General features: G+C 40.9%; 2 protein-coding genes and 1 long non-coding RNA gene across 10 annotated transcripts; 1 reads left to right on the forward strand and 2 right to left on the reverse strand.

The window, feature by feature from the left end:
* The first annotated feature begins 10953 nt into the window (after positions 1-10953).
* Positions 10954-110738, forward strand: VIT (vitrin). Of its 6 annotated transcripts, none has more exons than XM_044261772.1 (16): positions 10954-11186; positions 33209-33278; positions 40927-40992; positions 54567-54723; positions 60001-60134; positions 64773-64850; positions 69931-70122; positions 75013-75069; positions 81730-81774; positions 83266-83328; positions 87577-87724; positions 99942-100045; positions 103159-103385; positions 104894-105407; positions 106968-107157; positions 110725-110738. In XM_044261772.1, exons 2-15 carry the CDS (start codon positions 33227-33229, stop codon positions 107144-107146), a joined length of 2016 nt encoding a protein of 671 aa, XP_044117707.1. In that variant the 5' UTR covers positions 10954-11186; positions 33209-33226; the 3' UTR covers positions 107147-107157; positions 110725-110738. The 6 variants fall into 6 exon arrangements, with proteins under 6 accessions (XP_044117707.1, XP_044117706.1, XP_044117705.1 ...); XM_044261771.1 differs by lacking the exon at positions 110725-110738 and adding an exon at positions 107765-108233; XM_044261770.1 differs by lacking the exon at positions 110725-110738 and having other exon boundaries at positions 106968-108233.
* LOC122915166 lies at positions 108680-121109 on the reverse strand. Its single transcript, XR_006386022.1, has 3 exons — positions 120862-121109; positions 120123-120216; positions 108680-109271 (listed from the first exon to the last, which is right to left on the reverse strand). It is a non-coding gene; the product is annotated as an uncharacterized LOC122915166 (long non-coding RNA).
* Positions 121110-135205: 14096 nt separating this feature from the next.
* STRN (striatin) lies at positions 135206-236260 on the reverse strand. 3 transcript variants are annotated; one of them, XM_044261778.1, is made up of 19 exons: positions 235957-236260; positions 197928-198031; positions 189379-189452; positions 181045-181123; positions 178382-178549; positions 176324-176459; positions 170561-170696; positions 166925-167035; positions 164831-164917; positions 164216-164359; positions 158648-158781; positions 151087-151262; positions 149179-149226; positions 148264-148385; positions 145050-145217; positions 143279-143419; positions 137780-137884; positions 136610-136696; positions 135206-136513 (listed from the first exon to the last, which is right to left on the reverse strand). In XM_044261778.1, the coding sequence occupies exons 1-19, from the start codon at positions 236188-236190 to the stop codon at positions 136344-136346; spliced, it is 2424 nt and encodes an 807-aa protein (XP_044117713.1). In that variant the 5' UTR covers positions 236191-236260; the 3' UTR covers positions 135206-136343. The 3 variants fall into 3 exon arrangements, with proteins under 3 accessions (XP_044117713.1, XP_044117712.1, XP_044117714.1); XM_044261777.1 differs by having other exon boundaries at positions 158648-158784; positions 235957-236259; XM_044261779.1 differs by lacking the exon at positions 164831-164917 and having other exon boundaries at positions 158648-158784; positions 235957-236259.
* Positions 236261-247557: the final 11297 nt, after the last annotated feature.

Consider the following 247557-nt stretch of genomic DNA (forward strand, 5'->3'; position numbering starts at 1 on the left):
TCTAGTCAGGATTTCTTTATTTGATTTTTAAATGTGAAATTATCAGCAAATGCTGCCAGGGGAAGTGCTCCAAATTATGTCCTTTATTATTACCTTTCAAGCAATAAATGGGCCCTACGTGTAAGTCCTGCTTTATGATTTTAAACAATCTCTTTTACATCTTTTTTTCTGTCCCGATTCACATAGCAGTGTATATAGAAACAGCACGGGCAGGGGACCGTTTAACCTGGACCCCATTTCCCCAGCTATGTGGCCCTGGGCATGTCACTCTCTCTCTCTACCTATGTTTTCTCATTTCTAAAATGATGGCTACTCACTGGGGTTGCTTGAAGATTAACTGAATTCAGTTATGAAAAATGCTTAGAACTCTACCTGGTATAGAGTAAATGCTCACTAAATATTACTAATATTGTAATTATCATCATTATTAGTGTTTCCCAAGACCAGAGGCACAGAAAGGCAAAGCTTCTCAAATTACACATAATATGTTGCATTAGGAGTTCCGATGCTTTCCACTGGGTTCCTGGGCCGATATCAAACAAGGTTCTGGGGCACCACCCAGGACATTAGTGAATGCCCAGGAGGACGCTGGGTGGCACTGAATCAAGGATGCTCTCTGTGCCAAGAACCCTGGAAAGGCCCCGCCCATGCCCCCACCCCCACCCCAGTGAGAGCCCAGATGTTTGCCAGGTAACCTTCAGCTCAGGAAAGCAGCATAAATTATGCTGTTTACTTGCCTTGTACCTGGATACAACCACATCTCTCGTTTTCTCTTCAGCATCGATTCCTAGGAGGGGAGTTCTTGGTCGAAGATTACAAACTCTTTTCATCTCATGGAACAGCTTGCCGAAATGTTTTCTGAAATGGCTACTACATATTTGGTGTACTCCTGCTTGCTCTGAGAAGTCCACGAGAATACTGGTCTTCACCCACACTGATGCCGAATATTTAACAAATCGTGCCAACCTGACAGGCTGAGAATGGTGTTTCAGTATCACTTGAATTTGTGTTTAGTGAATGTCCAGATGGGTTAAATGGGGTTTTTTACACCTGTTTATTGCCCATTTATAGTGTGTGTGTATGTATCTGTGTATGCCATGGGCCCCTTTTTCCATTTGGGGGTTCTTTCGAAGTCTTCTTATTGATTTTAAGTATTTCTGTATTTTACACATATTAACCAGTTGTCATATTTCTTACAAATATCTTCTCCCATTTGGTCATTTGTCTTTTGATTCTTTCATTGTGCGTGTGTGGGTTTTTTTTGTTTTTTTTTCAGACCATATAATAGTCTTATTGGTAATACTGTTAAACCAAAGGATCTTTTTTTCTGTCATTTCTTTCGTGGATTTCACGGCCCTCCTGTCCTATCTCAGACCTGGCTTTCTCCAACAGAAGCTCTTTTTCATTGCACCGCCGATGGGGGCTGCTGGGGCCACCTTCCCACAGCATAACTACCACCACTCGGCTCCCTCCACCCCGGCAGGGATCACCTGTCCACGCTCTTCCAGGTGATAATCCCCATTAAGACCCAACATCATGACAAACATATTGGTCTGTGTGACCTCTGCGGAAGGCTTGCGTGGGTTTTGTGCAGGCATTCCTGGGGTCCTCCTGAAAAGAGACCCAGGCCCTCTTCCTATATTGTTTTCAGGGTACACGGAGCCTTTCCTTTCAGCCCGTGGCAGGAGTTTACTTTCTCTCCAGGTGCAGCACCTTGCATCAAGGCCTGGCTGCCACCGGCTTCACATCGGCATAGATTTACAAGCCGGCACAGTTGTTGCCACTAGAAAACCTGAAAATGTGTGATGCACTTCTTCTCCAGAGCAGTTATAAATAGTACTAAAAGGATCTGATTCCTGAATACTCACTCTGATCTTATCCAGAACAAGGCCCCATCAACATTGTTATTAATAATTACAATTTGTGCAATTTCCAGATTATAGGGTGTTTTGTTAAGCAACTTATCCCATTTGATATTCAAAATGACAAGTCAATTATCTTCCTTACTTTACAAATGACAAATCTGACTGTCCACATGACCTGTTTGAGGCTAAAGAGCCAAAAGACGTGAATATAGGTCTCCTGGTACAAATATGATATTTCTCTTGAAACTTACGGCTTTCTAACCCAACTTTCCATATGTACATTATCTTTTTCCCTCTTAAAAAATGTATCCCTTCGTATTAAAATAATTCCAGATTTACAAAAATGTTATAAAAAGAGTACAAAGAATTTCTGTATACTTCTTACCCAGCTTCCCCTAGTACTAATATTTCACATAAAATGATCAGAATCAGAAAATTAATATTGACACTGCATCATTATGTAATCTTTGGACTTCATATAGATTTCACCAATTTTCCTATTCACATCCTTTCTCTTGTCCAAGATCAAATCTACGATCACCTGTTGCATTGATGGTCACGTCTCCTTCTCCTCGAATGAGTAATCATTCCTCAGTCTGTCTTTCATGACTTGATACTTTTGAAAAGTACTAGCCAGTTCATTCGTAGACCGTTCCTGTATTTGGGTTTGTCTGATGCATCCTTGTGATTAACATTAGTTATGCATTTTTGGTGAGGATCCCACAGAAGTGATGTGTTCCCAGTGCATACTAAGAGGCACGTGTTATCATTTGTATAATTACCGGTGGTGTAAAATGCAATTGTTAGGTCAGGCAACATTTTTTAGTCTTTCCACTGTAGAGATATTATTTCCCCCTACTTAATTAATACAGATCTTCTGGGGAGATACTCTGAGGCTACCTAAATATCCTGTATCTCATCATCATTTCATTCACTGCTCTGTTATTTGCTGAACGGTTTGGTTTCTATTTCCATCGTCCTTTCTTCATTTATTAGCTGGAGCTCTTTTGTAAAGAAAAGCTGTTCCACTCCCCCATTTATTTATTTTTTTATATTAGTGCAAGCCCTGAAATTATGATTGTATTTTTGTGTTTTAATTCATTAATACCATTATTCAGTTTGTTGTTCCAATTGTCCCAGATTTGGCTACCGAGAGCTCCCTCCTGGTGGCTCCTGTAGCCTTCTGACGTGTTACCATCATTTGTTCACTTACTGGCTCCAAAATGTTCCGTCTGGAACATCTTGTGCTCTCCCCTTTTCAGCCCCAGAATCAGGTATTTTCTAAGGATATTTGATTCTGTCTATTGGAGAATGGTATTTAGAAACCAACAGGAGTTGATTTAGAAACCAACAGAAGAACAACACTTGTTCTACATAGGCTCATTGGCAATGGACTTTTATTGCTTCTAGGCATCCCCAGGAGGCAGAGCAAAGACATATGTGTATGTACACACACTCACACATCTATCTAAACTTCTGTATTGGTAAATAGAGACAGCATTCCTCCTTCTTTGCTAGTTTTTCTTTCTTTTAATAGACTTCTCTGGTTGAATTGCATTAGCTAACATTGCTGGTACAGCACTGAATAGTGATAGAGATAGTAGGTGTCCTCGTGGATACTCCTCTCTGGGGAGATACTCTGAGGCTACATAGATATCCTGCTTTATGTAGTGGCATAGTAGGCATGCCTCTAGAATGCCCCCATTAAATAAGATGATGGATTTTAGGGCTAAGGCATCTGTATTTTATTATGTTAAAGTACTCATCAATTCTTGCATTCTTGAATACTTTTACCAGCAAGAAGAAATCTGAATCCAGACAGAAGACATGAGAAGAAAGACATCATGGCAAACATGGACCCTGGTAAAATATGGCAGCATATTAGTGATGAAAGTCTTCCCTCCTCTCTTCATTCACACCCTTGCCGTAGCCTGTTTATGAGCAGAGTCTTATATCCTGTACCTGAACTGGGGGCTTGTTTATGAAATTTGTTTTGGTCAGTGGAATGAGCCAACAATAGGACCGCGAGCCAGTTCTGAGACTGGACCTTAAGACACCTGACAGATTTCCTATTGCCTTCTTCCGACTTTGCCATTTTTGCCACGAGAAGCCCTTCCCCTGTACAGCTATTGCTCTGCAATATAGGCACCAGAAAAAGTAGACATAGAAGAGAGGTTGACCAGCCAACGCACAGATTTATAGTGAGAAACAGAGCTGCAGAGCACAGCACAACATGGCTTAGACCCACAGAGCCCCAGCTGACGGGTGTTCAATGGGCCAGTCCTTTATTTTAGACTCCATTTGCTTACTTGGCATAAAAGGGAGATATAAGGCCTATGATCTCCTGCCAAACATTTTGAGCCCTTGTTTTGAATGAGGTACTTTTGTATTTTACTAATCTGCCAGACCAGCAGCCTTTTTTAATGCTAGGATCTATGTTAGAGCCTCCAGTTCCAAATATCATCTTTTAGGTCTTTGAATCTCTTTTATGCTAATGCAAACACAGTGATTTATCTGCATTTTTTTTTTTTTTTTGGTCCATTTGGCCTAGAATAGTGTGGGTGTTGTCCAACACTTGCTACAGTGATTTCGGCTCCTTTCTTTTCGGGAGGCATTTGGGAGTAGTAATCTTCCTAACATTCTGTTTTTTAAAAAAGAGGCTGAGGAAGATGAATTCCATTGGTCCACTATCGCCTTTGCACCACTGAGTTTATCTTTTGTACCATAATCAATAACTCCTTTCTAATTTCTAGTCAATTTTTCCGTCTGATATATTCTTTTTTTTTTTAAGATTTTATTTATTTATTTGACAGAGAGAGATCACAAGTAGGCAGAGAGGCAGGCAGAGAGAGAGGGGGAAGCAAGCTCCCTGCTGAGCAGAGAGCCCGATGCGGGACTCGATCCCAGGACCCTGAGATCATGACCTGAGCTGAAGGCAGTGGCTTAACCCACTGAGCCACCCAGGTACCCCCGTCTGATATATTCTTAAGAACGCTTTCTTCCAGTGTTGGAGACTTTTTTATATTCCATGGCAAAATTCATCGTCTACCTGTTCAAAAGTGATTCTTACTCTCAGTTTTTCTCCTTCCACTTTTTGAAAGGTGTGTTTTTCTTTTTCTTTTACTTTTTTTTTTTAAAGATTTTATTTATTTATTTGGCAGAGAGAGATCACAAGTATGCAGAGAGGCAGAGAAAGAGAGAGGAGGAAGCAGGCTCCCCGCCAAGCAGAGAGCCCGATGTGGGACTCGATCCCAAGACCCTGAGATCATGACCTGAGCCGAAGGCAGCAGCTTAACCCACTGAGCCACCCAGGCGCCCGAAAGGTGTGTTTTTCTTGTAATAACCTCTTTGCTTCTGACAGACAGACCATAAATTTAACAAAAGTTAATTGTGGTAGCAAATTCTCACACTGACGCTCCACAAAACAGGTATACTTGGAAGTAATGTTCAAAAGTGTCCAGGAAACAGAAATAACACCTGATTATTGCAATAAGCTTCTACCAAAGTGCAGGGAGAAAAAAAGCCTCAAAACTACTGTAAATGAGTCCAAGGCGAATCATATTTCTATGAAAAATTGATGTAGCATCAAACACGAGACAGCCTTAGACATTTCCGTGAACTTGTGTTATAAAAGGCGTAACTCTTGTGTTTTATACCTGCTCACAGTAAAAGTATCAGGAGGGTCTGAAAAGTCTACCTCATTACTTAGCCTCTTAAATTGCCATCCTGCATTTTTAAAAGTCACATAAAATAATGGATTTGTGAGATGAAGAGGGCATTGATTTCCTCGAGTTCTATCTCCAGAGTGGAAAAAATATATATAAGGTCGTGTTTTAAAGAGCCATCAAGTTCAATGTTTATGACAATAATAAAAACTTTTAATAGAGAATGTTCTAAGAGAGATTTGAGGTTTTGTCCTAGATACAGTAAAGACCGGGACACTACGTTTACGTAGTAGCAAACAGTTATTTAGGAAAGAATTGATGCTTTCAAGCATCTGTAGGTGATTTATAAGCGAAACAGAATCTCAAGCAGTAAATCAGGAAAGACCAAACATCACCAATTCAGTTCTCAACTGGGGACGATCTACAAGTTTAGTTTATGCCATGTAGCAAGCTCAAAGCCATTTACCAGGAAGCTGTGATTGCATTTTCATTAAAGAGCTTCAGAGATTTCCCTGGGGCTCCCAGCTTGACCTTTGCTCGGGCATGGCTCCTGCCGGCCTTGGGTGTGGAGGGTGCAGTCAATTCTCAGCACCATCATCGCTGGTCCACGCCAGACACCGGGACATCTGCGACAATGTTTTTTTTATTCCATTTAATTCCAATTCCCCATTCTCATTCCTGTTCCCCCCAGGCAAGCATTCTAACGTATTTATAACCACTTAACTAATACGCACCATATAACTATCACATGTCAGTTCAAAGAGCTAGGAGGAATAGGTCAGTGACCGAAACAGATAAAAACCTTTGCCTTCCCAGAGCCTCCATTCTAGCAGAGGGTGCACAATGAAAAATTAAATAGTAAATATTGTTTAAATGCAATATGAGAAAAAGAAAGCAGAGGAGAGGAAGAGGAATTGCTGGCGGGTGGGGGCCATTTCAAACAGGGAGTCCAAGCAGGGTCTCACTCAGGATCTGACATGTGAGCAAAGCGGTGAAGAAGGCAAGCGCGTGATCCATGCGGCTATCCAAGAGAAGCCATCAGGAACGGCTAGGACAAGGCTCGGAAGCACCCTGGGTCTGCTGAGTATACATTCACTGATAAGTGTTCCTTGCAAAATGTGTGTTGTTGTTTTATGTGCATCATTTTAATATTCATAATTGCATTTGTAATAGTCTGGGCTCTCCAGAGAAACAGAACCAAGATGGGAGAGAGAGAGAGAGATTCACTCTAAGGAATTAGATAACATGGAGGCTGAGAAATCTAGGATCCACCGTCAACAAGTTAGACGCACACAATTGACACATAAAATTAACCGTTTCAATATTGTATTATGTTTCTCATTCTGCTTCTCACTTTCCCTCAAAGGAATGTTTTTAAAACCAGTAACTGGGGTAGGCAGAGTTCTAAGATGGCCCATGATCTTGGCCCCTGGGGCACGATTATGTTGTGTTCCGGGCGGAGCAACATTATAGGTGTAATTAGAGTTACTAATCAGTTGACATTAAGATAAGAAGATCATCCCAGTGGGCCTAAACTCCTCACAGAGTCCCAGTAAAAGCAGTTTCCTCCGGTTTGTTGCAGAAGAGAAAGTCAGAGAGAAGCCAAGCGTGAAAAGGATACAGCATGCCCTGACGGGCACAAACACGGAGGCACCTGTGGGGTAACAGGGTGGGGAGGGGACAATGGCCTCGGGAGTTTAGAACAGCCCCTGGCTGACAGCCAACGATCCACTGCTCTGAAGGGCTGAATTCCGCCAACCACCTGAGCCAGCTCAAGGTGCATTCTCTCTCCCGGAGTCTAGGTGACAGCCCAGTCCAGGGGATGTTTTGATTTCAGCCTCTTGAGACCCTGAGCCAAGAACCCAGTCAGGCCACGCCGGGACTTCCGACCCACAGAACTGTGAGCCGGTAAGCGGCTGTTGTCTTAAGACCCTAACAATACCCAGCAGTATTGGATATACATTGTACTTATTTAAAAAACACTAATATCATATTTGCCTCACATGAGGTAAGGTTCCAAGAACTTTACAAATATTAATTCCTTTAATTGTCATAACTCTGCAATATAGGTTTTATTATTTTTCCCATTTACAGATGGAGAAACTAAGAAACAGGTTAAGTTACTTGTCAAATGTCAGGTGCTGGGACCAACAGGCAGACTGAGGTGATCTGGTCTGGGGAATCCATGCTCAAGCCCCACAGGTAGTCCTTTGCTTCTAGCTGCTGCATAAATTTTTTTTTAAGATTTTATTTATTTACTTGACAGACACAGAGAGAGAGAGAGAGAGAGAGTACAAGTAAGCAGAGTGGCAGAGGGAGAGGGAGAAGCAGACTCCCTGCTGAACAGGGAGCCCAATGCAGGACTCGATCCCAGGACCCTGAGATCATGACCTGAGCCAAAGACAGACATTGAACCGACTGAGCCACCCAGGTGCCCTATTGCCTATTTCATATTGTGCATTTCCCATACTTAACTCCTTAGTTCTCCAGGGACAGAATTCTCATGGCCCTGTGCAAGAAGCTCACTGAGGACTATGTCCGACACACTGAGTTCCCGAGTCCCTGGGCACGCATGTACTGTGACTAAGTACTTTGATGGCTCTCTAGAATGGTCACCTTTGCCTACACCCTCAGCAGCCTCTTGGGGCCACCACATGTCTACCATAGCCATTTTCTAGCTTTCTCATTTTTGTCAATCTGATGAAAATAAGGTAATATTTCATTACTTTAAGAAAACTTTTTAAAAGATTTTATTTATTCATTTAACAGAGAGAGAGAGAAGAGAGAGAGCACAAGCAGGGGGTGGCAGCAGGCAGTAGAAGAAGCAGGCTCTCTGCTGAGCAGGGAGTCCAATGTGGGGCTCGATCCCAGGATCCCAGGATCATGATCTGGGAAGGCAGATGCTTAACTGACCAAGCCACCCAGATGTCCCTCCATTTACATTTTTTAAAAAGGGAATTTCTAGGGGTCCCTGGGGGGCATAGTCAGTTGAGCATCCATCTCTTGGCTTTGGCTTTGGCTCAGGCTCAGGTCATGATCTCAGGGTTGTGAGATTGAGCCCTGAGTCAGGGCTCTGTGCTCAGTGCAGAGCTTCTCTGTCCCTCTGCCCCTACCCTCTGTGCAGTCTCTCTCTAATAAATAAATAAATCTTAAAAAAATTAAAAAAAAAAAACAGAATTTCTCTTCCTCTCTTTTCATTATGAAACATAAACAACAAAACATTTGCTAGTGTAACCATTTTAGATGGTTAGTAAGGTTCACTAATGCACTAGCATTAATTGCCTTTATAATGTACAAACATCCGTATCGACAGTAGTCTCCCTTATCCGCAGTTTCTCTTAGCCACAGTCAGCCTGGGCTGGAAGCAGATGATCCTTCTGATGAATCACCAAAGGGTCAACAGTAGCCCAACACTATGCACAGTGCTTCTGTCTGTCACCTCGCTCTGTGCAGGCACTGTGTACTGTCTTGGACAATCACAAGAAGAATACAGTACTGTAAGATACTCTGAGAGAGAGTAATCACATTCATAGGACCTTTATTACAGTATATTGTTATTGTCCTATTTTATTATTTGTTATTGTTGTTAGTCTCTTACTGTGCTTAATTTCTTTCTTTTTTTAAAGATTTTATTTATTTATTTGACAGAGAGAGATCACAAGTAGGCAGAGAGGCAGGCAGAGAGCGAGAGGAGGAAGAAGGCTCCCTGCCGAGCAGAGAGCCTGATGCGGCACTCCATCCCAGGACCCTGAGATCATGACTTGAGCCAAAGGCAGAGGCTTAACCCACTGAGCTACCCAGGCACTCCATTGTGCTTAATTTCTAAATTGAAATTTATCATAGGTATGTCTATATAGGAAAAAACATAGTATGTATAAGATTCGGTACTACTGTCAGTTTCAGGCATCCACTCGGGGTCTTGCACTATGTCCCCCACAGATGAGATGAGTCACTACAGTGACTACTGTAGTTCCAAAAGTTTCATCACCGCACATTATTGCTTTTAACTTGTGTTTCTCTTTGAGCATCTCTTTATTTGCGTTTCCATACATTTGCATTTGATTTCTGCCTTATTTACCACAAGAAAACAAATTAGTGAAAGAGAAGAAGCTCCAAAGAAATATAGAAGCTAATAGCACAGTTGCCTCTGAATCCCACAGCCCTGAATTTGAATCCCAGCTGTTACCTTTCTGTCTGGGTGACCCTGAAAAGTTACTATCTCTTTGAGCCTCAGTTCTCTTATCGGAGGAATGGGAATAATAGCACTGGCCTCTCCAGGTTCTTCTAAGTATTAAATGAGGTGATATACGTAGAGGGTTATCACCATTCCTAGCAAAAGTAAGTATTCAATAAATGGTAATTATTATTACTATTATCATTATGAATTCGGTTTGGGGGTATATTTCATCTGAACCTTCCCTGACCCCCTGACGGTGGAATCAGACGTCCTCCGTATGGGCAACACCACCTTTACTAAAAATGGTCTTAGGCTCAGGGTTTTGTGAAGGAAGAAACAGGACTAAAATAATTTAAATGCAGAACCAAATGGAGGGGGGCAAGTTAGATAGTGTTATAGCCTTAATCTTAAATAAGGAGCAATGTCCGTGCCCACAGATAGGGCCTCTGGGAGTGAGGAGTCTGCTTCGGGCTGCGGGAGTGCACAATCCCCAGCAGGAGGAGGAAGGGCTCTGTGCTGCCTCCCGCCCTGCTGGAGAGAAGAGGAGATGCTCGGTCCTACTGACATGCTTTTGACTCTCAAGGAGTGTCCTGTGTTTTTTTTTAATGGTGCGAAATGCTCCTGCACATGGATGTTTTGAGTCTGAATCCCCTCCATTTAATTGATGACACCAATAATAACTAACATCGGCAGATTTCACTTAAGACATGAATCACCATTAGTTTTTTGAAACGTGAGTCAGGTTTTGTTTCCCACTATTATTATCTTGTGTCCTGTTACTGGCAGTACGGACTACAGTCATTCATTAAGCTTGCCAAAACACAGAAAGGACCGAAGCCAGTTAACCAAAAAATAGCATTACTATGTAGGAAAAGTAAGTACTTTCAACTCTAAGAGTGAGAGCCCAGTGGAACCAGCGTGGTGGTATTGGCGCCGCGTTCCTTCCTTATGCAGTTTAATCAGCTGTTCACTGGCATTTGAAAAAGAAAGAAAATTTAATTGCCCCATGTAAGTCCTTTTTAAAGTATATGTTTTATTTCCCATTTTGTCGAGGCACTTCTCTTCCACTTTTTAGAATTTCTAATTATAGAATTTGCTTACTGAAAATGTGTGCTTTAGGCTAGAAAAGAATATTTAGAAATCCTTACCCCAAAGAAAAGCAAGTGGGAGTGGAAATTTGAAAGAGGACCGCCTAATTCAGCACTAAAACCAGCGTGAGAAGCAGTGTGTGAGTGTGAGTGTGTGTGTGTGTGTGTGTGTGTGTGTGTGGCTAAAATGTGCTTTTCAAAGTGCTGAGAGGTTGATGGGAATGTTTGATTAGCTCCTCTGAGAAAAGAGAAAAGTTGCTTGGACCTCTCCTTGTTTCTTCTTTAGAATAATTTCGATGGGATTTGTGATGCAGAAAAGCTTAAGGAAAAAAGGATATCCATTCTGTGTGGTGGAAAATTTTTGAAAAAAAAATTGCTCTCTTCAAACAAGGTATGTCTGATGAATTACTAAGCTATGTAGATATTTTGCTTTCCATTCCTTATTATAAAACCTTAAAATGTATTTGTCATGAAGAAACGGCAATACATACCTTGACCAAGTAATCATTCTGTACAAATTTTAGTCTCAGGAGAATTGGGAGGGGGTGGGGGGAGTTGACATCCTTGTAAACGACTAATATTATGATTAACTATAGACCATATTATATATATATATATAGATCATATTATATATTATTATATATAATATTAATTATATATATTAGGTCAACTATAAATGAATTGTGCTGCGATAAGATTAGAACAAGATCTTTCACTGTATTTTTAAACCAATGTTATTACGGTTAAAACAAGTTAGAAAGTATGACATGAGTCTCTTTGTTACACTGTCCTTTTTTGTACCTTGCTTCCTCTATGGAATATGATAACAACGTAACAAATTGCTTCCAACAATATATGAAAAACAGTATGAGAAATGGACACATTGATGCTAAGTGAAGAGAAATTATTTTAGTGTGGATCTGAACTTCTCTCTACTCAGATCTGGGTGGAATATGGCTAGTTATACAATTCTGTATCTTGTTTATACTGGAAGTGTTTTCTTAGGCTGAATGCTTCTTTAACCGATAAGCCCGAGAAAGGGCTGGTATTGTTAAGTCTACTATTGTAGCTCGACTTTGCCCAGGGAAACAGAGTACAAAATCTCTTTTAAGCATGATTGGTGTCAAACCAGCATAAACACGAAATACATGCCTCAAGCCCAGGTTAAACAGAGAGGATAAGATTGAATAGTTAGACTCAATGGTTTGTTCCCAAAAACCCAGGCATCTTTGCCGTCCTCAGATCGAGAGCAGAATTCCAGATTTTCTTTGGGCTTATTGTAAAAATAAAACCAGGCATTCTTGGCCGTGGAGGTTATTCAAAAAATGTGAGCGCTAAGAAAATAGCATTTTGCCATTACGTTGCATGGCAATAAATTTGGAAGTTTTGGTGGTAAAGTTCTGAGGTTGTTTTTCCCTCCGTCTCTTGAAAGATGAAAACAGCCTGCAGCGAAGCAAGATCAAACACTATTTGTTTGTGTATTTTCTCTCTTATGTGTGTTAGCTGCCAGTGGTGGCTACGCCTCCTCCGGTAGGAAAGCTGGACGCGTCTGTCTTTTATTTATTGAATTAAAATACCCTCTTTTGTAAAAGGGCTTTAGACAGAGAATTGAGAGACTAAAGGGCTGCATTTTTAATTGCAATGTGCCGGTTTCCCAGACTAAGCTTGATTTAAATATATCTTACACCTCATCCTGGAAAGGAAACACCTAAAGTACATTGGAAATGCTTAGGATCTATCTTTAAATGGCACTATCTCCAGGGATATCATTTAGAAGATCTAGTTATCTCTTTGGCCAAGTTCCTGATTACAGGAAGATAGTTTCTTTCAGGGAAAAAAAAAAAAAAGGCCCTGGGTTTAAAATGGCTTATGAACAACATCGGGAAAACAGAAATTCTTGTGCTGTTCTCACCTGTGGTTCCTGCCTGACGTACAGGCACGCAGGAAAGCCGTAGGGGTAGCGCACTGCGAGCTTGCGGTCCTATCGTACAGTACTGGTTCTTACTGCCTGGCTGGGTCACCCTGGGAAAGGGGTGCAACATTTCCTGACTTGCTTCCCCATCCGAAAAGGAGAAATCGCAATGCCTGCCTGCACCCCTCCCATGGTGGTCACGAGGTTCAATGTTGATTCCCAGCTCCAATAGGGTTTTGAAACCTGTCAAGTTCTACAGACATGTTATCTGGCCCGGGCCCCTTATTCAAAACCAGATTACACTGAAAGGAGTCACTGGTCTCAAAATAAATGTTTCGTGGCCTCCGGGATATTACCTGTGGCCACATGCGTAACTTACCTCCTTGCTTCCTTGGAAGCAGAAGCCAGGGAGTGCCGGCAGCACGTGCTCTCTCAGTAGAAGGGTATTCTAGCTGTGTGACCTTGGGGAAGATACTCCACATCTCTGTGTCCCCATTTCCTCACATGGGAAACAGGAAGTTGGCCAAGGTAGTCTCTAAGTTTCCCTCCTAACGCTATGGTCCCGTGCACTGGGACCTCTCCAATATCAAGAAGTGACAGGCCTCTGTACATTACAAAGTAAAGAGGCTCCAAACCCTGTGGTATATTTAAAATATTTATATTTACCTAATAACTTTTTGATATATATGAAAATGAAATGTTGGGGTGCCTGGGTGGCTCAGTGGGTTAAAGCCTCTGCCTTTGGCTCAGGTCATGGTCCCAGGGTCCTGGGATCGAGCCCCGCATCGGGCTCTCTGCTCAGCGGGGAGCCTGCTTCCCCTTCTCTCTCTGCCTGCTTCTCTGCCCACTTGTGATCTCTATCAAATAAGTAAATAAAATCTTTAAAAAATTTTTAAATAAATGAAATGTAGCATAACTGCATATTATATAAATGTAAACAATGGTATAGATATGTATATACATGTTATATATCATATTACTGTATTATTATATATATTACTATATATGTTACCTATATATGTTACTAAGGACAGTGTGGTCTACATTGTATAACAGACTACTTTCAGTTTTCTGGTGTATTTCTATGACTATCTGTGAACCCTCATGTGGAGATAATCAAATATCTGAACTTAAGGCCTTCCATCCAAGGCCAAGGCCAAGGCCTTGCACTGTATAGATACTCTGGGAGTCCAACAGAAGGATCTGCCGCCCCCCCCCAACTTTTTTTTAAAAGATTTTATTTATTTATCTGACAGAGATCACAAGTAGGCAGAGAAGCAGGCAGGCAGAGAGAGAGGGGAAAGCAGCAGATAGCCTGACACAGGGCTCAACCCCAGGACCCTGGGATCATGACCTTAGCCGAAGGCAGAGGCTTAACCCACTGAGCCACCCAGGCACCCCAGATCCACCCCTTCTTAAATGTGTTAACTTTGGCAAGTTACTAAACTTTCTTGGGCCTCGGTTTTCTCACCTGTAAAAGGTGTCTGTTATTAGTGCCTACCTCATAGGGTTGTGGCAAAAAACTCCTATTGGTGCTTGGTACAATGTCAGCACCCAAACGTTAGCAAATGTTTTCTTTATTATATGTGTCTTGAAGGAAGAAATCTGATCGGCTGTGAAACAAAGCGATCTTAATATCCTTCAAACTTTTAAACATTAACTCTGTGCCTGTAGGAAGCAAACAGATTTGAGAAATTATCTAATATTAATGTAATTATTAGAAATGTGTTGCCATTTCATCATCCAGAGGATGTGAGCTAATTCATCAATCAGCAAATGATAAGCAACAGAATGCCTAAGAATGGGTCCCTCTGTGGTTTGCAAGAGGTGGCGGAAATCCTGGCCCTCTGAGCATGCAGAGAGTGAGCTAGAGAATTGCCCGAGGAACCTGCTACCTTTTACCGGTATGACAGGTCCTTGTGCGTGTGGCAATGAGCAGCTTCTGTGAGTGCAGAGAAGAGGTAAAGAAAGGAGCAGTAGAGCAGGACACAGTTAGGTGTGGCGTCAGCAGTGGCCTTCGGATATAGTGCTGGTTGCTCATTTTTAATAAAGTTGCAGGAGTGCACGCCAATGCCAGCTGTCAGCCCAGATCCAGCTCTAACTCCGGTCACTGGCCAGCATCCCTGGGCTCCCCGGCAACCAGTCTCAACAGTGGCGGACCTGTACCCCACTGGCCCAACTCCCATCACCAGCCTCGACTGCTGTGCATAGCCTGTGGCAAGACCCTGCGACCACGGGAGTGCATGAGGACAGTCAGGGGCAACACCTGCTAGTGCACAGCAGTGGGACCTGGCCCTTGCCCTGAGGTCAGTCTGTACCTGGCCCCTGCGGCCACCCAGTCCCCTGCTGCTGATCCCTGCAGCCCCTGCGTGCACACCGCCAGCTCTGGCCCTCACCACCGCCTGCCCTGGTCTCCAGCCTCGGGATGCTGAGGCATCACTAAGACACAAACAGCCCTTGCAGATACCCCCAATGTGCTCACCCAGAACTACCCAGTTGCCAATGTTGGGGACCCCAGCACACCTTCCTAGACCTGGAGCCACTGCAAGCCCCACTAGACCAAGGGTCACAGTCTGCCCTGGCATGCCTCGACCCACCAGTGAGGTCACCTGACCGAAGCAACCTTCTGTCACTGAAGTCAGGCCATAAAGTCTAGAAGAGGTAACTGGACACCTTCGCAAAGCTATGAGCATCATGAAGAACCAAGAAAAGATGTCACCAAAGGAACACAAGAAACCACTAGTAACTGACCCTCAAGAAATGGAGAGACATGAGCAACCTGACAGAGAATTCACAAGTGAGTACAGCGCTAAAGAATTTAATGATTCAGGAAAACAACACAAGAACAAAATAAGTTCAACAGACACAGACAGCATAAAAAAGAACCAAACAACTTTTGGAACTGAAGCATAAAAATTAAATTAAATCAGGGGCACCTGGGTGGCTCAGTGGGTTAAAGCCTCTGCCTTTGGCTCAGGTCATGATCCCAGGGTCCTGGGATCGAGCCCCACATCGGGCTCTCTGCTCAGCAGGGAGCCTGCTTCCTCCTCTCTCTCTGCCTGCCTCTCTGCCTACTTGTGATCTCTGTCTGTCAAATAAATAAATAAAATCTTTAAAAAAAATTAAATTAAATTAATTTGAACATACACACACACACACACATTTAAGTCAGTCTGAGATCACCTAGGTGAGTTCCTGTTTGCAGGAGGTGAAGGACCAAATCCAAGGAGATTCCCAGAGCCCCACCTTCACAATGGAGCAAAGACTATTTTGGTCTTGTTTATTGCATTTTTCTGTGGTTACCTCACCTGTTACACAAACAGTTGTGGATACGGGGTTTAGCATTTGTTTTTAATCAAGTGGAAAACTTTTCCACTTCAACAGAATGCAAATCGTAAAGAAATCTCCTTAGAGACGTGTATCTGAAGTGCTTGGGGCTGCCTTGGGATGGCACAAAGCAGGCACCAGGTGACGCTCCGAGCTGAGACCTGTAAGAGCGACGCGTCGTGTGGCAGCCTGCACCGGGCAGCAGGTGTTGTGGCTCGGCTGAAATCCATTGCCACATTCCAGCGCTAATATCCTGAGGGAGAAAGGTGAGCTGAGATCACGGGATGCCAAAGTCCTTTTCTGAGTTAAATCTACAAGCCACGGGTCTTGGAACAAAAGGAACACTAGTTTGGTTTACACTCAGTTTAGGAACTACTTTTGTGTTTGTGTTTTATTTTGGGGTTACAATTTTATTTATTTATTTATTTATTAGGATTTTATTTATCTATTTGACAGACAGAGATCACAGGTAGGCAGAGAAGCAGGCAGAGAGAGAGAGGATGAAAAGCAGGGTTCCTGCTGAGGAGAGAGCCCGATGCGCGGCTCTATCCCATCATGACCTGAGCTGAAGACAGAGGCTTTAACCCACTGAGCCATCCAGGCACCCCTGGTATTACAATTTTTCAAAAGGCATAGGCTCATTTCTGCTTCCTATTCTTTCACTACGTGCTTTTTCCAATTCTTTTTAAAAATGCTAGCTATCATTCCTCAGCCACTTGATTGGTTCAGTTGTCCTATAGTCATCTAGAAGATTTTCATGAGAATGGGCTAAAGATCCTGTAAATCTCCGAGAGAGAAGGAGGGAACACAGGTGTAGAATCGCTCCATTTTGGGGCCCTAGAAGAATTGAGGTCAATGGCAATCACAAACCCAAGTGGTTCCTTCACCAACAAGTCCCAGAATTAAGCCACAATTACCCTGGGCAGTGTCTTATTGAGAGAGACTCAGTTGGTTGCCTTGACTCCATAGAGTTCATTCAACTAGAGTCTACACTCGCCCTATTTGCAAGTGGGCGGAAACAAAAATGATGACGATGATGATGGTACTCATGACTCACACCACTGAACAATAAAAAATCATATTTGCCAACACCCATACAGACACTGTGTGACAGACACTGGATTAAGCCCTCTTCATGAAGTCACTTATTTAATCCTAACAACAACCCTGTGAGGTAGGTTGTAACCACTCAATAACCAGACTGACTCCTGAGACACTGAGAAGTTGAGTAAGTTGTCCAAGGTCACACAGCCAGTAAGTGACAGAGCTCAACCTTAAACCCAAGCAGTCTCTTTCCAAAGCTCACGTTCCTAACCTACCAGGCAACGAGTACACATGCTCCTGGTTTTTCTGTCACCACACCAAATTAATCTTTGCCGTCCTTGAACACATCACTTTCAAGCCAAGTAAATTCCAAAGAAACTATTCCCTCTTGCAAGTAGAGACACAGGAGTAATCCTGAAGGAGGGGAGTGAAGGTGTTTTATTTCCATCATTCTTAGATGAGCTCCTGACTTAAGGACACTTGGCAGGTGTGTTGGGCAGATCTGACTCCCAGGGGGAGGCTGAGGAGCAGACCTCATTATCAAGCCCTAGAAGTAGCCAGTCCCCCCAAATTGTCCTTTATCTTTACTTCAGGGCTAAGTTAGCAGCAAGGCACAGAAGGAAACTTGTTTCCTAATGACCCAGACTTCTTCAGAGAACCATGTTCCCCGATAAGGGTCTCTACATTGACAACAGTCTAGTAAAAATTTCTCAAATTCCTTCCTTCAGTGAGAGAAAGGCTAAAGTTTTGTGTGGACATGTGGTAAAAAATCATAAAAACCACCCTTCAGGCTATAGTGAGAAGGGACTCTGCATTCTTTCTTCTCAGATTCAAAAAGAAAAAAGAGAGAGAGAGAGAGAAACTATTCCTTCAGGGGAACCCAATGTATATTTTCCAAGAGATCAGGCCACTGGCATCTCAACGCTAAGTGAATTCTGTCCTCGGGCTTCCTCTGTGTCCCAGACAGAGAAAACAGGCTTTGGAAATAAAGGTGCAAGTCAGCTTGCCTAGACTGGCTTTGCTTGTATAATAGAGTGAGTGAATCTATAGTCCAAAAGGTAAAAGGAATTCGGGGAAGAAGAGATAACCCTGAACGACAGGAACAACAAGTATTTATTGGGCCGCCATCATGTGCCATTATAATTCCACACGCTCAGGAAGAAGAGTGAACAAAATGGGCTTGGTTCCCCTAGAAGAATGCCAATCTGGGGAGCACACAATAAACAGATACACATGAGAGCTCTGGTGGTATTATGGGCGGCTGTGAAAGACCTAAGACTATAGACCAAGGGGGCCAGACAGAGCAGTGAGATGAAGTGATGATTTGCACGGCATCGTTAGATAAGTGTCTGGTGAATGGACATTTAAACAGAGAGATAGAGAGAGGCGACAGCAAAGCCATGGAGCAACCTATGTGGATACTTAGGGGAAGAACAATCCGGGCAGACAAAAGAGCAAATGCAAAGGTCCTGAGGTAGCACCAGGCTTGGACAGGCCACAGTGTCTGGGAAGAGCAGCATGAAGAAGAAAGGTAATATGCAGGTACTTGGACAAGTCGACATGGGGAGCACTATCCAGATGTTCCTCGAGATCCCCCAGGAGCCGCCCATTTCCCACTCACACACTTCACATGCCACTCTTGCCTCTGCCCTGGATGAAATCTGAGTAGGTCCCCTAATATTTCAGGCCACACTCAGAATTTTTAAAAAGACCTTGTCCACATCACATTCCCAAAACAATCAGCTTCATCATTAATATGAATGTAACCCTTAAGTAATGCTTAAAAACTGAACAATGGCGGTCACAGTTTCAAGTTTCACCCAGCCCCCGGGGCCTGACTGCTGCTGTGGGGAAGGGAGCGGGACGTTTCTCTGCTCTGTGCCTCTCCCGCTCCTCCTCTTGGCCGCTAACAACAGTATCTTCATGTCCAGAGTTGAAGTGGGTACAGAGAGGAAAGGTAAGGGGACAGAAGGACCTTGTAAGCAGATACTGTCATAAGCTGGCCCCCTGGGTTCCTTGGGCTTGGCCGGCACCTGCAGGGGTTTCTTGTTCATGTGGGGCACCTCTGTGGGTTTGGAGAAGCTGCCCATTTGTTGGGAACTCCGGGTGCTGTTACATAGCTCTGGCTGGAGGTTTACGGGGTTCCTTGCTCAGCCTCTGAACACCCACCACTCTTTCTCCTGTGCCTCCTGCTGTGGCCTCCTCAGCCCTCTGTGCACCTGGCTTGGGCAGGACCTGAAGTGACCCCAGGCTGATGCTCACACAGCGGCTGGTTTGCCACAAGCTCTTTCCTCTCCTGTAGATGTTTAAATCGTGAGCCAGACACAGGCCACTGTGCACCCAAGACCAAGAGACACAACCAGTCAGTCATCTCAAATGGGGCTACTGGGCATCCAAACTGGACTTCCAAAGATAGTGAGCGAGAGCCGGGATGCCTGGCTGACTGCCTCCCTCTAGACCACACCATGGTTGGAGGAGCCAAGAGGGAAGCTGGAGACAGGACAGCAGGAATTGTTTTAGGAAAAGTTATTGGTGTTTTCCCTCCTTGTCCCTCTCCCCAGATGCAGGAGGGGAACCGGGGGACACACAGTCATGAGAGGACCATCAGGGAGACTACTCGGGAACGTGGAAGGAGTTCTCCTGGAGTCTCAGCTGAAGCTAAGACAAAACATCCTCCCATTTTAACATCTCATTCCACAGTCAATTACAATACACTCCAATGTTTATTTAGATGGGTGTGTTATGCCTGGTTAAACTTAAAAATAGGCCTGGGGCATCACTTTACCCTGAATAACATTTATGTGAGAGAGAAAGCTATATTCGAGTTCAGGCCCAGATAGGACCCCCAAAAAAATCTCCTGACTTTACAGCCAAGACAACTGTATCACACAACTATCATACAACGTCTGTATTTCCAAGCGAGCCTCTCAACTACTGTCAACAGAGTATTTCAAAAAGCCTCAGAATATGTGTCAGGGCGAAAAGGAAGGTGAATCCATCCTGGAGCGTGGTAGAATGGGGCAGTCAGTTGGGTTAAATGCGAGGCCTGGGGTGGAGTTCTGGAGCTGCTCCCTGTTCATCCCACCCTTGGACAGCTCACTAAATTCTCTAAACCTCGATTTCCTGCTCTGAGAAATGGGCATCATTGTAGCTGGCCTGTAGGCTCGCCATGATAGTGAAACAAGATGGGCCCTGTGCCGAGGGAAGCGTATGGAAAGTGCTCAATGAATGAAGCTGTTGGTATCGGAGGGGACTCCACACTTCCAAGTCTTTCCATGAAGAACAAAGAGACAATCCCATCTCATGTAATAGGCCACTGGACAGCAGGGCCTAAATTGTCAGAAGAGACTGGAAAGAGAGCTGGAAGGCTCCGGCAGCGCGGAGGATGGTCTGGAGGGCATTCTTGGAGCCTGATGCTACATGGCTCCCTTCAGAGACCCGGGTCTCCTGATTCAAAAATGACTCCTTCTGCTGGTTCCCGCCGACTGCGGGGACTTAATCCTCCATTCCTTCAATGGCTCAGCCTTAGGGACTGCCCCACCTCCCCTTACACCATCCCTGCCTCCCCGTCCCCCGCTGAACCTATGGTTGCTGGGATTCAAGAATGTGCTTTGACCCACAGCCCTGCACTGGCCTCTCCCCAGCATGGGGACCACTGGGACCCTGTCACCTGGGACGAACCCCTTGTTACCAAGAGGCCAACGGGAAGATGCTATAGACCTTACAGACCCACCCTCCTCTCCCTTCCCACCTCAGCTGGAAGGCTGTGTGAGAGCCCAAGATGTTTTTTTTTGTGCCTCAGGATTGAAGTCCGACCAAAAAGCACAGAGTGTTCGGGCCAGTCGGGGCTCTGGGGATCGCAGCTGGATGGTTCCAGACGCACAGCTCCAAACTCACACTGGATGGCCCCTTGGCAACCACAAACCTCAAAGCCCGAGGGAGAAAACCCAGTGGGAGGCGGCAGGACGACTCCACAGTGTCAAACACATTAGGTAAAGACCCTTCTGATGAGAGGAGATTCTCTTCCAAAACTCCATGAGAGTCTTTTAAAGGCGCACGGTTTCCAGAGTAACTGAGAGGCGCGGTCATGGTCCGCCTCGTCTTTTACTGAGGTCCTCAACCCTTCCCCCAGACTGACTGCCCTTCCATTACGCAGGATAAATAACTCTCGGAAGGAGTTCTTTAGAGCTCATTTGGGGGCATGCCTGCAAACTAGTGTTTTTTTCCTACTGGCAATATAAGATCTAAACTACCACTTCAGAGACGTAATTACTGTTTGCAGGCTCGCTAGAAATCACTATTGGTCGCGGGCTCTGTGGATGTGGTAAGCATTACCATATGTCAGGTTCTTAACGAGGTACAAAATGATGGTCTGAGATATGCACACCAAAAAAGGCTTTCCCTTTTTGGTGTTCTGACATGTCGAACCATGCCACATGGATCGATGAGGCTCACGGCCTCGGCACAGCTCAGTCATGGAACACGGGGACGACCTCCCTCACCCACCCACTGCCCACCAGTCAACATCGCTGCTTTAGGATTGGACTTGATTGTACATGATGATCAAAAGTGGTCCTGGAAAAAAAAAAAAAATGTGGTCCTGGAGAAAGTGATCCTCAGGTATTCACATCTTAGTTATTAAAAAAAAAAAAAATTCCCCTATATTGATGGAAAATTCCTAGGTTGGGAATTCCTAGGTTACTTACATCAGTAAGCATAATGTTCTTAGGAATACACTGGGGGAAAAACATTCTCACAAATCAGTTTCTCCCCTGTCATGCTGGATAATGAGTTCTTTGTGGTGGGGCTGCCCTGTGCCCTGCAGGACGTTTCGCAGCATCCTGGCTTCTATCCACTTAGAGGTAGAGGCCCCACCCAGATTACGACAACCAAAAATGTCTTCAAACGTCGCCAAGACTTCAGGGGAGGGAGCAAAATCACTTATGATTTTGTGATCACTTGTGAACCACGGTCATCAACATACAGGAAACTCCACAGCGACATTCTGATGGCAGAGTTTCAAGGTCACCCACTCCCCTGTTTGCCTCCCAGAGCATTCCAGGTGTGCGGGCTGTGTTCCTCATTCTCAGGGGTTGCCACGGCTTATGGAATTCTCTGTCACACCTCTTCCCGGAGCCTCGCTCCCGAGTTGGACCCAGCCTCTCAGACCCCTGCTTGGTGCTACCAACGGACAGGCAGTCCCAGATGTCCTTTTCATTTTAACTGTTTTCATTTTCCTACCAGTCATGTCAGGGAAACAGATAAGTAAAACAACAGAACTGAAAAGGGTTTGAACCAAAGCTTCAGGAAATAGAAACCAACTCCAGCTGGCTGGAATAAAAGGACCCAAAAACATTTATGTCATGCGCAGGAGACGGAGTCCAGCTGGACCTCCTTCAGACTGGAAATGGGACCTGGGAAGTGGCCAGAAACCAAAGTGTCCTCTCCCCCTGCTTCTCCCAGGGCCACCGGCTTTCTCTTCTCTCTTTCTGCCTTCACCTTCTGCATCTTATTCAGGAGCCCATATGGCCTTCAGGTTGGCTCCCACAGTTTCCAAGGCTTTCAGGTTCCTGAAGCTAAAATCACAAGGGAGGTCTTGATTGGCCGAGGTTATCTTTTTTTGCCAGACCAGCTGAGCCGCACAATTTCTGTGAGTGTTATTTCTGCATCTGACTATAATATTTGAGATCTTCATTTCAGAGGTCTTTTGAGATTGAAGTCCTAGATGTCACCAGGCATTTAAACATGCAAAATATTACACAAATGAGGGGTGGAGTTCTTATTTTAGAATAATAGTATATAATGAATCACAGAACTATTTGGAATTTACAGTAATAATTACGTGAGAGGTTTGATGTCGTAACAAGAGCTCAAGACTAAAATAGAGATCTGGCCTTAGACAAGTCACTTCACTGCTCTGAATTATGGGGAGAATAATGTCCATTCTACTTCCTCAAGAGGTTCTTAGGTGATTCAGACGCGAGAATTGTTGAGAAAGCGCCTTACAGATTCTGGCATTATTACAGACTTCACTTAAAAAGACAGGTACTGTTAGTTAGGAAGCAGTCAGGAATACTTTTTTATTCCCTGCAAGCCCAACCAAAAGGGAAATACATTATCTCCCCTGTCAGGTGGTCCAGAGGTGGGCCCAGCCTCCAGGCACAAGACAGACGGAGCACCAGCTCCATTTTTCTGTGACTTATTTGGCTGTTTTCCACCTTTTGGTGTTGACTTGCTTCTCACAGACTTGTCTCATGGTCACAAGATGGTTGCCAGCACACCAACAAGGAAGGGAACCTCTCTCCCTGAAGAATACAAGACTAAGTCTTTCCATTCTGTGCGTCTGATACAAGACAGGACACAGCCCGTCTTTGAACTAGGTGCCATCACGCGGAGAGTGATGCTATGCTGATAGGCTCAAGCCTGAGGTTCTGAGGCAATCCCCAGCAAGGGGGGAGAATGTACATAAATAAACCTTAGCTTAGACATGGAATCAGGAGCCACCCCAGGAACTGGGATGGAGCAGCTTCCTCTGAATCATCTGTGTGTATTTATTCTTTTTATCAAATTGGGGCTGTGTTGGGTAAGAGGAAGTGGGGAAGCAGCCGCTCTTCTTAGGTAGCCAACAGCGTCCGGTCCACACAGGCTGATGGAGAGCATATCTGCAAGCAGCCTAGTACATTCTTCAGAACCATCATGGAGAAAAGGCAAAATTGCCCCTGCCTCCCTCACTATTCAGCTTGCCCTTTTCTCTTGGTGTTTCTTTAAGATAAAAGAAGGCTCAGCCGGTGAAGCGTCCGACTCTTGATTTTGGCTGGGGTTGTGGGTGATCTCAGGGTCATGAGATGGAGCCCTGCCTTGTGCCCTGCGCTGGGCGTGGAGCCTGCTTAAGATTCTCTCTCTTCCCTGTGCCCTCCCACCCTCTCTAAAATAAATAAACAAATCTTCAACCAAAAAGATAAAAGAAGGAAGGAATTGGAAAGAGAAGGAAAATAAGGAAAGAAAGAAAAACCACCACGCTTTCTGGCTCCCTCCTTTTCTCTTTCTCCCTCTCCTTCACAAAATCCTGGGGGATTGTAATAGTGGCTGCTGGTGTCATGGCAACAGCAAATGCAGTGTTTCAGGCCCAGTCCAGAGGAATACGATCTGTGTGAAGATTTGTATACAGATGGAGGCCACCTCCACATGGTAAAGGCCCCTCCTAGGATCTCGCTAGATCAACCCACATCCACTGACAAGCGGCCGAGGCTTTACATCAGGCAGAGATGGCCAAGCAAGGTTGCAGATGTGGCCTCTCCCCGTTCAGAGATGTCAGTCCTCAGGGGATTTTTGGCATTTTGGAAATACAGCCCAAGCCTCTCATAACTATTAAATGTTTCCAGATGGACACTGGCTCTTTCTGCCTTGTGGACAAAGAATATTGTTAGGTGCTCCCCCTTGTAGAGTCATAGATCAGGCAAACATCAGCATTGCATAAATCTTACACGCCCACTAGGGCTGATTTTCTGCAAGTGAGGGGCTCAAGTAAACCTCTAGGGGGCTTATTAAAAATGATGAATGCAAAAATAATTTTTAAGTCTTCCATGTCTCCCTATTGCCTAAAGGATCAATTGCACATTCTTTAGGCGTGACATTCAAGGCCAACATGGCCCCTTCTTTCCTCTCAACAGGCTGATTCCTCTCCTGGCCTCTCAGAGCAGCTCCCAGTTTCTGAAGCTGCTCCGTCCCCTGGGTCGTGTCCTTCCCTCACCACTCATTGTGTTTCAACCTGCCAGTTCAACTAATTCAAGACCCTTCCGATGCCCACGCCTCACGCCTATTTGCCCATCCTCCTCTTTTGCCACCACTGTTTGCTTTTCAACAAAAATCTTCAACTCTGGCTGCACAGGGGAGACACCTGGGGAGCTTTAAAACAATATCGATACCAACCCAGACCAATTACATCAGAACAGATGAGGGAAGTGCCCTTGGTTATTATGCAACAGCTATAGCAAATGGTGAACTATAAAGGCAAGGCTCTGGGCTCAGGAAGCCCAATTTGAAGTCCAGTTCCCCTTCTTCCCAGCCATGTGACCTGAAGCCAAGTACCCACCCTCCGCATGCCCCTACATTTCCACCTCTAAAATTAAGGCAGGAAGGAACCCCCACCCCATCGGGTTATTGTAAAGATCAAATGAATATCCCTGACATTCAGTATGAGCTCCATCAGTGTTAGTTATGATGAAGGTGCCTCAGACTCCTTCTAGAAGCCTCCAGGCAACTTGGTGAGTGGACCTGCCCTGTGATCCTCTCTGCCTAGCACAGAGCAGACACACAACTTTTTTTGAGTGATGAAATGGATTCATGAATGAAGATGAATTTTGAATTTAGGAGATGGCAGAGATTTATAAGGAAGAGGTGGCCCATGAGCTGAACCTCAGATAGGCTGGATAGGCTTGTGAGAAGCAGATGAGGAGTGGGAAGGTATTCCAGAAAGGGCAATAGTAAGGGTCCGGGACAAGACACGGAGGTGCTGCATGTAGACAAAGACCCTTCTCGGACCCCAGGTGTGCTGTGGGTCCAAGGAGAGGATTACAGGAAAGAGCTGCAGTGTGATGGTTTGAGATGGAAGTGGGGCCATTTCAGGAAGAGTCCGTGATGGCTCACCAAGGAATTCAGGCTCTGTTCTGAATAGGATGAGTGGACTGTGAAGAAGGAGTCTGAGACGGTGAATGGACAATCTAACCCATGCTTTAGGAAGTCAGTCCTCCCAGCGGGAGGGAAGGGTGACCTGGTGCCCAGAGAGCAGACAGCAAGGAGTAGGCTAGGAGATTATTGTAGCTTCTTATTTGATATCAACATTATCAATGTTCAATCTTCAAAAAAAGTTATTCTATTAATTCTGACTTATTAACATAAGTGCACAGAGTAAGATTGAAATAGAACAAAACCATCAGACTCACTTCTGTCTTTGATCACTACTTACCCAATTTTCATTCTCTAAAGCAATCACTGCATGGTTATTAAAATAAAAAAATTATAGGAGAGTACTATGGACAATTGTATGCCAACAAATTGGATAATCTAGCTGAAGTGGACAAATTCTAGAAACACAAAGCCTACCAAGACTGTGAAGAAATGCAAACTCTGAATAGACCCGTAACTAGTAAGGAGATTGAATCAGTAATCAAAAATCTCCTGACAATAAAAAGCCCTGGGTCTGATGGTTTCTCTGGTGAATTCCACTGAACACTTAAAGAAGAACTAACACCAAACCTTCTCAAACATTTCTACCCAAATGCAGATAAGTCATCCTATGAGGGCAGCATTACCCAAGATACCAAATCAGACAAAGGCACTACAAGAAAATTATAGTGTCCCCTATCAATACAATATCTCTTATAAATATTGACGTAAAAATCTTCTGTAAAATACTAGCAAGTTGAATTCAGCAGCATATTAAAATAATTATACAACATGACCAAATGGGATTTATTCCTGCAGTGCCACAATGTTTGAACATACACAAAAATCGATGATGTAATACACCATGCTAATAGAATAAAGGGGAAAAAACAAACACATGATCACCTCACCTGATACAGAAAAAGCATTTGGCAAAATGTAACATCCTTCCATGATAAAAACACTCAACAAACTAGGAATAGAAGGCAACCACTTGAACATAAGAAGAAGCCATATACGAAATCTCACAGCAAACCTCAGGCTCAAAAGTGAAAGACAGAAAGCTTCTCCTTTAAGATCAGAAGCAAGGCAAGGATGCCTACCTGTTCTCTCCACTGCTATTCAATAGAGCACTGGAAGTTCTAGCCAGAGGAATTAGGCAAAAGAGGTAAATAAAAGATACCCAAAATAGAAGGAGGAAGTAAAATTATCTCTGTTTCCGGATATGACCTTATATGTAGAAAATCCTGAAGATTCCACAACAAAACTGTTCAAATGGGGGAAAAAAGTTGTTAGAATAAATAAATTAATTCAGTCAAGTAGTAGGATACAAAATCAACACAAAAAACTCAGTTGCATCTCTATACATGAACAACAATCTAAAAAGGAAATGAAGACAACAATTCCATTTACAATAGCATCAAAAAGAATAAAATACTTGGGAATTAATTTAACCAAGGAGATTAAAGACTTGTACCATGAAAACTACAGAACATTGCTGAAAGAAACTAAAGAAGGCATAAATAAATAGAAATGTATTCCATAGTCATAAATTGGAAGACTTCATATTGTTAAGATCTTAATACTACCAAAAGCAACCTACAGATTCAACACAGTACCTATCAAAATCCCAATGATGTTTTCTGCAGAAATTGAAAAACCCATCCAAAAATTTATATGGAACCTCAAGGGACACCAATTGGCCAAAACAGTCTTTAAAAAGAAGAGGCAAGCTGGAAGAGGCACAATTCCTGTTAGAAAACTTACTAAAAAGCTATAGTAATCGAAGTAGTGTGAGTCTGGCATAGAGGTAGACATATATACCAATGGAATAGAATGGAGAGCCAGAAATTAACCCTTATGTTATGGTCAAATGATTTTTGACGAGTGCCAAGACCATTCAATAGGGAAAAGTTATTCTCTTCAACAAATAGTGCTGGGAGAAGAGGATATCCATATGCAAAAGAATAAAGTTGGACACTTACCTAACACCATAAACAAGTACTAACTCAAATGGATCAAAGATCTAAATGTAAGACCCAAAGCTAAAAAACTCTTAGAAGAAAACAAAGGACAAATGCTGTATGACATTGGGGTGGACAGTGACTTTTTAGATATGACACCCAAGGGGCATAGACAACAAAAGAAAAATAGACACATGAGTCTTCAGGAAAATTTAAAAATTTTGTGCATCCAAGACCCTGCAAACAAAGTACAAAAAAATGGGAGAAAATATTTGCAAATCATATGTGGTAAGAGATTAATATCCAAAAAGTATAGGTAACCCTTAAATTCAACAAGAAAACAGCATAATTTGAAACTAGGCAAGGGACTAGAATAGACCTTTTCCAAAGAATAACAAGTAGCCAATAAGCACTCAAAAAGATGTTCAACATCACTAATTATGGGGGAAATGCACATCAAAACCGCGATGAGATGCCACTCCACACCTGTTAGAATGACAACTACCAAAAGAGACAGAAAATAGGAGGTGTTGGTGAGACTCTGGTGCTGGAAGCCTTGAGCATTGTTAGTGGGAATGCAAAATGGCACAGCCGTTCTGAAAACAGTACACTGTTTCCTCAAAAAACTAAAAAAAAAGCTACCATACAATCCAGTGATTTCCCTCTGAGGTATAATAATCACAAAAGAATTGAAAGCAGGGTCTCGGGGCACCTGGGTGGCTGTCATTAAGCGTCTGCCTTTGGCTCAGGTCATGATCCCAGGGTCCTGGGATTGAGCCCCACACTGGGCTCCCTGCTTGGCAGGAAGCCTGCTTCTCCCTCTCCCTCTGCTGGTCCCTCTGCTCGTGTTCCCGCTTTCGCTGCATCTCTCTATCAAATAACTAAATGAAATCTTTAAATAAAATAATAAAGAAAGCAGGGTCTCAGAGAGATTTGTACATCCATGTTTATAGCGACATTTTTCACAATAACTAAAATGTAGACACAAACCAAGAGTTCATCAGCAGATGAACAGATAAGTAAACTATGGTTTATATATGCAATGCAATATTATTCAGTCTTAAAAAGAAAGAAACTCTGACATATGCTACAACATGGATGAGCCCTGAAAACATTATTCTATTTGACCTGGGCCAGTCACAAAAAACCAAATACTCTTTGATTCCACTTAAATGAAGTACTTAGAGGAGTCAAAATCCTAGAGGCAGAATGCAGCCTGGTGGTTGCCAGGAGCTTGGGAGATAGGGGAAATGGGGAGTTTTTATTTAATATGTGTGGAATTTCAGTTTTACGAGACAAAAAGTTCTAGAAATGGATGGCGCCGATGATGTCACATTAAGAGTGTATTTAATCCTGTTGAAATGTACTCTTAAAAAGTGGTTTAGATAGTACATTTTACATTTGTATATTTTATCCCAATAAAATAATGGGAGAACAAAAACCCTGAAGAATCATATAAATATAAGGTGATGTTATTATTTATTACCAACTTGCTCTTTTCTAACTCTGGGCAAAAAAAAAAGGACTGAATTAAATTGGCTGGCTACTCTACTTGCATCGATATGTCTTTTTATCTCACAATCAAGTCTCATTTGCCTCAACAGTACTTCATATTCGGGACTCTATATTTACAGCTCATGGCACAAGCCATAAATTCAACCAATCAGTAACACAAGTTTTTGGAAAACTCTGATTATTTTGTTTCTGTTCAAACCCCAATGAACACGTGGGAATGTAGGGCTGTAGCATTCCTGCGCATGCCACAGCTTCGTGTCACAGGATGGTCTGCAGCAAGTGCTTAACAGGGGGTGGTGGCCGTCCTTATCCCCAGCCTCTGTAATGGTTAAGAGAGGGTTTGAATTTTTTTACACACATTTTAAAAGGCACCTCTCTGTTTCAAGGCATGAGAAACTAGACCAAGCTAGGACAGAAACTGAAGTGGTGAGAAAGAGGTCTGAAAACATTCTGATTCCAAGAAATCAGAGTGATTCTGGTCCTGTTCCATCAGGAGCGAGTCAGCATTTGGGTGATAATTCCTCCAGGGTTAGAGTGTTTCCTGGAATCCTGTTTGTTTTTATCCACCCATCCCAGCATGGAAAGATCAGATACTTTATGTCTTCTAAAGCTGTAAGACAGATCTGCAAGCATTTCTCTCTGCAATCCATCTTCCCTCTGCTTGTTGGCTATCGATAATGTTTATTGAGAGATAAATCACATGCCAGAAATTGAAAGTGTACAATGCACTAGTTTTTAGTGTATTCATAAGATTGTCTTTGTTTTCTTTCCTCTTTTTATTTCCTAGGGAAAGGAGAGAGCCTTAGCTACTCACTCATTGATTCAATGTGTATTTATTGACCACATAAAAAATCAAGTACAAATCCCTGCCCTCACGGAGCCTGCATTCTAGTGGAGAAAAAAAACAATAAACAAATAAAATACATAAACCATAAAGTATGTCAATGATGATAGTAACATAAAAAAATAGTAGAAAAAATAGGGTGTAGCAGCTGGTTGTGGGTGGGAGACGGATTACAAATTTAAGCTGAGTGGTAAGGGGACATCTCAAGAGACGGTAACATTGAAGCGAAAACTTGGGAGAAATGAGGAAGTTAATCATGTTCTCATCTGGGGGAAGAGAATCTGGGTAGAGGAAACAGTAAGTGCAGAGACCAGGAGATGTGTGTTCTAGAAACAGCCAGGAGACCAGTATGCCCAGACCTTAATAGGTGAGGGAGAAATGAGGTCAGGGCCACACAGGGTCATATGCCACTTGTCAAGACTTTGGCTTTGATTCTGGGTATGGTGGGAAGCCACGTTAGAGTTTTGATCTAAGGAATGCTGGGAACTGATGTACTTTGAACCAGGTCATGCTGGCTGCTATGTGGATCATGGAGTCAGAGGGAGAAGAAGACGTTTGTTAGGAGGCTGATTACAGTAATCCATGAGACAGCATAGCCTGAGCAGACGGCAATGGGGAAATGAGAAGATTGGGCCAGATTCTGGATAGAGTATGGGTGTTGAGCCAACAGGCTTGGCTGAGAGAGAAGATGTGGAGAAAGAGAAGAAGTCAAGGTGACTTGAAATCTGCAAAGCTGAACAGTAACAGGCGATTGGTGGGGCTGGCTTAGGCGAGGGACAGCGGGGCAATTTCCTGTACAGCATTTATCCTAGAAGAAAGGTAACTGTTTAGGCCTGAAAACATCTAAGTTGTTCTGGAGCGTCTCAAAATAGGAAAAGACAGACAAATTGTTACTTGTTATCATCCTATTTCTAAAACATAACCCAGCTCCTTAAGCATCAAATTGCAAATAGATTGTACGCATGGTTTTATTTCTATTTTTGAAACCAAAAACATTATCTGCCCATTATGTAACCAGTAGTCAGCTACCTTTATTAGGAAATTTAACATCTTGCAATTGTTGCTGGAAATTAACAAAATCATCAGTTCTGTCTGAGGTTGCTCTTGCTGCCTAATTTAATTGTTTGTGATAAAATCTTTCATATACTAAACAATTTTATTTAAGTTAATTGCATTAGGTACTTGTTTTACTACTTCGACCATAATTTGATAATTGCTTTTTGTTAATAAAATCTACATAGTCCTGAAACTAAATACTGGCCATAAGCCTGCCCTGGACATAGCTAGTACCAGATTATGTTTCAAATTCTCTACTTTGGCAGCTTCAAAATCAACCATGGAAGATTTACACACAGAAATCAACAAACATTGTAAGTCCCCCAGAGAACAGATTCAGCAGGACACTACGGGGCATAGAGACATGTAGGGTATGAATGCCAGATTTCAGCCCCACAGTGGTGGCACTGGACAGAGAGGATGTAATGGGAGCCATCTACCCCAGAAGGTGGGGGTGCTTTATCCTTGACATTGCTTAGAACTGCTAGCTTATAAAGGTAATAAAAAGCAGACCAAACTTAAGCTTTCAATTCTCTACAGACAAGGCTCTTCCTTGTTGTCCGTGCCCAGGGCAGGTCTTTCCCACCACTCCCACCTCCAATCTTGTCCTGCTGACTGTCCGGTCACCAGGGGAGTGACATGTAACTTTTCTAAGCCTTCATTTCCTGAAGGGATCATAAAATCAACCACACTGTCTTGTTGTGAAGACTTGAGACCGAATAGAGTACAAAGTATATGCTCTAGGTAGTGAGTAATGGTAGGATGAACAAAACTTTTAGGGTTTTCTCCCAGCCCCAAGAGAAGGAGGAAACCCCATATAGATCAAAATCATCTTCATAACCTCTCTGCTTCCCAAACTCTGAGCCCCTGTCAATGCTGTTCCTCCCACTTGGGGTCACGTCTATTTCTGCATGTCCAAACTGTCTGCCTTTCAAAATTGACCCAGTTGCTATCCCCTCTAAGAGACTTTCTCTTTTTCCCATGGCTGATATAATGTCTCCTTCCTGTAAAACTCCCTGGCTTGGGGGGAATCTCTGGTACTTTCCCAGGCCTACTGGATTAGAATCTGCATTTTAACAAGATCCCCAGGGGATTCCTATGCATGTAAGACTTAGGAACCCTTGCTCTAAATCACTGGATCTCACACTTGTCAGCACATTGGAATTACCCAGGGAGCTTTTAAAAACTTAACGCCTAGATCCCACCTTAAGAGATTCTGATTCAACTGGTCTGGGGTACAGCCCGTGCACCAGGGTCTTTTAGAACTCCCAGATGATCCTAATATGCATCAAAGTTTGAGAACCGCTGGTCTATAAACTCTCCTTATACTCCCTTATGGAGCCTGCACACTTCCTAATGTTAAGGTTATTTGTGTCTATATATGTTTTCCCACTTATAGTAAACTGTAAATCTTTTTAAGAGCAAGAACTAGTTCTTCATTCAGTTTTTATCACCCCCTCCCTAACAATACCTGGCATATAATGGGAGTTTAATAAACACTATTGCATGAATGATGAATGCATCGTTTATCTGTAATCTAAAAAGGGTCTCTCGGGGCGCCTGGGTGGCTCAGTGGGTTAAAGTCTCTGCCTTCGGCTCAGGTCATGATCCCAGGGTCCTGGGATAGAGCCCCACATCAGGCTCTCTGCTCAGTGGGGAACCTGCTTCCCCCCACTCTCTCTGCCTGCCCCTCTGCCTACTTGTGATCTCTCTCTGTCAAATAAAATCTAAAATAAATAAATAAATAAAAATAAAAAGAGTCTATCAATATCAAAAAGATGTCCTAATCTGAAGATGGCTTGAACCTATTCCCAAAATTATGGAGTCAATTCTTCTTCACTTCTCTGAAGAACAGGGGCTGATGGCTAGAATGGGATTTCTACCTGAGGATACGGGCTCTCTGGGTACCCGTGAGTCGGGCCACTGCCATCTCTGGGGGCTCCTTAGAGAAAGCTGCAGCTTTGGAATCTGGAGACCCCAGGGAGCAATGAAAGAAGCAAAATGAAGGGGCCCCTCCCTACACTCCATGTGTCCAGTTCAGAACTCTTGGCTGAAATATGATGGTGTTATTGTTTCTTCCTCTCCAGGGTGCCATTTTGATATTTATGGGGATTGTTGTCCTCACTATGAAGGCATCTGTTATTGAAATGTTCCTTGGTAAGTACTTTTATGTGTGTATCTGGATACGCTTTTAACATTTTCCTAAGGTCCAAAGAATCTTGCCAAGAAGAGGCTTAAACCAAGACAGAGCATATAAACAGTACAGTGTATCTTTTTATGATAAACATTTTAGAGAGATGTTTAAGTGAGAATGTTAAGTGTAGATCAAATTCAAGATGTACGTGTGTATATATTTTTGTATAAAGCAAAATTGTGTATCACATGTGTGTACATGTTACACACATACACACACATATTTTGCCTTCTTCAGCAACTAGCAAATGTTTCAGATGGAATATATTTACAGATTCTGAATTCGGAAATCTTATTGCTTATTTAAAAAAAACAAAACAAAACAACTCATCACTGGCATGTCCTTATTTATACCACTGGTGACTCATGCTCTCAGAGACAGAACCCACACCCGTTATCAGCAGAGAACACAATTTCAGGTAGGCTCTGGAGGAGTAGCAGTTTGGCTGCAGGAGAGAAAAGGATTGATGGGGTTAGCATTAAGCCCAAGGGTGATTATCTGTTAATCTTGACCCCCGCTGTGCCCTGGCCATCTTGGACAGAGCAACCCTATGGGAATCACTGCCTTACTCCTACCAGGGAAGGGTGCCAAGACTTTTTGGATATTGTATTCGTTTGCTAGGGTGCCATGACAAAATACCACAGGCTGAGTGGCTTGAAACAGCGCAGTTTTATCCTCTCACAGTCCTGAAAGCTAAAAGTCCCAAACCAAAGTGTCAGCAGAGTTGGTTTCTTCAGAGGGGAGCGATGGAGACTGTGCTCCATGCCCCTCTCCTTCGGGAGGTTTGGTGGCCATCTTTGGCATGTCATGGCATCCCTGTGACCATCTTCACGTGGCGTTCTTCCTCAGTTGGATGAGTATCTGTGTGTGTCCGAATTTCCTTTTCTTATAACACTAGTCATAGGGGATTAGGAGCCCAACCTACTCTAGTACAACCTCATCAGAATTTAAACAATTACATCTATTTCAAAAGGAGGTCACATTCGGTTATGAGGGCTGGGACTTTAACCAATGAATTTAGAAGGGACAAAATTCAACACAGAATATAGTCAGAATGTTCCAGGTCTGTGTAGAGGAGGTCTATGCAGCAGAGTTGGGGAACAGGAGAGAAAGAGGTGACACAGGGAAGGCAACAGGGCTCTCACGGGGTGGAAGGAGCCTAGACCAGGATCGGAGAGACCCTGTGGGTTCCAGTCCAGACTGCCCGCCAACCTGCTAAGCTCAAGCCCCTTCATTTCCAGTTTGTCCTTTGAGAGGCTGTCCCCTCCCATACTGCCCAACTGTTTAGTGTTTCTTAGGTAGGGCAGGTGGGGAGTCAGGAATAGGAAGGCTTTAGCTGCTGTAAAACACACAAAGCCAGCAAACCCCGAGGCCATTTCATACTCTGCATGCCCCCCATATGACAGAACCAAGAAGGGACACTTGACTGTCCTTCCTTGTCCCCAGCCTCTCACAACCTTTCTGCAGAACTCTCTCCCCTCAGGGCTGCACATTCAGAAGGTAAGAAATCAAAGCCAGTAAAGGAGATTCCTGTCACACAATTCCCTCTCTGTCCTCACGTGTCTGTCTCCCCAGCATCTCTCTTACTCATCTGCTTGTCTCCATCCCAGGGCCATTTCCCTGTCACTCTCCTCAGTACTGGGACAGCCTCCCTGCCCCAAATCCTGACCCCTCTAACTCCTTCTCAACCACACCTCAATTAATCTCTCTAAAGAACACGTCTGGTCACCACTCTTGACTTAAACTCCTCCGTGGTTCCCCTTTGTCTTTGGGATGGGACCTATAACTCTAAAAGTATCTTGCTTGCTGGGCAGACCTTCCTGATATGGCTCCCCTTGCTGTCTTCTGCTCTCCTTGCTCCCCAGAGAGCCCACTCCGGCTTCCAAGGATCTGAAAAGTACTGACCTTCTCCGTCCCTCAGGGCTCACGTCATTTTTCCCCTTCAGGCCTTTGACCATGCTGGGTCCCTGGCCTGGCATGCTCTTCCTCTCACTCCCACAACCCCCACAAGCCCTACTCGTCCTGGGGAAGCTTCCTTCCACCATCACCCCCCCCCATTTGACCAGGCCATCTTCCTAAGGGCTTCTGTGGTGCCCTGTATTGATTCTCATTATAGCTGTGTCATGTTCCCCTTTCCACTCAGCAGGCTCCCCCAGAGCTGTGAACTCACTGAGGGCAGCTGTCAGGAGCTGTGTCCTGCATTTTCAATGCTAAGCACATCTCATAGGCACTCAAGAAATATTGTAAAATAAATTATTCTTAGGGATGCTAGATTTGTAAGGAATCAGAGTCCAACTGTGCACCTAATTCCAATGTGTGGGTGTATATATACTACAAATCAAATATCACACAGTACTGTCTAATGATCCCCCCCTTAATTAATGTCAATTAAGTATTCAATATATATCAGAGCTAGCATGTTTAAGATATCCTCGAATTTATGATACAGCAGAGTTTTATGCCACTGTCTTTGGAGCACCATGTGTAATCAACAACCGTGCTTATGGGGAGTGAGTGGAATAAATGGGCTAAGGCAGTAGTCAGCAAACTTGCAATCTGGTTCCAGCTTTTGCCCCAAAGACCTGCAGCTTTAGCCAAGGTGTTAACCTTGATCTTTGTGTCTTTTTTTTTTTTTTAAATAAAATAAAAGGATAACCTACAAAGCTCTTCCCAGCTTTAATATTCTGTGATTTGAAGCATAATTTTATGATTTACATGATTGTAGAGAATAAGTCGTCCTGTCTTTGCTAAGAAGCTCTGATTTGTATGACGTTAGATGTTTCATTGAGTACATAATATGAAATTAAAGCGTGGGGGAGGGGTGCCTGGGTGGCTCAGTGGGTTAAGCCTCTGCCTTTGGTTAGGGTCATGATCTCAGGGTCCTGGCATAGGGCCCCGCACCGGGTTCTCTGCTCAATGGGGAGTCTGCTTCTCCATCTCTCTCTGTCTGCTGCTCTGCCTACTTGTGCTCTCTCTCTGTCAAATAAATAAATAAAATCTTTTAAAAAAAATAAAAGAATTTTTTAAAAAGCATGGGGGAAATTTGAACTGCTTTAAAATGATCTGCTTTGTAAATCAGTTTTCAGGAAGGCACTGTGGACACTTAAAGAGAAGCAGAGCTGAAGAGTGTTTAAAGTGGTAAATATAGATTTTAATCAGGAACTACTCCAATCGAGGAGATCTCACTGTAGAAATGGGCCCAATTCCAAATATAACAAGGGACATGGAGATTTATATCTGAGCAGCAGGTTGGGGGGTGTGGGGGTGGGTTGTCAGTGGTTGGAAATAAGACATCAAGGGTGGGGGATTCTTGCTAAACCTATCTGACATGATTCTTGCTAAAGGCAGACCAGGGTAATCAGATATCTATCAAGGGTGGGGGATTCTCACTAAATAGGATTCTTGCTAAAACCGGGTGATACAGGACCAACAAGGAGGAACACTGAAGCCCAGTGTCAAAGTCCAGTTGGGAATTGGGCTTGGAGGAGCCCCATTAGAGTTTGGTCAAGGAGAGAATCCTTGTCAATACCACTAGAGTTAGTATCCTGAGGGGCCCTGGAGTTTATGGGGTACACGGAGGCATTTCCATAAAAGTTGTAGACACATAATAAGTTTTCAGTAAGTGCTTCTTGATTTGATCATTGATTAGATGTCCTGGCACTTCATGTCTTTCCTGAAAGTAAGTGAATTCTGATGATAATTCATGATTGGCCAGAAGACTGGGATATGAGTGTCGATTAACCATACTGATGATTTTGGTAGCCCGTTTCATTTTCATAAATCTATGGGATTTCAATATAACCCAGTTAAAAAATAATTTATCTTGTCTTTTTTTAATTGTAAAAGAAACATATTCTTTATAAAATATGGGATTTATATATGGAAAATACTATAAAATGGCAAAAATATACAAAATAAAAATGGAAATGACAATGCCATCATTACAAACATTTTGGTATGTTTGTTCCACTTGTTTCTCTCTGGATATATTCTAATTTTGTCAGAATCATTCTTCAGGTTAGAGCTGAGCACTTGCCAGTTTGTTTAATATTCTTTAACACATCATTTGTAGTAAATGTTCAGGGTACCCCTACTGTTGGGACACTTCCAGCATTTCATTATTTCCAGATTATCATTATAAATAATGTTTAGTGAACATTTTTTACATACGTTTTTGTCTATATCTCTAATTATAATTTGGGATATATTCCTAGAGGTATATTTCCTAGGACAAAGAATATAACTCTTTTTAGGGCTGTTGAAATATATTACCAAATGGCTTTCCAGAATGACTCCACCTTCTTAAACTTCACCAACAGTGTACCTAAATGCCCTAATCTCAAATCCATGCCAAGATTAAGTATCATCTTGTTTTCAGTATTTACTGACATAATATGGGAAACTACCCCTTGGTTTGGCTTTGGCTTGCAATTTTTATCATTAATGAGATTGAATGTTGTTTTAAGCTCATTCATTTGCATTTCTTTATCTATAAGCTATCTGGGTGATAATTTATTTAATTCTAAAACAATTACGCCTCTGCCATCTTAATGATATTGATGGCTACTCTAGAGAGGAAGAGAGTGAGAAGTGGAAGGAGATCTTTTATCTGAAAAAGTAAGTTCAACATTCAGCTTATTTTGAAATTTCAAGCACTGATGTCAAAGGAAGGGAACTTTAGTCAATGTTGTTCAAAACTAGAACACTGATTTTTAAACAGTTGAGAAGTATTGCTGCAAATTGCATAAACCATGATTGCCTTAGAACTTTGGACTCTAGATTTAATTTCCTCAAGCCTTCTAGACACTAATGGCCTCAGTTGCCAGAAGGGACTGGATTTCAAACCTGTGGTCCACTTTGTACTTTGAAGTGAGAATCAGCCATCCATCCCTGTGCTCTGCCTGGCTTCCCAAGAAAAGCGACACCAGACTGATTTTTCCGTTTCCCAAATTCAATACTCAATTCATCACTTCAGCATAGCAAGAGAAGCCTTACAGTCAAGGAATGAAGACCCCAGGGCACAAGCACATTTTCAGCCTTATTGACCAGCCCTCCCCTTGAGGAGTGGTTTCTGGGGAGTTTTAATTAACAAGATTCCAAGCTGAGGAGTGGGCCAATGTGTACCATTGAAAATAATGACTTTATTAACCACTGTGGTAAAACTGAACCCAGCTATGCATGTTTTCAGCCTGGAGGGTCGTGGGTGAGCAAATGCAAGTGATGGGGTGGTCTTACTGAAATATTTATAGTCCTAATGATAGGGAGACTCAGAAACCACTTGCCACAGGCACAGAGGCCCAGAAGGACAGTATTTGGTTTTCCCGAAGAATTGATACCCAAATGTATGACTATTTCAATTATTCCTTCTAATGAACTTGCTTAATTTTCTTCTCCATATTTATTTAGTATTTGTTCTTTAAAATATTCTAGGATTCGTTGTTTTTGTGTATAAAATGAAGACGTGTCTTCGCACAGAGTTAAAAGACACAGAGACTCCTATAAAAATTAGACCTCCAGGACACTCACATCCACCCAAACCCCAGAAGTAAATAACACCTCAAAAATGTCTGCCTTCATTCCACTTGGCTAGACCTGTGGTTCCTACTCAGTTCTCTTTCATGTGTCTGTTCCCTTAGGACATGCTACGTCAGCTGTCCGGCCTCAGCTGGTGCTACTGCTCAAAACTGGGGATAATTCAGGAGCTGCGTCATGGGTGCAGAATAGCTAGATAATCACAGGATAAATAACAATTTTATTTTTTTTTAAGATTTTATTTATTTATTTGTCAGACAGAGATCACAAGTAGGCAGAGAGGCAGGCAGAGAGAGAGGGGAAGCAGGCTCCCTGCTGAGCAGAGAGCCTGACACGGGGCTCTATCCCAGGACCACGACCCGAGCTGAAGGCAGAGGCTTTAACCCACTGAGCCACCGAAGTGCCCCTAAATAACAATTTTCTTAACAAACCCTGGTGACATTTTCCTTCAAAGGTTGTTGCTAATCAAGAATTCCCAGGTCCATTTGTATCTAAATTAAACATTTGTGTTGTCACACACACACAGACACCATGAAGTAGAATGCCCATTTTGATTACTCTAACACCTTATATTTACCTCTGGAGTCCCTACCCTACCCAGAAAGTGAGTTTCTAAAAAAAAGAAAAAAAAAAAAGTGGCTAAAATAGAAGCATGTTAAGCAGTGGATAAGGTAGAAGACGCCTGGAGAGGAAGGAAGAAGAATGGAGAATTGGTTAGCTTTTTGAAAGGAAAACATTGTTTTTCCATCTACAGGTAGAACTAGCGTCCGTACAGAGACGTGAGCATTTTCAGACATTACTAATAAAAAAATGCTATGAGAAATGTTCACAATATGGACCAAAATTCTAAGTGGGCCTATACTTCAGACAAGAAATCCCATTTGGAAATTTATTTAAAGGAAATAACAAAGGATTGTTAAGTCAGAAGATGACTAAATCATGGTACATCCTTATAGTACAATACTTTTCAGGCCCTCAAAATTACTGTGAGAGGAGCATTTAATGACAAGAAAAAATGTCTGTATATATCCTTAAGTAGAAATAAGTTACAAAACATTGCAAACAGTGTGAGCTTGATAAGATGCTTGTTTAAAAAAAGCACCTGCATGAATATGTATACATATAGAAAAAATGAAAATATCGTATCTTTTGGGTTCATCTATGTTTTCTATAATGTTCCTAGTGTTTTTTACATTCTTCTGTGAGGCACAAGTCCTATTCTGGTAATAAGGGAAAAAATGGTCAGTGCTATTTTTTAAAACCACAAGGCTCAAGCTGGTAATGCGACTTTGAACTAAAAAGGGTAAAGAGCGCTCCCTTCTTCCTCTGCTGCTGTACTTCCTCAAGAGAGCAGTATCCAAAAGCTGTTCTGCTCCTGTTTCTGAGGAGGAAGGTCAACTAACTGCAGTTGGCCTTGACAGGGCCGGGAAGCAAGTGCTGGTACAGCGGACCACCAGGGGACACTCTGGTCACCCCTCACCCCCTGTGGCCACTCCCCCTCTTCTCCCCAGCCCGCTCTCTCCTTGTCTTCCTTTCCTAGGCAGTCCTCCCCTGTGGCTTTCTACATATGCCCTCCATTCTACCTTCCTTATCTCCCTCACATGCACACACGCATGCGCCTATATGCGCACGCATATACACTCACGCATGCGCAATGCTCTGGCCAGTTTGAAATTAGCCATTTGGAAACTCCGTGTGGCGCAGAGGAGAGAGCTCAAGAAGGCCCTGGTGCTCACCCTACCTCTATCATTTATTTCTGGCACCAACCGAATGAGTGGACTTCTCAGGCCCCCCATTTCCTCTTTTGGGGACCGGAGAGGGCAGACTCGGGGTGGTGAAATGCAAAGCAGCAAAACAGAGGACAGATGCCCAGGAGGTGTTTTTGGAAGGCTCCCTCAGCAGCAGCCAGGAAAAGTACACAAACATCCATCTTATTCCCCCAACCTTCATTTAAGGGAACATTAGTTCCACCGATAAGACTATTTTAACATGTGATGGAAGCGATGATAAGGGTCAAAAGAGAGAAAGTGTTTGGGTAAAATGATATTGATTAGATTTTCTTTCATTTTCTCCATGTAGTTTTGCTGGCGACTGGAATAGACTCAAATAAAGACATGAACAAGAAGATCAAAAGGCCCAAGTTCAGTAAGTAAAATTGCAATTCCTCATTAGCATAAGGTTTGTGTCTCTCATGTAGAGGGCTGTTATACTTGTTTCAGGTAATTTGGAAGGTTTGGGGGCTTTTTGACTTTACTTCAGTTGTTTTGCATTCAGACTGATAGGTAATGATTATTACTTATCACCTACGTCATCCCAAAAAGCATTTGAGAGAGGAGTGCTGATTTTAGGGGAAAGATCTGTGGTTCCATTATATTGGAGCATTTCAAAATGCACGTACAAAGACCTGGTAACACTATGTCTCTATGGCTAAGCCTGAGTAGGTATTTTCTTGCCATTGAAATGTCAATTCCCCATACCAGAAAATTCTGTCTAGCTAGTACAAATCTGCCTTCCTTCCGGCATGCTCTGGGATCAGAAGGTAGATCTCACAGCAAAGCCCAGAAGGTTTCACACCTAATCAGTGAATAGAGGAAAAATAAATTTCATTTTTGGATGGTATATCAGTTAAGATTAGATGACAGGGAATCTAGAATAACAACTGCTTAAGTAAGACTGAAGTTTTCTTTCTCTCTCCTATGAACATAGTCAGTCTGGGCTTTTAGGGAATCTTCACAATCTTCAGGGATCCAGATTCTTTCTACCTTACAATTCTGCTCTCCGCAACATGCCTCTCAACTCACTGTCCAAAATGGGTGCCCCAGCTCCACCCCTTACAATTCTGCTCTCCGCAACATGCCTCTCAACTCACTGTCCAAAATGGGTGCCCCAGCTCCACCCATCATGTCCATATTCCAGTTGGCAGGAAGGGATGAAGAAGGATGCATATCCATCCCTTTAAAGAGAAGTCCAGGAAATCAAAGACACCACTTCTGCTTAAATATCACTAGCCAGTATTAAGGGAGAATGGGAAATGTCTTGATTTCAAGCATCCACATGCCTAAGCTAAAAAAGCAGGGGGTTGTATTACAGGAGAGGAGGAAGAATAGATATTGGAAAATCACTAGTAGGACGAGACATAGATGGAAAGGCTCACGTTCAAATGCCATAAGCACACCGAGATACCTGGTCCTAAATTTGTAGATTTGATGGAGACTTAAGTTAAAGCATATTTATAAAGGGCCATAAAAGAAATGCCATAGATATAGTTAATGTTCTGTGCTCTCTACAACTGAAACTTCTTTATAGGCATTAAATTTAGATGCTTGAAATCAGCGACATTAATAATCCGAGATATAAGAAAGATATTTGCTTCACACACCATTCTTTTTTCCTTCTGCTCCTTTAAACCCTCCATGTGGGATTTCCTGTTGAAGTGAGACCAAAAGGGCAGCCAGCCACAGTCTCCAAGCCTAAAATACTAGAAAGGAATCAGTTGCTTATTTATTCCTGTCATTACCAAGAGCCAAGAGAATCAGCCCAGGGCCAGATGTGTGTTCAAAACAATGACTGGGTTAATATGGAGACAAATGCACACCCAAGTATGAATTCCTCTGGGCTGTTTCCAGTATCTTCATTAGCTCATATACAAAAATCATGAAAGGTTCCATGATTACCATGACAACGGTTTTCAGTGACTATGAAAGGCTGTGCTAAATGACCCAAGGGCAAACCTCTTTGAGAGATCTCAAATGGATTGAGTTTCTGATATGCTAAATTCTAACCTTACACTCAAAATCTCCCTGGTGATGCAGCACATTTGAATCAATAAATGCATGAGGCCTTTTCTCTAATTAGAAACCCTGGCACAATCATTAAATGGGGGGGGGGCCTAGATACAATGAAGGTAATAGGATATTCCCAAACCATGGCAGTATCTGATTCTTTACCTCGGGAATATTTCCAACTGACAGTCTATAGCTTGAGGCCAAAGTAGTTTTCATTTTTTCTTTTCAGTGTTGTCAGTCTGCCACTGGGGTAGGTGACTTATGGTAAGGAGGCCCGCCATTCATTCCCTTTACCAGTACTGGGTGCCTACCAGATACTGTGCTAGACACCCAAACACAATTGCGACGGAGACCTTTGCCCTCGCAAAACTCAAAATCTAGGGAGAAAGAAAGACAAGTCACCAGGCAGCTAAAGTTACTCCAAGAATACGGAGAAGAAGCTGTATATCTGGGAGGGCTTCCTGGAGGAAGCGGCACACTTACACTGATCATGTGAAGATCAAATAGGTATAGATCAGGCCAAGAGGAGGAGGAAAGAGTGTTACAAGCAGAGAGAAAACAGCACGCCTAAGGCCGGAACAAGTTAAAAAGTGTCAAATATGACTGAAATCTAGAGTAGGAAGCGAATGTGTTGAGATAAGAGATGGAGGGATAAGCAGGCGTTGGATTGTGGAGAGCTTTGTTACCATGTCCAGGAATCTGGGCTTCCTCATGAGGGCAATGGGAATATCTCTGTGCAGGTTATATTGGTTGCAATCAGCATAAATCCAAAAGGGATTTTTGCAGGATGTGGAGCGGCTCATGGATTGGCAGCTAGAACTCGCCGGAACTGTACCTCAGATGAAAAGAACTCAAGAATCAGTTCCTCTGCTTCTTTCCACATGTCTGCCTCACTGTCTCTCTCCCCTCTCCCTGTCCCTCCCTGTCTCCCTCTCCCTGCCCTTCTCTCCCCACCCCGGACTCTGTGCACACTGTGTCTCTCAGGACTGAGTCCACAATCCTGGAAGAGAGAACCTCATTGCATCATCCCAGGCTACAGGGTGGTTCTTAGAGAAGAGTAAGCTGGATAGGGTTGTGCTAGGGAAATAAGACCATCCTGCCAACAAAAAAAACCCTCACTGCCAACAAATGAAGAGAGATGAGAGACAATGCCATTTGTTAGTGAGAAAAAGCATGGAGATTTACACGCATACACAGGTACAGCGAGAGTGTCTACCAAGTCTGAATGGCATTTCACACAAAGGAGTCCCCTGAAGGGGGAGACAGAACAATTATGTCTTCTCTTATCTCCTTGAGAGATGAAGGCACGTGGGTCGTGCCTGTCTCCCGTATGCCTGGGCGTCCCTGAACTCCTGCTGGAGCTAACCTCACCGTTTTACTCTAAGAGTTGACATCTCAGAGTGTATCGTACAGGGAGCTGCCAATGGGTTTTAAGGAGAAAAGGGAAATCATAAAAGCCAGGCTTTAAACAAACCAGTTTGGCCTCAGTGTGAGAACAGCCGGGGCCAGTCCCCTCCGTTCCTGGAAGGGCAGTACCGGCAGCACCTGCGACCTTCTGTCCGATCCCCTCTTCCCACCCCAGCCGGGACTGCGGGAATCAGAAGTACTGGGGCTGGGGCTCAGCCCTCCATGTCTTAGCAAGCCCTCCAGGAACTCCAGTGCCTGCTGACATCCGCAAACCCATGCATCAGAGAGAGATCTGGGCCTCTTTCAGGTCCGAAGGTAAAACCACAGGTACACTTTCAGTGCCCTCTGACCTCTCGTCTAGCCAGCCCTGGCCAGTGGACACTGGCCCCTACTAGGCATGCAGCACAGCCGTTAACACTTGAGGATCTAGTGCCTGAGACCCGGTGCCATGAGCTGGCAGAGCCAGATTGGAAATGCAGGTCTGTGTGAGGTTCTAGCCCATAGGCTCTTCCCAGTGCCTCCTACCAAGCCAGAAATGAAGTCCCTGCTGCCTGGAGGTAGAGGGCTGTGGGATGATCTACCTGGAGGTAGAGGGCTGTGGGGATGACCGAAAGGGAAATAGAGTAGAAGAGATGTGGACATAGCAGGGAAGGAGGCACCAGCATGGGTATCGTCCTTGCCGAAGCCATACACCATGCGAGTTTATCTGCTTCGTTGTGCAAGTAGAGTCACTTTGCTTTAGACAATGGTCACATTCTCTCCCCCATACTTTTCTTTTTTCTTTTCTTTTCTTTTTTTTTTTTTTTCTCCTGTTTCTTCTCATCTCCTTTCCTTTTTCCATTTTTTTGGTCTGCCCGTGGCCCTCCCAGAGGCCCTCATGGAGATCACTCAGCTCCACTGGGGGCTGTTTGGACCAAGAAGGTAGTACATACAGAAAATAAGCTGGCATGGGGAGGTTTACAAAAGGGGAAGCAAAGAGGAAAGAGAGAAAGGAAAGAAGGAAGAAAGGGAGGGGAAGGAAAAGGGAAGGGGAAGGAAAAGGGAAGGAAAGGAAAGGAACAAGTTCTTACAAATCTTTTCCTCCCACTTACCATTCATTTCAAGCTAATACTTACCTTTCCCGTACACAGTTGTATTGGGCAAAATGTTATTCCACCATATTTTCTAAAAAACCACCTCATTTTCTAAATCAAATTAAGTTGGACTCCAAACTGCCCATTTTCAGGGGCTGAGAAATTACAATTCCATCATTCCAGGGGCTTCCTCCTTCCCGGAGCCCAGCCGCTGGAAGCCTGGTGCTGTCTACAACACCCAGGGAGTTCCCCTGCACTGCTCCGTGTCCCGGCCCATGTTACTTGCAGAAGTTGGGCACACCATTGTTTTCTGAGTGCTGACATCTTGGGGAAGATGGGGAAGTCCCATGCCTAAGGCTTCACCCTGAGGGGCGCCCCACCAGGTAGTGCTCCAAGATGAGGCTCCTCCAAGGTCACTGGTGGGGAACAGGCTCATTTCCCTCACTAGGACCTACCTGCCCACTCTTCCCAGTCTTAGAAGACCATTTCCTCCCCATCACTCTTTGGGCTGATAAAGCCCAGTGCCCTCAAACAAGGGCCATCTGGAGAGAGTAATTCGCAATGCCTGAGGGACAGTTTTCTTTGGGCAACTGTGTCCTTTCTCTTGCAACCTTGAGTTCCAGAGGTGTTTGAAGACGAATGCCTGACTACCTTCTTAGAACAGTACGAGGGAAAAAATAAAATGAAAATAAACCCAAGTTAATGTCTCAATAAATTAACCTGCTGATAAAGTTCACCATACTATACAAAATGAGAGTTTCACCAAGTTTATTTTTAGAGATTTTTCCAGGTTCTCCACTTCCCTGTTACGTTTCAGAGCCCTGGAGCTGGCCTTCCTTGGAGGCACATTAGTGGTGGGTTTAGTCAGTACAGATCTGTTCGAGCATTTTTCAACAAATGACCAAAATATGGTTGCATTTGTCTTGATTATGTGAGGCCACAGATAATGACTGAAGGGTGTAGGTGTGTTCATAGCACTCTTCTCTGAAGACAGTCATGATGCCTTATGAATTTCAAGGATTAACTTCATGTGTGTAGATTACGTGTTCAAAAAAGGCCTCCTCTTCAACTCATGAATATTTCAGCCCACACTAAAATAAACACATCCTCTGTTTGCCCTTAAATTCTGTCCACTAACAACTCTCGAAAAACCCCTGCCCATCAGTGCCTATAGAGAAAAAAAAAAAGCTTTTAAGTTATCAAGTCTCCGGAAGCGCCAGAAGAGCCTCAGAAGGAATGGCTTCAGTGCAGAGTGGGTTCAGATGAGGGGAGAGCCACAGGACGATCAACTCCATGGAACGCATTATCGGCTTGCCAGCCCGCAGTCTCTCTGACTTCAGTTAGCACCCCATCTGGTATCAGATAAAGTCATGCAAAAATGAGACTCTCTGGACCCAATTCCCATTGCCAGAACACATTAATCTAGTTTAGATGGCTCCTGCGTATGCTGCCCTTCCTCTGCTCTGTATTTATCACCCATTTTTTAAAAAAATTATTATTTTTATTTACTTGCTGGAGAGAGAGAGAATGAGCATGTGGACAAACAGGGGGAATGGTAGGCAGAGGGAGAAGCAGGCTCCCCACTGAGCAAGGAGCCCGACACCAAGCAACGTGAAGACCTGATTAGTGTTCATTGAGTATATGTTGAATGGATGGACAAATGAACAGCAACAACAACAACAAAACCCAGTGTAAAATAAAGCAAAATGTGATTATTACATGAGAATAACAAGGGATATATGAATAGGGTTCATACTGATTTCACGAAAGAGCATTTGAGGTAGGATGTGAACTATAAGTAGAATTTTACAGACAGAGGTTGGTGGAGGGCTTTCCAGGTAGACTAAGCCCAGACATCCTGGGGAAAAAGTAGAAGATGAAGTCAGGGAATAGTGAACAATGTGGTTGATTTAAATGTGGGGGGAGTCATGGGAGATGCAGCTGGGATGTGCATTAGGACTAGGCAAGCTTCCCTGAACGGGAAGCTTTGTTCTTGGCCATTCATTGGACAGTGGGGACCCTCAGAGCCTTCAGAGCCCTCTACCTGATGAAGACAACAATCAGCAAGATAAACACAGCAGGATATTCTCTGCAGGCAGTGAAGCTACATTCTGCAATATTTCTACTACGTTTGAGCCTGTTGAAATAGTCTTAGCTTGCGGTGAAATGTACAACCTTTTATTCACATAGTTCTCTCCAATAACTTAACCTTAATACCTTGTAAGGCATGGAAAGATCTTTGCAATCAACCTTGAAAGGTTGATGATTCCCAGCGGTACTGCCTTGGGCATGAAGAGGTAATTGTTCTGGGACTTGGTTATTTAGTGATTGGACACTGATGAAGAGATCTACAGCTTTAGGGGGTTGTTGGATTTGAGTCTAACATGCACAGAACTTCTTGAGTAGGTTCACATGTTGTTGGCTGCAGCAACATGTAAGTCATCCCCAGCGTGTGCTAGCTTCTCCGACACCTGGTGCCAACACCTGGGCATCCTCCACACAGATCGGTGTGTGTGCCCTTTCTCAGACCATGAAAAAGGAAGAGGATTAACTTTCTAGACCTCCTTCTGGGGCTGAGAAGAGAAGGACTTTTTTTTTTAGCTGAGGAAACTACCATGGCAGTTCTCAGGAATACCAGGAAAACAAAGGGATAAATGCACAGATACACACACACACACACACACACACACACACACACACAAAGTGTATGTGCACGTGCACATGACCTACATGCAAGAAATAGTGACCTGCTGATGGTTGTCAGTGATCTTTGAGTTCAGAAAAGTCCTGCGGGATGAGAGTAGGGAACAGCAATTTAACTTTCTCTTCAGCTGAAGAAGCAGCAGCCAGGTGGAGGTGGCAGAGAGTCTTGGCTTTAGAGCCAGAGGGCCTGAGTTCAGGTCCTCCTTCTGCCACTTACTTGGTACCTGGGCTTGAGCAAGTTGACTCACTTCTCTGAAATAGAGAAACAATGTTACTTCTCAAGGTTTTGTAAGGGTCAAGTGAAAAAATGTGTGTTAGAGTCCTTTGTGAACTAGAAATAGGTTGTTTTTAGAGACACAAATTTTGCAGCTGTGTTGCCACAGATAGATGAGCCTCTGCTCTCCAGTCACTGCTTCATCATGGTCCTTCCATGGCACATGGATAAAGGTATTATCTCAAGCCTGGTTACAAGGACCAAACTTCACAGAGTTTTTGAAGTGTTTAGATCTTGAGCTTGGAGTTACTTGTTGAGGCACGCGCTCTCTACTGGGTCTGTCCTTATAAACAATTTCCATCATATGTCTTATGTTGCCCTCAACTGTTGCTTCATATAGTCTTCTTGAGAAATTCATGACCAGAGGAAAATATTTCTTCAGCCCCCATGGCTTCAGTGTTGGGCAAGTCTTGGCACAGGTGAGAGCGTGGGACCGTGTTGGAACCAGACATCAGAGTTCAAACCCAGCCCCACCATGAACTAACGCTATAATTTCATCATCCCAGTGTCAGCGTGGCTGCCATGGATCCTCAAATGCCAGATTAAGGCTGTGTAAATACCAATTCTATAATCTTTTCCGAAGTCCGGAGCATGCTCCATGATTTCTGGAGAATCTACAATGTACTTCCTCATGATTTCTTTACCTAGTCACTCTTGTGCTCCCACAGCCTTCCTGTTTTACCTTGCTCTGTGACTTAGCTACTTTACTAACTCCTACAAGAAACTTCCCTGCATCTGCATCTGAAATTACTACAAATTTTCTAAGACCAACAGAAGAGGTCACCTCGTGGGGTGTAAAATCTTCTTCCACCCGCTGGTCATTCTGCCCTCACCCTCCCTCCTTCACTATCTCATGCCCCACCTGCTCTCTGACTAACAAGCCCATTTTATGGGTAGATGCTTCTCCTTGTCTCTTTGAAGAATTCAGCCCATACACAGGCCCTTGAAGTTCAGCCTCTATCCCAAGTAAGCAACTCAAGAAAATTCTTCTGAGAAAAACTAATGTGTAGTCCTGAAAAGAGTGTTAGCAAGAACAGTTCTTGACATCTTGGTTATAGCAGGATTATTAATTCATCTAATCCTCACATGATTTGGCCCCTGCTTACCTCCCATACTCTATCATAGACCTCTCTCTCTCTCTCTCATCCACTGTTCTCTGCACACACTGGTCTCTTTTATGTTCTTCAAACCACCAACCCCATTCCTACATCAGGGCTTTTGCCCTGGTTCTTCTTTCTATCGGGGCAGGGCGGGGGGTCCTTCTTCTAGGCCTTTGCTAGCTAGCACCTTCTCATCACAAAGTACCAGTGGTAGGAGATTAAGTAGACAGGAGTACAGAAACCAGTCCTTTAGGGTCTTATTGACCATCTCAAGGACCTTGGATATCATCCTAAGGGCAATAGTAAGCTAGTGAGGGATTTAAGCAGGAGATTGATATAATGTGATCACTTTTTTTTTTTTTTTTTAAGTATCACACTGGCTTCCCAATGGAGAAATGACTAGGGCAAAGGGAAGGGCAACATGGAAGGAAGAAGACAAGATAACAGGCTATTATGTTAACAGTCCAGACAGGAAATGTTGGTGACTTGGACCAATGTGGAGGTAGAGAGGAAAAGCTTCAGGGGCACCTGGGTGGCTCGGTGGATTAAAGCCTCTGTCTTCGGCTCGGGTCATGATCCCAGGGTCCTGGGATCGAGCCCCGCATCGGGCTTTCTGCTCAGCAGCGAGCCTGCTTTCTCCCCTCTCTGCCTGCCTCTCTGCCTACTTGTGATCTCTGTCTGTCAAATAAATAAAATCTTTGAAAAAAAAAAAAAAGAAAGAAAGAAATAAAACTAATAGGATTTGCTAATGAACTGGTTTCATTCATTCACTCATACGGCATTCTTTTTATTTTTATTTTTTTAGATTTTATTCATTTATTTAAGAGAGAGAGCACATATGCAAGTAAGGAGGAGGGACAGATGGGGAGGGAGAGAATCTCAAGCAGACTTCCCACTGAGCATGAAGCCTGATGTGGGGTTCGATCTCATGAACCTGAGATCATGACCTGAGCCAAAACCAAGAGGCGGATACGTAACTGACTGATCTCCCCAGTCGGTCCTCAGCAGACATTCTTGATCAGCAGTAAACAAAATAGAAATCCCTACCTTTGTGGAGTATATATTCTAATAGGTGACTGAAGATACAAGTGAAACTGGGACCTTGAAAAGTACTAGCATTTAAACAGATAAAAGGAAAAAGTGTTCCAGGTGTCAGAAATGATCCAAGCCAACTTTGCAAGATACTATGCATTTGAGAAGTACCAGATAGGATACTGGCAAACCCGGAAGTTCCGTGGAGGGGACTATGGAAAGGCCTTAAGGATTTTAGAATTTTTTCACAGGTAGCAAAAAGGTATTGATGGTTTTTAACTCAGAGATTCAAGGTGGTTGAGGACCGTTTAAGAAAAATGGGAAAGAATGCTTTTGCAAAAGAAGTCGCTATAAAGGAAAGAGTACCATGATTTGGTCACTGGGTGTCAGGATCAGAGAGAAGGAAACATTCATCTTCAAATTTTATTTAATGGTCATTTTTGTTTCATTAAATTAACATTTTTTATAATTCTCTTAAAATAGGATTTTGCTCTAGTTCAATATCACAGTCTAACAAAATCAAATTTCACATCAAACTACTTATGCATAAGTACTTTTATGTTATAACAATTCTTCCTCATAAGCAGCCTGGAGGGGGGCTTACAATGGCTTTCTCTTAAATGATTAGGAAATCTGCTTTCCAAAACCAGCATAGCTTGCCTGGGATCAGCAAAAAGATGAATGGAAAACAAGTATTCCCTTTGATATTGCCTGCTATGTCACTGGCTTATTGTATGAGACATCACCCAGTCTGATACCCTACCACCTGATCCATTATTAGATCAGGCAGGAGACCCAACCCAGAAGAAGCTTGCACGGATTTCAGGGCTGCTTGACAGTACCTGTTTTGCCCAGGGACTCTCTGAGATCCATACAGCAATCACAGGACCTCAGGGAGCAGCATCTAAAGGTCATCTTTTAGTTCTAACCATCTGGGTTGCAAGTGGTTCTCTTTTGCCTGTGGCTGGTGCCAAGGGCCTCCAGGAAAAGATAATGTGGTGCTTTAATGTTGAGCTCTGTCGTGAAAGTGATAGCGACCATGAGAAGGCAAGGATCCCATGAGGGAGAAGAAGAGCACGTAGCCAAGAACAGGTCTCTGGGCAGAGGTTCTATCCAAACAGCTCTGGGCAACCCCAGGATTTCTGTGACTTCAGCCCAGGGCTCCCTCTCTACCACACCAACTGTCCACTCGGGAAGGAATGAGAGAGGCTCTTGCCTTGCTTTTTGAAAACGTTCCTGGCTGGAAACCTTTTGACTTCTAACTAAGTTGTCTCCTGAGGTTAACAGTGGGGACACAGTGTCCCCCTCCCCCAAACTCTGGCCATTTGCTACCTGTCTTCCTACTTCTCTTCAGACCTGAGGACAATACCTCTTGAGCTGCCTTCATTTTGACTTGTCCTCTTACAGAAGCCTGATTTCTGCACATGTGAGAGAGAACGCCCAGAGAAGGGCGAAGGGAGACATGAAAATGAATCTAAATAACCCAAGAGAAAGGAAAAGGAAAACCCAAGCTGTAGGATCGAACAGTTCAAAAGTGTCCAGGGGAAATGCGAAAAATAACTTCTTTGGGGTCTTACACGGATGGAGGAAAGATTCTCAGAAGTTGCAAGAAAACAGACGCCTTCACAAACAACCGGGGGATACTGGAAAGAACCAAACCCTGGTTTCCACACTCAAGGAAGAGTGGCCAAAAAGACCAAGTGGCTGCTGCTTCCAGAGGCCAGATTCAGGCATTACACTTTCCAGTGATTTTGGCAATTACTTTTAATTAGCTCACTCTCTCCAGCTTAATTTTCTGTACCAATTTAACAAATATTTGACCTTTAGCCACACGTTGCCATTGCGCCCTGTTTTTCCAAAGCACATGAGCATATGTGCTTGATTTCGTTTTTCCTGCGAAGGTTTGAGTTAATTCACTGATTTTACTAATCCAACTGGGTGCCGTTAAGACAGATCTCATTAAAGGTACTATCAGGCCTTTGTAAAAACAGACCCAACAAAAACAAACACCCCTTAAGGGAAAGGGGAACTTGATTAGCAGGAAGGAAATATTCCCATGTGACCTTTCCCCCTTGTCTTCTTAAACCAACTATTTCATGGAAAACCCCTTGCATGAACTGTGAATACCCTTAAGTCTTTCCAATACCTTGGATCCCTGTGTAATACTCACGCAGTAAACTTCTAGATTCCCCGCTTTTAACTTCTCCCCTCCAGAAAATTTGGGTTGACCTGCCAGCAGAGCCAAAACTTCTGGAAGCCAAAGTCACATCCACATTAAATCCCAGGTCACAGAGCCAGTCACCTCCTGGTTCAAACACCTGAGAACCAAGAAGGCAGCCTTCCCTCTTGTGTCCGTGTGAAGGAGCAGACGCATTGGGGAGAGGGGAAGTGGGGGGAAGAAGGGAAGGGAGCTGAGCATGTCCAATTACACCCAGGGATCAGTTAATCTCAGGAGAGACTACACTGGTGTCTTTAGGCCCCAAATTGTCTTTAAAAATATATATATATTCTAAGGCTGGAAATAGTAAATGCAGCCTTGAGTATCAGGACTGAAAAGAATGAAAGATAAAAGGAACAGAGCTTTGGAGAGGAGGCCACCTGTGGTAGGGAGGAGAAAACCACAGGCTGCTCAGAGTACAGCGCTCGGCTTCTTAACCGAGACCACAAATTGTTTTAGCCTGTGATCAGACTCGGGTTCCCCCCACGCCCCCAGGAGAAGGACTTCCACACCGGCCCAGCCCTGAACGGCCAAGATCGGCTGGGAGGAGTGTTTAGGAAGAGAGCAGCACTTCTAACTTCACTTTGCCCTGTAGGCTGAGTGAAATGCGACTCTGCTCCGTTAGGGTACATAAGGGTTAAAAAAAAAAAAAAAAAAAAGAGTGTGCGTTTTGGATACAGCTGGAAGTCATTAACAGCTCTGAGACCATCCCGGGAACCCAGTGAGAGGGTGGGTGGCCTGGCAGAGATCCTGGATCCCTGTGTGTAATCACCGGACGGGGCTGTATTTCTCCCTCCCACCCAGCGCAGAAATCCCCTCTTCCACTGTTCAGTCCCTGCCCACAGGCTCCCCGCTCACGCATGCATGGCTGCAGGAGGCAGCACCTTCCTTCAGAGACAACCTCAGGCACTAGAAAGTTCTTTGCAGAATGTGCCTCTGTGGAAAGTCTCCCCTTTCGTTTTCGCTTGGCCGGCTGGTGGCAGCACACAGCGGTCCTACTTGGGAAGACAAGGAGACCCCTGGCCTCCTCCAGATTCTCGCCTCCTTGGGGCCAAACAGCCCCATCGGCCGGCCAGCCCTCCTGTCTGATGGTTTCAGGACTCCTCCTGAGCCTGCTTTCTCTCTCAACTGTGCTCAGGTTCCGGAGTCCCTTGTGAAGAATGGAGCCCAGAACAGAAGACATTGCTGGCTCGGAGGGCACCAGTATGGTGTCCTCTAGGAGGCCTTCCCTTCAGGAGTTTTGATGGCCATTTTTTCAGGAAAGACACAGCTAGGCCCCCTTTCAGGTACTGCCATTAGAGAATCTACGCCACCGCATTCCCGGGCAAGCTTTCAGCTCTAGAAGATGGGCCTGATGGACGGTGCTAGTCCACAGTGGCTGCAACACAGCTAAAAAGGAGACACGAAAGAATCAAGTTTCCTCTGGACGCCCGTAGGGGAGCTCCTCGCATTCCGCCCAGTGTTGAGGGACGTGACCTGGCTCTAGGACCCGTTCTCTGGGACCATGACCGAAGCTCGCTCTCGTGATCTATCTCCCCTGTCCAAAAGCCTTTCCATTGCGCCCCTCAGAACACACAAACTGTTGCCTCCCTCACCTGGCCCGGCCCTACTAACCCCGTCCTCTCAGCCAGCTCCAGCACAGGGGGTCTGAGGCACCCGGCCAAGCTGGTCCTGGTTGCTGGGCCCCAGGCCCAGGCTCCCTCAGGTACCCTTCCTGAAATGCCTTCTCTTTGTCCTGTACGGTTGTTTGAGGGGTCCCTCCTTTCCTGGGCTAGCTCCAGAGCTCCTGAAAAACAAGTGTTCTCCAGCCACAGGCTCAAGGAGACCTTTCTGACCCCTGGAGGTGGGTCTTTTCCCAGAGTTCTCTGGAGTTGTCTGGAGAAGCACAAGAGTCCACCTCCGTTTCTGCCCTCAGCAGGTTAAATGCTGCGGGTGGTCACTGTTGTTCTTCTGGTCTGAGGAATGTCCTAATTATATCTTTGCTTTCATTATATAGACAGAACCCCGGGTCAGCCCAGGCCCTGGCTTCTGGAGATGAAGTAGACGAGCAGTTATGACCCGACAGAGTCACACCATGTGTAAGCAGGTACCACTAGGTGTAATTTTGACCTCGTTTTGCTTTCCCAGCTGTGCCCCAGATCAACTGCGATGTCAAAGCTGGAAAGATAATCAATCCCGAGTTCGTCGTAAAATGCCCAGCAGGATGCCAAGATCCCAAATACCACGTTTATGGCACGGACATCTACGCCTCCTACTCCAGCGTGTGTGGGGCCGCAGTTCACAGGTGGGTGGCTCCGGGAGTAGCTGGGCTGTGGGCAGGGAGCTCCCGGGGCCAGCTTCCCGGATTTAGCCAGCAGCACTGTGCACACGTAACGAGAATCCTATACTTGCTGTGGCAGGCCTATCGCGGGGGTCACACAGAAGCCACACGTGGTCCCAGATCTCCGTTCACAGCGCTCTGTGGGAAGGACCCAATTCTCTCTACCCTAAGCGGATGGAGAGGAGAATTCTACTCCCACAGATTCATGACAAGGAAACCAAAGTTCTGGGTAACCTAAAGCCTGTTTTTTCTATCTGTATTTACTGAACGAGGAAATAAGAGGTTATAAGAAGAAGTAATAATAAGTAATAAGTAACAAAAAAATATATAAATAATAATAAGAAGAAGACTTTATAATAAAAAGTCCTGGAGGTTTGGAGAAGAAATGTCACAGCAGTGGCGATGGCCTGGAGATGAGTGGAACAGGAAAAGTGAGGAGGAGGGTGACAGGTGGTTCTGTTCGGTCAGCTGTTGGTTTGGGACCCAGGAAGGAGGACCGGAAGTAGGACATGCTTTGATGCTTTGAACAAAGTCACTGCCTAAATGAAGAGAGGCAGAAGTGACCTTCACAGAATCCTCAGATGTCTTTTTGCATCAGCTGCGAGTCCAGACCCAGGGGGATGCACGTTTACTTCCCATCCTTGATAATAAGGCTAATGTGTCTGTTTTGAGCACCTCACTTATGTCACCTTAAGTGACCGTTCTCTGTACCGTAGCCACTACTGTTATCCACATCTTACAGATGGAGAGGGGCTGACTAGCTTTTCTAACACCACACTATTAAAAAGTATCCAAGTGGGGACTCGAACATAAGTCCATTGCCCATGCTCCTAACTGCCACTTTGAGACTGCTTTGGGACAGGACTCCTGAATCGATGCTCAGCCACCAGATACAAAGTTTCTGAAGTATCTTTTTCCTTCTCTTTACTTGCATGCCAGCCAGGTGAGGGATCCATCATCTCCCTGCCAGAGAGAGGGGGAAAGATATAAAATTTATTCTCTCTCCAGGTGTCTCATCAGTAGGTCTCAGAGATTTGGGGAAGCAGCAAGAATGAAGTCTATATGTAAACTGAGATTTAAGAATTCCTAGCAGAATCTGCTGGCCGTCCTCCTTTCTCACTGCTGCCGAGGAGGGCTGATGAGCTGACTCATTTTCCGAGGGGACCAGATCTCTGAAGGCTCTATTATGGAGAAGCAGGGAAACAGTCCAGAAAAACTACCCCAAACCCTGTTTCTTAACCCCAGAATACGGAAAAAAATATTTTACTTTCATTCTGAAAGAAATTTCATGCAAAAAGGAAAGCGGTACACAAGTCTACCCATACGTGCGTGTGCACGAATAAACACATGCCCGCTCCCACACGAATGCTTGCACACATGCATCCTTACACACGTGTGTGCACGCCCAAACAGCTCCCACTCCATAAACACTCCTCAGCCCGCGTCTGTGTGGATACTGATGTCTGCTGAGGGGCCGAGCCTGTCTTAAGGTCACTGTATTTTTCCAGGGGCATCCAGGATTGTTGCCTCCTGCTTACTCTGGCCCTTGCTGGCTCTGCCTTGCCTTTCTGTGTCTCCCAGGCAGGACAGAGTCCATGAGTTGATTCAACCTCACAAAGCTGCCGTCATGATCACAGTAATCCCTTGCACTGTGATTCGCTCCTCCTGGCACCATCTCAACCCCACGAGGCTGCTGTTGACATAAACATGCTGTTTATTAAAGAAGAGCTGAGAAATAAGGAAGTTAATTCAATGGCTGGTTAGTTGCACATTCCGGATTAGAGCTCAGGTCCTCTGACTTCCAGTCCAGAGCCCAAGCGACACATTTATGTAAGAACAGGGGCGTCCCAGCGCTGCTTAATATACAAAGAGGACTTGAGGTGGATGTGGACTTTGGACGAGTAAGAGTCAGGGAAGGCTTTAAGATGGATGGACACTCCACGGGAGGGCAGAGTAAGAAGGGAGTTGACAAAGACCAGGACTCAGTAATCCCAGCATTTTGGTTGGGCTGTGGAAACCCGCGGAGAGAATATAGAGGGGGTGGAGAGGTGGAGGACAAGAGTGTGAATGTTTCAAAAACTAAGATTTGCTACTTGAGCAACCAAGCGCCCTTTGAAACTTCCTGGACCAGCGTCTGATCTAGTGGGGAACTCTATTCGGAAAGATGTGTCACTGTTCGTGGGGAGGATGAATAGAGGTCTTAAGAGAGAACAGATAGGAATTTGGGACACTCTCAGTTTTGTTTTTCACAAACAAAACAAGTCTGTTTTCAGAAGGCAGGACTTAAGACGAGAACTTGAGCAGAAAGTACACAGGGGGCCTCCAACAGAGGTCCATCAGAGCCCTCCACGGTCAGAACTGGGAGACTAGAGAGAGCACACTTTGGTTTTGGCATTCAGATTCAGCTTTAGGATTTAATATTCATGCAATATATCATAATCAGATGTCTTATGATGAGTGATTCCCTCGATTCTTTCAAACCATAGGGACAATGAACATATTTGAAGCATCATAGTTTAGCTCAGTCTTGTCCTGAATGCGCCTCTGTATTTAGAGTGGGACCAAGTGCGGGGGAGGGGGAAGATTTCTCCCTAGTGGGGTGATGGGGAGGCCATCCCCATGCAGAGCACACTTCATGCCGATTTCTGACCAGATGCCCACCCTGAGAATGGCAGCTGGTCAAATCCCAGCCCTTTTCTCCGAACCAGGCAGCTGACTTGCTGCTGAGCCCAGTCCCCTGGGACCAGGGTCAGGGAGGACAGGAACCTGCGGACTATGTCCAGCATCATACAGGACATCTGAGGATGTAAAGAAGTGGAACTGGTTTTTGCTCTTTCAGAGAATATGTACAAGGTGCCTATCTCTGAGTGAGGATAGAAACGAGGTCACATTTCCATAAATTCTCCGAAGTACCACGGCTCCTATCTGCTTCCTCAGTGAAACCACAGTCTCTTGAAGGCTCTCTCCATCCAGTTTCTCCTCCAGGGGCTGAGTCTCTGGTGCATTCCACCTCCATGGACTGCCGATGGCACCTGAAGTTTACAGACCCCTAGTATCTACCCTTCTTATTTACAGACCCCAGTATCTACCCTTCTCTAGAATCTCTGAGAAGGTCCACATCCTCTAGTTAACTCAGTCCTCAAGAGGAGGCAGCCCCCCTGCCCGCAACAGGGAAACCTCAGGAGCACACCACAGTTCTGTTGTGTACCTTCCCCAGAATCTGGGTTTTGAGTCTCACACCAGCCTCTGATGGGGCACCAGCAGCCGAGAAGCCCCTGGGCCCTTCTCATTTCCTCCAACAACAGCCTGAGGGAAGCTCAACACAGGCCCGCCTCCCCTCACTGGGAGTGGAAAGCTACCCCAGTTCGGACCAAGTGTGCGCACACACTTCCTCAATACAATCAACTGTGAACCCAAGGGCAGGATAATTTCTTGGGAGGGAAAGAAAAAATTATAAGTAAATATAAGTAAAGGGAGCATAGGATAATTTTTTTCAAATACTTAGAATTTTCAGCCTACATGAGGGCTGTGCTCGTAAGTGTTGAACGACCAGCTTCCCCAAAGCAGGGGTAGCGCTGGTTTGCCAATTGCAGGGGTATAATTCCTCCCCGCCCCCCCAGCCCCGTGGCTGATTTCAAGCTACCGTGTGAAATGATCCAACTCTCACAGTCCTGGGGTGTTAACAGTTGGCTTTCATAAGCCCGTGTGGGCGGCAGGCACACACCACCAACAGGCCTTCCGACGCGCAAAGATAAAATGCTGTCTTTTCCCTAAGAAAATGTCTAATCTAATTGGGAGACAAAAATCAACTTAAGAAATTTTTAGGAAATCGCACAAGACTGAACAAAATCAGAGTCTTGGCTGTGAGACAAGTCTGAGGCATCCTTAGGAAGGGATGTAGCCAAGTCTTTTCAGAATCTCTGTGGAGAAGAAAGTGTTGGGCACCGAGCAGCACAGGGTTCCTCCGGCAAAAGTGGGAGCTGCTTTTCCAGAGGGAAAGAGCAGCATGAACAGGCCCGTGAGGGGAAGCCCTGCGCTCTGGCAGGGAAGCTGAGGCCAGGCCAGCTGCGGCCGGGAGACCCGAGGGAATGGCTTCTAAGAAAAGAGAGGGCAGGGTCACAAGGATTTAGGAAGATGACCCTCAAAAAAATAAAAATAAATAAATAAAAATGTCTCCAGGTCAGAATTTTTTTAAAAAAATTTTTTTGGAACGATGAAGAATTGGCATCAGGAGGTGGCTGTGCTTTTGGACTCTGAGGGACAACTGTGACCAAGTGGGACAAACCCAGGATTCCAGGTCAGCCAGACCTGGGTTCGAGTCCCTCCCTTGCAATTTACTAGTTACAGAACCTGGACCGAGTCACTCCAGTGGTCCAAGACCGCTTCTGGGAAATGGGAGCAATAGCACTGCCTTCACTGTGCGACTCACAGATTTGCCAGGAGCAGCTGGGGAGGATGATTTTAAAGCAATTAAGCGCTCTATACGTCAAGTACTATTATCGCTTTCCTTCCTTCTGGGTCACTGAGCAGTTGAGTGTTGAAAGTTCTTGACTCGTGAAGGTGGGGAGGGCAGGAAACGGCAGCTCTCATCCTGGAGGGAAGGGAGGGTGTGGATGAGAACAAATCTAAGTGCATTTTTAGCTGCCACAAATCACACATGCCCACGGGAGCCCGTTTAGGCTCCGGGGCAAAGAAAGGACAATGGGAAGGGATGCCGAGGAACCCGCGTGGAGCCCCCGCTTCACATACAAGCCAAGAGGTAGATCTGTCTGTCTCTGTCACACCGGGATCTCAAACCTTCAAAATCCTAGACCTTAAAGAAACAATTTCTGGTCCTTGGGGAGGGAATCTTTTTAATGAGTTCCATTTAGCTGCACACTTCCCACCCCTGGCCCAGTATAAAAGGAAGAATTTGCTTTGTAAAATGTCATGGCCACCTTCAGAAGAGCGGGAGCCATTCTGCCATGTCACAACACCAAATGAGAAATGGTCAGGAAAGACGTTTTCCTTAAAACAACGAACTAGTGGGGGCGAGGAAGCCAAGCAAGAGAAGCCTGAGGCACGGTGGCAAAGAGGAATTGCCACCTGGCGGGACAGCCGGGTCCTGTACTAAGCCGGGGCAAACCTTGTCTTAATCTCCCTCTTTCCCGTCTTTCACTGAAGGCAGAGGCTGCTGTGCTCGTCTGTTCATCGCGTCCAGTGGGATCTTCCTTTTCTTCACCATTTTGTTTCTCTTCCCAGTGGCGTGCTCGATAATTCCGGAGGGAAAATCCTTGTTCGGAAAGTTGCTGGACAGTCTGGCTACAAAGGGTCTTACTCCAATGGTGTCCAGTCGCTGTCGCTGCCGCGCTGGAGAGAGTCCTTCGTCGTCTCAGGTACCCCCGAGCTCAAGTGACCTCACGGGATGCAATGTGCCTTTTCAACGTTCTGTTGGCTTCAGTGTCTGGCCCAACTCATTTCATCAAACTCTGAAGCATTGGCTCTTCCGATAATTAGGATCATGAGACAATAAATTACAATCACTGTGCTAAATCACTACAGAGTCTGGAAATATTAAAAGGCTCCCCTTGCTCGTTTTAAACACGCTGCAGCTATCCGTGAATCCAGTCAAACTTTTCATGAAGTGAATTCCTTTTAATAACTTGGGCTTTTTTTAACTCCGCCTTTCATTAGGCCAAGTATGTCTCATATCTGGATCCTCATTCCTTGATATTTCTGGTAAATGGATAGGGATATAGGCTCTTAGAGAACCAAACTACTATTTTGAGATCTCTTTTTGTTTAATTAATTGTTTCACTAGTCAGTTCTTGCTCTCTAGCTCCTTAGGATTTTTGTAGATAATCATTTTCATTCTTTCCTTCCCTCTTCCAATGAGGTGATGTCAGTGAGCTAATGACTAGTGCGATTTCACCATGGAAAGGTAACCGAGTATCTCTGTATAATCGTGACCTGCCCTTGCCTATTTTTGTGAAATTCTCCCAACCTAACCTCTTGTCCTGAATTTTAATTGAAAGAAAAATTGAAGGACTACTATAATGAATACCCAGATTCCCTTCACCTAGCAACATTTGCTTTATCTGTCTACCTATTTTTTATTTTATTTTGTTCTAATCCGTGTAAAAATAAGCTGCGGGCATCATGATACTTTTCCCTCAATACTTCAGCATGCACCTGGTTCAAACAAGGACATTTTCCTCAATAACCACAATACCAATACCACACCTAAAAAATTAACATTGATACAATAATATTATCTAACAAATAGTTCTTATTCAATTGTATCAGTTATCCTAAAATGGTCTTCATGGTAAGTTCTTCCTCTTACTCCTACCCCTTCTCTCTCCTTCCTCCCTCCCCTCCCCTTCCTTCCTTCTTTCTTCCCTTCCTTTCTTCCTTCCTTTTCCACAGTCTAATAAAAATCATCCATTGCATTTAGTTGTCGCCTCTATTTACTCCCTTTTGATCTAGAACTAGTTACTACTGCACTACCTATTTTGGTCATGAACGACAACGACATTTTGGAAGTCCCAGCCAGTTGTCTAGCGCTGTACCTCACAGTCTGGACCACAGACAATTCCAACTATTTCCTCATGATTGGTTTCAGGTTGAATATTTTCCAGGGTTACTACATAGGTAGCATCATAGCATCTCTGTTGTGCTGTGTGACTGTGGCCATCTCAGAAGGCACAATAATGTCAGTGTGTCTGGTTGTTGGACAGGCTGCTCTTGACTGCTTGGCTACTCTACAGTATCTCTCCATGGGAAAGATACGTTGTAATTAATAAGTAATCCGTAGGGTGCTACTTCCCCAACAAATTCACCTAATGGTTTTAACATCTATTAGTGATCCTTACAGCAGCAAGAACTGCACTAGAAATTGAAAAATTATAATTATTCTAATTCTATTATTCCTTCCACATTTTTAGCAAGTATTGTTATAAAAAGAAAAGGGGTGTTTCCCCCTCTCCACACCTATTTTTTTAAGTACCACTATGGACTCATGGATTGTTTTTGAAAATATATTATAATCCATTATCATCATTATTCTTTTTGGCACTCAAATTTTCCAAGTTTGACCAGTGAGAGCCCTTCAGGCATTTTGAATTTTGTTTCTGTTTTTGTTTTTCTTGACATGTCCTTATGCTGTTTGAGCACAACACAGTGTTGTCATCATCTTATGTTTTCCTTACTCTGGGCCTTGAATCTCCCATTTTCTCCAAAAAGGCTTCACAGGATTTTAAATAGATTCTAACAAAGCCTCCCGGCATCTTGACAAGATTAGGACCCGTGCGACTCTCCTCAGGAAGCACGGATGCAAGGACCAACTGTGGCGAGGAAGGGAGAAACATTTCATAACGTAGTAGGTCTTCTAGTTTTGGACGTTTTCTGGTACCTTTATGTGTCCCAAGCCCCAGCTCCTACTGTCCTCTATGGATCAGAGTTTTAATAGAACTACAAACAGACCTTTTAGGATTCCTCACAACTCAAGCCATCCTGGTTTCCTCCTGCCTGCAGAATTCTGCACCCCCAGGGTTCAAATTAAATGGGTTTCTACGTCAGGTAGTGGAAAGTGATCCGGCATAGCACGGTGAGAATGCAGAATAGAGGCCGTATGAAAATGCTGGTATCTAGAATCCAAATGTGTCAGGTCTAGAGAGAAATAGAATCTCTACATAGGTGTTTACCAGTAACTCCTGGCTAAGTAAGAATGTTTCAATCTTAGGTGCATAGGCAGCAATTCAGGAATCCCAACAGAAGTGTAAAAGGAAAAATTAACTCCAAGAGAGTAGCGACGTTTGGGGTTTTGTAAATGAAAATCAGTCTGCTGAGATTATTCCCTATAAATGTCAACTTCTGCGTCCCCTCATTTTACCTAGTGACATTTAACCAAAACACTTCTTGCCAATTATAACAAACGCGTGTGTGCTTCTGCAATGCCTCTTCCGAGTGTGTGAGCACATTGCGGTGGAAGGGCCCTGACTGGCCTGCAGCCAAGACTTGTCCCCACTCTCCGGAGGCTCGGGTTTATCTGGACTGGGTCTGAGTCCTCCTCAGAGGGCTCAGGTGCCTCCGTGACCTCTCTCTAGGTTTTTATTTCTAGTTTTCGCACATCACTGTGCTGCTTCAGTTAATTCGCTTTGGCAGGCGGGGATGGGAGCAGGAGCTGGGATGTGCATTTCTGGTCAGCGCAATCTTTTGACAGTCCAGGGGTAGGCAAGGTCAGAGAGGCAAGGTCAGAGAGCCTTTTTTTTTGATCCTCATTTCAGAAAACTGAGCTCATGTTCCTTTTCCTCTTGAATAAAAGCAGACAGCAGAGGATTTCAGATGTGAGAAGAGTAAACAGAGGGAGACCACATCTCCGCAGTGTGCTCTGTTGATTGAGTGGGTCCCACAGCCCTGGGGCCCTCCTTGGGTCCGAAATAATCCCGATCACTGTTATTTGGAGGAGGCCCAGACAAGGGCAGGGGACCTGGAAAAGCCACGCTCTGTTCCCGTGGAACTTTAATGAGATGAAATAACTCCATAAGCCCAAACATTTTGCCTCATCGCCACTTTGAGTGATATTTATAGGCAATGCCAGCATAGAATCTTCCCATCTCTCTGGTAGCATATAGTTCCAAAAGAGTATAACTTTTTTTTTTTTCGTTAGATCTTTATAACTTAATGGAGAAAATCGGTCCATATCATTGTCTGTATTTCCCAAATGAGAAAAATGAGAGTCTCCAGGATTGAGGCAGTTAATTAATGGCAAATAGAAACAGAAACTTTGAGGCTCTTATTCCCAATTCCAGGCCCTTTCTGAGTCCCTGTCATCCCATCTGCTTCAAGACTCTACAATCCCTTGTGTCAATAGGGCTTTTGGCAAAATCGTGTTCTAGATTCTGTCCCACCCCTCAGGGTCTCCATCACCCCACTCCTCACCATCACCCCAAGCCTATCCTATAAAACTACTTCCTTAGGTTGCAAGGTAAAATTCTTTCATTATCAGATGTAAATATTTGATGACAGGTGAGACCCCTCTGAGTTGTGACAGAGATCTGAGCATTAAGGTATTCCTTCTCTGAATAAATCTCTACTGAGGATCTCCTATCTTGCAGACACTGCTCTAGGCACCAATTCCACACTTACCAATTGAGACTGATCCCCTGCCTTCTGGGGCTGGGGGGGAGGGTAGGAGGGAGGCCCGGAGGTGGGGTAGGGTGGAGGGGTGGGGGGGTAGGGTGGAGGGGTGGTGGGGGAGGCTTCTGTATTGCAAGTGACACTTGCCATCCCACTGTGAAGCAAAACTCCTGCAGTGGGATGTCAGGCATCACTTCCTGACGGAGGGAGGCTTTGTGGGCGGCAGCCTTCTTGGGGAATTTTCAGTTCTGTCAGGCTTGGTACCTCCTCACCAAGCCCCGATCTCCTGATCGTTTTTCTTTTTTATGCCTCCTTTGTTTCCCTGATACATATTAACATTCCTTCTCATCGCCTGGCCTCTAAACTCTCTTTCCCTAGGTGGGTAACAAATGTTTATTTGAAACCTACTTTCAGGTTTCTCTAGTGCCATGGAATTCAGATGGATCCCATAGGGTCCATGAAAGGGAGAGAGAGCCATTGTGCAGAGCTAGCCTGTGACCAGAGCTCTGGAGCTTCCAGGAGGAGGCAGGGGGAGTGTTTTTACATCCATCTACTGACCTAATTAAACATTCGACACCGCATGTATGGAAACCTTAGCTTCCATGTCACATCTTCATGAGCAGAATAAGGGTTACTAATGGGAACTCTGAGTCATGGAGATTTTATTGCTTCCTTTCCAATATTAATAAAATACAGGCTCTACAGGAAAACAAAACATCGCTTGACTTTCTTATTGTAATCAACAATTCACCTGGGGGGAGACTGACGGATTTATTGAACTCCAGAGAGATAAATAGGAAGGAAGGAGTCAACTTACCAGAACAGAACCTTCTAAACCCTCTGGCTCTAGAAAGAAATCTTTTTTTTTTTCTTTTTTTTTTTCTTTCTTGCAGAAGGTAAACCCCAAAAGGGTGTAACCTACCCATCGGCTCTTACATATTCATCAGCGAAAAGCCCGGCTGCCAAAACAGGCAAGTGTTCATGGGTGATGTCATCTAAAGCTTCCAAGTTTGTAAACACATGTTTTAGGAGGTAGTGTAGAAATTAACATCGTAACGGGTCAAGCTCCACTGACTCCAGCAATATTTCAACAGATGCCAAGAGCACAGGCACAGAAATCAAGGGGATGAGAAGGCTAGGCTGAAGGGTAATGCTTTAGTTTGGGGGCTTTGTTTTTGCAACTCCAAGATCATTTCTATGTTGTCATTTGCATTCAGAATGACTGTAGCCTTCGATTGTACCGTATTGTTGCGTTAGAAGATGGCAGGACACTCTGTGTAGAAAAGTCCCTTGGAAGCTGAAAGGGGAAAGGCTGTCTCTGCTTAGGTATGAAATGAAGGGAAGCAAAGGGGATGATGTGGTATATGTGTTCATGGAAAGCGACTCATGGAAATAATCCAAGCCAAAGATACACTGTTTATGAGGTCGTGCTGACCCAGCTTCCTGTGAACCACAAACAGAGTACAGGTGGATCTCAGGCCAGGAAAATGCCTTTTCCTAGGTTTCTGTGTTAAAGCGGGAACTGAGCTACGCATTACTGTGTCTTTGGGGGCATTTTGGTTTCCCACACAGAGAGAACGGATAAATGTCCCTTTCCAACATACACATAAAAGGGATACTTGGGGTCTCGCCCAGCTTCTAGAGGAACCGCTCCTTAAAATTATAGTTACATTAAAGAGTAAGTTTTCACCAATTCAAATAAAAAAATTCCGTGAGAACTGTAAAATGGTGACCCCCTTGTGGCTACCCAAATGATGAAAGGCAGACGAGATGAGGATGTGAGGGCTGTCCGTGGGTTCCGCCAGTCTTGGCATGCCCCTATACAAGGCTTCCTAATCCCTCCAAGCCTGTGAGTTAACAGGTAAATCAGGTCAGGATGACCCCTCAAAGCATAATAACCTTCTTCCACAGGGAGATATCTCACTGAAAAAAATAGAAAGCACCTTAAAACTATAAAAACCAAAAGCCTCTTGATTTGCCTGGTGCTGCTCCTGCTGAAGATGGACTTTCCTAAGATTTAAACACTGTTTCCCCAGGCAGTTAGCAACACCAACAGGCAGCTGTGACTTGGCTAGAGTCTCAGGCTACCCTGAGCTAAATAAAAACAGGGAAACGTTGGTTTGTAGAAGCTCACCAACCCCGAAAAGGCACATTGCTGGTGCTACATGCAAGTAAATCTTTATTAGAGGTTGCTGAGCTGGAGTGGCAGCAGGAGAACCCTCTCCCGGTTCCCCTTGGTCATTGCCCCAGGCCCTCCCCCTGGAGGAAAATCAAGCTGAAGTTTATGATAATGTATCTGATTTCCTAAGAACCTCCTGCCCTCACTGCTTGTCCCCACTAAGGCCACCTCTTGCTCCTATCCTGAGAATAACTCTGTTTCCACCGGAACTGTAGAGGGATCGTGGGCCATCCTCTGATGGGAACCACATTCAGGAATCTTGAGGTTATTTGTGACTTGCCTTCCACTTTGTTCCCCTTTAGAGGAAAAATGTGGAATTTGGAATCAAACAAATGTGGGTCCAAATCCTGGCTCGGCTACCAAATTTCTGTGAGACCTTATGTACATTTCTTGACCTTTTGGAAAACATATTCCTTACCCCAAAAATGGGAGATCTTGGATTGGCTTCCAGGATTGTGATTAATATCAAATGTAAAGGCATATATAAAAGAGGCTGTCACAGTGTCGGGCACATAGTAGATGCTCAATGAATATTAGATTTCCTGCCCTCGTGTATAATCCTGCGGCCCGTAGTGAGTGAGTGGCAGGAAGAGCTAAATCCTCTCCATCAATCTGACCTCCAGGCATTGCTGCCAAACTGGCTTCAGTGTCTTTCTTGTGGTGTCTCACATCTGACACCTACTGCAAGAGCTGTTTTCCATTGGGGGAAGGGGGCGTGTGACATAAGATGATAATAAATGTCAACTACTGCCATTGATTGAATACCTACCATGCGTGAAATAAAATCTATGTGACTAGGGCCCTGGGGTCTGCATTTTAACACCTTCAAAATGGCCTAATAATGAATCAAGTGTAGGGAACTCTGAGGACCTCCTACTGCTGCTGAGAAGGTAGTCGTCTATAATTCTTCATGACCTTGGGGCGCCTGGGTGGCTCAGATGGTTAAGCGTCTGCCTTTGGCTCAGGTCATGATCCCAGGGTCCTGGGGTTGAGCCCCCACATCGGGCTCCCTGCTCAGTGGGGAGTCTGCTTCTCCCTCTGCCTCTGCCCCTGCTCATACTCTCTCTCACTCTCTTTCTCGCAAGTAAATAAATAAAATCTTAAAAAAAATTTCATAACCTCGTCCAAAGAGTAATATGTTAAGTACCTACAGGAAATTTTGATATGTGTTCCCATGAAACTCTTTGAAAAGATTTCCACGAAACTTCCATGTATCTGAGATTATATGGAGAAACTATTTTACTGGTTTCATTTCAAATTCCTCAAAAGGAACCAGGTGCTATGAGGACTTCACTTTGGGTCATACTGGCCTTATGTTCAGGAAGGAATCCGGAGCAATTGGAGTAGAGCTCTTTCTCTGTCTTTGTCTAAAAGACAGTTCTATTGCATGCAGGAGAGTAGGCAGAAACAACAGCCCATGGAAGACCATGGAAAACGAGAGATGGCCCTTTTGGTTGAATTGATGACGCGCTTGAAAGTATCTGTGTTTTAAGCAGGTAACACAGATGGCTGCCCTTGGGATATTTAATCTGCTCTCCGGCAATCTGTATTTGCAAAGGAAGACTGAGGTATATAGAAATCTCAGAGTTATCCAATGGTATGAGAAAAAGCAAATTCATAGTTTCAGTATCTAATAAGTGTCAGATGGCAAAAATATTCATTATTATTAGAAGAGTTATTTTTAATTTAATTGTGGTTTTATTAATAATTTGCAAGTAAAGTGTACTGTAGGCTTTTTATATTTCTTTCCAAATTAATTTTCTATTTCATCAAATGTACAAGTCATTCTATGAAATGGCTTTCCCTGTACAAAGCAGTTCCAATCCGGGCCTGCGTCCCCCTGCCAAGGCACTGATGCTTATAGCGTTTACCGGAGGGTGAGGCAGAAGACTATTTTGGAGAAATGAGAAACTTCCCTAGGACTTGTTATGAACACTCAATTCCTTTGGAGTCATGGGAATGTCATAAATCACAAAAGCGGTTTTGCCCCAGGATGGCGTGAAGCCTGGCTGACCCCCCAAGGCCACTGCCAGCTCTTCAGCAATTTGTCTGGCACAGTCTACAGGCAGATTTAAAGGTGACCCACTGTTAGCAACAACACGGTGAATGAGAGATCTGTCTCCTGCCCCGATGGCCCGGTGCCTACAAGAGCAGACTGAAGGGCCAAACTCCAACCCGTGCCCAGGGCACCTTTGGCCGACCTGCTCTCCCGAGTCACTGCTGTGACTCCCACAGAAGGCAACGGCGGCAGGGTGACAACCGTGCAGATGTTAGCTCTGGGTCGTGGGTCTACATGCCCCTTCAGACGTCTGTCTGCATGGCTGGGCCACAGCCACGGGGCGACACCATTTCCCGCATGCTGTATATGTCAAAGGGGAAGTTGGAGGGTTCACAGGAAGGGCGCAGCGCCTTCTCATCTCACATGTGAGCCTCTTGGCTCTGTTCTGTGCACCAGAGAGGCATTAGCCCCAAGCAGAGTTCAAAGCTAGAGCTAGGATGTTGTGGGTAAGCTGAAAAATGTCCCCCACCAAAGACACCCCTGTCCTCGTCCCTGGAATCTGTGCCTTCTTCTGTATCTGGCAAAATACAAACAGGAAGAGGGAGGGGGGCTTTGTGGATGGGACTACATTAAGGTTCTTACATGGGGAGATTATCCTGAATCATCTGGGGTGGTGGTGGGGGCAGAGGGAAACTTGATGCACGTGGAGGAGAAGGTCATACGGAGATGGAGCAGAGAGACACCTGACGATGTCAGCCGTGAAGCTGGAGGAAGCTTGGTGGCAACGACCAAGGAAAGCCAGCAGCCACCAGACGATGGAAGAGGCAGAGAGTAGATTCTGCCCTTGAGTCTCCCGAGGGAGTTCAGCCCCGTGAGACTGATTTCCAACTTCTGGCCTCCAGAACTCCAAGAGAATAAATTACTGTTGTTTTCAGCCCCTGAATACGTGGCGATTTCCTAGGACAGCAACCCTAGGAAGCTATTACAGCTGCACCAGTGTAGAAGCTGGTGTCCCTGCCATGGGGCTCAGGAGACCCATGGAAATGGTGGCTATTGTTCCCTCCAAGCCCTGGGGCACTGTTTGGTTTGCGGGCCATTTTTTGGTGTCCTCCTGGCACAGACCCATGGTTGTCAATTCAATAGCCAATGGCCACTGGGTAGCCCCTTGTCCCCTTGCCCTGAAGCTTCAGAGAAACTGTCAAGGCACCCAGAATACTAATAAACAGACTTATTTAAAATCATGGAAACAACCTGAATCATTACATGTGAATAAAGAGCATAATTTAAGAAGTAGAATCTAGATGATCTTTACCATCTAGTTATTTCTGTTATCCCATTTTACAGTTGAGAAAACTGGGGCCCAGAGGAGTTAGTTGACTAGTCTTGAACCAATCCAAGCTAGCGCATCTAGAATGTATTCTCTAAGAGCTAGTCATAGCAGAAACCCCCAAAATTCCTTCCATCCCTTGGTCAGTGCTAACTGACACAGCAGAAGACAGAGAGAGAGAGAGGGAGGAAGGAAGGAGGGAAGGAAGAAAGGGGGAAAGGGAGAAAGGAAGAGAAAGTTCATGAACCATTGCTTCCGGCATCTGGCAAATTAATCTGGCAGTTAATCGAGTTCTACCCTCTCTATGTTGCTATAGTATTTAACCATTGTTTAAATATTTTATTGTTATTTAGTGTTTAGTTCATTTATTGGCTTATTGCTCTGTCCAGGTTGTACATTCTTTTCAGAAAGGTGGATTTTATCCTCCTCAGTGGCCAGCACAGATCTTTGCTCAAAGCTAGCGTTCAATAGACATTTATTTTGTTTCTGTCCTCAAGAGCCTACCATGATTTTGTAGTCCCCAATGTCATTTCATCTTTTTTACAGGTGAGGCCACTACAGCCTACCAGAAGCCACCAGTCCCAGGAACAACTGCACAGCCAGTTACCCTGATGCAGGTTACGGGAGCCACCACCACTGAAGCCACCGCTACGAGCCTGCCAAAGCCATCCCCATCTGCAGGTTCAACCACCAGCAGCCTCGGACCACAGCCCGTGGGCCACAGGAGCTGGGAGTTGGGTCAGTAGGTAGACTGTGTGTTGTCCTGTGCTAGCAAAGTAGGCTTTCAGAGTTACGGCTCTGTCTGAATGCTTGTGTGGAGTGCCCATCTCCCATCTTTTGAGCTGGGTGAGGGGTCATGCTGAGACCTGGGCCAGGAGTATGTGGATGTGTCCTTCCAGACCCAGGGGTAGACTTGAGCCTCATGCTAATTCAGAACATGCTATGAGCTAAGCAGACCATGTCAAAGGGGCTGAAGACAGATTTGACAGTGGGATTGCTATTGTCAGACTGTGGAAGGTAGGATATTACACAAAAGTTTCCTATTGCAAAATCCTCATTTCTCCAAAAGTCCAGCTGAAGGAATAGTAGGGTTCAGTGGAAATACTGTTGGGTTTTAAGTGACACACTGTATATTCCCATAAGTCTTCAAACATTAGAAGCAAACAAAAGTAAACAGCTCCTATAGGGAAAACCAGATAGCTACATTTTTATTCCTTTCCTGATCATTTTTTATGCATCCATCTCTTAAATCAAGTTTTAGGTTTTACCATAGTCTATTTTATGAAATTAATCTTGGTATTACATCAAACAGGACCTTAAGAATTCATCTGAGGACCCCCTCTCTAGTTTTTACACAGGCTTCTCTGCAAGCCCCCCTAAGCTAATCAGCACCCCTCTCACTTCTAAGCATCTCTGGCAAGAGTCTGGAAAATTCCGCAGCAGGTGTGACAACTTTTGTCTCAGCAGGCCTTTCTAAATATTTCCCTCCTGGGGCCATTTTTTCCTTCCAGGAGGAAGGGCCTGGGTCTTGTTCTGTTCAGTGTCATCTCCAGCTTCCAGACATTTCTGCGGCACAGCATGGCCCTTCCCCCTCCCGTGTCAGAGCCCAGCCATCATTTTATCCTTTTCTCTAACAAATAGTATCAGCACTTGCAAGGCGCTAGACACTCCTTGAAGCACCTTACAAACACTCTCCTAGGAAATTCTCCGACCAGCCCTCTGCAGTGAATGGATGACTTCTGCTTTGACTAGTCCCTTGTCCTGATGAGGAGCCTGGGGTGTGGGGCTCAGCCGGCCCAGCTCACACAGCTGAAAAACAACGGGAGCCTGGTTCTCTTGGAACTGGCCTGCAGGAGGTGCCCCTGCCATTCTCGGCGCCCCCAGGCGCAGATGAGGCCATCTCAGAAGCGGGGGTGTTAAGCACAATCAACTCCCACTGTGATGAGTAACAACAATGGCCTACAGGTCAGTCCAGGCTTCCCGGGGCCAGCACACCACGCACCCTTTTAGTCAGTGTTCCTAAGAACTCTACCAATCGAGGAGTATTATCAGTCCATTCAATGAATGACCCATGGAAGAAGCTATGATATAAAGTCCCCAAATAAAAATACTGTCCGGAATACATAGGACCTGCCCCCCATCCCGTTGCCGTGTAACCCCTGCCGACTAGAGCACAGGCTTACCGTGCCCGCCAGCAGGACACATAGGAAGGAAGGAAGGAAGGATGTTGGGTGGGGGAGTCCCAAAGTTTTCCTCTTTCTGAACTTCAGGCCCTCGACTTTTGAAGCCCTTGATTCTTTCAAAGACTTCGGCGTACTTGACTAAGTTGTTTGCTCATGGGGCCTCCTTGGAGGAGGTCGATTCTTACATAACACATATAATTAAACACGTGGCATATTTATTTGGCTACCCTGGGAGCCTGGAAATCCTGGGACACATTGGGCCTGTGCTTGTACAAACCTCAGCCACCTCAGGTTGTGGCTCCCAACCTGGCACAGCCTCATTATTCCTGGCCGGGGCACAGGGCCGTTGGCCAGCAGCCTCCCAGCCCATTGGCCTCCCTGCCCAACCTCGTCCAGCACCCGCGCCCAGGCCGCCCCACAGACTGCCAGGCAAACACCCAGAATGAGCGTTCCGGCCCGCATCCACCCTCGCTGCCAAGAAAGGGGCCAGACTGGGGAGGAAGAAGGGGATAGAGGGCAAGAAAAAATTATATTGCCTGTTCAAAGGATTTTTTGTAGGAAGAGAACTGAAAATGGGTGTTTGAATGCCTGTGTCTTTTTGTTAATAACAGTTAATTGAGATACTTTCCACATAGCATACAATTCACCCATTTCAAGTGTACGACTCAGTGGTTCTTAGTAATCACAAAGTTGTGCAACCATCACCATGACAGATTCTAGAACATTTTTGTCACCCCAAAAAGAAGCCCTGTGCCCATGAACTAATCCCTCCCCAGCCCCAGGTTATTGCCCGTCTACTTTGAAGAATGCCTACATTAATGTATGGCTATAGATATTTGCTCTGATATTTTAGCCCAACTATTTTAAATAATATTTAGTACACAGATAATCCCTTTTCTTCTTCAAAGAAATTGAGAATGTTCTGCCAGTTCTAACAGAGCAACTCTTCTACTGCTGATACACAAGTGAGTTTTTGTTACTGCATTTATTAAGGGCTTTTCCCTCTCTTTTTATGTGTGCCTGGAGTCAAAGGTTCTAGAAGTTGGTTGTGGAGGGGTGGCCAAGTAAAACCCAATTTATTTATTCAGTCAACAAATATTTATTGAGTGCCTACAATGTGTCAGGCACTGTTCTGGGATCTTGGGCTACTCCTCTGAACACATCCTACCAAGATCCCTGCAAAGGGTCACTTCAGCTCTTGGCTCCTAGAAGTGTGTAGCCAGAACAGGAACAATCTGCACTGAGGGTCTGTGAGTCCTCTTTGCTCCACAATGTGGTAAGGAGCTGTCATTCTCACAGAACACAGGAACTTGTAGAGAGTCTAGTGGAAAGTGGAAACTTCATAGTCGGAAAAGACAGGGGCTCTCCCAGTCCAGGAGGAGGGGCAGATACAGGCAGAAGAACAAGGAGGAGGGGGCTGGACACCTCTTAACTGACCCAAGAATGGGCCAACCGAACAAGATAGCAAGGAACAAGTCAAGGCTGGGGGTAAGGGAGCCAAGAGCTAGAGCAACAGAGACCTCTCAGAGGGACAGGAGCGAGGCTGTTCTGTTCATCATGGGAGATACCAAGGACTACGCAGGCATCCCCAAGAGCCAGGTGGCTGCAGAGCCACATCCCAGGGCCAGAGGGGCAGCGTGTAGAAGCAGATCCACAAACATGCTGAAAAAGGGCTCTGGAAAAGGCCGGCTGCAAGGTCAGCTGAATCTACCACAGGCTTCCAAGGGTGGGGTGGCTTTGCTAGGCGTTAGTTTCCTAGTCCGTTTCCTTTCAAGAAGTGCCACAGTTGCCTCAGGAGACCTGACTGATTTCCTCTGTCCACAGAGAAGGGGTGGATGAAGGAGGGGAGCAGAGCGCCCCCTAATGGCACGGCATGCTCACGGCTGCGCGCATTTCCCTTTCTAGGGAGGCGGAAGGGGACCAGCATCTCCAACTCCCCAGTCCCTCCACATGAGACTTCCCTTCTCACCAACTGCTATTGCCTCTCTGAAAGTTTATCTTATTGAAGGTATCTGGAGAACTTTTTCCTTAGAATCCAATATTACAAATACTAAGAAAAAGAGGAACCTTCCCATAGAAAAATGAGGGAACATCATGACCAGTTAGGCCAGAACAGAAGAACTATAAGCGACCAATAAACGTAACAAAAGTTGTTCAACTTCGCCAGGAATCGAATCAAGGCAAACTGAGCAACAACATGTCATTTTTCGCCGATTCACATGAGAAACTGGCAATACATGGTTTGGTCTAGAGTGTGGAGAAACGACCCAGAATTTGCACTTACAGGAGTATATCCTCAGATAATTATCATCTGAGAGTGAGGAGCCTGAACACAGATGTTGTTCCTAATAAAAAATAAAGATAAGCGGTTTAAATGTCCACCATCAGAAGGGTTAAAGCAATTACCACCCAGCTATTAACATTTTGGTGAATATGTGCATTTACTGACCCGAGGCTGGCCTGTGACAGATTGTGAAGTCAAAGAAGGGGGCTACAAAACAGCAGGGGTACTGACCTCATTTTGGTACTTCTGTGGGCATAGAGAAAAGGATACGACACTCTCTGCCATGGTTGCGTACAAGTATCTGCAGGATAGAGGAACTGCAGGTGACTTCTTACTGCGCATGGTATGTGTTTTTACAGTGAGCACCTGCTCTCGTTACAGTTAGAGAGAAAACAATGCTATTTTGAGTTTGTATTCAAATAATTGGAACCGAGTCTAAGGGAGTGAAACATTGACTGTGGATAGATTCTGTTTTCTGAGGAACTGATAGTGTTCCATGACTTTCTGTGTCTTCCCTTCTGTGAAATTTGGTTCTTTCCCTCAGCTCATTTTCACATGGTTCCCTGTCCCCCCAAAACAGACTTTGCATCTCTCTTTACAAAACGTCCCTCCCCATCCTCTCTTTTAAAACCTTGCTTCAGAGAAATTGCCTGATAAATAATGAATGCTGAAGTGTATTTGATTTTTCTCACAAAGTAATTAAGGATAACCCATTGTGTACCTTTAAAATGACTGAAAGCTAATGCTATTTGCATCAGTACCATGTTAACGCCATTTAAACAAATTGTGGAACGTTAAATGACATTGATACTGATATTACTTTAGCTGCCTCAGGAGTGTCACAGGTGAGGAGAATTATTGTAAGAATAATGAAGTGTAAAAAAATATGGCCCTTTATAGCAAAAGATACTTACTTTGGCAATTGTGAAATACAGGGGTTAAAATTACGTAGGATTTTCAGTCCGTATTTTGAGTTAAATCCCCACCTCACCCCCCCCCCTTTTTTTCCATTTCAAGGCCTCCCTGGGGCAGGTTCAGACCACCCAAGGACAAAGATTTACCTTTGTTCTGACCTTGGCTGGTAACGTCTTGCTAGGTTGGATCATGGAAAGAATGAGAGCAGATTAAATGCATGCTCTGACCAGTGCCATGTTTTTACAGATCTCGGGTCCACCAGCTCCTACGCAAGCGGCCACCACAGCCCTCGCGCCAATCCAGGTAAGAACCTGAACTCACCTTTCCAGCTCCTAACGGAAGTCTAGAGTGTGTCTGTCGGGTTTGCCTTCCCAGATACCTGGCCATTTGATTTAGATTTGGACAGAGAGCCTTAAACCGGTGATCCCAACAGAAGATGCTGCTCAAGGGCCCCACTTGTAAGGAAACTTGAAAGGAAAGCCAGGGAGCCATTAAATAAGCAAGGCTTTCACCAGTTGCCATTCCCTAGAGGCAATTTCGTGGCGGTTGTGATCGAAATTCCTAAGGATTCAGTAACTAAGCTCTTATAAAGCTGAAAAATGATACTCTCTGGGGTTTGTGCTTGAGGAACTAGGGTAAAAGAAAGAGAACCTTTTTTAGCATTGTCTAGGAAAGGGCAGGGCCGACTTTGCTTGGGTACGTCTCTGATACAGGGAATAGAAAGGCGTTCTCTGACCTCCAGGAATTCTATGAATTATGGCACTCCCAACTCTCCTTTCTTCACTTCTGGGTGCATCCCTTAAAGGTTTGGCCCAAACACTGGGATTGCAGAGGGATGAGGCAAGCTCTCTTCTCTGCAATGCCCATGAGGCCTGCAGAGATTAGAAAGGAAAAATCGAGCAAGGCTGGATGCTTTCTACAAACTCTGCTCAGGGCTTGGGCCAGAAGTGGACACACTTGATAGGAGGACACCATACCGTTTGCAGCCACAAGGCACTGCCATGGTAGGGGAAGGGGGTGTGGGGTGGGGCTGGGGAGGGCAGGACCTCCTGAGGAAAAGAGGTCGAGCCTTATTCTTGCCAGGGGATAGTAGTCTGTCCTCCACATGTTAAAAGATTCCTGGAGAATGTAAGTTCTGTTTGGCTTTGATACTGGATCAGAGCAGGGGTTCCCCAGGGGCCCCCAGACAGGACTCGCATCTAGGAGCTGCACCATTGTACCTTTGCCAAAGGACGCGCTGTTGTCCTGGACAAAGGGTTTGAAGAATCAGATCGCTAGACAAGACCAGGGCTCCAGGGCCATCTTAGTCTTCAACAGGCCCGTGGGACCCCTCAGGCAGCCAAGCATGGGGCACTCCCTCCTCCTGTCCCCGCGGCTAGGAGCTCTGCCTCCGCCACAACCCCCAAAGAGAGAGCCAACCACAAACAGCTCGACTGACCTCCAAGGAGAAGCGGAGCCGGGGCAAATGAAGGGAAGAGAGCTGTTTGCTGGTGACGAGTGAGCCAGCTGGTGCTGTGGCGTCCCCTCAGATATCCAAACTCGGGATTCTCCCCAAGATGTTTTCCAGAACCCTGCCGGAGCACAGGTCAAGCTGGGGAAGCTGCTGGCTGCTTACCATCCCTGCTCCAGCACGCCGGCAAACACCCTTCTCCCCACACACTGGTCGCTAGCCTCCGCAGCTCATCTCCACGGCCCCGGGGTTTGGGGGCAGGCCAAGGTGTTTCTACCCCCTAGGAAATGTTTCTTTGCCTTGTCTGTTCTGAATGTGTCAGAGAGAAAAGTGTCTGGCCGTCTGGACACCCAGTAGCGGCCCTGGGCTGGGTCGGTTTGAGAGGTCCCCAGCTGGGCACAGCCCAGGACGGGCCTCGGGGATGGAGCTCAGATACCCAGAGACACCACGGCAAATCAGGTGTGGTCCCGGAGGTCGGTGCCACAAGGCACATTACCTGACCTCCAACTCTGACTTTTTCTGCCAACAACCCCAGGTTTCTCTCAGGGTTTGGCCCCACTCCTTTTCTCTAAACTTACCACCTCGGGTCCTCTACCTCTGAGCCTGTTTCTTTTCTGTTCTCCTTCACGCTCCCAGCAATTATGCTCTATCTCCTCGAGCCTCACAGATGCTCCCAGCTCCCTTTGTACCCTCAAATCCTACTCACTTCTGTGGCTCCTCTCCCTCCGTCATCATCCCCGACACTGCTCTGAGCCTCCCCCCCACTCCCGGAGAGCCCTGGCCTCAAGAGCCCCTCCTAGCCCACGGGCGCCCGGACCTCATTAGGGGGTGCCCAGCCTCCTTGGGGCTCCTGCAGGTGGATGCAAGCCCCTCGCACACCGTGAGTAAAGGCAGGTCAGAACGCTTAGGGTTCTTAGATGCCCTTCTGCCGGCTCTCTCCTAAGAGACAATCATGCCTATCAAGAAGTCACCTAGTTCTTTGGCTAGAAAATCATGGAAACCTGGGATTGGGAAGAATTACATAAGGTGCCTCTGCTCTCATTCCCCACCAAAGAAATGAATCCCTTGGGGGCATGCCAGACAGAGGCTTTTGCCCTAGGTCAGAGAACTTTGAGTGAGCCATTACGGGATTCCCAGCCCCCTCACTGTTGACAGAACTTTCTAGAACTCAGCCCCACAGATCCTAATTTTTCTGAACTGGAGCTTCTCAAAGTATGGTCCAAGGACCCTACTTCCAGGGATTTTATAAGGTTCTCCCTTCTCCTACTGCACAACTGTATGAGGCCAAATTTTCTTTGCGTACATGAACCAAAACAACATATCACACAGACGGAGGAACAGATATCAGATTTGGGCCATCTTTTCTTTTGCCAGACATTGAAGAAAGTTGTCACTCTTCTCACTGAATTGTTTTAAAAAGCAGCTGTTTCTCATAAAAAGTTTGTTAAAACAAAATAGCTCTATTGTGAAGTGGGGAAATAGTTAATACTCTGTTTCAGATGAAAGAATGCATCATTTCAAATTTTAATATAAGAATAATAGATATGACCCTCATAAACAACAGCCCTTTGGGATCTTCAGTCGTTTTAAAGAGCATGAACTTGAGAGCCTTTCAAATATACAAAAGGAGCCTTCATGTCCGCCTTTAGGTGCCATCTTTCCTAGGATAAATTTCTCCAGTTCCTCCCACAGGTCCTTCTGTGACCACGGTACACCCCTTAGCTACACTCCGGTCCGTGAGTGACTCAGAGCAGGACACCCAGAGCAGAACGCGAGCCCGTGAGGGTTGTGTGCCCAGGAACTGCTCTCTCAGCCTAAATATTGCTCCTCCATGAAAACATCCCCAGTTATATTTGGAAGAAGTGCCGGCAGCCCATCAGCTCATCTCCTCCTGAACTGGCTATAACTCAAGCACCAGGACTTTTTCTCTTACACTTCTAGGGAAGCAGATCACACCCATCCCGTCTCTGCACCATTGAGTTTTGTTTTTTTTTTTTTTTTTTTGAACCCAACTTAGAATATCACACTTATCGCTATGAAATTCTCTTTTAGTTTCATCTCTTGCAATCTTCCTGAATCTTAATTCTGTCGTTTAGTGTATTAACTATCTTTCCAACTTTTCTGTCATCCACAAAATTGATGAACATGCCACCTGCCTCTGTTCTTGTCACTGATAAAAATACACCACATGGAACCAAATCTCATGAGCCCCACTAAATACCTCATCTGTGTTTAGGGCAACCCATTACCAGACACAAGCAGCTATATATGGACCCAGCGAGGTTGTCATTGACCTCAGCTCCCCCTCCCGCCATGCCTTCTGCCCACTGATGCCCACTGAGGTAACTTCCCACATCCCCCATTTTCGCCACCCCCACCCACTGCAGAGGCGCTACTCTTCAGTTTAGAGAATACCATTTACCAAGCATGCGCTATGTCAGACACTGTGCCTTGGGTTAGAACTACAGAGATGAATCAGCGGTTTTCAGATTCTAGAATTGTGCTGTGGGAACTTTTGCCTCTACAAGTAGAGGATCCGATCCTCTAGTCCCCCACAGTCATCAGCAAGGCCATTGCCCTGTCTAGGCCCCAATGCCGGACGCTACCCCTCCTTCCGGGCCCTCTGAGTGGGCATGGGGGCCACTACCTGGGCATGGCTGCTCCTGCTCCCAGCCCCGGGGAGGGAGGGGTACCCCTGAAGATTTCAGTTAGAACTCAGTGACTTCTCCTCAGAACCATTCTGTTTCATGCTACCATGTTTGATCAAATAAGCTTCCCTGGCCTGGAAACCCAACCTCATGTCTTTTGCATGAGAAAAAGGCTACCAGGTCCCAAACCAATATCCCACATGGAGCTGGGAGTGTAACTCTTGTGGAAACCCAGGATGGCAGATGTTTCATGGGGACGACGGCTCCCCGGGAAACTCGGCCTGTCCTGGGCCCCTCTGAGAGCCCCATGCCAGGGCAGGGGGTGCCGCAGGGGGAGGCCCACAGCCAGCTGCTCTCTGTGCCCACTGTTTCTCCTCAGCCAGAGAGAGCCGTTGGAGGGAAGCGTGTGGCTCTAGGCAGGAAGCCTGGATGTGGGGAAGGAGGAGCCCAGGTGCCCTGGCCTGGCCCTGGAGCCCTGCTGCCTGTCTGATGGCCACCTCCTCACCCCCACACTCTGGGGGAATCTCTGTGGGACCCTGGGTCATTGCTCCCACTTGGGTCCTGTGCTGGGGGCTCCCAGGTGGGCGGGGAAGAGAAGCTGGAACCAGAGCCAAGATCATGACCAGGGTCTCCGAGCAGGGATCTTGCGTGCCCCACGTAGTGGAGTTATGGGGCGGGGTCCCTTCAGGGCCTCACCCATTTCCCCCGGAGATGCTCCAGGGGCAGAGACTCCCGGGAGTGATAAACAGGTGGGGGTTGTGTGCAGTCTGCGGAGCCGGGCCTGCCAGCTCAGCTCCCTCCTCCCTCTGCAGGGGTCTCCTCACCTCTAAAATGGGGTCATGGTTGTCAGCCAGCGTTCGGGGTTATGGGGACTTACCGTTGCGACGTGCTTAGTCAGAACCTGACAAGGGGCGCACTCTTAGTGAGCGTTAATGGTTCTACCTTTTTTCTGTGGGAATCCTTCGGGGCCAGCGTCTGTCTCAGACACGGAGGGTATCGAGGAGATGACGGAGCAAGTACGGCCACAAAAATGAGTCCTTGTGTTCCAAGACTGCCTTCCCCTTTTTGGGGTGATTTTGTACACATTTCCCTCCGTGGCAGGCAGGTCAGGACGAGTGGTTAGGACCCCAGCTTTACACAGGAGAGAACTTAGGGTGTGAGAAGGCAGGGAGTCCCCCGGGGTTCCTGGCTAGGGTTTGGTGGACACAGGGTGGGCCTTCTCCTGCCTTTCACCCTCCCATCCCCGGGTTCCTCCTCGGTGCCAGAATGGAAGTGTTCCCACAGACTGACCTGCCATTACCACCAAGTCCAAAAACACCAGGTCTCAGCTGTCCAAATATTTGTCAGCCCTCGGGGTTTGGAGGAAAGCGATTCAGTTCATACTTGTCCCAAACAAATACAAACGGCACCAACAGAAGGACCAGAACCCAGGACAGGAGCGAGAGCTTAAGAGATCCTTGCTGTCAGGAAACTGTTTCTCTCCTGCTGAAGTATGCCCAGCATTGTAATTCTCTGTAGCCTTCAAGGGGGCCCAGAGCCTCGGGCAAAAGCAGAGATGCTACCTGCACTGGTTTTTGGGTTGTTTTTTCTTTTCTTTCTTTCTTTCTTTTTTTTTTTAAGGGAAGAGTGTGTTTTGCCAGCAGATGGCGATAGAGAAATAAGTCTAAAGAAACAGAAGGTTTAACACCTATAAATCATAAATCTGAACTTCGAGAGCATCTCACCCAACCTGCGAATGCTCTTCACCAAGAAGTCAAGCTTCCAGAGGGTCTGTGACTTGTCTAAGGTCATACACCTGGTTAATGGCCGAGCCAAATTAAACTCCATTCTCACCATTGAATCAGAATGTGCACGAACACAGATCGCCTTTCAGAATAGCCTCACATCATCATACGAAGAAAAACACCACTTCTTCTGAGTGTGTTTATCATTGCAGGATGCAGGCACGCTGACGGGCTCATCAGGCCCTCAGCTGTCAGCTTTCCGAGCTGGGCAGGTGGGCAGAGAAGGGACAAAGGGAGAGAAACAGCTTTTCTTGCTATCCTTCGGAGGCTTCATCCCACGTTTGTGCTGCCTCTGAGCCCCTCCTGGCCATGACTCCCCTACAGCCATCAGGGACTATGGGATAAGAATCCCCCCCTTCCCAACCACCCCTTCCCCTTTTTCAAGATCAGCCTAGAATGGGGGGCATACAACATTTTACTGTAGAGAGAAAGACCAGGCACCACTTTGCTGTCTTCTGCTGGCAGCACACGGTGACAAGCAGAGACTCAGGAAATGAGGGGACCGCCTGACCTCAGCAGGGGCCTAGATTCGTTCTGTATAGTTCTAAGGAAGAGAACATAAACAGATGGGTAGTCAGATATACCTAAAATGACTTAGGGCTCATGGTGGGTGCTTCATGAAGGTGGATGGTGGGATGCATGAAGATTTCAGATCGATACAGGAAACATTTTCTAACAACCTCAGTGGTCCCAGAAGTGTGTAATGAGCTCGCTGTCCCTGGAGGTATTCAAGCACCAGCCATCCAATCACTTGGCAGGGGTGTTGTAGAAGCATGCTGGGTGGGATTGGTTTGGATTGGATGAGTTTTTGGTCCCCTCAAATCCCGGGATTTCTATTTTCCATGATTCTTGGTGCACAGTGAAAGAAAAGGCAAAGATGTTTCTCTCTTTGGTTTTTAGAGCTTTCTGAGAGAAGAATCCTAAAGGTTTTAGGTAGCCTCATCCTAAAGCCTGGTGCCACGTTCTTTTACTGAACTTTCTGCCACAACTGTAAAATGTTATCATCCTGGAAGTTCATTTGAGAGCTTCTGCTGGTTTCACCTAAATAACAAGTTTGCTTCTTTTTAATTTTGAAAATCAGGGGAAATGGACTTGTGGCAACCTGGATCGGTCCTTTTAGATGCAGGTAATTATACAGCCCAACCTCCTGGCCCTGACTAGACGGAGACACATAGGATGCCAGAATTAGGAGAGTCTGACAAGCCAGCGGGTGGCGCAGAGGCCAGTGTTGTCCCTTGGGTAACAAAAGGAAAATGAGAAACATGAAGACTAAGATCTACGACGGGAGTGAGGGAGTTCCTCAACCCCAAATGAGGCTTCAAGTCTCACTCCATCTCGAAGCATACTGTGACTCCCTATTTCCCCCTCTTTGCAGACGGGTGTTCAGCTTTCCCTCCGTGTCAATGAGTGTTGTTTGCTGTTCACTGAATTAAGTGTTCCAGACTCCAACAGCAAACCCAGCTCTCGGTCTGAGGGCAGATTTTACTGGTAGGGAGAGATGGGGTGGAGGAAAGGACGCGGGCCTCTCGTTTCTTCCCTTCTCCCTCCAACATGGAGCCTCGGACCGTTCCCCTGAGAGGCTCCTGGCTGAGAAATGCCGTTAGACACCCAAAGCGAATCTTTAAAATGATGCGAGGAAGTGGGATGAGCAGACTGACCTTTCATGGAAAGATGAAATCATGTGCTCGGCAAATTGGAAAAACTAACAAGCCTAGAGAAAGCTCACCACAGCCAAGAGCGAGCGGAGCCCCCAGCACCTTCCTCCTCTGCCAGAGCCTCTGGGAGGGCACTCCCGGGCCTCCCGAAAACAGGGAGACCAACTGACCAACTTCTGGTGCTGCCTGAGAAACTCACTGGCCTTCCAGCGCCTGAGAAGATTTGCGCTGATTGTCTTCGATCCCTTAAATGATACATGTGTGAACTTGGCTCCCATGTAAATGGCTCTAGAGAAAACTCCCGAGCCTGAAATCACACATACACACACACACACACACACACGTTCTCAAAGCACAAAAGCCTTTTGCAGCTTTACCTTTAATCTCAGGCTGTGGAGGGGAGGGGTTGCTCTCTGGACCCTCTTATTTGTTTGCGTTCCTGCGGATCTTAGGTCCCCTCTCAGTCTATATCTACCCCCCATTAGATTTCCATGCGTCTCACCTATCTTTGTTCATCGACTCAATCACCAAATGTTGACCAAGGACCCACACGTGACAGGCGACAGTGAAAGTTTACTAGATGAGCAAGACACATGCCCTGACCTTAAGACCTTCAGAATTTTACAGAGGGATAATTTACGTTGGCCAAGTGCTTCCTTCTTGCAGATAAGGAAACTAAGGCTCAGATAGACTCCGTTAACAGGCAGTAGGGAGCAGACCTAAGTCTTGTGACTTCAAACTCCCTGAGCACCCAGGAGAGTCCCGTGTACTTAGTAGGCTGTCAGTAACTCGTTCTTATCTCTGAAGTGGGGGGCAGTATGGAGAAGAGCACAGTCAGCCTTAAGCCAAGCCTCCCCCCAACCCCAAACTGGGTGTGAATATCCGTTATGTCCCCATCCCTGGGGTAAGGCCAGATGCTTCCTGTTCTTGTAAGTCACCAAAAGTTTTACTGTTCTTTCCAGGATTTGTTCCAAAAGAAGAATTAAGCACACAGTCTTTGGAGCCAGTATCCCAGGGAGATCCAAGTAAGTGAACTGACGACTAGAAACCCATAGTGGCTGTGACATCCCCTCTCCTCCCTCTCTCGGCACTCACTCCCACCCAAACCCGCTTCTCCCCCCACCCTGGATCTATTTATCTCCTCTCTCCTGCCACTTTGTTCTAAGGGGAAAGGGAAGCTTATGGAGGATTTAAACTGTGTGCACGAGGTAGAGAGGATCAGATTTTTTTTTTTTCAACAACACCATGGCAACAGGGTGGCGTGGGAAGGGGAGACAAAGGAGGGGGGTACAGGAAGAGACCCGCTTGCCGGCAGGGTCAGTGGCCCCAGTGGACAGGGTGGCAGACAGAGCTCTGAGCTGGAGGTGGAAATGGGGAGAAACAGGCAGATTCAGGAGGCTGAGAAGGAAGAATGTAGAGCGTTGGAGGAAGAGGTGTGAGAGAGGAAACTGACAAAGACGAGTTGAGCGGCTGGGCTAATGGGCGGGGCCAGGAGGACCAGTAGGGTGGGGCTGGTGGGGGCAGGGAGATCCTTTCCGCCCTCCACCTTCCGTAAGACCTTCGGTCTAGTGGACAGTTGACTACCCACAGCAGACTTGAGAAGGAGCACCCCACCTGGGAATTCAGAGTTGGAAGGCGATGAGCTGGGATTCAAAACCAAGGTCTTGAAAACAGGAAAGGTGACCTGGGGAAACTAGAGGGCTTACACCTGGAGAACTTCAGCACTAAATAGGTGGAGGAGAAGCACCTGAAGATACCAGGAAGGGTCAGGCGAAAAGAGGAAAACCCAGAGGCAGCTGAGTGTCGCAGGCTAGGGAGGTCCCCGCAGATCCCCTCAGACAGTCGTCGTGGGTCAGCCACCCGTGGGCTGGGAGTCCCAACCCAGCTCTGTAGGAGAATCACCTGAGGACGTTTTAAAAAACTCAAGATGCCCGGTTCCTGGTTCGTACCTACTGAATCTGCCTCACCCCAGGTCTTGCTACTCAGGGTACGCGCTGACTACATCATCATCACCTGCGGGCTTGATAGAAATGCAAAATCTCTCTCTCTCTCAGACCTACTGAATCAAGTGATTTCTTTGCACATCAAACCTTGAAAAGCACAACTCAGAGGGACTCCCGGGCATCCCTCTTTGTTGAAGCTTCATAGGCAACTCCCATATATGTCCATGGTTAAGAAACACTGGCCTAATGCATTGGACAGCACAAAGCATTCACCTATAAAATCCTATCATGTTGGAGAAAAACAAAGCAATTAAGAAAATTGGTAGATTGATTTCTGTACTCTACCTTACCTTTTTTTCCTTGTCCTCCAACCTCTGTCCTCTGTGATAAGAATAAATTGGTCATGCTGAACGTTTAGTGACTCAATTCTGTCCTGTAGCATTGATGTCATCTTCCTATCGGCATGTTTTCATCTCCGTATGAGGAGGCCACTAGGTCTCAGTGAGGGCACTCGCAGAGCTGAAACCATGATCACTAAAGCCTCTTGGGAAATGGAGAGCACAGGTGATTCCAATGTCAGCCATCAGGGTCGTGAGTAAAGACAGCCAAACCAATAGAGAACATCTCAACTTCTTAAAACCCAGCTATGAAATGAACACTTCAACCCTGAGCACGGTTCAAGATGTAAGAAATAAGAAAAAAAGTGTCTATGAAGAAGCAAAACAGAGACTCAAAATCCACGTGCTTTATTTATTTACAAAGAAAATCACCTTTGGGCCTTATTCTAATTAAGTTATTATTTTTTTTTTTAAAGATTTTATTTATTTATTTGCGAGAGAGAGACAGTGAGAGAGAGCACGAGCGAGGAGAAGGTCAGAGAGCGAAGCAGACTCCCCATGGAGCTGGGAGCCTGATGTGGGACTCGATCCCGGGACTCCAGGATCACGCCCTAAGCCGAAGGCAGTCGTCCAACCAACTGCGCCACCCAGGCGTCTCATTTTATTTTATTTTTTTTTTAAAGATTTTATTTATTTATTTGACAGAGAGAGATCACAAGTAGGCAGAGAGGCAGGCAGAGAGAGAGGAAGGGAAGCAGGACTCCATCCCAGGACCCTGAGATCATGACCTAAACTGAAGGCAGCGGCTTAACCAACTGAGCCACCCAGGCGCCCCAAAAGTTTTCATTTTAAAAGGCGTACTGAACTAATCTGCTGACAGCTGGAAGAAAAACCCCTGTCCAGGAGCCCTTCTCAAACTTTCATGTGCACACAGTTCACCAGGAGATCTTGTTAGAACGGGGATCTGATTCTGCAGGTCTGGGTAGAGCCTGGGAGTCCTGATTTCTCGCAGACCACAGCCACTGTGAGAGGGAAGGCCCAAAGAGCACCACTGCCACCTGCTGGCAATAATTCTCATTGCCAGCTCGGACGCAGGAGAAAAGGGGTAGGCCCAGTGAGGGGTACAACATCCAAGACTGAGGACAGTTCTGCTTCTCTTCTGCTTTTCCCCAGCCTTCTGCAGTATCTTTAAGCCTCACTTTTTGCTTTTCTTTGATTCTTCCAATCTTCATCTCAAGGATCATGCTTTGGCATAGGCAGTTTTGGGGCAGCAAAGCACAGGGGAAGCCAGCTGAACAGGAAGAGTTGGCAGGCACTAAATGCCCAGGCAGACAGGAAATAAGAGTTTACTAGATCCACTAATGAGCCACGGCACTAATTCCAGATGGAGCAGAGTCAGCCAGGCCCAGAGAGGTCCCTGTCATCGCCCACTTCTCCTCTGGCTTTCATTGCCATGGGCCAGTGCAAGATGATGAATGAAGCAAATTCTCAGATATCATTTTTTTCCTTAACCTGCCAATTCTGTAGTATCACTCTTTCATAAATATCTCTCAGATTCTGCATGACACGGTATCAACTCATGTCCGTTTCTCGCTCTCGTTTCATATATACATACATCCCTTCCCTGCCTACTGATTCCTCCTGGGGAACGGGATGACCCTGGTCACATGAAAGCAATGCAACATGCTTTGGAGAGAAGAGAGCCTAAGAGTGGCCTCATGGGTGATCCTGCAGCAGCCTAGAGAGATCCCCGTTTGTCCAGGCAGCTGCACACCCAAGCATGAAGGACAACACTAGCCCGCGTGTCCTCGAGGGTACTCCAGCCCAGAAATTCCTAGCTTTACTGTCCTTCTCTCTTTTTTTCCTCCCATGGAACTCTGTTTTGAAATATTTTTGTCTCCCACATGACAGTTGTTGAACGATTCATTTCACCTCCCGCCTTTTTTTAACCAATCAAAGGGATATATACCTCCCAATAAGAACTGATCATATTGAATAATCAGCTTTTTCATATTAAGATGATATAATAGCAGTCGAGCACAAAGAAGACACTATTAGTTTACGTGGCTTTCCACCAACTGCAGCAGCGTTTGAAAGGTTGAGAAGAGCTTTAGCCCCTCACCTCCCTCATAGCCTTCATGTATGCACAGAGGTCCAGAGATGCTAGCCAGAAGGACTGTCCTCGTCTTTATCACAACTGAAAGCAAGGAAAAAATTCAGAGATTGCTACAGACAAGTCCTGAGATGTGTAGATACATGTGGGTAATTCTATGGTTGCCTCACCCGGGGAAGTGAGGCAACCATTCTGTCATTCCTGCCTACCCCCTCCCTCCCGACCCAGCACTGGCCTTGCAGAACTTTTCACACCTTTATAAAAACCCAACACATAATTCTACAAAATTAAAATAAGGGGGGGCGCCTGGGTGGCTCAGTGGGTTGGGCCGCTGCCTTCAGCTCAGGTCATGATCCCAGGGTCCTGGGATCGAGCCCCGCATCGGTCTCTCTGCTCAGCCGGGAGCCTGCTTCCTTCTCTCTCTCTCTGCCTGCCTCTCTGCCTGCTTGTGATCTCTCTCTGTCAAATAAATAAATAAAATCTTTAAAAAAAAAAAAAATAAGGGTAAGAGACCAGGAGCTCCTGAGACTCAGTCTCAGTGAATTCTACATTGAGGGGTCTGCACTGATGCCGTCTGAGCCGAGGAAACCATCCTCAGAGCTCTCCCACACTTGACCGGGAGCCCATGTTTTCTGAAGCCTCTAGGTGTGGCTGATACAGAGAATTCTAAAGCCGTTATAGAAATAAGTGCTAGCCCAAGTGCCCGGTGAAAATCTGCTATGATTTTAAATAAGTGAATATACTCTGCATCTTGCCACTACTTTTTGCTTTCTCTGCACTGGAGTCTCAGGGGGCTCTCACTGGGGAGGAGAGAAGAGAACGCCCGGGTTAATGCAATGAGAGATCATCAGAATAACAGAGCCCTTTTCCATTCCTCAGACTGCAAAGTTGACTTGTCATTTTTAATTGATGGGAGCTCAAGCATTGGCAAACGTCGATTCCGAATCCAAAAGCAGTTCCTGGCTGATGTTGCCCAAGCTCTTGACATTGGCCCTGGCGGTCCACTGATGGGCGTTGTTCAGTATGGGTAAGTGCCGTTCTTAATCCAGAAACCGAGGGATGTTGCATGCTGAATCTTATGCCACAAATAATACCAACATAGCCTACAGCCCAAATTCATTCTCTTCCTTAATACAAATGTAAATGAAAGAAATAGAAACAAGGCAGTGCCATTTAAGAAATCTGACTCTTCGAGGCACCTGGGTGGCTCAGTGGGTTAAGGCCTCTGCCTTCAGCTCAGGTCATGATCTCAGGGTCATGGGACTGAGCCCCACAGCTGGCTCTCTGCTCCGCAGGGAGCCTGCTTCCCTTCCTCTCTCTCTGCCTGTCTCTCTGCCTACTTATGATCTCTGTCTGTCAAATAAATAAACAAAAATCTTTAAAAAAAAGAGAGAAAGAAAGGAAGGAAGAAAGAAAGAAAGAAATCTGACTCTTCCAGAAAGGAAGGACAGCTTAATGAACATTTGGGAGTAAATGGCATTTGCACTCATGATTGGTACAGAGAATATTTATTTGGGAATGAGGAGAGCTGGATTCAAGTCTTAGCTCAACCAGTAACAAGCTATGTGGCCTTGAGAGAGGGCTTCACCTCTCTGATCTCAGTTTCCTTTTCTGTAGGTCAAGAAGTGGACTGCACCCTGTGCTCTGTCCACCTACAGATAAGATGCCTGGAAAATACAGTGCTGTAGGTTGACCTTTCTCTTTTCTCCATATGACCTTAGGCCTCTGTGCTGGTCCTGGAAAAGGTCACCAGGCAATGGGGAAGACTGGGCCGGGAGATGGGGTGGCCTCTATCAGTCAGCTGATCACCAGGTGACTGTCCCCAGTCCATCCTATTATTCTAGTTAGAGTAGGAATTAGACATTCATACTGACACCCAGGCTCAACCTTTTCTCGTATTGGGGGTCAATCTTGTTTCATAATAATAGGTTTCCCCCTAAAGCAGATATACAGATGTTGACAGATGATAAGCAAACCATCGAAAGAGAAAACAAGCACAGATCTCAAATCTATCAAATGATAGGTGGACTTTTGACCAGAAACCATTAAGGACAGGATAATGGTCTCACTTTCCACAAAGGACCCTCGAGCGCAATATGACCCCTCCTTCCACACACATCTTCACCTTAACCTTAGCAAGGGAAACTAACATAGACCTTTAGTGCTTCTTGCCGAGAAGCCGCAACCCCAGCTTATTTGCCTCTCGCATTCCCAAAAAGTAAAAACATGTATACCTGACAACAATCAGAGTGCCATCAGATCCTTCAAAATTTTCCAAGGATCTCCAGGGACAGTATTTTAACCAAGGCTGTTCTATCAAAGGCCCTACCTAGAGTGCTGATCTTTGAACTGTCAAAAGAAATAATCAAAACCCCTTTATTTTCATAAGAACGTATAACATTTATACTTTTAACATTAAGTCCCAATAACACATGTAGTACTACCTCCTGTTCCTGTGAAGAAAAATTAGTGGATGAGTTACCCAGCACTTGTATATAGTCAGAGTCAAAGAGATGAAAATAACTAATTGCTACAAATGTCAACTTTCGATGTCAAAGTCTCTGTCTTGAAGACTTCAACTTGTAGTAGAAAAATAAGGTTTTTTTTCTTGTTTTCAAAATGTCAGCCTATTTTCATTCCTACATTACTTTTTAAAGATAGCAAACAGAGAGTAGGCTTCTCTGGGGAGGAAATGTAAGCGTTTTAGTACCAGATGTCCCCGGTCAATTTTATTGGGGGGTTCAAAGCTTGGTGTGTCATCTTGCATTAAAAATAGCTGCTTTAAAAGCTGTGTATACCAAAGTTTATAGTATAATATGAAAATAAGGTAATAAATTTGTCAAGGAAAAGAAAAACGGCAGGAGAATAACGTGTGTGCCAGTGAGAAGGCAGATGAATGAGCCAGTGTTGCAAGGAAGGAAAACCAATTCAGGGAAGTCTCCTCCCCTGCCCAGAAGAGCATTTCCCCTACATTTTCCTAATGCGATCACCATTTGCAGGAGAGAGTTACCTCCACACTTTTCCAATTTCACTTTCTAAAAAGGGCTTGCTCTTTGTCTTTTCTGCATCCTGGGTCCTGTTAATTTGGAGCACTTCAGAGAAATGGTGTCTGTTCTCCTTCACTTCGTGCTCATAGAAGCTACTCCATCATCGGCACCTTCCTTAAGCCACAGGGTGCTATGGAAAGCACGAGGAGCTGGTGGCGGCGTAGCTTGAATTCTGGCCTGAGCTCTGCTGGGTGACCCGAAGCAGGTGCTTTCACCTCTCCATGGGGGCGCTGCCATCCGTACAATGCTGGGGGTGGATGGGATGACCTGTTAGTGCTCTCCCAGCCTGACGTTCTCTGATTCAGTGACTGGCTCTGTACTCGGAAGACACCCGATAAATGAATGCTGGGCTGATGGGCTATATGAGCAGCCTCTCCCTTCCAGCCTTGGTTCCTGTTGGAGGGTGAACCATGAGGTTTTGCTTGGAGGTGATGCATCCTTCAGTGGAATGTGGGGAGCACAATAAATTGGAGGGCGGCATAAGAAGGATGTAATGAGGCACAAGGGGAAATCTGCATGCCCAGCTGGAATTGCTTTTGATTTCAGCTGCCCAGCTTCCTCCCTGAAGGGCTCTCTCCAATCCTTTCTTTACCAAAAGGTCTTAGTGCATGGAGGGAAGGGAATGGGCAGGAAAGGGGAAGAAGGGGGAGTGGATGCAGAAACACAGGAGGGCCTGTATTTCTGGAAAAGGGAAAGCAGGAAGAGCCGATGGCCTTTGGGAATCTGATTCTTCTGGTGTTTTGGGTTCTCACCAGATTTCAATGCCCACCTTACCATCACGGGGATCAGCCCTGCTCTCTTAGAATCACAGAGCCTTGGGGCCATAGAAAGCTCCTGCTTCTACCCCCTCAAGTTATAGAGAGGAAGTGAGGCTCTTAGACAAAAAGCCAAGGACTGCGCCCTCATCTGGCGCAGGAGCTCTAATAGTGAAGTACACAGTCAACAGGCTCGTGATCGCACTTAATACCAAGGGGAACACGGAAAGGCTGAGTGAAAGGACAAGCAGAACAAGTAGCTCTTAGGTGAACTCTAGCCCGCAGAATGAATGAAGCCAAGCTGCTTGCAGTTTCACGGCCGCCAGGGACCATGGGTGCTAAGTTCCCCTGACCTTCCAGATGATTTTGATTTAGTCTCCAGTGTCAGGATAAATAGAATAGAATTGGACACATTCTTTTGAAGTCTGTAATCAACCCTAGAATATCAAGAGTTGGAAAACAGCTATAGAGCAAAGCAAAATGTTGTTTTTTCTTCATTTCAAAATGAAATTCACTTTTCTTTGCTCATGGTTCTGTCACAGCTGCCCAGTGTTTTGGAAAGTGGCTCGGGGGTGGGCTGCACATCCTTCCTCCACTGACCTCTTGGCTCTGGACTGAGAAGCTGCAGTCAGACACTCAGCAGCTCTCCCTCCCAGAAGGAAGGGTGCCCAGAGTCCTTCCGGATATCGGCTGAGCCACAGTGTGGGGGACAGTCAGAGTGAAGGAAAGAACAAGTGTCAGGACAGGCATGTAGGCAGAAGAGCGGCTCCCAAACTTACCCACCTCTGAATCCCTGAAACCTGTGAATGCGTTGCCTTACATGGCAAAAGGGACTCTGTGCACATCTAGTGATTAAAGTTAAGGACCTTGAGATGGGGAGATTATCCTGGATTGTCCAGTGTCCCAATCTAATGCCACAAGACCTTAAAAGCAGAGAAACTTTCCCTGCTATCAGTCAGAGAAATATCGGACTGGAGAATGGTCAGAGATAGTCAACTGCAGGTTTTGAAGATGGAGGAAGGGAGCCATGAGCAAGGAATGCAAGCAGCCTCTAGAAGACAGAAAAGACAAGGAAATGGACCCACCTTTGCCCCTACCCCAAAGCCTCCAGGAGGGACACAGCCCTTCCAGAGAGACCTACGTCAGACATGACATGACCTCTGGAACTGTAAGGCTAATGAGTGTTTAAGCCACTAGGTTTATGGTCATTTCTTACAGCAGAAAGAGGAAACTATACATTCTGGCACATTCTCTTGAGACTGCAGCAAAGGAGGTGCGGGCAGGACTGGAGCCTGAGGCACAGCTCCTTGGGGCTCGGTGCAATAAGGTCCTGACTTCACACTGGCATTACCTAGGGAGCTTTTAAAATGTTGATGCCCAGGTCCCATTCCAGACTTATTAAACCAGTATCTGGTAAATACCCAGGAGCTGATATTTTAGTCTGTAATTCCCTTCTGTTGCCAAGAGGTTAAGAGAGAGCTCAGCTTCCTACAACTTGGCTTCCCAGAGCCCAGATCCCTCCAATGTCTGCCCCGGTCTTCTTCTTGTGTCCCCCACTGCCTTTCCAGAAACTAACAGGATCTCAGAACAGCTGCCTGTCATCGGCTCTCTGGGGCCCAATGGCACAGACAGTGGTGCCTCTACCCTCTGCTGGAAGAGATGGGGCAGGTGAGCCCTTGAGCCACACTCCTCGGGCACACAGTCTCAAGGCTGAGTGAGCTATGAATAACATTTACCCAAAACCCCTGTGCTTTTTCTATTCCTCCCCACTGAGTCCCCCCCCCACCCCGAGGTACAAATAAAACAAGGACTGCGCTAGGCTTCCACTCACCAGCTCCCCTTCTGCCTCCACCTCCCGTTGCCTGGGCTTATCGCAGGGCTCCCCTGAGATCATTCTCCCTACACCCCTCGGTCCCTAGATCATTCTGCTAGAAAAGCAGATGGCCACCTCGGTGCACATTAGAACCACTGGGGGAGCTTTTGAAAGTCCCAACTCCCAGACCAAACCTCAGATCGATTAAATCAGAATTTCTGAGTGTGGGACGCAGGCATCATTAAGTTTTGGAGCTCCCAGGTGATCCCATCGTGCAGGCGGGGTGGGTGGACACAGCGATTCCCACAGGCCTGCACAGCCATCCGGGGACTCCTCTCCCGGCTCCTCCTCCTCCTCCTTTTCTCAGTCGTTCTCCTGCTTTGTCCAGACTTCTCACTTATTCTCCTCCCTCCTCTTATCGCTGGCAGCCCCCTGCTGATTTTCTTGATTCTTCCAGCATCGCCCCACGGCATTGCTACTCCACGTGTAATCCACGGTTTCAACTGGGGGATTCTTAGAAAGGCAGAACCTCAGACCTCACTCTGGACTATAGAATCAGAACCTACATTTTCAGTCTATCCCCGGGGGGCCGGGCCCAGGTCCGGGGTCAGGAAATGCCAGTCGCGGTGTCTGTTGCAGACATCCCGTGGTGCGGGGCTTCTGAGCCCTGCGACGCGGGTACAGACAAGTCTGTGTGTCCCAGGGTCTCTCTCAGATCACCCCACAGCAGGTCCGCATTCCCCACCCCCCGCCCCCCGCAGGAAATTATACAGGTTAATTTTCTACTTTTTGGCGGGTGCATTGAATTCTTGTTATTAATTCCAAAAAAAAATTTTTCATCTAGAAACAAAATTTGATTATAAGACCCTGCTTCCCACCTCGGGTCCTAGGAAATGTAGGACCGGTGTCCTTTCCAAAGGAGCTAATTGTACCAAGTCTCCGGCAGGTTGGCCCGGGCCACGGGGGTGGCTGGAGATGCTCCGTCCTCCGAGGGGCTGGGGGCAAACTCATTTCATTCTGAGCCAGGCAGTGCACTGAAGGAATGTGTCTGCCACCCAGCCTGCAGCTCCTGGCATGACCTTGGGTAGCCAAGGTCACCCTAGAGCATGCTCCTGATTCCACAGGCATGGTTCATCTCAGGGACTAAGCCCCTAAATCATCACATTTTAGCATTTAAGAAAATGAGGAGATTCAATATAGTCGGGTGATTTTATTGTAACCTCAGGTGATGCCTTGTGGGAGGGAACCATTTTGAAAAGCTGGCGCCACAGGAGATCTGAGCCATCAGTAAGTCTCTGCCGGCGGAGAACTTGTGTGAGAGGCTCAGACAGTGGGGCTCCCAGTACCTGGGCTAACGCAGGAGCCCCTGGGCCTTTAACTGAAGGGGCCGTAGAAGTCTTCCAGACTCCAGAGCTTCCCCAACTTTGCTGAGGATAGGATTCACCTGGATCCCTTGTTTAAAACAAACAAACGAACGAAGATGCCCACCTCCAGTACAGACCTACTGATGAGAGCTGCTGGCAGGATGAGATCTGGTATCTCAGGACTTGAACAGGTGCCTCAGGTGAATTTTACCTTCAGGGAGGCCTGGACACAATGACATCCGTCCCCGTGCCCTGTTCCCCGGGTGCCGAGTCTTCTTCGGGATCACAGGGGACCATTTCTGACAGGCATTCTTCTTGCTTCTTAACGCTCACAGGGGAATCATTTCCTGTTGCATCAAACAGTACAATTGGTTATTTTCTCCTTGAGCTATAGAACTTCATTTGTTTTCCTCTCTTAGTTGCAAAGGAAATCACTGATATCGCTGAGGGGAAAAAAAAAGGTTTTCCTTTATTGAGATCTTATAGTAAAATTATAAATTAGACGTTTGTTTAGATAGAAATATAGCTGAACTTTTTAACTAGTCTCTGTCTCTGAAAAGGAACCTGGCGAGGGTGTCAGGCCACCAGCCCTTCTATCCTGAAAAAGGATACACACACCCATGAGTTCTGGTACCAAGAGCTGCTACAGTTTTTAGTTACAAATGTATCATTCATTCCTATGATTTAATTTCAATTTAACAAAAATTTATTGAATGTTTACCATGCACTAAGCTCTATGTCATTTGCAGGGGATACAATGTAAAATTCTTCTAAGTGGTTTGATTACATTTGTCTGTAAGTCCCTTGATGAATGGCTCAGTAGCTTTGCCCCTCCCTAATAATTTTAGCAACAGGAGAGTTTCGGAGATCCTCTGATCCAAATTTTCAGTCCAATAAAAATAAATCAACAAATGTGATAGAGATTGTGTTCTTTAGGACTTCACCATCTAGTAAGGGAGGCAATATTTTTAAAAGAAATAACATTAAATAAAATTAAAAGCATCTATTCATTGGGTATATGAATAGCTCATCTGTCTGCCTCGGTAGATGGATTCATCCATCTCTGTGATGTAATAAAGGAAGACAAAGATCAGTGTGGAGCTGAGAAGCAGAGTGTTCAACTCCAGGAAGGGTGATTCAAGAAAGGAGAGGACATTTGAGCTTTCTCCATTTATTTATCCCATAATTACCTATTTAATCCCCTGTATGCTAAATACAAGGGATAGGAAACACTAAGACAGGGAGCCTGTTCTCAAATAGGTAACAGTCGATCTTCATGACTTGTGGCTTCCATATTTGCAAGCAAATTCTCAAGGCACATGTAGAGCCATCTGCAGACTAGCACAGCAAGGGGATGGGATTTGAGCTGCTTGACCCATGGTCCCAGCCAAGGTCGAACAGGGCAATGCTCTGCCTTCTTGCTTCAGCAGCCTACTGTGAACAAGTCTCTTCGTTGCAATCTATTTAGCGCCACGTTTTTCCTATTTTTGTGCTTTCCATTGATGATTTCACTATTTTAAATGGCCCCCAAGTATACTGCTGGAATGCTTTCAAGTCTTACAAGCACAAGAAGGCTAGGAGGTGCTTATGGAGAAACAGCCCCTACTCAGGAAGTTTTCTTCAGGCATGAGTTCAATGTCAGTGAACCAATGATTCGGTGCTTTCCGAAAAGGAAAGGAAAATCACTGATCTGTATGTGATTCTGCTCTGGAAAGTGACAAAGTAATAACTAGAATGCCTGATGAAGCTACGAAAAAGTAGGTGAACTTACGAATTCATGAAGTGACAACTGATGTGAAAAAAACAAAACAAAACAAAACGCAATGGATGGCATTGTGAGGCTAAGAGCCGAAGAAATTTATAGTGACATTACCTAGGGTCAGAAAGCTGTTAAACCATTCTCAGCTGGTGTATTATTAAACAGAAATATTGCATGTGATTATTTGTAAGAAATATACATTAAATTAGGTGTCTTCCAACAAAAATGTACATAAAACAAGTTTATATATCGACATACTGATGAAAATGTCATGACTGGAGGCCCACAGGAACCTAAGCTAGTACTTCCCCTAGGAGCAGTGGCTCAGTATTTGCTAATTTGATGTTTGCAACAACTTTATAGAACGTAACTACTGCAAATAAGGAGACTGGGCTGTATATGCAGTACAGGAAAGAGGTAATCGATTGCTCTGCAAAGTGATCAATATTAAGACAGCCTTCTGAGCAGCATTCCAGAGAACGCCACAGATGTGACTAAGTGACTAAGTTCGACATTTAAATACATTTTTCTGGAAAAACTTTTGGAAAAAAATTATATTTTTGTTTTTTAAGTTATTTGTGTATGAGCAACCCCTTATGATTAGCTATGATTTCTTTACAATCATCAGACAGACTCAGGGAATCTTGCAAGGGAGAAAATCTAGCCCATAGATCATTTTCAAATGTATAAAGTTTTATGAGTTAATATTTTATAATAAATGAAGTGGATATTGTGTTATGTTTAGCAGGCAATTACATACTTACTATTAACAATATCAATAACCATTAACAATACATACTTACAATTAACAATATCAATTTTGCAATTTTTCATTTTACAGCCAATAATATTTTGTTTGTTTTGGCTCGACTCATACTTTATTTTTTAGGCCCCCAAAATTTCATATTCCTTGGTCACCAAGAGAAGATCAAGACTTTGGCTACTCTGAAGCTTATGTACTTCGAGGGTCCCTTTAAGAAAAAGGGCACAAAATTACAAATACAAAATTAGGCCCCTTGGAAGAGGTATTATTAGCTCCCAGGTTAATTTGCCTCTGATCAGCATGACAGCTTATTGAATAAACGGTCCCCTGCACAGGCTGCTCTGGGAAGACCATGTAGGAAGCTATAGCAATAGCTCAAGAAGGTAAAGATGGAAGTCCAAACGTGAGGCTGGAAAGGATGCGAGGGAGACGAGAGATATTTAAGAGGCTGGTCTGACAGGACATGGCATGTGATGAAGAAGGTCTCAGGAGGCAACCAGAGGATGCATTCTGCTGAGATGACAGTGAGTCAGGGTGAGGAAGGAATGCAGAAGGGAATATGGGTGGTTGGATGGAATCGATCTGGAAGATACAACTTCAGTATTGGAAATATCAAACCTGAGGTGGTTGTGGACCACCTCCAGGCACCACCCAGTGCATTCCGGTTGGAGATGGATGGGAGTCATTTTACATCTATCTGGGGTTCAAGAGCGAGGACCTGCCAGTGTGCGCTGGACAGCTCTTGGCAGTGTGAGCGTCTCTGAAGCCCAGGAGACTGAAGTCGCTGAGCTCTCCCATGGAAGCGCACGCACTGAAGAGGGAGGCATGAGGGAGACACACTCTGGGCAGTGCCAGCACTAGAGGCAGAGATGCACAGAAGAAGAAAGAAGAAATGTGTGTTCCTTCAATATCGTTCACTGAGAGCCTGCAGGTGCTATGCACTTGGGTAAGGTGTTGTGGGTTAGAGAAGCAGAGTCAGGTGCGGAGGCTTTCAGCAGGGGAAGGGCAGGGACAGGGAGCTGGAGCTGGAGGGTGGGCACACTTTGGGTTTTCCAGATGTGAGGGGATTGATGAGCAAGAACACAAAACTAGAAAACCAGGAGATAGCAGCTCTTTCTGCCTAGAATATAGGCTGTCTTGAGAGAATTGGGAGGGGGTTGGAGAGAGAGACTGAGACAGCACCATATGAACATGATGGGTTGGAATTAAATTACGGATGGGACTTTTTTAAAGAATGGGAGCCTCTGATGATTTTTGAGCCAAGGAAGAGTTGTTGTTGTTGTTTTAGAAGATAAGCATACAGTTGGCTTTGCAGAGACCAAATAGAGATTCTTATAAGAGAAACAGCAAGGAGTAGGGTGCCTGAACTCAGAGGGTCACTGCAGACATTCGGAGGAAGGATAAAAGCAAGTGATGGTGGACGGAGGGGCCTACAAGGACCCACAGGCCCCAGGATGAGCAAAGGTGGACTCCAGGTTCTGAGCCTTGATGGCCAGGGGCCAAGTTCAACATTCACTGATATTGATCTGTAAAGAATATGAACCTGAAAGCCCTTGAGCCTAGAGGGAAAGAAGAATGTAAGTGTGAAAGTGGTAGAGCTCCTTCTCTGTGATTTCTCTTCCCTGTGACCTGAACAGGGGTTGTGTTACTGAGACCCCTGTTCATGAGGCTTCACTCCGCTCACAGACTGAGGGGAAGGTCAGGCTCAGCTAACACACCCACGTTTCCCCGTTCTGCAGTTGGCTTTGTCATTGTTTTTGTTGAATCCTTAGTTTTCATCTGGTAGCATTTCATCTGGTTGCGTTTGGCCCCAACACCCGTCTCCCTGAGCTTCTCTTAAACTTCTCTTGTCTTCCCCGAAGGGAGCCAGTCCTTGCTGGTTCCAGTCCCCTCTCACAGAGATAAGCATGTCTGCTGGGCATTTCACTTTGGTTTTGTCCAAGACCCAGCCTTTGTCCCTCATATTTACTAATAAAGCGGAGGACAGAGGGTCACACTTCCAGCTTCCAGGAGTTCTGTTCCCATAGAGATCACCTGGAGATAGCCGGAGAAGTCGGAAAGTGGGGATGGAGCAGGGGAGGAAGTGGGGAGAGAGGCAGAAGATGTTTCCTCTCAGTCCTAGGGAACTAGCTTCCTGGTGACCACAGGCCACGTTCCCCAAAGGACTTGCTAAGAATCCAATGCAGGTTCCCTCGGGTTTGCCAACTAAACTGCCTAAAGGTGCTTCTTCTCCCAAGACCTACTCCTGGTGTTTGTGGAAAGGCTGCTTTTAAAAGTCTTTTCCCTCACAAAAAAAAAAAAAAGAAAGAAAGAAAGAAAGAAAGAAAGAAAAAAGAAAGAAAAGAAAAGAAAGAAAGAAAGAAAAGAAATGTGGGAGTGGGGACACTTGGATGGCCCAGTCGGTGACATAGCCCACTCTGAATCTCAGCTCAGGTCTTGATCTCAGCGTGGTGAGGTCAAGCCCGACATTGGACTCCACACAGGGTGTGGAGTCTACTTTTTAGAAAGAGACTTCTCCCTTCCCTTGAAGGCTTAGTCACCCGCAGGTATGACCTGCTACATAATGTGCACAGCCCTATTTTCTTTTTTTTTTTTCTTCTTTTTCTTTTTTTATTTTTTTTAAATTTTATTTATTTATTTGACAGACAGAGATCACAAGCAGGCAGAGAGAGAGGAGGAAGCAGGCTCCCCACTGAGCAGAGAGCCTGATGTGGGGCTCGATCCAAGGTCCCTGGGATCATGACCTGAGCTGAAGGGAGGGGCTTTAACCCACTGAGCCACCCAGGCACCCCTACAGCCCTATTTTCAAAGATTATGGATTTCAAGATGGCAGCATCAGAGCAGGGAACCACGTGCATGCTCTTCTGGAGTGCGGGGTCCCGTGAGACCCTAGAGATCACCCTCACTCGAAGCCTCGCCCATGGCTGAATGTCAGTGCTTTGTGAGATGTGTTTTTTCTGTGCGTCCCCACTGACAGAGCTCCCCTCCCTCCCGGCCCACGTCCTACCTGGTCATAAAGCACATCCATACCCCCTGCTCAGCTGCTCCCAGGCCTATCCCCCGGCTCACCCTCAGACACTCTTCTCTAGAGAAGGATTCTCATTCTGTTTCTCTACTTAATTTACTCCACCTCCTCTCCCACTGAACTTTTGGTTAATAGATGTTAACCTTTTAGGTAAGATTTGAATATTCTCACCCAGTCACAGGAACAATAAAATGAAAAATAAAGGAATGTCTTCTCCTAAATGTCACAGTTAAGACAAAATTCCAGCGGTAATTCCTGGGGTAAACCAGGGAGTAGCTGTCAGCTGGGATTTTCTCTCTGGAGAGGAGAGTCTGGGACAGCCTGGGGAGACACTGACATTTGCAAAATCCCACTGGACAATCGTCCTGTTCTTTAACGATATGAGTGTTGTGATCTTTGCTTTTACCTCGATGAGGAAACTGAAGCCCAGAGAAATTAAGTGACTGTCCAAGGCCACACAGTGAGGAAGCAGCACAATCAAAACTAGAACCCCGAGTCCTGGAATAGACCACTTTCCTCTATACACACTGAGAAGGACCCCAGCCCTCCCATCACACCATTACTTCTGTCCACATTGGGACATTTTATAAAACATGGCTGAAGGGCTTTGAAGCAGCTTCCCTTCTATTTGTACATAAAAGAATCAAATCTGATTTCTGTTTTCCTCCAAAGATAATAACTTTCCAGCTAATTTTTATTTCTCATTCTCACTCTTAAGAGACAACCCTGCTGCCCAGTTTAACCTCAGGACTCACATGAATTCCCGGGATCTGAAGACCGCCATAGAGAAAATCACCCAGCGAGGAGGGCTTTCTAATGCAGGTATGCAATCCGAATTCAGATCATTCTGTTTGCTTCCACAGTGTTCCCTCTGTGTGCTTGTCTCCTAACATCCTATACAGGAGGGGGAAAGAATAGTAATAATCCATCAAGAAATGACTCCTAATATCTGTATTTTTTTCTAAAGTATCATCATGAATTTAGGGGCAGGAATCAGTATCACACATATGCGGGAGAGTTCCAGCATGCCTGGTATCTTGGCTTGGCAGCTTTCTTTGGGACAAGCAGGACAGCTATTATAACTGTTTCCTGATTGGCTGATGAGTCACCAACTTAGAAGTTGTCAACTACATAACATTAAATATTATAGCCAATTCCATTCAGAAGGCTCCACAGCGCTCCTTGGGGATCTTCTTCCAGTAGTTCCTGTTAAAGTGATAACTGTACAAAGAGAGACAGGTTCTTCATTTCAGGCTGAGTCTCCTGAGATGTCTGAGCCTTGGTGGCTAGGAGGTGGGATGGCGGGTTTACCAGAAGTCCAAGTCTAGCCCCCAGTGGGGCAGGTCCAGAAACCATTTTACCAGTTCACCAGGAGCTCACCAGGCATTGGCAAACAGTTTCACACTAACCAAGCTTAAAGGCTGCCAGTTAGCCTATGCCAACGTACAAATTCATAAATGGTAGTCTGGCTTTGGGGGCAGTGGGAGGACTGTCTACTTTGATGTTCTACAACATCCAAAGAAATGGAGAAGAGAGCCGCGGTGGGTTGGCATGTAATGCGCACAGAACTGTCTTTGAAGGAACATCTTTGAAGTTACTGTAAATCTGATTATTTCCCTCCCCGCCACAGTGTACATTTCTGTAGACCAATACAGTAGTACCTGGCAAATGAAGAGCCTTTGAAAAATGCTAACCAAACACCAGCCAAGTCACTGCTCTCCGGACCCCAGATCAATACCACCTCGTTGCAAACATGACAGAGTTGATTTCCCATTCGTTTTTAATTGAACACTTAGATCAGTGACATTCCAGTAATGGATCATGGAATAAAACAGAAACTTTGGAAGATACCCTATATCCTTGATGGGATTAGAGTAGTGTCTTAAAATCATATCCTTTTTCAGGGAATAACATATTCTGTCTCTGCCCTGTCCTGATCAGGGTTTGTGTTTGGAGAACAGGATCCATTTTAGCTGGTTGAAGCAGAAAAGGATTTATTCCTAGGTTCTAAATGGTTTTGAGAGTAATCAAAAGAGCCGAGGAATGAGCTCGAGGCTGAACTTTGAGAGATGACTTCTGACGGCTGTCTGCCGGAGACGGGCCTCCAAGGAGCTGCTGTCTCTTCCAAGATCAGGAAATCGCATCATCAATTCCGCCAGCACAGCCTCTTCAGGAATCGGACTCTGTCAGGAAGCCACCACAGTCTGCAGGCTTCTGCTACAGCAGTCATCCCCCAAACCAGGCCTTGCCTGCTCCATTCACACCCACAAAATGCATGTTCTGTATCCTCCCACCTCTATGGCGACAAAACTAGAGACCAGACATGGGTTCCTCCAGCACCGCCCAGAGAGGTCAAGGACCCTCCGAGGCTCAGGAGCAGAAATAGCAGAGTCTCTGCCTTGCTTCCATCTTCTAAATCTCATTGCACTGCACTTCAGTTCATGAAATTAGCACAACTCCAAGGCTGTAGCTGCAAGGGAGTCTCAACCATGTGGTTCCCAGATTTCTGTTCTCAGCTTTCCAGACATGCAGGAAGGTGGGCTGGGATGTGGGTTGGGCACTAATGGACAACGACCTCCAGATTTAAGTGTGGGTGAGGCTAGGGGTGTGCTCTGTTCGCAGGCATCTAACATTCAGCCGGAGGGGAATGCTGGGGGCCTTGCCCCTTCAAGGACATTATCCCTCGGCTATGAGGGCAGTTCTCAGCAGCTCTTTCCCCGGAATAGTTGTGCTCGGTGCAGCCAGGTCATGTGGGGTCTCCAAGACATTTCTCCAGCTCCTGCATATGTAACTATTTGATCCTCTCAGTTAATAGGTTAAGATTACTCTAGCCCGCAGAGCCAGGATCCTGGCCAAACCCAAAAACCATTGAATGTAATGACATTAGTCCTAAAGTCTTAGGAGTTTAGATTGATTTTCGATTGAGGACCCTTTTGAGAATCTCCTGAAAGCTACCCTTCAGCCTAAAGAAATAATTACACTTACAAACTGCTGCACGTAATTTCGGGGGCTTTGTGGATATACCCCCCATCCCCATGCCCCACAAGGGTCCAGAGAGCCCAGGTTAAGAGCCCTGCTTTTATATGAAATTATGCTAACTCTACAGTGACCTGGTCCTCCCAATTTACCCAGGAGCATATGGGGTTTCAGCCCTTAACCTAGGAGAGACCCAATAAACTGGGACAGTTATCGCCCCTCCTTGATTGAAAAATTGCTGAGGACCTAGACGGCGTGAAACAAGTGCTTTGGAAAGCCATGTTGGTGGCTCCCTTACACCTCCCAACTGTGGCTTTCTGCTGAACTGGAAATCTGGAGTGACCTGCCTGGGTCCACCCAGCCAAGGCTGGAACACAGTCCCTCAGTTCTCAGTGAGCACCGCACTTCCCTGGCCAGCCAGACCCGTGCCCCTCACATGGAACTGGACAGAAGACACCACTGACTTGGACTTCAGACTCCCACACCCCACAGCTCCCGGAGCACCGGGCTGGCCAAACCCCAGTGGCGGGAGGCCAAGAAGAGGCTCCTGTCCCTCCAGCCAGTGCCTCCTACCACACACTCCCGGAAAGGGCTTTGTGCACTTCCAGCGCCCAGGCAACGAAGGGACCCTCTTATTGCCGTGAAAGTCTTTCTCATCTGTTTGCTGGTCCCTAAGACTTTTTTTTTTTTTAATAATAGAGAATCAGAACTGAAAGGCCTGACGTGAAATGGGGGAGGGAAACAAATGTACAACACTGGAAGTGTGCATCAGACCACTGAACTGTATGCCTCACAACAGTTAATGTGGTTTTAAAAAAAAAATGAAAAAGAGAAGCAAACACACAAAGGGAGGGCATGAGAGGGTTTTTCTGGCCTTCTGGAAGCCGCTGGGATCTTGCCTGTATTTCCCATCCATGTGATCACAGTCTCTGCAAGCACGAGCTCTCTGTTTCTTCCAGGCCGGGCCATCTCCTACATGACCAAGAACTTCTTTTCCAAAGCCAATGGGAACAGAGGCGCTGCTCCCAACGTGGCCGTGGTGATTGTGGATGGCTGGCCCACGGACAAGGTGGAGGAGGCTTCGAGGTTCGCGAGAGAGTCAGGAATCAACATTTTCTTCATCACCGTCGAAGGTGCCACTGAGAATGAGAAGCAGTACGTGACGGAGCCCAACTTCTCGAATAAGGTACGGAAGCGCCCCAGGGACCCACCTGGTGTCGGCGTCCACTCACTTTGCACAGCTGGGACAGCCATCGAGACGGTTCCTGTGCCTTCAAAGGGGCATAGAGCTTGCTTGGAGGCAGGGAAGCCTCCAGGGAGGGGCTAGTAAGTCTGGAGCCCGGAGTCACCCAGAGTCATCCCGGACACCTCATCAGCTCCCAGTGCCACCTCCCGAGGGCAACCTAGCGCTCCAACTCCGGTGTGTCTCCCTCTCGGGGCTCCCCAGTTTGGTGTAGATTTCATAGTGAAGCCCACTCGCACTGATGCTGAGCTCTTCCAGTCCTATGGGGTCCCTGCTCCAAACCCTCCCTGGTCCCCCATTACTCTTGAGGCCTCTGGAGTGTGGTCCTGACCCGCCCAGTGTCTCCTGCCCACACCCAGCACCACTGCCCTCTCCCTCCACGACCTCAGCCGGCGCCTGGTGGGACTCCCCAAGAGCTCAACTCAGCCAGGACACTCATCTCAAATAATACCAAGGCCATGGAAAGATTAATAAACCCCTCTTGAGGTTTTGCAACCCTAAGAATATTTCCTAGGACAGTTCCTAGGAAATTAAGAATATTTCCTAGGACAGTTTCAAGTCATTTCTTGTTTTAAAATAAATTGTCAATTCTGCAGCTTCATGTATAGTCACCAGGTCTGTGACTCTCCCTGTGACCCCCAGAGAGACAGCAGCAAGGAGACATGCTTCACTTCAGGAACACAAGCCCGGTCCCTTCTGAGAGCACAGAGGCTAGTTTGCTCCATGTTTATTTGCAGCTGCCTTAAGTTTTTCTGGAACATACTTGGGCACAAGTCAATAAATATTCATTTGTCTGGAGGCAGGGATGTCTGGAGGACAGAGCTGGGGCTTTGAAGGCAGAGAGATGTGTGCTCCAGTCTTGGGGACTCAGATGTCCCTTCACAGTTGGCCCATCTGTCTAGTCCTTCATGAAGGGGGGGTTATGTCCACCTTGTAGGGTTAGATTCACGAGAGAAGCTCTCCAAGAACATCTAGTGTGACTCCTGGCATATGTGTGGGAGCCCTTGTTGCGGGGCTCAGGGCTGCTCTGGAAACATCCCTGTAGCTACTTCTCATGTGTCTTGTTCTCCCGAGCAGAACAGAAGTTCTCTTTAATCCTCTCAGATGTTGCTGCCCCCAGTGCCAATCTCATGGCCGGCTCCCAGCACAAACAGACCTAGGGGCCCCGAGAGGCATGACCATGAGGCTGAAAGCATTGATTCACCTCTCTCTGAGGATTTGCATCCCCTAAAGCAGAGGCCCAGTCGAGGGAGTAAGAGTGAGTCCAGGGGTGACCCCAGCGGGCATCTGACTGGGTGGGCCAAGGCAGAAAAAGAGCTGTAGGAAGATGAGGGCAGAAAACAAGAGTCCGTCTGCTTCTTTCTTCACCTGTCCTGGCGGTTGGGGTCACGGTGACCGCCTGGAGAATTCGACACCCGAGCGGGCGAGTACCCCTCCCCTCTGTCTTGCAGGCTGTGTGCAGAACGAACGGCTTCTACTCGCTCAACGTGCAGAGCTGGTTCAGCCTCCACAAGACGGTGCAGCCCCTGCTGAAGCGAATCTGTGACACGGACCGCCTGGCCTGCAGCAAGACCTGCTGGAACTCCGCCGACATCGGCTTCGTCATCGACGGCTCCAGCAGCGTGGGGACGGGCAACTTCCGCACAGTCCTCCAGTTCGTGGCCAACATCAGCAAAGAGTTTGAGATTTCAGAAACAGACACGCGGATCGGGGCGGTGCAGTACACCTACGAGCAGCGTCTGGAATTTGGATTTGAGGATCACAGCACCAAGGCCGACATCCTCAACGCCATCAAGAGGGTGGGCTACTGGAGCGGTGGGACCAGCACGGGGGCTGCCATCAACTATGCCCTGGAACAGCTCTTCAAGAAGTCCAAGCCCAACAAGAGGAAGTTGATGATCCTCATCACTGATGGGAGGTCCTATGACGACGTCCGCATACCGGCCATGGTTGCCCATCACAAGGGTAAGCTGCTTTTGTTGCGCATCCCTGGGGCATGGTGGGCCAGCGGGACGAGGAAGGGGCTGTGTTTCTAGGCTCTGCTTTTGTCTACCACTTAATAATGTCCAACACCCCAGGGAACACACTAGGGGTGTTGTTAAACACTACCGGCCTCTCTGAGCAGCAAAGAAGGAAGAAGTCTGCTTCACGTCTGCTCCACATCCCACCTACCTCCTTCTCTTTTCAGCCAAACTTCCAGGTAGGGTTAGCTCTATGTGCTGTGCCCACATCTCCATTTACTTTTCACTCTCAACTCATAGCAATTCACTTGGTTTCTTTGGCATCTACACCCCGAAACTGCTCTCACCAAGCCACCAATGTCTTCGTTTTTACTAAATCCAACACACACATATTTGTTTTAATGTCATGTGACCCCCCTGCAGCATTCAGCTCTGTTGGTCACTCCCTTATCTTGAAAACCTGTCTTCACATCCATGCTGGAGCCCATGCTGGGTCACCATCTCTCCCGGTCCTTGTGCAAGGGTTTCTACGCTGGAAAGGAGATTTGCATTTTACGGGTTGTAAAGTCACCTTTAAGCCCAAAGTAATTTGATTCCACTGTTTTAGTTAGGAAGTTCTTTTTTTTTTTTTTTTTAAAGATTTTATTTATTTATTTGACAGAGAGAAATCACAAGTAGGCAGAGAGGCAGGCAGAGAGAGAGGCAAGCAGGCTCCCTGCTGAGCAGAGAGCCCGATGCGGGACTCGATCCCAGGACTCTGAGATCATGACCTGAGCCGAAGGCAGCGGCTTAACCCACTGAGCCACCCAGGCGCCCCAGTTAGGAAGTTCTTGAACTCACTTTTGATGCATTTAAAACTGAGGGGAGGGTTGCCTGGGCGATGCAGTCAGTTAACTATCTGACTCTTGGTTTCAGCTCAGGTGATGATCTCTGGGTCGTGAGATCGAGTCCCATGTTGGGCTCCATGCTCAGCATGGAGTCTGCTGAGAGTTTCTCTCTCCATCCCCCTCTACCCCTCCCCATTCCCCAAATAAATAAATCTTTAAAAAATAATAAAATAAAACTGAGGGGAGCCTGGCTGTCTCACTCAGTGGAGCGTGAGACTCTTGATCTCAGGGTTGTGAGTTTGAGTCCCACATTGGGTGTGGAAATTCCTTTAAAAAATAAAATAAAATCTTTAAAAAAAAAATAAAACTCTCTAAGATTTCGTTTGACTCTACACACAGGTAGAGCAGGCTGTGCCATGTGAGGTCATCTGCATGGCATCAAGTTTCACTGGTCCTGAAATATCCTCCCCTCGACTGTCCATGGACATGAAGATCTTATTTATTACTCCATTTTGTCTGGGGTTTCTTCCTCCCAAAGATTCTAAACTCCTATGAGATAGTTTATATCCGTTCTGTGACTGTGGGTGTAGAGTAGATGTTTATGCTTTGGAGAACATTTCTGATTTTGAATTTGTTAGCATCCCAACACAAGAGCCAACAGAGCAAAGAAAGGCAGTGGTTCGTTCACGGTGCCTCTCCTTGGGCACAATGGCTTCATCGGAACTCTGTCCCCACAGGGGTGATCACCTACGCAATAGGTGTCGCATGGGCCGCCCAGGACGAGCTGGAAGTCATCGCTACTCACCCTGCCAACCACCACTCCTTCTTCGTGGATGAGTTTGACAACCTGCACAAATTTGTCCCCAAGGTCATCCAGAACATTTGCACAGAGTTCAACTCACAGCCTCGGAACTGAAGTCCCAGCAGGTAAAGCACCAGCCGATGCTGCTTGCTCTACTGGCCCTGGGATGGTCCCCAACACTTTATGGGGCAGCAGGGCACATGGGGGCTTGGTGCCGAGATGTGCTGTTACTATTCGCCAGCGCGGTTTTGTGTACTTCCAAGCTTGAAGGGAGAAAGGTGATCACAGGTGTATAGAATGAGGGAAAATGACACATCATTTGGAGGGTGCTGGGGATTTACATTTTGATGATGGTTTTCAAAATAAATAGAGAGAATAAAGTGAAGAACTTATGACAGGCTTAGCTAGAGTTTTTCTGAGGGTTCCCCCCCATTTTTATTTCTAATTAGGATTCTGTAACCCTCACAGATTTAATTGTTAGGGTGACAATATAGGAGTTGCTTAATTGTTTTAAAAGATGACATTCTGACCGTGTTGTGGAGAGTGTTCACAGGCTTTCTGGCAGGATGACCCTCCGCTCGTCCCATTCCGCAGAGCAGGTGCTGTGCACTCGGTCCTGGCCCACAGGCACGACACAGCCACGGGGGTGCAAAGTGCAGCAGCAGCTGCTCCACTCCTGATTTCCCTCCCTCTTCTCGACTATCTGAATCACTGTGCGCCTGCATCCTGTAGCTTTAGGGGCAGCTGAGGAACGTTCCTGGAGGACAAAGGTGATCTGGCCTAGAATCCCTTGGGAGACTACACTGCTGGTTGCCAGGCCCCATTCCGAGAGCTGTGGAATTAGGCTCGGTGGGGCTGGAGCCTGAAGAGTGGCATGATTGACGAGCCGTTTGGCAATACGGCTGTGCTGCCGCGGACGGAGGCCCACGGAGCCACTTCTGAGCGGTCAGTGGGACAGAGGAGCCCCTGTCTATGCCTGCTGCCCTGGGTCCAAGTTTGAGCATTTGCGCCATGTTTTTCACTTGTTAACCAGACATTATCATTAATAGCTACATTAAAATAAGCCGGGATGGGGTTTAGTTGGGCACCACTTCTTACTTCCAGCTTCTGCCAAGGACTCATCTATCAGGATACAAAATCTGTGTGTGACGGGGGAGTGTTCGAAAGAATCACTAATAAAGGTGACTTCCTTGACAAATCACATTTTGTAAAAGTGTGTGTTAAAGGATGCTGCTATGAACGGAGGCAAAAAGACAATACCTGTTGCCAATACTTGGGACAAAATATCTACAGAAGGAATTGGAAGATATCATCCATTTAGCAGAATTTGCCTCAAGCCTGACAAATTTCTCAGTACCTGGAGAATGTATTATCAGCTCAAAATACAGACGTCTACAGAGAAGAATCAGTTAAAGGTGTCAGCAATTTCAAATTCATTAACCATAAATTTTACTTTAAAAGCGACTGCAAATATATTTGTTCAAAAACCTCAAAACACAAAAACTATTTTCAAAAAAGAAATTCTTTATAAAGATACCAGTGACACACACTACTAGTGAGAGATTTGGCTAAGAAACGAAAGAACTTAAATAAGTACAAGGAAATTTATTCTGCCCATGTTTTTGAATATGCAGATAATCAGTACAAAAGAGTTTTTTTCAATGTCTTTTTAGTGTAGACATGTAAATGTTTTAATTGAAGGAAAATTTATTTTGGAAAATAGCTTTTGAATATAATTACTTTATATTCAAAAGTAAAGGGCCTTAATACAAAAGCCAATTTGTCATAAATAAGTATTTCCAAAAGTAATACAATCTGAATTATTTTGGTGTCCTCTCTCATTCACAAAATTGTCCCTGTTTGGAAAATAAATTATATGGTTACTCTAGTTACAGGTATCATAGTTTTAAAGACAAATGAAACCTCACTAAATGGGCCCATTATCTACATGGTGTCAGCAAATATTTGAGAGTGTGTGTGTGTGTGTGTGCGCGTGCACACGCACGCGTGGAGGAAAGGAGCATCAGAGCCGAGGTAGTTGAGGCACCCGGGGGGTGCGCTGTCATCAGAGTTGTCTGAGTGGACGTTCAAGTCACATAGATGGCAGTGGGAATCGGGATGGAGAGAGCAAAAGTGAGCCCAGCTTCACCGTCTTCAGCGAATGAGAAGGGATCCAGTTGGGAGAAGGCAGCAGTGATAAGGATGAAGGGTGATTTCAGATCTTCCCGGGAGCTGGGGACTTTGTGGAAGGAAGGAGGGAGATTAGAAAGGCAAAGGGGGCAAGGAGCAGACCTTTCCCATCCTAGACCTGAAAATCAACAGCCTCCCCTTGGATGTTGCAGTGGAGGAGAGGCAAGAAAGGGCTGAGCTTCTGGGAGCTCACTGGCTACAGAGAGGAGCACCCCATTGTGCAGTGGGGAGGCTGGCGTGGGGGGTGGGGCTGGGTCAGGTCAGGGTTGCACAGAGCAGTTTGGATATAAGGGCCTTCGTGGTGATGGGTGATGTGGGATGTTTGGATATAAATGCTGCCTTGCTCAACCCGAACTGTGTTCAGCAGTGCTAGGGCAGAGCCAGAATCTGAACACTAGAAACAGAACTTTAGAAACAATCCACATCTGCCATCATCCAGTGGCAGAAAAGGAAAGACCAGTGGAAAGACCAGTGTCCTCACGCAGACACGAAAGGACAGAACTACAATTCAGATCTTTGGCTTCCAGTTGACTCCTCTGACTGCCTTCCTGGGGGGTCAGAACCCCCACCCACCTCCATCCCAATGTTGGACACACACACACACACACACACACCTGGGTCTGCCCTCTGTGGGCTATGGTCCAGCCTTTGCAGAGCCCTCTGGGTCCTGCAGACTCAGAGTCAATCTCCAAAGGCCACTTTAACTTTCATTCCATGGTCTCAGCAGAAAAGCTCCTCTGTGCCCTTTCCCCTCCAAGGCAACCAAAACAAGCAGACAAGGAGCCCTGGGCCAGCTTCCCTGGGTACAGAAGATGTCTAAATGCCACTCAACTTTATTTTCCCACCTCTCAGGAGTTACAGCCCTTGAAAGAAGTTTCTTTGCTAAAAGTTTTGTAACAAGGCTCTGCTAAAAATGTCCAGCCAAATGGACAAGGTCGAGGGCTCAGATATTTATTTCTCCAGGCTCTCTAAACCCTTTTGAACAGGACAAAACCTCCATGAAGCAAGTTTTCCAGCAACAGTCTCAAGGGGCTGGCGTGGGTTTATACAGAAGACAATGCTTCTGTGTGCAAGGATTTTCCAGCTTCATGGAGGAGTTTCCAACTAATAATCTTATTTCCCCCTCACAATCCTAAGAAAAGTTCTCCCCTTAGATTACCAGCACAAAAATATAGTAAGTAGGAAATATGCTTGAAAGCATGAATTCAATTACTTTGGAAAGAGACATTTATTCAGCTAATGCCTTTGAGGAATTTGCAGTCTAGTGGGAAACAACACCAAATGAACGGCTGAACTCATGTAATTATTATCATGGGTTCCTGCTCTAATTGCATGGCTGGTGATTGCAAACGACCTCATGAGAAATAAAATCATACTGGTGCCCGACAGTGAGTGAGTGAGTGCTGCACATGGGGCACTATGCTGAGGGCTTCTCTTGTCTTAACTCACTTTTCTTATCCCTGTGACCTGCTCAGAGAGGTACTATTGTTCTCATTTTACAGATCATGCAGCCGAGGCATGGAGGTGTCAAGTAACTTGCCCAAGGTCACAGAGCCAGGAGAGGCAGATCTGGGAATTAAACCCAGACAATCTGACTCCGGGGTCTATATACTTAACCACTTTGCTTCTTGTTAATGGTATCCGCACAGAAGGTTCTCTAGTGTGCTTGACGATTTACAGTATATGTATAATTCTGCAAAGCGTACTCTCAGGGTCTATTAAATGTACAAAGTGAAGAGTCTGTTACCCGTCCAAGCCACACTGCACTTCCCCCCATCCCTCCCCTTGATTCTCTGGACAGCCGCCTTGCCCTCATTTCTTTCTTTCTTTCTTTCTTCTTCTTTTTTTTCTTTTTTTTAAGACTTTCTTTATTTGAGAGAGAAATAGTGAGTGAGAGGACAAGCCGGTTGGAAGAAGAGGAAGAGGAAGAGGAAGAAGCAGACTCCCCGCTGAGCAGGGAGCCCAAGGTGGGGCTCAACCTCAGGACCCTGAGATCATGACCTGAGTTGAAAGCACACGCTCAACTGACCGAGGCACCTAGGTGCCCCACACCTTGCCCTCACTTAAGATGAGTGACTTTAACCTATTATCCACAATCCCTGCAACTCCTGATGAACGCATCAGGCTCCCCATCCTTTCATTAAACTCCGAGCTATCCTTCAAGTTTCAAGTCCGAATGCCACCTCCTCTTTGCAGCCCTCTCTTTCTTGCTCAAAGAGACTTAGGCTCTCTGGATGCAGAGTCTGGACCCACCCATTTCCCAGCAACATCCTCAGTCCCTTATTAGCAGACACCATTCACACACATCATCAGGGACATGGACCACAGGGGATGAGAACGTTAAATCTATCACCCAATGGTGCCAACCCCTAATACAAAGAAACAATGGCACTGGCTGAATAGGAGGCAGGGATAGTTCAGGAAGAGAGAAACAGGGTTATGATGGAAGAGAAAAAGCAGCTCAATTCCATCCACACCGCACCATCCTTAGAATGCCCCTCTGAGGTTCCCTGTGATATGTCCCAAGCACTCTTTTCCTAGGACCAGAATTCTCTTTGGGTATCTACCCACAGGGTAACTCTGTCCCTCACCTTCTGCAGAAATGAAACCCTGTTTTTTTGTTTACCTTCCTGAGTCTCTTTCAACAAACATGGTTTCTTTCAACAAACACCTATTATGTGCCAGGCATTGTGAAGGCCCTGGGGTACAGAGATGGATAAGACCTGGTCCCTGTCCAAGGAGCTTAGAGGCCAGCGTGGGAGACACAGAGATAAGCAGCGAATATCTGACTGATAGGAGAGGTGACAGGCACACTTGGGGAGACTTCCTGAGCTGGGTGTGTCTGTGTCAGCCACAGGAAGACGCAGTAGGTGTCCCAGCAGAGGAAAGGACAGGAGCGAAGGTGAGGAGGCACGCCACGGGGACAGCATGAAATGTGAGGCGTCAGGGAACGAAGCTGGGGAGAGAGGCAGGGGCCAGGCCGTGGTTAGAGCTCTCTCAGTGGCAAGTAACAGAAACTCCATTCACAGCAGCTCAAGTAAACGGGAGTGTTTGGAAGGAAACTGGAGTAACTCATGAACCCCAGGGTCAGGAAGACAGCAGGGCTTCGGAAAGGGGAGGAGGGACAGAACAGGAGAGCGGCAGCAGGCAGCCCTCTCATTCTACTCTCCTCCAGAACGATCTTCTCTGGAAAGTGTTGAACCACCCGCAGAGAGTGAGAACAGGGAGACTTCCTGCCCATGAAGGACTGACCCCCTGTAGCAGGGTCCCCCGGGCAAGCAGGCCACCCAGGCAACGAGGGCGACATGGCCGGTTGGGGTTCTAGCTGACCACCCTCTCGAAGTTCCTTGTCTTGAATGCTGGTGACTGTCCACAAGGGCGTCGGGAAAACCAACCACAGGCCGCATAGACGTCTTGCAGCGCCGCTGTCTCCCTTTGCTTTGTTTAGATAATTAGCCCCAGAAAACCGGTGACGGTCTCTCTCAGACGGTCACTTCTCTCCACCTCGATGGCTACCCTCCGGTTACTTGTTTCTGGGCCAGTAGCCTTTGAAAACTGTTCAGACTCTCAGGGAGGCCGAGTCGCTGCTGCTGGGACCCACTTCTGTTTTTAGTACGAAGGCCCGACTGAGGAGAAATGGACGATTTAAATAACCATCCACACGGAAAACAAATAAGGTTGAAAGACCACAGTTTCAACGCACGCTTCCTGCCTTCCTCTTTCTTTACTTCCTTTCCTCTCTTTCTTTCCCTCCTTTGTCCCTCCCTCGTCTCTTTCTATCCCTCCCTCCCTTCCTCCCTTCCTCCCTTTCTTCCTTTCTTTCTTGTCCTATAATCGAGAAACACTGAGCTTAGCCGTACCCCTGCCGTCCCTCTTACACCAACTGGGCCCGCAGGCGCTAAGCTGCCCAAGTAAGCAGATGCTGTACTCGGCTTGGCAGCTGAGACTTTCTTATAAAAAGTACAATTCCAGCTGAATAGCTTCTTTCTGTGACTCCTCTAGTTTCACACTTGGTTGAGGTGAGCAGGGCGTATTCAGGTTAATGGCAAATTTGAATCTGGGTTCTCAACAAAGAGCCTTTACATGACTGCCCAGGGCACAGAAACGGGGAAGGTCTGGGAGCCATGGAAACTGCAAAACCAAACAAGACCCAAAGTCAATTTAATTGTTGTTAGTCTGACATCCCCAAGGCATCCGTAAACCTGTATCCTTATATTACGATATCGATTTTTTCAATCATCCTAATACTCTACAAGTTCTCCTTGAAATCCCAGTGAAAGGGAGTTTCTTTCCAACCTCAATAGTGGGGTTGTGTGGCATTTTAAAGCCAAAAAGGGAATGGGGACAAGTCGAAGGCTACAAACCACTGTGGTAATGCCTGTCTAAGATACACACCAAGCAAAATAAATGAGCAGACAGAAATTTCTAAAGGGCAAAGTGGCAGTGCAATTTGGTTTTCTCCTAAGAGAATACCCTCATTGAACCAGGAGACAACCATCGTGTGGAAACCATGGGGGACCTTTCCAGCTCCTCTGACCTAAATGCAAGGCTTGGGACACCCACAGGCCTGTTTCCCTCTGGAGAGAGGGGGCATTCTCCCAAAGTGAAAAAATCAACCTTTTCATCTGGGAGTGGTTCTGATCCTGGACACAAAATGCCAACGGAGCCGTGGCAGTCTTAGGGGCAAGGGCAGGATGCCCACACGGGCAGGAGCCAAGAGGGTCCTGGCTGGACCACAAGTGTGTTCATGAGCAGTGGTCCTGAGGCATACATACCTCAAGACCCCAAAGATGCTTGGTCCTGCAGTACACCAGTGAGGCTAAGCCAATACCACTGAGTAATTAGTTACTTTTCCCAAGATTGCCTTCCTTCCTGTAGGCTGAGGAGGCCTACCATGTCAAGCCCAAGATTTACTTCCTACCGGGCCCCTCCTCGGGGTTGAACTGCGGCAGATAAGGGGAACCCACTGCCCCCTGGAACTGGTCTCCTGCCCCTCATGTTAACTGTCATCTGGCCCCTTTCACTTGGACGTCCTAGGGGACAGGAGAGCCTGTGAAGTCAGCTGTCCTACTCCAACAGGGTCAGTTGACATATACCTGTCCAACCTGTTGCGAGGCGGCAAGCCCACCCGGCCAGGGCGGTGACTCCTGTTACATGGGGACTGCTAGCCTCTTGACAGCTGCTGTTTTTTCCAGATGCCCTCCAAAGCCCTTCCTACCACAACATCACTCCCAGGAGGTTTCTGGTCACCCCTGATCCTACACACTCACAAAAACGCCAAGGCCTAGCCCAGTCCGCTGTCCCAGCTACAAATGATCTGCCAGTGGTTAAGCAACTCTTTCTTACTGAAGAGTAAGTTGCAGAACAAAGAAGTCTCTCTTGGGATCTGTGAATGCTTGTGGTCACACTGCCTTCATCACACTGGGTCGGTACCCTGAAAGCCTGGGCTGGGATGGTGCATAGGTTTTGCCCCAGTGATAATGACTGCCTAAAGAAGCATCCGAAGAGAGATTCTGAGGCTAAGGGCCCTTTAAAAAAGAGATGCTAAATCAATCAGTGACATCAGCCACGGCAGAGGGATGGGGCCATGGTCAGCTTTACCAGCTGGGGACTGCTCGCCTCTATAGTTTAAAGAGCAAAGCTGCAACTTGAAAAGCACACTTGGGGAATTAAAAAGAAGCTCTCTCAGCTTTTCCTCCTAAATATGGCATTGCCTATAAACTCTTTTAAATAAATCTCTTCATTTTCTGGGAAAAATTAGGAATGGAGAAAATTAGTTTTTAGTTTGACTCCTTTTCTAAGGAGGTTTCTAAATAAATCACCTGGAAAGATTCAGGTTATGAATGTTTTTAAACCAAGAGGTCTTTGTAATGCGTTGCTTTTGGTTACCAGGTCCAGAATTCTCTACGGGGACGTTTCCTGCAGCAGGCGAGGCACTGTAAGCAGCTGCCCTATGTTTGCTGGGGTGGAGATGAGCGAGAGGGCTGAGGGGCTGGCCTTCCTGGGGGGTCTCCATACGAACAGCACTATCTCGAAGGACTTAATTGGGATGATAGACGTGAAGGTACCATTGTTTAGAGGGGAGAGTACAGACTCAAGAGACTCTCTTGCCCTGGGGTCACATATCAGATCAATGGCAGGCTTTAAAGTCAAGTCTGTCTCAGGGGAAAAAAAAAATCATTTAAGGAAATACAACATAATTTAAGTAAATGCAGGAAGATCACCCACCAGGATTTGGGGGAAAACAACAATTATTTAAGGCTCCTACCTATAGAAGGAAATAGGAAGCCAAATAAGCTAAAAAGCCATGGAATGAAATAAAGTGAAGCTACGAAGAAAGGTCAAATCGACAAGCTCTGTAGAAGAGTGAGGATGAAAGAAGGACGTCTGAAACGTGAAGTCGGAAATACAGAATTATTTGAAGAAATACCGTTATCGAGCTTGCAAGTATATATAGAAACTTCTCAAAGGACTAGGTAAGAACAAGTTTCCTGGATGAAAAAGAAATCCTATATTTTTCCCCTCACTGAAGAACACAGATCTTACTCAATCTTGTAAGCAGATCGCCACCTGCGCATAAGATGGTAGTGGGTTTTCTCAGGACCCCGAGACCTGTTTGGTCATTTTTCTTGAGAAGGCATTCCAAGTCTCCTCCTCCACCTGTGTGGACAGGAGCTTGTCTGCAGAACCTACCAGAATAGCCTCCATTTTATTTGTTTTCCAAAAAATACAGCTTATCTTGTCACTGACTTTGTTTTCCTGTCTTACATTTTATTGATTTCTGCTTTTATCTATTTCATTCCCTTTGTTCAGCTGATTTGGGGCTTATTTTTACTTTTCTTTGTCTCGCTTCTTAATATGGAAGCTGAGATCATTGAGTTGAAAGCTTTCTTCTTTTCTTACATAGTTTAGTGCTATAAAATTCCCTCTGAGTTCTCTTTAGTTGCCTCCCACAAATTTTGGTATGTTGCATTTTTGTTTTCATCCAGCTCGAAGTATTTTTTATATAGACTTTTAATTTTTAATAGACTTTACTTTTTAAAAAAAGATTATTTATTTATTTATTTGACAGACAGAGATCACAAGTAGGCAGAGAGGCAGGCAGAGAGAGAGAGGAAGGGAAGCAGGCTCCCTGCGGAGCAGAGAGCCCAATGCGGGGCTTGATCCCAGGACCCTGGGATCATGACCTGAGCCAAAGGCAGCAGCTTTAAAAACCCACTGAGCCACCCAGGCACCCCTAGACTTTACTTTTTAGAGCAGTTTTAGGCTCACAATAAAGTGTAGGAGAAAGTACAGCAATTTCTTATATACTCCTTGCCCAGCCCATTCTCCTCACAAGAGGCACAGCCTCCCCCACTACCAAGATCTGATAGCCAGGTTGTACATTTGTTATAATCAATGAGCCTACATTGACACATCATTATTGCCCAAAGCTCACAGTCTGCATTACAGCTCACTCTGGATATTGTACATCCACCTATGGGTTTGCACAAATGTATAATGACCTGTATCCACCACTATAGTATCATACAAATAGTTTCAGTGCCCCCTAAATTCTCTGAGGTCTGCCCATTCATCTCGCCTCTGCCAAGTCCCTGAAAACCACTGATCTTTTCACTACTTCCTGCAGAAAGTCATATAATTGAAATCATATCTTTCACTTAGTAATATGCATCTAAGTTTCCGCCATGTCTTCTCACGGCTTGACAATTCATTTCTTTTTATTGCTAAATAATATTCCATTTTTCTGGATGTACCCACCATTTATTTATCCATTCACCTACTGAAGGACATCTCAGTTGTTTCTAAGTTTTGGCAATTATGAATAAATCTGCTATATGCCTGTTTTTCTGTGACTATAACCTTTCAACTCAGCTGGGGAAATACCAAGGAGCATTATTGCTGGATTGTATGCTAAGAGCAGGTCTAGTTTTGTAAGAAACTGCCAAACTGTCTCTCAAAGTAGCTGTACCATTTGCATTCCTATCATCAGTGAATGAGATTTCTTGTTCCACATCCTCACCGGCAAAACACTTTATAATTTTCCTTTGACCCTTTGGTTATTAAGAAGTGTGTTATTTAGTTTCCAAATATTTGGGGATTTTCCAGACACCTTTTTTTTATTGGCTTCTAATTTAATTTTACTGTGGTCAATGAACGTACTTTGTATGAGTTGGACCCTCTTCAATTTATTGAGACTTGTTTTATGGCTCAGAATATGGTCTACCTTGGTAAATGTTCTTGGCACATTAAAAAAATAAAAAGTGTTTTCTGCTGTTGTTGGGTAGAATGTTCTATAAATGTTAATTAGGTTTGTAGTGTTACCCAACTCTTCCAAATCCTGATTGCCTGTCTACTTCTCTCAGTTATTGAGAGGAGTACTGAAATCTCCAACTATAATTGTAGATTTGTCTCTTTCTCCCTTCGTTGTTCCACTTATTTTGAACATACGTTTTTAGGATTGTTATGTTCTCTTGATGAATTAACCTCTTTTTTTTTTTTTTAAAGATTTTATTTATTTATTTGACAGACAGAGATCACAAGTTGGCAGAGAGGCAGGCAGAGAGAGAGAGAGGAGGAAGCAGGCTCTCCGCGGAGCAGACAGCCCGATGCGGGGCTCGATCCCAGGACCCTGGGATCATGACCTGAGCCGAAGGCAGAGGCTTTAACCCACTGAGCCACCCAGGCGCCCCGATGAATTAACCTCTTAATCATTATGAAATAAGCCTCTTGACCCATGCTCTCTGAAATCTATTTGGCCTGATGTTAATGCAGTCACTGAGGCTTTCTTTTTTTATGGCATCTTTTTCAATCCTTTTACTTTTAACCTATTTGAGTTATTATGTTCAAAGTGGATTTCTCGTATGTAGCATTTTACATAGGCAAGTCTTGTTATTTGTATATAACTTGTCAATCTTGCCTTCTAATTATGGTATTTACACCATTTACATTTAATGTGATCACTTATGTAGTGATCTGTCACCCAGTATTTATTTTCTATTTATCATACTTGTTCTTTGTTCCCTTTTCCATTTCCTATCTTCTTTTGGATTAATTGAATATTTTATGATTACTCTGCTTTGTCTCCTTTATTGGCTTATTAGCTATAGTTACTTGGGGGGGGTCATCTGGGTGCCACAATTAAGCATCTGACTCTTGGTTTCAGCTCAGGTCACAATCTCAGGGTAGTGAGATCAAGCCCTGTGTCAGGCTCTACACTCAGCGTGGAGTCTACTTAAGACTCTGCCTCCATCTCCCTCTGCCCCTCCCCTTTCTAAAATAAATAAATCTCCATCTAATCTACTACAGCTAATACGTATATATACACACATATATTAGCTGTAGTTTAAGTGGTTGCTTTAGATTCAATGGTGTACATCTATAATTTATATTATCCTACTTCACAAATAGTATAAGAACCCTGAACATTAACTTTATGAAATGTGTTAATTCTGAATTTAAATGTGTTTTCTGAATGTTAATTTGAATTTATTATTTCTCCTCATTTGGGGTTGTGTTTTCTTTTTCCTTTGCATACCAGATTATTGGGTCCCAACATTATGAATTTTGCCTTTTTGGGAACTAGATATTCATGTGTGTGTGTGTGTATTTGAGCTATTCATGTCTTACTTTTAAATTTAAGACCGAGCCAAAGCAACACTTAACCTAGGGTTGAATTTTTACACAGTGATGAGCCAACAATACCCTTCCTAATCCTCTACCTAATGCCTCAAACTTTATCATATATTCCACTGTGCCTGGTGGAAACATGAACTATTCTCAATCTTGCATAATATCAGAGGATTGTTCTGCCTATCTATTAGGTGACTCTTCCTCAGCCTCTGGTAGATGTGTCATGTGCTTATAGTTATCAATACTTAGCTGAAGACTTGGGGAAGACCCAGTTCAGAGCTCCAGAGCTTTCTTATAGTATTCTGTCCTGCAAACTCTAGCTATCTTGGACTCATCAAACTCCCAACTCTGTCTCTTCATTTCACAGAGAACTCTAGGCTCTGCTGGGTTGCCCCTCATGTCAAGAACACTCTCTCTAGGCAGTAATCTAGGGCCACAATTTGTTTTCCTCTCTCTCATGAATTATTGCCTCGTGCTGTTATTCAATATCTGAAAACTACTGTGTATTTTCCCCTTCTATTGTTTAAAGAGGAAAGATAAATCTGTTACTTCACTTGGCCAGAAGCATAATTTGGTCTTTAATTTTAAAGAGCAAAGGAGGCCTAAACATTTTATATCGGGAGTTTAAAATTCAGGGGTTTTTTTAGGGTACCGGTTGGGCCAAAGAATTTATGCCCAAGGATGTTTATTTTTTACAACATATCTTAAGGTTTTTATTTAGCATCTTTAGAAAAACAAACCAACTTCTTCCAAGGTATAAAAGATAATCCTCTTCAAGTAGAAAGAACACCAGAAGATTCATGCATCAACTGAGAGAAAACTTCAGCAATCTTAGGGACAAACTCAAGGCTCTATCTAAGACAACAGGGTTCCTTGGGATTTGTGTGAAAGGAAGCCTACTTAGGAGAGTTGTTTGATCATTCTTCAGAGAGTGAGTGAATTCAAAACAAGGAAAGAACAAACAAGATTAGAATGATTGGGATATCATATAGAAAAGCAAAGTCTCATTTGGAAGGTGACTTGAGGCACTGTTCTCAGGAGTCAGGATATCAGGACTCCCTGTTTACAAATTACATATATTACCTTTTATAGTCAGGGTGAGAGAGAAGAAATGAGGGAAAATGCAAAATAGAAATGAGTGATTAAAGAGATTCCTGTCTAATGGGGTATTTGTGAACGAGAACATTTATCTTTAACCCAAAAGCCATTCGAAATTGACTTCTCACTGCTATCTCCTACTATAGAAGCTGAAAAGTGAGATACTCACTTTCTCAACATCCATTAAATGTAGGGAGGCAATGTTGTGGCCAGTTAGATACATGGAGAAATCTGCTGGAGGGCCACCGGGTAGATTTCCTTTGCTGTCAAAAGAGACAAAGTCCTAATTAGTATGACCCTTCTTTCTTTTTTACCTTCATCTTGCCTTGAACTTGGATAACATGATTGGCATTAATGGAGCTATCTTGAAACCAAACAATAGATGAAAATTCAATCCTCTAAGAAGAGAAGAGGAATAAAAAGAGCCTGGGTCCTTCTTGACATTTTGAACAGTTGGACCAATGCTAACAACTCCCTTACCATGAACTTCTATTTTTTTAGGCCATTATTTGTTGGGTTTTCTCAAACTTAAAAGCTAATTCCATTCCTTGCTGATACAGAAGCAAAATGTAAGTTGGCAGGGCTACACTTTCTTCATCTGCACATTAAAGACAAATTAATCCAGTAATAATGACCAAACACACTGAGAATAAGAGAGGCAAGATGGCTAATATCCATGACCCATTCCTAATCTTTGCCATTTGTTTTACATGTTTGTCCCTAGAAAGATTGTTTAAATTGTTGGAAACTGTCCACTGACTATAGGATAAGAAACCAAACTGCTCTTCCAAGTGACCCACAAAAAAGAGATGTTTGGGTCAAGGAACAAGACTTGAGGACAGAGGGAAAAAAATTGGTGCCCTGTTTTTCCAGTAAGGTAAGGGAAATGGAGAAGCTGAGTAACACACCTCCTCAGTTACTGATGCAGAAATCTTCAGACGAGATTCTGAGCACATTCTTGATCCACCTTAATTTTCTCTTCCTCATCCTTCAACTTGCTATAAGGAACTGAATGTAAAAGGTGAGTATTTCTTTTCCTGAACTCCTTGAAAATTAAGAAACACACACCAGGTAATTCTTCAATAATAAGAATAAAAAGCACAATACCACACACGGAAGAAATTACAAGAAACATTTAGAAATAAATGTGAAAACCTAGAAGAAATGAAATATTTCCTACAAAATAAAAATTATCAGAATTAATCCAAGAAGTGAATATTTTGAACCAAAGATACTAGGAAAGCAATTAAAAATCCTACCTCTAAAAAAGGAGATCTCAGGACCAAAAGGTCCTGAATTTCATCCAAATTTCATCTAATCTTTAACATATAATTTTAATGATCTCTTATTTAAACAATTCTGAAGTGTAGGAAAAGATGAAAAGCTCCCCAATTCATTCTATGAAACATGTACTGCTTTCTAAGTTTTATTCAAATATAATGTACATACAGAAGAGTGTACATATAAGTGTAAATTAGATGAATTTTCATGAACTAAACAACCCAACATAAACAAGCACCCGGATAAAGAAACAAAATATTACCAGCACTGCAGAAGCCCCCCCTCAGACTCCCTTTCAAGCACCATCTCCTCCCCTACCTCCCTCTCACTGAAGATAACCACTCTCCTGACTTCTAACAGTTAACATGAATCAGTTTTGCCCATGTTAGTACTTTATATAATGGAAAGCATACAGTATCCTTTTGTAGCTGCCTTTTTAGGCTCAGTGTAATGTTTCTGAGATTCACCCATATGTTGCATGTACCTATGAACTGCTCGTTCTTATTGCTGTATAATATTCCATTGTATGAATACCAAAATGTATTTATCCATTCCCTAGTAGATGGACTTTTAGGTAGTTTCTGGTTTGAAGCTATTACTAATACTGTTGCTCTAAGTACTCTAGAACATATCTTTTGGTGTACATATGTATGCATTTTCCTCGGTGTTTGCCCAGAAACAGAATTAGTAGATTTCATATGTTCACTTAAGTAGATACATCCAAATGCTTCCCCAATATGTTTGAATAAACCTGCATTCTCACTGGCAGTGGCTGAATCTTCTGATTAGTCCCACATTTTTCCAGCCTGTATAACTTCTTATATCTAATAAAAAGTCCACTAAAGAAACCTATAGACCAATCTCACTTAGGAATATGCTTGCTGAAGTTCTAAATAAAATATTAGCGACTGGAAAACTGATTTATAAAAGAAAGAATAACATGTTATGACCAAGTAGGTTTTATTCCAAGGAGACAAGAGTGGCTTAATGTCAGCAGCTCCACAAACAATCTAACTAATCACCAGATTGAAGGAAAGTAAACACACAGCCACATCAAAAGAAGCTGAAAAGGCATTTGACAAAATTCAGCAGCTATTTCTAATAAAATCTCTTGGTAAAACAGAAAAAAAATTTATTTAAGTAAGACTATTTACCAAATAGCAACACAAATATCCAAAACAGCTAAATATTTCAATTAAAATCAATAGTACTCAGAGATGACTGCTATTAGCATTATCACTTAACACTATATAATGGAGTTTCTAGGCAAAAAGGTTATACAGAAGAAAAGAATCTTTCAAACTCTGGAAAAAACAGGTTATTTTTGTGATTTTGTGAGTGTGAGTGTCATTATATTTTTGACTGTCATCATTATATTTCTAAAAATCCCAAGAGACTGTAGCGAAAACTTCTGGAATAAGATTTTGTAAGTATGTGTAATAAATGTGTGGTATACAAGGTAAGCACACAAACACACAAATAGACTTTTTATTTATAATAAGCCTTTAGAAATGGAAATGGAGAAAAAAATCCATTCTCAATAATGACCCAAAGACTAAGAAACAAGAGTACATTTAGTTTAAAAAAAAAAGACAAAAGACTTAAGTGAAGAAAAGTGCCAAATCTCAATCTTACTAATGATATAGACAAGATCTGAGCAAACAAAATAATACAATTTTGTTAGTTCTTAGAAGACGATATCATATGTCAAGTTTCCCAAAATTAATCTTTAAATGTAATGCAGTTTCAAGCCCTAAATGGATAAAATGATCACAAACTTCAAATGCCTAGTAGTAGCCAAGAAAAGTAGTAAAAACAACAGTAGCCCAGGAGTGTGGGATGAGACAAAGCTCTGCCTGAGCATTTTATGAAGTCACCGTATGTAAATATAGAATCGCTGTCACTAAACACATGCTATTGCCATATATAGAGAGTACTATCAGCAAAACAACAGAGTATATTGAGAAATCTCATTATATATGAAAAATTAATATATGACAAAGTTGGTATTTCATTTCATTGGAAAAAGATAATGTTTATGATAAGAAGTGTTGGAACATTTGGCAACCCACTCGGAAGAAAGTAAAGTTGGATCCACAGCTGGCATTCTATACAAAAAACAAATTCCAAATGGAGTAAAGATGAATATAAAAAAACCCCAACAACAAAACCAAGAATAAAACGCATAAGCCATTCTAGGACAGTACATATGCCACCAGGGGTGAAGGCCTTAATCAATACAGAATACTTTGAAATTTTTATATATTTACAAATATCCATATTTTGTAAAATAATATACCTGCATATATATACTAAAGTTTTGAATGGGAAATGGTATTAAAGATATGGTAAACAGACAAATTACAGTTTGAAGAAAATTTACAAATAATATGACAAAATGTTTACATATAATATAGAAAGAGCACTTACAATTTTTTTTAAAAAGACAGCACACATATGGGCAAATGTTAATAAAAAATGAAGTGAATGAAAAATAAAAATGAATAAAAATTTAAAATGTGAAGTAAAAGATACAAATACACAATGCACCTTAAAAGTGAAATCCAAATGACTAAGTTTTCTATGGAAAAAGGGCTTAATATTAGCGGCCAATAGACAACTTGTAAGAGTTGGAAAAACTGTTTGCAACTAAGAGTAAAAAGGCTTAACATGTAACATACAAAAACTTCCTATGAAGTAGTTAAATAAAGATAAAAAGGCAAACACAATAGAAACATGGACATAAATGTAAAGATATAAATAAAAACATGAATATTTGTGGTAGGCAGAATTCTAAGATGGCTCCCATGGTCATTGCCCCTGATGTTACTCCCATGATAATGCTACATTTACCAAGCAAAGGGAGTTTGTGGAAGTAATTTAAGGTTACTAGCCAATAGACCTTAACTTACAAAAATTATCTGTGTAGGCCTACTCTAGGCACATGAGCCCTTTAAAAGCAGAGCGTTTTCTCTGGTTGACAGCAGAAGAGAAAACACAGAGAGTCAAGTATGAGAAGGATCTGATGAATCCTTACTAACTCTGAAGATGGCGGCGGGGGTGGGGGGCAGTAAGCGTTATAGACAAAGACTGAAGAGTAACTTTCAAAAGCTGAGAAAAACGTCTGGCTAACAGCCAGCGAGGAAACAGAGACCTCCATCCGACAACTGTCCGAGGACTGTATGGTCTGAAATTCTGCCAACCACAGGAATAAGCCTGGAAGTGGATTCTTCCCCCAGATCCTTTAGTTAAGAGCCCAGCCTGGCACACACCTTATCCAACACTAAACAGAGAGCCCAGGCAAGCCCACCTGAAGTTCTAACCCACATAACTGTGAAATAATAAACAGGTATTATTTTAAGCCGCTAAATTTGTGGTAATTTGTTATACAGCAACACAAAATGACTACAAAAGGTAATTTAATTATGAGTGAAATCCAAATAACAAAAGAACAAATGAAAAGTTATGCAGATTTACAGTAATCAGGGAAATGCAAATAAAATAATATGGAGAAATCACTGTATATACCACCAGCCTTTTTTTTTTTCCTATTTCTTTTAAAGGCTATAGCAGCTACTGCTAGTGGGTATAAAGAATAAGGATATTTTTATACTGTACATTTACTGATGAAAATATAAATTGTTCCAGGCTTTTTGGTAAACAATCTGTCAATAACTTACTAAAAAATGTTAAATCTACATTTCTCTCAACCCAGCAATCCTACTGCAGAGACTCTGTTCCACAAGAGTGAAACCATCATGGTCACGGCTATGTATGTGCACAGGCATAATTACCCTGATAGTGAAAATCTGGTAGCAAAGTAAATGCCCACTGATTATGAAGAAGTTTAAATCATCATCAGAGTTTTCATCGTTAAAAGAATGAAATAACAACTTAAGACAGACTTGGAGGAATTTTCTATCACAGATTGTTAGATGAGAAAAGATGCAGAGGACATGTATTACCTCATTTATTTAAAGCAAACAGACCCACCAAAAAAATCTCATTTTATTTATATAAGATCATGTGTGTATATTAAGGAACTTAAAAGATATCTATGTATGTACAGACTTAAAAGTTGCTCAAAATATATATTAAATTTTAAAAGCAAGTTGCAGAGAACATGTAGAATAAGACAGAACTCGATGCAGCATTTGTGTACACATACTTGTATGAGTAAGAGTAGAGATACCTAGATCCTGCTCTTATTACACAGCAGGCTGGGAGTGAAATGGTATGGTAAGATGTGATGACTTCTGCTTTATGTCTTCATTACTTACTGCCTTTTATTTTTGCTTTTTTTTTTTTTTTTAATTTGCATTTCCTTAGGCAATCTCTACAGCCAATCTAAGTCTCAAACTTATGACCCCAAGATCAAGAGTAGCCAGCCAGGTCCCCTTTGTGTTGCTCTTTTAATTAATTGTATTAATTTAAAATTGTATCCATTTCTACCTCCGAGAAATATCATCTCCTTCCTCTTTACCTTTAGCACTCACCAGTCATATTCTCTATTTTTTACCTATATTATTTGTTTTCCCCAACTGGAATGTAGGCCACATCACGTAAAAGATTTTGTCTGTTTGCTAATGAAGGCCAGCGCCTAGAATGGTCTGGCACGAAGCAGGCACTCGAATACTGAGTAAAGTAGTATTTTATGTATAACTTCTTCTTTAGGGCTACTCTTAAAGTGCATTTTAACCTTGTCTCACCTAAATATTTGATATTCTAGAAGTTACCAGGAGTGTGACAGAATTACATGACAAGAAGTGTGAATTTAGGGAGTGAATAATAATTACTTGTTGGATGTTTATTTCTGCCCAAGATTTTATCAGGTGTTTTGTATCTATTATCTCTAATCAATCTCTCACGCAGATCTATCATCTCCTTTTCACAGATAAGAAACCAACTCATAAGAATTAGCTTGACTAAAGTTTCACTGACTGTAATAAATGTCCTGGGTCCAGGCAAAATCCTGTTCTTTCCTTTGTGCCATACTGACCTTAAAAAAATCATTATTTTAATAATTAAAAAAGATAATAGTTCTTATATAATACATAGGTTTAACATTGAGATTTAACTGAATATTTCATACTCAGGCAATTCACTACTCTGTCAATGATTCTATTAATGATTTAAGTCATTTATCATTATATATAAATAGTCTGTCTCTAACTTGTTGACTATTTTACTCCTGAAGTGACTAAGCTCTGCAGCTCAAGCCACCGGCCCCACGTAGCAGCAAACCGAGACAACACAGAGCTCTTCCAGGGAGAGTTAATAAACATTTAGATAATTACCATCAAATGTTCTAGACAAAAAGCAGCCCTGAAAATATCCTGAGGGATTTGTCCTAGATTCTTCAAATTCAAGGCAAGCTCCCCAGAGGAATGCCTTTCTTGACAATCTTCTGCTGGGAGGAACTTCCTCCTTCTTTGAGGGGTAAAAAAAACAGCCAGTTAGGAATAGCGGGACAGTCTGAGGGTCACGAGGCAAGAGTGGTGGACCTGGCTTGGGCCCGAGGCAGTCCTGGCAGGTCAGGTTCCAGAAGGCAGCAGCAGGAGCCCCGCAGGGGAGCAGAGACCAGGGGGGTAGTGCTGCAAAGGTTAAGGGAAGGGGCACCACAACAGGGTTCAGACACGTCTCATTGTCTGCATGCTTTGCTCAATTCCCATAAAGGCAGGACTGGAAACCCACAATAGCTGGTGCCTTTGGCGTTCTGTTGCCGCCTTCCAGGTGAGGTCCGAATTCCTCCCTAACTAGGGTGCAGACCTCAATCTGGGAATCAACTTCACAGATCTAAATACAGTTGAGATTGGCTAGGGACTGGCAGAAATGATTTTTTTTTTTTTTTTTTTTTGGTCTTTGAAGATCTGGACAGATTCAGAGTTTTGAAAATCTGCTTTCTGATTACTCACCCAACAAACAGTTACTGAGAACTTTTTATACGGTAAGGCACCAGGAGGGGTGCTAAGGGGAATATAAGAAAAACAAATAAGGAGCTTATAGACACTGAAGCAAACAATTATCGTTAACCGTTTCTACTTTGTTAGGTGACAGTGAGCAATACTTAACATATAAAATCTGAGTTGAGGGTATAATGAAGGCATTCATAATAAAACTCATCACTACTGCACCCCATACCATTAAAAAATCCACAAGATTTTGAAATATATAAAATAAACTTATCGACTTCCTTGCTAGTCTTTCCACTTCCAAAATAATTTTCAAAAATCACACAAAATAAAATTTGTGTTTCCCTCAGAGGCAAGCTGTATGGAACTTGCAGACATCAAGGACACAAAACTGCATGGATCTCTAACCTTCAATTTCAAAAGTAAAATCATTTCTACCTCCAGAAAGCAATGATGTTCCTAAGCGGGAAAGAAAAATCTGCTTGCAAGGTTTATTTTTTTAAATTGGAATCATTAGAGGTGTATCCCCAAGTATTGTAGGCTATGAGAAATAGGAGCTTATTGCGTTGCTTGTTAAAAAGACTGTTAAAAAGACCAAAATGAGTAAAAGAAAGCCTGAATATTTTGGAGTTGGGAGAAAGCCTTTCTTCTGACCCTGAGATCTACAAGGAAACTGAACAGGTACTGTTTCACTGAAAAAGTTTCCACTTAAATGAATTAAGTGGTATTTTAGCTGAATGTGCATACTTTCAAAACTTGTGAATGGCAGTTGGCAGAATCTAACCTTAACGCTGATAGCTCTGCGATATTGCTGATGAACATTATTTACATGCTATACATGTTAATTTTGACATATATAAAATACACAAGTCTCCATGTTGACCGGCAAACTATGTACAAACGTGCTTTTCCAGGCAGTCAAAATACAGAGACATTTACCACCTGTCTTTATAGGAGTTGAGCACTGTATCAGAAGTGTTATTCATTAATGACTGTCAAAAGATGTGAAACCAATGAATTTTTTTCTAAAATACATACTGAATGAAATTATTCCAACAGGATATTCTGAAATATGTGGGCTCAAAAGTCTGTAGAAAAAAATATGCAAATCTATATTTACATGCTTTTAAAACCATGGTCAAAATCATTTAAAACATAACTCGTCCTATAAAAATAATTCTCCAATCTTTTCGTGAGATATAACTTGGCCACATGAGAACATTTCTTACATGTCTGGTCTTCATTCTGACATGTGCAAAAGGAAGAACCTATCTGGGCCTATGTTAATACAGCTTCCTAAAATATCATAAAAACTATGTTGTCTGACACTTTACCAGGGGGCTCTAGGATAATTTTGATGTAAAAATCTTTTAAGTTAGGTAATAGGGACCATACAAGCCAGAATTGGAACCGTTCACTTTTATAAGTCAAAAGATCTAGAAGGTCATCATTCCAGGCCATTTAAAGAGAAAGGACAATGGGCCCTTTGGTGGTGGTGGGTCCAGATTGCAGAGTTGGTGCTTTTCCTTCTTGGTATGGGGCTTCTTTCCCCACACTCTCACTCAAGTTAGCCAGCACCCAAAGTCAACTTTCTGATGAGACTTCTTTTGCTCTAACATATTTATGAAATGCTACTGTCTTGGTCTCACTTCCATCAGGAAGTAGTAGCTAAATGTCAGTATACTTTAATAATTTCAGCACATTTAAGTCACAAGCTGCTTGTTTTTACAACTCATACTTAATGTAAAATTTTGCTTTCTGGGGTGCCTGAGTGCTTCAGTTGTTTAAGTGTCTGACTTGATTTCGGCTCAGGTCCTGATCTCTGGGTCAAGAGATCAAGCCCCTAGCCCTCTCTGCTCAACAAGGAGTCTGCTTGAGATCCTTTCCCTGTGCCCCTCCCCCTCCACTCTTGCTCAATAAATAATCTCTAAAAAATCTTTTTTGCTTTCCATGCAGTTTTTTTTTTTTTTTAAATTAAAGTGTTTCAGGTTGGGAAATTTCATTTGTGAATGATGGCTTTCCCTTACCAGTACCTTTAATTTGATGATGCTATTATATGAGGTAATTCAAAAATATCTTTGGTTTGAGGTTAGAGATTCGGAAGCTGGTATACATACTGGACCCTATGAGAGCACAGAAGACTTTGGCACTGAATTAAGAATACTAATTCTAGTACTCCAAGTGCTATTTAACAGATGTTTTACTGTGGGTTCTCCTTTACATTACTGCATTAATTATCTCTTTAAAGAGGCACACAGGAAAAATCAATGTGGAATTAGCATCTGGACCAGACTTCATTGTAAGGTGAATGGCTAAATCATCAAGGACAAGAATTTTCTACAAAACAGGCCTTTCTTGTTAGCAGGATATTGTAGATTTTGTTCATGCAAATAGATCCTTCAAGTCTGACTGAGACCACCATTTACCTGTAGTCAAATTAAACAAACAGTACTAAGAAAGGACTTTGGGTTGTAGGATCTAAGTGAAGCTAAGTGAGTCATTTTCTGTATGGTGGGTTTTGAATTATTGGGTTTTGAAAATATACAAAATACACTAAATTAAAATTTGTGTTCCAGGAAATATGAATTTCAATTTTCAGACATGCAGGTCAGTGCTTCCCCATAAAACTGGAGTGTCCTGATCATTGTAAGCAACAGGTGTAACTAAGAAGTAACAAGCGGAGGGATGCTTCATGGTTACAGTGCCTGGGTTAAATAGCGCTACCAGACTCGTTCCTAGGTGTTCCTGGGAACTACCCTAGGTGCCAGAACGGCTTTGGATGGTGCAGGGAAATTCAATGCAGGTCAGAATACCACTCTGGGGTACCCCAGGGGGTCATCCATGAGCATCCTCCTGACCTTCTGAACTGGATTACTCTAAAATCACTCCAACAAGTGTCTCAGTTCTCATTAAAAGGAACAAAAGGGATATTTCTGACACTACTGAAAAATATGTCCATGACAAAGGATATAATACTCATTACTACAGAAGCATACAAAATATCAAAGGATAGCAGATAGTTTCAAGGACACTCTTAGATTCCACACAACATTATGGCTTCAGACTGGAACAAAGAGATTATGAGTTATGGGCAGAAAAAAGACTTTGAAAAATAATGTTGATTTGAAAAAGCAAGGGGAAGGGGAAGAGGGTTATGTTTGTTAAGCAGCCAAACAAAAAAATAAAAACAGATTAAATTTACATGTGTATAATTTTTTTAAAAAATATGTAATTGGACACTTGAAAAAATACATGTGTCCCTGAAAGTATCACTGACCCAATCTTACGGGGTATTTTAATTTTACTGGCTTTCTAAAGGTTCAAACTCTATAATGATAAATTTCTCTACCTTTCTCACGTAATTAAGACTGGTTCATCACTTTGGACTCCTATCTACTTTGCCTAATACCCCTTTTATTTCTCTGCACACCTCTCCTACCCCCCCCACCCAAAAACCAAAATCAAGATGTATTATTTTAACTGCAAAGCCACTAGATTCCAAAATATTTCAATTCATGAGACACCTATAGCACATTAGCTATATTTGTACACTTTATTTAAAAACAAATAATACACTTAGAGCCACCAAAAAAAGATATCTTAATTAGCTTATCCATACCCTGAATTTACAAAAGAAACTTCTTGCACCACAAAAATTAGCATTTGGATTAATTTACATTAATTGATATAACTGAATTTAAAAATACCTGAAGATCAAACAATATGGTCCAGGGCTCACCAGTTGTGGGGTGGATAATTGGGCGTGTGGAAAAAAAGAGTTACTTAGGAAACTGAACTGATGATGCCCTGAAATCAGCTCTAGTAAACGGAAGTTGAGAAGACATAAAGTAACCAGTAGATTTCAGGATTACAAAGTGGTCCCTCCTAAAAATAGATATTAGATCATATAGTTGGGATGGGTATAGGGGATATCTCTTAATTTTGAATTGAAAAAAGTGTGTGGAGAGGGGGTTGTATTTGTTTCTCACAAGAGGCAAACTTCAGCCAAACAATGAGAAGAAAGTAGGGAGGCAGGTATGTGGTAGACTGAAGGCTTTCTGACTGCTGATGATACCAAATTTAGCAATCTGTACAAGTCAACTAAAATACCATTCTCTGAGACATTCTCAGAAAGGAGCTAACAACCAGGGAAAAATCATTCTACATTAACAAGGCACTCACTGGTTCACAGCCTGTTAAAAATCCAGGCAGACATCAAAGTTAATCTAAATTAAAATGAACTTTCTAATTTGCATCAGAGGGATGACAAGCGCGGGGTCTCAGTTAAATAAAAGCTAAAGCTTGACTAGCAAAGATCCAGAAAATTCTGACCCCTAAGTACCACTTTAAGAATACTGCTAGAATAAATAAGTGGAATCTAGGGGTCTCTGGCCTGAATTTGCCTTTTTTTTTTTTTTTTTAAGATTAAGAACAAAACCAAAAATGGAACAAAAACAAAAACAAAACTGATGTTATCTGTTAAATGCTTTGTCAATCTGGTGTTCCTGACACTGACACAGAGGTCCAGCTGGATGACAGATATAGTCAATTTAAAAACTTTCAGTTCTGAAAGTAAAAATGATTTGAACCATTTACCAACGGCCTGTCCCTTGTTTTTAAAGAAGGACATGTTCTCTGGACCTTACCCTCAAAGAACTCCTGGAATTGATACATTTCACAAAAATACACATATAATTTCTATCAGCTACTACTTTTGTACAACCTGAATCCCAGTGTCAAACACATAAAGTACTACAATTATATAAATAACTAGACAAATAACATAGTAACAAAGGCAACTTCTGAGTAAATAAAATTAATGATTGTGTACTTAATAGCCTTGAAATAGCATTCAATGAATAAAGTAAGCTGAAGAAAACTGTACTTAGAGCTCTTTCTCCATGTAAATTCAGTAACAGTTTGGCTCTTGGTTGAAAATATCAGACATATACTAAACAGAGTTTAACTCTATCCACTCACTATCAACCTTGATAATAAATTTTAAGCAGTTCTTTCGAAAGAAAACCAAAACTCTTGAGTCTTTCAATCTGATTTGTGACATCTTAGTTCGATATAACTTAAATGACAAAGCCTGAGAAAAGCACCAACATAGATTTTTAAATTGCATCCAATCATCATTTTCAGATGTCATAAAGATTTGCTTTAGTTAAAATGGCAGCAATGGCAAAGAGGTAGATATGATAGATGTCATTTAAACACTATTCTTAGGTGGTATTTTAACTAGTTCAGGTGTTTAAAAAATAATTTTTACTAGTTCAATCTTCATCACATAAGAATTTCATGACATGCTCTCGTGTAGGAGGGAAATATATGAAGTCCCAAAAAAGAGGGCCTTTAAAAATCACATTTAAAAAAAATTAATTTACTTAGCCAACATTTAAGAGATCCCATCATTTTGGTGAACCAATAATTTCTCCTTTTACCTGAACTTGACAATAGTAAAAGAATAGTTATTTTCCTCTCTACTGAAATTTCTAGGAATTCACATTCAAAATCCTTGGAAAGTACATGTGGTGCTCAGAAGAGCACAAAGACAACGCATGAAATGTCCCCTGAAATCCTAGAAGTTGAGCAGATACACTGAAGCCACTGATGGTCACAAATCAGGACCGTCACAGATTGGCAAACACACACACACACACACACACGCACACATGCGTGCTCTTTCTCTCTCTCAGCCCCCCACCCCCACAACTCAACTCTCATCCTCACTGTAAGGCTGCATTTGTATTTTATTTAAAGGCACCTCTCATTCTCTAGCTATTGCCTTCTTGATGATATCTGTTTTGTTAAAAATCCTGAATGTTCAATGGAAATAGTTCAGTACTGAGAATGGAATATTTTTCAATTCACATTTGAATAGCCAGGTTTTCTTACATTCAGATTTTAATAAACTAGAATGACAGTCTTTAAAACAAGCATGCTAGCCTATAATGAATATAATATATACAGTAATTTAAACATTTAGAACTATATATTATACTGCAAAAGCAAACAGCACAACACTCATCATACTCATCATTACCTGTGGTGTACACTACCTCTAAAAACAAAAATACAAAACAGTAAAATGCACCTATGGTTTATATATATATATGTATATATATATATATACACACACACATACATATATATGTATATATATATAGTCTATATATATTATATATATTCCTAAAATATATATAATATATATTTATAAAATATACATACATTTTAGACATTTTCAAATAAATCTTTATCATTATCTCCAAAAGAAATTTATAGCAAGAATACTGAAGGAATGAAAGTCAGATAAACAAAAAATTTTTCACAAAGTTCATTATCAGTGATGCAGCATAATTTCCCCCTTTTAGTCATAACTAAAATGATTATAAAAGCTAAATACTTTGCATAACTAATCATCTGTTTAATGGCAAAAATTGCTAAACTTGTTCAATAGAAAAATACTGAAGGTCATTATATCACTTATGTTAAATATCTGCCTAGGGTTCGAGTAGCAAATGAGCTCCGTATGACAGCTGGGTTTTGAGAAGGGTGCTGCAAGCTCCCAGAAATGTATCCACAGCATATGAAAATAAGGCAGGGACTTTATTTCTCCTGCTGATTTTCATACTATCCAATATATTTCATCCGAAATATTTACAAACCAAGCACTATGAAAGCATTTCAATGATGGTTTGAATCTTGAATTTGTTCATTTTGTGGATTTTCGTTAAATTTTCGATAGGCTGGGGGGGAAATCAGACACATGTCTATGCTTCTATCGGGTTGGAAGACAGCTTTGGCTCATTTCTAGGCTGAGATCACACAGTGCTAGTAGAGAAGAATCTCTGTTTCTGTGTACAGTTTCCAACGGCACGGCACTGGCTTGCTAAAGAACTTTCAACAGTTCCATCATCTGCACTACAGTCTACATATCTCATGGGTCATTTTTCACTAACAGAAAAATTTCAACCATGAGGTATAAAATGCAGGGGAAGAGAATGTCTTGGTTTTGAGAATCTCAGTGACAAAAGTGAAGCAGGCACTGAAGACCTTGGGAGGTAATTAAAGCAGTAACTGGTAGAACAATCTCTTCATCGGTCATAAACACTCCAAGTAAGGGCACCTGAATGGAATTTTCCAGTATCCTTCTATAAATGTTAGGTCAGCAACACCATTTTTTCACTCACTGAAGAACCAAAAAAGGAATGAACCAAACAAAATGTGGAATTCTATATCTGCATGGGAATAATATAAACAATCACCTGGTAGCTCAAGTCCAGGTCAAGTCATTTGATTATACAAAGGAGTCCCTTGAGCCCACTGTTAACCAAAGCACAGAGTAAAGACAAGGTAGCTGTGTCAAAATATTAAAGCATATCTGTATATCTATCGGCAAATCTAGCACACATCTTTAAAGAAAATTTGCCTGTATACTGCAAAACTCTAGAGGCAGAAAACAAATTTTAAAGAAAAATTGTCAATTGATATCCATATCACAAGAATACATTTTCAAGGAGTAGATCACATATCATCCAAAGTGTTGTTTTGACAATGGAATATGTGGGGATAGGAATGTAGGAGTTATATTAAAAGGTTAAAATATTTATGGATATGGATTTTTTAAATCTGAGAACTATTACATATACATTTTGCTGAAACATCGGGCATTAGTATTTATTTCTAATTTCTACATTGGTCTCTGACATTTGTGGCAAACAAGAGACTGTAAAGACAGGGAGACAGTTGTAGGGATAAGGTCTATACATCAAGTCCAAAGAGTGGGGTCATGGGAATCCCAAGAGCTGCCACATGTGGGCCATGGGCGAGGTGAGCTCAGGGAAGCCTGGTTCTTTATGATAGTTGTTTCCCCAGAAACAACACTGATACACTGCCTATTAAAACATGCTGTGTATTCCAATTAAAGAATGGAGGAGGGGTAGGTGTAGGAAGAGAGAAAGAGAACTCTTTAGCTTATGGTTATGCACTGAACTCTTCCATCCAGATTTCCAGGGGGATTCCCCTTCTTGGATATATCAATGGAGGACTTCTGGGGTACAAAATAGTTGGCTTTATTTAGTACTGCAAAAGCAGCTGCCTGACATTAACCAAACCCTCTGGGCTGTTAAAACATAATAATTATAAACTCTTTTCAGTAGATGTCAGATAATTTGAATATGAGAGACAAAGAAAGAGCAAGAGGTCATCTGAAGCATGATATGTGGGTTTTGACAAATGAGTACTCACAGATAACTTCTGTCTTTTCAAACCACTGAAAGGTAAGATTTCATCAATATGAGATAACCACTCTGGTATTATAAATATCACATGAATAGAGTGAATTTTTAAAATTAACAGAAATTATAAAGATATGCCCTGCTTGCCCTTAAAAATAAACAGAATCTCAAACCTGAATAAGTTAAATCCTTTAGTAAAAGCAGACTCTACCAACTATTCATAATGATGACTGATTTTGACAGCTAAACTTTACAATGATACCAAATCTATTTTCAAAAATGTAATACAATATAGAAATCTGCTTACAAACTAAATATTTGTTTAGTATTTCTGAATAATAATATATTTAACATATTATTGCATTTTTTTTTCCTTTAACAGGTAAAATGCTTTGCCAGGTGCTTTATGTGCACAGATGAAAGAAGAGCTAAATTAAAATCTCATTTGAACACTGCCTGGTCCTTATGTACTTAAGGGTTAGTAACAGCAGATATGGTCAAGATTATTGTTTTGACTACCTAATGTGTTTAACAAGATTTCTCAGGGGAGAACTAGGTCTAAATTTCTGTTCTTCCTCCACTCATTCCCAGTCATCAAGCTTTTTAATTGTCCTTTATAGCGTGCCCTATTTACTCAAGAGGGACAAGCTAAACTTATGTTCGCTCAGGCCTGCCTAGCGAATTAGAACAACCTCAGAAATAAAAGCTCCTATTTGGGGGAAAAATTTGAAACAGTTTTCAGGCTCATAGATTCAGCTGAGCTTGCAGCAACCTGAACAAACCTCAGTTTTAGAAAACAGTATACGAATTGCAAAACTATACTTTAACAAATGTTCTCTGTGCTCCTTCAGCAGAACAAAAGGGCAAGACAGGCTGATTCTTGCCCTGGTCTTCTGTATCTCTTTTTGTGCAGTTGATTATTTATAAAGAGCTAGAAGGTGAAGATGATGCATTGTGTCATACAAAGACTTTAGCCAGTGCATCAGCCCCAGCACTGGCTATATAGCATTTGGATGGGTGGAAAGCTACATCATGAATTGATTCTTCAAATTTTTTCCGATGAGCTGTGAACTCTTGGATACACGTCTTACTTTCTAGGTTCCATAAACGTATTGAACAGTCATGACCTGTGTCAAAAGGGAGGAAAAAAAAAATGAAAGGAAACATTACATTAACATGAAACTAATAAGGATAAATAAATAAACTATAGTTGATGTACTTACTGCCAGACATCAAGTACAAGCCATTAGGATCAACTGCTAGACTTGTAACAGCTTCTAGGTGGGCTACCATGGAGTGGATGAGTTTGCCTTTGGAAAAAAAAGAGATTGTTATTTTTTATTAATAGCTTTCCTCATCCCTGATTATATGTCAGCTACCTTGTTACACTGATTTCTCCAGTCACACCTCTCTGTGTAGCTATTCCATCAGTAGCTTTTTCCATAACAGCTAAAACAATGTATCTCCCTCCCCGCTTCAGCCATGGTGATGAAAAACAAAAGCTCAAATTTCAGATTTTATTTTTTTCTTTCAAATAAAAAATAGGTGGGCAAATTAGGTGGGTTGTGAGAACAGAAGAGACTGAAATAAAGACAAAGGAATGGAAAGAAAACCTGACCATGGTTTTCGTGGAAACAACATATAGAAAGGGATTAAAATATTAAATTACTCATCACTCATAGCTAAGCAAAGTCAGCAAAAGTCAAAAGCAGATACTCAGATAAATATGGCTGCTAATATGGAGTGTCCTTCTCCTAACACCGGTCTTCAGGATTTTTCCTTTAGTAAAACGCAATTCAATAAAAAAAAATGGGAAAGCCCACATATCCTAATTCAAATCAATCAGTACCAGATAGTCAATATTATAATACAGAAAAGAGTAGTCCATGAAAAATTGAATCAAGTAAACCAAATGACTCCGGGGTCTCCATCTATAACACTGAAACTATTCAAACACTGAACAATTTAAAACAAAATATAATGATCATATGCCTCTACTTCTAACATGTTTCTACTTTCCCCTAACATATTCACAGCAAGAGATCAATTTTATTGCTATTTGAATGACCTTTTCATTGTGTTCATAGTCATAACCTTGGCTCTAGGACCAAAACATAGTATCTACTTACTATTAAATAAACCAAGATGATGCTATATGCTATCATGAAGACTAGTTCTTAGCAGATCTGGACAGAATGAAGAGAAACTGAGCTGGGAGGGTATCTGTTTCATGCCTACTCCCGGACATACAGCCATTAAAGAAATACCCAAATCAGGATACTCGTGATGGGGTTTGTTTGTGGGTTTTTTGGTTTGGTTTTTGGTGGGCTTTTTTGTTTGTTTGTTTTTTGTTTTTTTGCTTTCTCACTGATCACTCTGTAATCAACACTTACCTGTGTTGTTATCGTAGAATTTGATGTGCCTGTCTTCATGAGCTGTGATGCTGATGGGAAGAGTGGGATGGCTGATGACTCTATTTATTTGGCAGGAAGAGTTGGCTGTAAAAAAGGAAAAAAAAAGAGCAACAAGGTAGCTAAGGCTCACAGCCAGCTCTTCATACAAGAGAACCGAATACTCACCCAAGAAACTTAAAAGGTAAATGATGTGACCTTAACTTGTCTTTAATTCATTTAATTCTGTGACTCTTCATAATCTCAAGGTTAGGAAAGAAGAACTGCCTGAGCAATACCATACTGACAAATCTAGAGGTATGTACAAATAAGAATTTTCTTTTCCACCTGCAACGGGGTGCCACCCAGGGCTTAGCCTAGGGTCACTGATGACTTGTAATACTTCTGCTGCTTTAATAAAATTCTACAATTATTTACATGTAGACGCTACCCAAATTTAAATTGTCACTCTTTCTAGATACAGAGTTATCACATGGTTATCATCTGAAGACAAATATGACAAAGAGATCTTCTGAGCTCTTTTTAATCTCTTTTTGATCATAAAAGAAGTGGTCACTGGGCATGTAGGTGGCTCAGCTGGTTAAGTGTCTGGCTCTTGATTTTAGCTCAGGTCATGACCTCAGGGTCATGAAATCAAGCCCCATATCAGGCTCAGTGCTCAGGATGGAGTCTGCTTGAGATTCTTTCTCTCCTCCTCCTTCTGCCTCTCCTTGCAACTGGCACATGCACATGTGTGCACACACACTCTCTCTAAAATAAATAAATAAAAACTTAAAAATAGAAATGATCCTCATTTGATAGTCTACCAGGTTTGGAATCTTAAAATAGCATCCTGACTACTATGTGCACTATATAGTAACTTTCAAAGAATTTCAATTATATGCACAATGAGACAGGCAGGCCACATGTCATTAAGTCCATACCACAGTGCATGAACCAAGATCTAAAAAAAGTTGTGATTCCCCCAAAATCATGTGACAAAGCCAATACCAATACTAACTTCTACCTCTATCCTAACTAGGTGGTTCACGCAAATCACACAGCTGCCAAAAATGGTACCTAAACTACAATAAGCCCTTCTAAAAGTCCTTTATCAAAAGGAAATCAATCTTTAAAAACCTTTTAGGGGCACCTGGGTGGCTCAGTGGGTTAAAGCCTCTGCCTTCGGCTCAGGTCATGATCCCAGGGTTCTGGGATCGAGCCCCACATCGGGCTCTCTGCTCAGCGGGGAGCCTGCTTCCCTTCCTCTCTCTCTGCCTGCCTCTCTGCCTACTTGTGATCTCTGCCTGTCAAATAAATAAATAAAATATGTTTTCTATTAGTGAGTTTTGTTAAGACGCTTTATTTTTCTTTTAAAGGAAAAAATATCTATATATATAAAGGTAATACTAACTTAAGATATATCAAAGTTAAAGAAAAATTATGTCATGGTTCAGGGAGAGGAAGGGATACCCTTCTTGTAAAGTACATTATTGGGACATCTGGCAAATTTGAATATAAATAATAACTTAGACAACAGCATAGTGTCACTATTACATTCACTCATTTTGATAATATGCTATGTCAGAGAATGTCCCTGTGTTTAGGAATTACATGCTAAAGGATCTAGAAGTGTAAGTCTATGATGTCTCTCGTTAGTGGTTCAGAATTTAAAATTATACAAGAATATAGACAGTAATAAAGCAAATGTCACAAATGTAGCAAAATGCTAAAAACTAGTGAATCTGGGTGAAGGGTAGCTAGTTTTTTACTATTCTTGAAACTTTTCTGCATATTTAAAATTATTTCAAAAAAGAGTTAAAATTTTTTCTAATCTCAATCGTTTTTATAAATTTACATTCAAAATAGAAAATACAGATAAATATAGGTGAAAATAGCTGTAACATTAGTGTACTCAATTAGATTTTCTTACAGTTTCTAAAAATATGACATCTTAAAAACTGACGATACGGGGTACCTGGGTAGCTCAGGTCATGATCTCAGGGTCCTAGGATCGGGGATCCCACATCAGGCTCCCTGCTCAGCAGAGAGTAGGCTTCTCCCTCACTCTCTGACCCTCCTACCGGCTTGCTCGTTGTCTCTCTCTCCCTCCCTCCCTCCCCCTGTCAAAAACTGAAGGTAGTTTTTTCCCCCAGTGTTAATGGCAGGGGGCCACCCCGCCTGTTATCTAAGAATAGAACAAAAAGTCACTTGACCATGTAGAGTAAGCGCTGGGTCAGTTATACTTGATTTAAATGGTCCTAAGCAGAGTTTAGTTTTAAAATTCAGCATACAGATATTTTCCTCCCATCAGGAGCTAACATACCACAAACAATATGCTCTGTAAGATCTAGCAGGAAAATAACAGAAAAGAAAAACTTTAAGTAAAATATCCCGTGTATTCTGAGAAAGAGGTTTCTGAGAATAGATTCAATTCTACTGAGATCTAGGAAATAATTACGATAGAAATCAAATGATGGAAGAAGGCAAGAGTTTTTATATAATAACATTTTCAAGAAGTTCTCCACTTAATGGTACATCAGACAAGTAAGCAAAAGGCAAAGAACATCAGAAATCAATTGAAGGCCTACCAACCATCATTCTAACAATAAATCTAAATCCTCCAAGTGCTCATATTCAGCTTGCAACTTAGAAATGGTTTACTTTTTACCAGATGGACAAGTACTCAATTACCTGCTTTAATTACCTTTGATTTTTTCAGTCAAATGACCAATTACATTAATTAGTAGAAAGCTAGTTTATTCTGATTTTTATTTTTATTTTTATTTTTTTTTAAAGATTTTATTCACTTATTTGACAGACAGAGATCACAAGTAGGCAGAGAGAGAGAGAGGAGAAAGCAGGCTCCCTGAGGAGCAGAGAGCCCAATGCGGGGCTCTATCCCAGGAACCTGGAATCATGACCTGAGCCGAAGGCAGAGGCCTTAACCCACTGACCCACCAAGGCGCCCCCTTATTCTGATTTTTAAAACGAAAATCCTTCATCCTTTTAAATTTTTTTTTTTAAGATTTTATTTATTTGTGGGAGAGAGGGGGGGAGCAGCAAGCCGAGGGAGAAGCAGGCTCCCCACTGAGCAAGGGGCCCAATGTGGGACTTGATCCCAGGATCCTGGGATTATGATCTGAGCCAAAGGCAGATGCTTAACCGACTGAGCTACCCAGACATCTGTATGAAACTCTGTATGAAATTTGTTGTTACCTTGAAACGTTTTTGGTCAGAACTTCAACTTAAAAAAAAATCTGCTAAGTTCCAGAAAAGAAGAACGTAGTGAAATATAAATAGGTAGGGGCAGTCATGGTAGAAAGGAATAAAAGACTAAATCATACAACTCTAAAGTAATCAAACTGATAATTTAGGAACTACCAGAACATATTATCATAACTCAAATAATTATTACTTATTCTAATAATGCTGCTTTGTTCAAAACATTTTTGGCAGTTTTCCTCAGAAAATGCTTCTAGTATAAAGCAAAAAGTTATATGACTTTATAGTCACACATTTAAGGGAAAAAATGAAATTGCCAGACTTCACATCACATCATATTAATTTAGAGCAGTCATTAAAAATCAATATTTACCACTCAGGACAGTCAAAGCACTGACCACAAACTCTGAAAGTAATTCCAAAAATGTTCACATTTTTCTTTAGTTTTATATTGTTTTCTGTATTTTACTACTGTAAGCTTTAGGTCACATATTTAAATGAGTTTAAATTTACTGACAGTCTACAGCCTATATTTCTTGGCCCAAAAAAAAAAAAAAATTCTTTTTCCTATTCCATAATCTCAATTTTTATTTTTTTGCCTCTCTCTTTTATATCCAAATAGTTCAAAACTCTATTCATGTTTACCTCCCAAAAAATTCTCACATGATCTCAGAAAAGAACAAAGGCCAACAGATTGGGAAGAGAAAATGAAGAAAGCCAAAATGGAATAAGGGAAATTTTTGAGAGGAAATGAGTAGAGGGGAAGGAGGGAGAGAGAGAGGAAGAAAGACACACACAGACACATAGAAGCACATGAGGGTACCATGGTAATTTTTTTTTTTAAGATTTTATTTATTCATTTGATAAAGAGACACACACAGAGAGAGGGAATGCAAACAGGTGGAGCGGGAGAGGAAAAAGCAGGCATTCTGCCAAGCAGGGAGCCCGATGTGGGCCTCAATCCCAGGACCCTGGGATCATTCCTGGGATCATGACCTGAGCTGAAGGCAGACGCTTAACGACTGAGCCACCCAGGTACCCTGTGGTAATTCTTTTTAAAGAATTAATTCTCAGGGGCGCCTGGGTGGCTCAGTGGGTTAAGCCTCTGACTTCGCCTCGGGTCATGATCTCAGGGTCCTGGGATCGAGCCCCATGTCGGGCTCTCTGCTTGGCAGAGAGCCTGCTTCCTCCTCTCTCTCTGCCTGCCTCTCTGCCTACTTGTGATCTTACTCTCTGTCAAATAAATAAATAAAATCTTAAAAAAAAAAAAAAGAATTAGTTCTGAGACTAAAACAACAGTATATGTTTACACAGTTTTCTTTATCAACTGCATCCTAAATTATCACTGTCTGGATGAAGCCAAAAGATAAAACGCAATGGTTAAAAAGCCAAAACCATGGTGGGGTTATGGACATTGGGGAAGGTATGTGCTATGAAGTGTGTAAACCTGGCGATTCACAGACCTGTACCCCTGGGGCTAATAATACATTAAATGTTAATAAAAAATAAAATTAAAAACATAATAATAACAAAATAAATTTTAAAAAGCGGGGGAGGGGAGCCAAAACCACTAAAATTCTGTAGTATCTTCTTCACAATCTGAGAAATTATTTCCTTACTTTCTATATTCAATAAGAAGCTTCGTATTTGAGATTCTGAGAGGCACAACTTGATCTACATTCTAATCAGGCTGTGTCAAATTAATTATTAATTAAAAATTAAGTTGTTTTAAAAATGAAATCATGCGGGGTGCTTGGGTAGCTCAGTCTTTATGGGTCTGCCTTCAGCTCAGGTCATGATCCCAGGGTCCTGGGATCTAGCCCACACTGGGCTCCCTTCTCAGTGGGAAGCCTACTTTCCCTCTACCACTCCCCCTGCTTGTGTTTCCTCTCTCGCTGTGTCTCTCTCTGTCACATAAATAAATAAAATCTTAAAAAAAAAATCAGAAATGAAAAAGATTTATTTTATATTCAGAATAAATATTTACGTCTTCAAATAGAATTGAAAACCAATCATTTGGTGTAAAATACAATTTGATTCCTCTTTGGAACAGCTCAAATGCTATTCCAAATAGTATAAATGTGTGTAAACTTAGCCCAAAATCTTAAAATCAATTGTAAATCATTATATCCTTCTAAGTTACTGTATTCTGTGATCTAAAAGGCAAGAACTCTTTATAATAACAAGTATTTTTTGTAGTTGACTCTGGTACTTATAATTTTGATAAAGCTTGAAAGTTTGATCCAAACAAAGAGTATTTAAAGTTAGTATACATACTTGAATCTAGGTTAGATTCTAGAGTGAGAATGCGCTGCTGCGTTTCCATGTTAAAGATGCTTGTATATCCTTTGCTGAATGATGCTACCATATGGCTCGGATCACTGCTCACGAGATCCACAGAGGCAGGGATTCCCAACTCTAAGAGAGTCAGAACATATTCAGAGAATGGTGATCAGAGGGTCTACTTGAAAATGTCCGCATAAAATAGCAAAAAAAATAGTCATAAGATTTCCTTAAGAAGTAGACTCAACATTAGAATAAAAATTAACTCATAGGCATTCAATGGAAATTATTTCTGTTACTTTTAGCCCTAGCTTAGTTTATTATTCTCACCTGTTTAGAAAGTCTTCTACCTGTTACTCAGCTAAAAGATTCGCAGAATGCAGGCCTTTACTGGGAAACTAAATGGAAAACATGTATGGACTATAAGTTTTGTTGCTTCCACACAACCTGAGGCTTAAACTGCCATCATAAGAATTCTTTATTTTAAAAGCCCATCTCTTTAACGAATTTTAATTCACCAAAAATATGGAATTAAAAAAGTAAAATTTCAAATTAGTATTATTATGATTGTATACAGAGCCATACAAATATTAGATGCAGGTAACTCATCAAAACCCAGGCATGAGTTATGACAGCTCAAAAATAAAGAAGGTATTTTCAGCTATCATCTAGAATAGGGTAAAAGTTGGTTAAACTTGGAGTGTATTTATAAACAGAACAGAATGATATGCATGAATATAATCTTATCTTTTGATCTGGCTCAAAATCTAAAGTAAGCAAACAGTTCAAAAATGTGTATATTACAGAAGAATGTAAGATTAATGTCTAATGAGCACACAAAATAAGCGCTCAAAATAATCAGTCACCAAACTAACACAAATTAAAAACCAAAATGAAACACTGCTATGAACCCATCGGAATGGCTAAAACTGAACAGACTGACACCAGGTATTAATAATTAGGGATCTAGAGCAACTGGAATTCTCATACACTGCTGTCAGTGGTATAAAATGGCACAACCACTTTGGAAAACTTGGTAATTTCACATAAAGTTAAATACACAATACCATTTCTAATGCCCAGCAACTCTACTTCCAGCTCTTTATTATCTCATAAAAAAAATACGTGAATGTTCACAGCAGCTTTGATCATAATGGTCAAAAACTGGAAATAACCCCCAAGTCCATCAAGAGGTAAATAAATACATACACTGATTTAATGAAATACTATGAATCATAACTAAATAAATTGATACTTACTAGAACATGGATGAAACATAGAAACATAATAAAGTAAAAAGTCAGATATCAAAAGAGTACACACTGTATGATTCCATTTACATGAAATTTCAGAACAGATAAAACTTATCTATGATGAAAGAAATCATACCTCTGAATGGAAAAGAAGAGGGACTGGGAAGACACAAAGAAATTTTGAAGAGGTGAAAGAAATGTTCTAGATCTTGATCGGTGCAAAAGCCACGTATTTGTCAAACTCAATAGAACATATCGTTAATATGTGGTTTTTACGATATATAAATTATATCTCGGAAAAAAAACATTTTTAATGTGTGCTCTTTCACCAAATATTGTGCTTTTAAAAACCATTAAGCTGGAAATTCAAGAAAATATACTTTCACTGCTTAAAAACATCCCTTCAAATTAAATTTAAACAGTTTGTAGAATCATTTACTTATTTATTTGCTTACTGTTACAATAAGATGTCTTATAAAAATTCATTAGAATAATTTTTAAAAAGTATGTACCTTGATTATCGTTAAATACACTTAGGGCTGGAGCAACCTCAGTTGTATTCCATAAACGGAGAGTGCCATCTGCTGAACATGACAATAAGCGCTGATGTGCTGCACTGTAAGCCAAGCCCCAGACGGCATCGGTGTGGCCTAGAAGAGGGCCTCTTAAAACAGAAGGATCTATACGAAACAGCAAGAATGCGAAATCAAGAAAAAAGAAACAAACCCTAATGGTACTTAGATCCCAGAGAAACTAAATATACAGACCAACTTGCCTGAGAACAGTATAAAACATGCTTTCTGGTTTCTGTTATTCTTCTGAAATGCTATAATAACTAAAAAGAGGCTTGGAAATAGGCAAATGCAGAGTCTAGAGTTTATAAATTAAAAATTTTAAGTATATATTTCTCTCCTTTAAAAAATTAGGTATTTCCCTTTCTCCTCCCTTTTTTCTTTCAATTTGTCTAGATTTTTAAAAGCATGTTAACACACATCATTTGAATTTCATCCACCTTCAGAGAAGCCACAAGTCTTCCCTGAGGAAGTGAACAGAGAGCCCTTCCTCCCCTGGCTCCTTTGGGACACTTCTCCCCCTTGACCTCCACACTCGGAATGGCAGTTATTTTCGGGAGCAACAGGCCTCTGCTATTCTGGGTGGACAGGAATGGAGACCTAAAGGAACCCCCAAATACTCAAATAGCAAAAACTGACATGTGAATGATGTGCGTGATAGGGAGGGAGGAAAGAGGAAGAGGATCGCTTAGCACTGTTTCATAATACAAGTCCAAGTGGAAATTTTCCTTATTCCTCTGTGCAGTGACTCTACGAAGCAGTACTCTGAAGATGGCTCACACAAGTTTAAAATGTCAATAATGGTATCTGTCCTCTACCTTCTCTCTGTCATACCATAAAATATTGAGAACACAATGTATCAAGCACTATGTCAGGTGCTGGGGCCACCCAGATAATTAAGACACAATACCGTCCTGGTCTCAAAAGACGTTGTGGTAAATATGGTGACAAGACACCAGTTTCCAGAGAAAACTGGGGTGAGTGAACGTTTCCCAGAGAGAGTGACACCTGGAGTACACAGGCATTGGCCAGTCAAGAACTAGACGAAACCACCATTGGCAAAGGAGTTGGCACCGATAAAATCACAGAAGGACAGAAAGCATGACACGTGAGGAAATTTACTGAAGTGTGAAGTCTGAGGGAGGAAGTAGATGAGATGAGAGCAGCCACTCTGAGGTGGGATTTCTATGACATTTTAAGGTACTTGGAAATTATTCTGAAAGCAAAATGAACCACTGAAGGGTTTTCCCAGAGCAGCCGGGTGACGTATGTATTTAATAAGGTAGCCTCACTGTAGTGTAGGACAGACTGGAGAGAATCAACATGAAGGCAAAGGGGCTGCTTTAGTAGACTGGGAGAGTGATGATGTAGACCCAAGAGAAGGCAGTGGTAAAAGGGGCAAAGCAAAAGGAGCAAATTCTATAAATATTTATGGGGTAATATCAAAAGGAGTAGGTAATTAATAAAGTGTGGATAGTAAACAGAACAAGGCAAAAGGCTAACTGTTGGGTTTCTAGTTTGGGTGATTCTGGTGGTGCCATCATCTAATAAGGAATACATGGGAGAAGAAACCCAGCCCTTGTGGGGATTGTGGACAATGAGACAGCCACTCTGAAATGTTCTGCAGGCAGTCTGAGGCTTAAAGAAGACATTTATGAGTCAGCAGCATGTAAAACCACACAAGTAGATTCAGTTTACCCAAAAAATACCTGTACAAAGCAAAGAATGAATAAGGTCTGGGTCTTGATAAATGCCGATATCTAAGGTGGGAAAAATACAAGTTTATGAAGGATAGGAAACAGAAACTATCACAGACTTCAGTGTCAAAAAAGCCAATAGTGGCCATATTTCAAAAAGGATAGAGTGGTCTGCAGTTTCAGATGCCAATCCATCTAGTAAAACAAGGACTGTAAAATACCCCTTTTATATTGGATCAGCCAATTAGACAGTCACTGATAATCTTATTATAGTTAAATGGAATAGCCAGAATGCAGAGAGATGATGCACAGGAGAAAGGCATGGAATTAGTAGCTCCTGACTGTGTTTTCTAGTCATTACCACCAAAGAGACAGATGAGGAAGGAAAGAGAGAATAAACAGAAGCCAAAGAGGAAAATGGAGTTAAGGAAAGGCTTTTTCTTGCCCGGGATAGGAGTCACCTAAATTTACTTATATGCTGAGGGGATGGAAAGAGAGAAAAGAGGGCAAGGTTTAAGATGAGAATGAGACAGAGCCAGAGAGAATGAAATGCAGTCTCAAAAGAAACAAGAGAGAATGAGGTCAAGAGCAAAAGGGGAAGGGTGTTTGGCCTGAAACAGAATGAAGACAGCTGATCCTCTTGATAGATAAAGGAAGTAAGGAAAAACAGAGAGGGGGTTTACCTTTCACAAAATATATGTCACATGCTTATTAAATAAATGTTGGGGATATTTTTTGTTTACTGAATTTCTTATCTTTACTTAGGTTTGGTGGTAAAATTAATTTAAAATGAAAATGAAAATAAATATGGTTTTAGGAGAAATATGACACTCCACACCATTCTAGAATTTAATATAAGAGGAAACCAAAATAGTCAATTCCTAAAGAGTTTTTGCAAGAGAATTTATGGTAACATCTAGTGACAGATTATAAGGTGGATTTATGTTTTATGGTACTGTTGCCAAGACTAAAAGGGCACTTCTTAATTTTTAAGACCTTTCAAGTATTTTGGTGTCACAAAGTTTAAAAATCATTAGCTCCTAGACACTCCAATAATAAATGAGTAACATTCATTTTCCTTCATTGTTTGTCAAGAATAGTAATGAATATGTAGCAATAGCAATGAAACATGATTACAGATTAGTAATAATGTATCAAGTTATGTACAGACGCCTAAAATGAAGAAAACAATTGTCAATCAAGGCAGCATTTCCAATCAATGGAACTTTGGGGGGTAGGAACTGGTTTTTCAGGAATAACACATTTTTTTCTTTTTTCTTTCAGCATATGTGTATCAAATTGTTTCCTAAATACAAGAATCCTCTTTAACAAAATAAAAACCTTGTTCCCTTTTGCCAATTTATTTTTAAAATATCTCATTTTATCTTTATATATGGTATGTAAAGTATGTAAAAGGAAAACAATTTATTCTTTCATGTCTTCAGGGGAAAACCTACCATAGGAGTCATAGGGATCGATGTTGGGGTTGGTGGTATTCCAGCCCTGGATCAGCCCGTCAGCGCCTCCACTGTAGCACTGCTCACCATCGCTGCTCATTACCACACAAAGCACTGGACCTCTGGTAGATAAAAATCAATTTCTATTCCCAAAAATCAATCTGATAATAGGACTTGTTAGAAATAAGAACGCTTAATTATTCACAGGCCTCTCTATTTTTCTGCTTTCTACGATGAATAAAAGCAGTATAAAAGCACTGCTCATTTTTCTTCCGCTGCTAAAACAGAGATTGGTGAACTATGGCCTGTGGGCCAAATCCCAGCCAATGGTCTGTTTCTATACAGTTCTCAAGCTACGAATGGTCCTTACATTTTTTAAGGGATTATAAAACTAAGCTAAAAACAAGAACATACAACAGAAAATACATGGCCTACAAAGCTGAGAAAGTATTTACTATCTGACCCTTTATATAAAATATATGCCAATCTCTGTGCTAAATCAAGTGAATTAGTATATTTCTTAAGCTTACCTGGAAATATGAAAAGCATGCATATGTGATAATTTTAAAATTCTTCATATTTTTATCTAGATTATGTTTAAGGGAAAAGAAAGCCCCAATTTTTAATATTTAAACCTTACCGCATCAATTTATTTTAAGCACAAGATATATAACATTTAAACATTATCCAAATAAAATTTAATTTCAGCGAGGATCTCTAGTAGTGATAAAATTATCCTTAACACTGTACTATCTTTTTTACATTTACCAAAAAACAAACCCCTCCCCAAAACTGCTACTAATACAAAAACTATATAACACAAATATGTAAGTGAAAGAAAATAAAATACTCTAATCAGGCTGATGTACAGTGATGCTGAGGCTGACTTAAAACAGAGAAAAAGCACATACTTACTTATGAGCCCTGAATGTATAGATAGGCTCCACATCAAGAGAAGTACTCCTAAATCAGAAAGAGAGGATTTTTATTTACCACTCCACATTTCAGTTTCAATGTAATAAACAGTATCAATGAATATATGCCACAAAATTGCCTTCCGAAATGCCAACACTGTGGTAATATACAATTCTCAACCTAGGACACTTAAGAAAGCTTGCCCAATACCAATCACATACTCTTGTGGTCTCAAGAAACAAAATCTTCATTTAGTAATAATACCTGCTTATGCGTTCTTAGCACTGGCATAGTCTATCTGACTACTTGAGAGAGCCACACTCAGAGAACATCATGGGCTTTGAGGTGGTACATTTCTGGATTCAATTAACTGGCTAATTCCAGGCAAATTATTTATTCTTTTGGAACTTCTGATTCCTCTCTATTTAAAACAAAACAGAAAAAACTGGGGTAACACCAAATACTCACAGGATTAAATGAAATTCTACAAGTAAAACAACCTAGGACAGAACCATGCATGTAACGGGATTTCACTAAATGGTACTGAAATTTCTTTGCATTTCCATCAAGGCTAATAATGTCTGTCCTTGATACTTGCAAAAATTGCCCAAATCATCAGTTTATTCATTATTCAGAATGCTGAATGTATATAGAGTCTACACTGCCTAATATTTAAACTTGATTTAAAGTCAATTACTTACATTTCTTATACTGTATTTACAGTTTTTCTATAGGCATATGATTTCTCTCCTCAAGCATTTCCAAAATATTAAGTTCACAGGTAAAAAGGCCATGTAATTACATGTGAAGGTTTTACTACTAAGCTCTCACCAGCAAGATACTTGTTTCAATATTTCTCTAAGTTTTAGTCAAAACTATATAAGACATCACATTCTCTGATCTAATGAGATGCCCATTGTGACTAGAGAACTAGAAGACAAAAGGCACAATTTATAATGAAGAAATAATTTTTCTCTGCTGAAGATACCTGAGCCATAGGACAAGTCTCTTGGTTTGAGCAAGATCTGGTTGAGCTATCTGATGCAGACTGGTAAGACAAGTATTTTATCTAGTCCATGTATGACTCACAGCAGGAGTCACTGATCTCTTTTAAACTTGGCAACAGATATCCTCTAACAGTAGTAAAAACTTATTTAATGTCCTCCAGTTCCTGTTCATTTCTACCTTTCCAATAACCGAAGTGCTTGACACTAGAGAAGGGCCCTTGCTGGCACATGCTGGGTTCTGAGCCACCTGATTCAAGGACACAAGGAGAGGGACCTTCAATAAGTACCCCACCAAGTGGGGCTAAGATTAGCATGGTGACTGATAAAAGAGTTTATACCAACTCATGTCTGTTCATGCTTACAGAGGAACCAAGGGGCCAAGGTAAGAACCAGCAGTTAAGTGAGAGTGACAACAGTGCCCTTCTGTCTACACATTCTGGTAGGTATGGAAAGAGAGGTCCCTCACCCCTCTCAATCAGCCTTCCCTCCCTCCATTCTACATCATAAGTCTAAAACCTAATAAACAACAGGCCAGGGTTGGGGTGGGGTTTGATTATTTTAAACATGCCTACACCTCTTTACAACAACAGGAGAAACGTTTCGTATAGATAAGAGACTCCACAAATATGACAACCATTTAAAACACTGTAGGGATTGTAAAAAGCATTCAGAAACTCTGGGAAACTATCAGATAATACCATTTCTCTTTCAGGGTCAGTTTTCCAACCTAGTATCAGATTGTGAGTACGAAGGGAAAAATTCTAATTATGTGACATGGTAAAGAAGAAAGAACTAGAGGGGATACTTGATAAATTGAGAGATTTAATAACAAATAAGTATTTTCCTGCTGAAAAACTGATAATTAAAATACTCAAATACAGTTAAAGTAGAATATTCTCACTTTTTGGCTGGGGCTGTTTTCTGCAAATTCCACATTTTTAATGTGTGATCCTCTGATGCTGTTATCAAAACAGGCTCAATGGGGTGGAAAGCAAGGGCTCGAATGCCATCAAAGTGACTTCGTAATGTAAACTTAGGGTTCCATGTCTTCCTCAATGCATCTTTATTGTTTGCTATCTATTAAAGAAACAAAAGAAAGATATCCATACATTTAGTGCAGGACAGGAAAATAATTATATTTCCACATTAATTCTTGCTGATTTGTCATTAAATCATCACATTTTCAACTTTCAAAACAATATAATTTCTAAATATAAACAATCAAATTAACAGGCAAAATTAACAATATGTCAACAGTGGTTTTCTTTGAAGAAATATGAATGCTGTAACAAGAAAGCAGGTAACATAATTCAATGAAAGAATATTAAAATAACATAAAATAGATCTGCACTAGGATGACTAAAAAAACAAACAAACCAGTAATTTCAATCTAAATTATAGTATAGAAACTAATTCGGGGTAAGAGCTAATAACTAAAGTTACCTTTAAACCCGTTAACATTATGGAATATGATCATATTTCTAAGATTTTCAATACTTTCTACAGAAAGCTAAATATTCTTTATCAAATTATCAACAAGGTTTATAAACTGGAAACATAAAATGTTAACATTGGAAGAGATAAGCAGCTGTTAGAAAATAATCAATTCCTCTTATAAAACACATCATGTTGCTTTGTTCCACAGAAACTCCATCCCAACAACTAAAAAATGTGGTTTTTTTCCCTCATTCCAACTATATTCCAGGCATTTTTTTTTCCATTTCCAACTAATGGGAAAGCCAAAGGGGTTCATGTTTAACCTCACATTAGCACCACCTATGAACTCTTCACACTCCACAACTAATAATCATGCTAGGTTTAAGCAAGAGTGGGGCAAATACTATTAACACACTGGAGAAATATTACCATACTTACAATGAAAAAACCAGCAATGATAATAACAACAGCTGCTATTATAAGCATTATTCATTACTTTGTACATTTTTCAAAAACTTAACAGGCATTAACTCAATTGTCACAACTCTATGAAGGAATTAACATTATCCCCACTTTACAGACTAGACATGTAAGGAAAACAGAAGTTAAGTGACTTGCCCTCTAGTAAGTAGAGGAGTCAGGATTCAAACCTAAGCAGTATGGCTTGAGAGGCTATACTCTTTTTTTTTTTTTTTTTAATTTATTTGACAGACAGCAATCACAATAGGTAGAGGGGCAGGTGGGGCGGGGGTGGGGGGGTGGGCAGGCAGGCTTCCTGCTGAGCAGAGAGCCCTACCCTGGACTTGATCCCAGGGTCCTGGGATCATGACCTGAGCCGAAGGCAGAGGCTTTAACCCACTGAGTCACCCAGGCGCCCCAAAGGCTATACTCTTATTATAAACTTTAACTTAGGACCCAGAAGTTTAAAAATTTGCAGAAAAATCTGGAGAGAGCATGTTACAATTGGATCAGTAAGAAGAAAACACACAGGATACAAGGAACTACTATAAGAATTGTGGCTGGTTATCCTTGTGGGGAATGCAGGGGGGCAGTGAAGTTAACTGAGTTAACTCTTGTCTGCTCTTATTAACAAGCCGAAAGATTTTTGTATGTAAGAACAATTCAATTCCTTCTGAACGTCTTAATGTGGTAGACAGGAACTAAGATGGTTCCCAATCAGCCCTACCACCTCATATTTACACTTTATGAATCCCCTTGTACATCATACGGTTGCTCTGTGTGACCAGTAACACAGAGCAAAAACCTTGCATCTTGGGTGTTCTTACTCACTCTATTTTCAAGGGCATTCACACTGGAACAAGCCAGCTGCCCTGATGAGGAACCCACAGAGAGGCCCATGTGGTGTGGAACTAGTCTCCAACCAATGGCCAGGAAGGAACCAGGGCCTTCCAACAACCACATGAGTGAGCTTGGAAGCATATCTTCCCCAAATCAAGTCTTCACTTTGGAATGCAATTCTTGCCTACACCTTGACTACAACTACATGAGAGACCAGAACCACCCAGCTAAGCTGTTTCAGATTGCTGACTCCCAGAAACTATGATACAACAAATGTTGTTTTAATTGTGCAGTTTGTTAATTACGTTGTACAATTTGTCACATAGCAATAGATTACTAGTATATTTATTAGAACTAGAGATTACTTTCAGGGTGCCTAGGTGGCTCAGTTGGTTAAGTGTCTGCCTTTGGCTTGAGGTCATGATCCCAGAGTCATGGAATCAAGTCCTGCATCAGGCTCCCGGCTCAGCAGGGAGTCTGCCTCCCTCTCTGCCCTTTACTCCACTTGTGTTCTCTCCTTCTTTCTAAAATAAATAAATAAAATCTTAAAAAAAAAAAAAAAAGAACTAGAGACTACTTTCAGAAATGCAGGTATAACACTAAGTCTTTTTTTATTTTTTTAAAACAACTCAAAGATACTTAAAAAAAAAAGAAAAGAAAAGAGAGAATGACATTTCTCTAGAGACATGACTGGTCCATAACACAGTGGACTAAATCTTTGTGGGGTTAATATGAAGAGAACGAAAGTATCAAATGGGAGCTTCTGCTCTAGCTATGATGGGCTAGATCATTAGGATCAAGTCTGTACTTGAGGATGAATAAAAAAGCAGGGCTAAAAGTTTTTAAATGAGAAACCAGCAAAACAGTGAAGAAAAAGCAGACCAGAATCCAGGGGAAGACAGAATAAAAAGTCTGATATTTGGACTTGTTTTTCTCAGAGTGTGTTTACTGATTCCAGAAGGGATGGCTGAGAGGTCAGGCTGTGCTTCGGAGAGCTGTGCAGGGCAAAGACATACAAACCAGCACCTGCCAAGAAAGTAGGGCTTGGTGCACCTCCTTGCTTTAGGTTTTGAGTTCAAAGGGCTGCATACTTCTTTTTTTTTTTTTTAAGATTTATTTATTTATTTGACAGAGATACAGAGAGAGATGGAAAATCAGGCCTCCCACCAAGCAGGGAGCCTGATGCGGGGCTTGATCCCAGGACCCTAGGATCATGACCTTAGCAGAAGGCAGACGCTTAACCAACTGAGCCACCCAGGTGTCCCCCCCGCCATTTTTAAAAAGGTATACACACACACATATACATATATACACACATACACACGCATACATACATACACATATACACATGTATGTATTTATTTGACACAGAGAGTATAAGCAGAGGGAGCAGCAGAGGGAGAAGCAGGCTCCCAGTTGGGCAGGGAGCCCAATGTGGGACTAGATCCCAGGACCCTGGGATTACAACCCGACCCGAAGGTAAACACCCATCTGACTGAGCCACTCAGGTGCCCCTGGGCCACATTCTAGATAGAAGAGTTAACTAGAAGAATACAAGCCCTTACAGAGACTGTAGATCAGCTTTAGATTATCTGAAAAATTGAGAATGGAGTGAGGTGATCCAGATTTCTAGTGGCTACAGCCATCTGAGAGAAGCAAATTAAAGTAACTCCCTGAGGGAAGGTATCACTCTAGGCCTGAAGTTATTTCTACAGACAACTTTTTGGTCTAGTTATTTGGACATAATAAAAAATAACCATGCCTATGCAGGATAATACAGCATAAATGAAGACAAACAAATACATAATCATGCTTACTGTGTTCAAGAAAGATAAAAGACAACATTGTAAATTCTGGAAGAAATCTATAAATAATCAAAAAAAGAACTCCGGAAGCAAACCACATAAGATCTAAATAGATGGATTTAATAACATTATACATAACTGAAGTGAGAATTAGCAAATCAGGAGATGGGTCATAAAAACACCTAGACTGGGGGTGCCTGGGTGGCTCAGGGTTAAAGCCTCTGCCTTCGGCTCAGGTCATGATCCCAAGGTCCTGGGATCGAGCCCCACATCGGGCTCTCTGCTCAGTGGGGAGCCTGCTTCCCTTCCACTCTCTCTGCCTGCCTCTCTGCCTACTGTGATCTCTGTCAAATAAATAAATAAAATATTTTTAATAAAAATAAATAAATAAAAATTTTAAAAAATATAAAAACACCCAGACTGAAGTATGGAGAAAAAAAGATGGAAAATACAGGAGAGGGAGTAGAGACAGAGGACACAGAAAGATCTAACAATACAATTAGAGTTCCAGAAGGAAAAGAAAGAAGTGCAATAGCAATATTTGAAGATAAATGGCTGAGAATTTTACACAAAACCGATAAAAACGTAGTAAGCCAAGAAGGTCTAAGAACTTCAAAAAGGTTAAAAAAGAAATCCAAACCTTGGCTGACATTCAAGACATAGGGAGAGTAACACTCAGAGAGAAAAAAAAAAAAAAATCAGACTACCACTGAATGACCAGTAATAGACAGTTAACTTTAGCAGAAAACCACAAAGGAAGAAAATGAAATTATATATTTAGAGTGCTTAAAAAGGAAACAAAACAACCGTTGCCAAATGGACTTTGATACCAGAAGTAGAAGTTAAACCACTCAGGTGAAATACAGACAATTTAATAAAACCAGAAACTGAGGGAACTGGGCACCAGCGACTTTCACCAAAGAGAAATATTAACTGTTCTTAGAGTAAAAGGAAAGTGATCCTGGATGGACAGTCAGATGTGCAGGGGGGAGATAGAAAAAGCAAAATGAATAATGTAAAATGGATAATCCTAACTGAATACTGAGTGTACAAAATACTACCTCGTAGGAGATAAATGTCCAGAGAAAATACATAAAAAGAATGACATATATGTAGAGTAGGAGTTGGTTTGGGTTTTTTTTTTTTTTTTGAGCTGTTTTAGTTTACAGTGAAACTGAGTAAAAGGTACAGAAATATCCTATATACTACCTATCCCTATACATGCATAACCTCTCCCATTACCAATGTCACTCACCAGTGGTACATTTGTTATAACTGATGAAACTACATGACACATCATTAACACCCCAAATCTGTAATTTACATTATGGTTTGCTCTGGGTGTTGTATATTTTATGTGTTTGGATAAATTGGCGTCTTTCACTTAGTAATATGCACTTGTTTCCTCCATGCTTTTTCAGGCTTTACAGTTTTTTTTTTAACCACTGAATAATATTCCATTGTCTTGATACACCACAGCTTGTTTATCCATTCACTCAGTGAAGTACATCTTGGTTGCTTCCAAGTTTTGGCAATGATGAATAAGGCTGCTATAAACATCTGTGTGCAGGTTTTTGTGTGGACATATCTTTTCAACTCCTTCTGGTAAACACTAAAGAGTGTGACTACTGGACTTTACAGTAAAAGTATGTTTCATAATAAACCAACAGATTATCTTCCAAAGTGGCTGTACCATTTTGCATTCTCATTAGGAGTGAATGAAAGTTCCTTTTGCTCCATGTCCTAACATATGGTGTTTCCGGTATTCCAGATTTTAGCCATTCTAATCGATATTTCACTGTTGTTTTACTTTGTATTGTCGTGATGACATTGGATGTGGAGTATCTTTTCAAACACTTATTTGTTATCTATATCTATCTTTTTTGGTGAGGTGTCTGTTAAAGTGATCCATTTTTTCTTATCATTGAGTTTTCTTATGATTGAGTTTTAAGAGTTCTTTATATATTTAGTATAATAGTCTTTGACATATGTGTCTTTTTTTTTTTTTTAAGATTTTATTTATGTATTTGACAGAGAGAAAGAGTGCACACAAGCAGGGGAGCGGCAGGCAGAGGAAGAGGAAGAAGCAACCTCCCCGGTGAGCAGGGACCCTGATGTGAGTCTCCAATCCCAGACCCCAGGATCATGACCTGAGCTGAAGGCAGATACTTAACCAACTGAGCCAACTAGGTGCCCCAAAGGTAGGAGATTACAAGTTAGAAATGACCTGAAGGTCTTTCCATTAAAATTTTGATAAGGATGTGTCTGGTAATCTCTAGGATAACAATAAAAAGGGTAATGAAAGATTGCATCATCTCCAAGTAATGGGGTGGGGGTGAATAATAAAAAATAATCCCAATGTAAGCAAAAATAGGAGAAAAAGGAACACAGAAGAAGTAGCACAAATATACAGCAGACTTAAATCCAAATATATTAGTAATTACTTTAAAAAGAAATGGATTCAATGTTCCAATTAAAAAGGCTGTCAAAGGGCGCCTGGGTGGCTCAGTGGGTTAAGCCACTGCCTTCGGCTCAGGTCATGATCTCAGGGTCCTGGGATCCAGTCCCGCATGGGGCTCTCTGCTCAGCAGGGAGCCTGCTTCCCTCTATCTCTCTCTCTCTGCCTGCCTCTCCGTCGACTTGTGATCTCTCTCTGTCAAATAAATAAATAAAATCTTTAAAAAAAAAAAAAGGCTGTCCAAGATTAGATGAAAAAACAAAAGTCAACTAAATGGGTGTTGTGGGTTTTTTTTTTAAGATTTTTATTTATTTATTGGATAGACAGAGATCATAAGTAGGCAGAGAGGCAGGCAGAGAGAGAGAGGAATCCTGGGATCATGACCTGAGCTGAAGGCAGAGGCTTTAATCCACTGAGCCACCCAGGTGCCCCTAAATTGGTGTTTTTATGTACACAGATATAAAACATAAGGATAAAAAAATAGAAAAATAGAAATATATTTTTGTAAAAACCTATATCACATGGAGAATGGGGAGCAAGGAGACCATTTAAATTGGGTTATTGTAGTAGTTCCAGGTGAAGAAGAAAGGGGAGTTGGATGGGAGGTGTTTAAAAAAAAAAAAAAAAAAGGTATGGACTTCCGCTGTTTTTGGAGGGAGAACCCAAAAAACTTACTAATAGACTCAGCAAGGAGAGTAAGAACTTTTGATTTTCAGGAAGAGGAGTGAGTGGTAAGGTTGCTCTTTGGAGTACTTCCTTCTCATATCCATGGTCTGCTTAAGCATCCACCCTCCATCCCCCATGTGTCAGGAGCTCTACTGTGTTCTCCAACAAAGATAATGAGGTATCAAAGTTGAAAGGATTTTAATGAAGACAGATTGTAAATACTTAATAAAATAAGCAACTGTTTTTCTGACAATTTATTGTCATGAACAATTATAAATGTATTTATAAAATAACTGTGTTGGGGATTAAATAAAGGGAGACATGAGTAAAGGTATCAAGATTTCAGTTTTGGTCCAAATCACTGATGAGGGTGCCTTAACATCTGAAAAGCACCTTACGGACATCCCTGCCTAACAATAGCTTAAATAATTTGTGGGCAGGATATCCACTGGTAATGTACCAAATAAACATAAATGTTGCCATTGGGCAAGCATGAATTTAACTGATCACTAGTACCCTAAAACACAAAACCCAAACTTGGTAACAGAAAGGGAATTTTTTTCCATATCTAAAACCAATAAACAAGGTATAATGACTTATGGATTTAGGCAAAGCCTATAATTTTTATCTCTATGAAATGTGAAAAATATCATTTATATAACATATTCCTAATTTTGAAGTTTGCAATTAAAATTGAACCAAATTCTATGTTTGTAAAGAAGTTTTATCACTTTTTCTAAAAAGTTAACTTTTTTTTTAAGAAATGAGAAAAGAACAAAAATAAAACCACGACTCACATCATAAGTTAGTGAATCTGCTTCATTGGCCACTGTAAGGCCTGCCAATTCTCCAAGACCCAGTTCACTTTCAAGGGCTTCATCTGCTCCCATGATGAAGGATTTCCCAGAAGAAGGAGGAAAGGTCAATGCTTCTACTGAAGGGGGAAGACAAAAGAAATATTAAAAAACTTCTGAAGTGTAAACAATAAGACTCTCACTGACATGTCTACATTTATTTTATTTTATTTATAAAGATTTTATTTATTTGACAGACAAAGATCACAAGTAGGCAGAGAGGCAGGTAGAGACAGAGAGGAGGAAACAGGCTCCCTGCTGAGCAGAGATGCGGGGCTTGATGCGGGGCTCGATGCGGGGCTCGATCCCAGGACCCTGAGATCATGACATGAGCTGAAGGCAGAGGCTTAACCCACTGAGCCACCCAGGCACCCCTACCTACATTTATTTTTAAACACTTTAAACACAATAAAATTCAGTTAGCAGAAAGCTCTTAAGAACTAGCTGCTCTTTTTTGTTTTTGAAAGATTCTATTTATTTATTTGAGAGAGAGAGAGCACATACATGCTTAAGCAGGGGGAGGGTCAGAGGGAGAAACATACTCCCTGCTGAGTGAGGAGCCCAAAGAGGGGCTTGATCTCAGAACCTTGAGAATACAACCTGAGCCAAAAGCAAGAGTAGAATGCTTAACCAACTGAGTCCTCCAGGTGCCCCAGAACTGGCTGCTTTTTCTATATCTTAACCATAACTAAAGGTATCATCTAATTAGAAAAGTAAAACATGAAACAAATCCAATAGACCACTGTCCTTTCTTTTTCACAAAAAAATACAACCAAAAAAAGAAAAGGCAGGCTTTCCTCATTTGATATTTTTTATTACTCAAGTTATTCTATCGATTATTAAATATATATAACAAGTGATTTGAACACGGCTGGTCTCATTCAAAATAAAACTGTTCAATTCTATAACCTAGAAGAATACAGATAATTTCAAATAAAAATGGTAACTGCAAAATGTGCCTCTATGAGGTCAAATCAATGTCGGTGTTAGAAGTTGGGATTATGTCTGGAGACAAGGGAAGGTGCACTGATTTAGTGATCTGAAGCACAAACAGGACTTCCAGGGCCCTGATAATGTTCTGCTTGTTGACCTAGGCAGAGGTAACTTGGCTGGGTTCACTTCGTGATGATTCACTGACCTGTTTCCCTTATGACTTCAGCAGTTTTCTGCAGGTATGTTGTATTTCACTTAAAAATGTTTACTTCAAAGAAAACTTTTTTCATTGTAAGTGGATTTCTTTTCAAAGAAATTTTTTTAATAAAGTGTCCATTTGAACATTTTCATTAGCTGCTAACTGTGCTTCAAGAGGACAGATTCTTTGTGATAAGTGAAAATATCTTTATAACAATGAACATGCCAATCCAATTCCTTCAATCACTATCACAGAAGAACCAGTTAAAAGCAAAATGCCAAATTAAAATAGGAATTTTATTTAATTTGGTTAATAGTAAATTGTTGATTTTTATAAATGCAAATTATTCTAGCAAACTGTCAGAGATGGTCTTTGAGTAGTTTTCTAGAGATGGTTGCTTTCCTAATGACAAACATTTTAAGTTGATTACATGAATTTATTATTTCAAACTTAGGCTGTTAAAAAATGGCAAATTAACTTTTTCTTAAAAGAATCAAGTCAAGTGGTGCCTGAGCGGCTCAATCAGCTAAGTGTCCTCTGACTCTTGATTTCGGCTCAGGTCATGATCTCAGGGTCATGAGATCGAGCCCCATATTGGGCTCCATGCTGGGAGTAGAGCCTGTTGGAGATTCTCCCTTTCCCCCTTCCTCTCTCCCCACTTGTTCCCTCACTCTCCCCTTAAAAAAAAAAAAAAAAGGCAAGAAAAAGAATTGAGTTAATTAATGCAAAAAAATGGACTTAAAGGTGCTTTTTATAGCTTTTAATTCAATTATGTAAGTTTAGATTCAATCATAAGTATGCATTGAAATAAAAGAATAGTTATGTTTTATTTATTTATTTTTAGTTATGTGCTTTAAAACCAGTAGAGGCACACCCTCTCTTTAAAATCTTTAAGATGGGACACCTGGGTGGCTCAGTGGATTAAGCCTCTGCCTTCTGCTCACGTCATGATCTCAGGGTCCTGGGATCAAACCCCGCACCAGGCTCTCTGCTCAGCAGGGAGCCTGCTTTCCCCTCTTTCTCTGCCTGCCTCTCTGCCTATTTTCTCTCTGTCAAGTAAATAAATAAAATCTTTAAAATAAAATAAAATAAAATCCTTTTAAGAACAAAGGAGTCTCGGGACGCCTGGGTGGCTCAGTTGGTTGGACGACTGCCTTCGGCTCAGGGCGTGATCCTGGAGTCCCGGGATCGAGTCCCACATCAGGCTCCCAGCTCCATGGGGAGTCTGCTTCGCTCTCTTACCTTCTCCTCGCTCATGCTCTCTCTCACTGTCTCTCTCTCTCTCAAATAAAATAAATAAAAAATCTTAAAAAAAAAAAAAAAAGAACAAAGGAGTCTATAAATGAAGACATTTTTAAACAACCATACAATAAAACAGCAATAATAAAATAAAAATGGGTTTTACCCAAACATACTACATATATTCTGAGGGGTTTGAACAACTCTAACATTTACTACTGAAGAGTGGGGACTGTTTAAGCTAGAATGGCAATTTTCGTGCCAAATTTCAACAGAAAGACTCACATAAGACTATGAGGCTGGGTCTTTAGCCAGGTGTTTTGTTTGCTTTCACCTCTACTATTTCCAGACAACTGTTCCGGTTGAAATAAAAATAATTCTTAAAAAAACAAGACTAAGATTCATGGGACTTAAGCACACACATTGTTTGGGCTAATTTAAATAATGCTCTAAAAATGACCAAGTAAAACCTGAAAACAAAGGAAGGCAGCAATTCCATCCACCAAACACCATCGGCTAAGCCAGCCGACCTCAGGGCCAAGAGAGAGCAAAAGAGTGAGCAGAACTCACCTGAGTGCCCTCTAAGATGCCTTAAAACTTCAGACTGTACATTCCATTTCTCTCTGGTAACTAAACATTACTAGCTCTAATCAGCTTTTATCAACTTATTGAACCGCATCTCTTAAGTATGGCACTATCTTCTGAATTATTAAAACAAAAATAAAGCAATAAACATTTATAGCATACATAGGTTATGGACCTGTTTTCTGAAACTAAACTGAAGACCAAGAAGCATCAGTCACAGACAATTAAATACACAATGTATTTCTTACATACTTTTCTATTGCTGAAAACCTTACAATGAGGAGGAAAGCTTAGAATGACCAATGTTACACACAGTAAGCCAGATATTCAACCCTTCAGTTTTAAGGTTCTTATATATTTTTTTCTGTCTAGGGCACTTTCTGTGGCTTATGTAATGCTTTAGTATATTTGTCATTTAGTATATAGTCCTTAGCCCACCTCTATTATTAGAATTCTGTAAGATGAAATCTCTAATAAAGCTCTTTAGGAGTTATCAGAATAAAATTAGAACTAACTTTTCTCCTCATCTAGACCTGATCTTGGAATAATTGAAACTGATTAAAATTCTCTTATCAATAGTGTTCATTGTATGTATTGCCTAGTGAATAACAAACATACCTAATGAGGTCCATGACTTCACATCTTTCATTTAAAAGACATGTCTACATCAAAGAAACTGTACATTTAGACTATAAAGGTGTAATATACACATCTTCATTATTTAATGTAGGAATAATAAATTCCAAGTATACTATAATTAACTCTAACAAATAACTAACCATGTTATGGTCAAAAATTTTATTTAAAAAGTATTCCAACCATAAATTTGTCCATCAAATTTCTATCAGTTTATGTCTCTTTAAAATGTAACTGAATTTTAAAAACCAAGAAAGAAAAACACTTAAGATTTTTCTGTGGCTTTTTCCTGGGCTGTTTTGTTCAATCAATAAAAATCTGAAGAGGAATATTTACTGCAAGTAATTGCAGTATTAAAAATATTCAAGATAGGGGCACCTGGGTGTCTCAATGAGTTAAAGCCTTTGCCTTCGGCTCAGGTCATGATCCCAGGGTCCTGGGATCGAGCCCCGCATCTGACTCTCTGCTCAGCAGGGAGCCTGCTTCCTCCTCTCTCTCTGCCTGCCTCTCTGTCTACTTGTGACCTCTGTCTGTCAAATAAATAAATAAAATCTTTAAAAAAAAATTCAAGATATTGGGGCGCCTGGGTGGCTCAGTGGGTTAAGCCGCTGCCTTCGGCTCAGGTCGTGATCTCAGGGTCTTGGGATCGAGCCCCGCATTGGGCTCTCTGCTCAGCAGGGAGCCTGCTTCCTCCTCTCTCTCTCTGCCTGCCTCTCTGCCTACTTGTGATCTCTGTCTGTCAAATAAATAAATAAAATCTTTAAAAAAAAAAAAATTCAAGATAATTTTTAAAAATAAATTCAGAAAAATATTTATTAATTATTAAGATTACTTTCATGTCATACTGGATTTTCAGTTACTGTAAATATATATATTAAAATCAATTTCTACCTACAGGCATTTAATACATTTATAAACACATAAATCAGAACTTGTATCTAAAAGACAGAAAGAACAGTATTTATATACCATAAGATGGTGCTATAAAAAACCAGGAACCTAAATTTTCAACAGGGAAACAGTTAAGTATCAAGTCTAAAATATAATATGTAATCTTGAAGTTATAATTATGAAAGTTATTTTTGTGGCTTTATGTTAAGTGAATAAAACAAAATGGAATAATTCTACTTGGGGACTTTGTAAAAAATATATATATATATGCATTTGGACAAGGACTAAAAGGGAACAAAGTAAAAACAGAACATGCAACTAGAGTTCTGGTGTCTTTTTTCCCTTTTTCATTTATCAGTGACAAACTGCTTAAATAAAACATCTAAAAATATTTATATGAGTCACGAAGTAAACATTTACTACCTATTTATGGTTTTGTATATAAGTACAAAAAGTACAAAGTAAAGTAAAAAGTAAAAGTATGAAGTAAACATTTACTACCTATTTATGTTAATTTTCTCACTGTGGCAATAGGATAAATAAAACAGCCTATGTATACAAAATACATGGCTTCTGTGGAGCCTTGGGATGTTCTAAACTAGAATTTAGAGTTGGTCTTTAAATTTATGCATCCTTTCTCAAGTCTGAAAGATTGAAGTTGGAATCAAACCCCCTCAAATGTAAGAAAGCCTACATTTGGGGGATACTATGTAGATCAAACATCTGTAAAATAAAATTCTTTTCTTAGAGAGTCCTTCCAAATAACTGAACTTAAATATATCTCCCCATATTTTTTGTGCTCCAGAGTGTCCTTTTTTTTTCCCCCCAGAGGAGAGAGAGAAGGGGGGCCAAGGTAGAGGGAGAGAGAGAGAATCCCAAGAATCCCAAGAGAATTCACGTTGGGTGTGGAGCCTACCACGGGTGGGACTCAATCTCACAACCCGGAGATCATAACCTACGCTAAAATCAAGAGTCGACACTTAACTGACTGAGCCATCAAGACACCCGGAGAGGTCTTACATACTTACCTTCATCCGCCCTATTTATTTCATGTTCAGGAAGCCTCGAGCTGGTGGGTCTGGAAGGTGAACCCACAGATGGCTGCAATGAGGGAAGTTCATCAACATCTCTCAAATTAGCAAGCATATCTTGTAGTTTTGACCTATTGGGCCCTGGCCCAAAAACAGGGAGGAAGAGAACAAAAAAGAAGAGAATTATTCAACTGCATCAAAATGGTGCCATAAACCTTATTCACATCTACCTACATTCACCTTTAAAACTGCCCTACTAAAAATACTAAAAAATAATTATTTTTCCAAGTTTTCAAATTATTTTAAAAGTTTATTTCTTGAGAGGAATTGTGTTTTACATCTATTTTAAAAATTAAGCTAATGGAATGGTATTGCTATTTGCATGAAAAATAATGTTCATGTCCAATGTGGACCATTAAAAATACTATTACTCTATAATCCTTGTATATTACTCTAAATGCAGACAGATACCATGGATTGTGAAGCTACTGTGTATTGAATTAAACAATAACATCCCTTTTGTTTGTCTGTTTATGTTAAGTTGCATTCATTGCGTTACATCCTGAAACTATGGTACCCGAGGTGAAGTCTCGTGCCCTACTGATTACTTACCTGAGCTTTGGTTCTTCATTCTCCCACATCCCTGTTTTGACTGTTTTATATAGGATAGAGGCTGAAACAGATCTTCGGTAGTTTTTCCTGTTACAAGTTTAATTAAGAATGGGAAAATCTTACCCATAGTCCATTATGGTTTTTTTCCTATACCAGCAAAGAATACAACTACTTTTAAGCAATTTTAACTAATACCTAGAAATATATTTCAAGACAATATGATTGGCGTACACAATTTGACTGGAAATATTGCTACTAGATCATATCAAAAGGATTCAAACTTTTCCAATGAGTAATTTTTAATTCAATTAAAAATATATTTATGGTGGTTTATAAATCCATGTTTCATATATCAAGTCAGAGTTTTGCTCCAGCTCTGTTTTTATTACGTCTTCACTTGTTCCCAGATCACCATTTTATTAAGGCCACATGAACTGACAGCGATAAACAAAATGTGCTCAGCCTCATTCTCCAGTCCTTCTATCCTCAATGAAACATATTAAAATTTCTCTCCCTGCATTCATTTTTCTCCTTCATACAACAAAACTATGTGCTAAATGTCTGCAAAGTGGTCATACTCCCTAGTCAGGAAATACAATCACTTCCATTAGTAGGAATATTGGTCCAGTCAAATGGTGCCATTTTAGATCTTAAGTGCTAAATTCCAACTACAGCAATGCCTTGATATTTGACAAGAACTGAATAATCAATACAATAGTAGGTGGAATCTACATAAGACCTAGATACCCTTCCAGTCGAGAGATGTTTTACATTTGAAGACATTCATTACTGCAGCATAAGGACTTAAAGAAATATCAACATTAAGTCAATATGAAAATTAAAATAGTCTCCTTTCTCATTTATGATAATTGCATTAAAATTCCAGTATATCTCATTTTGCCATGGTTCTGAAAAGTTATAACTATAAAACCTTACTGTTTAAGATTAAAATTTTTATCCATACATTTGGAGAAAAGGTACAAAATGCTCTTATGTTTTAATATTAATCTTTCTCATTATGATTTAATTTATATTGAGGAGGCATCAAATAAGATCACCTCTCAGTCATGTAATAGTTGGTATAATGATAATATCAAAAATAGTCACTGACTTTTTACCCATTCAAGCTAAACACTTGTAACACCTAAGATATTTTAAATAAAGATTTAAATGTTTATTGGTAATGACTACACTACTTTTTCTAACTTCTAAATACATGTTTCACTAAATGGGATTTTAATCTTACTTTACTTAATCTTAATACTACTTTAATATCCCAAAGGATGCAATTCTTTCTGCCATAAAAGGGAGACCCGTGTTCATATTGTCAATGAGAGTGGAAGCACAAGGAGGTAGTTTAGCCTTCCTCTCCTAAAAAAGGTGTTTTAGATGGTTTTCAGGGATGCTTGAAAGACTTTGTATTTCCACTTTACATGCTTAATTAGTTCCACTGTTAAACTTAATAATTTGTATAATGAGTGTTTTATATGTGTGTGTGTGTGTGTGTGTGTGTGTGAATGATTCACAGGGCTAGCAATTTCATTTTAGCTTTCATTTTTGATACGGTAGACATCTTATTAAAAAGAAAAAAGCTAATTGGTAATACTACTATAAATATGAGCAAATGAACTGTAAGTTATGAACACATAGACTATTCAGGGGTAGAAATTAACTTTCTGTCTCCAAGTCCAAAAATAATATGCAATAATTTGGGTGGATTGCCAGAGGGTCATACTAGATAAGATTTAAAATTGTCAACAGTGAAAAATCATTGTGGTAATTAAGCATATATACTTTAAAAATGAAATTATCACTATGTTTTGAATATATAGTCCCACACTCTCATGAGGCTCTAGATGTATTACTGGGATATATTATGATTCCATAATCATACACATGGTTGTTTTTATTTTTTTAAGGTCATACTCAAATAGTTAACCATTTAATTTCAACCCCTGAGAGCAGGTGAAAAGGAAAGAGATCAGGAGCAGAAAAGAAAAAGAGTAAGTAGTTTTAGGAAAACATTGAAAAAAAAGTTGGGGGATGTAAAAGAAGCAAGATTTATGATTTACAGATACAATGTTTTCCACTTACTCTTCACCCCCTTTTTCCCCTTTCTCTCCTTTTTGTATTGTTCCTTGAGTTTGGTAATTACTCCCTGGTCCACATTCCAGGCTTCAGGCATGAGACACTGGTCTTCCTTTTCTAAATAGAGTGAAACAAATGAAACAGCCTTTTTAAATAAGATATACTGTAGGTCAATTCACTGTTCTGTCACTGAATGATGTAACAACCATTTTCTTCACTGTATCACTAATTTTAAAAAGTCATTGCTTATTCTAAGTCATACAAAATATAGTATCTAAGAAATGACAATTCAATTTCCTAGGTTATAAGAAATTTCTCTTGAAAGAGACATAGGAAAAAAAAAAAACCCTAGGAGATTTGAGTGACTTTTAATAAATTAAGCCCAAAAACTCTAGAAGAAGCCCTCATTTTACAAGTAGGACTGACTCATAAAAAAACATTTCTTATTAATTTATGTAATGAGAGATTATTATTAAGAGATTACACAAAATAGTTTTCATATTTTCATTTTAAAAATTTTATATTTTTGGCATGTGTTCATCAACTAATGATTTTTTTACAGCCTTATATATAAAGCACTTTGTAAACTTAGCAATCAACCTTCATTCAAAATTTAAAGCAATTTAAATGATTTGTTAGTTTACAAATTCTTAAACAGGAAACAGCACTTAGTAAATTCAATCATTAATTTTCACTATTATAGGAGAAGAAAATTTAAAGAATGTGTTATATATTTTATATCAGTATAAAATTAATTATATACTATATAACATTATGTTTTAGCTCAGAAATCTCGCTTGAACTCAAGACTCATATATCCAACTGCTTACTCTAAATTTCCATTAGAAAGTCTAACACATTGTCTCAAACTAAACCCGTCAAATCAAATTCCCAATCTTCCAAATCCAGTGTGTCATCATCCTTCCATTTGCTCAGACCAAAACCTCCCTTTTCTTTCATACTTCACATCAGGTATTTCAGAAAATACTGTTTTTCCTACCTTCAAAACACAGCCAGAATCTGACTATTTAGCACATATTCTACTTCTCTAATCACTCTGTCTCTTGCTAGAATTACTCCAATAATTGCCCTCTCTCCCCTCACACCAAGACTATTATCAACAGTGGGTGCTCTATGTAGTCTATTCTTAATAAGCCAGAACGATGCTTTAATTCAAAGTTAGATCATGGCAAATTCTGCTAAAATTCCTCCCGTGGTTCTCCATCTCACCAGTGGTCTAAGGGCCCTGCATGATTTAGTCATTTTTTACCATATTCCCCCTAGAATCACTCTGCTCTAGCCATTCTGGTGTCCTTGAATTCCTCAAGCATATCAAGGCTGCTGCTATTTGGGGGCATTTGCTGTGGCTTTCTTCTTCCTGAATATTCCTTCTCTAGATACCATATTGCTAACCCACCAAACAACTTTGAGTCTTTTGTCCAAATATTGCCCCCTTTAATGGGACCTACCCCACTACAATTTTAAATTGTAATTTGTCTCCTCCACTTTACCCCAAACCCAGCACTCTCCACCCCCCTTACTCTGTTCTACTTTTTCTATTTTCCATAGCATTTATCACCTTCTGACATGCTCTATCATTTATGTTTATTCTCTTAGTAAACTATATGGACAAAGGGGTCCTGTGGATCCATATGGATCTTCACCAAATGACTTGGCACATAGAAAGCACTTGATCAATATTTGTTAAATGACTGGAATAAACCAAAATGAATCAGAACAAATAGGAAATTATTTTTAATGAGTTAAATTTCAATCTACAGTTCAAAAAACTTAACTGGGCCTCTGAAAAGATTAAACACAATAAATTTAGAAGCTCAACATTTTTATAGCTCTAACTACAATCTATCAATAATAAAAATGGTCTCTACTTTCCCAGAAAAATCTAACATTTAAAAATGTTAATATTTCATCAATCAGGTCTTAATAATAAATTAAACCAGGTAGCTTTTGGATCCTACAGTGTCTTCAATTTTTTAAATTAAAAGTTAACCCTACTGTAATCTTCACCAGACTCACAGCAATAATGGAAGATCATGGAATATGTGTGGTAAATCTATTTACTTGCCAGAAACTAAAAAGATTCTAAACCTAGGTATATTCACTCCATTTTTATGGGGGAAGAGGAGAAGTAAATAAAGCACTTAAAATGTTTTAAATGTCCATTCAACTAAATAGGATTTGTGATCTAGTTCTTTTAATTGTTTAAGAGTGAAATTTTCTGAATAAAATTTTCTCAATAAAATTTTCTGGATAAAAACAAATAAGGCTAAACTCTAATCAACTGAAAGATCCCATTCACTCATACTCAGAAATACCCAGTACACTACTAAAGATTAAGACTGCTCAAAGATGGAGACAATTCACTCATGTTTTCACCAGTAACTTCATAGGAGGTTAGATTAATTAAAACGTACACACATGTGTCATATAATGCTCTGGGCCAAGACTCACACTATAAAGAAAAGGATGTGACACAAGAAATAATGCAGCTGTCTTTGGAGAGAAATGAATCACAAAACTCTTGCAATAAGACTGGCAATGAAAAAGCCAACTATTATTTATGCAGATGTATGACTCCTCAGAGAAAGACTTCTGTGTAGACAGTGGATCTAGCTATACTGGTAGAACTAGTGCCTAAAATATCTGAATAAACTGATATATAAACTCAGTAGTAACAATAGAGAAAAGTAACAATAGAGTAACAATTTCCCCTTGGTTTCCAAACTTTGTTCCATTGCAAAAAAAAAAAAATAGTCATTTTATAGCCATTATATATTTCAATGGCTAATTAACCCATATAATCATTACCTTCAGATATTTGCCACAAAAAAGGAAAAGAAGTGGCATTATAAGAGTTCTTGAAGGTAAAGACTCAAGGGAAGTCCCCAATTTAAAACTAGGATAGACACTGATTCTCTAACCCTATTTGTCTTTCAAGTACATAAAACTGCAACTGGGTGTCTCCCAGAATTTTTCAACCTCAACAGAAAATTTGTCTCATTCTCAATAACTCTCTCTCTGTCTTCCTTACTCATGCTACATGTACCCACACCCGACAGAACTCATCGCTTTTGAAGAATTCATCACAATCCCACCTTACTGAAAGCAACAATTCTTTTCCAAACCCAAAGAATAATCTATGCCTTGTAAGTCTTCCCCCAAATAACCTGTTTTACCTCATGAGATGTTTCAAATACTAAATTTTTTTAGAACAATTCGCACCAAAAAATTCTATGCTTTGCACAAACGATGCCAGAGATGAATCTCTAAAAACTCTTCTATTACATTCTCAAACTCAATTTCCACAAAATCTAGATTTGCAAGTTCTAATATCTGAGCAGGAAACACAGAACATTCTGCATATGGATTCAAATTATTTTAATAGTATATTGCCTGTATTTTAAAAAAAATGAGGTAACTAGTTGTACAACATTCTTTAAACATGTACACACAGACATACACCCTGAATATAAGATGACAAGAGTAAAAAGTTCATAGGATGTTCAAAATTTCAACATTATAAGAAATTTACAGTGCTCTTCAAGATGCTGCCCTCCTAGTAAAACCTTAGTTTCTTTCATTTACTTAATACCTCTGGATGGATCCAGTATGCTTCCTTACCCCATTCTGTTCCATCACCCGCACTTCTAGACTCATTGTCTCCTTCCTCTGATGTAACCAAGAAGTCAAACTCCTTTAGAGCTTCTTTTGTATCTCGATCTTCACTGCTATCAGGCAATGCTTTTTTCCTAACAATCTAATAAAAAAAATCCTAAATTAAAATTTTAGGATATATTATGAAATTAATTTAAATAAAGGAAAACAGTATCCCTTAATCACTGAATGAGAAAACCCAATCATTGGTTTCTTCAGAAAGCATATCTTTGTTATGTTAAATAGCTATAATACTTAATCAAGTCAATGTAAAACAGGTATCAATTTAAAAAGATATACATTACACATTTTAAAGTAAAAATTTAAACTTGGTTCAATGGTGGCTTATTTTAAATAAGCTAATGGAATTATATGTTGAAAACACTGGAATATAAGCTAGATATTTAAATTATAAATAGACAAAATATGTCCTTAATATACTACTGTACTAAGAGAACCACAATCATATTCCCCATTTCTTGGATGTAGTCTATGCCATGGGCAGACATTCTAATCTAACCAAAAAGAGAAACAATTCATAAAATACAGAAGTTTCACAGAATATGACCATGATAAATGTTAACTCTACCACATAATTCCCGTAAAAAAATCTAAAATCATAAAACTACAAATTAAGAAATGCATGCCTCAAGTGTTAGAAACTATGGTGTTAGAGAAGGAAAAAAAGTTTCCCGCAGTATTTCTACTGTTCCAACCTTGCATCAGTTTTCTCTAGTAACTCACTATATATTCAATTTTTTTCTAAAATACTGATCTCTCCAAGTGAGACTTGACTTAGACTTATTAGCAAATCTGATAGGTTGTTATGTATTTAGGAATATTCCTGGAATTACAAATTCAGTTGGAGGATTGAAATTTAGGCTTAATGTGTGCAGAGATAATCTTTGAGATCTATATATCAAAACTCTTCATCAATTATCTTTTTAGTCACCTCCACCACCAGAAACCCAAAGAATTTAGGATGAATGGTTTGCAGCTTCTTTTGATAAAATGGGCTCACTACTGCAATTTCTCCCTTCATGCAAAATGGAAATAGAAGTGGCGGGGGGGGGGTGGGAGGTTGGGGTACCAGGTGGTGGGTATTATAGAGGGCACGGCTTGCATGGAGCACTGGGTGTGGTGAAAAAATAATGAATAATGTTTTTCTGAAAATAAATAAATTGAAAAAAAAAAGAGTATGTCTGTTAGAGTAAGTTAAATTAAAATTTTCCACACTCTCAAAAAAAAATGGAAATAGCAAGATCTAATCAAACTTTATTAGTGGGCTATTGTGAGTGGATTAAAATTATAAGGTTTAACAGGCTGATCAATAGGACAGAATACAGAGTCTAAAAACAGACTCTAAGAGATAACAAATACCTGACTTGTATGACCCTGTTCTCACGCTCATTCCTGGTATCACTTACCAATCACAGTACTTTTCACCTGAGATCAGATACAGCCTCAGAAATCTTTCTAGTGAAAGAAACAGTATGGAAGTTCCTCAAAAAGCTAAAAATAGAACTACCCTACAACCCAAAAATTGCACTAACAGGTATTTATCCAAAGAATACAAAAATGCTGATTCAAAGGAGCACATATACCCCAATAGTTAGAGCAGCACTATGAACAGCAGCCACTTTATGGAAATAGCCCAAAGGTCCATTGACAAATGCATGAATAAAGAAGATGTGGTACACACACACACACATACACACACACACATACTGGAATATTACTCAGTCATCAAAAAATGAAATCTTGCCATTTGTAACAACATGGATGGAGTAGAGACTATAATGCTAAGTGAAATAAGTCAGTCAAAGACAAGTATCATGATTTCATTCATTTGTGGAATTTAAGAAACAAAACAGATGAAGATAGGGAAAGGGAAGGAAAAATGAAATAAGATAAAAACAGAGAGGGAGGCAAACCATAAGAGACTCTTAACTATAGAGAACAAACTGAGGGTTGCTGGAGGGGAGGCAGGTGGGAGGATGGGCAAAATGGGTGATGGGCATTAAGGAGGATACTTGTTATGATGAGCACTAGGTATTAAATGTAAGCAATGAATCACTAAATTCTATTCCTGAAACCAATACTACATTATATATTAACTAAATTGAATTTAAATTAAAAACAAAATCCTTTTCACTGTAGCACTCCAGGAAACCACTATCAGCAGAAAGCTGGTACAGCAGATGAAACCTAATCTGCCTTCACTGTCCTGGTATATATAAAAACTGAATAGGAGAAATCGAGGACTCTTTAATGCTGCTAGAATAACTGCTTGAACTACTTGGAGTATTTCCCCTATGTTTACAGCATACCCCAATCTTCCATCTAGCAAATCTATTAACCAAACAGAAAATCAAGACTAGTTTGGCATACTGTGTACAGAAAACCCAGGTGAAGGTATATTCTTCTGTAACCATTGCTAATAACTTTTTCTAATCTTCCCTGGGCAGCCAAACTAAGGTAGAAAAGTATCTCTGAAGAGTTATACCAATAGAAGATGCTGACCTTCATTGTTTCACAAACACACTGTCTAATCCATCTTTCTTTTACCTTAGAGGCTTGATTTCTCCCTTACTCTAATCCTGATGGGACACCAGATATGACTTAGAGGGGCCGTCACCAACACCTTAAAGACAGAGAATTCTTTTTTTTTTTTAAAGATTTTATTTATTTGCCAGAGAGAGATAGAGAGTACACACAAGCAGGCAGAGAGGCAGACAGAGGCAGCGAGAGAAGCAGGTTCCCCACCGAGCAAGTAGCCCAATGCGGGACTCAATCCCAAGACCTGGTATCATGACCTGAGCCAAAGGCAACGGCTTAACCAACAGAGCCACCCAGGCATCCCAAGATGCCTTGTTCTCAATGTTCTGTCTTGTTCTCAATGCCTGGTGAAAAGGGAAGAAAAAATACAGAAGTAGCTGGAACCTTATATTGAAAAACTAAATGCATTTTACACATTCTAATTACTATGATATTAAGTCACAAAACTCACTCCTTTGGATAAAATGTGTTTCTAGGTCTCTCCTCCATATAGCCTCATGAATGAAGATATAGCAAGTTGCAGGCCACTGTCTATCATGTCTCCCACTTAAATAAATTAAAACCCCTGTTTTTTAATGGTTAGGCACAGAAGAAAAGTGTGGTTACCAATGGAGAGTAGGATTAGTAAATGGGAAGGGGTAGGGTTTGTTGTAATAAGTACATATTACTTTTCCTTACATCTCGAGTTCCACTCCACTCCTACCTCTAATGAGTCTGGAAGTCAACTTAAGAATTACAGCAAACACAAAGAAGTTATAGGTTGCACAGGGTGCCATGAAGATTAGAAAGAGGGATAGATGGCCACTTCGAAACCATTAGAAGAAACATAACACAAACGGGGATGGGACTGTGACTAGCATAATAGCTAATGATTCCTAATCCCATTCCTTTTCTGGAGACGACATCTTGCTGGTGAAGTTATCCTTCAAACAATTTAAAGTTGATCATTTTTTATACACATGTATAATTTCAAGATCATTATTACACTTAACTAATGATACTATGGTGAGAATGCAAAACAATGATGGTAAAGAAAAATAAAGTGAAGAGGTTGATTATGAGGAAGGAGGAGATAAAGAGGAGGGAAATGATCCAGAATGTAACCCAAAGAACAATCAAACTCCAGTAGAAGGTAAAGAACAAGAAGAGAGCATATGCAGCTATACACAAATTTACTAATAGCCTATATTTCTGTATTTTCTTAGTTGAATCAACCAAACTATTTTAATTAAAGAAATAAAATAACAGTTTAAAAACCCGTTTGTTTTACTACACATTTTAATAGGATGATTTTCAGCCATTCTTTCTTTCTACAGCATTGCAATAAATCTTTTAAGTCATGCTTACTCATTGCTACATAGAGTTAAACTGTGGAAGTCCTTTTGGTCTGCAGCTATCAGCCTGCAGCTGTGTAAATTAATGTGATATATCCTAAAAATCAACAAAGCTGTTACAAAGAAACCAATTATATGTTTAGACATATTGTCTCCTGAAAAACTATAAGGATTTTTGAGTCACTGCTTAAGCAGGTTTAAGTATGTTTCTATTAACTATGCCTTCACTGCTTGGTCATAGAATTGCTATAATCCATACTAACTGTAAGACAGGATCTTTATGAATTTGATTACTCAAAAAGAAACCAGTTTATGGTTAGGAATATCTCTAAGACCCATACTTAATATTTAAAGCATTATAATCAGTTAGCATTTACCACTGAGCTATGAATAAAGTATTTTGATGGGAAAATAAGATCTCAATGCAATGGGCCTATAGAAATCAAAAAGCAGTACAAAACTTCCAAACGAATAGGACAGAGAAAAGGTATCATACAAGTTTAGGCATTTTCTTTTACTACAGTAAATTAAAACATATGCTATTACTACCTGTTTGGGTTAAAAAAAAAATATTGGGGTGACTACTTGAAGTTCAAATAATATCCATGGAAAGGCTGTATCAGCAGAAACCCGCTGCAGAGTGCTCAGGGAAACAATAATCTGGAAGTAATAATTTGAGTCTCTGGTGGAAGCAGAGGACATAAAGGACAGAGAAGTTACACCCAGAAATCATTTATATCACTTTTCATATATAGCTTCTCATTTATTGCTCACAAAATCCTCTGAAGGTAAGATGGGTATTTATAATCCCCATTTCACAAACTAAAATAATAAGAAGCACAGATAAATTAGTGCCAGAACTGGAGCTTAAACCCAAAGCTTTCACATCTAGGCCCAGTCAGCTTCACTACCTTCCTTTCTTCCTTACTCTTTTTAAATAAACACAGAAGAGGAAATGTAAACGTTTTCCTAGACAAAACAAAGCATGCCCTCATTTATTACTTTAAAAAGAGAGGAGGAGTGGGAAGGAAGAAGAAAGAGAAGAAAGGAAGAGGAGGAAAAAGGAGGGAGAAAAAAAAGAGAAAAAAGGAAAAAATAATAAAACCAGGAGGAACTGAAGGTGATGGAATGGAAAAGGGAAGAGAAGGAAGAAGAAGCAAGAGACACCTCTTATTCCAAGAAACTACCATTGGAAAGTCAATAAACCTATAAAGATCTAAACAAAACTACAGAGTAACTTTAAACAAGTTTGAAGAAATCTAATGGAATAGTTACTAAAAATTTGTAATATTTGTCTACCAAAGCAACCCAGGCAAGAGAGACAAACTGCACCAATTAGAGGTGATGCCAGTCACCATCAGGTACCATAATGGGTCTGTCAGTTCTATTGTCTTACAGCACCAGTAACACTGCATTGTTATAACACAAAAATTCTTACCATATTCACCAACCCTATTGAAATAAAATGTTTAATGAGTTAACAAGTCAAAGAGTAAGGACCTTTAAAGATAGTTTAAAGTTTTGCAAGTAATCTCTCCCCAATGTGGGTTTGAACTCACAACCAAGAGCAAGAATCATGTTCTCTACTGACAGCCAGCCAGGTGCCCCAGAGAGTAAGGACCTTTTAAGAGAAAACTGCCATCCTAAAAATATTATTGAATTTGAACTCAACACTAAAAACTCATAGATTAAATTTCTCCAAATTCGTGAAAAAAAGTTCAGGGTTTAGGCTGAAGCATATGGATTTTTAAAAAAGTTTTTCTCACTTGCTTCTCACTTATTTTTCAAGTAAGCAAAATGGTCCCTAAAAATATTAATATCTATGTATCCAACTCACCGTTGAAGTATCAATGATGCTTTTCTCTCTTCCATCAATGTCATCATCTTCATCTTCATCACTGAAATCTGCAGCTGCACTTTCAAGGAATTTGAAATTATCCAGCACAGAGGCAGAATCTGTTAACTCGGATTTTCTGGTTTTAAAACATGTACACTTTGCTCAGTTAGTTTCTTAAACTCAGCATAAGAATCAATCCATACGTTGCACTAACTTCTGTTTACATTGTAACTATGATCCCTCAAATCATATTATGAACTACACAGATTCTTATCCATTATATTTCCATGCATTTTAATTGGCAAACCACAATAGGAAGTGGTTACTCTTTTAAAAGTACTTTGCAATCCTATCTATTTAGGTTAATCGATATAAAGAATTCCCCCTCTGGACTCAATATACTTAAGTCAACTTTAATGTCTTTCTTTTTAAAAATATTTTTCTTATTACCTCTACTTCTTTTTTTTTTCTATTCTTTTCCTCTCTGCAACTCTTCCTCTAACATATAAATTTCTGTAACTAAGAAAATAACTAATAGATATGTCAGTTTTCTCCAACACAATCTTATATTTCTACTGAACAGCTAAGGAGTTGAAAAAAAAATGCACATAAAGTTACCAAAAAGAACTTAGTCAAATTAGTATTACTACAGAACTTGATCCTGTTAATGAATAAACCATTAACCTTTTGAAATGATTAACTTTTCAAATATGTAAGATTTTAATTTAGTTCCCTCAAAATAAATTTAGTAAACAATTTCTTAATGGCCAGAACAGGATGATTTCTTTCCAGTTCATCAGGAAATGTTTTAGATAAGGCATATTCTTAAAAAAAATTTAGCCACAACTACAGAGAAAATTTCTAAAACAGATAAATCTTAAATTTCAAATCTGCTGAGAGCTATATTTTTGGTGTTCCACCCTATTGTCTATCCCTACACAAATCAGACAGATTCAGAATAATACCCTTGTCAGTTTCCAAAGACAGGTCAAGGGCAAAATACAAGACAACTCGAGTGGTCTTTTCTGAATATCTTTATGACTTACAATAATACTTTAGGTAAAACTATAACCAGGCATAAAGACTACATTGTCTATGCCTACACAAAGAAACAAACTAATCTTACATTTGTATAAATAAGTTAATGTAGTCTTAAATATTAATGAATATACTTAAGAAGGCTCCAGTAACACTTGTTTATAGAAGTATGTTTATAGGAGTCTGTCCTATTTTTGAATCTTTACCTAAATCCCACAATTTTAATGTTCCAAATAACAGAAATTATGTTCTCACTAGAAAATACATAGAGTTCAATTAAAACCATTCTTATAGCCCAAACATGCAATAAAATGAAGCAAAACAATATTTAAACTTTCACAGAATCTTTGGCTTTTTATTTAAGAATCATGACAAATTTCTTTTCAATAAAGAATGTCCTTATTTAAATATCCATGTTCATTTTAAGCAGAATTATATGTAACTGTATGACACATGATCCAAAAAGCAAAACAAAGTATTTCAAACAGCTACTGAATTTTTCACACTTATTCTAGCAATTAAAAACATACACTTAAAATAGCTTTCCCAAAAAAAAAGATAGTTTTCAAAGGAAAGATGAGTTGTATTATTATTAAACAAATGGCTAAGAAAACATTTACTTCTAAAAAATTTGAGGAATTTATAGGATTTCTAGGTCACCAGGAATGAAATTTCATTCTTACAAGATCTAAACTGAATCTCCAAAAGATGATCTTTTGTTAAGTTCTAATAGTAAGTGACTTGATGAGCTTCAAGATATTAAAATCTGCATTAAACCTATAAATTTCAAGCAAATAAAAGTATTTTTAAAATATTCTTAAAATAATCATAAATAACTCTAATCCCTATGGGTTATCTTCTACCAAATGAAATTACCTTTTATTTTTAATTAAACTTTACAACAAGTTATTTCTGCAGCAGTATCTAAAATTCCAAGTATCACAAGTGTCTCCCATAAACCAAAAATATTTAATAAGCACTAACATTTTAGCTAAAATGCTTTCTAGACAGATTACTTACCCAATCATTGCCGTCTCTTTAACCTCGGCCTCTGTGCCATTTATAACTGAATCCTGATTTTTGTCATCTTCCCTGTCAGTGACATCACTTGAAAAGCCCAACAAAGCTCGTACTCGTTTAGATTTCACATCTAGAATGGTATCTGTGTAACCCACCTCCTGTAGATACCTGTGTGTGAAGAAGATCCTTACAATTCAGTCATACTGGAATCAGTATTCTGTAACTTAATATATAAATAAAAGTATTTCTTTAAATTCACTGCCTGCATAAGACTTAACAGTACAGTACTATGCTAGTAAGACTTGCTAATAAATAATCTTCCAGCTGCAGATGGAGCTGTCTCTTGCAGTACCAGCCTCTATGGTCACTGAAAAAAATCAAAGAACTATACAATACACCATTCATTACATTTATCATAAGAAGAAGCTGTTCCTTAATATACCTAATAGCACATTCTTTCTTCTAGGAGGCAAACTCACTCTCAGATTCTTACAGTAGTAATTATTATAACCAGTAGTTTGTTTTTGTTTTGCTTTGTTTTGTTTTACATTTCTGATATAAAGTGTTATCGAATCAAGTGTTTGAGATCTATGGAGGGTATTTCTAGCTTATTTGGTTTCCTCCACGACACACAGGAAGAGTATATTCCAAAGAGTCATTTCTACAGAAAGAAAGCTTTTATCCTGAGACAACTCTAAAATAAAAATAGCCCACAATTCAACTGTGGATGTGGGATGCCTGTGTGCACGTGGGGGTGTGTGTTACAGAGAGGCAGCAGCACAGAAAAAGAGATTAGGTTTGTACTGAGAACTAGATCTGGGTCTAAAGCCCATTTCTGCCACTTTCTTCCTATATGACTTTAATTTTCCTGAACCTCTTTTCTTCCCTCTAAAAGCGACACACCTAGTACAGTGGGTGGCATACAGAAGGCACTTGATATCCATTAACAACAAAGATGTCCAAAAAAGACCAAAAGGAATATGAAAAAGGCAAATGTCATTACTAATGTCATTAACAAATGTGACAGACAAATATTAGGCATGAACCTGTAAGTAAGCAGCAAGTCTCTGAAATTAAACAGAAAACAAAGGTGGACAAGATACAACCAGTCTTAGGTCAGTTTATTTCAAGATCTGGTATTAATAGATTATAGCTCAAAGACATATTTCACAAAGATATGTGGCCAAAATGAAGTAAATATAACTTACCAAATCAAGATATTCATTTTTCAATACCATCTGATATTTACAGAATATCAGATTATTTAATCTGATATTATCAGAATATTTAATCATTTGATTAAAATGTGGGATAATAAACGTTTAACTTTCTTGAATTTAATCAGCTCTTCTTAAAAACCAACAGAAAGGTGCTATGTTTTTCTGTTCTAAATATTTGATACATACCTTTCTCTGGCAACAAAATCACACTACAGGTAACTGTTTCAAAGACTGCTCTTTCCATAGGTAAGTTGGCTTTACTATGTAGCTACTTCCTTATTCACTGATAAAATGTCATCTTAAAAGGGGCAGATCATGAGTCTTTTAAAGTTTCTGAAATTATCTCTCAGAAAGTTTACTACAATAACTACTCCCCATAAAAAAGAAAAAATGAGCACTTTAAAAACACATTTATGAAAGAAAAATGTATACATCATATTTAAGAACAAGGTGAGGGCACTATGAAAACCACTTATTAAATGTTAGTGAATTCTCATTTTTTTTCTAACATTAAATAGATACCAAATACATAAAAGGAGACATTTTAATGTTCTTTTCCCATTAGTCCAAAGGAATGGCTAGCACAAATCCACTCTGGAAACCATTAGTGTAGACTACTCACAGGAAACTCAAAAACATGTAAGTAAATTTCATTTTAATGAACCACAAATCAGAATACCAATTTCAAATGTGATATGCAAGACAATCGCAGTGGGCTGGTTAAGTGGCATATAGCCTACCATCTGACATCTGAACCTCATTCCAACTCTGTTCCCTCTTTACAGTCTCAAATACACATTTTATAGGAGAAAGTATATGTTAGTGCAAATTAAGGAAATTTTAAAAGTTCTTCAATCTATTTAAAATAGGAAGTTTAAAATCTATATTTAAAGTATAGATTAGATTTAAATCAAGACATAATGTATATTTGGGTATAAAAGATGCAAAAAGTAACAATTTTATTTATTTATTTGAGAGAGAGAGAGAGAGAGAGAATACAGAAGCAGGGGAAGGGAAGGTAGAGGGAGAAGCAGGCTCTCTGCTGAGGAGGGAACGCAACAAGGGGCTCCATCAATCCCAGAATCCTGGGATCATGATCTGAGCTGGAAGCGGACACTTAACCGACTGAGCCACCAAGGTGCCCCTAGAATGCTTTCAAATGTAAATATAAGTGTATATTAAAATTTAGAAGCTAAAGGTATACTCTAAGTTAAAATTATAAAAGAATTTATTTTTGGTAATTCTTACTAATATTTAATGAAAAATAAAATCTACTGCAGGGGGATAAATGCTTACTATGAAAAAGGAACAAAAATTCAATTAAGCTTTTTCATAGCAGCAGTCTGATTAGAAGAGATTAAATTACTGAATTGAAAATGCAAAAGAATACATACATATCCTGATGAAAACATACTTTTTTCTGTTTGACCACAGGATACTTACTGTCTGAGTAGTTGTCGACCTTGTTTCCACATTAACTGGCTGTTTTGCTGTGGTTGTACCTCTGTTTCATTACCTTCATCTGGAAAACATTAAATCATAATAAAAGTGCCTTGTTTCATTCATTAGAGGGCATCTCAATTCATAAAAATTTATAAGATTAAGAATATGCAAAACTACACTGTAAGGTATGTTTTAGGACAATATATATTTTTAAACTAATTTCCTTAACAAAAATAGTATCAATTCGTTATTGCTACTAGACTCCTCTGAGCACTAGCAGAACTAAAATAAAGACATTTTCCCAATCTCTACTAGCCTGAGAATTTTCGTCCAGGACAAAGACCTATTCAAATCAAGTCACACGGTAAGAGTCAAATGAAAGTATTATGGAGCACCACATCAGAGCTAGAACAAAGCATTCAGGAATGATGACAGAAAAGTCAGTCTGGTAAAGAGTAGACAGGGAAAAAATAATTTCAATCCAAATCTATTTCCTTCACTAGTTATTAAATGAAAACTTCAAATATTCTTTTGAAGACATCCTTTCAATGAAATCCACCTAAATCTTATAAAGCTTAAATTCATCATTCAGTAGAAAGTGAACGCTTTCAAGAAGATAGTAAAATAAAAAGAGCCTTCTGTGATAAATCTGGACTACAGAATTTCCAAACTATACTCTGACTCAACTTTAAAAACACAAAAAATTCTCACTTTCTTTCTATCAGCTCTCGATTAAACTGTAAGAAACTGTTATCTTTTACAGAGTTTTATTCACTGGAGATGTAAGAGAGACTGAGAAAATTTATTTTATGATTTTGATGTTAAGCATTTACTATGTTCCAGATGCTGTGTTCAAAACACATTCATTATCTCCTTTAATCTTTACAACCTGAAAAGATAGGTGTTATTACTATCCCCATTTTAAAGATGAAAAAGATGAGTTTTACAAGTTAACTGTATGATTTCCAATTAAGTGCTGAAATCATGTCTGAGTCCAGAGCTCATGTTTCCCTCTACATGCTATCACTACAATGATAAAAAATTAAAGAAATATATAAATAAGAATTAGATTATCCATTTTCAATTTTCCTCCTAAAATAATCAGGCCAAGCTCTGTGATATACCAAAGAAACATTAAGAGAAGGAAGGGAAAAATAAAGGAGGGGAGTGGTTGGAGGGGGAGATGAACCATGAGAGACTGTGGACTCCAGGAAACAGACTGAGGGTTTCAGAGGAGAGAGGGGTGGGGGATGGGTTGGCTTAGTGATGGGTATTAAGGAGAGCACGTATTGCAATGAAGCACTGGGTGTTATATGCAAATAACGAATCATGGAACACTACGTCAAAAACTAATGAAGTACTGTACAGTGACTAACATAACATTAAAAATAAAGAAAGAAAGAAAATCAAAAGAAACAGTAGTAGACCAGACTGCGGCAAGAAGATTAAGTTACCTCAAAAAGGTAGATTACTTTGGGATGACCTCAGAGAGTATACTTTTAAAAAAAGGCCAAAAATAATGTCCCCATACTAAGGAAAAACAACACACATCTTGTTTCCACTGACCCACAAATTCAAGAACTATGGTTCACAAATGGTGGTTCCACACATTCAGGAATATACTACGGTATGTTCTAATAGATCTTAAGTCAAGTAAGCTATACTTGCCAAGTAATACTTATAGTGGCATTCCAAAAGACTAAAAATTTCATATGTGAAGGAACTTTTGAGGTCATCTAATTTCCCATCAGTACAGGCCTCTCTAAGCCACCCTCAGAAGTACTCCACTGCCTGTGCCTACTTTGGCAGCTAGTGATGTTACCAGAGTACAACACATACACTCAATGGAATACTATTTACAAGGAATTATCTACAGATACGCAGCAACAGGAACGAATCTCAAATGCATTATGCTAAGGGAGCAAAGCTAGAATCAGAAGGCTATATTCTGCATGATTCTGGAACTCATATGACTTTCTAGAAAAGGCAAAGCTATAAGAACATAAAACAGATGAGTGGCTGCCACGGGATTAGACTGGTGGGAAAAGGGCTGACTACAAAGGGTAGTAGTAACAAGATTATACGTTTTTGCGAAAACACTAAAAAAGTGAATTTTACTTATGTGAATACTACCTTAATAAAAAATAAATTAAGCCTATAAGAATGCATCTTCACCCTCTTTAAAAGTGTATTCATGCATTGAGATAGATTTCTGATTCCCTGTTACATGTTTTTTTAAAAAAGTCTAAAGTTAAGAGAAAAAAAACTCTTATACATGTGAACTTGATTTTCCCCACATTTCCTTATCCAAGCTAAAATTCACAGTTCTCTCAATCAACTATCAGATTCATTCTCACTTTATCAAGTTAAAAAAAATGACATCAAACAAAAGGGAGGATTTTAAAGTTGATAAGAGTTGAACTGCTTGGTAATATAAAAGTAGTTGACTGATACTTCCAGTCAAGTTGGAAGTAACAGGGATCCAATTCACCCTGAAACAAAACAGATGAAATCATGGTTAAGACCTGCTGTCAGGCAACAAAGGACAATGATCCCTGAGAAAAAGGAAGCACACAGCACACTGATTATTCCAGCTTACCACCCTGACAGAGTTTCTAGATTGTGGCATACAAAAACAGTATCTGAGGAAATAATGGCTGAAAAGTTCAGTAATTCATGAAAACTATAAATCCACAGATCTAAGAGACTCAATGAACCTCAAGCATAAGAAACACTGGAAAGGGGGACACATGGGAACTACACCAAAACACACGATAATGAAATTGCTTAAAACCAATGACAAAATGAAAAATCTTAAAAGTGCCAGAGAAAAAGGTCATGTTCTGCATACAGAAGAATGGAGATAAGCTTAATAGAAGATCTCTCATCAGAAACAATGGAAGCAAGCAAAAGAAAGACTTTCAGACACACAAAGGCTGAAAGAATTCACTGGCAGCAGCCCGAATTATAGGATATATAAAAGTCCTTGAGGTAGATGGACTGTGACACCAGAAAATATAGATCCACACAAAGAATGAGGAGCACTGGAAATATATACTGTTTAGATTGTTTAAATCTCTTTAAGAGAATTGACTGTTTAACAAAAATAATAATGTAGGGACGCCTGGGTGGCTCAGTTGGTTAAGCGGCCACCTTCGGCTCAGGTCATGATCCCAGCATCCTAGGATCGAGTCCCGCATCGGGCTCCTTGCTCAGCGGGGAGCCTGCTTCTCCCTCTGCCTCTGCCTGCCACTCTGTCTGCCTGTGTTCACTCTGAGAAATAAATAAATAATATCTTTAAAAAAAAATAATAATAATGTAGTGTGTGACTTACAACATAATAGAAGCAAAAAAATGTGAAAACAACTGCCAAAGAGAGATAGAAATCCATATTTACAAGGCTCTCATACTATAAGAAGTGGTATATTGTCACTTAAAGACACACTGAGCCAAGTTAAAAAAAAAAAGTATACTGTAAACCCTAAGGCAACCACTGAAATAACAAAGAGTTACAGCTAGTAAGTCAGCAAGAGATAAAATAGAATAATTAAAAAAAAAAAACAATAACTATATTATCCCAAAGAAATCCAGGAGAGGAAAAGGTATCAAAGAACAGACTGAAAAAACAGAAAACAAACAGCAAGATGGGTAACTTTAAATCTAACCATATAAATAGTCACATGAAATGTAAATGGTCTAAACATCTCAATTAAAAGACAGAATTTGTCACTCTGGATAAAAATACTCATTTTTATTATGTACCTGGCTTCTAATATTAAATAAAAGAAGCTAAAATATGGAAGATAAATAGATTTTAACATAACCTGGGATAAAATTTCCTAGGGTAGAGGGGGGAGAAAAAGTTAGAAGGGAAATTAATTTTATTGTGAAAATTGTCTCAGAAAATGACTGGATTGTCAGTTTAAAAAGAAATACTGTAAATGGAAAAAAGAGCAAAGACTAGAAGAACTCCTGCTTCTTTAAAGTGTACCCTGCTTGGATACACCACCTTCTACCCTCTCCTAGTCCCTGTCCTCATCACTGCCACCCACAAATCCCTCAATAACGCTTGGAACCAGGCTTACATGCTTCCTCTGCAACCAAACGTTTACCTCATCTTAAGCAAAGTTAATATTCATGTGGGTGATCCACTTCAGCCTCCCCACAACCACCACCCTCTCTAGCTGTCATACCTTAGATCCTGTCACTATGAAGAACAGGCACAGATACAAACTCCTTCTCTGAGCATTTTCTGCAGGCTCATATTCCCACCTCACCAGTCCTTCCTTAGCTGGAACCTTAGACCAGGCGCCAGCAAATTACAAGCTGCAAGTCAAATGTGGCCTGTCGTACTCATTCACGTATGTGTTGTGGCTACTTTCATGTTAGGATGTCAGAGTTGAGTAGCTGCAACCGAGCACATATGGCCTAAAAAGCACAAATAGTACTATCTGGCCTTTTATAGGAAAAGTTGGCTGGCCTGCTCCGGACCACAGCCTATCCCCTCACTTTTACCCATTAGCCTCCTTTTGTCCTCACTTCCTTTCCTTTCGAGTTTCAGTTCACAGTCTACCACTTCAACTATTCTTTAGTCTATGTCCTCAAATTTCTTGTCCGTCTGGTCTCTCCATGAATTCAAGAATTTTTACCCAAGCCGTCAAGGGTGCAAACCAATGCATGTATAAGAACTCACAATCACACTCCTCAACTGGACCCTTAGCTTTTCCCAATCCTACTGTTTGTGATCAGTTTGCTCTCCTGCTCTTATTTTAAACTTCTCTACTTTTCTTAAACCTGTCATATACTCTAAGCAGGTAATCCAGTCCCACACATAAAGCTATCACATTAAATACTCACCACCAAAGTGAAGCCCAAACCTACAAATCCATCACCTAATGTTTCCATTCTTTCTTGAGAACAATAAAAGACATGCTCCTCCCACCATTCTTTGTCCTTCCGATTCTATCTTTTCTCTTTCATTTTTATTTGCTCCTCTTCTAAGAAACACATCTCCCCCCCCCAACACACACACTTTCCTTGACCCCCATGTACCCTTTAAGCTATCCCTCTCCTTCACCTTCACAATCTAAACTTCCTGAAAAGATAACTGTGGCTTAGTCTTCATATTCTACTCGTATCTTTGTTTCTACCCTTTTCTCCAGAACTGCCCACAGTAATGACCCATGTATCACTAAATCTTAAAGCTACTCTTTAGAACCTCTGGATATTAATCATAGTGCTTTAGAGTCCTTACTTCTGGAATCCCTCTCTTCTCCTGGTTTCCATCCTACCATTGAGATAATTCTTATTATTTCCTTTTCCACTTTCTATTCTTCTACCAGTCCTCAGGGCTCCAATCCAGGTCCTCCTCTCACTCAGAATAAAGTCTGGAGTTGGAGGGTCTGGGGGGAGGTGCCTCCTCCTCCTCTCCAATGACCTGAGTGCCTTTGGAAACATGTACTGATGCCTCTCGAACGTATACATCAAACCCATACTTTCAGTTTGAGCTCCAGACCCACAGAGCCAGCATCTACCAGCCATCTTCACTTGATTGCCTAACTAATAAATCCAAAAGTGATTTATCTTTCAATCTTCCAAATCTACTTCCGATCTAGTTTTGAGAACTAGAAGTGTGGGGGTCATCTTTGAATGTCCCCTTTTTTTATCCCCTACATCAAAACTGGAACTCATTCCTGCAGATTCTACTCCGGAAGTATTTTCTCAACACAACACCCCTCTCCCCCCAGTCTCTTGACGTCCAGTCAGCGCCCTGGTCAAGGCGCCCTTCTTCATTCAGCCAGGAGGCAGCAACAGACCTCTCACCAGTCTCCCCACCAATCCAGCCGCTCTCTGATCCACCTGCTACTCTGCTGCCTGTGGGAGAAAATACCTTCTCAAAACGCTTAGGATAAAATGCAAATTCCTTAAAATATTTTACAAGACCCCTGAAAGATACTTTACAATATGCCCTGCCCCCTTCCCCTGCTGTGTCTAGAAATATTCCTTGCCTCCCGAAATATTCCTTGCCTCCCTTTCTCTACTAGCCAGTTATTTTATTTCTCAAATGTGCCAGATTCTTCCCTCTGCCTTCCTCCCACCTCTCATTCAGCAAATATTTAGTAAGTTCATTTTCCCTGGCCAATTCTTAATTGTGCTTCCTTCAGATGTTAACTTTAAACACCATTTGACTACTTAGGACCAGATACTGTGCCCCATAACACATATTATCTTCCCCATTATACATGTCGTTTTACTGTAATCACTTTTTTTTTAATCTTCACTGTAAAAATTCAATAGGACTATCTTTTTCACTGCTATCTTTTTCACTGAATTTGATGCTGGGTCTGACAAGCATTACATATTTAGTATTTTTATTTTTATTTATTTATTTATTTAAAGATTTTATTTATTTATTTGACAGACAGAGATCACACGCAGGCAGAGAGACAGGAGGAAGCAGGCTCCCCACTGAGCAGAGAGCCTGATGCGGGGCTCAATCCCAGGATCCTGGGATCATGACCTGAGCTGAAGGCAGAGGCTTTAACCCACTGAGCCACCAGGTGCCCCATATTTAGTATTTTTAAATAAACAGTGAAAGATCAATAGATGGAAGCATACTAGGTACTAACCATGTGTTGTAACTAAGAAAATAAACCTGAAAGCTATGAATTATTTCCACTATTTTCCCAGTTTCAGATAAGTTTCAGAGCAATCCCCGAAAGATTAATACCACAAGTATTTAAAGTATCAGGGCAGAGATGAACTTACATGCATAAGAGTCAAACTTTTTCTAGAACCACACTATTTACTTATAAACATAAACAATTTGCATACATGGCAACTAGACTTTTATACTCCTAAAATAATATCTAAAAATAAGGAAACAAACTTTTTTTATATAGAAGTTCTGAGTAAATCATTTCTATAAATCAGACAAGATACTTTTAGGACAGTCTTTAACAAATAGTTTAAATTTAATACATTTAAGTGCATCTCAAGTCAAAAGGAGAGACATCAAAGTAAGACAGAACAATTTAAAAAACAAAGAAAAAATAGGCCAATGATCAACTGTTACTGCTCTAAATCTCAACGCTTCATTATTCCACTGGGGAAGTGTGTGAACATTACCACACTGAATTGAACTTTAAAGTTAGCAGCACATTCAGAACTTACTTTATAAGGTTTTTTTCATACATTGTCAAACACAGAATCAGTGTGGTAAAATGGGATTAATATGAATTTTGGACTTTTATAGGTTGGGGACAGCTGCCTGCCTGAGTCAGAAGAGCATGTGACTCTTGATCTTAGGGTTATGAGTTCGAGTCTCACCCTGGTGTAGAGATTACATAAACAAACAAACAAACTTTAAAAATAGATATGAATGTTGGGAGTCATTATACCTGGGCTCAGATCTATATTCCCATTACTTAATAGTTGTGTGATCTTATGCAAGTTTCTCCACTTCTCTGAGTTCAAATTTCACATAGGTAAAATAAGAACAATATCATCTTTATGAGCAACTATTTTAAGAATTAAGGTTTACATACATAAAACCCCTAGTAAAAGGCATATACTTTAGCCAATGATAGAAACAATAATTGATATCTTCAGATATTTGATCTAGAAATTTAATCTGAAATTATGTCAAAACATACTCATTTGAAACATAACTTTTGAACAAGTTTTCTTACTGTTATACCTACTAATAAGTCAATTAAATCTATACCCTTAATATCTAATTGTTTACAAAGTGCTATTTTTGTAGGGAGGAAGAGGAAGGTAGGAGGAAAAAAAAGAAATAACACAAAAAGATAATAAATGTTTCAGCTGTTAAAAGATGGTCTGACTGCAGAATCTTCTGTGCATAAGAAAATACAAGAATAATTCTGCACTGCAATTGAGGGATTAGGTTGAAGAGATTACGAATTCCCTGTACTTGAGAAAGTATCTCTGAACTCTGTCATTCCTTCTCTTTCTCCTGGGATTTCAAGGGCATCATGTGCTTTGTACTGCACATCTTGAAGTTCCCATTAATACTGGGAAACCCAGCAAGACACAGTTATGTTAGTGTGTTACCCCATGAATTCTGATCCTTCCAGGACATGTAGAACATAAGCAGAAAATGGGAAACTAAAAGAAAGGGGAAGAGGAAAAAGAAAGGAAGGTAATGGAAAATCACCTAAACAACACTAAATGATTAGCGCTAATAAAGTAGGTCAGAAAAAAATCACTAATACACAAATAATTAGAAATTGCAGTTAAAAATACTGCTGCTACAAATATTAGATGTCAACTTCTTTTTAATCATTTAAACTTCCTTTAAAATTAGCTTACCAGAATCATAGCTTGGCGGCTTCATATCTCCCTGATTCAATTCTGTTCCATATTTCAACTTGTGGTATTTGGCTCTAACAAAGAAATAAGAAAATACAAACCATCTTAAACATATTTAAATGAACTTGAGGATATGTAACAGGAGTAGTCATCAGTATACATTAGTCCTGGCTACCTTTCAAAACAGCCTTCCACAGTGTCAAAGTGGTCATCATTATTTTTTTTAATTGTTACACCATTAAGTGTCATTATAACAAATAAAAGAATAACACTGGGAATCATAAATCTTTCTATAATTACATATCACATTCTACTTTCTATAGTATTCAAATTTCCTTGATGATTGCCAAAATACAATTCTACTATCAAAAGCAGTAAATAAATTTGGATTATGAAATAAACTTGTAGAAGACTAACCTTTCTCAAAATTGATGTATTTATAAAAAGAAAACTCATCTAATGATATGTACATACAATGGAACATTATGCAGCCATAACAAAAGAGTGAGATCCTGCTATTTGTGACAACATAGATGGATCCAAAGGGTATCATGCTAAGTGAAATAAGACTAAGTCAGACAAATACCAAGTGGTTTCAATCATATGTAGAATCTAAAAATAATAATAATAATAATGAATAAACAAACAAAAAGCAGAATCAGAACAGAGAATTACCAGAGGGAAGGGTGATGGGGAATGGGCAAAATGGGGGAAGGGACTGGGAGATAAAGGCTTGAGTTATGGAATGAATAAGTCACAGGAATAAAAGGTACAGCACAAGGAATACAGTCGATGATACTGTAATAGCACTGTATGGTGACACATGGTAGCTACATTTATGGCAAACATAGCATAACATATAGAGATATTGCATCACTGTGTTGGACACCCAAAACTAATGTAACATTGTGTATCAACTATACTCAAAAAAATGTTCTAAGTAATCTATAATACTCTGTGCCTTGTCAGGCAATTATGATTTATCAAGTATGCATTACAGTAAACAACCCAAAGGAGGGAGGGAGAATCAGCCCTAACCACCAGTATTGAATAAGATATTTCAACAGGAATGAACAAAATTTTTTTTTTTTAAAGATTTTATTTATTTATTTGACAGAGAGAGATCACAAGCAGGCTGAGTGGCAGGCAGAGAGAGAGGAGGAAGCAGGCTCCCTGCTGAGCAGAGAGCCCAATGCGGGCCTCGATCCCAGGACCCTGAGATCATGACCTGAGCCGAAAGCAGCGGCTTAACCCACTGAGCCACCCAGGCGCCCTGAACAAATTTTTTTAATAGTCAAGATATCCTTTGCCTTTTCAGGAAGAACTGTGAACAAAAATTCGTATCTATTTCCCTTTTAAAGCTAGCTGAATATAATTATTTCTGGCTAACCTGATTTCACCATTTCAGATTTAACCATCTGAGACCAGAAAAGTAATCCAGATAAAGTAAAAATTTTAAAGGTCAACCCAAAATGGTCATACTTACATAATGCATTTATGTATTTTGACTGATTTGCTTCCCTAAAATATTGAGGCCTTTTATAATAAATATTAAATGTAATAAGGTTAGGATAACAACAACAAAAATAATAATTTGAAAAACCAAAGTAATAAAGTGATAAAGAAGGAATGAGGGGATAATATACCCAAATTTCAAGTTAGTTTTTTTTTAAAAAAATAATTGAGCATGTAACATAAGTTAGTTTTTGTATTTCAAAAAAGGGATAGAGGAAATGGAAATTCTTTGGTCAAATGGGCAAAGTACTGGGATTCATATTATTTTGCAGCTATAACAGGAAAATCAAGTTGTTGTTTTTTTTTTAAGATTTTATTTATTTGTCAGAGAGAGAGGGAGAGCGAGCGAGCACAGGCAGACAGAGAGGCAGGCAGAGGCAGAGGGAGAAGCAGGCTCCCTGCCGAGCAAGGAGCCCGATGTGGGACTCGATCCCAAGATGCTGAGACCATGACCTGAGCCGAAGGCAGCTGCTTAACCAACTGAGCCACCCAGGCGTCCCGAAAATCAAGTTTATATAGAGGAGGATCTTAAGAAAACCTATGAAAATTAAAGACAGCTGTGTTCTATTTAAGGTAGGTAGCAAGTATATGAGCATATTATATATTAGTCTTTTTACATTTTGCATATGTACGAAATGTTTTGTAATAATATGCACCTATTAAAAATAAAAAAGAATTTAAAAAAATTTTTATTAACATATAATGTATTACTTGCCCCAGGGACACAGGTCTGTAAACCATCAGGCTTACACATTTCACAGCACTCACTATAGCACATACTCTCCCCAATGTCCATAACCCAGCCACCCTATCCCTCTCCCCCAACCCCCAGCAACCCTGTTTGTTTTGTGAGATTAAGAGTCTCTTATAGTTCAAAGTAAAAAAGATTATTTATTTTATATACATGTTTTTATATATACACATATATATATATGTATACACTTCATATGCATAGAAGATTTCTGGAAAAATACATGATGCATAAGATATTAGCAAGATTTCCTTTGGTAAGGGAATGCAATGCATAAGGGAGACCATACCATGTTATTTGGCTAATTAACAACATGCATATATTTCTTCTTTTTAAAAAAATTTTAATAAATACTTTTGTTCCAAATTAACTAGAATATCTTTTTCTCTATTCCCAATGTTTCCATTAATCACAAAGATTTCATAACCAGATCAAACATTTCCTAGCCTATTTCAACGTATTTGTAATAATGCTGATTATTAGAGAATATAGCCACTTAATTTTACTTAGTTACCAGAAAGTAAACAAGGTTTTTAATGTAATTGTCAATCTTCAGATTTTTCATCTACCAACACAAAGTTATAATACCTCTTAAAAAGTCAAATAGCAATTGAAAGGAACTGGTCTGAGGATGGAATTAAAGTAGCAATAAAATATTATGGAGTTTATTTATATATATATATGTACATATATATATATATATACACACACACACACACACATATGAATGTGTGTGCGTGTGTTTGTGTGTATAGGAAAAAAAAAATCTTTCTACACATGAAACACTGCACTACAGCGCATTCTAGTGGTCTTGGGAAAAACTGCAACAGAGTTTATATAAAAGGGGAATAGAAAATACTCTTTACAATGTATGTAATAAAAATAACATACTATGAACTAACAGTTCATTAAAAAGATAGACACAGACAAAGTAAGTAAAGAACTATTGTGTTTACCATTGGATGCTCCCTTAAAGCAGGGTCTCCCTACTAAACTGTTAAATTCACTGAAAAATAATTTACTCACAGAAACTTTCTCAACTTAGTAACATTCCTTTTGAAGCCAACATGCCAAATACTTTTCTCACTCATATTGTTTCCCATGGTTTTATTTTTTTTTAAGATTTTATTTATTTGACAGAGAGAGACACGGTGAGAGAGGGAACACAAGCAGGGTGAGTAAGAGAGAGAGAAGTAGGCTTCCCACAAAGCAGGGAGCCCAATATGGGACTCAATCCCAGGATCCTGGGATCATGACCTGAGCCAAAGGCAGATGCTTAATGACTGAGCCACCCAAGTGCCCCGTTTCCCATGGTTTTAATACTTCATCTCACAATGTTACCTACCACAATCTTACTCCCTTATCTTTTTGTCTAAATGTGACTGTAAAATCAATAGCAGAGCTCATGCCTATGAACTCTATGTCTAATACATAGCTTGGCCTCCCGACTGGCCTTTATTGGATAAAAGAGCATAAAAGTTGTGTAATAATAAAGAAGTTCCACTATAGTTTTGTTTCCAAGTCTCTTATTATAAATAATGTGGTAGGAATATAACATAGCATCCCAATCACATTTTAAATATTGATGCTAAAAATAATTTTATTAAATCAAGGAACTGTTTCTGAATTCTTTTGACATCTCAGGCACAGTACTGGCTTCTGGGAATAACCTGCAATTTATATTGATTAAAGGTGGAGGCAAGGAGATGCCTAAGAGATAGAAATTGAGTAACAACAACACACTGTGATAAGCGTTATGAGTTTTATCATATGTTATAGGAATTCAGATAACAGGTTATCTAATTCTGTCAAAGGTGGTGTCAAGGAGAACTACCAAAAAAAGATAACATATGAGGTTTTACCTAAACCTCAAAAAACCATTTCCAATCAAACAAATGGACTGATGAAGAGTATTTCTGTCAAAAGAGAAAGTGGGGGAAAAAATACACCATGGGTCCAAAAAAAAAAAAAAAGTGTGTGTGTGTGCATGTGTGTGCGCGTACACGCGTGGTGTGTGTGCGTGCACACGCATGCACGTGTGTATACAGAACTAGGAAGGGCCCTGGCTGTAAGAGGTTTTATTAAGATCTTTGAAATTAGCTAGGTATTTTTAAGCAGGGAGGCTTATTTTATATACATGTTTTTATATATACACATATATATATATGTATACACTTCATGTGTATACATGTGTTTCAAAAAAATGAATCCTATAAATGTGGAAGATCAATTAGAATATGGAAACATCAGAGGCAAGGGGGACATTTTTTAGTTTTTACAGTAGTGCAGATTAAAGAGAGAAATGGGAAAAAAATGGAATGTTTCAGAATTGTATCTTATATAGTATTTAAGATTCTTCAGTATAGAAGTTCCTAAGTAAATCTTAAACACTATGTATTTTTGAAAAATAAATATAAATTTGCTCATTTTGCATATTCCATCACACTTTAAGGAATGCCTTGAAAAATTCCTGACTAGGTGAGTAATCTTTCTGTAATGTTAAAGATTCAGTTTCACTTAATTTTGGATCTTTTTAAGTGGGACTACTTAGAAAATCTGTAACACAGCAATTCTAAATCATGATCCTTATACTTAGCTGTGTCAGGGTAAATGACAAGATGTCTAGAATTCGCTGTTCTAAAATAGATAAAGATGAAGCAAGACTGACAGGAACATTAACTGTTGAGGCTTGGAGGTGTATATAAAAGATATCAGTCTCTCTACATTTATGTTTCAAATTATGCTCAATAAAAGAAACCTTAAAAATTCTTGTCTTAAAGTATTAGAAAAAAATAATTTCAGAATCAAAAGAATGGAAATGTTCTCGAACTCCAAAATTTTTAAAAATTCCTGGCATTAAAGCATTAGAAAAATAACTTCAGAGTTAAAGAACTGAAATGTTTAAGAGCTCTAATCCACAAAGAAATGCTTTTTTATTCCTTATTATACATTAGTGCCATAACATCAGGAATAATCTCAAATCATTCAGTAAATTTCAAAAGATACAAAATCAGTGACTATTCTCAAGAATTCCATTGGTTAAAAAAAAAAAAAAATTCCCTAGACCCAGCCAGTTATCTCTTCTGCTCTTCAAAGTCAAACTACTTGAAAAAAATAAGTGACTGTATCTGTCTCTACTTTATCTGTCCTTCTCAGCCCTCAATCCCCTGTGATCTGGTTTATGTTCCTGCTACCTCACTGAAACTATTCTGGCAAGACCAGCAAGCTCCTGCCTCGCAAATATAGATGACTACTTTCAGTTTTTCAGTTTACTTACTTTGAGTCTGTTTGGCATCTGCAATGGTCAAACTCCCACCTTCTTCAGCTTGCTTCCACTATACTGCTCTCTCTTCCTTCTCCAACCATTCCTTTGCTGGCTCTTCCTCCCTCTGCCTCAAACATTTCCATCTCCTGTGGCACCGGATGATTCTCTCTTCTCCCATAATACTTCTTCTGCTTGCTTCAACTACTCCTATAACTTTATCCACGATATTTATGGTTCCCAAGTATATACCTCCAGTCCTCAGTCCCACTCCCATATCTGTTTTTCAACACTTACTTCTTAATCTTTAATTCATATAACTTATAAAACTTTCACTCAAGCCAGAAACCTCTATACCTCTAATTTTTATGAATTCTATTTAAAATGTTTCATAGCGGGACGCCTGGGTGGCTCAGTTGGTTAAGTGGCTGCCTTTGGCTTAGGTCATGATCCTGGATCAGCGTCCTAGGATCGAGTCCCACATTGTGCTCCTTGCTTGGCAGGGAGCCTGCTTCTCCCTCTGCCTCTGTGGGCTACTCTGTCTGCCTGTGCTCGCGCACTCTCTCTGACAAATAAAATCTTTAAAAATAAATAAATAAAATTAAAATTAAAAAAATAAAAAATGTTTCATAGCCTCCTCTATTCCAGCAGCTACCATATTATAATTTCTCATCCTGCTTCTATTAACAGATTTTGCCATTCCATCCCCCATAATGAGTGGTGATCTTTCCAAAATCTATTTTATACTATTTCATGCTCCTTTCAACTGCATGACAACTAAATACAATATGTATCCCTAGACTGGATCCTGCACCAGGAAAAAAGTACTATAAAATATAGTACTATAAAAGTACTATAAAAATCATTACTGGGACATTTCATGGGAAAAAATTCTATTAAGATCATAACTGGAACATATGAATATGGGCTGTATGAGATAATAGTGCTATATCAACATTAAATTTCCTTAATTTGATAAAGATTTGTAATTGTATAAGGGAATCTCCTTGCTCTTAGAAGAAATATACTGAGGTAAACAGGGGCAAAGAGGTATAATGTCTGTATCTAAGTAGCAAAGGATTCAGGAAAAAAGCAATGTGCCTACAGAGTGAACATACCAGTTAATACAGCAAAATGTTGTCAACTGGGTGAATCCGGGTAAAAGGCATGTAGCTCCTGCAACTACTGTTAGCTTGAGAAATTTTAGATTAAAATGTTTTGAAAAACTTTCAATGTTCCTATTATATGGAAGAGAAAAGTCTGAACTCCTTAGTTAAGTTCTCCATGATCTGGCTCTTGCCCACGTCTACCATTATCACTTATCAAATCACAACTACATCCTACCCTCCACACAGTGACTGCAAATTTCTGTAACACACCAAACTGCTCTGTTCCCTGTCAAATATATCCTCTCTACCTCCTGAACTTTGCCTATCTGGCAAATGTCTTATTTTTGTGATGCTGTTGAAGTCTCAGCTCCTCTCCAATTATATCCCTCCTTCTACTTCCACCTTCCAGAACCAAATAACCACTCCCTTGTGACCCCACTGTACTCTGTACAGATATCTCCCATAACACCTATCATAGTGAACTGCACTTTTGTGGTTTACAAGTGTGTTTCTTGCTACTCTGAGCCCTTAAGGATAAGGACAGTGGCCTATGTTTACACTCAACTCTAGCCAGCACTTAAGTTGGATGGATACATTAATGAAATGTTTAATGATAAGGGACACACTCATACATACACACACACACACACACACACACATCCCTAGTTACTTTAGTATAGGTATATTTTAATTCTTCTGTATTACAAAGATAGAATAATGTACCGGTAAAGAGTATAGATTTCAGAATCAGACAGACCTGAGGATCTGAATCACAGCTCTCCTACAACTTCGCAATTCTATTCAAGTTACTTCGTTTTTAAAACTCAGGGCCTGGTACACAGTAGTTAATAAATAGTTGCCATTATTAATGTTATTACTTTCTTTTTGATAATGTCTATAATTAGATTGCTTAAAACCTAAAATATTCCCAAACTGCATACTTTTAAAAAAGTAGTTTCCCTCCCTCCACCATCTCTCCAATACAGCTTTCAATCAACCTCTCAAGGAATAAAAAGAATCATCTATTTTTTCCAAGAGGTCAGCCTATTTTCAATTTCCTGTGCCATTCAAAGATCCCAAGTAAAGGTGAAAACAAGTTCCATAAAGTTTAATCTGCTTCTTAGTGTTCACAGATATTTTCTGTTAAATGCTATTTTATGGCAGTTTTGCCAACAGCCCATCCATTAACTTCAAAGAAAGGAGAAAAGCATGTGATCAAAACAAGTAAAATAGAGAATTTCAATATTGCCTATCAAGTACTCAATTATCAGAAATGAAGTTATTTAAAAACAAAAATTCCAAAGACCACTGTAATTCATATAAAAATTTCCAAAATTCTCATCTATGACCTGCTGTCCTTTACTTGTGATCCAAGCTTTGTTATTAGAGTATCTTAGACACTAGCAATACAGAAAGATAAGGTTCACTTCGGAGAGATAGGAATAGCTGATAGCAAAGGAACAAAATGCCAGAAAAGTCTAGAAAAAGATAAAAAGGTTCTCCAGACAGTCTACAGTTTTTCCCAAAGAAAACATATCAAATTAAATAATATTAGTTGATGAGGGAGTATGCATCACAGAAATTTCCTTTACAGCTCAAAAACAATTTCAATTCCATAAAGAAATGGATAATGACAGCTCAGAAAGCATATAAGTTTCTCTAAAAAGAACAGGACAGAGGGAAAATGTGAAATTTTTAAAATAAATCATATAAATCAGTTTATTGGTCGTGATTACTAAACAATCACAAGAACATTAAATTAACATATTATAACCATTTTAAAATGTGTAATACAGATACTATTTCCTGAATTCAAAAGTATTAAGTATGAGAATTTGGATTTGTTTTAGGAATGACAGAAAAATTACTCCAATCTTTACACAGAACATCATCTTCCATTTCACTGAATTACCTTTCCTGTTTAAGAGCGTACTCCAGCATTTTGATCCTCCTCACAAGATCTTTCTTCAAAATTTCTTGACCCTTTCTTTCCCCCTGAAGGAAAGCAATCTGGGCCTAAGTAGGGAAAAGAAAGACAAAGCTAAGATTAGACCAAATTAAAACACTGTTTAACCCAGTTGAAGACAGAAACTTTGGGAGACTGGACACTTAGATACAAATACACTTCCTTTTACAGATGTGTCACAAGGTATTTAAGTATATAGAATGGCACTGATTGCAAGGAGGGAAAAAAGTTTTTTTAAAAAAATATGCATTTTACTTCAGATCAGGGATATTACAACAGATAGACTGTATCCTCTAAGATTCTATAATCTAAAACAACCAATATAAATGCAGACATTATGCAAAGGGTACAGTACAGTTTGCTCAAGTGTTTGTAGCATTGAGGGGGCTTCTCTTTTATAAAAGTGAGGATGGGGACAGGGGATGGTAAAATCCCGAGTTCTTGTAATACCACTGCAAAGGAACAGTTCTCAGAACTTCACCACATATGTAAATCTTATGATGGATTTAAGATTGTTTTGAAAGATTTATTCTGGACCTCCCCCACAAACAATCAACAGCTGCCTTTTCTCAATCCACACCTTTCACTCCACCCCCTTTTAGGAGATTTTTAATGTGCAGTAAAAAAGTAAAAGTTCAAAAAAGAAAAATCAGAAACCACAGCCCTCTATAGGTTCCTGGCCCCTTCAAGGAATAATTAAAGAAAAAACCCTACATTTTAACATGTAAATAAACCATAAAATTTTCATCTTCAGTAAAACAGCTAGCAAGAATGGCTTTCTTGAATATCTAAAAGGACATTTAGAATTGAAATAGTATCTTCCACTTAAGGAACTGAAACTATGTTACAAACACTCACTTGTTAAAGTAACTCCTTTAGAGTTACACCACTAGAATACCACTAAGAATAGGGCAGAAAGGACTGAAGGGCCCTCAAGGATAGCCATCAATTTCACTATTCTCATAGGCTTTCCCCCTCCATTTCTATTACATTAATGCAGATAACAATTATTTATATTTCCACAGTGCTTTCTATTTAATTGAGCAAGAACTTATATTTAATGATGACCTTAACACATCCTTAAGAAACTGGATTGTCTTATCACCAAAAAAAAAAAAAAAAAAAAACTGGATTGTCCAACAAAAGTTTAGTGAGTGAACCACTAAACTTACTTCTACTCAGTTTGAGTAACACTCCTTTCTATGTTTTTAGTACCATATTGAACACAAAATCCAATTTACCAATATACCAATTTTTTTTTAATATTTTATTTATTTATTTGACAGATGGAGATCACAGAGAAGCAGGCAGAGAGAGAGGAGGAAGAGCAGGCTTCCTGCTGAGCAGAGAGCCCGATGTGGGGCTCGAACCCAGGACCCTGGGATCATGACCCGAGCCAAAGGCAGAGGCTTTAACCCACTGAGCCACCCAGGCGCCCCAGATCTTATAATTTTCAAGATATAAATAGTGCTGGTTTTGTTTTTATTTCAATAAGCTCTTAAAATTGCAATTAAAGAAGAGTTATTTTTTCTTACAGAATTAAAAATACTCCAAAAGCAATCATAGAGGAGAAGACATCAAATATCTATACTATCCAAACTTAATGATCATAAAACCTTTGAAATTATGTATTCTGCAAGGAGATTCATTATTTTATGTAAGCATAATAATAATACATTGCATTTAAAGCTGATAAAAATGAGGGGTGGCTCAGTCAGTTAAGCTTCAACTCTTGATTTCAGCTCAGGTCATGATCTCAGGATTGTGAGATCGAGCCCCGAGTCAGGCTCAGCGCTGGGCATGAAGCCTGCTTAAGATTCTCTTTCCCTGGGGGGCCTGGGTAGCTCAGTCAGTTAAGCGTCTGCCTTTGGCTCAAGTCATGATCCCAGGGTCCTGGGACTGAGGCCCTCATCTGACTTCCTGCTCAGCAGAGAGCCTGCTTTTCCTCTCCTCTCTGCTCAGGCTCTCTCTCTCACTCTCTACCTCTCTCTCCCAAATAAATAAAATCTTTTAAAAGAGAGAGAGAGATTTTCTCTCTCTCTCTCTTCCTCTATCCCTCATCCCCATCTGCTTCACACCCACCTGCTTAAAAAAAAAAAAAAAAAAGAATAATAAAAGCTGACAAAAATGAAAGCCTTGTCAAAAGGATATGATAGCCCAACTTCTTTGACCAAACAATGCTTTGGCATAGAATTCTATATACTCTTCAATATGGCTTTAATAAAAACAATAACCTAGCCATATAATTATAAAAATAAAAGTAATGATAAAATCAATGACCAATTTCTTCCTCTCTATATCCTTTGGCTAGTTTTGTATTTTTGCCACCATCATGGTTCCTGGATGATTCTGAAACTTCAGCCCATAATACTGGAAAGTCTTTACTGTGATTAAAAACTCCTTGTTTTCCCAGTACACTTGCTTCCCCATCCTTCTACCAATTCACATATTGGATTAGCTAAATATTTAATAAAAACAAAAGACTTAGGGGCACCTGGGTGGCTCAGTGGGTTAAAGCCTCTGCCTTTGGCTTAGGTCATGATCCCAGGGTCCTGGGATCAAGCCCCGCATCCAGCTCTCTGCTCTTCAGGGAGCCTGCTTCCTCATCTCTCTCTCTGCCTGCCTCTCTGCCTACTTGTGATCTCTGTCAAATTACCAAAAAAAAAAAAAAAGGATATAGAACTGTTTTAGAGAAAGATTACAGAGAAGATGGAGTTGCCTAGAAAGATAAATAAAAAAGAATAATAATATTAGTGATTATTTTCTTGGTGATCACAGAACACCTCTGTGATACTTCTTTCTGCCAAAGATGCATAATCTGAAATCAATCATAAGGAAGTATCAGGCAAATTCAAGTTGAGGGACATTTTACATTAACTTTCTTGTAATGTACAAAAGTGTCAGGTCATAAAAGTCAAGGAAAGACTGTTTTAGATTGAAGGAGCCTAAAAAGACATGAAAACCAAATTAATACAAGATTATGAACTGAATTTGGCTATAAAAGGATATTATTAGGACAAGTGATGAAACATGAATGGAGTCTGAAGATTAGATAGTAGTAATGTATCAGTGTTAATTTCCTGATTTTGATGGTTATATATGGTTACATAAGATAGTACTTGTATAGAGGAAATAAACACTAAAGTATTGGGTGGGAGGCAACAGCCTATCAGGCTGGCTGGCAACTTACCCTCAAATGGTTCAGGAAGGAAAAAATTCTGTGTATTACCCTTGCAACTGTTCTGTCAACATAAGATCTTTTTTTTTTTTTTTAATTTTGAAATAAACACTAGGCCAATTACCTTAATATGATAAGATACAAAAAATTCAATTCGAAGTCAGCATCATGTATAAGAAAAACCCAAGGGGCGCCTGGGTGGCTCAGTGGGTTAAAGCCTCTGCCTTCGGCTCGGGTCATGATCCCAGGGTCCTGGGATCGAGCCCCGCATCGGGCTCTCTGCTCAGCAGGGAGCCTGCTTCCTCCTCCCTCTCTCTCTCTGCCTGCCTCTCTGCCTACTTGTGATCTCTGTCTGTCAGATAAAATAAATGAAATCTTTAAAAAAAAAAAAAAAGAAAAAGAAAAACCCAAGAAATACAGATAATCGGGAACAAAAAAGGATTGCCATTTTTACCACAAATATTTAACCATATCCTGGAGGGAGTAGATAATGTCATCTGTCAAGAAAGAAAAAAATTTAAAAACAGAAAAAAGAAAATAAAATTATCATCATTTGCAAATGATATGAGTAGATACCAGGAAAATCCAAAGAAACTGACTATAAAGTCTTACAAAATATAGAGGAATTTGAGTAAAGGCTATATATAAAAATAATAAGTTAAAACCCAGGAGCTATAAATAACAGATATAATGATAGAAAACAATCTCATTTATAATAACAAAAATAAGATGATTAGAATAAAACTTCCAAGAAAAAATAAAATCTAAGCAAAGAATACAGCACATAATTCTAAAGTACACATGGAAAAAATAAGCAAAATAAATAAATTATTCAAAATCCCTGAATCCTAATATGGAAGGATACTATTGTTTGAATTGGCTTATTTAATTGAAAAGGCAGAAAGGGGAGGAGAGACATAAGGGGAAAAAAGACTGAAAGAAAGACAGGAAGGGGAATGGATGTGGAAGAAGGAAAGAAAGGAAAAATCAAAAGATAGTGGGCTGTATCTACACAAAGGAATGTTACGTTTTGTTACAAAGGAGACAGTTCTAGGTATATTGATATAGAATGATTCCCAAGATAGATTAAATGGAAAAAAAAAAAAGGCAAGACAGAGAACAAAGTATATAGTTTGCAACCATTTGGTTTAAAACAAAAAGGTAAATATACTATTATGCTTCTATGTATAAGTAATAACTCTGGAATGATTCACAAACATGCGGTCGTTCTGAACATCTCCAAAGAAAGTAACTAGGTGGATGGGAGAAAGAGGAACAGGAGTTAAAACTACCTTCAAATATCCATGTCCGTCCTTACACCTTCTGAATGCTGTACCACAGGCATGTTGCTATGCATAGAAGTCTCTTCATTGAGAAATGTAAAGCCAATTACAGCCAAACAAATTCATTCACCAGATCTGGCTCCACAAGTCACCAGTTTGTAGACTTTGTCTTGGATGTTTTTTTTATTTTTTTAAAGATTTTATTTATTTATTTATTTGATAGAGATCACAAGTAGACAGGCAGGCAGGCAGGCAGAGAGCAGGGGCAGCGTCAGGGCTCCATCCCAGGACCCTGAGACCATGACCTGAGCCGAAGGCAGAGGTCATGAGCCACCCAGGCGCCCCTATCTTGGATGTTTTAATCCAATTACATTATTTTTACAAAGGAGAAAAAACAATCACCAAGAGATTGAGTAGTTTATATCCCTAAAGAGCACAGCATTCTCACAAATGAACTAAGATGACAGTGCAAAACCATGAATGAATCACCACTTGGAAAACTCAAGACACAAACGTAATGTGGTGGCAGTATTCAGCAACAAGGACAGGACGGAAAAATGCATGGTCCGAAGGGCCCCTTCAAGTTCTCCCTGCACATCACTACAACAGAATTCCTTCTGAAATAAGAGAGTTCTCTAGTTAGGGAACAAATCTATGCCTAGCCTCCAATACTGTTAAGTAATATGGAATAGTGATGAACTCAGGTACCTATTTATTTTCTAGCTACACTTCTCTATGAACTATTAAGCTACAATTTGCCTACTTTTTAAAACTCTTGCTTCTGCCTGCACTACTGTCACCTCAACATTCTCAGAGTGAATTCTTCTGAACTTTCCAGAGTTCCAAGAACAAAAGATTAAGACATGCAATTGAAATCTTGAGAAAAAAATTAGAAAAAGAAATAAACTCAATTTGATCAAGTATATAAGGTATGAAAATAGTTTTCAAGTGTTACAAATAAAATAATTTATCTTTCAAAATTTTAAGTCATCATGCATCCATTTATCTGTACAAGGAAACCTAACAGTAATGGCTCATATATCCGAACAGAAAACTTTGGAATTATCTTCAAGGAAAATGAATGCTAGAACTTTCATGATGCCTTCTAAGATTTTTACATTATATACCTAGAATTAGGCCCTCATTTCCTAACCATTAGAAATAAAAAAGATTAGGGACACCTGGGTGGCTTAGTTGATTAAGCCGCTGCCTTTGACTCAGGTCATGATCCCAGAGTCCTGGGATCGAGTCCTGCACCGGGCTCCTTGCTCGGCAGGGAGCCTGCTTCTGTCACTGCCTCTGCCTGTCTCTGCCTCTCTGCCTGCTTGTGTGTACTCTCTCTCTCTCTCTGGCAAATAAATAAAATCTTTAAAAAAGAAACAAAAGAAATTAAAAAAACTGGGGGGCCTGGGAGGCTCAGTTGTTAAGCATCTGGCTCAGGTCATGATCCCAGTGGCCTAGGATCTAGCCCCACATTGGGCTCCCTGCTCAACAGGAAGCCTGCTTTCCCTCTTCCACTCCCCTGTTTGTGTTGTGTTCCTGCTTTCGCTGTCTCTCAGTCAAATAAATAAATAAAATCATAAAATGAAAAAAGACAAAAACAACAACTGGAGATATTACGATTTGAGTCTACATAGTAAACAAAAATTAATTTTTGTATTATTTTTCAATTCCAATTTGTCAAAAGAATATAGATAAGGAATATAATTCTGTTTTATCTAAGCAGGTTTATGTGCATATGCAGGAATATCTAAAAAACAAATTATTTTAACTGTACCTTAATTTTGAAACCTTGTACTCTAAAATTTAAAATGGGCTCAAATTTGAAACTGATAAAAAAGAAATTTTGAAACTGAAATCACCAAAAATACATTCAAAAAGAAAAATACACAAAAAAATAATTTGGGTTGGACACTTTTCAGTTGTTTCTTGGTCATCTCCTATGGGAGGGAAAGAGCACTCACTTCTACAAAAATGTAAAGTACAAGAAAACTTGACCAATTCAAGCTTCTCACTTTGAATCTGAGCACAAACTCACAAACAGAGAAATACTTGAAAAGTAAAAGTGAATAATACAGTTTACTTAGGCTAATAAATAGCATACAATGAAGTTTCAATAATTTGCTTTATATCTTAACATCTTCAAAAACCATACGTATCTATTCCTTCTGAAAAACCCTTGGATTACATTATTCTCTTAAATTCAGCCTGCCAGTTGGCTTTCTCTGGCATGCAACTGCTGCCTCTAGATAGTCCTCTCTCCTAAAGACGGTGTGACATTAAACTTTACCAGGGGAATTACCAAGAGGACCCACTAAAACACAGACTTCCTGAGCCAGGCTCCACCCTCAGTCTGAAGTGGGGCCTAAGAATTTGCATTTCCAGCAAGCACCCAGGTGATGTTAATACTGCTATTCTAGGACAACACTTGGAGAACCACTGACCTACACCATCTGTGACATAGTTAGAAGGCCAAAAATAAAGCAAATAGGCCGTTAAAGAACAAGGAACTGAGCTGTCCCAGAACCCTAGCTCTCTACTCCACAGAAGTGGTCTTATATAGGCCCTCAAGCTGACAAACAAGGACACATTAGCTTTTTTGATTCTCTTCCAAATTTCTTGTTTATGACTATATTTTTAGCAGTCTCGTGATTAAAAAAAAACAAAACTGACCATTTTTCATTTAGTTTAATCACATTGTTAGGGAATACCTACTACCCACCACAGTCCAAATTACTATAAAGAATATAGGAAAGACAAAACTAAGTTCCTAGTCACAATGCACCTCCAATATAAGGAGAGTACAAGACCAGAACATGTAGGTATAGAAAAAAAGCTAAGACCAGACAATGCAGTCTCCAAAAAATGAGGATTTGAATCATAAATTTATTGAATATTCACATTTATTCATTTAACTGACCACGGCTTTGCACCAGCGAGTTAACACTGGGGCTATGATAGCAACAAAATAAAACAGAGCTCACCATCCAGTGAATGAAACCTGTACGCTGAACAAAATATACGTAGATCAGTAGTGTATGTTGTATGCAACTAGAACCAGAAACACAGTTATAGACAAAAACACTAAATATAAAAATAAACACAAAATAGGGGCATCTGGGTGTCTCAGTCAGTAAGTGTCCAACTCTTGATTCTGGCTCAGGACATGATCTCAGGGTGGTGAGATTGAGAGCTCAGTGGGGAGTCTAAGATTCTCTCTCTCTCTCTTCCTCCCCTTCTCTTTCTCTAAAAATTTTTTTAAAAAATCTTTAAAAATAAGGAACGCCTGGGTTGCTCAGTTGGTTGGACAACTGCTTTTGGCTTAGGTCATGACCCCGGAGTCCCGGGATCGAGTCCCGCACTGGGCTCCCAGCTCCACGGGGAGTCTGCTTCTCCCTCTGACCTTCTCCTCACTCATGCTCTCTCTCTCAAATAAATAAAAATAAATAAATAAAATCTTTAAAAATAAGTAAACACAAAATACAGTGAGAGATACCTATTCAACTCTGGGGTCAAGTACAAAACTGTTGTTCATCTCAGTCTGTATTTTAATCTAGTATTAACTTTACAGCTTGCTTTATCTTTCAACAAATGAGTTTCCTGAAATTGTCCTCATAAATTCTGTACCATTATTTTTATTTATTCATCTAGCATTACTTTCCAAAAAAGATGAGTAATTCTTTTTTAGATGACACATTATGTCTGAAATGCTATAGGAGATAGTGGTATATTCTATCATCTCAATCCCTCCATCCCTAAATGTATGATTAAAAATATAGACTGTCCTACACAAGAAACTCTCCATTGCCCAAATTCACACTTAAAACACTAAAATAATTATATGCATATTATCAACTGATGGCAGGATATAAATAACCGTACATCAGGTTTCTTGAATCCTCACAAAGCTTCCCTCTTGCCCCCAACCAATCAATTCCCAGAGCATGCCCTCCTATCTCTCAAATATTTACAAATTTTCTAATGTTTGCAAAAAGAAAAATTAATTTCAGTTACAAAAAAAAATACATATACACATATACAAATGTATTAGATCAATATTGTACACTATAAACTTGCACAATGTTATGTCACACATATCTCAATAAAGCTGGAAAAAAGAAATATATATATATATATATTCATACACATACATAGATTGGAATGTGAGAGTAAGATACCAATCAAGGGGAGAAGCTGTGGATGTGCAGTATAATAAACTTGACATTCACTGATTCAATATTCACAGTTATCACTGTTTGAGAGACACTCAGAAGAAATTCCATTAAGACAATAAGAAGCCAGAGGCCAGATCCAGAGTAAATGAGTGAGCCGAACCTAAATAAGCATTCACATCTCAAAGTTCAAAAGCAATAACTATTTTTTTTTAACTGAGTTTCTTCATCAAAAATGTCTCCCCACCCCCAACCCCAAAGAAAGCCTAACAGCTAGCACAAGTGAAGAAAAATATAAGGACTAAGAAAGTAACAGTTCTTTTTTTAAAATTTTTTTTTTTTTTTTAAAGATTTTATTTATTTATTTGACAGAGAGAAATCACAAGTAGATGGAGAGGCAGGCAGAGAGAGAGAGGGAAGCAGGCTCCCTGCTGAGCAGAGAGCCCGATGCGGGACTCGATCCCAGGACCCTGAGATCATGACCTGAGCCGAAGGCAGCGGCTTAACCACTGAGCCACCCAGGCGCCCCGAAAGTAACAGTTCTTAATCAGGAAAGAAGGAAATGTCAAATTTGGTAACAGCTTGTAACAATGAATGTGAACAAGACCACCAAATGTTCTATATTAAAAAAAAAAAAAAGGAAGAAAAGAAACATTACTGACTCAGCAAGTGCTCAACCTAAGCAAAATCTATTCATCAAAAGAAATAAAACTTTCATTAATACCAAGAATAATATTAACTTCATAGGAATATTATATATAAGAAACATGAATCTCAAAGAAATATAATTCAGAGGAAGCAAGGATCCCACACAAAGCCCTCTTAATTTTAAAATTTGAGGATGCACAAAGGTCTCAAAGTATCCCTTGCAAATGACAAGTTTTCTATAGTGTATCATTTTCTTAATGGTTAAGAAAACTGCAAAGGAGTTCTAAACATGTTTTAAACCAAATTACCTTTCGATAGGTATACAATCTCTAAAGAAGCAGTCTTCAAGGGGCAACACTTTTCATATTTAAAACATTCATTCAATATGTTGAATTAGAACCTATAAATTTAAGGTGTTATGAAACTAAAGCCCAAATTCTTCCCAATGGAATTTAATGGAATTTATCTACAATCTGTTCCCAACTCACCTGTCTAGCTATGTCTCCCACATTCCCTTCTCACATATCTCATGCTCCAATCAAAGCAGACAATCTTTTAGTTTTCAGATACGGCCTGAACTCTCCCAGACCCATGCCTTGGCTTATGCTCTTCTCTTCATCCCCACTACCTTCCCCAAACGCCCTTCTGAAATTTCAAATTCTACCAATGCCAACTCTTAGCCTATTTAGCTTAAAGTAATCCCTCCCTTCTATGAGGTACTCTGAAGAGTACTTATTATTTTCTATTAAAGAAAAATACCTCTATGTGTAAATACTGTTTTATTACTTTACGGCACTTAAACTAATGTTCAGTCAGGAGGCAAGAAAATAAGCACTTTGGAATACCAGGCATTCTGCTAAACACAGTTTAAGTATTTAACTAATCTAATTTTCTGTGTTATTACTGTTTTTATACCATCATTTTCATTGAGTTTATTACAGAAGAAACAACAATAATAATAATTGAGTAAAAAATCAATTCAAGCAAATTTGCTGTAACTTACTTAACCATTGTAACAGATCTTGTGGACTGGCTACTCAAAACACAAATTCCCAACCTCTTTCTACTCTGCAATGCCCCACAATAGAATCTGGAAAGTAAAATTCACACTTTCTTAGTTTCTGTTGTGGCCACACATGGCTATGGAACCAATGAAATACATATGGGCATCAGCTGGGGATGCAGAGAAGGTACTTATGGGAAAGTTTATCATTCACGGATAAGAGACACACCCCAAAAAACATTCAAACAAACCTATTTGCTGCTTTCCACTCTGGTCCTGATATCTGTAATTATAGCAGTCCTGTAACCATAACGTAACAGGAAGACAATAAGCCAACAGACTCGGGGATGAAGAATGGCAGAGGAGAATAATAGAAAAGGCCTAGTTACTTTATGTTATCACTGAATAACTATACCAGCTTATGTCAGAGAAAAGGACTACCCACCACCAGACTTATGGAAAAAATATGACCTTTGTTATGTCCGTGTTAACAGGGTTTACTTGCTGCCAAAAGCATTCCTGATACTCATTTCACTAAGGCTGGGCATTCAGACCGTAACTTTTCATTATTACATAATAAATTGCTAATGATGTTCTTCATGCATATAGACTTTTTAAGCTTTTCATTTTAATTCCAGCATAGTTAACATACAGCGCTATATTAGTTTCAGGTGTACAATATAGTGATTCAACAGTTCTACACATTATTCGATGCTTCTCATGATAAGTGTACTCTTTAATCCCCATCACCTATTTCACCCACCTTCACACACCTCCCTTCTGGTAACCATCAGTCTGTTCTCTATAATTAAGAGCTGGTTTCTTGGTTTGTCTTTTTTTTTTCCTTTGCTCATTTTGTTTTGTTTCTTAAATTCCACAAATGAGTGAAATCATATGGTATTTGTCTTTCTCTGACTGACTGCACTTAGCACTGTACTCTAGACCCATCTACGTTGTTGCAGATTTCATTTTTTATGGCTGAATAATAGTCCACTGTATGTATATATGTATGTTTATGTGTCATATGTGTCATATATATATATATATCTCACATCTTCTTTATCCATTCATCTATTGATGCACACTTAGGTTGCTTCTGTAATTTGACTATAGTAAATAATGTGGCAATAAACATAAGTGTCCATGTATCACTCTGAATTACTGTTTTTGTATTTTGGGGGGTAAATACCTAATAGTGTGATTACTGGATCATAGGGTAGTTCTATCTTTAACTTTCTGAGACCTCCACACTCTTTCCCACAGTGGCTGCACCCATTTGCATTTCCACTAGCCAAGGCATGAGGGTTCCTTTTTCTCCGCATCCTTGCCAACATTGGTTGTTTCTTGTGTTTTTTATTTTAGCCATTCTGACAGGTGTGAGGTGATATCTCATTGTAGTTTTCATTTACATTTCCCTGACAATGAGTGATGTTGAGCACCCTTTCATGTGTCTGTTGGCAACCTGTACATCTTCTTTGGAGAAATGTCAATTCAAGTCTTCTGCCCATTTTTTAAATTGGATTATTTGTGGGGCACCTGGGTAGCTCAGTAGTTATAGGCCTGCCTTCAGCTCAGGTCATGATGCCAGGGTCCTGAGATCAAGCCACATGTCAGGGATCCCTGTTTGGTGGAAGGCCTGCTTGTCCCTCTCCCACTCCCCTGCTTGTGTTCCCTCTCTCGCTGTGTCTCTCTGTCAAAATAACAATCAAAATCTTTAAAAAATAATAATAAATTGGATTTTTTTTTGAGTGTTGAGTTGTATCAGTTCTTTATATATTTTGGACACTAATCTTTTATTGGATATGTCATTTGCAAATATCTTCTCCCATTCAGTAGGCTGCCCTTCATGCATACAGACTTTTAAGGGAATTATTTATTTCTCTGGGAAAGACTGCAACAAACTGAATTATTAAGTCAAAGTCTGTTTCCTGATAAATACTGATCAACTGATAATACCAACAACAATGTATGAGAGTAAAGTTTAACACAGCTCGCCTAGCATTGGGTGTTGTTGCTGATTTTTAAACACTCATAAACATTCATTGCTTTAATGAATATTTCTTTTAAGATAATAATATTGACTAGTTTTCCATATGTTGACTATTGTCCTGTAACAGAACCATCCAAATACTCATTAAGAGAGTAGTTCAATAAGCTATATTTTGATTGTTTTAAAAAAAATTCTTCTTCCTCATTAAAAAATACCATTAAATGGAAAAAATCTCAAATTTTATGTAAATATATAAAAGAAATACCAGCAGATCCATTCCTTTACCCAATTCCACTACCTAGGGTTAACCAAGGTGAACAGTTTCCTGAATTTTCTTGTGAACGTTCCTGTATGCAGAGACAGAAAGATAAGCAAAAATGACATCTGTTTTGGTTACATAATTACTGAAAGTGCAGGAAATACAACTATACATATGAAAATACACAACATTAATGAAAGCTATCGTTTACTGAGCTCTTCCTATGTTATATTTTCTAAATAAGTGGTTTCTTAACTCATTTCACTGCCACACAAAATAGTTAATTATGTACAAACCAATCATATTTAAAACACAAATGTATATACTAACAGAGATCTGAAGACAAAACACAGATGCTAGAGGGTTCAATTCAAAGAGCTTATAGTGAAGGAGGGTAAGACTGAAATGTAAGTTTAATTGTTGCTGATTTACTATTAAGGTGGGCACTCCTTGTAGGCAGTGGGCAATACAGGACTTGAGCCTCCAGACTAAAAACATATTTAGTAAACTTGATTTTCAAACACACAAACCCATAACATCCCAAATCAATTAAAGTAGCTACAAGTATGTGTGTATCTAAAGATATATATGTAGATACTTCTGTGTGTGTCTATATTATTTTTATTAATTAAGGTCCAGAAAATGCCTTTTGAACATTAAACATTTAATATTAAACATTAGCAAATAATGTCTGCTATTTTGTAAAGTAATATTCCTAATATAAATATAAATCCCAATAACTTCACCTTAACCTACTTTACAAGTATTATATTTATTTAGTTTTAACAAATAAAACTATCATTCTGTTTCCTGCTAATACTAGAACACTAACCTAAAAAACTAGCAAAAATAAATTAAAGAAAAGAAAAACTGATTCTACTTATAAGTATAGATAGAAGATGATCTTAATAAATAGATATTCCATGCTCTCATAAAGAATATGAATAAGCAGTTTAGAAAAGAGGAAACCCAAAAGGCTAGCAAGCTTAGAAAGAGATTTTTGATCTCAGTAATAAGCAGAAAAACTCAAGTTAATAAAAATAGGAGATATAATTTTATATTTAGGAGACTACCAAGAAGTAGAATTCTAGATGATACGTGAAAATGCACTGCTAGTGTAAATATAGACAAGGGCAGTCATTTTCAAAAAAAAACCTGGCAACTTAGCTAAATTAGGTTTATACATACACAACCATTACTGTGTTTAAGAAATTCTCAAACAGTTCAAAGTAATGGGGTTAATGTACACAAAGTATCACATATGAATCTTTTTTAAAAAGAGAAAAAAATGACTCAATTTGATTTTTGTAAATAAAGAACACACGTACCAAAAAATATTTTACAAAGATAAGGAAAAATGGAAGAAGATTACAAGAATGGAGATTAAAATAGATAAGTAGATTAAATGAGAGGCAATAAACAATTATTGCCATGATAAATAAAGTTCAATAAAAAACCCATGTGTATGTGTTTATGTGTGTATATACATAAAATTTTGGAGGAGTATATACTAAGTTGTTAAAATTTACCTCCAAACAGTAGGTTTGTGAGAAGGACTAGTGGGGGGAAGCGGTACTTTCTGCCCATTATCTTTCTGAATAGCTTATGTCTTATATATATACCTATTCTTTTTTTTTTTCTTTTGAAGATTTAATGTATTTGAAAGAGAGATTGGGTGCCTGCACAAGCAAGGGGGAGGGGCAGAAGAGGGAGAAGCAGACTCCCATTGAGCAGGGAGCCAGATGCCCGACTCAATCCCAGGACCCTGAGATCATGACCTAAGCCTAAGGCAGGTACTTAAACAACTGAGCCACCCAGGCACCCCCACCAATTCTTATTTTAAAGATATTATTTCTTCTGACAAAGATTCTCTACTCCACCAAACTTTAGTCAGGCTCCTCTGAGTACAGTGTTTAACTAAGCCAGATCTTCAGACTTCCATGTCTACCTTCACATCTCCCAATTTTAGCAACAATCTAACTAAAGTCAGTTTGGTAAGAATCCCTCACCTTCAGTATCTCATCACTCTGAACATCTGATCAATTTCTTACCCCTTCAATCCCCAGGTGAAATCTGGTCACCCTGGCCTGTCTTCAGCAAGAATCCTGTCCAAGTCGGTTTTGCTAGAATCCCCTTACCCATGATGTTTCCTCTTCATAATTTACATCCACTAAGCCCCTACCCCTTGGCTATAAACTCCTAATTTTTCTTGCTGTATTCAGAATTGAGCCCAGTTCTATAACGAGGTGTCTTTCCCCCTACTGCAACAGTCCCTGATTAAAATCTGCTTATACTACCCTAACCACTGTCCAGTTCTGGTTTTCCTTAACACTGCTAAATGTAAAATTTAGACAGTTTCTAAAAATAAAGTCTAAGTTTAACTCTGAATTCTAAATAAGGATTAAAACTTTCTTTTTTGTAGAAAAACTGGTGGCTTCTAGTCAGTGATTCATGCTCTAAATCTCTTCTCTAATTCATGTTATAGCAAACTTAAAAAACATTTTAAAGATTTTTTTAAACATTTTAAAGTTTTTTTTTATTTGAAAGAGAGAGAGCAAACATGCATGCAGGGGGAAGGGGCAGAGGGAGAAGCAGACACCCCACTGAGCAAGGAGCAGGATGTGGGGCTGATACCAGGACCCTGAGATCCTGACCTGAGTCAAAGGCAGCCGCTTAACCAACTGACTAAGCCACCCAGTCACCCCTACAAAAACATTTTAAAAAAATCAATAGAGAGGAGAGGAAGCAAGATGGTGGAGGAGTAGGTGACTGAAATATCACCAGGTCCCAGGAGTTCAGCTAGATAGTTATAAAACCAGTCTGAACGGGACGCCTGGGTGGCGCAGTTGGTTGGACGACTGCCTTCGGCTCAGGGCGTGATCCTGGAGTCCCGGGATCGAGTCCCACATCAGGCTCCCAGCTCCATGGGGAGTCTGCTTCGCTCTCTGACCTTCTCCTCGCTCATTCTCTCTCACTGTCTCTCTCTCTCAAATAAATAAAATAAAATCTTTAAAAAAAAAAAAAAAAAAACCAGTCTGAACACCTACAAACTCAACAGGAGATAGAAGAGAAGAGCAGCAATTCTAGGAACAGAAAATCAACCACTTTCTGGAAGGTAGGGCCGTGGAGAAGTGAATCCCAAAGTGGCAGGAAGATAGACGGTGTGGGGAGGGACCGGCTACCAGCAAGTGAGAGAGCAGCAGAGCACAAAATCCGAACTTTTAGAAATCTGTTCCACAGAGGGACTCTGCTCCAGAGGCAAAGTAGGGGGTGAAGCTCTCACGGGGAAAGTGTGGTCTCAGGTCCCACAGGGTCACAGAAAGCCCAGGGGTGTCTGGGTGTGGCAGAACTCCCAGGTATTGGAGCAGGAAAGCCGGCTACAGACACCAGAGCTGAGTAGTCTGCTCTCAGCTCAGGGTTACTTTAAATCATGATCTGAGGCACAGTCAGGCTACTGCTCTTGGAGCAGGGACCCCACAAGTGGCAGATCCGAGCTCCTTCCTCCTTCCTCCTTCAGGAGGAGCAGCACAGGAGCCTGCTGCAGGAATCTGCTGGGTTTGGAGACTCCAAACAGGATCATGCGCCAGAGACAAAAACCTCAGTCACAAGCCAGGTGATCACGGAGTGCAGACAGAGACAAGGAGACGGGAGGGACTGACTGCTTTTCACTGAGAGCACACTAAGGACAGGGACCCCAAGCTCTCAGATCCTAGGGGCCGGAGGCCCACCACCTTCATTCCTGTCCTCCAAAGCTGTACAGAAAGAGTTCAGGGAACAAAAGCTCCTGAGAGCACGTATTGCTTAGCTTGGACCCTGGCAAGGGCAGTGCAGTTCTGCCTTGGGCAAAGACATCTGAGAATCACTGCAACAGGCTCCAACCCCAGATCAGTAAGAACATCCAGCCAAGATCACCAACCAATGAGAACTGCAGAACTCCAGAGCTAGAGGAAAGCAACACCTAGAATTCATGGCTTTTTTCCCATGATCCTTTAGTCTTTCAAAGTTAAAATTTGTTTAATTTATTTTTTTCTTATTGTATTTTTTTAACATTTCCTCTTTCTTATTTTTTTTTTAAAAGATTTTATTTTATTTATTTGAGAGAGAGAGACAGTGAGAGAGAGAATGAGCGAGGAGAAGGTCAGAGAGCGAAGCAGACTCCCCATGGAGCTGGGAGCCTGATGTGGGACTCGATCCCGGGACTCCAGGATCACGCCCTGAGCCGGAGGCAGTCGTCCAACCAACTGCGCCACCCAAGCGTCCCTCCTCTTTCTTATTTTAACATTTTTTAACTATTCTAGCTTATCAATACCTAAAAAAACTTTTTAAATTTTCATTGTTATAGTCATATTTTATCGATTCATTATATTTAACTTTATTTTTTGTATACATATACTTTTATTCCTTTAAAATTTTCAGATACAATTTCTTCTAATAGATCAAAATATACCCTAAATCTAGCAAATGCCTTTGTTCTAGTCTCCAGCCTGATCACATTCTCTTTTTTTCTTTTTCCAACCAACTTATCTTAACAATTCCTTTTTTAGAATCTTTAATTTTCATCTTTACAGTCATATTCCACCCCTTCATTGTTTACCCTTATTTTGTATATTATATATATGCTTTTCCCTCTTTACAATTTTGGGAGGTAGTTTCTTCTAAGAGACCAGAATATGCCCAAAATCAAGTGTGTGGCTCTGTTCTATTCATTTTCTTTTCTCCGTTTCTTCTCCCCCTAGTTTTGGGTCTCTTCTGATTTAGTTAGTGTATATTTTTCTGGGGTCTTTGCCACCCTTTTAGTATTCTGTTCTCTCACTCATCTATTCTTATCTGGAAAAATGACAAGGTGGAAAAACTCACCACAAAAAAAAAAAAAAAAGAAAAAAAAAGAACAAAAGGCAATACTGATGGCTAGGGACCTAATCAATGTGGAAAGTATTAATATGTCAGAACTGGAGTTCAGAATGCTGATTATCAAGGTTTTAGCTGGGCTCTAAAAAGAATGGAAGATATCAGAGAATCCCTTTCTGGAGAAATAAAAGAAATAAAATCTAACCAAGTTGGAATCAAAAAGGCTATTAATGCGGTGCAATAAAAAATAGAGGCTCTTACTACTAGGATAAATGAGGCAGAAAAGAGAGTTTGTGATATAGAAGACCACATGATGGAGAATAAACAAGTTGAGAAAAGAGAGACAAACAACTATTGGAACACGAGGGAAAAATCTGAGAGATAAGTGATACCATAAAATGAAACAATATTAGAATAATTGGGATACCAGAAGAAAAAGAAAGAGATAGAGGTGGGCAGAAGGTATATTGGAGCAAATCATACTAGAGAATTTCTCTAATATGGCAAAGGGAACAATCATCAAAATCCAGGAGGCACAGAGAAAGCCCTCAAAATCAATAAAAACAGGTCCACACCTTATCATCTAATAGTAAAACTTACAAGTCTTACTGACAAAGACAAAATCCTGAAAGCAGCTTGGGACAAGAGATCTGTAACATAAAATGGTAGATATGTTAGATTGGCAGCAGACCTATCCACAGGGACCTGGCAGGCCAGAAAGGACTGGCATGATCTATTCAGAGCACTAAACAAGAAAAATATGCAGTCAGGAATACTATATCCAGCTGGATGTCATTGAAAATAGAAGGAGAGATAAAAAGCTTCCAAGACAAACAAAAACTAAAAGAATTTGCAAACACCAAACCAGCCCCACAGGAAATATTGAAAGGGGTCCTCTAAGCAAAGAGAGAGGATAAAAGTAACAGACCAGAGAGGAACAGAGACAATACACTGTAACAGTCACGTTACAGGCAATACAATGGCACTAAATTCCTATCTTCCAATAGTTACCATGAATATAAATGGGCTAAATGCCCTAATCAAAAGACACAGGGTATCAGAATGGATAAAAAAACAAGACCCATCAATATGCTGTCTGCAAGAAACTCATTTTAGAACCAAAGATACCTACAGATTTAAAGTGAGGGGGTGTGGGTGTCTGGGTGGCTCAGTGGGTTAAGCTGCTGCCTTCGGCTCAGGTCATGATCTCAGGGTCCTGGGATCGAGTCCCGCATCGGGCTCTCTGCTCAGCAGGGAGCCTGCTTCCTCCTCTCTCTCTCTGCCTGCCTCTCTGCCTACTTGTGATCTCTCTCTGTCAAATAAATAAATAAAATCTTAAAAAATAAATAAATAAATAAAAAATAAAGTGAGGGGGTGGAAAACAATTTACCATACTAATGGACATCAAAAGAAAGCTGGGGTGGCAATCCTTATATCAGATAAATTAGATTTTAAGCCAAAGACTATAACAAGAGATGAGGAAGGACACTATATCATAATTAAAGGGTCTGTCCAACAAGGAGCTCTAACAATTTTAAATATCTATGCTCTTAACATGGGAGCAGCCAATTATATAAACCAATTAATAACAAAATCAAAGAAATACATCAAAAATAATAAAATAATAGTGGAGGATTTTAACACCTCCCTCACTGAAATGGATAGATCATCCAAGCAAAAGATCAACAAGGAAGTAAAGGCTTTAAATGACACACTAGACCAGATGGATATCATAAATATATTCAGAACATTCCATCCCAAAGCAACAGAATACACATTCTTCTCTAGTGTACATGGAACATTCTCCAGAATAGATCACAAACTGGGTCACAAATCAGGTCTTAACCAATACCATCAGAGTGGGATCATTCCCTTCATATTTTCAGACCAGTGCTCTGAAACTAGAACTCAACCACAAGAAGAAAGCTGGAAAGAACTCAAATGCACGGAGGCTAAAGAGCATCCTACTAAAGAATGAATGAGTCAAGCAGGAAATTAAAGTATTAAAAAAAGGGTCAAGTATTAAATGAATGGTATTAACTGAAAGGGTCAAGCAGGAAATTAAAGAATTTTTAAAAAATTAATGGTAAATCCAAAGGGGCACGTGCACCCAATGTTTATAGCAGCAATGTCCACAATAGCCAAACTATGGAAAGAACCTAGATTTCCATCAATAGATAAATGGATAAAGAAGATGTGGTATATAAATACAATGGAATACTATGCAGCCATCAAAAGAAATGAAATCTTGCCATTTGCAACAATGTGAATGGAACTAGAGGGTATTATGCTGAGCAAAATAGGTCAATCAGAGAAAGATAATTATCATATGATCTCTCTGACATGAGGAATTTGAGAGGCAGGGCAGGAGGTTGTTGGGGGTAGGGAAGGAAAAAACGAACCAAGATGGGATCAGGAGGGAGACAAACCATAAGAAACTCTTAATCTCACAAAACAAAGTAAGGGTTGCTAGGAAGTGCGGGGGTAGAGATAGGGTGGCTGGGTTATAGACATTGGGGAGGGTATGTGCTATGCTGAGTGCCGTGAAATGTGAAAGCCTGATGATACACAGACCTGTATCCCTGGGGCAAATAAGACATTATATGTTATAAAAAGAAAAAAAATTCTAGGAAACAAATGAAAATGAAAACACAACCGTTCAAAATCTTTGGGACACAGAAAAGGCAGTCCTGACAGGAATGTATATAGCAATACAAGTCTTTCTCAACATACAACTAAGGTCTCAAGTACACAACCTAACCTTACATCTAAAGGAGCTAGAGAAACAACAAAAAATAAAGCCTAAAACCCTCAGAAGAGAAATAATGAAGATCAGAAGAGAAATCAATGAAATAGAAACCAAAAGAACAGTAGAACAAATCAATGAAACTAGGAGCTGGTTCTTTGAAGAAATTAGTAAGATTGATAAACCCCTAGCCAGATGTATCAAAAGAAAAGAGAAAGGACCCAAATCAATAAAACAAATGAAAGAGGAGAGATCACAACCAATACCAAAGAAATACAAACAGTTGTAAGAACATATTATAAGCAACTATATGCCAGCAAATTTGACAATCTGGAAGAAACGGATGCATTCCTAGAGACATATAAACTAACAAAACTGAACCAGGAAAAAACAGAAAACTGGAACAGACCCATAACCAGTAAAGAGATTGAAGCAGTCATCACAAATCTCCCAACAAACAAGAGCCCAGGGCCAGATGGCTTCAAAGGAGAATTCTACAAAACATTTAAGGAAGAATAATACTTACTCTCCTGAAACTGTTGCAAAAAATAGAAATGGAAGGAAAACTTCCAAACTCATTTTACGAGGCCAGCATTACCTTGATCTCAAAACAGACAAAGACCCCTCCCATCAAAAACGAGAATTACAGACCAATATCCCTAATGAACACAGATGTAAAAATTCTCACCAAGATACTAGCCAATAGGATCCAACAGTACATTAAAAGGATTATTCACCACAACCAAGTGGGATTTATTACTGGGTTGCAAGGTTGGTTCAATAATGGCAAATGAATTAATGTGATATAATACATTAATAAAAGAAAGAACAAGAACCATATGATACTCTCAACAGATGCTGAAAAAGCATTTGACAAAGTACAGCATCCTTTCTTGATCAAAACTCTACAAAGTGTAGGGATAGAGGATACATACCTCAATATCATCAAAGCCATCTATGAAAAACCCACTGTGAATATCATTCTCAATGGGGAAAAACTGAGAGCTTTTCCCCTAAGGTCTGGAACACAGCAGGGATGTCCATTATCACCACTGCTATTGAACATAGTACTAGAAGTCCTAGCCTCAGCAATTAGACAACAAAAAGAAATTAAAGGCATCCAAATCGGCAAAGAAGTCAAACTCTTACTCTTTGCAGATAATATGATACTTTATGTGGAAAACCCAAAAGACTCCACTCCAAAAGTGCTAGAACACATACAGAAACTCAGTAAAGAGTCAGGTATAAAATCAATGCACAGAAATCAGTTGCATTTCTATATACCAACGCAAGACATAAGAAAGAGAAATTAAGGAGTCAATCCCATTTACAATTACACCCAAAACCATAATATATGTAGAAATAAACCTAACCAAAGAGGCAAAGAATCTGTACTCAGAGAACTATAATGTACTCATGAAAGAAATTGAGGAAAACACAAAAAAAATGGAAAAACATTCCATGCTCATGGATTGGGAAGAAAAATATTGTGAAAATGTCTATGCTACCTAGAGCAATCTACATGTTTAATGCAATCCCTATCAAAATACAATCAACTTTTTTCAAAGAAATGGAACAAATAATCCTAAAATTTATATGGAACCAGAAAAGACCCTGAATAGCCAGAGGAATGCTGAAAAGGAAAAACCAAAGTTGGCAGGATCACAATTTCAGATTTCAAGCTCTATGAGAAAGCTGTAATCATCAAGACAATATGGTACTGGCACAAAAACAGAAATATAGATCAATGGAACAGAATAGAGAGCCCAGAAATAGACCTTCAACTCTATGGTCAACTAATCTTTGACAGAGCAGGAAAGAATGTCCAATGGAAAAAAGACCATCTCTTCAACAAATGGAGTTGGGAAAATTGGACAGCCACATACAGAAAAATGAAACTGGACCATTTCCTTACACCACACACAAAAATAGACTCCAAATGGATGAAAGACTTCAATGTGAGACAGGAATCCATCAAAATCCTTGAGGTGAACACAGGTAGCAACCTCTTTGACCTCAGCTGCAGCAACATCTTCCTAGGAACATCGCCAAAGGCAAGGGAAGCAAGGGCAAAAATGAACTATTGGGACTTGATCAAGATCAAAATCTTTTGCACAGCAAAGGAAACAGTCAACAAAACCCAAAGACAACTGACAGAAAGGGAGAAAGTATTTGCAAATGACATATCAGATGAAGGGTTAGTATCTAAAATCTATAAAGAACTTATCAAACCCAATACCCAAAGAACAAATAATCCAATCAAGAAATGGGCAGAAAGCATGAACAGACACTTCTGCAAAGAAGACATCCAGATGGCCAAGAGACATGTGAAAAAGTGCTCCACATCACTCGGAATCGGGGAAATACAAATCAAAACCACAGTGAGATACCATCTCACACCAGTCAGAATGGCTAAAATAACCAGTCAGGAAACGACAGGTGTTGCTGAAGATGCAGAGAAAGGGGAACCTATCTACACTGTTGGTGGGAATACAAGCTGGTGCAGCCACTCTGGAAAACAGTAGGGAGGTTGCTCAAAAAGGTGAAAATAGAGCTACCCTACGACCCAGCAATCGCACTACTGGATATTTACCCTAAAGATACAATTGTAGTGATCCGAAGGGGCACGTGCACCCGAATGTTTACAGCAGCAATGTCCACAATAGCCAAACCTGGATGTACACCAACAGACAAATGGATAAAGAAGATGTGGTATATACTTATATACAATGCGATACTATGCAGCCATCAATAGAAATAAAATCTTGGGGGCGCCTGGGTGGCTCAGTGGGTTAAGCCGCTGCCTTCGGCTCAGGTCATGATCTCAGGGTCCTGGGATCGAGTCCCGCATCAGGCTTCTGCTTCAGGAAGCCTGCTTCCTCCTCTCTCTCTGCCTGCCTTTCTGCCTACTTGTGATCTCTCTGTCAAATAAATAAATAAAATCTTTAAAAAAAAAGAAATGAAATCTTGCCATTTGCAACAACGTGGATGGAACTAGAGGGTATTATGCTGAGCGAATTTAGTCAATCAGAGAAAGATAACATATAATCTCTCTGATATGAGGAATTTCAGAGGCAGGGCAGGGGTTGTGGTGGGTAGGGAAGGAAAAAATGAAACAAGATGGATCAGGAAGGAGAAAAACCATAAGAGACTTAATCTCACAAAACAAACTGAGGTTTGCAGGGGGGATGTCGGGGGTAGGGATAGTGTGGCTGGGTTATGGACATTGGGGAGGATGTGTGCTATGGTGAATGCTGTGAAATGTGAAAGACTGTTGATTCACAGACCTGTACCCCTGGGGCAAATAAGACATTATATGTTAATTTAAAAAATCAATAGAGATTTCTTAACTAGGAAAGTCAAGCTTTCTTAGAATAAGTTCTTATTAGTAACAAACTGATTTTTAAATATCATAAAACACTCATTTCCTGATTAACAAATATTTTTTTAAATAAAAAATTAGGTCAAAATATCAAGGTAATCATTTTTATTCAAACAAGTAAACAAGAGAACACAAAGTAGGGAAAATAGGAAAGACTCATTAAACACACATAAGAAATAACGGAGATAAATCATTTAAGCTTTAATGTATAGTGAATTTTTAAGATCACTAAGTTTCTGCTTTCATTTTGAAAAAAAAAGGCAGGGGACATAATTTTTCTTGGTAACTCAATCATACACATCAATTACTGAACTGTATTGTATAAACATTCAATGTTCTTTGATATGGGATTTGGGAAATTCCTACTCCTGGTTCTCTCACTAATCTGTGTGATCCTATTATAGTTACTTAACTTTGCTGAGCCTCAGTTTCCTCAACTCTACAGGGAAAGAGTTTAACATCCTGGGATTATATGGAACTGAAGATGGTATGTGGAAAACAAAACTTAGTAAGTCCTGATCCCAAGACAATGAGTATTGTTTTAAAATTGCTATTTATTTGCATTCTGTTTATTTGCATGGGAGACTAATGGTATACAGTTGAATTAGTATCTGCCAAGGCAGTATTATTTTGGCTAATTTTTTAAAATTTATCATTAAATTCAAGACAATATAGCCACCTTCCAAATGATATCCTCACCCTCCAGAAAATATCCCTGTCTCTATAATTATCAATGTTTTTTGGTCAGCAGCAAGACAGGATTTTTTTCTGTATTATTAGTCAGGGGCTCCTTCTTGCAAATTTGAACTCAATTTTAATATTATCATTATTAACACATAATGTTAACACGTACTATGATACGTGTTAGAATTTAAAAAGTGATAAGGTACAGAGGAAGTTGCTAAAGTTCCAAGACAGAGACTATCTATGCTATTGACCGCTACATCCCCAAAGCCTAGAACAGTCACTTGCATGTAGTAGATGTCCAATAAATATTTGCAAATTAACTGAACAGATTCATAAAAAGCAAGTAAACAGTAAAAGATGGAACACCCTAAGTGTTAAATGACAAAAGCAAGTACTAAAAAAGTAACAATCAAAGCCTAAACCAAAATCTCTTCATGTTGAAAATGGGACTTAAGCTAAATTTGAATAAAGACTATGTAAATCTGAAAGTATAATACAAATTAGGAGGTGGTGGAAGATTATTTCAGAATGACAAAAACTTTCTGAGCAATGATAAAAAAAAAAGTAAACACTGACTTATGAGTAAAGCAAGATTAAACTATGTTGGTTTAGAAAGAGTACTCTAACAGATAGAAAATATAATCGTCTAATCGTGGAAGAGATTTGAAACCTACCACAGGCAAAAAGAAAATATATATATATCTTGAGCAAATCATTATTTTTAGAAGCTTAAGAGGAAATACTGTGTATAATACCTTGGCCAAGGGAGAGACTAGACGTAGAAAAATAAGAAGGCCCCTACTGCAGTCACCCAGATATGAGATGATGAGGATCTGAACCAAGTTAACAACAGTATTAAGAATTAAATGATTAAAAATAAATCTAAGATATTAAATAGTTTACAAAACCAGATACATGGCTGGGAGAGTGAGGATGAGAGAATCAAACACTGACTCAAATCTGAATCTAGACATCTAGAAAGGGTAAATTAGGGGCTGGGTAAGGGGAGGAGAGGCAACTTGGTTTGGGAGAAGGATTTTAGAAAGGCTGAGTGAGGGTGCCTGGGCGGCTCAGTGAGTTAAGCCTCTGCCTTTGGCTCAGGTCATGATCTCAGGGTCCTGAGATTGAACCCCACATCGGGCTCTCTGCTCAGCGGGGAGCCTGCTTCCTCCTCTCTCTCCCTCTGCCTGCTTGTGATCTCTGTCTGTCAAATAAATAAATAAAACCTTAAAAAGAAAAAAGAAAGAAAGGCTGAGTGAGTTTCATGTTATAGCAGGTCATCCAGGTGACATCAGCAAGAAATTAGACATATAGAATTGTAACTAGAAAAATATCAGCACGACCTAGAGATGTAATTTTAAAAGGCATCTATCTATACATAAAAAAGAATCAACTAGAGTGAGAAGATTCAAATCATAGAGAAACTGCTGGAAAGTAAAAACAAAACAATCTAATCTGACAAACAAGTATCTGAACGGTGAAATAAGTAACCCAAAAGAGAGAAAGAGAACAAAGAAACTGAGAGGGAAGAAAATGAGACTAGTAGAAAACCAAAGGTACTAAATGCGGTCCGTACAGAGAAATTAACAATGAAATGAAAGACAACAAATAGGATGACAGTACCAACAGATAAAAGAGCTGAGAAATGGGTTTCTTTTGTTGTCGGTATTGGTCTGGTTGGTTTTTAAATGGGAAAAGCTAAAACCACTGCCACAGCGCATACCACCACTGGCATAATGGACTCAGGTCTATCTAAAGTTAAGAATTATTACTAGATTATAAGCTCCATGTGACCTGGAACTATAACTGCTTGTTTTCCACTGTTCATCCACAACATATTTTCTATGAGGCTTTGGCAACTTTGGTATTTCCATACACTAGCCTTTTTGTGCTCAATCTCACTTACTTGACTAGCTATAAGGATCTGGGAAACAAAACTAATTTTTGATGAAAAGAAGCAGGCTTGGGGATAAAAAAAAAAGTCAGAATTTTAATTCTGAATTCTGAAAAACTGGGGCATTTCTGTTTTATTAAAAATAATAGAGTTCCAAAAGGTTTAAGATCAAAATATATGAGTAATGCAACTGTAAATAAAATTGGAAAGGGAGAATACAAAGTAATGAAAACTGGATAGTTTATTTAAAGCCAGATTCATCTTCACAGAAAAAAAAATATTCAATTCATTTTCTATTTAGAAGAATAAGGAATATGTATAAAATTTGAAGGCGTGGGTTTTAGAAAAGAACAAAAAATGTTATGTGACCCTGCTGATTGTAAAGACTTTTCAGGACATGATGCCAAAGACATTTCCTGGCAGTCAGTGTTTAACACACCAAGGGAGAAGAAAACAAACCTACACTCACAACTACCAAAACCCAAGCACCATTTGCTGCTAACATCAAGCTGCAATTAAGAAGCCAGTGGCATCCCTAAAATGAGCTCCGTCAGAATGACTTGGCAGGGCCCAGGCAATGCTCTACACAACCAAACACAGATACTCCTTGCTCTCAGCGGCTCTTTCCAGGGGGAGGTCTTAAGGCCAGCAGCAAGAGGGACAGATACACTGCTCCCCTGCATACCACCATATATTGTACACTCGTGCAATGTATGACAATCACTGTAAAATATCAAAGATGTCTCAGACACAGGACCTGCCCTCATGGCCAAACTTTGGCTAAGAGACATGACATACATATTCAAACACATATATTTAATATATATTCACTAACATTTACTTAAGAACCATTTATGAAGCAGCTACTATGTGCCAGTAACTGCTGGATCTTAGGGAAATAAAAACAACCTTAAGTGACTCAGAACCTAGTGAGGAAACAAATACGCAAAGTATGAGATAGGCTGTATAACTGAGACACAGAAGGTCTCACCACTAATCCTCTCTTAACCAAACCTCTGGATTAACCAGTATTCTTCAGTCCCTTTGTAAAAACAATGCCCAACACCCAGGGCACATTAAATATTCACAGCTTGAGTATGTTCTTCTTTACAGTTCACCATCCACTGCGGTTATCTCAGTCCAGTTGTATAAGCTCACTAAGAGTCAACTTGCTTTCCTCCCAAACCTGTTTATGTTTATGCATAAACCTGTTTATGCACTGTTGCTTTGATTAGATGATTCAATTAAATATTACATAAACCAATAAAATACTTCTTCTATGAAGAAGAAAGACTAAGGTGAATGCTTTGGGAAGACAAGACAACAAGGAGACCTATGAAAAATACTGCTGTCGAATTAAATGTGAGTGAAACAACCATAAAAGAACAGGGAAAAGTCATACAAAGCCACGATTCTGCATTGTATACTTTACTTGAGGAAAAGCAAAACCAGAAATCACAAGCAATGCATTATAATTGTAGCTTATTCAAGAAAGACAACACACAACTCCAATCAGCATTCTTAAAAAAAAAAAAAAAGTGAATGGGGCAGGTGGGCTTGGTCTACCAAGCTTTCTATATTTTTAACTTAAATTAGTTGGTATCATTTCAACCAGATTAACTGCCCCAAAACTAGTCAGGATGGTGTTTCTGTCTTACACATACAAGCTTTTAGGGGAGCACGAAGCTTCACTATGTCTAGAGGTCAGAGAGGTTTCCCAAAGAAGGTAAAATGAATCTTGGAAGAGGATCAGAAATTCACCAGGCAGACAAGAAAGGGAAAATATCCCAACCCTATACATTAACTCAGAAGCATTAAAGAAAAAGAAAAATGTCAAAATATTTCCTTCCATTTGCCATGCCCAGGCCCATCACTCAAACTTTTCTTATGCGAAATTATTTATTCTCTTTCATCTATGAATTAGGGGATAAGCATTAATACCTACCACAAAGAGTTTTGCGAAGATTAAAATAGATTACACGTGTAAAGTGCTCTGCACTGTACCCAGCACATGGTAAGAGCTCAACAACAACAACAAAACTATTATTATTTTGGGAGGGTAAAAGAGGAAAGGAAACAAGATAAAGTACTGGGTTCCAGTACTGGGACCATGGCGCCATCTTTCCCAGCTAACTACTCTTTAAAGCTTCAGTAAGTGTACTGACCCAGATCTCTAGGCTCCTCCTTGTTCCCTTTTAGCTTTATATAAACCCACATTCCTCAGGAGCAGGTTTTGGTTATGCATATAATCTGGCTCCTTTACTGACTGCTTAATCTTCTCATTTAGGAAATACAAACAAATTAAAAAAAAAAAAATGAGAACAAGTCTCAGACTGGGCTGCAATTTTCCATCATGTGAAACTGGTATCACTCTCATGGAATCTGACATCTTGTTTATTTTTCCTAACTAGATATGCTGGTATTGGATCCAATTTCTGTCCCATGTAAATGAGTGCTAATGGAACCTGTGTCTAACACTCCCTTGGCCCTTTCCTTGGATCTCTATAGTGCAGTTACCTCAAGAACCTATTTGCCACACCCAAAATACCTACTCCACCCACACCCTATTCAATATTTCCCAATGCTCCCCCTAATTCCAGGGCTTCTACTCCTTTACTTTTCTCTCAATCTTACCTAAGACTAACAAACAAACAAACAAACAAACTCATTTTGCCTTGTGCCATACTGCTTCTAGCAACTCTACAATAAATTTTCCTTCTTACATATCAATCATTTACAATATTCCATCATCTTGTTCAGATAAGGTACTTTTGTAATAAGAGCTAAACAGCATTACGTCTGCCAAAGAAAGTGATTTTATTTCTTCAAATACCTTAACGCATAACAGCAAATACATGGTTGACATGTTATTCTGTTCGAACAGCATACGTAAGGCAGAGAATGACCTAAAATCCAAAGCACTACACAAGAGGTGATATATGGTCAATAAACACTAAATATAGTTTAAAAAATACAAACACACACACACACACACACACACACACACACACAGAACTTAATTAGGCTACCATCAGAACAAGCTGAAAAAGATCCAAATTTGCAAAGTTTTTTAAATAAATAAATATTTTATATCAGTATTCCCTATACAAAAATAAAATTATTAAAAGAAACTAGAGTGACACAATGTTTAACACTCTTGAGGAACACATATTGTTGAAGACTTTCCTGAACCCCTTAAAATATACTCATTTCACTAGGCTGTTCTACTTGAAGAAAAGTTTGAAATATGTCAGAAGAATTTACATTATGACAGTTACATTATTAATCATCTAAATATTATAACTCACTTGGCTACTTCAATCAGAAGCAGCTACACAGGGTGAGGAACCAGTAAAAGGAGATGATGTGATATGGAGAACAATGCCTAGGCCAGGGAAGTAGGACTCCTGGGTTCTAAACTAAATCTCCACCAACTCACAGTGTGATCTAAGACAACACACTCCGGTGGCCCTCACTGATAAAACAAAGGATGAGACTACTGAGGTTCTAAGGTCCTCAGGAGGTAAAATACTCTTAGCCTAATGAAGGGAACAGAAAATTGAGAGTGGAGATTGGCGGGGTGTGTGTGTGTTGTGTGTCTTTCCTTGTCAGCTCCAGAATTCTGCAAATGTTAAAATGAAGACTACAGATAATACTGCTCTAGGAACTAAGAACAAGTTCATGTGTGCAGTTTCTCCCTCCCCTCTGTCTGCTCAGCCCACCCCCTGCTCCCTTCTCTGTCTCTTTTCTTCTACCTTCTTCCCCAGCTTCTCTCTTGCCTCAGGTTTCTCTTCTGAACTCCAAAGTTTCCTCTATTCCTATGTCTGGTCCTCAGTGCTTACAAGTTATGACCACCTATCACTACACATCTCTGGCCAGCCCCTTAACTTCCAATACTGTCAATTCATTGTCCTTAAACCACTACTAACAGAGAAAAGATAACGTAAGTAGCCACTATGTACCAAATGGATCACTTAACCAGATCGTGGCTTCTAAAATTTAATTTAAATAAATAATACAGTTGAAAGCATTCTCTCCACAGAAATCTCAACCAGCAAGAGCAAACCATTTATTAGACATCTCTTATGGGTCCCATACTTCGCATACTTAATCATTTTAAAATTACAACTAGTCTTGTTTGATGGGTATATTAGAACTCACAATTAACAAAGATGAGGCCCAGAAAAATTATACTGGAAATGATGAAGTTAAGGCCCATACTTCCCATAGCTACATTATGATAGGCAACAGACTTGTGAAATGGACCACCAAAGTAAGAAACTCCAAAGATCGCAAGGGCATGTTTATTTCTAATGGCCCAGAATTGAAACCTGGATACCATTAATAACATTCACAAATCTGAAAGTATGGCTGACATCAAGTAGATAATAAGCTGCTGACAAAGGGAAATCAGTCCAAATTATTTGGACTTCCAAACACCTTTCAAAGACTGATTAGTAAAAAGATTTGTTTTAAATTTTGCTTATATTACCAAGATTTTGGAGAGAAGCTGTAGTCTCCTCTCCTATCATTGGAACTCAAAGAAAAGTAGACTTAGATAGTAAATAAAGTTTAGGGCTAAATAAGGACATCTCTTACTTGAAAATATTATCAATGATATTTCTCCCCAGATAATTACTGGGCCATTCATATTTATCAGTTTTTGAAAGGAAGATAATTCAGTTTCCAGTAATAATGTCCTGAATTAACTCTTCTACTAAAAACAGCTAAAAATTCTGGACAAAATATTTTCACCTAAAAGACATCTAAAAGACAAAGCTGATAAGAAGTAAGGAATTATTTGGCCAAAATTGAAGGGAAAATGAATACTGAGTGAGGTAAGAGAACAAGTGCCACTTTGCCCTTTGGGTACTAGCCAATCAGAACAAACCTGAACCTTAGTTTGGACAGCCTTACAGGACCCAAACGGAAAAAATCAAAGACCAGGACCACCCAGAGTGAAAAGTCTAACAGGTGATATGTCCCACAATTAGCTAAGACCTAAGGGGCTTATACCTTCAAGGCCAAGGTGAAATACAATGGCCCTCAAATGGATGCAACCAAAATTTGCATAAGCAGTGTGGTCCAAATTCAAGCAATGAATTTATTTTAAATGGTTCTGGATTTATTTTAAATGGTTTAATTTCTTTTAAATGGTTCTGGATGCCTCCAAACCTACCAGAAGCAAATGCAAAGAACTTCTGAAAATGATACCTTTACTTGAGACCTCAGTTTCGTCTTAAACATCTTCAAGCCAGTGAGCAGTTCCACGAAGGTAACTATCCACACAAAGAAACAAGTCATCATGAACAAGAACCAGCAAAAACAAGAAATCACAAAAAAGGTACCTCTAAGACCTCACATATAGGAAGCACAGAGATACCAACTATGAAGTAACTATACTTACTACATTTAAAGAACAAAAGAGGACTGGGGGAACCTGGGTGGCTCAGTCAGAGAAGTGTCTGACTCTGGGTTTCAGCTCAGGTCATGATCTCAGGGACTAGTCCTGAGACCTAATCCCATGCCTGGCTCCACGCTCAGCACAGTGTCTGCTTGAGATCCTCCCCTCTCTGTCTCCCTCTGCCCCTCTCCTGCCACCCCCTCCCCCCCACCCACATACATACTCTCTCTAAAATAAATAAATAAATAAAATCTTTTAAAAAAAAAAAAAAAAAGGAGTAAAAAACAACCTGAAAATATCTTCACGGAGCAGGAAACTATTAAGAAAAGATCCAGCAGATTCAAAAAGAAACCAAACTGAACTTCAATAATAATCAAAATTACAAACTCATTGGATGGCTTTAAAAGATTAGATTCACCTGAAGAGAAAATTAATGGATAGGAAGATAAATAAGAATAAATAGATAAAGAAGGTCTAGGGTACATGTAATCAGAGATCCAAAAGAAAAGCTAACTGGATAGAATAGAAATCTAAAGAGATAATGACGGTGGATTTTGCAGATTTTTCAAGGAGCCTAACAAGTCACATACAAAAAGAAATCTATACCCCGATACATCATAATAAAACTATAGAACACCAAGTCAAGACACAGTATTAAATGTAGCCAATAAAATAAGCTAGAAAACAGTAAAACAGAGTAAAATCTCCAGGTCTGTTGTTTTAAACAGGAAAATGATAAGCATTAGTGTGACTGATTATCTCAGAAAGTTCTAAGGACCAAGTAAAATAATGTATTTGAAAGGACTTAAAAAAAAAACTGTAAAGGTATCTGGAGATTTAAGTGACAGCTTGTATAAAGCCTATTTTATTCTCGGTCATTCAACCTCTCTGTGAGCTTCACTTTACCTGCAAAAGAAAGTTGCAGCTAATTTTCTCCAAAGTTCATTCCAGCTCAAAATTATCTCTCAGTCAGAGGGAGGTGAATCAAATTAAAATATTCTACTGGCTAAAAATAAAATGCTAGCTATCATCAGAAAGAATAATAGAAATTATATCTCAAATTCTATAAAAAGCCATCCCTATCTGGAATACTAACACATTTGTGAAAATCATCAAACTATATATGTAAAATCAGAAACGAACTTAAGCAGTGGTTCTCAATCCTTGTCACATATAACGACTACCGGGAGCTCAAAAAAATACTAATACCAGCAGCCATAAATTCTAAGATTATGATTTAATGGGTCTGAGGTAGAGTCCAGGGAATGAATACTTTTAGAAGTTCCCCCAGATTATTCTCAGATTGAGGTGAAGCTGAGAAATACTGAACTAAAGTGACAAACAGTAGTATATGTTTTTTAAAAAAGAGTAAAACCTCTACAATCTGGGTGGCTCAGTGGGTTGGGCCGCTGCCTTCGGCTCAGGTCATGATCTCAGGGTCCTGGGATCGAGTCCCGCATCGGGCTCTCTGCTCAGCAGGGAGCCTGCTTCCTCCTCTCTCTCTCTGCCTGCCTCTCTGCCTACTTGTGATCTCTGTCAAATAAATAAATAAAATCTTTAAAATATAATTAAAGGTTATAAAATTATCAAGGCTATAAATAGAGTGAAAAATGATCCTGTTTATAAAATTATACCATACCACAATGGGGTTCACCTGCTCCAAATTCAAAGGAAATAGTTTTTAAAGACCCGAATAAAACCGAAGATTAGTTTTATAGAGTGGTTAGTAAATGTATATGATTTGTTACCCAAGACATGATTCAAGATTAAGATAAACACACTCAGAAAAATTTACACAAATTCCAAGATAACAGACCCACAGTGAGCTATAAGGAAAGCAAATATACGCCAAGTACATCATCAGTGTTGTAAGGCCGACAGTGAAGGCAACGATTCACTCCTATGAAATGTCCCTTAGCACCACCATCACACCTGAAATATTAGACTGCCTGGTCCAGGATGGTACTTACATGCTCTAGCCTTAAAAGAGTTCACAACTAAAGATGATGCTTTTCTCTGGAGACAAGGACATAAAAAAGACTGAAAATTTAACATCAAGTATTTGCTACCTTTTATTCATTCAGCGTTTACTTTGTGTTATGTGCCAGCCTCTGTGAGGTATTTTAAAACATCTCATTTAACCCTCACAAGGTAGTTTATTATTCTCACCTTATACCTCAGGAAACTAAGATTCTCAAAGGTCAGAATTTGTTTGCCATGTTTGCCATAAAGTTGTAAGTCTTAGAGAAAAGGTTTAAAGCAGGTTTATGCCATGTTGTCTCTCACCATAATTGTAAATAATAGTTGTAACACAAAATAAACCATCATTTTAAGTGCTGTACTCATCTAAATGCTCAGTAAATCTTAAGAGTCCTATGAAGCTATGAAGTCCCTTGAAGCTACTCAGTCAAAATAATTGATTTGTACATGACTCCTTTTCTCCTCACATTCTATTCTTCAGCACATCCTATTGTTTCTACCTTCAAAAATGTGTTCAGAATCCATTTTGATACTTTGAATATGTATCAAAATATATATTCACCTACCTCATCACTACCACCTAAATTCATTTCCAGCCCAGATTATTAAAATAGCCCCCAACCTAGGCTCCCTGACTCTTTTACTCTTATCTTCCCCTCTAAGTGTATTCTAAAGCCTTGCAAAAGGTTCCTTTTAAAGATGATGGTGTTCCTTTGCTCGAAACATTTCAATAGTTGCCCATCCTGCGGAGGTAAAACCTAAGATCCTTACAATGGGCGAGATCCAGTAGTTCTGACATTTCTTCTGTTCTTCTCCTCCACTCTAGCCACATGTGCCTCATTATTCCTCAAACATTCCAAGCATTCTTCCCCCCACCCCAGCACTGTTCTCTAAGCCTAGAACACTCTTTCCTTACTTTCACCTTTTCAAGTCTTGCTCAAATGGCATCTCACCAGTTAAGCCTTTCTTCCCCACTTTCTCAATCATTTCATATCCCACTTATAACACGTTATCATGGTGCCTGCTACCATCTAACATTTTATGCATAGGTATGTATGTCTGTCTTTCTCCAGAATTTAAGCTTCATGAAGGAATGATCTATTTTAATCATTCTTATTTCTCCAGGGCCTATAATAGGAGCTAGCATAAAGCAGACGACTGATAAACATTTGCTGAATGAAGATATAAATCAATAATGCTAAAATCCAGATTAATAAACACTCCAGTTGGGGCGCCTGCATGGCTCAGTGGGTTAAGCCTCTGCCTTCGGCTCAGGTCATGATCTCAGGGTCCTGGGATCGAGCCCCACATCGGGCTTTCTGCTCAGCAGGGAGTCTGCTTCCTCCTCTCTCTCTTTCTCTGCCTGCCTCTCTGCCTTACTTGTGATCTCTGTCAAATAAATAAATAGTAATTTTTTTAAAATAAAATAAAACAAACACTCCAGTATACAGTCTCTATACAACATGCCCTAAGCTACTCTATCATATCACTTTTTTCACAATTTTTTCTTTTTTTTTTCACTTTTTTCACATTTGCAGGTGAATAGCTGAGCCTCCCCTACTACACACACATCCCAAAATCAAGGGCCAATAAATTTTAGTTTTTATTTACGTGCTTGCTTTCTATTAAGTCAATAAATTTGAAATAGGTTCTCACTACCTCATGAAGTTCTTTCTTACTGCTATTCTCCCCATTCACTGCTAGCTCTCCTCTTTTACGCTATTCTAAAAAAATTTAAGCCCCCAATGTGATAAATACTGATTTTTCTGCATCTTGCTTGTACTATCACTCCAAGTAGACTGCATGTTCTTTTGAGGTCATCTAGCTCAAAATCTCACATATAGAAAATTCTCTCAAATGTTATGATTAGTATTCCAACTCCACTTCCTTGCACAGATGTAAAGCTCAGTAATAATCCAAACCATTCTTTTCCCATGAATTACCTATTCTCATCTGAACAGTGGTAATGAGGTGGGAGAGAGGGAGATTATCAAAAATAAAGAGAATTCTGCTTAAACCAAGATGGGCAGGGGGCGGGGCATGACAAGTTTGCAGCACAGTGTAGCTGGTTCCTTCTTCCCAAGACCTGAAGAAGGGAGGAAGTAGAAAGGCAAGTCAGGTAGATGAGAGCTTGGAAGATGAGAGCCTTGCACAACTCTGCCCTGGCAACCTGAAAGAGCAGGACTGACAGGTTCCTGAAGGGGCAAATTAGACTTCATCTTAAAGGTATTTTTGTTGACTTTGGTGTTAATGACTGAGAAGTGATTCAAAAATCAAAAGGGGGATGCCAACTGATCCAAATTTCATCCTCATTCTTTCAACTCTTCTTATCGTCTTTCTAGAAAAATTCCAACAGCAAAAGAAAAATGAAGGGATATGTTCAAATTTAATGATGCTGATGAAATGATTCAAAAGCACAAACGCGCGCGCGTGTGTGTGTGTGTGTGTAAAACTGAAGAGTGACTACAATTGATTACAGGTAAACTGGAAGTTGAAACGGAGGAGTGGAGGGGGAGCACTGGGAGATCCCACTGGAGGTGAGATGAGTTGGAAGTTCCCAAACCTCCACAGGTAATAAGGGAAAAATCATTATCTTGTCTGTTTTTTGACCAAACTAGTGTGACTCACCTTCCCTAAACTGGAAATTAAAATTTAAGCAGTCACATACAAAAATCACTCTCCACACTTGAACAGCCTTAAAGTTAAAGCCTGCCTTTCACACTTCCTTGAAGTCTGAAATCCACAAGCTCACTTACAGAATGCAGTGCTAATAAAGTGAATTACTAATAAATCTGAATGAAGCATTTAAGTAAGCTTGCTATTTATACAGATATGGTCAGATTTATTTTGAAAAAAATTACAAATATCTATATACTAGATACTGAAGTACATAGCAGTAGGAATAAAAAAAGTTGTCACAGAATATAAACATACAACTATAGAAATAGAGAGGCAGAAAAAATTTTAATAACTATGGGTCACGCCTGGCTTCATTGAACTCTTCCAGAGGCCTTCCTCAAACATCATGTCTGAAATAAAATAGCTGCCCCTATCACACTCTATTCCTGTACCTGATTTATTTTTCTCACCCAAGTTGCCACTATGGTCCAGTATATTATATACTTGCATCTGCTGACTGTTTGCCGACTAAAACGTAAGCTCTATGAGGGCAGAGTTGCTGTCGGTTTTGTTAATCCCAGGGCCTGAAGGCACACAGCTGGCACTCAATAAATGTACTGAATAATAAAAGATGAAAATGAAGTTCAGAGAGGCGAAAGGATTTCCTCAAGGTCAGAGCTAGCAGCAAGCACAGGCGGTACTATAAGGCTGTCTACTCCCTCTTTCCAAGCCACTTCCACTATGCCAAAGCACCCTGTTCCAGCACATGATTCTATTTAACAGATTTCTCCTCTTCTTTTTTTAAGTGCCAAAGAAAATACATGTTACCAAAAAAAGTGACACACTGGGTAGCATTTTAACTTCAAGTGTTTTACCAACCAAAACTTTACTCAGATTTCATGAGCATACAGGCTTAGCCAGTAAAACAGAAAGGCACAGCGACTCAGTTCCTAGTGAAATTGGTGTGTGCCTTGGAAGTTTTAAGAACAGCCACTGAAACCTACTTAGCAATCCAGAATGGCTAGTAAAGGATCAGCCTCACTTTCTTCTTAAGTGCCCACAACAGCTCCTTCCTGGGTATACTTTATCTCGCAGATTATGCAAGGAAATGTAACCAACTTTAAAGTCCCTTTTAGTTCCTTTCAAAGTACAAGTCAATCTCCCAAAACACTGGACATAAAATTAACCCTTGGGAAGTTTCAGATTCTGAGAAGAGGAAACCATCTCTGGACCATCACCTGACTGTGATCGTCTAGGTCCTTCATTCAAAGTCCATGAATCTGAAATACCTAAAAGAAACGCGGGAGGGGGTAAGGAAGAGGAAAGAGAAAAAAGCATTTACATATATCAAAAAGGAGCTCATATTCCTAATAATACTTTCGCCCAACATCAGCTTCTCGTCTAAAGTCAAGGCCCCACGGACACAACTTCTGTCTCAATCATCTTCCTTTCAGAGAGAGGAGCCAATACCTTTCGCAGGGAACATCTCTAGACCTACGATGTTACTAAGGCAGGGGATGATTTGCTCGACGTCTCTCACAACTACTGTCAGCCCTATTAGTAAACTGAAAGGGACGACCTAAAATGTGGGACGGGAAAAGAGTTGAAAAGAGACTGAGTTAAGAGTGGGAAGGAGCAGACGAAAAGGAGCGGGGAGGGTAAACAACGCTTCAAGGGCGGGAGTGGGAACCCGGGTCAAGGAAGTGGGGTCAGCGAAAGGCAAAGGTGAAGGGGGTAAAGGGACGCGGTTCTGGATGGGATGGGCAGAGCAAAGGGGAGGGGACGAGCGGGGGGTGAAGGGTGGGGAGGGGAAAGGGTCCTGGGCGGGGCGGAAGGGACCGAAGAGGCGGGATGAAGAGGGCCCGGCCGGGAGGGTCTTTACCTGCAGCTCCGCCCGCTCCACCTCCCACTGGGCTCTCTCAACCTCGAAGCGGGCCCACTCATGCTGCAGGAAGTGCAGGATCCCAGGGAGGCTGTATTGGGCTCGCGCCGCCCCCGCCGCAGCCGCCCCGTCGCCGGCCGCGGCAGCCTCCGCCAGAGGCCCGAGACCCTTGGCACCGCCGGCGCCCGGGTGGTTGTTGCTGAAGAAGACACCGGGACCCGCCTGCTCGTCCATGGCGGCCGCAGAAACCCCGGGAGCTGCCCAGGCGCCCAGCAGCGGAGGCAACGGCGGCGGCCAGCAGCGCCTCCTCCTGCCTCCGCCGCTCCCCGCCCACACCCCAGTCAGCAGGGAGCAGCCGCCTGGGCGCGGGGGCCGGCCGAGCCCGGGACGGGCCGGGAAATGGGTCAACTGCGGCGCGCGGGCGGCCCGCGGCTTGCTGGGAAATGTAGTCGCGGGGCTTGGCGTCGACAAGCGCGGCCGCGGCGGCCTGTGGGGCTGCCGGCAGCTAAGGCGCGGCCGCAGCTCCGCCCCCTGGCCCGCCCCGGCCCGGCCCGCCCCTGCCCGCGGCGGTGGGGGCCGGCTGGGCCGGGAGCGCGGGTTTCCTCGTCCGCCCGGCGGGCGCAGGCTGGCTGTGCGCCAGTCCCTCTCTCACACGGAAGTTCTCGGGCGGCGCGCCCTGTTGCACACAGACACACACGCACACGCACACACACACACACACGGAAGTTGTCGCGCCAAGATACCAGCCCGAGTTGCACATCTTTGAGGGCTTCCTGGTAGCTCTGTTAAGAAGCGACCTCAAACCGAAGTTCGGCGGTTAGGCTCCTGGACCCGGATCCTCCAGCTAGTTGGAATTCAATCCTTTCCCTTTGGCTCCAACTTCAGTGTTTCTCTGGCCACAGGCACCCCTGAATTTTGGCAATCTGCTTATCGCTGTCGCTCCTCCCTTTCTTTTTCTCTTGGGGGTTCAAACCTGTTGCCTGATCAGTTTTCACTAACAAGGAGCTCTGATCACCTCTCCTAGACTAATCCCCTTTCGGCTTCTAAATTCTGGGTTGTTGGCACCTCTTCTGAAACCCTGCTACGCCTCAAGTCCCTTTCTCTTGCAGTCAGTCTTGCAGAAGATCCAAATCCTGTGAACTTTCAGATATCCAAGACTGCTATTTCGGTCTCCTTTTTCGTACCTCTTCCCGCGTAGTTTTTACTCCGTTCCACTCAACAAATATTTCATTGTCAAGTTATTTCTGTCGCTGGGGACATAAAGATAAATGACACAGTTCCTGTCATCAAAGGGAGATTGGCAAGTATATAATCAATTCTCACAGCGCCTTAAATCAACACCACCTGGAAGAACAAAGTCCCTTTCTCTTCCCCAGAAGTCTTAGGTATCCAGGTACTTCTCCCTTTCCACCTGTCCCAGTTCCAGTTGCTGTCGCGGTTCACCTGCAAACCCACAGCAATATTAGCCTACCAAAGACACCGAAGTCCTTTCAAGGGTTTCTCGTAAATATTATCCTTCAAAGTGTCTCTGAAGTTATGCCACTATAAATTCACACTACAACAATAATGAAAGGAAGGCACCTGAAAAAAATTAACAAATGAAAGTGAAATGAAGCACTTATCTTGTCCTCATAACAAGTTATTAGTAATTCTTTTGTGGGATGGACTTCTGGAATATCAGATGTGATGGTCGTGAAAAAAAATTTAAAGATTTAGGCTGGTTATTGACATGGCAGGGAAGGACATCCTGTTCCTATCCTTCCCCCACCAACCCTTCCCTTCCCACGGCTACTTGTGGAAAGGACAGGAAACACACTGTATCTGTCCTGGTTGCAAATAAAGATGGCAAGCTCTCTTTTCTCACTTATTGAATGTTTCTGCTTCATGAATTCATTCTTTATTATAATAAAAGTTTGATCCAGGCTTGGCCAAATTCCCTGTGTCATAAATTAGTTTGGCTGTAAGTGTCCTTTGAGACACTGCCCAGTCCTCTCATTTTACAGCTCAAGAAACTTAAGTGCAAAGCAGTTGAGACTTGTCCACAATGAGGCTTTGAGTAAATGGCACAGCCAAAACTAGAAACCAGAATCCCTGACTGCTAGTTCATTGATCTTTTCTAACACGTTGCTTCCTTTCTTACTTATCAGAACTACCAGAATACCAAGAGGAAGATAATGCCACAATGGCATATTTTTTTCATCCAGGAGATTTAAGAACTCCTACAAGTTGTGAATGTTAAAAGGGTTTTGTTTTTTTTTCCTCTCTAATAGAGACATGTCTGACAATTCCCTGAAATAAATTCATAACACACTATAAAACATAATTAAATTTAATGATAGCTGTTTCAGAACCTGTAAGTCATTTACCTAGATGACCAAGAAAGAAAGAGGACTCAAATAAAATCAGAAATGAAAGAGGAGATACTATAACTGTTATCACAGAAGTACAAAGGATCATAAGAGACTACTATAAACAATTATACATTAACAAATTGCACAGCCTAGAAAAAATGGCTAAATTCCTAGAAACATAAAACGTATCAAGACTGAATCATGAAGAAACCAAAAATCTGAATGGACTGATCACTAGTAAGGAGAAACAGTAATCAAAAACATCCCAACAGGGGCGCCTGGGTGGCTCAGTGGGTTAGGCCGCTGCCTTCGGCTCAGGTCATGATCTCAGGGTCCTAGGATCGAGTCCCACATCGGGCTCTCTGCTCAGCAGGGAGCCTGCTTCCTCCTCTCTCTCTCTGCTTGCCTCTCTGCCTACTTGTATCTCTCTCTGTAAATAAATAAATAAAATCTTTAAAAAAAAAAAACATCCCAACAAACAAAAATCCAGGACCAGATGGCTTCACTGGTGATATCTATCAAACATTCAAAGAAAGATTAAAAAGAAACATTACCAATCCCTCTCAAACTCTTCCAAAAAATAGAAGAGAAGGGAAGTTTTCCAAACTCATTTTATGGGGCTAGCATTATCCTGATACCAAAACCAGATAAGTTAGCAAAAAAAAAAAAAAAAAAAATTATAGGCCAATATTCCTGATGAACACAGATGCAAAAAATCATTGACAAAATATTAGCAAACCTAATTTAACAATACATTAAAAGGATCACACACGATGGTTATGTGAAATTTATTCCAGGAATGCAAGAGTAGTTCAACATCTGTAAATCAATAAATGTGATACACCATGTTGACAAAATTTGACAAAATTCAACATCCATGTATGATTAAAAAAACAACAACACTCAATAAGGCAGATATAGAGAGAATGCACCTCAACATAATAAAGGCCATCTACGATGTGACAACAGCTAACATTATACTTAATGGTGAAAAACTGAAAGCTTTTCCTGTAAGATCAGGAGAAAGACGCGGAGGCCTACTCTCACCAGTTTTATTCAACATAGTACCGGAAATCCTAAACAGAACTTTTAGGCAAGAAAGATATAAAAGGCATCCAAATCAGAAAGGAAGAGGTAAAACTCTCACTATTTGCAGACTTCATGACATTATATATATATATATATATATATATATATATATAAAACCCTAAATACTCCATCCAAAAAAATTAGAACTAATAAATGAATCCAGTAAAGTTGCAGGATACAAAATCAATATGCAAAAATACGTCGCATTTGTATATGCTAATTACGAACTATCAGAAAGAGAAATAATTAAAACAATCCCAGTTACAATTGCATCAAAAAGAATAAAATACCTAGGAATAAATTTGACCAATGAGGTGAAAGACCTGTATATATTGAAAAATATCAGATATTAAGAAACTGAAGCAGACATAAATAAATGGAAGGCTATTCGGTGCTTAGGGTTTGGAAGAATTGATATCGTTAAATGTCCATACTACCCAAAGCAATCCACAGATTCAATGCAATCGCTATCAAAATTCTAGAGGCACTTTTCACAGAAATAGAACAAACAATCCTAAAATTTGTATAGAACAATAAAAGACCCCAAATAGCCACAGCAATCTTGAGAAAGAAGAGCCTCAATTTTATTCCTCACTCTACAATTATCCAAATCTAGGAATCTTGGACAGACAGCTTAACATTTTTTAGTCTTAATTCTGTCATTTTTACTATGAGAACAATATTTACTTAATAAAGTTACCATGAAGATTAGATGAGAGAGGTGGCTCAGTCAGTTAAGCATCTGCTTTTGGCTCAGGTCATGACCCTTGGGTCCTGGGATCCAGACCCCACCATCAGGCTCCCTCCTCAATGAGGAGTCTGCTTCTCCCTCTACCCTTCCCCACTGCGCGCGCCCGTGCTTGCGTGTGTGTGTGTGTGTGTGTGTGTGTGTTCTCTCTTTCAAATAAATAAAATCTTTTAAAAAAAAAATCAGATGAGGGAAAAATGTTAAGTCCCTTAGCATAGTGCGTGACATATAGCATAAACAAAATAATGATAGCTATTATTATAACAGAGTTCACAAGACTAACTGAATAACACAAAAGGATCATAAATATTGGGGGCTCAATAATTATTTTTTCTTTCTCATCCCCATTCCCTCTTTAGAACTTTAATTCAGCATAGTTAAAATAATATTTAAAAAATTAATGTCTATGCCTTGCCATTAAGCTTCACACTTTAAGGTGTTGCTGATTTCCCGATCATTTCATTTTATAATTAATAAAACCTGTGACACAAAAAATAAAGTTTCCTTTCCAAGCACAGAGAGCAGCTGTCTAAATGTTTTATGTATAGTTATAACCAGTTTAAAGTGAAAAATAGTGAAAGGCTAAACGATTATTTAGGTAATTGGAGCGTTTGCTCTTTTTTGGCTTCTCTGGGTGTGTTTTGTGGGATGGGGATTATAGTTCCACAAAATAACAAGTCATCCGCTTTATCTGCTTTCTCTCTCTCTCATTCTCGCTCTCTCTCTCCCCCTCTTTTTTTTTTTTTTTTCATTAAAATGAGTGGCTCTTTAAACAAAACAAAACAGGGGTGCCTGGGTGGCTCAGTCATTGGACGTCTGCCTTCTGCTCAGGTCATGATCCCAGGGTCCTGGGATCCAGCCCTGCATTGGGCTCCCTACTTGGCCGGAAGCCTGATTCTCCCTCTCCCAGTTCCTTTGCTCATGTTCCTACTCTTGTTGTATCTCTCTCTGTCAAATTAATAATAAAATCTTTAAAAATAAACAAATAAAATAAAATAAACAAAACCCCTGTCCCAGGTTCCCTGGCTGGCTCAGTGGTAGAACATGTCACTCTTCAGACTCGTGATCTCAGGAGTCTTGAGTTCTAGCCCCATGTAGGGTGTAGAGTTTACTTTAAAATTTTTTTTAATTGGAAAAAAAAAAAAAAAACCAACCTTCTCCAAAATGACCAGTGATTGGGGTCTTTGACTTTTTAACTGCTCCAAGAGAAGTTTTCAAATTGAACTTCTTAGCTCTTTTCGGAATTCTGGGCAGAGAACAGAGAGTGGAAGGCCTGAGTGAAGCTAGGCTTCCGCTGGCATGAAGAGAACTTCGGGGAACAGATATATGCAGTAACCCACTGTTTATCAGCCTCTGTACTCTCTGCCCACCCCCGATTGCCCTCACTTCTTGCTGCCTTCCCTGCTTCTACCTTTCCTCAGCCTCCCAACTTCTTTCCTAGATTTGAAGTGTGGTTGGGAAAACAGCCATTAACAAATTGAGAAGTGAAAGAATTCCATTATTTGAAAATGTTCTTGGAGTCCGAGAATTAAATCTACATCACAGTCACATGATGGGATGGGAAAATCGCCTCTATTGTTATTTATTATTACTACTATTATTTACTTTTGGAAGAGTGTGGTTGAAATTAGAGAGTTGCCTAATTTTCATTTTAAAATAAAGTTTCTGGGATGCTGGGATGGCTCAGTCCCTTAGCATCTGCCTTTGGCTCAGATCATGATCTCAGGGTCCTGGGATGGAGTCCCGCATGGACTCTGACAAATAAATAAGTAAAACCTTAAATAAACAAACAAACAAACAAAATGAAATTTCCTTTTATTTAACACATTTTCACCAAATCAACTATTAGATAAGATTTCATTTCATTTCATTTCATTTATCTATTTATTTTGTCAGAGAGTGAGCACAGGCAGACAGAATGGCAGGGAGAGGCAGAGGGAGAAGCAGGCTTCCTGCTGAGCAAGGAGCCCGATGTGGGACTCGATTCCAGGACACTGGGATCATGACCTGAGCCGAAGGCAGCCGCTTAACCAACTGAGCCACCCAGGTGTCCCAAGATTTTATTTTAAAATTAAAATTAATTTTAATTTTGTAGTGACTGATACATGGAGGAAGAGATACTTAAAATCTAAAATCAGGATTGCCTTCTCTATCTACATAGCTAACACTGCGGGAGACTAAAATGATAATACAGCTAGGCAAGCTGTAGCAAGACTTCCCTTAGAATATTGATGGTGACCACCTTAAGGCTCTATTTCTCTAAGCGACAATCAGCGGGGTTTTGAACACATGCTTTTTCTTTCTCTCCATCGACTCCATCCTTTTCCTCTCTACCCTTTTCTCTTTTAACATTTCCAGTGAATGGAAGCTCTCCTCTACAGGTTCTTGAGTTCCTCCAATCTTTTCTTTAATAACTATGGTGCCCCCATTTCTAAGGCAGAAATGGAATTTCAAACAATTCATGTATCTTCTTTGCATAAAAATAAACGTTGTAGGGAGAGAACATTCTTATAAGTTCACTTTTGCTGCCAAGCATGCAAGAGAGATGTACTGGTTTCTAGGTGGCGCCTTTGCTCAGAAGAAGACATCCAGTCTTCAGGTAAACTTGAATTGCTCAGAACAGCATCTCCCCCCTCCCAAAACTCCTAGCTGATTGCCCTGAAATATAAACTAAGTCAGTTCTCAAAAGAATTCAAACGTGGTACATTATTTTTTTTCAGACGTGACAGGGAAAAATCTGGGCATTGTGCCAGAAAAACAAGAAAGATGAATGAGGTTAAAGAGGTCCAATACATTTTTGGTTTAGGTTTTGGAGACCCCTATTTTCTTAACTTTTTCCAAACAAGATCTGATGTGTTTTGCATGTAGTATATCTCTCCCTCTTCCCTACAGGTCCTCAGTATGATACTGTTGTTCAGTACACATTAATTTTAGCACTTGCTGTTGTTCGCTGTAATGGAAAATTCTACCATTATCTATGTTATCTCCTTTCCCAGATTTCCCCCCAGCTGCAGGACATGAAGTAACAAGGGGAGGAGTGGTCTGACCCAGCTCATACACACTTTCACATGAAATCATAATGTGTAACATTATAATGAGTAAGCTGATTATATTCAGGCTTAAAGGACCAATACACACATTTTTTTTACAGGAGAAAAAGATCATTTAAATAATTCAAATAATACCATTTTTAGGATATGGCAATAACCAAATTAATGCTGCAACATTTTTATGAGAATGCACCAGCTTAAAACAGGAGTATAAATTAGTTAGCAGAAGGTGAAATGGAGCTTTTTTTTTTTTTTTAAAGATTTTATTTATTTATTTGTCAGAGACAGAGGGAGAGAGAGCGAGTGAGCACAGGCAGACAGAGAGACAGGCAGAGTCAGAGGGAGAAGCAGGCTCCCTGCCGAGCAAGGAGCCTGATGTGGGACTCGATCCCAGGACCCTGGGATCATGACCTGAGCCGAAGGCAGCTGCTTAACCAACTGAGCCACCCAGGCGTCCCCCTGAAATGGAGCTTTTTAAGCAAAATTCAAACACATGCGGAAGAAAAGTCCATAGTGCATTGGAAAGAAGTAATAACACTTATTATTTTTGTACCTAGTACTTATTGAGCATTTACTTTAAAAAATGCATTTTGGAGGTAATTAAGTACTAACATTCTTTTTTTTTGTTAAAGGATTTTATTTGTTTGAGAGAGAGAATGACCAGGGGGAGGAATAGAGGGAGAAAGACAAGCAGACTCCATGCCGAGCATGGAGCATGATGTGGGGCTCAGAGCAGGTCTCTATCCCACAATCCTGAGATCACAACTGAGCCAAAATCAAGAGTGGAACACTTAACTGGCTGAGCCACCCAGGCTCTCCTAACATTATTTTCATATGACAGTAAGGGACACTACATATGGTCATTGGACCTGCACGAGGAGGTGAAGTAGGCACGGGCCAGATTATGCAGGGCCTCACAGGCCCCCTTAAGGAACTGGGTCTTTTTGCTAAGGTAAGCAACTAGAGAGTTTCCAGCAAGGTATCAGATTCAAATTTATGAAGATCATCTCAGTTTCTGTGTGGAAAGCACAATATTAACTGACATTTCTAAATTGTTTTCTAAGGGTCAGGCACTATTTGAAGGTCATTTGCAAATATCAGTTTATTTTTATCCACAGCTACTCTATAAAATAGGTATTGTTATTTTCATTTCAAAGATGTGGAAACTGAGGCACAGAGAGGAAGGGTGACTTCCCCAAGGTTACACAGCTTGAGGGTAATGGAGCCAGATTCCAACACAGGAAAACTGACCCTGCAGTCCACACCCACCACTTGGCTGCAGTGCAACCAGATGTGGTGATCTGTACTAGGATGGTGACGATGGCAGTAAAGATTTGGAGGGATCTGACAAGATATTTGGGAAACTTGGTGATGACCTAAGCACAGTGAGGTGCGAAGTGTCAAGCAGGATAGCAAGACACCAAGATTTATGTCTTACACAACAGGATAAAATCGTTGTGAGATTTCTTGGGAAGATCATGAATGCTGAAAAGTTAGTTTGTAGATAAAGAGTTAAAGGGGGACGCCTGGGCGGCTCAGTGGGTTAAGCCTCTGCCTTTGGCTCAGGTCATGATCCCAGGGTCCTGGGATCGAGTCCCGCATCAGGCTCTCTGCTCATCAGGGAGCCTGCCTCCCCGCCTCTCTCTGCCTGCCTCTCTTCCTACTTGTGATCTCTGTCAAATAAATACAATCTTTAAAAAAAATAAAATAAAATAAAATATAGAGGTGAAGAATCCGATTTTAAATTAATTGAGTTTGAGGAATCTCTGAGACAACCAGTGGTAGGTAGTCACATTTCAGGTGTGAAGAGCAGATGGGAGTCTGTAGATCTATCTTATGGAGAAATAAATCCCTGCCTTCGCGCACCTAGCCAGTTTGGTGAGAAGGGCATGTGACTCTTGATTTTGGGGTTCTGAGCTCAAGTTTCACATGGGGTGTAGAGATTACTTAATTAAATATTTAAAAACTTAAAAAAGGAAGAAATTCCTGCCTATTTTTTATCAAACCATACTTCATAAATTCCCTCCAACTACTTATCACAAACTGTGACTATTTCTTATCTCTCCTCAGGTAAGGTGCAAATATATCATGGCAGATTCTTTGCTTGGCTGTTCATTATTTTATTCCCAGTGTCTGGCATATAGGTGTTTCATACATAAATGTCCAATGAACAAGACAGCATTAGACTATCTTACCACCAACTCTTTGACAAACAAGAAATAAGTTTTCCTTGTCCAGCATCAAGGAATGCACTATCACCAGGCAATCATTTTTAACAGCTCTCTTGGGAAATTCTCATTTTACATTTGATTGCAGACCGCTCACTTGAGACATTGACCTATTGGTGCAATCAGTTATCTGGTCTACCCATCTGAAGAGGAATGACCAGGCTGCCTGCCCTTCTGTATTCTCAGTTCCTCTTTATCCCCTGGCTTGGACACATACCAGTCTGTCATTGTTCTTGGTATGTGGCACCTGAAGCTAATCGTCCAGCCCTCAGCCCTGACCTCACACATACAGACTGGGTTGTTCAATGCATAGAGTAGTACTGTCACCTTCCTTGTTTTAACTAGTGTATTTTTACTAAAAGCAGCCAAATTCCATTAAGCCTCATGATGATTTAAGCTAGCTTCATAATGATGTACAGTCAGCTAGAATGACGTTTATAAAAAAATGCTTAGGTATACCCAAATATTTGTGATTTAATGACATTCTCAGGTATTTTCTTAGAATTTGGAAAACAATGACCCAATTTCATTTTCACATCTGTCAGTTCAAAAAGCATCACTTTCTAAAATTCGGCCATGTGTCTTAAAATTTAAAAATGTGTCATATTTTTATAACCCCTTTGAAAAGAAATCTGTCCCAAGGAAATAATCTACAAAGTTTCATTTTTTAAAAGTCAATGCAGCATTATTTATGAAAATGTAAGCACTAGAAACCAAGTACCCCCTGCAAAGGGTAATGGCTAAGTCAATAGTGGTACATCCACATTAAGTAGTGATAAAAAATGATGGTTATTAAATCTATCCCATAGTATTATTAGAGCAATTCTATGGGAAAATGCTTATAAAATAAGTGGGCAGAAGTAGATACAACATTCTACCTCAGGATGATTGCAAATGTGGAAGGAACTAGACTAAAATATCAACAGTAATTTGGTCTGTGTAGTGAATTGTGATAATTTTCCCCCAAAATTTAATAAATGCAAATTTTATAATTAAAATTGATTTGTAATAATGTATAAAATGATTTTCCTTCCTCCTCTAACTCTACATTTATGTTCATTGGATAAGATTACAGTCATGCCTTTTTGTTGTTGTTGTTGTGTCACAAATAAGAGAGGTATTTTCCTATATAAATGGAAATAAGTTGGAATGAAGGAAGAGATTTAAAGAAAGAATAACAATCAAAACTACAAGCTGGAAAAGCCAAACAAATTTACTTAAATTTTCATGGATTCTTTTGACTTACATTGAAAGTCAAGGGGGGAAAGAGCAAACTGGGTATATGTGTTTGAGGGAAACAATGTCTGAAATGGAAACCCATGCACTTCAATGGCAAAAAGAGATTGAGAATTGTGGATATGGGATGAAAACTGTGAAAAATTCTCCTGAAAGTAAAGAAAAAAGAGTTATACTGGTCATTTATGCATGCATGGTTCTCATGTATTTGTTTAGCAACAGTGCCAAAAACTTAGCTCAGGGTAATTTTTCTTATGATTAAGAAATTATGATTAAGACATGAAGTTTTAAGTAAAATTTTGTGAGGCCCATAAAGAATAATTTCATGATTATTTAATTATATTTCATAATTATTATTATGAATTTAGAAGTAGTTTGTAATGATGAAATTAGGTTTTTAAAATAATCCATGTGATGAAAAACATTAAGGCAAGAACTTTACTTATAGCTGTACTCTAGCCATTTCTGGCAACAACTTAAAAATTCCAATTAAGAATGAAGAAAATGTGAGGCATAGTGATTCATATAATTAAATGTGTTTCAAAAATTGGGCTAATTGCAGACCTCAGTCAGCATTGTTTGAATGAAAAGTAGGAATGGATATAAAGTGTCTAGCACAGTGCCCGGTGCACAGCAGAAAGGGCAGCTCTTCTTGACCATGATAATCTGCTGTATTTTAACTGCTCTCTGGATTTAGTGTATTTTATGCTGTCCTACTAGGATAGCTATTTTATACACATGTAGAAACTATTAATTAGACTAAATAATATATTATGTTAATACTAAAGGACTGGCCAAAGACTAACTCTCTTGATAAAAATAAGGAGGATAATTCCACGGTCATGTACTTTTTAGATTTGCAGAAGATCACAGAATACCTAGTAAGTTTTCCTCTAATT

This window comes from Neovison vison, chromosome 8 (genome assembly GCF_020171115.1).
Source record: "Neovison vison isolate M4711 chromosome 8, ASM_NN_V1, whole genome shotgun sequence".
Taxonomy (NCBI): domain Eukaryota; kingdom Metazoa; phylum Chordata; class Mammalia; order Carnivora; family Mustelidae; genus Neogale; species Neogale vison.

Excerpts from the sequence above, each read along its gene's own strand:
- VIT (XM_044261772.1), top strand. The coding sequence starts at position 33,227 with ATGGGGATTGTTGTCCTCACTATGAAGGCATCTGTTATTGAAATGTTC. Across the intron at positions 54,724-60,000 it reads TGTGGGGCCGCAGTTCACAG|TGGCGTGCTCGATAATTCCG; the intron begins GTGGGTGGCTCC and ends TTCTCTTCCCAG. Across the intron at positions 103,386-104,893 it reads AGCCCAACTTCTCGAATAAG|GCTGTGTGCAGAACGAACGG; the intron begins GTACGGAAGCGC and ends TCTGTCTTGCAG.
- STRN (XM_044261777.1), bottom strand. The coding sequence starts at position 236,190 with ATGGACGAGCAGGCGGGTCCCGGTGTCTTCTTCAGCAACAACCACCCG. Across the intron at positions 189,453-197,927 it reads TACGCTCTTAAACAGGAAAG|AGCCAAATACCACAAGTTGA; the intron begins GTAATTCAGTGA and ends TTTCTTTGTTAG. Across the intron at positions 137,885-143,278 it reads AGAATCTAACCTAGATTCAA|CCAACTCTTCCTGCCAAATA; the intron begins GTATGTATACTA and ends CCTTTTTTACAG.